The 288,358-nt window shown below is 40.9% G+C and overlaps 6 protein-coding genes, 2 long non-coding RNA genes and 1 other non-coding gene across 33 annotated transcripts in view; 4 read left to right on the top strand and 5 right to left on the bottom strand.

Annotated features, from left to right (window-relative positions):
• The window catches only part of calcrl2 (calcitonin receptor-like 2), a 34,711-nt gene extending 28,080 nt beyond the window's left edge, over positions 1 to 6,631 (bottom strand). The window contains exon 1 of one of the 2 annotated variants that reach the window (XM_023956337.2): positions 6,491 to 6,631. The gene's annotated coding sequence lies outside the window, so the exon portion shown is untranslated. The remainder of the gene's footprint in view (positions 1 to 6,490) is intronic. The other variant, XM_078949969.1, reaches the window with a different exon arrangement.
• Positions 6,632 to 7,143: 512 nt separating this feature from the next.
• Positions 7,144 to 7,215, bottom strand: trnaq-uug (transfer RNA glutamine (anticodon UUG)). The gene has a single exon. It is a non-coding gene; the product is annotated as a tRNA-Gln (tRNA).
• A 28,087-nt stretch (positions 7,216 to 35,302) lies between these two features.
• vdralpha (vitamin D receptor alpha) lies at positions 35,303 to 101,150 on the top strand. Of its 5 annotated transcripts, none has more exons than XM_023956221.2 (10): positions 35,303 to 35,427; positions 36,210 to 36,289; positions 74,870 to 75,017; positions 76,117 to 76,247; positions 84,972 to 85,156; positions 86,034 to 86,133; positions 88,868 to 89,045; positions 91,295 to 91,446; positions 91,751 to 91,867; positions 94,591 to 101,150. In XM_023956221.2, exons 3-10 carry the CDS (start codon positions 74,872 to 74,874, stop codon positions 94,842 to 94,844), a joined length of 1,263 nt encoding a protein of 420 aa, XP_023811989.1. In that variant the 5' UTR covers positions 35,303 to 35,427; positions 36,210 to 36,289; positions 74,870 to 74,871; the 3' UTR covers positions 94,845 to 101,150. The 5 variants fall into 5 exon arrangements, with proteins under 5 accessions (XP_023811989.1, XP_023811990.1, XP_078805598.1 ...); XM_023956222.2 differs by having other exon boundaries at positions 35,344 to 35,863; XM_078949472.1 differs by lacking the exons at positions 35,303 to 35,427; positions 36,210 to 36,289 and adding an exon at positions 48,580 to 48,602.
• LOC110015319 (uncharacterized) lies at positions 42,639 to 44,436 on the bottom strand. The gene is made up of 2 exons (XR_002290498.3): positions 44,352 to 44,436; positions 42,639 to 42,775 (listed from the first exon to the last, which is right to left on the bottom strand). It is a non-coding gene; the product is annotated as an uncharacterized LOC110015319 (long non-coding RNA).
• A 28,838-nt stretch (positions 101,151 to 129,988) lies between the features above and the next one.
• hdac7a (histone deacetylase 7a) lies at positions 129,989 to 188,268 on the top strand. Of its 8 annotated transcripts, XM_078949967.1 has the most exons (28): positions 129,989 to 130,123; positions 141,064 to 141,112; positions 144,059 to 144,123; positions 152,454 to 152,505; positions 166,228 to 166,402; positions 166,485 to 166,575; positions 168,840 to 168,948; positions 169,031 to 169,131; positions 170,083 to 170,205; positions 170,281 to 170,390; positions 170,830 to 170,931; positions 171,330 to 171,501; positions 173,479 to 173,675; positions 173,886 to 174,083; positions 174,393 to 174,612; positions 175,471 to 175,604; positions 177,270 to 177,390; positions 177,472 to 177,521; positions 177,941 to 178,048; positions 179,779 to 179,834; positions 179,932 to 180,019; positions 180,114 to 180,233; positions 180,310 to 180,407; positions 184,792 to 184,910; positions 185,158 to 185,291; positions 185,380 to 185,461; positions 185,577 to 185,715; positions 185,804 to 188,268. In XM_078949967.1, the coding sequence occupies exons 5-28, from the start codon at positions 166,256 to 166,258 to the stop codon at positions 185,844 to 185,846; spliced, it is 2,862 nt and encodes a 953-aa protein (XP_078806093.1). In that variant the 5' UTR covers positions 129,989 to 130,123; positions 141,064 to 141,112; positions 144,059 to 144,123; positions 152,454 to 152,505; positions 166,228 to 166,255; the 3' UTR covers positions 185,847 to 188,268. The 8 variants fall into 8 exon arrangements, with proteins under 8 accessions (XP_078806093.1, XP_011475007.1, XP_020560074.1 ...); XM_011476705.4 differs by lacking the exon at positions 141,064 to 141,112 and having other exon boundaries at positions 130,001 to 130,123; XM_020704415.3 differs by lacking the exon at positions 141,064 to 141,112 and having other exon boundaries at positions 130,001 to 130,123; positions 166,208 to 166,402.
• A 2,379-nt stretch (positions 188,269 to 190,647) lies between these two features.
• Positions 190,648 to 191,292, bottom strand: LOC101174995 (twist-related protein 2-like). The gene has a single exon (NM_001282287.1). It carries the CDS (start codon positions 191,290 to 191,292, stop codon positions 190,648 to 190,650), a length of 645 nt encoding a protein of 214 aa, NP_001269216.1.
• A 2,034-nt stretch (positions 191,293 to 193,326) lies between these two features.
• LOC101159915 (E3 ubiquitin/ISG15 ligase TRIM25) lies at positions 193,327 to 221,359 on the top strand. 4 transcript variants are annotated; one of them, XM_078949965.1, is made up of 6 exons: positions 193,382 to 193,520; positions 216,059 to 216,116; positions 216,230 to 216,956; positions 217,482 to 217,621; positions 220,015 to 220,182; positions 220,322 to 221,359. In XM_078949965.1, exons 3-6 carry the CDS (start codon positions 216,333 to 216,335, stop codon positions 221,028 to 221,030), a joined length of 1,641 nt encoding a protein of 546 aa, XP_078806091.1. In that variant the 5' UTR covers positions 193,382 to 193,520; positions 216,059 to 216,116; positions 216,230 to 216,332; the 3' UTR covers positions 221,031 to 221,359. The 4 variants fall into 4 exon arrangements, with proteins under 4 accessions (XP_004070313.1, XP_078806090.1, XP_078806089.1 ...); XM_004070265.5 differs by having other exon boundaries at positions 193,327 to 193,520; positions 215,023 to 216,956; XM_078949964.1 differs by lacking the exon at positions 216,059 to 216,116 and having other exon boundaries at positions 193,376 to 193,520; positions 216,167 to 216,956.
• On the bottom strand, positions 206,932 to 210,662 carry LOC110015320 (uncharacterized). The gene is made up of 2 exons (XR_013657259.1): positions 210,548 to 210,662; positions 206,932 to 209,172 (listed from the first exon to the last, which is right to left on the bottom strand). It is a non-coding gene; the product is annotated as an uncharacterized LOC110015320 (long non-coding RNA).
• Positions 221,360 to 221,857: 498 nt separating the features above from the next.
• chchd6a (coiled-coil-helix-coiled-coil-helix domain containing 6a) lies at positions 221,858 to 287,911 on the top strand. Of its 10 annotated transcripts, none has more exons than XR_002873500.2 (10): positions 221,859 to 222,067; positions 223,365 to 223,449; positions 225,055 to 225,157; positions 225,855 to 225,996; positions 240,389 to 240,412; positions 242,895 to 242,978; positions 252,176 to 252,246; positions 267,999 to 268,134; positions 276,505 to 276,675; positions 287,385 to 287,524. XR_002873500.2 is itself a non-coding variant. In XM_023956341.2 (10 exons), exons 1-9 carry the CDS (start codon positions 221,984 to 221,986, stop codon positions 287,406 to 287,408), a joined length of 753 nt encoding a protein of 250 aa, XP_023812109.1. In that variant the 5' UTR covers positions 221,859 to 221,983; the 3' UTR covers positions 287,409 to 287,425; positions 287,620 to 287,911. The 10 variants fall into 10 exon arrangements, 5 of the variants coding, with proteins under 5 accessions (XP_023812109.1, XP_023812110.1, XP_023812108.1 ...); XM_023956341.2 differs by lacking the exon at positions 276,505 to 276,675 and adding an exon at positions 287,620 to 287,911 and having other exon boundaries at positions 287,385 to 287,425; XR_013657256.1 differs by lacking the exon at positions 221,859 to 222,067 and adding an exon at positions 222,083 to 222,219.
• Positions 287,912 to 288,358: the final 447 nt, after the last annotated feature.

The following is a 288,358-nucleotide window of genomic DNA, read 5'->3' as shown; positions in this document are numbered from 1 at the left end:
GACTTGAATCTATGGAGGAGAGAAACTTTTCTGCCTTCAAATTATGATTCAAAGTGTATAAAAACAAACTTAGAGAAGACATTTTTACTCCTTTTTCCTGCTTTAGGTCTAAAATTAGACCCTTAACTTCTGAATCCTCCTCATCGTCTTCCTCGACTCCGCTGGTCGTGTTGAATTTATCTGCTACCGCTCCTCACTGCTCCCCTGAGGCAGCCGTTGTGCTTCACGTTTGTCCGTCTGCTTACAACTTTATTTGAAAAGATGCTCCCCAAACATGCCTTTAGAAGAAATAATGTAACCAGGAGAAGATCAAACGTGAGGAGAAATCTACAATCTTCCTCTCGTTAGTTTCCTCCTTCCTCTAAAGTCTCCACTCGGAGCCCAAAGGGTCAAAAATGATCTATTGTTGGAAACACACAAAAGAAGTTCAAAGGTGAGAGGAAAGAGATTTTTACATACAAAAGAGGCACAAGAAATGGAGAGCGTTTCTATTCTGTCAGGTAAAAAGTCATTTTTAAAAATAATTTTTATCCAACCTTAAATAAATCAATATTTTATCCTGGAGGTTATGTGCAATGACAAACTTCTTTAAATCTCATCACATTGTGCAATGTCAGCCTTAACATTTAGAGAATTCTATGTAATCTATAACCTGCACTGTGGTTTTATCAAAAATAAATCAGATGTTTTATGTTGAAGTTTGTGGCTTTTTTAAATGTTCACAGTCTCACGCCTCAAATTCTTTTGAGTACATTTTTTCTTTTTCTTTTTACCAACAACTTGATAACTTAATCAAACTTTAACTGTAAGCTGTGTAAAGAGAATAAACAATACTCAAATATGTATCTAAACAACAACCATCCATCCATCCATCCATCCATCCATCCATCCATCCATCCATCCATCCATCCATCCAGACATCCATCCATCCAGACATCCATCCATCCATCCATCCATCCATCCATCCATCCATCCATCTTCGGACCCCGCTGAATCCCTTGCGGGGTCACAGGGCAGGGTAACTCCTGAACAGATCGCCAGTCTGCTGCAGGACCACAAACACACCATCCTAGGGACACTTTAGAGGAACCAGAGGTGGTGTCACACAGTCACTGCGTCCATTTTGCACATTTTCCACCTATGAAAAGTCGGTCTATCGTGATTCATGCACTATATACGTCTTTCATAAAGACCCGTTTCAGCACGTATCATGTTAAAATGACATAATTGGCGCATGAATCACTAATGAATTGCATATCCAGCGCAATAATCACGCAGAGTTCCTGTTCAACGTTGATGTACGTGTTCTTTGCATGGTTTATTCGCGATAGATCTGTGAAATTTCACATAAAGACCACAGCTTTTCTCACTTTTTTCCACATATATTCACGAATGACCAGTTTTCATCCAGTATGAATACATGGATGCGCTAAATATACGTAGCGGCTGCTAGACACGGCCTTAACCTATGCACCACGTCTTTGGACGGCAGCAGGAAGCCAGAGTTCCCGGAGAAAACCCAAACATGGACAAGGAGAACATGCAAACTCCACACAGAAGGGACCCAGCCGGGATTCGAACCAGGGCCTTCTCACTAGAAAGAGTGCTAACCACTGCCCCAACTATTGGCAAGTTTGCTTGTTTCCTTTAATTCTTTTCTCTAACAGCCAGCATTTTTCTCCAACTCCAGCAGCAGCAGCTAAAGTTAAAAACAAAAACTCAAAAGCTAACATTGCTCGTGTTTGTGGAACAGCGTCCTGAAATGAGATCTATGACCAGATGAAGCCAATCAATCATGATTGTCTCGTTTTAATAATGATAAATTAGCCAATTTTCTGTGATTAAAGTTCCCTTGCATGTTTCTCTGAATTTCAGAAGAGTTTGATTTATGGCTCTGCTTTGAGGTCTGGGAAGCTCCTGCAGACGGAATCCAAACAAGCGTTTGCATTCGTGTAGATTGTTTACAATAAATCCCCACATGCTGACTGAAAGTACAGGTCCCTGTCCCGAAACGCTACAGTCGGACGCCAAAGCCAACATTTGGCGCTTAAAGCCAATGCTTTCATAGGTGAAGGATGTCTAATGGACAGAACTTTAGGCAGCCCAGCGGTGACAGAACTTCCAGCCTGTCTTAAGACAGGACTGTTTTGGTGCCGTTTAGCATGTTTAGCATGTTTTTACTGTTGACAGTCCATCATCATCATTAGCTAGTAGACTTGTCTCTCTCTTCATTGTTGTCATGGAAGCCAGTTGTAGTCTGTTGTAGTCTTTTCTGGTTCCTGCACAGCCTGGTGTGACGGTTGTGACCCTGAGCTCTAGACTGCTGGTTTGAATCCTCTTTGTTGATGTGAACAAACCAAAACAGTTTAACAGCTTGCAGTTTTAGATCTGAAATGATTTAAGATCTAAAAAAGAAACTTCTGTTATTATCTTGTTGTATTTGAGCTGATCTAGACTGTAAATGAGTTCTCTTTTAATCCCACGAATTGTTTTAAAGTACCAAAGGGATGGATCGTTAGTGATGATGCATTTGACATGCTTGTACACATCTTGAAAACGGATTAAATTAGGTTAGAAAATGAGTGTTAATCACATCAAAGTCATTCATTCGTCTTCTAATCTGTTTCGTCCCTTTCTGGGTCACAGGGCTGCTGGAGCCTATCCCGGCAACTCATGGGCAAATGCAGGGGACGTCCTGGACAGGTTGTCTGTCAGTCTGTCTCAGGGCCACATGCACAACTGTGGACAATTTAGAGTGACCAATGGAAACCATTTTCCAGCGTCAGCTTTAGTGATAATACACAGTTTCTGGTCTGCCCTCGCGGGTATGGTTTTCAAAATAAAAGCAGAAGTAGTTCTGCGAAGCGATCAGATAACGGCAAAAGATCAGACGGTACACCGGCAGCCCAACAGTGGCTTCCTCCACCTCGCAGTAAAGGTTAGAGTTAGAAAACATCATAAATGTAGATAAACAGAGTCACTGAGTGGATATACACTATTAAATGTTTCCAAATCTTTTTTTCTTCTAAACATACAGCAGCTTCTGTGCGAGCCAAGAACCATCAGGAGCTCTGACAGCTCCGCCTCCTCAGGCTGATCCATGACTTCTGCAGCGGAACACAAGTGCGACCGGGAAACTCGACACGGCCGCTCCAAAGTTTTGGAACATGTCAACTGTCCAAGACTGGTGTGTGCATTTCCGAATCCCTCAAAAGGGCCCTCTGCAGGGAACACCGCATGGATTATCTGGAAGTCTGTTTACGTGCAACCGAGGTGGATGGAGGCAAACGTTAATGGGAAGTTCTGCAGGAGATCAGAAAGAACTTTCCAAAGAATATTTCGTTTCTACAGCAGAAAGAGGGAAAAGGCCTCAGCAGGTACATCTGGAAGAGCTGGAAACAAAGTTTAGAATCTGTTTGCTCCCTGTGTGAATTCCAGAATTTAGTTTTGTCTCTTCTCCAGGTTCTTTTTTTTTAGACTGATGTTACTCTGAATACTTTTTAGTTTGAAATAATCTGTAGTGGAAACTCCTGTATGAATGTTCATATGTCAAAAATATGCCCCAATTTACATGATCGTGGAAATGATCATGTAGGCCTTCTAGGGGGAATTGGGACTTAAGAAAACCCCTGAAATGTTGTTTCCCCAGAACAAGTTTCAAAGATTACCTGGAGGCCTTTACATCAGTGCAGCATTTGCTTTAGGACATAGTTTCTGCAGAGCAGCAGGAGCTCATCAGAAATTCCCCTCTGAGTTGTGGGCGGGATTGTTGGTTTAATTTCTACGACACAATAATGACATTTTTCAAACTGCTTTTTTTTTCGATTCACAATTTGAGTGAAGACATACTCAGAAATGCAATCTTAAGCTCATTTTGCATGAAAAGTTCTAAAATAACAATTTTTGGTCTGATTTTGGATCTAAAACACCAGGAAAAAAATATTTTCCCTTTTTTAAACCACATTTTTTTGTTTTGCCTCTTGACTTCCATTGAGACCAATTTTGACCGTCTTTCTGCCGTTTCTGTTGAAACTTAAATGCCGGATAAACGAAAGCTAAACATGGAAATGAGCCCCAAAAAGAAACAGAAAGGACGAAGAAGCTCCACAAAGTGATAAACTTTCAAGACTTTTATAGATATTTGCATGTAATTCAGTTTGAAAAATGTTTATTTAATTCCAATCAATTGATTACAAGGTCAAAAAGAAAGTGTTTGGCCACACTTTGGGCTCAAATACAGACTTTTAAAGATTTCTAACTTTTTTGTAAAAGTGATGGAGAAGTATTTCTGTTTCAAGACCCACTCCAATGAAAATGGGGTTTTTGGTGATCTTGTGGCATTTGATGGACGACATAAATAAAGAAAAAAAGAGCTTAAATCAGCAGCCCCGCCCACAACTCAGAGGTGAATTTCTGATGAACTCCTGCTGCTGTCTTAAAAACAACACTTTTTGTGTGTGTGTGTGTGTGTGTGTGGGTGTGTGTGTGTGTGTGTGTGTGGCTAAAAACCACTGCAAACACTCTGAAAATAGATCAGAGGATGATGGAAGTGGGACTTTATCCTGTAAACACTGGAGGTATTCTTTCAAAAGACGGGTCGTTCAAACGCCGACCCGAAACGAAGAACCAGCATTCTGACACTGCAGCTCTGACTGTGTCCACATTACACAGAGTAATGGTTCATCCTCATTCTCTGCTCATTCCAGCATTTTTTGGCTTAAACTCAGTGGAAAGTGGTCATTTACCAATTTCTCATCCGATAAACCACAGAGGAGAGGCGGCGCTCCAGCAGCCTCAGGATTTGCAGCCACTGACTCGGTCCAGAATGACGTACAAACCTTGTTAGGAACTTTCAGGGAAAGATATTTATCCCAGACAGGAATAATCTCATCATTTCATTCTGTGCTAAAACACGTGTCTACAGAGTGGCCACATATGGATAGCGGAGCCAAAGAGGGGGAAATGTCATCTTGTTTTTGTTTTTTCAGTTGAATCAAACTCAAAGACAAGAACAGCTGACTGTTAATCCCCGTATGCAACGATGACAGAGTGAAAAAGAGATTGGGAGGTCCGTCCCGTCTATCCGCTTGCGTTAACCATCAACATAGTTCTGAGCTCTGGTCGTCAGAATCGACCTTCGTTTAGTTCTTCGTCTTATTTCAAGTTCTTCCTTTGCTCCTGCTCCTGAAACATCACCTTTTATTTTTCTCCAGAAAAGTTCAACTACGGATCATTTAGTTTATTCTAGAACCACAAACAACAGAACTGCACTTTCTAGAATGAGCTTTTATGCACCACCAGCCCCTTTACGTGTTTTTATATTAATATTAGTCAAATAAATAACTCAGGGTGTTAGCTGGCCCAACGGCAGCTCCTGGAGCTCCACGGCTATTATCTGCACTGTAAAACGTGTTGGGGGTGGGGGGGGGGGGGGGGGGGCAACAAGGCGGCCAAAGCACCTATTAATATACTGATAGCTTCCTGGCGAGAGCAGGCCGTTCCAGTGGGACTCTGGAGGGGTCACGGGGGGGTGGTGGTGGTGAACGTTTCCCACGATCCAGGCCGCTCTCTGGGTGTGACTCTCACCGCCGTGGATCAGAAACAGACAGACGGCGGCGAGGATGAGCTGCTGTAGGGGGATCACGATGGCCCTGGAATCATTTTAGTGACAGTGAAGAGCTTCAAGAGGACTTGACTTTCACAGTTAAAGTGGAACTCAACAGAGGGAAGAGGCTGCTGCTGCTGTTGCTGCTGCTGCTGCTGCTGCTGCTGCTGCTGCTGCTGCTGCTGCTGCTTGTTATTGTGCAGGTGAATGAAAATCAGCCAGGAGAAAATGCAAATACCCCCCGACTGGCTGATTGTTTGCCAAACAGGCTTCAGTGGATTTTGCTTTTCTTTGCAAATAAGAGCAAATCAAACGACATGATGGAATATTTCTGTTCATGGCAGTTTGAAAAACGGATCACAGCAGTTTTATCAACGTCTCCTGATCTTGACTGAGCTCCCTAAAGCCGCTTCATTTAATACTCCAACAAATTATCACGGCAATGTTATTCTGTTCTATTCATACGCTACTCAGAAATGCAATAGTAGATGGAGGCGACACACCAGCCAAGGGGCTAACCTTCCAATAACCTACATCACTTCTTGTTGATAGATATAAACAAAACTAGACCCAGAGTCCTGCAGGGATAGACTCTTACATGTTTAAGCTGAATACAATTATTATCTGTGTTACAAAAAATAACTACTATATGTTTAACTTAACACTCTTTAGATTTAGTTTTTGAAATGATTCTACCTTTTCTAAATGTATAACAACAGCTTTTAATATTTATATTATTACTAATAAAGATTTACATCATTAAGGGAGCATTTCATTGTAAAAATGGTACAAACTAATCTTCTACACCTTTAAAATAAAGCTTAATGAAGCCGGCGCATGCGCTTTAACGGATCAACATGTTCAAAACTGAGGTTGGGTGTTTACCTTTGATTCCAGATAAAACGTCAAACGCTTTTTTCTCCCAAATATCCGAACGCTGACATGATCCGCGCGGACAAACTGCTCACCGACCAAGCCTGGCGCTCCAACCACAGCTGTCAATCTCTGTAGACCCCACTACAGGCCGTTTCCGGTGGCTCCCTTCAAAATAAAGCGGATTTTTAGTTGTGTTTTTTTTATTATTATTTTGTCATTATTATTATTTCACTTTTAGCTGCACTCTTTGAAGCTGGAATACAAGTATTTGTTGAAAAATCCACTTTAAAAAAATTAATACATGTATTGTTTTGTAACTTTGTTGTTTCCCGGCTGTTTTATTTTTCTTTGTCTGTGGACAGAAAACGTCGCATCTGCTTTAGTACTTTTTTTAAACAAAAATATTCCACTAAAATGTGTAAAGTTCAATGAACACGTACTCCCTGACGTCCAAATCAATGTATTTAAGGAGCGTAGCCTACATTAAAACAAAATCTGAAATGTTTTTAAGGAGATTTTATCAAACAAAGCTTCTCTGCATTTGCTGGCTATGATGGAATAATCCCGGGGGGTGTTTTTAATCTGAATATGAATTTTCAAATACCACATAGATGTGAGGTATTTATCAAACCGTTTAATCAGTGCGGGGGAAAAAAAGGATGAGGTCCCACCGAGATTTGAACTCGGATCGCTGGATTCAAAGTCCAGAGTGCTAACCATTACACCATGGGACCATGCCGTCGCCCGGCGAGACAACTTTTTAAATAAGGTAAATAATCGATCACATCACTGCGATCATATCACGTGTATTTGTTTGTTTTATACTTCCACATTAAAACATAAATTTGTATTTAAAATGACATTCACAGTTGCTTATATTTGACATACTAAACAGAGCCCAGTGAACGCGGAGGGCTGAATTGGTTTGGGAAAACTCTATCTTGAGCTCCTCAGCCAAAACACAGACAGAGAATTATTAAAGTATAGCTATTTTCAGGTTTTAGAAAATGTTTTCCAAAGAATCTATTTACTTGGAGGATGTTTTTCATGTTTTTCATTTTTTGGTAGCAGCATATTTGGGATCACCTTTTCTAGATGAAAAAGTAAATGACCAACTAACACATTATACACATAAATAAAATAACTTTTAGAAGATACGTTTTTAAAATACACTATCCAATAAATAAATAAATAAATAAAAAACAAAAAAAAAAAAAAAAAAAATGCTACTCGTCTTGTAGTTCGTTTATACGCCACATGGGGGCAGCAGAGTGTGGCGTACACACATTAGACGCAAAGACAAACAGGTAAAGTGGCTGATTTTACGCATCTAACCCTTGTGCTTTCTTAGGCACTTTAACATTGGGAGTGGGGTCATCTAGAGACACTAGACAGTGCGCTGAACTTTATTTTTAAATGATTTGTGATCTTCTCTGGTGTCCTCTTCACCTTTATCCACCTTTGTCATGGTAGAGAGAACACGTCAATGAGACATCGGATAGCACAAGGGTTAATCTTACCTAAAGTTAAAATGTTTACCTTTATTTGTCTAGAAAGGAACATTATATGATATTCTTTTCCTCAAAGTTTAATGCATGTAAAGAGAAATGAATGCAAATGTGCACAATCAGCATGAGTGACACGATGTGGAGCAGTTTCTCCACTGCAGGCCTGTCCCATACAGCTTCACCCACCCTCTGCTAAACACAATGAAGGCAAACCAACGCCATGTCCCTCTCTGCTTTGTCTTTGCTAACAGCTCAAAGCACACCACACTCATCCTTGTCATCACAATCTCTAACACGTGAGGAGATCCCTCCCACTTGACCTGTGACCCTTTTATCCCCATTTAAGGCTAGTGTTCATACATACGCACAGATGGTTGGACAGATTCACAGGAGATTTGGCCGTGTATGAACACATTTGAGCAATTTAGAGGAAAATTGGCATCCAGGTGGAGTTTCCACTTGATGAAATAATCAATAATTAAATCAATTATTGCAGGTACTTAAAAAAAGCGCAAAAATGTGTGTTTTGCATTATTTATGGAGGTAGTGACTCTACTCTTAAATGATTGAAGCTGATCAAAATTTGACACTTAAAAAGAAATGCTGCAACACGTTATGTAGGATGAGCAGGAAGGTTAATGACCTTCAAGAAGTTTTGAAGTTTTGCCATATCTGATTAAATCCCTTTTTTGAGTCTGTGTGAAATAAACACACTTTATCTCCCCCTAAAAAAAAATCCTGCCAGGTCAGACAAATGTAATCTAGCATCCTCCTGAGCTGGGAGCCGTTTTAAGGGGTCAGTGGGGGACAGAGGATTTACCTTTGTCCCAGTTTCAGATAATGTTGACTTAAAACTTTCAATCAGTTAACACAGCAAGAGCAAGATTAACAGAGTCCAGCTGTTCTCAGCAAATATAGACTGAACGTCTCCTATTTATTTAAAGATACTTTAATAATTAGCAAAATCAGAAAAAAGTACAAGAGTCTGCTAAACAAAAAATTCTATGTAGGAAAAAATCAAAATAACAATTTCAATTGAAATAATAATGCTAGAGCATTAAGGCAGAATTTTATACACAGTTTTTTACAGAAAAAACTAAAAGGTTTGGCCAAAACTTTTGTCAATTTTAACCAAAACAACTGGTAAGGGAAAAAAAAGTGTAAAATTTTGCACGACAGCAGTGACAGATGGTTTGAGAGCGCCGCTTAAAAAAAACAATTCATTTATGTTAAAGGAGAAAAAGCGGCGCCAAACAGGTATCACCTGTCCGACGTTTACAAAGCCGCCTCCTCTCCTCTGCCCAGGCGGCTTCACAGCAATTCACACCTGGAATCATGTGACCAAAACAAGCCGTGTGTTGACCACAGCGCGCTGCGACCCCGATGACCCACGGGGCGGCTGGCTGGTCCAGGAACACGCGTGACTTCCTTCCTGACTCACAAGTGTCAATGTCCCAACAGGTCCCGCTTCAACAGACGTGAAAGGAAACCTTTTGATTTGAAGCAGTTTGGACCACAAACACAGGTTTTTGCCTACTGTGCTGCTGAACTGAAGGACAATGTTTTGTTTTTTTAATCCGACACACTTCATGCTTCTCTACTGATCCACGTTTCACCCGTCGATCTAAGACCTCTGCATCTGAGGCAACTTTTTTGCTAGAAAGAAATAACCAGAAACTAGGTTTTGTGTCATCTGTGTCCCGGTGAAGAAGGCTTCACCTTTGTCTCTGCTGCTTAAAGAGAAATGTTTACAACGTTGGCATCTCTGACTGATTACAGTCACTTTAGGAGCTGCTATGGTGCTTCAATCAAAAATAAGTTAAGAATATTGTTATTTACATCAGTGCTTCTCCTGTTTCCTAAATTATTATTTTATTCTAATTTTTTATTGTACTTAATTACCAATAAAGAATAAAATAAACAACCGTTTTCACAACTTTGATATCTATGACACCAAAAATGAAGGCAATAATAAAGACGGCCCTAAATAACAAATAGCGAGTATTTCCAGCATTTGCTGCAATGACAGCTTGACGGCGGCGTCTGCCGCTCCTCACCGGCCCCATGGTGATGTTCTGAGGCAAAGATCCACCTGCAGCTCTACCAGGTCACTTGTAGGTCCAATCATCCGGTCTCTGCTTCAGCTGGTCCCAGACCTGCTCTGTGGGGTTCAGGTCATGTGAGACACGCCCACTTCCTGAAGTCCAGCTGTAACGATTCTGGTCCCGTGTGGTGGAGCGTGACCATCCATGAACAGGAAGTTGGAGGTGTTCTTGGGGGATGATGGTGGTTCTCCGAGGTCAGAACCTGCAGTGACTGGACCGTCTACAAGAACCTGCTGAAGCCGGTCCAGACTGTTGCTCCTCCTCCACCAAAGTGAATCCTGGAGACCACGTTGACCTGGGGGTGTCGCTCCCCTCGCCTTCTCCAGCGATGCTGACGGCCGTCATTTCTGTCTCATCCGTGAACAGGACGGTAGACCGCCGCTGCATCGTCCATGGTTGTGGTCTGTCACTGGGGGCGGGGCTCCACTCCTGGGTCAGTCACAAACTCTGCTGATGACACTTGGAGACTCCCCAGGTTCACCTGCAACACCTGAATGTCCAACCCCAACCTGAAAGGCGCTGTGGTCAGGTGGAGCTGCTCGCCGTCAAGCGGCGTCGTGTGTTTGAACGATGAACTTGGAACGACTTCCTGACTAAATCGGCCTTTTGGACCCACAGAACGTTGACACTGATGAAACTCTGAAAAGGTTTTAGTTTTGGTCCCCAATAAGTGACTGAACACACTGAGTGACACCATCATGTGTTTTTCACCACATCCTGAACCTTTTGTGAGGGTGGTTCCAGCATCAGCCCAGCATCCCTCTGGAGAATCTCCTGACCCACAAAGATTTTCTCCTCTGAGTTCAGCAGATGGACCTGGCATATGTTGCATGCCTTCCTTGTCTGCCTTTTGTTTTGTTTTTTAGACGTGTCACCTTCATAATGCCTTGTATTCGGGGGTCAGGGCCTGAGAAGAAGGAATGTTTCACATGCAGAGAGGAACCTCACGAGTCACAGAGCTGAATCCTGCACAGCACAAAGTCTCCAAACGTCTCTCTGTGGGTTTGGTTTTGCTGGAATGAGAATTACAGGGGGCTGAAAGTGGAGTTCGCACTTGATAATGTCTGTTAGGGCCGGCAGGGTTTATTTTGGAGGTGAAACAGGACACTGAGTCCACAGAAAATTGACGCTAAATGTATTTTTTAAAAAAAGCTTTACAGCCCCTCCTGTCCTTTCTCAGATCATTCTTTCTTTCTATTTGCTTAAAGAAATAAACTGTTTCAGTAATGTGAAGCCTTCATAAAGATCATCTTCTGATTCTCCAAAACATGGAGGAGCTCTAGACCTCACATAACCTCCATTTCTGTGTTCAGGTGTGATTCATGGTATCTCCCAAATGTTTTTTTTTTCTTTTTTGAATGCAGCCTCTCTCCTCACAAGAATGCATGCTCTCATCCTTTGCCATTTTTAAATGAAGCTTACCCAAATATTAGCCTTGCAGGCCATCAGCCATTAAATCTGCCACCATTGACATGAGCGGAGCTCTGAAATGTGTAACCTTCAGGGCTGCGGGTAGCGCAGGTGTTACAGGAAGGAGGAAATGCAGGCGGCGTCCTCGGAGACTCGCAGTTTGGCACGAAACAGTGAGGGCGTCATGCAGCTGTCATGAAATTATATCTGCTATCCACTCGAATACAGAAAAACTGTTGTTTTTTAGTTTTTTTTTTGCAGTCTGAGCAAAGCGGGTTGTTTGAAGAACATGAAGAGAAACAGAAACTAGATTTATAAAAAAATCATCAGCCTACTTTTCTTTTTTTTGGACACATTCCAGCCCACCGAGAGCAGAAAGTGAATTTTTTTGATTTGGGATAAAACCTTTAAGTCTGATCATGGACAGAATTATTTCTGAAAATGAACATCCTTCCAGGTTGTGCAATAAGGAGCAGAAATGAGTGTGTTAAAGCCTCTCAACAAGTCTTTACATGATTTGTGGAAAGGATCCTTCTGATTTTTGTGAGATAAAAAGCACCAAACTGAAACCACAGAGGAGGACCAGAGGTGTGTCCAACACCTTTGGAACCAAGAACTAGTCCCGATTTAACTGGAGAACAGACTGTCCAAGCTTTAATGAGCCCAAACCACTTCTTTTTAAAATAACTATTAGTTGTTTTAGTTAAAAGAAAAGACAAAATTACCAAAGAAACCTGAACCACGTCCAGAGCCTTGTGGAACACCATCACAGGCCCATTTTATAGGGGAAAAGCCGTTAAAGTCCCACTTCAATCAGCTTTTAAAATACTTTCAAGGTGTTCCAAGTGGTCTTTAAATGCCTAAAGCAAAACACTGTTGTTTTCTAGGACATGTTTTCTGGAGAGCAGCGGGGGTTCGTTGGATTTTCACCACCTGAAGCAACCCAGCCCCCACTTCCCGTCACCCGTTACTGCGATTTTTGTTTTTGTTTACACACTCTCTCCAGCTAGCTGACAGCCCCTCACACCTAACATTGCCGTCAAAGACGGTTATGAATCTATTGGTCTGCAGATATGCATCAGAATGGGGCGGAGCTCGGAGCTTGTGGCCCCGCCCAGCCCATTTTCTTCGTCACAATCACGGCATTTTTTCATCTGCTCCTGATTCTCACTGATTTAATAAAGAAATACTGAGATGCAATTTTTAATTACATTTTCTTTGTTTGTCCTCCATCTTCAGATTTTTTTTTTTATAACACCAAAAATATCGTTTTACATCGGAGTGGGTCTTTAAAGCGGCTCTTAAATCAGGAAAAGTGGGAACAAAGCTAGAAAACATGAAGTCATCAGGGACTTTCCACTTCTTTTGCGGGTTTTCCCGTGAATTTTGGATTAATTGGCGCTAGAATTCCTGCATCTGTCCTCTACACAATGCTGTGTAAACACAGTTGTCATATTGTGATGAATTATTAAACCAAGGTAAAGGATTGGGTTCATCTACATCAAACAAAAAAAAGAAAATAAAACCAAACAATTTCACAGTTGGGGAGAAAAAAGTCATTGGATGAACAGAAAACTTCCTGTTTTATTATAAACACTTAATTACAGTTGATTCCTTCTGATGCTTGAACAGGAAGCATCCGGACTTAAAGGCTGGGAAGTGGAAGGAGTTTGGACATTTTGATCACTTTGGTGGTCAACAAATAAATAAATCTGACAGAAACTGTTTTTTTTTTCTTCTAAAACTCTCTTTCATTGCCAGACAAAGTTTTAAAAATGCCATACATACGGCCTGCATCACTGAGAGAAACAAAAAATCAATTGAAGATAATTATTAGAGCAAAAAGAAACATCCTAACTGATAGATCTAAATGAACTGAATAGGTGCTCCAGTAAAAAAACAAACAAAAAAAAATCCCTTTTAGCGTCTAAACTCTTTAATAAAATCACAAAATAAGAGCTTCTATTTTGGCAGTTTCACAGAGCCTTTCCAGAAGCTTCAGGAAGTTTAAGGTGTCCTAAAAATAGGGCAGAGGATGCAGGAAGTAGGTTAAAAAACAATAACATCCAGTCAGAAAGGATACGCATCAACGAGCAAAGGGGAGACACAGAAATGTGTGTGTGACCCTGAAAAATGAGGGAAAGTCCTCCAAACCTGTGAAGAAACACAAAGTTTACAACAGCGAAGAATAGAAAAAATACGTTTAGACTATTAGACCCACTGAAAAGCCATCATAGATGGATTTAAATGGATAAAAATATCATTTAAAATAGATACATCACAGAAATGAAAGGAAACAAAAAGCGAATCTGTTTTATTCTTCAGCCGTTTGTCAACATCTTGTTGTTTAAAGGTCTTCCTCATGAGGATCTGTGGAGATTTTGAAATGTAAACTAAAAATGCATCATTTTATTAACCAATTTTTATTAACCATGCCATGTTTGTCCTTTGATTGTTGTTGCTTTTAATTAATATTGTGTTTTATGAATCTTAAACATTTTTTTACCTAATGCCAAAATAAAAACCTCCTGTAAATGTTGAGTTTTTTTACAGTGAATGGTTGGGACAATGATAATTCCACACTGTCAGTGAATCTGCATGAAAATCCTGATATAAAGGCCACAAAAACCTCCTGTCAGGGTTGACTGCAATATTTAAAACACTTATTGTTTCCTGACAAAAGGGAGTTTTGTTTTTTTTCAGACAGGAGGTTTTGCATTTTGGTCATCAATACGTCTTTTCTGTCAATCACCGTGTTTTTCTACTGCAGGTTGATGAAAGGTGCTCTACAAATGAAGTGATTGATAATGAATCAGATCCACTTTCTTTTTGATAATCTCTTTTTTTATCCGATGCCTTCATTTAAAGACAGGAAGTGGGGCATCAGCAGCTTCTGGCGTGTTTTCTTTCCTCGCAGTTGGTTCTGTTTTGTTCTCCTGTAGGACCTGCTGGTAATTACGGCCGCACGTGCCCCGACTGGAACCTGAGAGGCAGCGGGGAGATCATTTCTGTCACTCACAAAGCTCAGATTTGCACTTCTGGACACCTGCACACCCTTACAAACCTGCTTTTCTTTCTATTTCTGACACCTTTCTCTGTTTCATGTATGCAAACAACCTAATGAAACCTTCAGATTGCCTGTGACTGACTTTCCTGCCTGTAGTGAATAAACCCTCTTGGTCCGGCAGAAACAAACACCTCCTTGTGTTTTGAAAGCCCCTCTGGGCCGCTGCTGCCACTTTCCCTCCTGACTTGAGATCTCCCCTGCTCCAGCTCCACATGTTGACATGCACGGCTCCTTCCCTGCAGTTCTGTCACATGTGATCTGCTCACTCGCCGTCCCTGCTTCACGCCTCCGTGCCCACGGTTACAGTCATCCTGCCCGATGGTCACAAAGGCTAATGGAAAGCAAACAAAGACAGTTCTGACATCCTCGTCAGCACCGTGCTGGGTTAAAAGTCACTAAAGCACCGTCCAGTCTGAACAAGAATTTAGAGAAATTCAGTTTTCTAGAAATTGTTCACAGAACTCTGAAAGCAGCGCCCTTAAGTCCTGTCCCAATGGCAGATTTTCTTTGAACAAGCAATAGAATCCTCCAATGAAAATCCTCTAACTAGGAATTCTTAAATTACAAACTCCAGTCATTTTATTTCAATCACTAAGACATGGTTTCTCAAACCAAAATTAAAAAAACTTTCTTGATACGATTATTTAGACAGACGGTGTGACCATTTTTTTATTTTTGACTAATTTCAATCTCATTTGTTTTAAAATCATGTTTTTTTGTGTAATAAGATGTCAAACAGAAACAAAGAGTTCCACGCGAGCGATCGAAAAGGGAAAAACAAGCCGAAAATGTGAGGATTCTGTGCTACTGGTTTTAGTTTGTTTTTTAAGTTGTGTTCTTGGTTTTTTGTCATGTTTTGAGTTGTTCCCCAGTTCATGTTGATTCTCCACAGCTGTTTTCATTTCTGTAGATTATCCTCAGCCTATTCAGGCGTCTGCTTTTTCAGTTCTTCCTTGTGAGATCATCTGCCCCTTATTTTAATTTTAATTTTGTTTTTTAATTTCTAGTTTTATTTAATTTTCTTTTTTTTTTACAATTTTGTTTCCTAGATGTTTCAGTTTCTGTCACCAAGCCTGGTCTGCTGTATTATAGCTCCTCTACTGCCTGTCCTTACAAAAAGGCTAACTGTTAGACACAACTATATTAATTTAAATGTTATACAGCCCCTTAAGTATTTGCCAGTTCTAAGCAAGTAGTCCGTATTTTTTTTAGTTTTCATGAAATATTTGTAGTTCAGTTTGCTTAGTGACCAAAAATATTGAAATAAGTGGAACGTTTCTGAACAAACTGTGAAGTACAAGTTGGCCATTTTTAATAAATCCTCATAAAATCTAAAACATCAAAGACCTATCTCCAGAAAATAAATCTAACCTTTTTGTTTTCTAGATAATGAGTCTAACTTTTCCACATGTAATTTAACTTTAAGATAACATCCTCAACCCAAGTCACAGGGAAGTTTTATGAGTTTTAAATCAAGATTTTCGTCTGTCAAGAGCTTGATTGGGACTCATTTTAATAATTGTTTCCTACATTCCTACAGAACCTGCATTGGTGGTGCTGATGGCACATTTCTGCAGTCAGCAAAGAACACATGAGAGCGTGCAAAAGAAAGAAGAAACTAACAACTGGGTCCTGCAGTGTCCACATGCGCGGAAGAGTCCTTTGTGGTTAGAGGTGTAAATCCTCAGATTATATTGCACATTAAATTTGTCAGCGTTTCCCAAGAAGGTCTGAAGTTCTTTAATAGCTGTGGGAACGCTGTGTGCATGAAGCTGGATCGCCATCTGGAAGAAGAACAAGATGCCCGAGAACATTCAGAAGATTCTAGACTGAAATCTCTGAATGCCGATCTGCTTTTATAAAGAAAACCCCCCAAAAAGAATTCTAAACTTATGCATTTACATAAAGCAATACCATCATTTTACTTTATGTATTTATTCATGTCTGCATTTTTGGTTCTATTTGTTTTGCAGCCTAGTATCCCTTGTGCTATCCTAGGCACTTTAACGTTGGGAGTTGGGTCATCTAGACCCACTAGACAGTGCTCTGAACCTTTTTTCTTCAATGATTTGTGATCTTCACTGGTGTCCATGGATTACATGAAATCTTTCCACCTTTATCCACCTTTGTCATGGTAGGGAGAACACCTCAATGTAAGGGTGGGGTCATCTAAGATAACACAAGGGTTAAGAGAAGTTTGGGACTTAGAGAAATATTATTTAGGCTTTACTGTGACAATCTAAATAACCAAAAAAACACTTTTTTATTTTATTTTTTGGTCCTAATTTGAAAGATGAGACTATTGAACAACATTTTCGGTCGGATGCTTTTACGTGACCTTTACCTGACAGCAGCAGAAGAAGGCAGTGGTGCAATCTGGAGGAAGCACTTGTTGAGATGAGATGAAATCACAATCGAACGCGAGAAGGAAGAGTCTATGTCCAGCAAGCAACGTGAAAGAGGGTTTTGTTTTTATTGACATTTGTCAGTGTGGGTAGAGTAGAAAAAGACTGTGTGAGCATTCAGTTTTCCTAAAAAATGGGGTTTGAACTAAATATTTACAGAGTAGAATGACGAAAGCAGCTGAAGTCCTAGTTTTTCTGTGAGGTTGAAGTTGGCGCTTGTGAACGTAGAAAGCTGTTTGGTGATTATACTGGGTCCTAAAAACCTCAGAGATGCTCTGTCTGCTCAGATAGTCTCCCTGGATGGTATAAGTATAGCCCCCAATTCCACAGTTAGAAACCTTGGGGTTTTATTTGACCAGGATTTATCATTTAAGGCTCACATATCTCAGGCGTGTAGAACTGCCTTTTTTCACCTGCGGAATATTGCTAAGATCAGAAATCTACTTTCTAAGAGTGATGCTGAAAAACTCATCCATGCATTTGTTACGTCGAGGCTGGATTACTGTAACTCCTTGTTAGCAGCGTGTCCTAAGAGTTCCTTAAGAAGTCTCCAGCTTGTTCAGAACGCAGCAGCTAGATTGTTGGCAGGAACTAGCACTCCTGGGGAGTGGGAGTGCTTCCAGATTCCAGTTGGCTCATCCGTGCTCCTGTACCTGACCGTGTCCCTCGTCTCTACAACTGCTCCTACACCTGGCTGTGGTTCCTGTCTCAGGCTCGACTCGCGCCCCCGACTGTCCCCCCAACTCCATCTGGATGAAGCTCGTCCGCTGGACTTTAACCATGTAGTTGTAGGGTTTGATAAGTTAATTCTCTATGAGTTCTGGTAAATCGCCTGTCCGTCCTGGGGGAGGATCCCTCCTTCATGTGGACACCCCTGAGGTTTCTTTGTTTTTTTCGTTTTTCCAGGAGTATTTCCTCACTGCGAAGGGGGGTCTAAGGGCAGGGATGCCCAGTTTAGTCTGTTTAGTTAAAGTTTTAGTATTATCCTATTGAATTCTGCGCATTTATGATCCTTTTTGATTGTATGTTTTCTTTATAATTACAGATACAAAGCCCATTGAGACGACTGTTGTTGTGAATTTGGGCTATAGAAATAAAATTGAATTGAATTGAATCCCTAATCTTTAAAATCTGGTTGATAAATAGTACATTCTGATGTACATTTCTTTGAACTTCCTTACTCACCTGTGATTTTAGATTCTTCTCTGTTGTAACTGTTACTTATCTGTGCTTTTCCTATTTGTTTAAGGCATATTGGAAGAATGAAAAAAAATATACCTAATACATAAAAAGTGAGAAACGTTTTAATCTTTACATGAAATTTTTACAGATATGTAAAGAATGAATCTCGTTAAAACCACGGAAGAAGTACGAATAAACCACACAATGAACACGTAAACCAACGTAGAACATGAACCATGTGATTATTCAGCTGTTCATATCAATTCATTAGTGATTTGTGCCTCAATTAGGTCATGTGAACACAATATGTGCGCCGTGTCCGCGATATAAAAGAAATACATCGGTGGTTCATGCGTGAAAAGTTTATTAGACATACGTGGAACGGTCGTGGAAAGACAAAAATGTGTGAATGTATCTCGGTTAAATGCGCATAAACTGTCTATTTCTCAACCGACTAAACATTTTAAGCAGCTCCAAATTGATTTCAGGTCTAAAATCATCGTTGGACGTCTGCGCACATCGACGAATGCAAGAAACATTTCTGAATGACGTAAATCACGCCTGGATAACGCAAGACATGAGAATTTCATTCGTGGAAAATGCGCAGAATGTACGTAATGGTGAGTCTTTCCTGTTTTCCAACTCGTGCTGTTTAATGTGCTCTATCCTAATTCTTCTCCTGATAAACCAATCAAATTATGAACACGAGTTTCTTATGTGGTGCAGTTGAGTACGGAAGTGATTTTTTTGATTCTACAATACAACAATTTATATTTTTTTCCCTAAGTTGAAACAAACGTGTAAATTAGGGCCCATGGATGAGACTTGGCAGGCTTCAAGTCAACCACGACGCCGTCATCTCACTTTACCTTTATTCCGTGTGCTGTTCTGACGGCGGTTTGACGCGTGTCAAAGTCGCTTTCTTCATGTTTGTTTATTCATCTTATTAGTGCGTGATGTGCATGAGACATCTGTAAGGTCGCTGGTCAAAAACAGAGAGATCTCTGGCACACGGCGAGGATTCATGGCTGCAATAAAGAAAAAAAGAATCCTCACTGAGTCGAATGTCTGACCTTACTGGAGCAGAACTGCCATTAAGGAGGGAAAAACCTGCAATGTTTGCCTTCAGGAGCTGATAATAAGACAGAAAAACAATCACTGTGAGGTTATTCATGCATCTTCTCTGCTCAAACGTTGGCTTGTGTGTTGCTGCTCTTCTGTCTGCATTTCTTAGACTTGATAAGGACCAGATTATTACTTCCCTTACATTCTAAATCCTCATTTTCCAGGGCATTTTATTTTGAAGGTACTTAGCGTCTCACCAGGTCAGACTTTTACGAACTACCTGTTTTCATTTTTGGTCTCGGATAAGTGAATTCCATGTCGCATACCAGCTTCAGAGCGGCGTATTCTTGGTCCAGAACTATATTTTAAAATGACAGAGTCAGCTGCTGAACACATGGCGGCTCATCTGTCCACAGAGAACTGATTGTGAATTGCCAGAATCTGCGGCTCACACTGTTTAGATTTTTTTTACTCCCCAACCACAACATTTACGCAGCCTCCTGCTTCTTTAGTGTTCTGAGTTTAACCGATGAAAGGAACTTCAAAATCTGAACTTTGGTTTTACAGCATTTTGGAGAAACAGTTGTTTATTTCATAAAGTATGCGGCCAGTATTTGTGTTCAGGTTTATCCGACAGCATCCCCATGAATCCTGGCTCTGCAGGAGCCACTTGCTTCGGGGAGGCTCGGCATGAGAAGAGCGCTTTTTAAAGGCCGCGGAGCGCCAACACTGCTCATTTATCCCTGCGGTGGAGAAAGAGCTCTAAATCTGTCTGAAGCTGTTTTCACTCCCAGACTCCCTCCAGGTGGGACACCTCTGATAAAACCCACAGACTGCTCCGAGGAGAACTCCCACAGACAGACTCACTCTGTAAAGCAAGGCCTGGATTAGGGAGGGAGAGGAATAGAGCGGCTGTGAGAAAGAAGAGGAAGGCCTCTATTTGTACACACTTTGTATTTCTCTGTGCGACGAATCAGCATGACACCCTCCAATAAATCGCACGTATTGACTAAATAAACTGGCACTGGACCGGGGCGGCATGTGTAAGACGTTTTCACTGTATGCGCATTCAGATAAAGTACGAGTGCAAACCGAAAGGGAAATGCTGAAATACGGACAGAGGTGTGCTTGGGTGGATCTGAGTTTCTGAAGGTCAGCTGCACAAAGCGTGTGAGATTACATGCAGATATCTGGCGAGGAGGGTTGCTTTCAATGTATGTGGGAAAGGAAAGATAATTACCAGGAGTGCAGCGCTTTTGATTCACACCTGGAGGGACACCTGAAGCAACAATGGCGCTTCATGTTCTGTCCCGTTTGTGGTTAGCGCCGTTCATGAGCGGTTTTTGGGACTTCTAGCATAAAATTGCTAATGTAAAAATGTAATATTGCAAATGTTTTGTGTTACGGATTCGAGTTCAAGAAGCCAGATGCAGAGAAAGGCTTGGACGCCAAAAGGGCGAGCTGAAGCTTGTTTAATGACAGGAGCCAAGAATCACCTCACAAGAGGGGAAAAAAGAGGGGAAAGGTCAGTAAATCAAAACGAAGGCGCATGCAGCGTGTGGAACCATGAAATGATAACCAAACACAACGCTCCAACACTGAGAAATAAAACAGGCAGACAACTTAACTAACAAGGTGCAGCTGTGAACTCCAGCAGGACGCACAGGTGAGTGGGCGGAGCTGCACCAAGTGATGGGATTCATGGGAATGGAGTCATTTCCCATCCAGTTTAATTCCTCTAAAGCCAAATTTTGTACTTGCAGGAAACGGTACAGAGCACTTAGCAGGAGGATCTTGAACTTGATTCTAGAATCAACTGGGATCCAGTGAAGTGAAACCAACACAGGAGTGATGTGATCTCTTCTGCTAGTTCCTGCTAACAATCTAGCTGCTGCGTTCTGAACAAGCTGGAGACTTCTTAAGGAACTCTTAGGACACGCTGCTAACAAGGAGTTACAGTAATCCAGCCTCGACGTAACAAATGCATGGATGAGTTTTTCAGCATCACTCTTAAAAAGTATATTTCTGATCTTAGCAATATTCCACAGGTGAAAAAAGGCAGTTCTACACGCCTGAGATATGTGAGCCTTAAATGATAAATCCTGGTCAAATAAAACCCCAAGGTTTCTAACTGTGGAATTGGGGGCTATACTTATTCCATCCAGGGAGACTATCTGAGCAGACAGAGCATCTCTTAGGTTTTTAGGACCAAGTATAATGACCTCAGTTTTTTCTGGGTTCAAGAGGAGGTAATTAATTGTCATCCAGGTCTTGATGTCTCTAATGCAGGCATTAAGTTTCTCTATATTGTCATTCTGGTCAGGTTTAATGGATAAATACAACTGTGTATCATCAGCATAACAATGAAAACTAATGCTGTGTTTCCTGATTATGTTTCCTAAGGGGAAGCATGTAGATCATAAACAGGATGGGTCCTAAAACTGAGCCCTGTGGGACTACATAGTTAACTCGCATGCACTGAGAGGAATTTCAATTTACATTAACGAACTGGTACCTATCGGATAAATAGGATTTAAACCACTGGAGGGCAGATCCTCTTATTCCTATGTTATGCTCTAATCTTTGGAGTAAAATACTGTGGTCGATAGAGTCAAAGGCTGCACTGAGGTGTAAAAGGACCAGAATAGAAAGTAGTCCCTTTTCTCTGGCCAATAACAAGACTCTGACTAGTGCAGTTTCCGTACTGTGGTGAGGTCTAAACCCCGACTGAAAGTCTTCAAAGTGGCTATTGTCCTGTAGGTGGCAGTAAAGCTGCTTAACTACAACTCTTTCTATGATTTTAGAAATAAAGGGCAGGTTTGATATCGGTCTATAGTTGGCCAAGATGCTAGGATCCAAACTGGGCTTTTTCAGAAGAGGTTTAACAACTGCATATTTAAAAGACTGTGGCACATAACCTGTTTCCAGAGAGGTATTTATCATTGTTAATATGGAATCATTAATTAGGGGAAAAGTTTCTTTAAAAAGTCTAGTGGGAATTGGGTCTAACAGACAAGTTGAGGATTTGGAGGACGTAATAACTCATCTTATTTCCGCTTGATCCACAGCAGTGAAGCAGTCCAATGTTACAGAGGTTTCTATGGATGCCTCCACTTCTACCGCTTCAGCCTGCTCTAGGCTGATAGTAGGAATAATTAAATTCAACTTATGTCTAATATTTGAGATTTTACTATCGAAAAATGTAAGAAAATTATCAGAGCTGAGATAAACAGGAACATGTGGTTCTACTGAACTCTGACTGCGAGTTAATCTAGCAATAGTACTAAAAAGAAATCTTGGGTTGTTTCCATTCTCTGATATTAAGGTTAAATAGTACTGGGTTCTAGCTCTACGCAGAGCTTTTTTATAATTTAATAGGCTATGTTTCCAGATATCCAGAGACTGCTCTGAACCGGAGCGGCGCCATTCTCTTTCCAATTTATGGGTTACCTGTTTAAGAGAACTTGTTTCAACATTAAACCACGGTGCTACTCGGTTTTGTCTAACAAGCTTAAGTGTCAGGGGGGGAACAACATCGAGTGTACTCCTGAAGGCTTATAAGGCATCATTAACAAAGTGGTCATTTATACTAGGACTGATGCTATGGGAGCTGGACTCAGAGTATTTTCTCAGTAGGTTACTAAGTACTGGCTGAAGTGTGTGTTTAAACTCAAACACAGAACAATCAGATAAGGTTCTTCTAAGCTGTTTCTTATTCACCAGGGCAGTAGCATGATCTAATGTAAACTGGAAGGTAATTAGAAAGGGATCAGAAATGATGGGGTTACGAGGAATGACACTCAGCACTCACTTTGTAAGATCCACTCAAAGGAAATCAATGTCTTTTGTGTTTTTAACAGAGAACTATCAGTTTTGGGTGACGGGAAGGGGCGGCGGGGTTGCTCCGTGCCAATGATCCTGCCCCACAGCCACAGAGTTGAATGTCTAATGAACTCCTGCCGATCTGCAGAAACTATGTCCTAGAAAACCACACAGGCTTTTGGACTTTTCCAAAAAGACGATTGGGAACGCTTTCAAAATAGATCAAAAGGTGATCAAAGTAGGGCTTCAAGGGGAAAAAAAAGTCAATGTTTTCCGGCTTTAATCGCATAGTTTTAGTACCAAAACAAGCTTGGCAGGTGAAGCCGAGCCTTTCCGACTTCCAGGGAAGCACGAAAGAGTCTGCTTTCAGGCCCGGTGGCGGTGATTTCTCTCTGGATTAAGCAGGAAAACACCATGTGAAACAAATTTAGTCAACAAGTGAGTCATTAAGGGATTGAGCCTGTGAAGCAGCACAGACGCTGATAATGGCCTGGAAGGAGTTCGGGTACGTGAAATTGGCCATTTGTTTTACTCCTATGTCTCCCCCACAGCGAGTCCAGTCGTGTTTGACTTACTTCACTGAAACCAACACAAACTGAGCCGCTTAGAATAATCCAGATAATTTGACATGGGAATAATGTAAACTATCCGAAAGGATTTGCAGAGACGTTTAACTGGCTCGCTACCATGAGAGTAATTGTAGTTAAACTTCCTTGAAACTTTTTCCCAGCATTTTTACCTAAGGGGGGGGGGGGATGCTGCCCCTTCTGGAGAGCCTCTGCTGTAATTGGTTCTGGAGGTCTCGGGCTGCAAAGCAAGTGGTTTACTAACAGAGGAGAAGTGTCGGCGGTCTCGTTTTAGCACTTTAAAGACAGACGTGACCACACACTGGCTTCTGTGCTCTTACGACGGCAAACGGTCCCGTGTATGAGTCTGTGGCGACTTCAAGCCACAATTAGTGTCAGAATTTCAACCAAGATTAAAGATTTTCTATTTTTAATGCTCCTGGATCACAAGGCGGCAGTGTTTCATGCTGAGGTGGAAAAACCTCTGCAAAGTTTTATGAGATGTTAACTTTCCACTCGGAGTCAGACTCTGGAGACGGGGATACCTGGAAATGTTTCTGGGAAATGAGATTATTGCATGCAATTAGTTACTCACCTTCAAACTTTCACTTCATTTGCTTTTCATTTAGTCCCGGCTGGAAAAAAAGGAAATAAATCATAGTCTTTGCACCTTTGGTTGCATAAAATTCGCCAAAACTTTAAGGAAAATGAAAAAAAACAAAATCACAACGTTTGGGGATTTATTTGAGTGTTTAAGCTAAGTCAAGACATTTAAATGACTTATTGTCATCCCAACTGAGCACAGACTAAGATTTTGCGTTCAAACTTTTCCAGGTGTGAATCAAATCCCTTCAGTTTTATTGTAAAATAACTTTGAAGACAGATGAAAATGTAGCACGTGTTCACATTCATTCAAATTTCGGAAATGAAAAGTTTTTTACTTTTTCTCGGGGTGAAATTAAATAATCTACGCTCACGCCATTCACTGCGGCGACCACTTTCAAGAAACGTTTATGTAGTCAAGGCGCGTTTTGGGGCTCTCGTGTTCAAAACTTTGGTGTTAAAGCGTAGCCAAGCACATTTTTGCAACCGTTTTCAGGCTCTGCGGACAAAATGCATGTCCACTGAACGCACATTGCAAGTTAAACCAGGTGGAACTTGAATCAGGGGGATTGGATTTGGTAGTGGCGTAAGGTCATCGTCCTTTTGAAGTGACGGAAATGCCAACCAAAATTGATCAGGAGGAAATAATAATTGCAGTCTTTTTGTCTGGCTGGAATTCTGTGACACCAAGTCTTTCGTGTATTGGAACAGAGCTGTGAAAGAAAAAGCCTGCAGCGAGATTCACCAGATTTAAACCGCGTCGACCTTTCACACTAAGACTCTTCCAGCTGTTGGTACATGCGCCAGCATCGGGTGGCGACAGTCCAGTGTGAACACCATAATCTAGATGTGTCCCGGTGAGAACGTAGTTTAAGATTAAAACTCAAACGTGGTTTGAAAGAACTCAAACGTTTTATTGGGTGAAGGCGGGCTTCGCCCTGAACAGGTCACCAGTCTGTTGTAGGGTTACACACTCTCAACCACACACTCTGTGTCCGAATTCCTTCACAACTCATTACATAGTGCACTACATAGTGCATGTCGAGCTGTCAGAATCGACAATTTCAAAAGTGCCCTAGAAATTTCCCAGAAGTCTTCACAAAAAAACAATGGACAACAATTCTTACTTAGTAGATTGGGGAAAATAGACCACAATGCATTGTGTTTTAACAGTTTTTGCAAAAAAAAAAAAAGGTATTTAAATGTCTTTTTTAAATAAACAATCAATGTTTTCATCATCAGAACACAGAAAAAAGTCTTTGTAAAATACTGTTATTTTTTTACTTCACATAATCGGTGGAATCCCCTCAGAAACTCATCAGTTTAAAAGCAAGTTCTGAGTCTAAAAGGGAGGTTCAAACGTGGCGCTTTTGTAGTAGCTGTGTTTTGGGAATCGCACGTCTGTTACAGTAACTTCACTGATGTTTTTCCAATGGAAAATTGCATGCAGGATTTTCTTTTATTTCTTTTTATTGGAGCAAAAATAAAAATACAAATCTTGTCGTCTTCACTTTCTTTGCTCAGACGTTCCCTCACTCAGCTGCTGCTCCACCTGCTTCTCCTGTTTCCATCTGCTTCAGCAGAACTTCAGCAGCCAGACAGTTCTACGGCTTGAGGTTCTTACACCAGGGTTCATGGTTTTTCCGAAGTAACCGGTTCAATTTTCCAGGGAATTGTTTTGCTCCCCCCCCCCCAGCCTCTGATTCATCTTTACCTGCCAGCGTCGGTGGCTCCATTTTCAGCAACGCCTCAACAGCCACACCCACATCCACCATCCTGACGTCCACCTGCTCCGCCCCTTTGGTCCTCAGCATCTGCCCACAGCCATTCATCTCCAGCCAAGTCTTGCAATAAATCTTTAAAAATCTTCCGGAGTCAGCGTTCTAAATTTGGGTCCACTTGTTTGACAGTGGTTCTCATGAATGCAGTCTCCATGGAAACCAGTCAGATGAAAAACAGAGAAGTTACCCTCTAAGCGATGACATTTCGGTCTGTGATAAAGTGAAGCTGAGGTGGACGGCGCGTGTTTACTTCAGGGTTTCCCTCCCTCCTGGATGGAAGGAATGAAGAAAGGCCTCTGCTACAGCCACAGCACACAGCAAACACGACAAGCGGCGACACTTGTGGTCAAACATTTACCCGGACCATGTCCGGTTGGAGGCCTCTCCAGCTGTTTCAGCTCCCTGGCTGGACTCGGATCAGAAGAACTTTGCCGCAGCCGCCGAAAAGCTGAATCAAGGCTGCAGGAGCGCGCAGCCGCAGCTCGCAGAAACACAAATACCGCACATGAAAGATTTACCATGGGCATTCCAGGGGGCTTCTGCCTTTGCCTGGAGAGCCCTAACAACGCTTCAGCGGTTTAAAACATTTAGGTGGAGGAGATGTGAGTTGCGTAACCCACGTGCGGTTTCATCACAGATGTAAGTAGGATGGAAAAATGCAAAATGCAGCCTGTCGTCAGTCCAGTCACACGCCACAAAGGATTCTGGGACCCCGTTTGAATGTTCTATATGTGGTATTTACTGAGCTGAGCCTCTGTCAGTGAACGCATCTCTTCATTTCTGAATAGCTTGAGGGAGCTGAACTTAGACATTGTTGGCACACTGCAGTGTAATTTTCTATGCATAGCTCTGCCTCTGAGGCCTTGTGACGAGCACAGTCGTTTGTTTCATCTGCGTTCGTTTCATCAATGAAGTAAACACGACGCACAAAGCAGAAGTGCACCTGTTCATGGTGCATGTAAATCAAATCAAGCAGCAGTTTTTCATGCAGCTGCAGAAGCTCTTTCCTCCAGAGCAGCAGGCACTTTGTGACACGAGGAGCCAATTCAAACTCTAATACAAAGAAATCCAAAAACATTTAGATCTGAAATGTTTTTGAATTCACAAACAGCAACTCAAATTGGTTTTTAAACAGATTTTAGCAATAACGGAAAAAAAAGTGCTTTCATAACAATATTGCAGAAGGAAAATAGGTGCAAATAGTGTTGGAACTATGTTTATTTGAAACTAACAGTACTGCATTAGTATGGTATGTCATACCTTCAGGAATAGGATACCATCCATCCATCCATCCATAGGATACATCAAAACAAAATACCATCAATACTTATAAGAACTTAACAACCATTAACAGGGGAAACAAAAGCCTATTTGGGCTTATTTAGCTTAGCTTAGTCACTTATGTTCATTCTGTCATGGTGCTTTCATTGCATGTGCATTTTTTAATTTTACGTTAGTTTTCAGTTATAATAATAATTCATTAAATTTTATTAAACAATTAATAATTAATTTAAATCGTCGTTTACAATTTTGTCCATTTCTTTTCAGGTGGGCATCCCTACAAAATCAGCAAAGGACTCAAATGAAAATAATACCCTTTTCTTTTCCACCTCTCATTTCCCTCTGGGGCAAATTAGACAGGATAATGGAGAAAGGTGCAAATCTGGAGCTTATTCAGATTTGCACCTGCTGTCTAGGACAAGGAAGAAAACAACTAAGAAAGCCCCGTGCTCCACTGGATCAAATCTCCTGCATGGTGCGCACTCCCAAACCTGAGGAGATCAGACACTATCTGTCCTCAAGCTGACAGTGAGGATGGAAACTGATGTGCAAGGAGATGAAAGCAGGAGGAAAACAGTGTCCTTTTGGCATTTTTGGACTGCCTCAGTTCTTTATATTTGCTTCGATAAGCTCTTCGGGTGCTTTGTAGCGCCTTAATTAGTTCTACTTCCTGTTTTATTTCGGTAAATGTGTCCCTGGAGTGCCATCTGACCTTAGTTGTCTCTCTCTCCCTGCTAATCTGTCTTGATTGTTTCCACCTGTGTCTCCTCAGCCCGGCCCGGCCCAGCTTGGCCCGGGTGTGTGTGGTCTGCAGAAACATCCTCCTGTCTTTCACTATTTCTTTGTCTGTAGGCTTCCTCTACGTCTCCTTAGATTCCCTGCTTTTACGTCGTTCTTCTGTTTCCACCTGCCCCTGTTCGGGTCAAATGAAGGTTTGCTGCTCTCTTCAAACTCTTGAACACTTGCGTTTGAGAAGAAAACACGGACCGTTATGAAAAACCTCCCTGTTTTTTCCTCAAAGAACGTTGAAGCAACAGTTTTATGGTCAAAAAAAGAAGAAATTCAGTTTGATTAAAAAATGTAAAAGGGAGAAAAGTGACTGCAGGAAGCTGCCAGCATGACTGAAGGCATATGACTTCATAGTTAACTCCAATCAGTCTAACGAGTGACAAAAATGCCAGGAGAGGGTTGAAATTCCCCTGGGAAGGGGCCTCCGGGTGCTCAGAGGTTCAGCTCTCCTTTTTGAAGTTATTTGGAAGAAGTTCTCATTTGTTGAGAACCATATTTGTGTGGCAGCAGTAGATGACGATGTCATTGTTGCAGGAGATCCACATGTGGGATTAGGTTCATTTTAGGTTCTGTTACCAGAGAAAATGCAGTGAAGGTTCGTTCTTTTTTAAAACATCTTTGTAGTCGCATTCTGATTCTCTGTTGATCTATTTTTAAAGTGTGATGATGCTGTTTTGAGCCTGTGTCGTTTTCTGGGACTTAGTTTCTGCAGAGCGGCGGAGGTTCATCAGAAATTCACCTCCGAGTTGTGGGCGGGACTGCCTGGACGAAGTAAGCCCGCCCACAAGTCTCGTCATCCACCTGTTTACATGCCCTCCCGCCAGCTTACAGCCCCTCACACCCCCAACCTAACATTGCAACAAAAACGGCGAGCAATATCGTAGTCATCCAGCCGTACAGTTCTAATTCAGATTCCAGCTCAGACCAGGAAAATAAAGACATTCAATGATCTATTTGTCTGCAGGTGGATGCCTCAGAATGGGGCGGAGTCGCAAGCTTGTAGCCCCGCCCAGTGCATTTTTTGCATCACATATTTTATCTAATTTACCCGGCATTTTTTCGTCTGCTCCTGATTCACAACGATTTAAAAAAGAAATACTCAGAAAAGCGATTTTGAATTGAACTGTCTTAATGTTTGTCCTCCATCATCAGAAAAATGTCACACGAGACGCTAAAAACGCCATTTTCATCGCAGTGGGTCTTCCCGGGATGGACGAAAAGCACAGGCGTCTGATCAGAACGTTTTCTGAAGCCGAATAAGCTTCTGGTGTCTGTGGTGGGAGGGAACCGTGATTGTTTTCAAAGGAAGGCGGGCTCATTTGAAGCTTCGCCACTTATGGGGCCAGGGGTCACGAGGGACCAGAGGGAGCGGGGAGGGGGTGGCAGAAGTGAAAGCTGAGAAACCCAACAATGCAGAGTGAGACATCACTGCAGAAACTCTTCTGTTTGGACCGTCCTTCTTCCTGTTTGCTCTCCGCTGTGACACGGACACCGGCGTTCTGTGAAGGAGGAACTTTTAGAGTTATTCAGAAAATGAAAAAGTCAAGGGAAAGACAGAAAACATGCTGGCCCAGATAACAAAATGGCACAAAGGAGTGGGGGTTTGGTGTTGTGCAACAGCTTGACATTGACCAGGGTTGCTGAAAGATGACGTTGTGGTCCATTGTTTCATCCATCTGCAGCCTTCAGTGTTCCTGTCAAAGAACCTCACAGCAGCTCCTTTTCTTCAAGTGAGAGTTGTGCAGTTTAATGGCTTTGGTTCCCGTCTATAGAAATGTTTCAATGCAACCTTCATTTGAGTGGAAACATTCTAATTATTGTGTATTTAAACTTCTGTTTATTTCTGTTTAAGTAAAGAAAAATGTGGCTTACATATGGCATATCTTCACAGACAAAAAATGTCTGTTTTCTGTTCTTTTTGAACACATTACTAATGTTATTTTTAATTATCTTTTATTTTAACCCATGGTGACATCAGTGTCACAGAAAAACATCAGAGGTGTCTTCCCATGAAGGAAAAATGAATCTGGGTTCCTAATGGGTACATTGTACTTCTGTTAAAAGAATTATAAAAACATACTTACAAAAGTAGTTGTATTTGTTGTGTTTAAAGAAAATTGTTTTCTAGATTCAGTATCACTGCTTCCACTGAATAAATCAGCAAACATCAGCCGGACGAAGAAGGAATTCTTTGGTAAAGACATTTGATGAACATGTTTGATGAAACTAGAAAAATGGTTCTCAGCAAAAAAGGGACAATAAAATGGAAAAATCCAACAATCAGTGATCAGTTTGTATTTTTGGGGGATCGTGTGGGAAGAATCTTAAAATCTTTTAGGCATGAAGAGAATCTCGGAACCGAATTGACGCCCATGAACTCGTGGAAAACAAGATGAGACGGAGATGTGAGCGGTGAGAAGAATCATTTCAGAATAAAAGAAGGCCTTGAATGAGAGGAAGCACAAACCCTTGGTGCAGTGTCTCTGTGAACAGGACTGCAGCATCACCAGGATGCCAGTGGTCAAAGCTTCACTGTTTGCTGTGCTAGTGGTTTTTTGGCTTTTTCTTTTATGTGGCCTGAAAGGTTTGAATCTTTCAGCAGATTTCAGAAAAGGCCGCTGAACCGATGATGCCAGCTGGCCAAATAAAGCTGCGATAAGAACCTGTTTGAGTTTATGCTCCAAACTTGCCGACTGAAGAATTTCAGTAAATGGCTGCGATTTTTCCACCAAGATTTAAAAAAAATATGTATATATAGGACAGTTAATATTAAATTTCATCCACTTTAAAAAAAACTGTGATTATTTTCCTAATAGTGTGATACTTTTGGATAAAAAAGGCAAAGAAATCCAGCAGTTTTTATCCTTTAATAATAAAACAGTCATTCTTCTATTAACTTATTTTTTTTCCATGATGTGGATTTTAAAAAATGTTACGTTGCTCACAGTTTCCCCAAAATGTCACTTTTGTGATTGTCAATCTGAAATGCATCAAAAAACTTTCCAAAATAAAATCTCTTTGACTTTAGCAATAATTTTTATTTCCTAGCAAAACTTACATGGTAGATGGAATTGATCTGTTGTATTTTTTTTCAGGTTTTTGTATTTTTGTTGAGAAAACTTTTAACATTTTGCTATAAATCTTTGCAGTTTTGGTAGCAACTTCCTGTAATTCCTATTTTGGTGGCTAACATATTTTATTGATATCTCAAACAACAACAGTGGTGGTAATGATCGATAAAGTTTCTAAAAGAAAAAAGGCGGGTTTGAGTTCCCGCCTTAAGGAGTAAACAAGAATTTGTTTTCCAAACGGAAAAGCAAAGATCGGATTCAAAGGTCACTGAGGTCACTGCATTTGCTGCGCGTGGGGCGGAGCTTCTGCGGCGTTCGGTGTTGCCGTGGATCTGAGGGAACGCCCCTATCTGAAGATGTTTGGCTGCTTTATCAATCCGGCGTGCAGGGGGTGTGCCGCGTAGTCCCGGATGCTGTTTATCTCACGCAACACTCCCTTTCACACGATTATCTGTGGATGCATCTCCGAAGAGGCCGTGTTTGTGAAGCCTGTTGGACTCTGATGCTGCTCCATCAACCGGTGACTGCGCTGCAGATGTAAATGATGCCGTTTGGCGTCAACAAGCGCAGCGTTCCTTCGTTTTTTGCAGCCATGTCTCATCTTTCTGTAGAAAAGGCCTGAGCAGAATCAGGAAGTGTTCTTGTTTCTACATATATAATATAATATGACATTGAGCTGAATTCCAGTTATTATTGCAGTTTTTTTATGCTGTTTTATAAAGTGCTTACACTTGCCACGGAGGCAAAGAAACAAAACCTTCTGTTTTTTTGAAGAGATAAAGAGCTGCTGTTCCATTTCCACATGATGTTCATTTCTACAGAGACTTCAAACAAACGGCAAAAGCTGCTGCAGGAACTCAGAAAAACAGCAGAATTACACAGGAAACAGCTTTGAGGAGAATCCTGCATTCACTGCTGTGGAATCACATTGGAAAAATAAAGCATCACTCAAAATAGGTCAAAACATACAATACTAGATGTTTTTCCCTTGTTATTAGTGAGAAATCTGCCAATAAAATGATTAGAATTAGGCCTAGGAAGATTTCTTGAAAAAAAACGAAACCTTAAAATTAACTATAAACTTTAATTTAAATATATTGTTCTGGAAATTGAAAATATGTCTTGAAATAGGTACGTTTTCCCCTCAATTACATCCTGTTTAATGCGTTTTTAAAAGTCTACAATCATCTCAAAGGAAGACTACAATTTACACATTTTAATAGAAATGCCTCCAAAGATTTTACATAAATGTATGTTAACTTTGATAAGTCTGTCCTGCATTTGTTTAATGCATTTATGGGGTTAATTTGTTTTATTATAAGTTTGTTCACTATTCACACAAAAAAACTTCTGCTTCAAAATATTCTGTAAAGTTAAATTTTTTCTTAGGAAATTAGTTTAGTCTGAAGTGCACTAAAATATCTAAACCCAACACCAGACAAAAGTACTTGATGGGATTTTGTGTTTTTGCAAACATAAAACATGCAAACGTGTGTGACATGTTTTGGGGATTTTTGCCTTTCCAATCAAATCGTTGCTTTTTGCTCCTTGTCTCCACTTCACAGCATCCCAACCGTCCTGCTCTGGACTTGCTGCAGGAGAGCTAAAAAGGGACAGAGGTCGCTCCGACTATTCCAGGTCTTTCTCCTAAAGTTAGAAAACAGGAACACTGGGTCTTTGGTGTTCCCTGGCAGACTTTGACATGTCCTCTTTCTGTGAAATGAATCGGAGAAAAGAATTGACGGCAGGCTAATCCAACTCCCCCATCAAACATTTATTGGATTTGATTGAAAGAGAACAGAACACAGTCCCTTTTTTTAAACCTTCTCTGCAGTCAATTTTCATTTAAAGTCTTTTATAAATGATTTTTGGAAACAGGAGTTATCTTCATTTTTTACTGTTCACTGTTTGGGATTTTGAAAAACTCAAAACATCTTTGAAGATAAGCATCATGAGAGAGCAGAGAAAACTGGACGGCATCCGTAATAGTCTGATTAAGCTGACAGTGGTGAAGTCGGGGGACGGAGGATATCCAAAGAGCACGGCAGTCATAAATAAAGACAGAAGAAAGGTCTGTTTGTTACTGCTGGTTCTGCAGCGTAAATCCGTCTTTTGTGACCATGGAAACCGATGAAAATCGCTGAGAAGCCTCCCCAAAAATCTGAAGATGACAATGCATTTCGGCTGCACCCCTCACAGTGTTTCGACAGTGTGTGCTTGTGTCTTTGTTTTAAATTGAGCTTTCAGAAGAAAGAATCAGCGTGAACTCTGCTTTCATCCGACCGCAATCCAGTCACCTCTGAGGGCCTGAAGCTCTTCAGGACTCGGCCGGACTGCGACTGTTTGCTTTTCCAGCTGTTTCCTCCGCTCGGCCTGCAAGTGGGAGAGAAAAGGGCTGCATGTGTGCGTGTGGACGCTGGTCTGGCCGCGTGGGCGTTGAAACAAGATGGAGAGAGTCTGAGGCTCTAAGAAGAGAGAGCCACAGAGAAGGTGTGTGCACGTGTGTTTGTGCACGAGTTAAGTCAGAGTTTCTCCTGTTTGCACTCTGGAAACACTCCTAGACAACCGGGGCGTTTCATACCCTATATGCCCTCACTGTCACACACACACACACACACACACGCACAAGGGGGAAGATACAGCCCCAGCGCGCATGCTCCTCACAGAAACCCGCCCATGGCTTGCTGCCCCTCGTATAGACTGAGCTCAGACACAAAGCCACTAGGGATGGCCTAGATTCCTGCACATGCACACACAGGCAGGCTGATGGAAAAACATCAAACACACACATGAGTGTAAAAGAACAACTTGATGTTCTAACTCTACTAAAGTGGGGGGGAAAAATAAACATATTTGACATTTTTTGTTTTTATTTTTTTATTTGGAAGTTTGAGATTGTCTTAAGACTGCAGCTGCTTCAAAACTCTTTTCTTTAACTTAGCAGAAATAACTCTAATAACAATGGGAGAAATTAAAAGAGCACAAACAAAGATGGAACACAGAGACGCGACGGCATTCCTGTGCAGAATGAGGAGAAAGGTTCAACAAAGAGGCAAAAATGTTGTTTTGTGCAAACATTTTCCCACACGGCAGTGGCATTTTCTCATGAGAAGTATGTGGTCAAACGGGTGACTTTAGTCTGAAACACCCTCACTCTGCTGCTTTCTACATGTTTCTCAGTGCAAGCTAACATTCATGGAGTTTTGTTAAACTAAACATATAAAAATGGTGGTGCTTTGATTTACAATTATATTTTATTATAATATATTATGTTATGTTATGTTATACTATATTATATTATGTTATATTAAATTATATCATGTTGTATTATGATATATTATATTATATTAACACTTGCTGAATATGTACAGTATATATGTTTTTTTCAGACATTAAAAAGAGTTTAAAAAACATTGTAAAGTAAACAAAAAAACACTAACAACACAATGTAAATTAAACAAACACAATAGTAAAGGCAACAATACATTCCCTTAGCAAAAAGTATTCTATTTTAGATCTACTACAAGTACTAAAAATGAGGCGGTGTACTTGAAGTTTACCTTTCTACAGTATATATTATTTTATTATTTTGTAAACTTGAATGTTCACATTTAGTCTGAAGAAGTAGTTAGTTTTACTTCCTACACTACATGGTCTTTACTTATACACAAGTAATAAAATATACGTTAATCTATTGATCTATACGTGTGTTGCGGTGTAGATCAGGCATGAAAGCATCAGTTTCCAGGCCGCAGAGACCAGAGCGGGAGGAGAAAAGGATGCTGGGATGTCATATATTATGTATAGGTAAATCATAAATAATCAATGCCGGGAATCGTGGGGGTACTTTGTATGTTTACATTGTAAATCAGGCGTGGGTACAACAAAAACATGTCAGCAAAATGCAGAAACGAATGTGTCAGGATGCCAACACTAACAGAAATACGTTTTTCAACTTGTTCAAAAGTTTAATTTTTCATGTCTTCTTATTTCATTATTGAATGTTTACTATACATCAGGCTGTCCGGTACGTCATGACACACCCCTATATGGCAGGACGACGGCTAACAAAACAGCGACGCGGACGGACAAGCGTCTCCACCAATCACAGAGCAGATCTTCCCGGAGTGGCGGGCTGTGATTGGGCGCGGCGGGGACCCATATGTATATGTATAGATATGCCTGACGGTGGGGGCGGGGCTTCAGAGAAGTGCAGTCCATCTGTGTTGATACGGACCGAAAAAGCTGGACTAACGGAGTGCGCGCGGCGTCGCCCTTTGCGTGGACTTATGTGAGTCAGTTGCACTTTTATTTGCGTGTGTGTGTGTGCGTGTGATTGTGTGAGGTGGCGCGCGTGTCCCGTGCAGGCCAACGTGCTGTAATTAAAGCCCCCGTGTGCTTTCGCTCAGAAGTGTGTGGTGGTACCGCACGCGCGTTTCGGAGGCCTGGGGGGTATGCGCGCGCGGCGTTAGCTGTTGTTATCCCCACATTGTGAGCCGCCGATGGCACCGACAATGCGCCCGGTCACGCCGCGCGTAATGTCATTGTAGGAGCCGCTGCCTGCTGGCGGGCCCAGCAGCTCCGTGTGGAAATTTCAGGACCTTCCCACGCCCCCCCCCCCTCTCTTGGAGTGGACGCGGCTGCGTGGAGAAAGCAGGACAACACTCTTTTCTAACATGTGGCGGCGGAAACATGGCCGTCGGAACGCTCCCGTGGGCTTCAGCTGAGTAAGCGTTTCTCCCGCGGACGGCGCTTCGTTTTCCATGTTTTACTCGTTATTCGGCGGGGAGGGGAGGGGGGGGGGGGGAGAGAAAAAAGAAGTTTAAACCGAGCTGAAAAACGGCGCGTTGTGTGGCGCATTCCTGATCCCGGTTATCCCGGGCGCACCAAAAGCCGTGCCAGATTAACCGGATGACGTTTGGTTTGGCTAAAGTGCGCGTCTGGGCAATAAATAACAGGCCGCCTCCTCCTCTTCCTCCTCCTCCTCCTCCTCCTCCTCCTCCTCCTCCTCCTCCTGCTCCTGCGCTGACCGTTACCTCCCTCATTTACCTCCGCTTTCTCTTCTGTTGACAGTTTTCCTTCTGCAGCGGGAAGAGACTTTCTCCAGCGCCTGGAACATTTTACACCGACAGAAGGGTAATATGCCACATCAGGTGAGGATCAGTCCCCCCCCCCCCCCCCACGCCACCCAGCTGATGTGTGTGTGTGTGTGTGTTATTGTTTTGGGCGGTGCATCCCTCCACATTCCACCCCACGTGTATGTGTGTGCGTGTGTGCCTTCCTGCCCCTCTCCCAGGGCAGTTTAATTTAACAATACAAGTGTGCTTTAAAGGGCTGCAAGAAGCTGCACACATGCAGCTCGGGTGCAATCTGAGATGAGGCTTCTAAAAGCAGAAAAAGCTGCATGCCTTCCTTCCTGGAGGTTAAAAGTCTTTGCTGCGTGTGTGTGTGTGTGTGTGTGTGTGTGTGTGTGGCGGTGGGGTGCTGCTGTTGCTTGCTGGGAAATGGGACGGTACCGAGGCACCTCACCCTCTCATTCACCACAGAGACATTTTGTGTGAGTCTGTGGGAGTCATGGAGCGGCGCTGTAGTAGAATGAGAAGCTGTTTCCTTCAAAGCAGAATATTATGTGATGCATTTCAACCGTCTAGGTACAAAATGAGCTTTTATTTTGGAATCATAAAAGCTCCTATTCAATGTATTCCCCCCCTTATGTTACTTATACTTTGTAAAGTTCAAATAGGCAAGAAAAAGGAAAAACTCTCATCATTGTTGTTTTTACCTTTAAAGACCCACTTTGATGAAAATGATATTTTTGGTGTTTTTAACCGGCATTTCTTTGACGATGGAGGACATATATAAATAAAGTTAAGCCTCAAACTGCATTTCCGAGTAAAACGGGAAAAAAAAGTCCCCGTTGAAAAAGATCGTATGTGTGACATAAAAAAGTTGCTGGGCGGGACCCAAGCTCCGCCCCCATTCTGACGCATCCGCCTGCAGACCAACAGATCCATCGACGTCTTTTTTTTCCCCGTCTGAGCTGGCAGCGGTAATGTTAGGCTGGGGCTGTGAGGGACTGTAAGCTAGCAGGAGAGCTCACAACTCGCAGATGAATTTCTAACGAATTTCTTGCCGCGCTGCAGACACTATGTCCTAGGAAACAACACAGGTTTGTTCATTTTGGCTAAAAGCCGCATCATCATAATTAAAAGACAGCTGTGAACGCTGGCAAAATATGTTAGAGGATGATCGGAGGGGGGGCCTTAACCCTTGTGCTTTCTTGTGGGGTCAAAATGACCCCACCCTTACATTGACATGTTATCCCTACCATGATAAAGGGGGATAAAGGTACACGGTACTACTGACCATGTAATCCATGGACACCAGTGACGATCAAAAATCAATGAGGAAAAAAAGGTACAGCGTCTTATGGGTCCAGATGACCCAACTCCCAACATTAACGTTGGGAGTGGGGTCATCTGGACCCCACAAGACAGCACATGGGTTAAAGACGTTTCTACATTAGGTTTTTTAAATACATTTGAGACTGTAAAAAAGGCGATTGCATGTGCAGAAGTGGGCCGTGTCGGCTCTAATACTCTGTATGGATTATTACTTTACCAATATCAATAATCACTACCGCTATCGATAAAAGCTGCAAAAATAGAGCTGACAGCTTTTCATATTCCATACCTGTTGTGCACATGTTTTTTTTTCTTCTTTGTTTTGGCCAAATTCTCATCCAAATCTCTCCATCTGTGTTTTTAAAGCTTTGATTGGACTCGTCTGGTTTGTTCCAATTATCGTTCCATTAGGGTTTGGAAAGCTTTGAGGAGCATGCGCCTCTATTTACCCAGATGATGGGGTTTTTTTGCAGCCGGTGCTTGTTTGCGTGTTTTTGCCGTGTTCTCACACATAATAATCCACTCAGGTTTGCGCTGCACGGTGTTGTGAGTAAACACCCTGTTCTGCCCGCAGTTGTCCAACCACTTACTTTTTGATTTTGCGGATTCTAAGCTTTCCATTGCAACGGTTTGGCGCGGGACCGCCTCTTGCATGAATGTTGGGTTTGTCGGAGTTTGTGTATTGAACGTCTTGTCATCTTTCCTTGTTGCTCCTGCATCATCTGAGCGCTCCTCGCTCCCCTGCTACTCCCTCAGTGGGATGCAGAGAGCCTTGTTTCTGTAATGAGGGGCTTGGTGGAGCATGTTGTGTTCGAGAGGTATGTTTTTTTTTTTTTTACTCTGCTGAGTTACCGACGCGTCATAAAACAGTAACAGATGTACGGGGTCTTCAGTGTGCAGCGCGCTGGTTTGAAATGTGGGAGCTCATGCTTTCTTTTGCCCTACAACCATCAGTCTGAATTTATTTTCTATACTTATATGGTATTTATAGATTCATAACAGGCATAAGTTCTTATCTCATGGTGGTCTAAAATGTGCGATGAATAGAGTTGGAGGTAATTCCAGTTGGGGCATGGAAAGGGTAACTGTTTCATTTAGGAAATGGTGGAGGGGCAGTTATCTCAAAATTATTCAAAAAGTTACCCCCCGAGGGGCATTTGCTTGTTCCCCTTGTACCCCGGCCTCCTCTACAGACTCAAACCTGCTTCCTCCAGTTGGTTATGGACAGAATGCAGGTGTTGCTGTGTTCGCCAGGCTGTACCATTTTTCTCTCTTTACCCTGTGATTGACTGGTGACCCTGTATGGGTGTCTGTTGCTCTGAACAGCTGGACCCCCCCCCCCCCCCCCACACACACACCACACACACACACACATTACAGCCAACAGAAGGAAGCAGGTATGAAGGAAATGCTTTGTCCATTTGGTCCTGGGCTGTAAATCCACCTTTACTGCGTCACGCTGCACTTTCACCCCCTCCCTGAAAACTCTCTTCCGGCAGATTTAAAGTAGACCGAGCTGAGGCTGAAATGAAGGGATGGTTTCCATGGAGACTTTGGGGACAGATTTAACAGTCTGGGCAGGTTAGAGCAGCTGAATTAATAAACATTTTTTGGTTCTAAATAATGACCATGAAACATGATGTTAGTTCTGCTGTTAAACTACTGACCGTGTATTGAAGGTTCATCTTTGACATTCAAGATCTACCGACCTGTCTGGTCTATGCGCTTCCTCCTGCTCGAATACCTGAATCAGGTGTGTTTAGTCAGTCAAAAAAGACCTGATTCTCAGAAGAGAGAACTGTAAAACCAAGTTGTAGATCTCCATAACCCAGTGGTCCTCAACCTTTTTTTTAGGTCAGTGAGCACAACATTTTCTGCGACTGGCCAGTACGAGGCTGAAGTGGGCGTCTGATTTTTTTGATTTTTTTACCTCTAGATTAACTTTTGAGGGTAAAGTAGATCTCAGCCCTCTTTAAAATAGCTGCAGCCGCTTTAAACTTTATTTATAACATAGATTTTGTGTTGGAACCTTTAAAGTGAAAGCTAAAAAAAACGCCAACTTCCCATGGATTTAGAAAAAGCCTGTATTTTCTAAGCATAACAATAAATGTGAATCTATCGTTGGAGTAACTTTATTAGCAGCATCATTGTAAAATCATTACACAGCCTGTTGCTGCGTTATTATTATTATTATTATTATTATTATTATTATTATGGTCTGTGGGAACAACTGTCACAATAAATCCACATCTGGAGTGCAGACTCCTGGTTCTTTGTCTGTTAAATGCAGTTGTCTTTTATTCTGAAGGTGAAGGCTCTCCTTCAGTTTCCTTTCTGGATCTTTTGTGCTAAAAGAAACTTTCTGAGAAAGAAATCTTAGAAAAGAAAAAAAAAAAAAAAAAATAAAAAGAAACTTTCCGATGTTTGTTGTCAACTTTGCTAGCTTGAGAGTTTCAGTTTAGCGGTCGGTACGGCTGCTTTAGGAAGGCAGTGGATGGATATCTGACACCAGACCAACAAAAACCAACACGTAAACGTGCACAAAGGGACAGAGAAGTATTTCTCTCTTAAAACTTGTTCATCATAGGTACGCTTCGACTGTGAGAAACAGAATGTAAAGAAGAATCCTGGAAGAGCTTGCAGAATTGGTGACATCCACCAATTTTATTAGTTTCTTTTTCCCCCCACAATAAAAGCTTGGAAGAACTGGTCAGATGTTGATTTCCTGTGCTAAAGATTAAATCAGAACAAGGCTGATGAAGGAGGTCTACTTTGTGTGACAGGGTCTTTGTCTTTTATGAACACGAATGTGCTAACCGGCAGCTAATGGATTCCGGACGAGAGGTAATTGTGTAGCTACAGCATGGACGTAGTAGGAGCTCCGCGTTTGAGGCTGATGTGATTAGGTCTTGTTTAAAGCCTCTCAGGAGCTTGGAGAGATTAAACATCAATAGCGTCTTAAACCATAGTTTTAGGTCACAGGTCAACATAAAAGTGCTGTACATGGAAATGTAAGTTCTAGCTGAGAGTTTCACACCAGAATGAAACATGGTGGCACGCTGTGGTCTTGGGAAGATTAGCATAGCAGCGCTGGGTTTAGAGGCTCAACAGACAAACCACCATGGGAAATGGCGGGCTATTTGGGTCATAAAGTCCCCGTCTAGATGTAGAGTTCCAGTCTTCACTAGTTCACAGATACAGGTGCTTTACTTCTGTGAGGAACCATCGTTCCTTTAGAGGTCTCCAGGTTTTCAGTTTTCTAGAATGGACGATGAAGAAATGCTTTTTTATGCTCACAGACTGGTCTCTGATTTATTTAAGTAGAACATTTGTTTTTTTTCCTGTAATCTAACGAGGCAGCTCACCAAAAGTGGAATAATTTTAATAGGAAAAAACCAATTCAATGGTTTTATCAACATGTTTTAAAGTAAAACCTATAACTTGCACCCAGAGTCTAGACTTTAGCCCATAGATCAGTGTTTTTCAACCTTTTTTGAGCCACGGCACACTTTAACCTAGATAAAAAATCACCACCTTAAAAAAATACCAGCTAAAGCTCGTCTTTAGCTGGTATTTTTGTTAGACTTAAGCGACTTTATGAGCAGAATCGAAACAAGGAAGTGAAGACTTTAACCATTTCTGATTGGTCAGACTGATGACGTGTGATTAAGCCTTCAAGAATGATTGGTGGAGACAGTTAAAGGGGTGGGACTTTTCCGAAAAACAGCTGACGCTACGGCTAAATCGCGGTACCGTCATTCTTATCAAAATGTCTTTAATAGAATCAAATAAACACAACGAAAAAAGTATTTTATGATCTTTCATATTCCTTACTTCTCAGTGTTTTATCAGGACCTGTTTGGATGAACACAGAGCTGATATCCTGGAGATGGAAAATGTTTTTACATCACTTAATGAGGGCAATTTCCCACTGGCAAACCAGTGTGCCGCGGCCATAGATCATGTTTGTTGCAGGTAGGCCTGCACAGTAAATCGCAAATTTATCGCGATATCGAACTGTGCAATATGCATATCCCAAAGGACGGTCGCAATAACTGGTTACTTTAGATGTGCTAAAACAATCTTATTGCAGCTTGAAATATTTAACAAGTCAAATAAATCCATTTATGCACTTTATCAATTGGATGAAGCCCTTTTATGTTAGATGTTCACCTCCCTGGTAGAGTAGTTTAATTTGGAGTATAATTGAAGATATGTTGACTCTTATTTAATTAAACTGCAGTGAAATGGAAATTATGGTTTTGGTTGTTTTGGTATATGTTCATATAACGCAAGTTATATCGTCATCGGAATATTGATCGCTGATATTGCACATCGCGAGTTTTCCTTATACCGTGCAGCCCTAGTTGCAGGGATTCAGTGGGATTAACTTGGGTGCACAGAAAGTGCTGCTAATGTTTGTTCATCTTGTTAAACATCAAACTTGCAGCTGATTCTTAATTCCTAATGTTCATAAAGGACACATGTCTAGTTTACGACGACTTGGAAAACTCCAGAAGAAGCCATACTTCATGCATCAGGTTGGTTTTCTGGAACTATTCAAGTTCTTCCTGCACCGTCATATTTTTCTGCCATCTGGAGAATTATGAAGTGGCCTTTTTTGGTCAATCATTGTATGGTTTACATTTTTCTAAAGGTGGGAAATTTGTTTATTAGTAAATGACGGCACATTACTTTATTAAATTGACTTTTAAAGTCTGACTGACGGAATTGATTTCTTTATTTGTACCTAAACATGAGGTATGTTTAAAATGAGAGCACTCAGCATCAGTCTGTGCTTTGATATTTTATTTATTAATCTACCATAACTAACATTCATGCAGACAGATTGGACTTCATTGCGATGGCTTTGAAATCATCTTTCTAGCAGCTTTTAGCCGTTTGTTCTTGTTGAAAAGCTGCTGTTCTTTTGGATAAAAGCTCAAAATCAAACATTGGTTCAAATCAGCGTGATGTGGAAATAATTGAATTTTGTAAGTGTCATAAAGAAAAAGGTGGACTTTGTTTTTGGCTTTGTTGTGCCAATTCCAGTTTGTGAGGCCCAACTTGAGTTGTTTGAGGCAAAGCGGACTTCCAGCCTGTAAAAACACCTATGTGGTGCTTCGCCATCTGCAGTGGATCCGTGTGATGAGCTTCAACAGCCACTAGTGGTTTTCAGAGGGGGCATTTTTATGAACCTTTGTGACCCACAGACCTGTTTTTGCAGGAACCTCCCTAAAAAAAAAAAAAAGAAGTTTCAAGCATGAAACATTGCTCCTTTTGGTTGCAGTTGACGTACGAAATAAACATCATTCCAACAGATTCTACATCAAAGCTGCAAAACTTTACTGTAGAACAACGTTACCACTTTACAGTAATAGGGCTTTACATTTGTAAAGTAGTAACACTTTACTACTGTACCTAAGAGCCTACTGTATATAAGAAACACTTTACTGTGAAGTGCAAATGTGTTGCACTTTTCTACATTTAAGTTTTATTACTGTAAAGTGTTGCATATCAGCGCACAGCTGATTTTCTCGTCTTCCAGCATCCATTGAAATTAGCTTGACTGCGTGAATAGTCAAAGATTTAAGGTCATTCAAAGGGTTAGTGTGTTATTTCCAGTCACTGGCAAAAGCTCTAGTGTCAATGTGTTAGAAAAAAAGTTTAAAAAAAAAGTTGAATTGTTTGTTTGTAAATTTTCATTTCGAACAATGAAATGGAAAACAATGAAAAAGTCAACAGCAAAGGAACATTTTTATACAGACTATAAATTAGAATAAATGTCAGCAATATATAGATTTTTAATCCTAGCCCAACAAGTTTATACTGTAAATAGTCATCAACATCTGCCCACATAATCACACGCACACAAAGATCTACACACAAACATGTACATGTTTACAGTTATACTAGATTTACCATTTTTATACTTTCCCTGTCCATAGTTCTTTCCACTGGGACCGCAACACCCAACCCCTGTCATCCCCAAGCAATACACAAAACACAGCAACTCATTCATATAAACTAGCACCTACACAAACAACAACCTGTGTAACTTGATTAGATGTATCATTCTTACTCAGAAACTATATTTACTGGAAACTATCATCTTGTGCTTTTGCTTGAAGTGGGTTATACTGTTGCTGAATTGTATCACATCATTTTGACTGTTCCATGACGTAACTCCATATATTGTTGCACAAAAGCTCTTTGTAGTTGAGTCCTCTAAAATGATTTTCTTCACATTAATACATGTTTCCTGTTAGGCTGTGATTTCTGGGATTTGATAAAACTACGGAGAGGATCAAGGAGTTTCCGTTCTGACAACGGTCCGATATTTCACCGTCAGTCCACCCACCTTCCCAAATCAGAAGGGAGCATTGGATAACTAAAAATGAAAGTCTTCATAATGATTTTGCGCTAAAGCATTCTTCTTTATGTGAAAAGTAAAACTGAAAAACTCTGCTAGTATCTCGTAAGGCACCGGCGTCAGGATTTATGGGTTTTTTTATGAACACCCATAAATTAAGGTCTTGGAGGAACAGCGTGCACCTTTTCATTCCTGAACTGATTAAAAAAGAGAGAAAAATCAAGCCGCGTCTTGATAAGTGGTGCTTCTTTTTCTGAGAACCGCCGTCTTCATTGGTGACGTTTCTGTTCGTTTTTCTCACACATGGCGTCCGTATTTTCTGCCGTTGACCTGCCCTGCCTTAAAAAGGTCCGACCTCGGCTTCTGTCTGCTTCCCGCTCGTTTTTGTGTGTCTGTCTTTAGAGGCCGGCCGACTGGGGCCGTGTGCAAACCGCTTACCGTCCTCCTCGACCTTTTTTTTTTCCCCTTCCTTCCAGCCTCCATTTCTTATTTTCACTTTCCCTGGAGGAACTATAGTCCAGACAGGGAAGGACAAGCCCACCTACAGAGATTGGTTGTAGCTCAACAAGCCTCCAAAGAAGGCTCCGCCCACCTTATCTTGTTTGTGTGACAGTTTAGTCATGCAAAAATGTGCACGATTGCACGCCCACTCTAAATCCAGTTTAAGTTAGCGCCCCCCTGTCGGTATTGCCATGAATGTTTCATGGATCTTCGTCCCTCTGGCTCACATTTGTTGTGACCCATGCACGTCCGTGCACACTTTGGAGGGGGTATAATTTTAGGCCACTGGATCGATGCCCGCAGGACAGGGTGAAGCACGCTCATGCTTAGTCTGCTGCCTTGTTGTGCTGTCTGTTCACACACACCCCTACTTTGCTGGACCTTATCTTGATATTATGAAACTACATCCTAGTAGGGTAAAGGATACAACAGCTTCCAGATAAAATACTATTACGATTGGTTAAAATTTCACATGTAGCATGTATTTATTTATTTTCTTTGTGACCGTAATCCGTGTGCATTTTTGCAGGCTCTGCTCTCCTGTTGGTCCCCGTCTGTCACGTCTCACCCCCCATTGCTCGGCTGGTATTTGTCTGCCTAAGCCAACGTTCAAACACATGCAGGTTTTTGGTCGGCTTTGGGGACTTCAAAAAGTACTTGCAGTTCTGGGATTCTCTTTTCAGCGCCGGGAGTTTAAAACAAACAAGGATACCTACATAAACATTATTTTTTATTTTTTTATGGGAACTATCCAGTAAACATTTAGTATTTGGCAAAAAAAAATATATATTTCTTAGCTTAAAAATAGGAATTTTAAGAAAAACTGTATAATAAAAAAAAGTACTTGCTGAGTGAATACAATAGGAAAAACAACAATAGCTTCAAAAATGCTGCTTTCAAAGAAATTCTTAAACCAATCAGAAAATCTAACTTTGCATTAAACTCGTGTTTTTAGGAGGAATAACCTGCAGAATACATGACTGACAAATCCTGTTGAAGCTTTAATGTCCAAAATAAGTTTCAAAGTGCAGTTCTGTTTTTATTGAATTATGCTTTTATTTTATTTTTTGATTTAGAACAGAAGAAAAACACTTCAGAACTAAAGTTTTTGTTAGTAGGGCGTCTTCTATCAGTTTAATCGAGCAGAGACAGATTTACTCGGATACATATCTTTGTATCGGTGTAAATGTGTGTAAACAGGTTTTAAAATGGAAGTGAACAGTAATACATTTAGATGATTTAAGGTTGTTTACACTCATAAAAGCAGCAACAAACTCAACAGCTGTAACCGAACGCAGTGATTTATCCACCCTCATTTTCTGCCCTTAAATGGATTCTATAATTACACACGTGCATGCCGTGATTTTTCTAGCAGTCTGACGACTGGCTGCTCAAAGTGAGGATCGTCAGCACATGCACACGCGTGTTGGGGAACACGTACTCTGAAGCCGTCCGTCACACGAGCCGAAGGGAACAAAGGGATTTTCACCAGCAGAATGTCGGAACACGCCATCGACCACGTGTTGACAGTTGTGTCGACCAGAACAGCCATGAAGAAAATTAGCTTCCTCAGACTGTATATAAAATGTTGTCATCGTGTCTGACAGACATGCACTCCACATTTTAGAAGATGCTTTATTCCAATTTACTGCTTAGAATCTGAATGACAAAAGTGTATAGGTGCACAAACAAAATAAAAGGAGAATAAAAAGAACCTCAATTCAAGAATATTTGACTTCTTTGTTGCAAGAAAAACAATCCAAATACAATTTTTAAGGGTAAAAAATAGACGATTTTTCTTACACCATTGGCAGATTTTTGCCCATTTAATTGAAAGTTTTATTTCTATTTTATTTTTTTGCAGCAGCAACACGGTGGGGTTATATAAATTCACTCCCCCCACTCCCTAGAAAAATTAAATGTAATTGATCTATGCTGAATGTGATTTTAATCAAAAGTTCTTTAAGGATTTGTCGGACATTGAAGTCCTTTTCTTTTGTTGTTGATGTAAAAATGTTTTTTTATGAAAAATTTGGGTTTGTTCTTTTTTAAATCAACAGGTTCTTTAAATGGAAAAATGAGACAAATGTATCTTTGAATGTCCTATTCTTTATTGGAATTTCAATAAGTTAGTGAGTATAGTTCGATTCGTACTATAACCGAACTAAAAGACGCATTAAGCGAGACGAAACGGTCCGAAAGTCCGTCAGTCAGACTTTAACTCAGAACTTGTCTGTAACACGCAACACGTTATCCATGTTAGAAGCGTTAGCCATGTTGGCGTATTAACAGTATCTGTAACTCCCAACCTTATTAATAACTCGTAAAATAAATTTATAACTGCCCGACATTACTACGCTCACAATGACGGCCAAAAAAAACAGACGGACGTTTTGACAGAGCGCCGTTTAGCTCTCTAAATCTCTTCACTCAATCAAAATTAATAATTAATAAGAATAATAACATACGGTGCTCCAGACTATAAGGTGTACTATTGTTTAAAAAAACAAAAACAAATTAAAGCGCTGGAAAATACAGTAAATAAAACTGGTTCTGTAGTTTAGCAGAGGAACCCCGCCCACATTTTTATTACACTGTAAAAACAGGCCCCCTAGAATTATTTTCAACATTTTTTAAGTTTTCTTTTAAATAAGGAACACAATGTTGCCTCTGGGATTAGAATATAGTCTTCAACAGTCTAGTGACTAAGACATGTCTTCTTTTTTTTTTAAACCCAGTATTTTTATTGAGTTTTACATTATACAAACACAATTACAGAGTTCTGTTAGTCTGAAAGACAAATTACTACAAGAAGTGTTTATAATAAAGCTAAGGAAAGAAAACAAAAAGAAACAAAAAAAAAACCATACCATTCCCTGTCACTGCCACAGTCAAACCATCACTCCATCACGCATGACCTGTACTATATGCTACCACATGCAGCTAAGCTGCTGTAGGCTTGTATGACTAAAGAGCTGGAAATGTTCTCAAAAAGGGACCCCATAATTCTTCAAACATATCAGGAGACCTTTTGAGTGAACACCTAATTTTCTCCAGTTTTAAACAGGACATGATATCCTGTAGCCACTGTGAATAAGACGGGGGAGAGGTATCTTTCCATTTAAGCAGTATAGCACGTCGTGCCAGGAGTGATGCAAAGGCTATACAGTGTTTTTTGGCAGTACCTGAAACAGCTTGGTCCTCCACAACCCCAAAAATGGCTGTTAATGGATTTGGTTTTAAATTTGTGTTAAATACACGAGACATTGTGTCAAAAATTGTCCTCCAATATGCATTCAAATGAGGGCATGAAAAGAACATATGATACAGAGAGGCATCTGTAAGATTACATCTTGTACATAGTGGACTAACTGTGGGGTACATAGAAGCCAGCTTTACCCTGGAAATATGGACCCGATGTACCACCTTGAACTGAATTAGTTGGTGTCGAGCACAAAATGAAGATGAGTTTACCAGTTTAAGAGCAGAAACCCAAGTATCATCTGATATAGCAAGGCCAATATCTTTTTCCCAAGCCATCTTAAATTTATCCACAGAGGAACATTTAAAGTTCAACATAATGTTATATAGTATAGAAATAAGACCCCTCCTGGATGGATCTAGTGAAAAAATCTTGTCAGTTATTTCTGTTTCTGTGGTAGTTGAGAATTGAGAATTGAGAATGTCTTCTTAAACTAAGATTATTTTTCATGATAAGATGATTTTTTATGTGTGTTTGTAGACAGAAAATACAACATTTTTTTAAACAAGTGTCTTTTTACTTTCCTGAGATTCCGTTTTTGCAGACGATCATCTCTAGTCAGTCCGAGTCTTCTGGAGTTCTGACTCGAGGAGGACTCTGTCGCCTGAAACCAGACGGCGCTCACAGCAGATGCAGCCAGAAGAGTGGGTCTCGAGCTGAAACGTGTGTTCTTGAAGCGACATGCTCTCAGTATGTGCACGTGTGGTTGAGCGAGCGCAGGGTGTGGCCGCTGCATGCTCTGGGCTGCCCAACACACACTTGCAGTGCCAGGAAAGCGTCCGATGTCCCCTCGCTTCTGATTGGTCCCTGTTGGCTCAGTTGGGTTGAAGGAAGGTTAATTGTTGTTTTGATGTTTCTTTCATCGATGGAAAAAACAATTTGGAAGCTTATGCTTTAAAGATGGACTCAATCTTTTCCATTCTAAGGTAAATTGGCCTCAAATAGGGTTGTGGTCTCATGATTGACGGGCTGTTCTTGAGTCTTGGACTTAAGGATTTGAAGCCACCTCTAGTTTCTTTCTGCTTCTTTTTAAGATGAAATCTTTCAGGCGAGAAAGGTACAACTGCTGTTTAATCAGGACATTTGTCTGCCGTCTCCCTAATTTCATTTTTAGACAAATTTTGGAATGCATTTGCATGTTTTCTTCCATTTCTTCTGAGAACAGGGCGTTCTAAGCAACTTTCTAACTTTTGTTTGTTTACCTCGTCAGTTCCCGGAACTGACCCCGAGCGTGCGGTGCAGGTTATTGGGGCCCATGTTCTCATTTAGGTTGAGCCGAGTTTTAATGGACATGATGTGCCGGAGCTGGTAACTAGACAAGAGGAAAGTAGAAAGCGAGAGATGGAGGGATGAGTCATTTTCTCTGTCAGACACTGTTGTTTTCCACTAAACCCTGTTATTTTCACTCATAAGTGGATGCCAGGTAGTGGGTGGAAAAAGCGTCTCTTTTTGTCTTCACATTCTGTGTATTTTATAATTGGGCAGAATGTGGTTGAAGTTGAAACTTTTCCATGTACTTGTCCCAGGGTAACCTTCCTCTCCCATATTTTATGGGAACAAAAACATATTTTCAGAAGATTCTCCTCATCCAACTTAAAAACAGGAACATTTCACTGCTTGTTTTTGTGTGTCCAACATTTTTCCCGTCTGATACAACAAAAGCGACAAGACACATTGTTTTTACATGTTTTACCTTTATATTAATCATTTATATTTTATATTAATCAAGCTGAGCAAATGCAGTTTTGTGATAAACATTTTTCTGTCCAGAAACAATATTTTTTTTTATTAGGAGTGGGTTAATGTGTGAAAACTTGTTTTTTAGGGGAAAACGGGAAGCTTTTAAAATGAACCTGTTGATTTATCTCCTTCTGTGTTCATCCATATGTCTGCTGTCTTTCCTCAGTTGGTTTTATCTGTTGAAAGAAAGAATTTATGTGATCATCCTTAAATCTAAATTCTTAAATAAATAGGTCCAATATTGGATCCAAGCTGACTCTAAACTTCCAACTATTTGACCTTTTTTTTTTAAAATGGTGCTTAGGAAAGTCTTTATTGGAGTTCTTGTTTGTTTTGTAGGTCTGCATGGTTTCTTTTCTTGTCTTTGTAAGGCGGGAAGTTGAAGTAATCTAAAACAGCCAGACACAAACGTCTTCAAACAGTGGAAAACCTCAAAAACAAAAATGTTTAATACGACCAAAACTATCCACCCTAAAATCCCATTGTCTCTCTTTTTGTTTTGTTTTTATTTAGCAAATGCATTAGGACGATAATAAAAAAATAAAATAAACTAGGAGCTGGATTTCCAGAAGAAAATGCAGGGTTGAATGCTATATTGCTGAATGAAAATCAAACTTAAAGGGTAATAATTTGCAAAAGAAATTCACAAAAAAGCGTCAGCGCCAGGTATGGAACCAGTGAGCTTCTGCACCAAGGATTCCCCATGTATTTCAATGGAGGCCGAAATCCTGGAACATCTGGAAACGTTCAAGGATTTGAAGGACCGAAAGTCTTAGCTGTAAAAAGCTGAAAGAGCTGAACATTTGAATAGTTGAATGGTTGAAATAGCTGAAAACTTGTAGGAGTTGAGCAGCAGAAAAATGGCGGAAGATACTAGAATAAAGAAAGAGAAACAGGAAAACAATGGGTTGAATACTTAATAACATTCAACCAAATAAATATTGTGGTATTTGTGTGGCGATAAAGTTCCCCTTACTCATATTTTGCTCTGTTTCTGTTGGGTATTATCTCCATCCTGACAGGAATGGCAGAAGAATCCTCTGAGATGATGAGCAGTCTGTGTGGCTCACTTTGCTGCTGGTTTGGTGCCAACAAATACATCATCTGATATTCAAATGCCACCGAGTGTTTAGGATGCTGCGCGGCTCCTTGTGCTAAATGTTAGGCGTTGACAGAGACACTTTGACTGTGAGGCAGTGAGATGAGGTTTCAAAAAGCCATTTAAACATCTTTCGCCAAATTTGTCACCAAGTCAAAGAAGTTGATTCAGTTCCAATTAAGACTATAGATCAGTACTGATGTGGTGATCGTTTCTATTATGTTTGAATGGTTGCCATATCTTTTTAAATCTTTTATAAACCCAGTTACGTCATTTGAATTCAATTCAATTCAATTCAATTTTATTTGTATAGCCCAAAATCACAACAACAGTCGTCTCGATGGGCTTCGAAGTAAAACATGAAATCAAAAGGATCACGAATACAAAGAGTTCAATAGAAAAATACTAAAATGAACTAACAAACTGACTAAGCTATACTGGCATCCCTGCCCTTAGACCCCCCTTCGCGGTAAGGAAAAACTCCCAAAAAAAACGGATTCCGGAAAAAACGAAGAAACCTCAGGGGTGCCCACATGAAGGAGGGATCCTCCCCCAGGACGGACAGGTGATTTACCAGAAACCTTAGAGAAGAATTAACTTATCTAAATCTACAACTACATATATAAAAGTCCAGCAGACGAGCTTCATCCAGCCGTGGTTGTGGGGACAGTCAAAGGCGCGAGTCGAGCCGGAGACAGGAACCACAGCCAGGTGTAGGAGCAGGAGCAGAGATGAGGTACTCGGTCAGGTACAGAGCAGAGACGAGCCAGAGATGAGCCTGAGACAGGATCCACAGCCAGGTGTAGGAGCAGGAGCAGAGACGAGGCACTCGGTCAGGTACAGAGCAGAGACGAGCCAGAGATGAGCCTGAGACAGGATCCACAGCCAGGTGTAGGAGCAGGAGCAAAGGCGAGGTAAACGGTCAGGAACTGGAGCACGGATGAAACAACTGGAGTCTGGAAGCACTCCCACTCCCCAGGAGGGGAAAGAGGGACAATACATGAATCGCACTGCACCAAACAGAGGCATGGAGAACTAAATGATAAATTATGATCAAGAATAGAGGAGAGGAAGGGTAGAAGTAAAAACAGGAAAGAGGAAAGAACCCCAGTGCACCATAGTTACCCCAGCTTCAACTTCTAGCAGCCTTTTAAACGAAATAGCTATTATTAAGTTTAATTTAAACAAATTAACATTAAGTTAAATAATCTCTGAATACTAACTAGTCTGACAATAAGCCTGTCCGAAGAGGAATGTTTTCAGTCTAGCTTTGAATGTAGAAACTGAGTCGGCCTCTCTTACATGAGCTGGGAGTTTATTCCATAAAACAGGGGCTTGGTGGCTAAACCCTCTACCTCCAACCGTACTTTTACTAATTCTAGGAACCACAAGCAGTCCTGCATTTTGCGAGCGAAGTGTTCTGATTGGTCGGTAAGGGACTATGAGGTCCTTAATATAGGACGGGGCCATTCCATGTAAGGCCTTATAGGTTAACAGGAGGATCTTGAACTTGATTCTGGAATCAACTGGGAGCCAATGGAGCGAAACTAACACAGGAGTGATGTGATCTCTTCTGCTGGTTCCAGCTAACAATCTAGCTGCTGCGTTCTGAACAAGCTGGAGACTTCTTAAGGAACTCTTAGGACACGCTGCTAACAAGGAGTTACAGTAATCCAGCCTCGACGTAACAAATGCATGGATGAGTTTTTCAGCATCACTCTTAGAAAGTAGATTTCTGATCTTAGCAATATTCCGCAGGTGAAAAAAGGCAGTTCTGCACGCCTGAGATATGTGAGCCTTAAATGATAAATCCTGGTCAAGTAAAACCCCAAGGTTTCTAACTGTGGAATTAGGGGCTATACTTATGCCATCCAGGGAGACTATCTGAGCAGACAGAGTATCTCTGAGGTTTTTAGGACCTAGTATAATGACCTCAGTTTTTTCTGGGTTCAAGAGGAGGTCATTAATTGTCATCCAGGTCTTGATGTCACTGATGCAGGCGTTCAGTTTCTCTATCTGGTCATTCTGGTCAGGCTTCATGGATAAATACAACTGCGTATCGTCGGCATAACAATGAAAATGAATGCTGTGTTTCCTGATTATGTTTCCTAGGGGTAGCATATAAAGCGTAAACAGGATCGGTCCCAAGACTGAGCCCTGTGGGACTCCATAGTTGACTCGAGTGCACTGAGAGGAATGGCCATTTACATTAACGAACTGATACCTATCAGACAGATAGGATTTAAACCACTGGAGAGCAGATCCTCTGATCCCTATGTCCTGCTCTAATCTATGGAGTAAAATACTGTGGTCGATAGTGTCAAAGGCTGCACTGAGGTCCAACAGGACCAGAATAGAAAGTAGTCCCTTTTCTGAGGCCAATAACAAGTCATTAGAGACTCTAACTAGTGCAGTTTCCGTACTGTGGTGAGGTCTAAACCCCGACTGAAAGTCTTCAAAGTGGCTGTTGTCCTGTAGGTGGCAGTAAAGCTGCTTAACTACAACTCTTTCTAGGATTTTAGAAATAAAGTGCAGGTTTGATATCGGTCTATAGTTGGCCAAGATGCTAGGATCCAAACTGGGCTTTTTCAGAAGAGGTTTAACAAATGCATATTTAAAAGACTGTGGCACGTAACCCGTTTCCAGAGAGGCATTTATCATTGTTAATATTGAACGTGATATGTGCGCCGTATACGTGATAGAAAAGTTATACATCGGTGGTTCGTCTGTTAGACAGACGTGGAACGGTCGTGGAAAGACCCAAACGTGCAAAAATCATACACAAACTTTACATATTAATTGCGTATAAACTACATAAAATACACAATAAACTGCATAATTCGCAACCGACCAAAAATGTAGAATTCACAAAAGGACCCGCCGGCCAAAACCCTCGACAGACATTTATTTGTGCACATCAACGAATGTCGAATGCAAGAAACACATGTATAGCGCGCATGTATCTCGAAAGGTCAAAATTTTATACGTGGAAATTGCGCAAAATGCACATAGTGGCTGTGTGACACGGCCTAAAGAAAAAGCGGATGTTCTACCAAAGGGTTTCATGGAAACTGGAACCAATAAGCGCACTCATGCCACCCCTCTGCCTTTATGGCGACATTGGCTTCCTATTAAATTTAGTATAGATTTTTATGATTTTAATTTGGCTTTAGAGCCTTGCACAGACAAGCCCCATCTATATTTCTGACCTTTTAATCCCTGCACTCCTGCACGTTCCTTGAGGTCCACTGATGGGAATCTTTTATGTGTTCCAAAAACTCGTTTTAAAACCAGGGGAGACCTTTCCTTCCAAGCAGTCGCTCCCTGACTTTGGAATGACCTCCCTATGTCTCTACGCCAGATTGACCCAGTCGAGTGTTTTAAAACTCAAATTAAGACGTTTTTATTTAGAAGAGCTTTTAGATGACTTTTACTTGTGTTCACTTTTATTTGTTTGTTTTACTTCTATGCCCGAGTGTGTTTTCTGTGGGTCTTACCTGCTTTCTCTGATTTTGTATTGTTTTAACATTGAGAAGCACTCTGTGAGTCATTCTCTGCGAAAAGTGCTATATATACATAAATAAAGATCGACTTGCTTACTTCATCTGTCGATCATGAAATGAGTTCTGTCAAATGCTGGAATGGCTGCGGTCAAGCAGTTTAATTATAAAAACGAGCGCCTCAAATGGGATTAATTTGTCAACACAAAACCTAAATGTTTCTCAAAACCCAGCGTTTACAGGTATCTATGTGTGAAATGGATTTTTGTTTAAAGAAACACTTTGAAGAGGGATCTTTGCCTTCCATTAATCTGTCTACTTGATCACAGTGGCTAATCTGTCTTTTGGCGGCTCCACTCTAACCACTCATTTCCCACACGGGTCTCTGCCAACTTTTTCACAGCAGAAACTGTCATTAAAAAAACCATGCCGTCCTTCCTTTAACTTTATTCTTCATTATTGCGTCCGGCTCAGTGATCTGCTGCAGATCCACCGCTGTCGCATCCTTTTGTTGGCAGATCTCAGATGCTTTAAACTCTGAAAGCTTTTTCAGCTGAGTAAAAACCGATCACAGATCCTTCAGCATGTAATAACACAATGGGAGAAGATAATTATATAAACTGATGTTGGTTGGTATCCAAACCATGTTGTCAGCGTATGAAAATGTTTTCCTGTTACATTTTGGTTGACTTCAGTTCTGGAAGATCCTGTTTCTCCCGCCTTTGCTTGTGCGTACGTGTGAACAATCAGGTATCCCCCGGGCTTAGCTGCATTACCTTCTTTGGATTAGAAGAGATAATGGGCTGTAATAGGAAATCTGGAAGTGACAGGTAGCTGTGATCCACCCCGACTTCACAAAGCCCGTGCCTTGTGCGTGCATTTTGCTTTTCTAGCCATGGTTTCCTTCTGATTGCAGTTGTGACATTCATGAGCCGTAATGGTTGTTTCGCTGATGTGGGAGTGAATACTTGAGGAAGAGCAGCTGATATTTGAAGGGAAGAAAACAGACTTTTATCCTCTGGTAGGGGCCCTGCTTGGCAGTTCTTTCTGCTTCTCAGCTCGTCTTCCTTTACAGGTTTGCCAAGTCAAGAATGTGTAAGAGTCTGTTTTCAAGCCTTAACCTGAAACCCATTCCCAATCTGAATAATCTATTTTTTTCCCTGTGTGGTCAGTGTCTGAATGTACTTTAAATTGGTTTGTTTTCCCATGTCCTCTTTGTAAAACTGGACGTTTTCCTTGGGGAGTTAAAGCGATCTGATGGCACGGTGGGTACACTTCAGATAACGGTGAACTTTAAATGTGAACTTTGGCGGGGCGGTGGCGATTGATTTCCACCTGCATACTTGGCAGTCTAGACGAGCTGGGAGAAGTCTGTCACACTACAAGGGTGGAAGCCGCATGGTTACTCGGCTTATTATCGCCCAAACAGAAGGAGTGATGGTGAAAGAGAGTTTTGTGCCAAGAACAAAAAAGAGAACATTTCTGAGGAAGGGGCTTGTTTCTTATGTCACACGGGTTTGCGTCTTTGCATTTTTTGGGTGGAAAGTAGGGCAGATGGTAACGGTGATTAGCAGGATGATGAATGGCGTGATCATATCTGCTCATTTCTTTGTCCTCCGTGCACCGCCGGCCCCCTGTGACACATGGAAATAATACACACAGGAATTTACCTTTCTACTTTCAGAGAGGATAAAGGGAGCCTGAAGTACACTTGCATACCGGGTGGGCTTATCTTCTATGAACCCCACTTTCACAATACCCACTTAGATTATAACTTGGCAAAGAAAACGTCTGGAAAAGTTGAAATCTTGGCAAAAACAATTTGTCGTTTTTTCCCCCCATTGATTTAGATGAGGCTGCTTTTGATGTAAGACAATGAATGAACATTTTTTTCTGCTTCTGCTACAAGATGTTTTGCCACCTGGTTATGTGTGAAGCAACCTCGTGTTCAAAATGTTGAGGTCAGTCGGGACGGAAACTTGATCCTTTTGGTTCCATTTGTTTGTTTTTCTTAAAGACCCACTCTGATGAAAACGGTGTTTTCAACATGTTGTTGTATTTTTGTGATGGAGGACATATATTAAGGAAATTAAAGTTAAAATAGCCTTTACTGAGTATTTCTTTATTCAAATTGTTGTGAATCAGGAGCACAAGAAAAAGAAATCTTGAAGATGGGACATAAAAGCTAGCAACAAGCTCCCTGCGATGCATTCACTGTCAGACAAACAGATCCATGAACGTCTTCGTTTTCCTCGCCTGAGCGTGAATCTGGATCCAAACTGGACGGCATGATGGCTCTGATATTGCTCGCCATTTTTGTTGCACCGCTAATGTTAGGTTGAGAGTGAGAGGGCTGTAAGCTAGCAGGAGAGTTTGCTAGATAGATGATGGGAAGGGGAGGCAGGATTACTGTGCACCAATGATCCCTCCCACAACTCAGAGGTGCATTTCTGATGAACTCTTGCCGCTCTGCAGTAACTATGTCCTTGAAAACTATGCAGTTTTTATTTTAATTTACATTTTTTAATTTGGGCTAAAAATGACATCATCATAATTGAAAGACCACTGTGAACGCTTTGAATATAGATCAAAAGATGATGGGAGTGGGACTTTAAGGAGTTTATCCTGAATTTGCCCGGGATAAACTACTTCAGGATTTGGAAGCTTAGGGAATTCCCTGCAGCTATGAATTACTTTGACTTTGATTGCATTGTCATGTGGCTTTCATGGTGAACCTATAGATTCAGTTTTACTGATGTCTGCCTGCAGTTCAGGCAGGGATGCTGCTTTTGTTCACCTTCATAACACACCTGTTCAGCCAAACAGGTGTGTTATTTACCTCCATCTTATCAGGAAATGACAAGTACATTTCTTGTGGAGAATTAGACTTTTCTTTTGTTTTAGTATAAAGATTAGAAATTGAGCGAGTTTTTGATTGAACCTTAACATAATAATACTTCAGTTTTTGACTCTTTGTCATTGTCTATTGGTAAATATATGTATAAACAAATGGGATGTTTAACATCATCTTCTTTAAGGAGTTTGTAGATGTTTTAGGGCTGTAAACTCCTCGCTATACACTTTTCTCTGACGGACATGAACATTTTCACATGCTCAGTTAAACTCTCAAAGTTGAACCCTTTCATAGAAAACGAAGTCCAATCAAAGTTTTATGTAAATATCACAAACATTCTCTACTGGAGACGCTGCAAGAAGGAGATTGAGATTGAGAACACAATGCACGTTAAAATAAACTGATAAATAAAAGCAAGCCGAGCGGTGAGGCCTGACAGATGCTCTGCTGTTTCCTGAGGGAGCCCTGGATTGGATTTTGCTGCTCACGTAATGAGGAAAACACTTCTGCTGCTCCATCCTTTGTGCTTTTAGGTGAAGTCAGTCTGTCAGTCAGTGTACTGTACATATTGGATTCACCCAACACTGTTGGTCTATACTGAGCAGTTGTGCCCACATAAGCCACCAGAACACATGATCAATAGCCCAACCGTCTAAATAACATCATCCCATCCAAGCGAAGGTTGGTTCTTAGACGCTCAGATGTGGTCGACTTTCTGTAAATGACAGATTTTCTGATGTTCCAACCTGACGGTTCTAGACGACACTGATCGTCCTGTTCTGAGTCATCTTTGGTTAAACACGTCAAAGTTTTACTTCTTAAAACATCAAAGGTCAATCTTTAACCTGACAGCCATCATGTTTCAAAAGTTGCATTGAATAGATGTCAACTAAATTGATTGTTAATTAATTGCGCGCCTGTTTTATTGGACTCTTAGATACTTTTATTATTTAAAGTCTATGTTTAGTTAGTTGGCTCCTTTTTTTTGTTTTTTTGTTTTCTTTTCCTCCCATGTTTGTTCTTCCTCTCTGGTTTTCTTTCATCGTCATTCTTTCTTTCCCTTTCCAGCCTTTTTTTCTGTTCCATTTCTTTCTGTCCAAAAGTGGGACTTTATGTGATTGTTTTCTCTAATTTTATGCTGGTGGGCAGTTCCTCCACCATATGTTTCTAATTTTTATCCTTAAAATGACCTTGATCTTTTTTTTGTTGTTGTTTTTTTTTTGAAAAGCTGGGACATGTCAATCACAGAAGGGTTATGTTTGGGTCCTAGTGAGTTTGTAGTCGGCTTCGTAAAAACATAGAAATGATGAAGAAACCATTAAAAAGTCATTTTTAATGTAGCTTTTTTAAATTATTTTTTTGTATATTTTTACTGGGCATCTTCACTTGGACTGCTGCTCTTGTGACCCCCACCCTGGAGCAGGGGATTTTTTATTATTTTTACATATTTGTTTGCAATATTATAAAATAAGAACATTAAATCAAGGTACATTTTTACTTTGTTATTGATCTTTTCTTGACTTAGTTTCGAAATAGTCTCTTGCACACGACTCGTCCTGAATTCTACCGTTAATTTCATCATTGCAGGATGAAATAACGGCTCTGACATCACAAAAAGCACATTTTCGTCTAATCCAAATGCAGTTTATGAATTGCATTTAAAAGGAGACAGAGATTTATTCCTGCGGCTTCCCTGGGTGTAAATAGAAGTGCAGACGTCCAGCTGATGGCGAGTGCCGCCGAGCAGCTGCTCATTGCTGTTGTAAAATCCGACACAGACCACAGCGAAGCTTTTTCCTGAAAGCCTCCTTGAATGAACGCTCACATCACTCACAGCGCTGCTCATTGAGAATGAGCTTCCTTCTAAAGTCCAAACAGTTTTTCACTCGTCGAGCAGAAAAAGGAGAAACGCAGACGCACTAATATTTGTGTATTTGAAACCGTCTCGATCAAACACCAAGGTTCGGACATATTTTGTAAATCGGAAAACATTGAAATGGCTTTTTGTGGGGAATGGCTACAGATAATTTAAAAAAAGAAATGTCATTCATGTTTTCGAAAGGAACACTTGTGTACAAAGCCACAGACTACAAGCTGGGCGATATAGCCGATAAAAAAAATAAATCTCCAATTTCTATTCATTCCACATTCGATTTTCGACTTGAATCAACTTTTTTTCTCTCTCTGCTTTTCCTTTTTTTAACAAAAATGATGAAAAACATTTGACCATAGCTGTTTTAGTTTGGTGGCGCAGTGGTTAGCAGTCTTGCCTCACAGCAAAGAGGCCCCCGCTTCAAATCCCGGCTGGGGGACCTGAAACAGAACATCAATGGGGGGCCTTTCTGTGTGGAGTTTGCATGTTCTCCCCGTGCATGCGTGGGTTTTCTCCAGGATCTCCGGCTTCCTCCCACCGTCCAAAAACATGCTTCATAGGTTGATTGGCAACTCTAAATTGACCATAGGTGTGTGAGAGTGAATGGAAGTGTGTTTGTGGACATTCTATCTCTGCGACAGACTGGCGACCTGTCCAGGTTGTCCCCTGCCTTCGCCCACAAGTGGCCGGGATAGGCTCCGGCAGCCCCGTGACCCCGAAAGGGAAAAATGGAATAGAAAATGAATGAATGAATGAATCTCCTTTGGAAAATAGCCTTTGGAAATTGGCTCCAACACAACTGTAAAAATACGACGTTTTGCTTGAGCATCTCATAAAGACAAATACTAGAACGCACTCGGCAAAGCAACAACCTTGAAACGGATTGACTCACCAGTCAAGTTGGCGGTGGATAAACAAAAAGTTGATTCCATTAATTTGCATTTATTAATTACATTAAATGGAAACAGGTACAAAGTCACAACGTAATTTGAATGTTAGATAAAAAAGTTTTTTTCCTAAGGAACGCCTGTTTTGATTTCTAATCCATCTGCTTTAGGCGTTTTCACGCCACCTATGAAATATTTGATTTTCAATCACAAATGAGTTGTTTGTGTTTTCCTGCTGAATAACCCCCCCATTAGAAGAGGGGTTTCAGTCCGTCACCTGAAGTCTGAACCAACTGGAAAGAATCAAACCTGCTGAGGAAACAGATTCTCTAAAGTTGAGAGGATTGACAGAAAAAGCCCCCCCCCCCCCGATTCTGCCTCCAGTTGATTCATTTTGACATAAAATCAGAACCAAAACTGCCTAAATACACGATCATGTTTTAGATTCTTCCATTGCAGCCCCGCCCCCTCACGAGGAGTTCCACTCAAAGTGCCTCTTAAAATAAATACAGTGTTCTATGAGTTACATTTGTTGCATTTGTCCGCCACGTCCCAAATTCCGGTCCGTGAAAATATATTCTGACCTTAAACCGGTCCACGATTACATGTTGGGATTCACACGGAACAGCTTGTTGACATGGAATGACAGCATCGTAGCATCGTACATTAGTTTCTAAGTATTCTTAGTCCATATCAACGCTCTTTATTAAACGTTCCGTTGCTGCTGTGAGTTCAACAGGTTTATCCTCCAGTTCTTTCTGGAGCCTTTCTTTAGCCTCGGGGAAGAAGGGTCACATCTGCGCTTTGCCAGAGACCGGCGGACTGACTTTACTCTGAACAATGGACACTCAAGAGAGCAGAGAGCTGGGAAAATACGATCTAGATTTTCCCCCAAAAAAAATCGTCGAAAGCAACAAATTCGAATAAAAATGATTGATTGCCCAGCCCTACCTCAGACCCATTTTCGAGATGTATACAAATCATGGGAAGAAGATTTCCACTCTGTTATTTGTCTTATAGCTCATTCACTTCAGCGGGAATCTGACCTCAGTTTTGTGTTGTTTGTAATCCGTTGCTTATTTTACTTGGACCCCCTTTGAAGGTCGACAGACATATTTGATAAAAAAAAAGTTTGAATCAAAGTCCAGCGTGTCTGGGATGAGAAATCATGTCTGAAGCAGCTCGACTGTGAAGCTCTTAGAAAGGATATGAAAACAAAAGTATCAAAGATTCGACTTTTGAGACTAAAGCAGCTCTAACTCTACGGATTTGGTGGCTTTTTGAGTCTAAACCTCTGTTTGTTTTTGCTACATTTCTCTTTGGTTTGTGCAAATCACAGAAAAGGAAAATATGGACTTCTGCTGCAAAAACAAACATTATCCCGCTTGTGGAAATCCGTGCACATGTTGTGTGAAACCGCTTCAAAGATCTGCAGCAGACCTGAAGCCCCCGTTTGTAGTTGTGTCCCGACCGTGCAGTCATTTCAGCCTAAAACGTCCAGCCACTTATCAGAGCGCGGTTCAAACATCGGTGAGGAGCTCTAACACACAAAAGGTAAACTTAGGGTGTATTCAGAATGGGGGGGGGGGCGTTTGCTTCGGACCGGGTCCACTTAATTTGGTCTGGATCGAGCACCCAACCTTGCCGTTTGGTCGGTATTCGAACCAAAGCTTGTAAACAAAACCATGTGACCAAAGATCTCTTCACTCATTGTTCAGGAATTATGAAGGCGCCACAGGGCGGTTACTGACGCAAAGACAGCTACGAAGGTACGCTAAGGCCGTTTTGGTTCAGTTGTTCCGCTTTGAGGATGGATTGTATTCAGATTGAGGAAAATCAGAACGAACCGAAGCTCAGTCCGATTAAAAACAAACCGAGACCACTTCCAAAGATGGATCCGAGAGCGGTTCCAGGTCCCGGACCACAGTCCACTTGGGTGTATTCAGACGGGAAATTTGTTCCGGATTATCGAGGTTAACGGACTCTGGTTCACTTTAAGCGGACCAAATGTGTCCGGTCTGAATACACGCTAAGTGTCAGACATGGACCAGGATGGAGTGGTTGAAAGAATTTCTCTAAGATTCACTTGATCCTTTCAGTCCATTCACTTGTCTATTTTATTCTGGGAGCTGCATTTGTATCACTGCAGAAGATGATGGGATAATCTTCTGTGCACAAACCAACCCCCACTTTAATGTCATTTCAAAACCAACAGAAAAACACCTTCCCATTTATTTACTTTTGATGTTTTTACCTCTTTATTTTAGTTTGATGGGGATTCCTTTTCCTGTGTTCTTCAGTGTCTGTTTTCCTTGACTTTTATCTTTGTTGGGTTTTTAATACTTCTTCCTAACCTTCTCGCGTCCCTCATCTGCTTTTGCTTTTATTTTTTTCATTGCTTCATTCCTTTCTTTTCCAAGGTCCACTTCGTCTCTCCCACTCTTCCCCTCGCTCCTCCTCTTCATGTCGGAACGCCAACAGCCCGATGGCCCCCTTCACTTTCCCTCCGTCTGTAAAACAAAGTCGAAAGTTCAAAGCTGCATCTTGGTGACAAAAGAGAAACAGTAGGGCAAAATATGCCACATAAAATGGAAAATGAGCTTCCCGTGTGTTAGTGTTTGTGTGGCCCGGCCGGAGAGCGACAGTTCTCATGCCCACCTGTATTTATCCCAGCTCTGCTTCCTTCAGCCCCTGTTATTATAGCTCCTGCATGAAGCAGCCTCCCACCAAGCTCAGCTTGCTGGCAAACTCCACGTGCAATTAGCACAATCGTATTCACTTTCCCCGCTGGTGAGCGCGTGTGCATCAGGACGGATTTTTTGGGGGGTTTTCAGGGAAGTGCATGCTGCTTGAGAGGACCAGAACAGGGAGAACCAAAACAGCTTGTACCGGACCAACCCACTCAGAGAGACAAGCAGCCATACATGGGACAAATAAGGTTTCCCCCGTCCAAAGGGCTTTATTCCAGGAGTCGTGTGATTTATTCGCTTGTAACTGTGCAACCCTAAGTTTCTTTTTAACCGTTTGTGGAGGATGATTGTGCAGCTTTTCCAACAATTCAGTCAGGAATTTGTACAATTTAGCATTTTATATTGAGCTTAAATCTGTTTTTGGACTTTTTGATATTTTCTTAGGGTTGTCGCTGACCCGGCCCCAGAGGGAGGGCTAGGCTCGCCCATCTGCAAATTAGGCCCCCCCAGGACAGGCGCTACCATATTGTTTTGTTTCAGTTTGTTTCAGTGCTGTTGTGCCCTGGGCAAAAATGGACATTAGAATTTGGGTAAGAAAAAGAAAGCATGGAATGCACAAGCGGTAGGCCTAATATAACTACTGAAACGACTTCAGCATCAGCAAGGCAAGTGCAGCCACATCAGCTCCACCACTGCACACCAGCACAGCAGTGCTCTGTTTGACTCGCCAGCAGTCGATAAAGCAAAAGAAGCGATTCTCAAAAAATATCCAATATTCATCTGCAAAGAAACACAGTTTCTCTAGTTCATGGTACTTTGACAGACCCTGATTAGAATATTGGTTAAAACAATTATGCGTATGCCCCCCCCCCCCCCCCCCCCCCCACACACACACACACACATACCCCTCAGCTAAACTCCTTTGGAGCCGGTTCTGGGTTGTCGGTGTGACCTATTTCTGTTTGTGATGAGTGATGAATTTGGCTGTGCCATATCGAGCCATTGCAATAGCACCATTAAGTATCTTATAATCAGAGTTGAGCCCCCCCACCACCACCACACACACACACACAGTGCCGCTTCAGGAGGTGCATGCATGTGAGATGCAACAGCGTCCTTTCTGTGGTTTTCTGCAGGGAGACCGTGAAAATATTTGTTAAATCCTCCTGTCAGCCGTTCAGCTCAGTCCTTCAGCGCCGTGCAGTCACTCTGACCTGGCTGCATCTCCTTCTCGGGTTGATTTTTCACAGGCTGACGTTCACCTGGCACGGTTGTGTGGAGTGTGGAGAAGGAGGGGGTCGTCCACTGCCTCTGGGTGTGAAAACGAGAGAAGAAACAGTCTAGAACAGGGGTGTCAAACTCATTTTCACCGAGGGCTACATCAGCAAAGTGGCTGTCCTCAAAGGGCCAGATAGAACCTATACTGTAATGAAAAATAAACGTAACTACTCCTTAATGTTAAATAACTCAGTATTTATTTATTATAACCTTTTAAGGTGAAAATTACAGTTGCATAGAAAACACATGTTTGCTTTTAACTCTAGCATAAATCCTTTTATGTTTGATTCTGTCAGGTTAGGTTATATGGACAGTATTAGAGTCCTAATGTATAGTTGCCCAATCCGATATTTCAAGTCCGATTACCCCTAGATGTGAATAAATACACACCCATTTTTTATTTTCATTTTAAGAAATTAAAAACTTTTATGCTCTCGCGCGCCACATAAAATGACATGAAGGGCCACATTTGGCCCCCGGGCCTTGAGTTTGACACATGTGGTCTAGGATGTCCGTCAGGGCATCCTCAGCAGTTGGAGTGCTGTCAAGGCTTTGATCTCCTTCCACGTGATGCCAGAACCATCACTATGGGACCTTTTCACTATCTGCTGTTTTTAAGCCTGCTTCGCATCTTTCTTCTGGCTCCACCTGAGATATAACACCTTAGTCACATGCTTCCACAGCAGAGTTCATTGTTACAGATGCTGTGGGTTTTGGCGTGGAGGGTTGTAGAGAGGAGCGGCTGTGCATGTGGGTTTTGCAGTTCCCTTGAGACTTGTATGGCCACCTTAAGGGACGACATGAGAATGGAACGTACCATTGTGTGTGTTAGGTGTATCATGAAGTATTTGTAAGGCTAATGAAGTTTCACTCACTGTTAAACCATGGTCCGGGTGATTTCTCAATTCTGATTGGCTGCTGGTTGTGCATTAAAAGGTGATATACCACAGTGATAACTGCACGCCTAAAAAAGAAGTTCCAGTGGCATAGCTTAAATGTTCCATATCACTGCGCTGGCTTCTTTAGAACAAACTTAAGCTTAATATTGAATATTTATTTCTTTTGCAAGTGACCATGGTATAAGCGGGTGAATGGCCTTCAAATTGTGCATTAGCAGAAATGAACTCACGCTGTGGAAGCCTGAACCATCCGATGCAAAGGCCAATAACCCGTACATGACGTACGGGTGATACTGTCGCATGGAGCCCTGACACCACACTCATTAGTCATTAGTGAGAAGCATGCCAATGGCCGTGCACCAATGAAGCACGGACAGGGTGTGGAGGTGACACGCGGGTTCACAAAGTGATCTACTACCTTGATGTTTTGTTTGGGCCACCTGCGTGACCCAAATAGGGTGGAGCATATTTTGCCCCTAGATCCACCCGTAAGGGCAGTAGGGACTAAGGCTTTAGCGTGTAGCCACTCTTCCTTTCCCTGCTTTCTGTCATTCTGCAGCATCCATTCAACGATGGAATGGGAGCTTCACTATTTCTTGGAAGACTAGAAAACCTTTCAAAATAAAACATTTCCTGACAAATATAGAAGATGTTAATACTATGAAAATTCATTATTTCTGCATTGGGGTTTAGCTTTCGTTAACATATAATCATAATGCATGATTTGTATTTACCAGTGGTATTAAAAATGATAAAACTTGTTTAAAATGCAATGTCTTCATTATATTCATGCATATAAAGCATTAGATGGCGTATACTTATATATACTTATGAGATGAGTGTACATGTGTTGCTTTTGGTTTTTGCACATGGGGGAGTAACAGTTTATGAGCCATAGTGGGATAGGAAGAGGTCCACTATTAGATCCCCTCACTTCTTTCCACAAAACGTACCATACCGAACAATTTCTGACCCACTAAGTCATGATTTTCTTGTTTATCGCATCTTGCCAACTATGTGGTATTTATAGTTCCAGTAAGTGGAGTACACACATTTCTCAACAGTTCAGCCAAAAAACATGGCTGCCATTTGAGCATTTCTATTATGTTGTTTTTTCAAACAAGAGTCAGATGGCTGCATTGGTTCATTATTGCTTTTTATTTAATGTTTAGCATTAAAAAAAACCCTCAAACCTTGGAAAATGCAAAGAACAAGCTGTAGCATAAATATTTGATGAAAAGTGGGACCCTGTGTTTGTCGCTGGAGTGTCCGTTTGCGTCTGTCCAGTTCTCAGTCTCCCATCTTGTTCACAGGATTCAAATAAACATCCCTCCAGCCTCTCGTCTAACTCCCTCGCCTCGTTTCAGCCACAGACATTTTCCTTGCTGTAAGCCCTGATCTCCCCTCGCTTTGACTTTATTGTTCTTTATTGTACCATTCGACTAGAGCCTGTAACATTTAGCTGCGAGTGAGGCCCACTTTGAGGCATCTGGTGATGAAAGTGGGCCACGTTCCCCGTTGTGCCGCCTATAGAGTGATCTACTCACTCAAAGCTGCTCTTCTCCTGTAACGCCCTCGTATACTGAGTTTAATGCTCAACCCCAACAGCTTTCTCTGAGACTTCAAGCTACATGGAAGGTAAGGCCGTTTTTGGACGGGATAGAACTTTGGAAAGTCTTCAAGAGGCCTTTGCTGTTTGATCTGAACAGAAATGAGCAAAAGGTTCATGGAATTTAATAGGATTTTTTGGCTCAGGTGGACTTAAACATCTCGTTTGTCATCCGAAAAAGTACCTTTACAGCTGAAGTGAAACCACCCTGAAACCTGTTCTGAATCCTAATCAGGACAGTGACACATTGCTGCTACATGGTTTTTTTGTTTTGTTTATGAAAGTTGTATTTTCCCTCCACTCTTAAGAGCACTAACAAGAGAAATAATAAGAAAATGCATCATTTTATAACCGGTCATCAAAGCGCTGCCTTGTAAAGTTCTAAAAAGTTGTAACTTGTGGTTTCCGTTGTTCATTTCTAGAGATCGCTGTGTGGAAACAAAATTCATTCAGTTCTTGTTGAGGCACTCCTTGAATTACAAACACAGCTGAGGAAAAGTCTCTATATGGGCACTGAATGCTGGGATGGTGTGCAGGTTATTTCATATATTTCCTCCAAAAATTGGTCTGTTAAGTTAATGTGGGCTTTGTCCTTCAGTTGTGTCTTAGCCTGCGTCAATATTTACTACTCTCCTTTAAGTGTGTCTCCAAAGTCGGCACGCAAAAATTTTCAGCTTTGAATTTGTAATGTCTTTCCTTATTAAAAGTTCCAAACCAGTGTGAGGATGACTGGACCCTAAATAAGACTGATTACCTTAAATAAATGTAATTTAGCCATAAGTCGGTTCAGTAAATGGTTAAATTAGCCATTTACTTTGACACCCACAGTTATGTAACTGTTCAGCAGCCGTTCTTCCTAAAGCAGCCTTCAGTTTCCCTGTTTTCCAGGAGGATTTCTCTACATAAGAATGTGCTGATTTGTTTTTGATGGAAAAATACCTAGATTCTTCCTAACTGTGGGGTCAGAGGTCATCTGCAGCCGCACAGCGTCCAGTGTTCGTCTCTTCTTCAGTAATAGCAGTACCTTGATTTTATTCACATATAGATGTTTAAAAACAAGTTCTTTGTGGGTTTACAAGATTCTGTTCATCAGGACAGCTGAACCTCAAAGGTTGATCTGAAGCCCCCTGGCTGCAGACCGGTAACGGACCGTGGGACAGTTGGTACCGGGCTGCAGACCGGTAACGGACCGTGGGACAGTTGGTACCGGGTTGCAGACCGGTAACGAACCGTGGGACAGTTGGTACCGGGCTGCAGACCTACATTTTTTTCATTCTGTTGAAAGTTTTATTTTGGAAAACTACTGGATTCTCGGACTCATTCTCGACACGTCAGTAGCTCGGTCACTTGTCAAAAATCCGTCTGTTACTTTCATAGAGCGGCTGTGCCTAGAGCTGTGACGGTGTGGGATTTATGATCACCACGGTGATGAAGCAGCAAGAGTCGCGGTGTCAGCACTCTTGCGACACTGCGACCCCCCCCCCAGCGCAAAATCCTCCGGCGGCCGGCCGCGTCGCTCAGTCAAGAACACACAGATTGTAATGGAAATGTATACAATGGAAAGGTTTTAATGTCATGATTCCAGTGACTTGTCAACGCTGTTTTTGCAACTGTTTTACAACTTCCTGTAAACGGACCACCAGTTTACAAAAGGGTGGACTTAAAGTTGTGACGCACAAACAAACATGGGGTGCCAGTCACATGGAAATGGATCCGTGCACCTTTGATTTGATTCGATTTATTGATTTATTTCAAGCATTGTAGTCAAAGCAATAAAGAAATTACAAATATTTATCAACCCCATTACAGAAATGTTGAAATGCATAGTTTAAAAAGACAAAAAATAAAACAAAACAAAAAAGTCACTTAAATCACATTTGCTTAATTAAATATAGAGATAATTAACTAAAGTCAAGTAGAGGTTGATTTATTGCTTGAAAAGGAGCAGGAAGAAGCGAACTTATATAATCCAACCCCTACTGCGTTCATTCATTTGATAGTTTTACAGTTTTTGAAATCCGGTTCTGATCAAATAAGATTTGCTTCAAGTAAGTAAATCCAGTTCTTATTGATGATTGATTATCTTCAGAAAACATTCATTCAAAATTTCAGTATACAGTAACAGTACCGATATGTAATAATCAGTGATTATCATTAGAACACATGATCACAATAAACCATTAATTATTGCTACACATTGCAGATCAAGTAAACAAAATTGATAGCTTATTGATTGTAATTAAAAGTAATCAGTAATCAGTAATCATTATTGCACATTACAATGTAATACTCATTGGTTGTAATTAAAAGAGCTTTGATTATTTCACCACAATCAAGTTCACACATGTATTTGGAATTATTTAAACACCTGTTGATCCTTAAATCCTCTTATCTTTATATTGTGAAATCAGAGTTTCTTTATACATTTTCTTGAATATTTGAACATCTGAACATTGTTTGAGCTCATTACTTAACTTGTTCCAAAGTTTAGTGCCACACACCGACACACAGAAACTCTTCTTTGTGGTTCTTATCAGTTTGATTTTGAAGTTCCTACATCCCCTCAGTTTGTTCCTCCTTCATTTTCTAAGAACTGTTTTTGGATATTGAATGGTAACGATTTCCAATTGGCTAAATTGTATGGATGATCAAGATATCCGGCTTTATGTACAATTCTGACGGCTCGTTTTTGAAGTAAAAAGAGAGGATGTAGTGAGCAGTACAATAAATATCTACTGTTGTATTCTAATATAAGTTTAGATTTATTTATGATTGAAATACTTTTTGAGACTTTAGTTTGTATGTGTCTGATGTGAGGCTTCCAACTTAGTTTGTCATCGATAAAAACCCCTAAGAATTTGATTTCTGAAAAACTTTTAATTAGGACATTATTTATTTCAATTGAGAGCTCTGTATTGGCGTTGTAGTTTCCAAAATACATCACTTTGGTTTTATCTAGGTTCAAAGATAATTTGTTGTAATCCATCCATGATTTTATATTATTTAACTCTGTGTTTACCACATTGATAAGTTCCCTATGATTGTATGTAGAATAAAATATATTTGTGTCATCAGCAAATAATATGAGTTTCATAAGCTTTGAAACATTGAATATATCATTTATGTAAATATTGAATAGCTGCGGGCCCAGGATTGATCCTGGTGGGACACCACGACTTATCTTTTTGGTTTCTGATATATATTCATCAATCTTGACCAATTGTTTTCTTTCCGTTAAATAGCTGTTGACCCAAGTTAACGCTAGTCCTCTTATCCCAGATATTTCCAGTTTGTCAAGTAGGATGTCATGATTGAGAGTCAAATGCTTTTTTTAAGACAATGTAAATTCCAGCTGCACATTTATTTTCGTCCAGAGCGTTTGTGATTTCCTCCACAGCATCAATGATAGCCAATGAGGCTGATCTGTTTTCTCTAAAACCATATTGGTTTTCATTTATAATGTTATATTTATCAATAAATGTTACTGATTTATCATTGACAATTCTTTCTAAAATTTTTGAGAATCAAGGAAGAAGAAAACAGGTCTATAGTTTGTAAATTGGTGTTTGTCTCCACTCTTATAAATAAAAATCACTTTTGCAATTTTCATTTGGTTTAGGAATCTCCCAGTTCGTAATGATAAGTTACATATGTATGTTAAAGGCTAAGAGATAATATTAATTAGGTTTTTCACCACCTTCATATCTAAATCCTCACAGTCTTTTGAGTTTTTAATCTTGAATTTATCTACAATTGATATCAGCTCATTTTCGTTCACATCAGAGACAAAGATTGAGTTTGGGATCCTTTCAATGGGAGGATTATTGTCTTTGCTGGTTGTGCATTTTGGAATTTCCGCTGCCAACTCTAGTTATATATTTGTTTAGTATCATTTACAAAGACTTGACCAATGCATTTGGCTTTCTTTTGTGTACCGAGGAAAGTACAATTTTGAGTCAAGGTATTCTAAATATGAAGTTAGTTTTCTGTTTTGAACATGTATGGTTTTCACTGGTCTATTGCCTGAATCGATTTTATTTTTGAGAAAAAGTAAGGCATGGAAAAAAAAAGTGTCAAATCTTTTCCGTGTCAAGAAAAAGATGTAGTTGTGGACCAAAGCGATAAAAAAGTGGAATCAAACGGTCACAATGCAACAACCGTTTGTCTATTGAGCTGTTGTTATTGATGCTTTTGTCTTGTCTGCCGTTATCCAAACTGCTTTTGAAGCTGTGTGGAATCAGCAATAGGCTAAGTATTTCTTTGTTTGTGCAAACCACAATCCAACAATCCAATCGGACTGAAATGGACTCGTGTGCTGTTCATGCGTTTATATGATGTATTACTATTTTATAAAGGTTTATTTATTTTCTGTTGAGTTGTGTTCGTATATCAGCATCAATTTTTACTCTTACCTACATTTCTGTTGAAGCTTGCTCCCATCATCCTTACACAACAGTACGTTTTTGGTACTGCCTTTAGCCTCGTTGCTTCTCTGTACCAAGTTCAAGTCACATATGGCCTCTCTGTGCACACGTGTTGTGTTCTGCCCCCGTCATGTGGCTGTAGTGTTTTCTCAGCTTAGTGGCTGGATGCTTTTGTTTTCTTGATTCAACAGAAATGGTAGTAATACTATTAGTCAAAAGATTTGTGTTATAGCACAAAGCCAATGAAACAAATATGCATTTGCTTGAGATCCTTAAGGTAGAATGGAAAAAGTGGGAGTTTTAAGTCTGTTTGGTAACACAAGATCTTTAACAAACTTGTGAAGGGCAACACAACAGGACAGTCGGAGGCTGACTGCTAGAAAAGGGGCGGGGCTGGGGGAGGCAAGCTAAATGGTTGGATATGTCGTCTAGATCTGTGATTGACAGTGAGGTTAGCTTGAGGTAATGCACAATAACGCTGCGTCTTCAATAATGGAGAGTGATACGGAGAAAAGTGATGCCAGTTTTACCACATAACTTGCTGTTGAGGATTTTACTTCTCCACCTTCTCCAGAGGCAGGTCCAGTTCACGGTCCAGAACCGTATTGTATCGAGCCGCTGCCTTTGTCCCACACTGGCATCCCAATTGTTGAGTAAATATTGTTGTAATTATTGAAAAAGATTGTTTTTAAAAATCACTACAATCTTCTTTAAGCAATGCAAAAAATATCAAAAGCAACACTTTTAACAAAATCAAAGCAACAACTATAATAAAACTGTTAGAATTATGTATTTTTGATCCTGTCACTTGTAACGACCTTCACTTCTGCTGTTTTGTCACCCTTCCAAAGTCTTTAACACCGAACACAAATGTTAAATCCCTAAGCTAAACCACAGTTTATATAATGAATATGTTTGAAGACTTTACAGTTTGGTAAAACCACGATTAGCCAAGTTTACTGTAGTAATCAGTGGTTTGTTGTTGATCCATCTTTTCTACCACGAAGATCAAAACTTTGGAGGCGTAGTGAGACTCATAAATCAGGTTGAGGATGTTAAAACCACACACACAAACACAGACGCACACGTGCATTTACACACTGACGCACACGTGCATGCACACACCGTGCATGGGCACATAGCTCACATGACGACTTTTTCTTCCACAGCTGGGGTCTGTTTTTATCCTGCAGCATTGTCTGTCGTCTCTGAATTGAATTTGTTCCGGTGACATAAAAGTCATTTCACTTCTAGAGGATAAACATTCAAAACAACATCAGCTCTAAATGATTTTGTTTTTAAATTTTAAAGAAAGAGGAAATGCAGGACAACAAATACCAGGGTTATCTGTGGGAAAACAGAGTTTCCTCACATTTAATGGGAATTTTTTTCTTCTAATTTTTTTGTTTTCATAAATGATCATTATTCCGTTTATGAAGCAGAATGAATATGAAACCTGAATGTTGATATAAGCGAGCCTCAAGATGCTGTAGATCCTGAAGTCAAAGTCTTTCCGCTTTTTCTCTTTTGTGCAGTAATTACATGTGTTGATCCAACAGCTTCACAAACACAACCGAGTGAGAGAGAAGGGATTAAATCTGAAGGAGAAAGGCGCGCCTAAAGGCTGACGGCGGCGATCGGCACCGCTAATGAAACCACGGCGTGTTTTTGTGTACGTCTCTCTGTCCACGCTTTCTCCGTCCGGTCATTTCATTATTCACCTGCTGCCGCATCAGTAAACAAAGCTGTTTTTGTCACATGGTGACTAATCTGGGCCTCTTGTTTTTTTTGTGTGCACACATCTGTCCTGACTTCTGCCCGCCTCCCTCACGGAGGAGCGCCGCAGCTTGAATTCAGTGATGCGTTGCACAAACCGGGCAGACGGTCAACAGGCAGTAAAGTCATATTGCGTCAGCTCTAAAGAGTGCATTAGTGCTTTGCGATTTCCACTGTGGCGGCAGACCTTCAGCTATTAAGACTGATGGTCTGCAGCCAAAAAGCTGGACGGTGACCTGCCCTCCCGCCCGTTCCCTCAGCACCCACCGAGTCCTCCATCCTTCACAGCGCTCCTCTCATCCGTGCGTCCTTGTTTGACGTCCTACTTCTGTTCACCGGAGGTACCCGCAGGCTATATCTGCAGCCCTGAGAGTCCCAGTCCATGCATGTCCCCCACCCCAATTCAGTTTTTTTCCATGACCTCTTTTTCTGCTCATTTATTTAACTGTTCATAGACTAAAATGTCTCCGACTAAGCAGAGACATCTTTCTTTAACAGCACTAATTCATAGTCAGGGGTTTAGAATCCAAAATACAGTTAAGACCAGAAATGTTTGATTGATTTGACTTATTGGTTTATGTCGAGCAGTAAATCACAGTAATGCAGTAATGAGTAATGCATTGATTAAAACAATAAAGACAAATTAAGAAAATGTAAGTTGCCATTCTCTTAACAGTGCAATAACTCATAAATAGAGATTTTACACATTAAAAAAAAAAATATATATATATATATATATATATATATATATAAGTCAATTATAGTTTGAGTTATTGCTTTAGAAGGGGGGGGGGGGGGGAAGAGGCAAACGGGGTGTATCCAGACTGGACACGTTTGGTTCATTTAGTTACTCCCGATGATCTTCAGTCTGAATAAACTAGGGTTGCTTGATGTGAGGAAAACTCGCCATGTGCGATGTTAGTTAGTTGACATTTATTGTGCAGGTCTAGAATCCACCCAAGTGGTTCCTGGTCCAGGACCAGGAACCGGTCTCTGAACCGCCTTTGGATGTGGCCTCGGTTCGTTTCCAATCTGACTGAGCTCCTGTTTGCTCTGAGTTTTTCTCATTCGGATTAGAACTGGACCAAAACAGCCACCGTAGCCTGGCATTACGTAGTGTGAAGCCCCCTTTGAGACACAGCTACTTATTGAAATGTGGTCGGATGAATGCAGGCTCGTTAAAACAACTTTGACCGTGACACGCATTGTTTTCCTGACAATCTATGTCATAAAGACTTTTCAGCGTGCCTTCCCTGCCAACGTTTCCTTAGCAACCGTCTTAAAGCATGCCTCCGCCGTACCAAAGTAACAAGTGTTGCACCTTGATACCTGTTGATACAGACTTTTAAAACAGTAAAATATAAAGTCTGAATCCGTGAACTATCCCAACATGGATTACAAAGCGCAGGATTCCATCATTTCTGCCTTTAGCTGCTTCGCCCCACCCTCTTAATTCTTGGCCAATGATTGAAGAGACTTTAGTCACATGGGTTTTGGTTTACAAGCTTTGGTTCAAAACAGGAAATTCTGCTGAACGCAGACCCCAAACGCAAAGTTCAGGACTCGGTCCGTACCAAAAGGTTTTTCCAGGCGGAACACACCCCATTCAAGTTTTTTTTTCTTTCTTTTCTTTGCATAGTTGTAATAATCCGGTTCTGATCAGATCAAGTTCAGTTTGATACCGACTTTAATGTTAAACAGTGTAAATATTTCACAGAAACTATCGTTTATAACCTGAAACTGCCTCCCTTTAAAGTGAAATTTCACAGATTCTGAAGGGAAAAATGGAAACTAGACAATGACTAAAGTTGTTTGTAGACCTCTGGGGGTTCGAGCTGTTCATTCAGGTGATATTTGCTTCTGACTTACATTTTTTCCTTACATTTTTTCTCTTGTGTTTTTGTTTCTATTTTGGGATTTTATCTGCAGGGACGTCCTGGTAAATAAAAATACATTTTCTCCAGTCTATTAAGTGTTAGAATGACCTTCATGTCATGATCTGAGCAGAGAGATTTCAGGGTTCTCCCTGGTGAAGGTTCATATGAAGTAGATTGATGTCTGTGTGTGTTTTTCTGCTGCTGATTATTTCATAAGACATGGCCAGATGGTGCAAGGGAAAAAAAATGTCGCTTTAGAGAATTGGCCGTTTTAATTTCACTGGCCATTTTTCAGCCTTACGCAGATGCCACCTTTTTGCCATTTCCCCCCTCCGTTTAAAATCTGGTTTTCTTTCCATTTACAATATATACATATATAGATATATACATACATTTTCTCAGGATTGTGTGTGCAAGCAATTGTGTGCTTCTCTGTGACAACCAGTAGATGCGAGATGCAGAGTGTGGTCGTTAATACCTTGCACTAAATATGCTAATAGCTCAGCACCTGTTTATATAAGAAGAGAAAAATCCACAGCGAGTCTTCGGTACGACTCCCACTCGGCCAGTGCCAGGCGGACTTTAAGCTGAGCGCGTTCATCATAGTAAACGCTTCTTCTGTTTTTGTTTTTTAGCTGGAAAAGGCAAGAAAGGCTTTATTTCTCTCTCTTTCCTTCTTCTCCTCAGTGATGGAGTCCATTACCGTGACGACGTCTGTGGTCGGACCGGATGAGTTTGACCGCAATGTCCCGCGGATCTGTGGGGTGTGTGGAGACAAAGCTACCGGCTTCCACTTCAACGCCATGACCTGCGAAGGCTGCAAAGGCTTCTTCAGGTCAGTCTTTTCTCTTTTCTGTCAAATTGTAGATTTTTTTGCATCAAGAAATACTTGAATTTACTAGGATAGTATGTTGAGAATTCTCTAAAGCCTGATTAGAAGCTGCCAAATAAAAGGCCATTAAGCTCAGAAGTTGTGAAGATTTGTGGCAGATGTTTCCACTTTGATGGAGTTTTGTCACCAACATTTTTAGTGTTTTTCCTCTTTCTATACATTTGGGAGCCGTGTGTTGTCTCCATTTTTTAACCAGAAGCTTAATCACATTCATGTAGATGTTTTTTCCCTTTATTTATATGTATTTTATTACCTAAAAAGGACATTTATTCTGATTAATTTTAGTCGTTTTAGTTGCAGTTTAAGTTACAAAAAAGGCAAATAATGTGTAGTTCTTCATTAGAGTCTCACTTTAAATAATAATCAGGTCATAATAAGAAATCATTGATAGAATTTGGTGAGAAGTCACACTTTATGGGATATATCTTTTGGAGGTTTGTGATCTCTGCATTTATTCTTACATGATTTCACTTTTAGAAAAATAGATTTTTCTCTGTTAACATTTTTTTATTAAGTATAAAAAGGGAATTTGTTTGTCAGATATTCTAAAGCTCTTGGTTTTTTTATGCTGTGCTTTTCATCCATTGATCTTTTTTCAAAGCGTTCCCTGTGGTCTTTAAATCGTTTTTACCCAAAATGAGAGAAAACTGTTGTTTTCCGGGACATAGTTTCTGCAGAGCGGTAGGAAGTAATTAGAAAATTCACCAGACTGGAGTTGTGGGCGAGACGGTTGGCATAGAGCAACCCCGCCCCTTTCCCCTCCTTGTAGGGATCTTTTTCTACGTCACAAATACCATCTTTTTTTAAACAGGATTTTTTTCGTCTGCTCCTGATTCACAACAATTTAAATAAAGACATACTCAGAAATTGAATTTTAAGCAAATATTTTTGATAAAGCATGTCCTTAATCATCAGGATTTTCATCGGAGTGATCTGTATGATCAGCTGTCACTGATTTTTCTTCTCCTATCTTTTCCATTTTCACCTTTCATTAAAACATCTCGACCATCTCCTGTTTATTTATTTGTTTTTTTGGGCGCAGGCGCAGCATGAAGCGTAAAGCCTCCTTCACCTGCCCGTTCAACGGAAGCTGCAACATCACCAAGGACAACCGGCGCCACTGCCAGGCCTGCCGCCTCAAACGCTGCATCGACATCGGCATGATGAAAGAATGTGAGCCCCCTTTTCTGTTAGCCGTTCACGCCGTTTCTTTGATTGTCCTCTCAGTTTGCTGCTTCTCGGTCGGGTGGATGAGCGTTCGGACCAAGGGGGGGGGTTTAGATTTTTAGAGTTGATGCTGATTAAAGAGAAGGAGCTTTTTCTGTCCATGTTTTGCCAGATAATTTGAGGAAATTCTTGAGATGCCTGAGAATTAGAGAAAAAGAGCTCCTCTAATAAAGGCCCGTCCACATAAGCAGCCAAAGTCTAAAAAAGGCCTTTTTCTCTTTAAACAACAGATTGTGTTTCAATGCCAAGAGAACGTCTTTGTTTAACTGGTTCAATGTTCTGTTCTTTGGTCACTCAGGTGACACTGGATGAGCTTGTTTTTCCAAATAAACGCGTGGAGTTGTAAAGGTGGCTGTACGTTAGTGACTTTAGTTTATCAGCTGGACATTGCTTAGCAAGCAACAGAGGGATTCTGGGAATTTCTCCCAGTATCACTGCAGACTTGCATGAAGACGTCAAAGGCTACATTCTTGCTTTGTGTCAGATAATCTTCAGAAACTGTTGCTCTAAAAAATGTTTGCCAAGTGGATCAATTGTCCTTAGTGGGGGATTACACACCCACTCTGATAAAAGTTGTGTGTTTTTGTTTAACATGTCCTTCTGTCATTTTTCTCATGATGGAGGACATAGTTTAAGAAAATTAAGCTCAAAATTGCATTTTCGAGTACTTCATTATTTAAATTGAATGTAAATCAGGAGCAGACGCAAAAAAAAAAAGCCGTTGGAAAAAGATCGTATTTTTGGTCACAAGCTTCCTGCTTCGCTCCCCAAAACTCAGAGGTGTATTTCAAATCAGCTCCTGTCGCTCTGCAGAAACTATGTCCTAGAAAACAGCACAGCTTTTTTATCCCGCCCACTCATGGGTGAAGGGAGACATCGCACACCCATACACCCTCCCATTCAACCTCTCATTCACTCCTAGGGGCAATTTAGAGGAACCAATGAACCTATGGATTAGGGCTGGACGATATGAGGAAAACTCGCGATATGCGATATTGGTAATTAATATTGCGATAACGATGTAAATTGCGGTATATAAACAAATAGCAAAAAAAACAAAAACATCATTTCCATTTCACTGCAACAGTTTAAAAATTATACTCCAAATGACCCTTGTCGACGTAGGAGGCAAACATCAAACATAAAAGGGCTCATCTGATTGATCAAAAACATGAACGGGTCCCTCTGATTGGTTAAATGCATAAAGGGATTTCTTTCATTTGTTCAATATTTCAAGCTGCCATGAGTTTGTTTTAGCACATTTAAGGTAACCGTTTATTGCGATTTTTGCAGTCTTTTGCGGTATGCATATTGCACGGCTTGATTTCGCAATAACGATAAATTTGCGGTATATTGTGCAGGCCTACTATGGAGCATGTTTTTGGGCGGAGAAAACCCACGCATACACAGGAAGTGTATGCGTGGGTCCACACAGAAAGGCCCCCCCAGCCGGGACTTGAACCGGGGACCTTGTCGCTGTGAGGCAAGAGCGCTAACCACTGCGCTTAAAGTAAAACCAGCATAATCTTGATCGAAGGACCACTGGGAACGCTTTGAAAATGGATCCAAAGGTGATGGGAGTTTTTTAGGATTCTTTTACGCAGTAACACAGAAACGGCGTCATCACAGAATTAGGTTAACATCAAATAAAAGACAGGTTGTCTCCTTCCAATGTTTCTATGAAGCTGCAGAACTAAAAACAACCGCGGATTATGAGAATAACAGGGTTAGGTCGTCGTGTCCCCCCCCCGTGGACACCTCTGTACGCGGATCGAACTCCACCCTTGCCAAGAGGAGCCACCCGTCAAAGACGTTCTTCATCCCACTGTGTCCCGGTCTTGAAGAGGGCAGCACTGCGGCAGGATAATGTTCTTTTCTCAAACACGCCCTAAAGTTCAGAGAAGTAATTTTCCACCGTCACCGCTCCTCAGTCACAAGCAACCATTTAGGAATTTTTGAAAGCTGAGAAGTTCATGCAGCGTCGCTGGCCTTTTTACAGCCTCCGATCCGTCTTCTGCAGACTTCTCCATCTGGACTTTTCACTGCAGCTGTTTTCTTTAATGCATGAATCGATTTACAGAGCAGGATTTGAAATGCTGCTGTGATCCTCGATGCTAATGCCAGAGAAGAAGACAGGCCCCAAAGTGTTTTTAATTGTTATTCAGGATTATAATGGTAAAAAAAAAAAAAAGAAAAGAAAATGGCAACTTATTCCCCAACATAATATGTTTGCTAGGTATGTCCTAATCTGATTTTTGGAATCGGTTGATTCAGACTTGATCCAAAACATAAAGAAAAAAAACCAAACTAATCTATTTAAAACATCCAGGTTGTTCCCTATTTTTGATGGTATGGGATTTACATCTACATTAAAATTTCCCAAAAATCCAACATGACTTTCTTCCAACTTTGTGTTTGCAGCATGAAAACGATGTTTAGTATCCATAACTAGCTCGTATCAATGGAATTATTTATTAGTTTCCCTTGTTTTTGGGAGATTTAAATTAGTATTTTTTTGTGATCCCTCTTTCCCGGAGCTTGGCAGCCGTCTCATTGCCATTTCTCCATTTAATTCTCATAAAATAAATCATCTTATTTTTTTAAATGCTGCTGAAGGTCGTTGTTTGTATTAGGATAAACCATTAAAGACACTCTCTGTCAGTTTTATTAATTTATTAAAGTTTTAGGTTTTTTATGCGCCTTTTTTATACAACAGTACAATGTGATCATTCTTGATAGGCAGACTTCTAATAAGGTATTTATTTAAAATAATAAGCATGAAATATACAGCTGATCAGAATAATAATAAAATAAAAAACGGATCCACAATCGGGATACAATATCCAATTTTGATCCAGTGTAAAACTACGTGATCAGCCCGATTTCCGGTTGTGTGATCAGATTGGAACGTCCTTAACCCTTGTGCTATCCTATGGGGTCCAGATGACCCGATCCATACATTGACGTGTTCTCCCTACCATAACAAAGGTGGGTATAGGTGGTCTAGATGACCCCACTCCCAACGTTAAAGTGCTTGGGATAGAACAAAGGTTAATTGCTCAGCTATATGTGAAGGTAAGCAGAGTCCAGGTACACCTTTATTTCAGACCAATGCTACAGTCGACACACCTCGTTCCTGCTGAACGTGTTAGTTTAGGTTTGGAAGACGAAAGCGGCAAACTGGTTTTTAATCTAATTCTATAAAGGCATTAAGAAAGAGAAGTGGGTGTAGAATCAATGCTTTAACGAACATTGATCTTATTTGCAGCAAGGATACAGACCAATGGTCCTCACGGTGCATATGCATCAGCTGCCAGATGGCAAACGGAGCCTGGGGTTGCACAGGAGCTGCAGATCATTTGTTTTCGGGGCCTGCTGTTTTCCAAACAGAAGGAGGTTGTCATCCATGCACCAAATCAAAGACTATGGAATCAGCACTGAGGTGGCATTAATAAAAGTCTTTAAAAAAAGCATCTTAGCTGTCTTTTGCTCCTAATGGCGATGCACGAAGCGCCCTGCGTGGATGTAATGCAAGAAGAAGACACCATGAGGAGAGAAGGTCGCCTCTTGTTAACCCATCAGGACTTTATTTCCCAGCTGATTAACATGCAGGGACGTCTTCATTCTGCATTCAAAGGTGAAGACTGTGAGGAACCAGCACTTTGAGGTCACTACACCAGGAAGAAAAGGCAGGAAGACTGCAGGAAGACAGCAGAACGATGCCCACGGGAGAGGAAAGATCCAGAAGGAAGGAAGAAGACTCTCATAATTATCTTTCCCCCATGCCATTCACACAAAGAGTCACAGATATTTTAGAGCGGTGATACGTTTCACTGGAGGATGGAGAAGTGAAGAGCAATTGATAGAAAGGACAGATGAGAGAACATTCTTCAGTTTTATGCTGCTTTTACTTTGTTGTTTTCCAGCTTTCATTAGGGCCAGAGCAGTAAAAGTGACTGGATGATGGTCATCTGTAATTCTGTGACGGCTCTATTTACATCTGATCTACATTTAAGCCTTAGCCCCAGCTGCCCTTACGGGTGGATACGGGCTGCGCGAGGCCAAGAAATGATCAAACCTACAAGGGGCATGCTAAAATAACATCAAGGTTATGGATATCTCAGTGAGCGAGAGTTAAGATGTTCATGCAAAGACCTGCTGTGGGCGACAGGTCGAGTAGTGAAGACTTGTACAACACGTGAGGGTAATGGCGGACGGACAAATTGTGCTTTTGTGGTACAAGCACCAAAGTTGTCATTGATGTACCACAGGATCCGCTCTTTCAGAAAAACATGTTAGCCACCAGATTGGCGGCCATTTATGGGCCATTGTTGCAAAAAAAAGCAACGTCTGTTTGTCCCACTCTCAACAATATGGGCCATTCAAGCACAAAATATGCCGGAAGCCCTTTCTTGACGCAACCCTAAATTGTATCCAGGCTGGGGACCGACACAGGGGCAGACCTAGGCCCCCCTGTGGCTACATAGTTGGGCAGTAGTGCGAAGGGTGGTTGCCCAAGGTCCCACATTGGAAAAAGCTCATCGCGGGAGATTGAACCCTCGTTTTCCATTAGCCGGTCCTGCACTTACCCAACGGAGCCACGCAGCCGCTACCAATAAAACACTTGTGCTTTGGTGCTTGTACCGCAAAATGCACGATCATTTTAATAAAATATACGAAAAAGGATTAGTAGGCGAGATGTCGTACGGATTTTTACATTTTTGAACGCCCCCCAAATCCTGCAGACTGTGCAAAGGAGCCTGTTAGTGCTCTCCATGTGATACGTGCGCACCAATTGCTGCAGCTGGACTGTTAGAAATGAGGAAATTAGACAGTGTAGTTTGTGTGGACATCCTACGGGCGCTTACGTTCATGCAGCACTTACGCACAGTCAGTGCTCACACCTTTCTAATGCCTGTGGCATAAGGAAACTGTAGGGTAGCCTCACCCGTTCGTTATAAGTTCAGTTAGCTTTACAAATGCTTCAGGATACACTTACCACACCCACGGCGATGGTGCGTTCCCATTTCACGATCTCCCTCGGTGGGGTGTGTGTGTGACTAAGGCTTTAAACGTTTCTTCTGTTTTACCAAATTCATTTCATCTGTTTATTTCCATTTGGAATCAGTTGTAAGAAGACTAACAAACAATCCCAACAAACCCGTGTTGAAATGGAAAAAATCAGTTTAAAGTTCAAACAATGTGAAAACCTTGTCCTCAAATTGTTTACATTTTTAATTAGACATTGAGTCTTAGCGTCTGTTCATGAACTAATCTTTTTTTAGTTATCAGATGTCATTTTTCTTTGTGGGTTTTTGTGCTTTTTTTTGTTTTGGTTTTTCTTTGTCGTCTCTCAAATTGGTAGCTTTTTCCAAAATTCGGTACTATTCAGACTTTAGACTGTGTGCCTCTGTGTGCGTCCTCTGAGCTGTGCCAGCCGAGCTTGTAGTAAACACCCTGTCCTTATTTGACACAGGTTCAGACCGTGCCAGGAAAAGACCCCGTGTGGGAGGGTTTTTGTGTGCGCGTGCACAAGTGTGAGTGTGTGGTTTTTGTGTGGATCTGTATGCCTGAAAACGTTTTTTTTACTTGTAGCAAATTTCTGAGAGCATTTTAGCTGATCCAATTCCCTCTGTGTGTCTTTCTGTAGCCAAAATATTTGAAGCAGCCTTTTAATCCCTCATTCTATGATAGTCTGGTCTCTTTTAAAAACATTTCTCATAAACGTAAAATACACTGGAAAGACTCAATCTTAGTGAAAAGACCCTCGTTTCAAGAAAAAAGTCTCTTTTGCTGTCTTGCTAGAAAAATAAACTTCAATTCAAAAATGTTTTATTTCAAATCAAAACAACAATTACATAAAATAAAATAAGTCAATACAAGACTTTTAATTTAGTCAATACAAGAAAATTAGATTTGAAAGCCTCTTATCAGAAGAAGTCTTTCAACAGAAAACGTGTCTCTGTGACTAGAATTTTTTCTTCAACTGAGAATTCTTGGTAAGACCAATTATTCTTACCAAGCTGGCAGATTATTGGAAAATTTGTTTTGCAGCGGTAATATGCTTGTTTCTGTTATTCATTTTGAAATTGATGCTATCACATTTTTGTTGCATTTGTCTAGAAGGTTTTTCTTCTTCTAATTGAGCAGTTGAGCACTTTTATTTTGGCAGATTTCCAACGCCTTACAGTACTGCAGATGAGGGGGGCAAACCGGATGTTTTCAGAGAAAAGAAACCGAAGCACATGGTTGGTTTTACTGTAGCCCACATCAATATAGGGTGTGTTTTCGACGGCTTGTGTACCTGCTACATTGTGTGGTACATTGTGTTGGCTTGACGGATTACCGTAACAGTACGTGCACCGCTGGCGTTCCTGGTTTTTGTGTCATCTGTTCTTGACGCCTTGCTAACCTGAATGCATTGAAATGAAGTCAGAAGATGTGGGCTTGATATCAAGTTTTTTTTTTTAAGAGTTTCAATTCTGCTCATCTGGTTCATGGTTAAACCCACGGCGAGGCTCTGTTCTCCACCGCAGGGATTCTGTGGGACTCCCTTTTGCCAGTGTTGTCGCCTTTTCTGATGTTGTCCAAAACCCGATTCTCTTCACTTAATTGCCCCACAAGGTTTGTTTGCCCCTTCATTCTGTTGGTATTTCTAAATGATTCCGGGCCCACAGTACCACATCCAATCAGTCGCCGTCTGAACACCACACTGTCTTTTGGTAAACTCTTGCATGTGTGCCAAACTCTGTGGGGTGGTCAAGATGTTCCTTTGACGGCCACTTGTTTCTTTGTGGACTCTCGTCTGTAATGATGCCATCCAGCGCTCGGGCTTGGCTGCCAGGTCCAGGCTTCAGAATAGACCCTTTGATGGCTTGTGCCAAACTTTGACCAAACTCTGCCTATTCATTATTATACCTTGCATACTTGGACGTACTCAACACAAGGAATGGCTTTTGGCAGTCTATTGCTGCAATGGGCTTAGATTGTCACTCGAGTTCCTCCGAAGCTTAATTAATGCTGGGATCAAGAGAAAGCCAAGTAAATCCTGGTTGGCCAAGCAGTCGTGTTGATTTACTTGCGTTTCTAAGCCTGCAGTGTGGTTTCTGTCTGCATTCAGGCGCACTGGACTTATGAAATGTAGCTTTTGTAGTTGCAGCATCTTAGTGTTGCCGTTGAAAGCTGTCGTAAATAAAATATGTCAGTTTGATTAAGTATCATGTCTGAGGAAACGGCACCGTCTTGTGTGGCACCAAAACTACCAATCTCAATGGAGATATTTCACCTTTAATGAAGCCGTTTGATGAAAATCTCCTCCAGTCAGGTTTTTATAGATTTGCTAAAGCCTTTTTATTTATTTATTTGCAAGGTCAATAATTATTTCTTGGTGGTTTTGTTAAAGGGTTATCAACCTCTCTTTAATGGTTTATTTTATTAAACCTTATTTAAAATAGAAGCAACAGAGCATCATTGAAATGATCAAAATAAAAACGAAAGCCTTAAAATATATAATGATCTTGATTTGGGAGCAAGGTGAGATGATTTTTATTTTATTTGTTGAACTGGTAATCTTTCTTTTTTTCAGTTTTCTCTGCTGTCAAGAAGTTGCTCTATAAATCACTTTCTAAATGCTCTAAAGGTCTCTTGGTAGTTGATGGGGTGTTTTTGTTGTTGATTCTTTTGTTTAATCATTTCATTGGATGGTTAAATAAATGGTTTTATAGACGAGCATCCTGTCCACGAAGCTCTCAGACCACGTTTCCCCTCTTCCTCTCCCTCCATCCTGCTAAAACTGGCGGGACTTTGCAGGGATCTGCAGCTTCCACCTCCAACCTTCCTGGATCTTAATGAATCGTGGCTGTGTTAAAACCCGAAGGAGAGTTTAAGCAATAAATAAAGTCTTTTCTATTTGAAAGTAACATGAGGCTAAATAAAAACAAACAAATGTGGAGTGTTAGCATCACATTTCTCGTTTGATGTCGGAGCGAGCAAAAAAAGAACGACTTCACCGGCTTTTGGTATTTGTTGAAGCCTAACTGCTAACATGTCCTCTCCATTCATCCTGGGGAGTTTCTGTGGAATTCAGCTCTGCTTTCTACATTTGTTTTTAATTTACAAGATTGTTTCAACAGATTTGTCTTTTCTCCCCCAAACTACTTTATTCATAAATGTCAGAAATATCTTTTTGGAATTCATGAATTTATTGAAATCTTTGGAGATTTGGATTCTTGAATGCAGATTTCTTTTTACTGACCCTCTCCAATCTTCTTCTGATCTTTTTTCAAAGTGTTCTCAGTGGTCTTTTCATTTAAGATTAAGCAGATTTTAGCCAAAATGAACAAACCCTGTCGTCTCTTCCCCTTGACCGTTCTCTGTTTACGCTGCATCCCGCTAGCTTACAGCCCCTCACACCCCCAACTTAACATAAGCGGTGCAACAACAATGGCAGCAATGTCGTAGCCATCCAGCCAGACAGTTTAGATGCAGATTCCAGCTCAGACGAAGCTCAGAGTTGTTTTTTTTAAAGGGATTCATCACTAAATATTTGGCTAAATTATAGAAAACTATCAAATGAGTTGTTTATGTAGCCTTGATCCTAATATTAATCTTTTAAAACCACTACGATTTGTTTCAGGATGAGTCTGATGATCCTCTCCCCTTCTTTTCCAGTCATACTGACTGATGAGGAGGTTCAAAGGAAAAAGGAGATGATAATGAAGAGGAAAGAAGAGGAGGCGGCCCGCGAGGCCATGAGGCCGCGGCTGAACGAGGAACAGGCTCGGATCATCTCCTCCCTGGTAGAAGCCCACCACAAGACCTACGATGCCTCCTATTCGGATTTCTCACGTTTCCGGGTTAGTCCCGCCCACTTCTTTTTCTCAAACCCATATTTATCGTCCTAAATAATCTATTTCACAGCAATAAACACAAGGTCGTACGTCGAAAAACAAGTTCATTGTTTTATTGCATGTTTTTCTGTAATCAAATGGTAAAGTTGTGATTGATTTGTGGTTCCAGTTGGGGCCTTGACAGCAAGTCTTATATTCTCCTGTCCTTTATTAACTTGATTACATCCGACGCGATTCTCACACTGGACTACAACAATGGGATTGTCCAGAGCAAATGAGATGGAGAATATATATTGGCTGGAATGCCTGAGAAAGCCTGGGTGTCTCTGTGATTTAGCAGTGCAAAGTGTGATTCAAGCACACACTGTGCAGGCAGCCAGTCGCGCACTGAATTCCTGAGTCCCACAGATATTGAGTTGTGGGTGTTACATTGACCTGCAAGTGAACCTTACAATATGAATACGCAGTCAGGTCTTCCAAAAATCCCAAACAACGCGCCCATACTGTAACTTTTGCTTTGCCTTGTTTGTTTGTTTTTTAGAAAATGCATCTTTGGAAGATCCTAAAATTAGCTTTTCAGATCTTTAACTGTGACAGTTTCAGTATGCGTGTAGCTTTTGGTGGCATTTTTGCCAATCTTAATGCAAAATAGCAGAATTTGAGCTTTTCTCATTTTTATGCTACAAACTTTTTCCAGAAACTGGTATGAGTCAAGTGAGGACATGTTTTTGAGGGAAAAAAGGAGAAGAAAAAAAGCTCTGGTTTATGTAAAACAGCTCACTGGAGTGTATGGACTTACTGTGTATATAATTTTAGTCTTAACTCCAAGTGGGATGCAGGAGAAAGATCTGAGGCTGCTTAGTGAAATCTGGGTTGTTTTCAGCCTCCAGTCCGGGACGGTCCGGTGACTCGGAGCGCCAGCAGAGCCGCCTCCCTTCACTCGCTGTCCGACGCCTCCTCTGACTCATTCAACCACTCTCCCGGTGAGTACGTTCCTTCATCTCGCCGTTTGGAGCTGATCCAAGCCGTGGAGTCCCTTCAAGGCAGGATTACATTCGTATCCAAACATGCACTGATCTTCAAATGCCCAAGGCTTTTGGCTGCGAGACGGACACCAGCATCAACCGGTTGTCCTCGGGAGGCAAACGCTGCATTTATCTGCAGGACTTCAGAGTCTCCAATCATGATTACAGCTTTAGAACGTGAGCTAACAGAACAACTAAGTATAATAACATGCTAACAGCTAAAAGCCTGGATGTGATCCAAGTTTTTCCTCTCACTCTCAGAACGTCTGTAATTAAATCTAATTTAAAGCGTTAGTCACGTGCACCCGTATGGGGGGGGCGACCTGTACAGGTGCTGCAGGTTTTGGGTTGTCCAGCTCTGTAGATCATCATAGAGAGGAGTGACCACATCTTAACATGTAATACCCCGGTGTTAACATTCTTTTGTCTACCATATGTCTTCAGCCGTTTATGCAATAACTGTATTTCCGGCATATTCTGAAGTGGAGAAAAGCGGCTTTGCACCGAAATGCTTTTATGTCAGTAATGCGTTTCATAGCGGTGCAAAACCGCTGATTTATGTTGAACGCGTAAACGATGGGAAATTTATGGTACAGCGTATTTAAATGTCACTGGCGCCATCTCCTGTGTTAAAGGTCTCATGTTGTGCTATTCTTAAGCTTCTTCCACTTTCGGCTTCTCCCATCAGGGGTCGCCACAGCGAACAAGTCGCATGGTAAATTTGGCAATGTTTTACGCCGGATGCCCTTCCTGACGCAACCTTCTCAAACCGGGCTTGGAACCGGCAGAGGTAGAGAAGGGAACAGGGAGCAGCCCGGAGTCGAACCCGGGTTTCACGGACGGAAGGCGCCGCAAACCAGCACGAGCTAAACTGGCTCCCCATTTGTGCTATTCTTAAGCCTTTCAGAGTAAATGAAACACAAATATATGACAATAACCTTATGCACACTAAAGAACAATTTAAAAAAATGAAATATGAGGGTTTTTTTTCTATCAAAATATCGCTCTGGGGTTGTTTTCTCATGGAAAATGAACATTATAATACACTTAAGATATTGCATGATATAGGGCCTCTAAAATCAGTGTTTTTCAACCTTTTTTGAGCCAAGTTACACTTTTTCCTTGACAAAAGTCCTGCAGCACTCCAGCATCCAAATATGTAAAAAAGGAGACTCCATAGTCTGCATTGATGTACTGTCCAACCAAGATCTCACGCACATTTTTTGAAATGATTGAGGCAGAAAAAGCTGGAAGTTGCAGCTGTTTTTCCTAAATGTTGTAATAAAAGTTGTGATCGTTTTCAATAATATATTTCAGCTAAATTAGTTGAAAAATATGTCCAGGTTGTTAACATGCAATTTTATGTAACCTCACATAAAACCAAATGAGAACAATAATATGTTCTTTCTAAACAGTGATTATTTTTTTTTTTAAATGTTAAATGATCACAACATGCGTGATGAATTGTACACAAAAAAGACCAACAAGTTATCCATGCTTGGGTTCAGTTGTAACATTTTGAAGTTTTATTATTTTTTCTTTTGTCTTAATCACAAATGTAACTTTACCAAAAATGTTTTTATTTCTTTTTGGTTGAATAAATTGTTTCAATTTAGTTTCAATTTATCTGTTGGCCACTTAGCCTTAATCCTGTTTCTTTTATTTTGCTATTACTTTTATTTAAGCTTAACTCTTCAGATTTTTTGAAAAGTGAAGCTGAATTCCTCCTTGATGTAATTAAAAAACCGTCTCCCGCTTTATGACAGTTAATATAGCAGCGTCATTGCAGAGATACTATCACCCAATGCATCATGGGAGATGTAGTGCAAACACTGACGCTGATGCCAGACAGACTCGCTTCTCTGAGCTTCATTGTTTTGTTCACTTGTTCCACGGTCTGACACCGGATTCTGCAGGGAGCTGCACCGCTAAAGACGAGCTTTAGCTGCTATTTTTGTTGGAACTGAGAAACTTTATGAGCCGAGTTGGAACAAGGAAGTGAGGACTTTAACCACTTCTGATTGGTCAGACTGATGGTGTATGATTAAGCCTCCAAGAGTAATTGGTGGAGACAGTTGAAGGGGCGGGACTTTTCCAAAAAGAGATCTCCTAAAACTGCGGCTAAATAGCGATGCCGCCATTTTGATCAAAATGTCTTTAATAGAATCAAATAAAGACAAAGAAAAAAGTATTTTATGATCTTTCATGATTCTAACTACTCAGTGTTTTGTCAGGGTTGTTTTGATGAATGCACAGATGATATCCTGGCAATGGGAAATGATTAATTTCCCACGGCACACCTGACCATCTTCAGCACACTACTGTGCCGCGGCCCACCGGTTGAAAAACCGGATGTCCACACATTTCTATAAGGCTTTCTATAAGTGAACACTTATCAGCCCTACCTGGCTCTGTGCTTCACTATTACGTGTTGTAGAAGTGGTCATCCCGAGCTGTCGCCTGTAGCGTGCCCGTAAAAAACAATGTGCATGAACATTTTCTCTTTAGGAGGTCACAGAGCGGTCTTCAACCTTGATATTTTGACGTCGATATTGTGTCCTGTACAGGTTTGCCCGTTGACGGCCCGTATCCACCCATAAGGGCAGTTGGGACTAAGGCCTTTCATTGATTATCTTTGACGCTTTGTCAATCATCTGACTTAGCAGCCGTCTCTTTACCTGCCATGCAACAGAGTCCGTGGACACAAAGATGAACTTCAGCAGCCTGTTGATGATGTACCAGGACGGAGTTAACAGTCCGGACTCCAGCGAGGAGGACACCAAGCTCTCTATGCTGCCCCACCTGGCCGACCTGGTGTCTTACAGCATTCAGAAAGTCATCGGCTTTGCAAAGATGATCCCAGGATTCAGGTAGGAATTTCAAGACGTTCCAGTTTTAGTGGATCTTTCAAGAATAATATTTTTATACCTAACTGAGAAATGAACCTTTCCTATGGAAGCGTTTCTGCAGCATAATTAAAAGTTTCGGAGGATTGAATTTTAATTTTATTTCTGAGTCATTTGATGCAGTTACATTGTGAAAAGGAAAAAGAATTTCTGTTAATCCGTTTTAATTGTCAAATGAGAAATTTCCAATTGAATTTTGCTACACGCTGACTAAAGAACTTTTTGAAAATAAAACGTCAAATACTATTTTCTTTATCATTTTAATGAAGTGACAAAATGAGCGGTGTTGAAGAAGAAAAAGCGGTTCTGCGGATTGCTTTTCTTTTTAATTTTGAGTCAACATGTGCAGCTTCATTTTGAAAAGCATTTCTGGTATTGACTCTTATTTTTAATTATGCTACAGAAAGGCTTCCATATTTTTCATGATGTTTCTTATAAAGCTGTTGTTTTGCTGCATCAAATACGTTTATCATTTTGGTAGTTGCGTTCATGCGTAATGCAATGTTTGATGGGTAGTGATATATGTAAAAAGAAGAGAAAATTTGCCTTTTGTTGGTTAAAAAAAATGTTTTTAGCAAAGGAACAGATTTGTCAATCATATTACTGTAGCACCAGTGCAGCCACTCAGATAATCGGCTAAAATAATCCCACGTGGTTCCACAGCTATGAACAATAAACACTCTTGATCTAAATAAGTAACATCAGTGAGACTAACAGGAAATATCTAGAAGATTGAGTCATAATTTAATTGAACTCTGCTGGTATTTTTGGTTTATTTTGAGTGTCAAAGATGCAACTTATGTGAATGTCGGCCTGCAGGAACACAAATCTGAACGTTTGGAAGCCATCGACTCGACGTTTTTGAACCTTTTTCTCACGGACTCGTTTGCAGTTTATTAAGTCTAACAGTCAGGAAGTGAGCAGACGTTTGAACAAAGCGCTTCCCACATGCAGAAATGGGACTTCAAGAATGTCCTAGAACATTTCATGTGTACGTGCTGAGCTGTGAGGTAGCCCTGCATGCACACACACAAACACACACAGAGGTGATGACAAAATGACAAACATAAACGGCACAGCGCCCTACTTTTACAGTGAACTTACTCCCTGCACACTCATTGTTTCTCGCGCACATAAACATCTGCTGAGGTCAAGACTATAGGAGGTCAGGTAGAACTTTCTGACACATAAACGCACATTATCTCCTACAATGATCTCTCTGGAACATTTCCTGTGTGACCGGAATAAGAAGAACACAGCGACGACATTTAAATATTTAATCTGTTGCAAATGTTTAGCACACCTCAGCATCACTCTGTGTTTTTGAAGCTTCTGTTTGTCTGCTTTGTAGTGGTAGAGCTTTCGTTTTTTCACCATGTTAGCAGCTGTAGCTGGATTTAATTTGTGCGTGCACTCAAACCCTGTTCTGAAGGCTTTGTGCATTTTTATAGCAGCTGACAAAAGTTATTTTTTTATGAAAAATATTAACAAAATTCCTCGGTTAATTGAAAAGCTTCCCCCCTTGAAATTTTTGAGCTGAAATTTTTAGCAAAAATTTGATTTTATTGTGGACCTAATTCTTTTTCAGCATTTCGATGTTCTGAGGTCAGTTAATTGATGTTTTTTTCTTTTTCGTGCCTGTTGATGCGTTTTGATTGTGGATTCAGTTGTAGGTCTGAGATCAAGAGGAATTCAGCCTTTTTTTCCACTAAAAGATCTCCAAAGGTCTTTAAATATTTCATGATTTTCTACACTTTGGGGCGAAAATATGTGAATTATCTCAAATCTTGGAGAGGAATTTTGTTTTTTGACACAGCGTTGACAGTTCTAGCTATTGGATGGTGTCTTTCAAATCATCTGTCTGTCTGTTTTTGTTTCACAGGTTTGTCTTTTTGCTGTGTTAGCACAGTAACCGCCTATTATTTTTCTTCATTACCGAGTTTAATTTGCTTTTGCTAAAAAGACGAGGCGCTGTTAACAAAGAAACCAAGTTGTTACATTGGAAGAATGATCTGTGTTGTTACTATTTGCATTAAAACTCTCCTGTGGAAAAGAACGGCTGAAAGTTTCTCTTAAGATGCTGCTACTTGCAGAATTATTCAATCCAAACCAAAAATTAAAGATGTGACAAAGGGAGTTTTATGGGTGGAAAAAAATGTTCAGTTTTAGATGATGTTCATTGAACTTATTTCTTTTCTTGCAAATGCTTCCAGAGACCTGACGGCAGAGGACCAGATCGCTCTGTTGAAGTCGAGCGCCATTGAGATCATCATGCTGCGCTCAAACCAGTCCTTCAGTCTGGAGGACATGTCCTGGAGCTGCGGGGGGCCCGACTTCAAATACTGCGTCAACGACGTGACAAAGGGTTAGTTCCACAGGAAAATCCCGGGCCGCATGTAAAGCGTTAATCTGGGGCAGGATTAGTTTTCACTTCCGTTGAGTCTTCTACAGACGCTCACACTCCGCTTTCTTTGTTCCTTTAAAGTATCAGATGTTGACTTCAGGTTTTTCTATCAACACAGCAGCTTTTGTTTCTTCACAGAAGAAGCCATCTCTCCGTCCATCCCATAAAAAACAGTGTGAGGCCTCCAGAGACCCTATTTCCCCGTGTCTGTGGAGGGAAAAGTGCGAATGTTTCCGGGTTGCTCACGCTTGTGTCCTGTCTGCAGCCGGTCACACCCTGGAGCTGTTGGAGCCTCTGGTGAAGTTTCAAGTTGGTCTGAAGAAACTGAACCTGCATGAAGAGGAGCATGTGCTGCTCATGGCCATCTGCCTGCTGTCTCCAGGTACTGCAGGGGGTTCACTTTAGCTCTTTGGTGTCAAGAAAAACCTTCTTCTGGAAGGATTGCAAGAAAACCAAAGGTTCTAACTTGGCGTGACCATCCACAGCGCCATAATGGAGAGACGGTGGTGGACTCTGTGGATCTTAGATGTTACCAAAACGTCTGGTGTTGAGTCGATTCACATCTTTATTTAGGGCTGTGATTCGTTACTGTAGGTGGCAGTCCGACCCACAAATCAAGATCAACAATCCATACATCAAATCAATATATAATGTCTTAATGGTGGCTAAACTTTTGTCTTTTAACTGAATTTATGGAAATTAAAGCAATATATAATATATTTACAGCAAAACACAACAGATAAAAACACAAAGATAAAAAAAAGACATTTATCATTTTTAAACTTTTCACACCCAGAAGTTTTTCTCTCAACTTCCTGGTTAACTTCAGCAGGAAGCAAAATATAAATAAACTCTCTTTTGCTTTGAATCATTTAAAAACAAGTCTCCACAGTTTTTTCATCCTCTGAGTTTGGCAGACTGTAGTTCCAGTCGATCGATGAAGAGAAGATAGTAGATGAAGACACAGCTCCACCTCAATAGAAATAGAACAACTAGAAAATAATAACTATAATCAAAACAAAGTCAGTTTTTAGAACGAATTTCAGTAAGCTGAACCTTGGTCTCACATTTCTCCACTTGCAAAAAAGCACTCGATACTTTTACTTTCAAAATGGAGCCTTCACCGACACTTTACTTTGAAGGTTTGTTTCATTTCAGTTTGTTTGGTTTATATACTTAAATCAGACACGATTCGGTCATTTTAAGGCGATACTCGGATCGTCTCAAATGTATTTTTACTACACTGTACTATATCAATAAATATCACAAATCGGCAATCTCTGACATCACAAATATTTGTATTTGATTTTTCTGGAATGAACCGCAAGTATCCGAGTATTCGGACGTTCAGATACTCATCACAGCTTATAGTCATGTATCTTTTGTTCCTCTTTTCTGCCTTTTCAGTGTATAACCTCACATCTGTGAATACTCATGTCAGTAAAAAAATTCACTTTTTCTGGATGCATGAGGGTCTTATGTAATAAAAACACAGTAGAAGCCATAAACACTTTTCTGCAATCATCACTTTGCTGTTCACGGAGCTGCAACATCCAGGCAACACGTGCTTGAAACCCTTGTGCTATCCTAGGCACTTTACCATTGGGTCATCTAGACCAGTGTTTTTCAACCTTTTTTGAGCCACGGCACACTTTAACCTTGACAAAAATCCCGCGGCACACCAGCACCCCCCCCCCCCCCCCCCCCCCAAAAAAAAAAGCAGAAACTCATAGTCTGTTTTGATCTACAGCCCCCCCCCCCCCGGCAATCTGACGTGCATTTTTGTGATAATTGTGGCAGAAAAAGCAGGAAGTTGCAGATGTTTTTTCTAAAAGATGTAATAAAAGTTAAGTTACATACAAACTGTATGTTCGTTGTGGTTTCAATCCGTGTAACAAGGACGACTCATTGTACGCTAAGGCGCTGTCCCTTTAAGCCAATGCATCATGGGAGTTGTAGTGTGAATACGGCGAGAAAACGGCAGAAACACTTGCGTCTCTGAGTTTCATGGTTTTGTTCACTTGTTCCACGGTCTGATACCGGATTCTGTGGAAAGCTACACCGCTAAAGACGAGCTTTAGCTGGTGTTTTTGTTGGAAATGACTGAGTTATGAGCTAAATTGGAACAAGGAAGTTTAGACTTTAAACACTTCTGATTGGTCAGACTGATGACATGTGATTAAGCCTTCAAGAATGATTGGTGGAGTCGTGGCGACAATAAAAGCTGCGGGACTTTTCAGAAAACAGTTATAGCTGCAGGTAAATCGCGGTGCCGTCATTCTTATCAAAATGTCTTTAATAGAATCAGTTAAACACAAAGAAATAAGTATTTTATGATCTTTCATATTCTTAACTACTCAGTGTTTTATCAGGACCTGTTTGGATGAACAAAGAGCTGATTTCCTGGAGATGGTTAATGTTTTTAGATCAGTGAATGAGGGCAATTTCTCCACGGCACACTTGACCATCTCCCACGGCACACTAGTGTGCCGCGGCACACTGGTTGAAAAACACTGATCTAGACCCACTAGACAGTGCGCTGAACCTTTTTTCTTCAATGATTTGTGATCTTCACTGGTGTCCATGGATTACATGAAATCTTTCCACCTTTATCCACCTTTGTCATGGTAGGGAGAACACCTCAATGGAAGGGGGGGTCATCTAAGATAGCACAAGGGTTAAAAATACTCGACAGAATTATCGGACCAGATGCTGGTTTTTGATGATTTGCTTCAAAAATAGTTACTTTTTGAGTTTTTAATGATTTCAAAAAAAGTTTTAAGAATGAAAATTTCTCTGAATCATTTGGTTTTTTGCGTCAACATGCAAGCGCCGAGCTGTTTTTCTCAGCTCGAGAAATTAAGTTAATTGCATAAACAGTCAAAGATGATAGTTTGAAGAGTGCATGTTTATACGTCCGGTGTTAAACAGGAAGTGAAACAAGGCAGCAGGCTGATTATTCCAAACTCCTGCCTTTGTTAGAAGTCTGTAAATTAAAAAAAAACAAAAAAAAGAACAGAGACCTTTTGACCTGTGTTGTCTCGTTTTTCATCCAATCACCTCAACTTCAACCGTCTCTGAATTCTCTCCCTCATCTAATCGCAGACCGCCCGGGTGTCCAGGACCACGCCCGCATCGAGCAGCTCCAGGACCGCCTGTCTGAGGCTCTGCAGGCCTACATCCGGGTCAACCACCCAGGCGGACGCCTCCTCTACGCCAAGATGATCCAGAAGCTGGCGGACCTGCGCAGCCTGAACGAGGAGCACTCCAAGCAGTACCGCTCGCTGTCCTTCCAGCCGGAGCACAGCATGCAGCTCACCCCGCTGGTGCTGGAGGTGTTCGGCAGCGAGGTGTCATAGCAGCAGAGGAGGTGTGTGGGCTTGCTTACGACACCGTCACACACAGGATAATTCACCAACTCGCGCTGCCTTTTCCTCAAGAGAACTGCAGTCCTCACGAAGCCTTGGACCCGTGGGAGAACTGCCTGGGTCGCACATGCTTTTTCAGTTTTCAGATCCCCCTTTTTGTACCTCAAGAAGCCCATCTCAACCGCAGCCACAACTGGACCTCCGGATCATCTAATGAGACCTCATTTATGCTTTTGGCTCCTGCAGCTCTAGGATCACCAAATGTTCTTCTAACCTCTGAAAACCTGAGACTGCATTCAATGTACAGTTTACAGACTGGGCGACGCCGCCGCCATCCCCTCCGTCATCACCCGGGAAACTACGTCTGCCACGGACACGTTGGCGGATCTCGTGCTTCTCTCATTTACCCTCATGACATTTCTCCATGGTAACGGCTAGGCGAGGACAGAAAAAAAATGCACATATTTACATCTATTAGCCAGTAAGAACTTAGATTACTAGAGGCGTTCGCTGGTTTAGAGTATGTTAACAGCAAAGGCATCCAAATATATGAAACAGCAGAGGACATGGGCAACCTCCAATAAATGCATAGAAATGCTTTGTTTATAGGTCTTAAATATTCTAACAGAGTTATGCTTCTGCCCTTTCAATCTATATCTATACATACATTTATCTATAAAACGATGTGCAAGAAGTTGGAATCCTGCAAAACCCAGATAGATGTCAGAAGCGGAGATGTTGTCAGGAAATGTGCAATTTGAAGCAGCATGGAACGGAGGTGGGAATCATGGGAAAAAAAACAAAAAAAAGGGGGGGGGTACCGTTGGATGTCTCTTTGTCACAGAGGGAATGCGAGAAAACAAGAATGTATGGAAAATTTTACATAGTTGGCAGTTCTTGTTAAAAAAAACCGCTGGTGTTTTTATGGTACAAGTCAAATGTTTTGACATGCCAACGCAAGCAAAGTGAACGGATGAATGGGTGTGTGGCGTGATGGTGTGGCGGCCGGGCCTGGTGGCGCCCAGGTCCGACCGTGCCACGAGGAGCAAATATACTTCAGAGAGTTTGGAATCATGTAAAGGATCTTGAGAGCCCCCCCCTCAGTTTTGTTTGTGTCTTTGTAAGGGACACGCAGAGCGGCGGGTGGGGGCTCCTTCTATTTTTGATATCTGTGTACAGTGTGCTCGACTTTTGATGGACCACAAGGGGGTGTGCGTTCAGGCTCTGACTGAGGGTGCAGTGCAAACAAAGTGCTCGCCTGCCGGCCCCCTCACTTTGTGGAGTCTGCGGACGGACAAACAAAAATCTCATGCGTTGAGGATCCGGAGTGAATGGTTTTGCCGGATGGATTGCTGCTAAGACAGAGCTAGACCCAGCTGTCGCCTCAGGGAAAGTTTGTCTAACGGTTTTGTGTACTTGGTTTTTACAGTGTGTGTGGCGTACGCTTACAATCAGGAGACACAGATTATTACTTTTTTTTATTTTATTTTATTGTAAGCTCTAGGCATCACTGTGATCATACTGAATAACAGCATAAGGAAGCTAAAGACGAAACATTTATAAACAATTATCACAAGACTTTTAATTTGTTAACATTTTTAATGAAGACATTTTAGGTACAGACTCTATTTTTTTTTTATGTTACCCCCTTTTTACAAAATGATTTCAGCCAAATTAATGTAGTTTAATTACCGAAGGAACAGTTTTTATTTTTATATTTAACAGGACGTTTTGATGCTAAGAATTGTCATCACCGGTTTTTCTATGACTTCAACACCAGCCGCATAAGCAAGGTTTTTATCACTACTTTATCACTACATATCACGTTTCTGTTGACACGGCGCACGCCCGTCCTTCATGCAGGCCTGGATCACCCCCTTGTGGAGGAACTGTGTAAATACCACTCACTAAATCTGTACATAGAATGAAATAATAATAATAACATAGGTAAAATATGACAAGAAGCTAAGCTGTTGTTGAAATGATGTTTGGAGGCTCTATGCAAGTAGAGAGAAACTCTTACACTGAGAATGGACGCAGGCACCGTCTGAGGAATTTACTGAGCTGCTCCAGGAAGCACTGATCGAGTCTGCCAGGGTCGGAGAAATCTGTGGCTGTGACTGAAGCTCAGCCTAATGTGCGATCCATCTGAGGGGGGGTGTAGGGGCAGTCGTGTTACCACGGGGGCAGCTTTTATGTTGGTACCTGACAGCTCAGTAAGTTCTGACTATTAAGCTTCCTGTCTGTTCATTCCATTTAGTGGATATTTTGTCCTTTTTTCTCCTATTTCAATCGATAAGCTTTCTAGAAATCCACCGTATATACAGAAGATTTTTAGTTTTGATCGGCATCTGACTTCCTGTCTGTCTTGGTTGTTGATTTGAATGTCCGTCAGGGTTTCCTTGTTAGCTAGCGCTTCGCTTTCTTTGTCCAAACAGTTTGAAGAAGCAACGCTGAGCGCCATGGACCTCTGGAGCCTTCTGCAAGTGCATGTAAAGAAGCTTCCTGTTCTGTGTTTCCTTGGATTTTAACTGACAAAACGTCACTTTTCTTTTTCTTTTTTTTTATGAAGATAGGATGCCCATTTGTTTTTTTTGTTTTTTTTATATATTTTTTCCTTCAGCTGAAACCACCAGGAAAAAGGACACAATCAGATACATCCATCATTTCTTTCCAGAGCTAAGGACAGACTGAACGTTTGATCGTTCAATGACACTGCCTCAACGGACAGACAGGATTCAAGCTGTTGGCGAACCTTTGCTTTGGCGCGCCTCTTCATCCGACAAGCAGCCGTTCAACCGCCGTCTCCCATCAGCAGGATTCTTGCTTTAAAGCTTTAAGTGGGCAGCCAGCTGTGGGGTGCACCGAGGCCCGATGGTGGCGTGGAGAGTGAAGCGGCGCCTGTTCGCAGGCAGGAGGCGCTGTGACTGGACCTACAAGACTGTAAAGCTGTACAGAGATCACAGGAGCTGAACGTGTTTTCAAAGTAAGCTGTCGTGAAGTGCTGATGGGGCAGAGTGAGCAGAGACGGACTCTTCAGACCCAAAGTGTGGAACTCTTTTTCCTGTGCCTCGCTTTGAGGAATCCACGTCCTGTGACAGTTTGTTGGTGTTCATCCACATTTACACGATTTGCTTCAGAGGGAATGCAGGACGGGGCTCCGTGGAGAGTCTGCTCGGCGCTGAGGGTTCATGGGAGTCGCTCATCAGTCGTTTACCTCTGCTGCTTCAAAAGTCTTAATCCAGGGATGCATTTTTTTCATCATCAATGTCACATTTGATGTGTTTCATCAATCAGGCTTTCGGTTTGTCATGGCTGCAAACTGCAGCTCCTCCGCTCGTGACCCCGAGAAGCGCCGAGTTCTCTCCTCGCCGTCCTGTCAACCCAGGTCAGACGCTCCACCTCAGTAGCCTTACTTGTAAAGACCTCACTCAGCTAAAAACATCTACCAGATACCTCAATAACTAGCAGGAGGACTTCTCTCAGTAGCCTTCGAAGGGAACCAAACATCAGTACACAAACGACAGACGTACAACCACGCAGTTTTCTTCATGCCTCATCCGGTTTCCAGTAGAGTTCTGTTGTCGGTCGGTAAACCAGCGGATCCCAATGTTTCTTAGCTGTCCTGCTTTTCTCCGCCGCTCCTCGTCTTCTCCTCCGTCTGTCTCTTCAGCAGAAATGTGCCGCTGTGCGTCGGTACTCCGATTAACAAAAGTACTACCTCCTCTCTGCACATACAAGTATATACTTCTATTTTTGTTACCGTTGTTTTTGCAGCGCAAAGTGTTTAACATAAAAAAACATCTATTTTAGTGAAATATCAAGCTCAGATTTTTATTTTAACTCTAGATTATCTTTTGAGCATAGAAACTATTTTTTTTTGTTTATTTGCTTTTGAATGCTGGATGATGGTTACCTCAAATCTCAACCTAAACCTTCAAACACAGAAGGCGAAAACAGCTGCAGTTATTTTTGCCCCCAAAATAAAGACTTTCAGCCTGAAAGGAATTAAAATATTTTCAACTTCCAGCATAAAAATGAAGATTGTAACAGATCAGATTTAAAGGTTTTAGTATTCTATGGTCGTTTGTGATGCTCAAAAGTTAAAACCTCATCTTTGAAGCATTTTTGACTTTATTGAAAAAAGAAATCTTTTTATTAAAATGTAAACACTAATTATCAGAGATTTTCCTCATTAGTGAGCTAACTTATTGTCCCAGTTGGAATGTGATCTGGACTTTTTATTAGGTTTAACATCAGGTTTTTTTTCCTTTTGCTTTTGCCCCTCTGGCTCTGTAAGGATTTACCCAAACAGCCCCTGAACTGCCCCACGCCTTGTTCAGACTTCAAATATTGCCTCCCAACCTTCCAGGACTCCTTGTGTTGGAGATCCGTCATGTGTTCATCATTTCATCTCCGTTGGAAGAATCTGAATCTGCTTAAAGCTCAAATGTGATCAATAAGAAAAACCTGTTGCAGCTGCTTGAAACCTCCCAAATGGCTGATAATGACGCCCTTTTTGGGGGTCTTTCTCTCCACATCAGAAAAAAAAAAAAAAAACCTAACAGGCTTGTTAGTCCTTTTTGCACAGTATCAGGATTTTAACTGATTCCACCTTAGTAAAAAAAGAAAAAAGGGAGATGAAACTTGTAAAATTCTGTCCCCAATACTTAAATTACTGATCATTTTTCCTGGAAACAAAGGAAGTTTGAAGGTTTCTGACTGTCGGTCACCTTCGTCGGCCGTCTTTCTGGATTTCTGTGTGGATTCTTCTAACCAACGCTCTCCCCTGTCTGTGTCACAAGGGTCTAAAACATTGGGATCCAACTTTAGCTTCCGTACTTGTGTGTGTTTGGTGTTTTGTTGGCTTCACATGCAGGCATGTCTCTCACCACTCTGCCTTCTTTTGTTCCCAACCGACTGGTTCTGAATCTCTGCTTCGTCATTTTGCTTTCTGTTCACTTTTCAGACGCCAGGCCGTCAAAACGATATGCTGTGAATGACACACCAGGCCTTTCAGTAGTCACTTTTGTACGAAACCACCTTAAGAGAGATCATGTTTTGTTTGTTGAAAAATGAAAAAAAAAAAAAAAGTTTGAGCGTTTTCCTTCAAGGCAGGTCTCTTTAGCTCTTGATTGCGTTTTTCTGCTACCTCTCTAAATGTGCGCTTTCTCTAACACGCATGCACTTAAACTGCTTTCACAGGTGAGCCCTTAGTGACACACCTGCAGGAAAAGAAATCCCAGAACAGTCTTTCAGACAGACACACGGGTGCACCTCTTCTCTCACCAGCAGTTTGTTTTTTCTTTCTTTTTGCCAATGATGCACTTGTGATTATGTCTCTTGGATGCTCTGCAAAAAAAAACCTAAAAAAATAGTCTAACAAAGATGTGTCGCCTTTGTACGTCCTCCTCTTAAACCTCTAATCTCGGAGACAGACCTGATCTCAGACAGGTGATCTGAAATAAATGGACATTTGTCTGGTTTGTACAGTTAGAAAAAGTTTGGTGTCTGTTTAAAAAAGAAACATATAAATGCACATAGCTGCTCAGATCAGGTGTTACCTTGGTGTGCCTGGAACCCACAGCCTTATTTTGGGACTATATCAGGGGTTTTAAAGAGAATACAAGGCGTTTCACTCGTTTTCTGTTCACATCCGCTCTTAGGTTTCTTCCTTTTTAACTATCCAACAGTTGGTTTTCCTGCGTAAGAGCGCGCGTCCTCACAGGGACGTGCCGTCCGTGTTGAAGTTTTATTTATTCTCCTTTTTTTTTAAAGTGAAGTTCTTTAAAATAAATAAATAGATCTTATGAATCCCTTTGAGTTGTAGTGTTGCGGCAAAGTGTAATTATTATTTAATTGGACCTAATTTAAGTTTGTATTTTGTTTTTCTAAGTAAAAGTCCTATACACTGACCTTTTTCACGTCGTTCAGTCGAGCGAAACGGATCCGAAAGAGAAGCAAAAGGTTTGAATCCGATTAGTTTAAACAAGAGTCCCAGGATAAGAATCCTTCACACACACACACACACGCGTGCACTGCTCCGTGCGGTGCACACACCAGACTGTCGTGCTCTTTTGCAGAAATTTGTTTACTTCATCAAGCAGTTGTTTGTACCTTAACCATGTCTCTGTGGTCAAAAAGAAAGACACCTGTTTCATTTTTGATTTTTTTTTTCTCTCTTGTGTAATTTTATTCCTTTGAAAATGATTCTTTTTGATTATCTGTATTACATGTAAAATACTGATAATATTTTGGAGAATCACAAATAAAACAGCTGTATATAATAATGCAAAACTTGGGAATCTGTGCTTTTTGTGCCAGGAAGACGCAAAAGAAGAGAGAAATGGAGGAAAAAGCAGCTTATAGGCAAATTCAACCACTTTCTGATGCTATTTTTAAAAAAAGGGTAAAAAATCTTATTTTTTTAAGGATAATTTACCTTTTAAGTACCGTATTTTCCGGACCATAAGTCGCTCCGGAGTATAAGTCGCACCAGCCCAAAAATGCATTATAAAGTAGAAAAAACACAGATAAGTCGCACTGGACTATAAGTCGCATTTTGACGGGAAATTTATTTGACAAAATCAAAGACCAAGAACTAATAACTTGCACAACCTCATATGACACAATCATAGCAGAATGTTTATCTCATAATTTCACAGTAATTCTTTCTCATATTTATTTATTCCTTTCATGAAGCATCATTGGCCAACTAATACTCTGTTTTCATCCTGTATTTGTAGAAACAGTTGTCATTTTTATTGCATTTCTGAATCTATGAAATCATTGGAAAACAGAATATTATGTTGTTAGCCTTCAAGATCGTACTGTAAAAAAAGTTTGCTGATTCTCTGAGTCACTTAACATACTCTTAACACTTAACATACCTCATACATCAAATTGACCCAGGAACATCATCTCTGTTCCTCACAAATGAACATAACAAGAGGGTTAACAATGTATTTATTTCTAATATAAGTCGCTGCGGAGTATAAGTCGCACCCCTTGCCAAACTATGAAAAATAGTCCGGAAAATACGGTATTTATTTTAAGGTCAATCAAGTCATAAAATGTCTTCAGAATATTTAAAAACCAAACTTCAGAAGTTCACTAAATTAATTATTTCAAGCAACCAAACAGTAACTACTAAAGAAGACAAACACGTATATCTATATGTAGACTTATAAATCTGGATGAATGGTCATGGCTTGATAGAAAAAATTAAAAAGGAAAAGATAATCGACCCAAGTAGAATTGTTTGTGGGGTTATAGTTTCTGCCTCTAGATGTCACTAAATCCCAGCAAATTGTCCTCCACCCACAGAAAAGCCAACCTCCACACAAAGACTCAAAGACTCATCTGGCAGCTTCTGAGCTCTTCCTAAAACTGCATCAGTCTAACTTTTTTGAGTGGTCTTATTTCCTCAACAGCATCTGAAGGACTTCAGGTTTAGGCTACTCTTCTCCGAATTTGACGTTTGCAGTGGAGCAAAAAGAGTTTAGCAGTCACAGATTATTCAAGGTGTCAGACTGAAAACAATCCGTTTAGTCTGTAATGTTCTCCAAAAAATACAAAAAACGTCCAACTGTGAGAGACAGAATGAAGATTCCAGGAAAATCACATTACTAGATTGTTGATTTACTTATGTGTATGATGGAGCAGAAAGTAAGGATCTGTCTCCTAAGAAGAAGCAAATATTGTTACTTCTTCTTTAAGATGCTCTTCTATTCTCCACTCATTACCTGTATTAATGTCACCTGTTTGAACTGGTTATCCATATGAAAGACGACCGTCTACGTCACTAAACAGTCAGACTGCAGCCTCTCCACCATCACCAAGACCAAAGAGCTGTCGAAGGACTCCGGGGACAACATCTGAACAGGGGGTACAGGGGTACACATGATCTGGAGAACAGCGAGGAAACAGTCCAGAACCGCACAGGTGAAGTGGTCGATGACCTGAAGACGGATGGAACCACCATCCGTCTTAACAAAGGTTAATATGGTAACGCACAACGTTGTCATGGATTCAAACCCTGCAGAGGCCCCCGTTTTAACCAGCACATGTCCAGGCCCGTCTCAAGTTCTCCAGAGACCATCCATCCAGATGATCCAGAGGGGGATTGGGAGAAGGTCACGTGGTCAGATGAGACCAAAATGGAACTCTTTATACAAACCCCATTCGTCATTTTTGGATGCTTCCACCCCCACTGTGAAGCATGGGGGTGGAAGCATCACGGTGTGGGGTTGCTTTTCTGTGAAAAAGACAAAGGATGAGGTTTTGAGCAAAAACATTTTTTCCATCAGTGAAGATGAAGCATAGCTTTGTTTCATCTTCCAGCGGGATGATGATCGCCATGGCAACGAAGGAGTGGCTCTGTACGAAGCACTTTCGAGGTTCTGAAGAGTTCTATCCAGTCTTTGGACCTCAATCCCACAGAGAACCTGTGAATGGAGTTGAAAGTACCTCTTTTCCAGAAACGGCTCCAAAACGTCACGACTCTTGAGAAGATCTGCATGGAAGAATGGGCCAAAAACAGCAATTCAAGCCTGGTCAAGGCCTACAGGAAACCTTTGAGTTCATTGAAACTAGGCTTACATTACAAAGTATCGAGGTGAACTTTAGTTCATTTTTCTGCTCCATTATAGAAAGAAATTATTTAAAAATTAAACAACGTGATCTCCTGATTGCGGTACATTCTTGTCTCTGACTGTTGATGTGTTTCTATGGTGAACATCACAGTCCAAAGTCAGACTTTTAGGTGGAACAAAAACGAATACTTTATATGAATGTTCTATATGTTTGGAAGAAGTGCTTCACAAAACAATGAACCAAAGTGAAACTACAGTCCGTGAAGAATCCAGATCAAGCTGACAGGCTGTGGAAAGGACCAAACGTTCCCAAAGAAAGCCTTACAGGCTTCCCATGAATCCACCGACAGATCAGTAATTCGGGTTTTACGTAAGTTATGGAGGGCATACCTGAATCTAAAGCAAAGAGGGCTCGGCTGGTTTCTAACCGAGTCCAGCAAGTGTCTGAGCTGCAGCTGTGATAAGAAGCTCATTGTCTCTGTTATCAGCTTCAGCAAAGGAAACACTTTCCTTTATGAGAGGAAGGAGATGATTCATGCCCACAGTTCCTTCAGCCTAAACCTTCAATACTTTCAACCGCTTTTGTGCAGCTTTTCCTGCACTTTTTACATTAACACTTAAGCAATGTACTAGATCAGAGGGTAATACTATTTGTCTGGAAAGTTCTCATAAATTAGTCCTTCAAACTTCTCATCAGCTGTAGAAAAGTTACATACAGGAGCTCAGAACAAAGTCTTTGAAATAGTTGCACCATATTTTATGACAAATAAAAAGATTTCCAGATGCTTTATTTATTAAAGTACCACTTTGATCATCTTTTGAAATATTTTTAAATGCATTCCCAGTGGTTTTTTAATTATGATTATGCTGTCATTTGCCCAAACTTGTCATTTTCTTGGACATAGTTTTTTTTTTTTTTTTTTTTTCTTTTTAACTTGTCCTGTCCAACAGCTGGGCAGACAGATGAGAGCTGAGGGCCTCTTGTGTTGGACAGATTTTACTTTAACAAGAGGGGGTTCTTGGACATAGTTTCTGCAGAGTGGCAGGAGTTCATTGGTAACTTACCCCCGACTTGTGGGCGGGCCTTTTAACATAAAGCAAGCCCACCCCCACTTTCCATCATCCCTCTTTCACCAGCAATATTGGGGCCATCCAGCCGTAGATTCCAGCTCAGATGAGGAAAAAACAAGGAATCTAGTCGTCTACAACTTCATGCATCAGCGTATTTTCTGTGTCACACATACAATCGTTTTCAAGTGGCATATTTTTATCTGCAAAGAAATAAGCAGAAATACAATTTCAAGAGTAATTTTCTTTATGTATGTCCTTAATCATCAGAAACAAACATGTTAAAAACACCAAAAAGACCTTTTTCCTCAGAGTGCGTCTTCATGGTAACCGCTGGATCGGTGTCTTACTGACAAAAACAAGGACGTTGCAGATTTCTTTAACTATTTTAAAATAACCTAAAAGAAATGAATAAAATCTCTACTGGCTTTTTCTTCTGCAAAAAATGAATCCACTAAGAAAAAGTGCTGAATGAATTGTCCACTTTTTAGATGTATTAAATGTTAATTTAATGATTTAGATGTATTAAACTGAAGACTCAGTGTTTGAGCTTGTGAGGGAAAATGGAGTGGGTGGAGTCGAAACAAAGGATGGAGGAGATGCAGACTGACAAAAGTGGCATTCCTTTGTGTGTAAATAATGTAGTGTTGGACTTTTCTCCTGATGGTTTTGTCTTATCTCATGATAAGGCTGCAGCTGTGGCATGATGAAAGGAAAGAGGAGAGCCTGCCTGACGTGATAGACAGAAAAAACAAGATAGTGCTTAACGCTGATTAACCCAACAACAGCTGGAAGGGCAAAAGGCAGCATTCATAATTCCAGAAGTTTCCTTTTGATCTAAAAAAAAATGGGAATATTTGATCGTGTTCTCACGTGAGCAGAATGAGACCAATGCTCTCCCTGTGACCATGGAGGAGACTCTTTTCTCCTGGAAAGAGACGGACGGAAGGAGGAAGCTGCAGGAGATGGAAATAATAATAATAGGTTGGATTTATCTGCGCTTTTCCAGACGCTCAAAGTTCTTCCATTATTCAGTCATACTTGGTGATGGTAACTACTGATGCAGCCGCAGCAGGCGGACTGACAGAAGCGTGGCTTCCAGTTCACGCCTACCATCAACCTATGAATGTTCATAGGCATTCACACAGGGAGGGTGAAGCCTCTTGCCCAAAGACACAGTTGGGGATCGAACCCCCAACCTGATCAACCACCTGAGCCACATGTTTGCAAAAATACTGTTTGAACAATAGACCCTCTTCACGTCACGTCCGACAAAATGGCGAAAGCCAGGCCACTGTGTCATGTTACTTCTGGTTTACGGGTATAGACTGGCATCTGAACGCTGTTTAACACCATTCTACGTAAATAACACCACCAATGGTAGCAGAAATGTTTACAATATTTAATATTTAAGTGTCCTACCTAACTGTATTTGTTTTCTTCTCTTACACTGATTGTTGCCTTAGGGATAATTGTTGTTTTAAGGGGTATTTTAAGGGGTGATTGTAAAAACAGGATTGGTTAACAGGTGGCTCAGCGAATATTTTACGCTATTTTATTCCATGTTTCCTCTGCTGGCTTTTAACAGTTAAATTTGGCACATTTAGTTGAATTTGTAATTTGGCAAATGCTTTTATTTTATTTCTACCTTTATTTCTACCACCTCACTTTGACTTTTTAATTGTTGGCGCCTGCACTATCAAATGTTGTATTTTAACATATATTAAAGGTTTATTTGATCCTTTTTTTTTACCTTTAGTTTCCCGCAGATCAGACATGGTTCTCAGCAAAAGCAAAGGGGAGCAACGTTAGAAAACATTGCAACAGTAATTGGTTTGACTTCAATGCAAGACTGGCTGAAATTGTCTTTTGCTCGATTTTCAAGGATCTTGTGAACATGCAAATGTAAGCAGCGCTAACTGGGCCTTTGCAGCTCTACATCTCATACCCATCGTGGAATAAACAAAAATCGTACAAGTATTGTAACCTTTGTGTAACTTTGATCGAGACAGAAATGATCTACGACTCGTTTAATAATTTGGGGAAGCAGCTTTCCAGGATTTAGCTGGAAGGATTTCTTTGTATTTTAGATTTGTGAACAATCTAAGAGAGGAAAACAAAAACAGTTAGGTAGGGCATTTATGAAATAAATGATGCAAACATTTCCGTTGCGATTGGTAAAGTTGCTCTGTATTATAAACGTAGAATGATGTTAACCCTTCTGCTATCCTAGGCACTTTAACATTGGGAGTTGGGTCATCTAGACCCACTAGACAGTGCTCTGAACCTTTTTCTTCAATGATTTGTGATCTTCACTGGTGTCCATGGATTACATGAAATCTTTCCACCTTTATCCACCTTTGTCATGGTAGGGAGAACACATCAATGTAAGAGGGGGGTCATCTAAGATAGCACAAGGGTTAAACGGTGTTCAGGTGTCATATTTTGCTAGTCTTAAACTGGAACCAACGTTACACAGTGGTGGAGATATTGCCTTTTTGTCTGACGTCAAGTGCAAATTAATAAAAATTTGGCAATTTTGTGGTTGAGAGAAACAGTTGTGGGAAAACCTTTGTTTACATAGCTACTCATGGATGGATGACTGTGTTTTCAAGCACTAAAGAAAATCCTATGAGGCCACAGAGAATCCCTCCACTCTGTTGTGGTTTCCATTATTACAGCTTCTCTTTAGTTACTCCAGCATTTCTCATCCTGGAGCTGATGGCTCCTCCTGTCCGCCTCTCTTATCTCACCAGCTTTCACAGCTCTGGAAGGGATAAAAACGTTGATCTTCTGCAGCTACATTCTTCTATAATCACCAAGATTGTGCAGTCATGTTGGAAAGCAGCTCGGACACAACAACAAGCAATGGCCCGAGCACACGCATCTGCACACAAAAACCCGCAAGGTGTTATTGGAGGCCGTGCCAGGCTTCCTGAGGCGCATCCTGCTGACGGGGATGCCGAGGTTGCGCTGACTTCCTGGAACGGCGTCGCGCGTTCTAGCACTGCTGAGATGAAAGAACATCTTGACCCTAGTAAAAATGGAAGTATAGTTTATGGCCTTGATGTAAAAATAGAAGAGAAACCAACAACAGACATGGATGAATGCATGCCTTGTTCTAAAAACAGATCCTTTTTATTTTTGTCTTCATTCTTTTCTTGTACAATTTAACCCTTTTCTGTCTGCACACTGTTCAAATCCCCTTTAAAAACCCTTTGGGCAGTTCTTATTTTTATAGGTCTTTTGAAAATGAGCTAAAATATGTGAGTAAAGTAAAGATGCAGCAGAAACGCTTAAGAAGCAGATATAATAATATCAATATAAGCAATATGAGATTTTAACCAAACCCCATAAAAATGTTTTTTTAAAAGTTGACCAAACGCTGAAATGGATCATTACCTGAGATGCTGATGAGCTCAAACCCACCTGCTGATCATCCAACATGAACCCCAACATAAAGAGGATTACTTTTTAAAAGGATATTTGAAAAATTCCAACAATTGCAGGATTGAGGTGAAAATTATTCATTAAACAGACAGTTTGGAACTTTCCAATCTTATGTACGGAATAAAAGCTGTGGTCACACGTGCAAAATATCTGTGATCGGACCAAAGATCAGATTAGAGCTGAACTGATTACATGGGCCCAGAAAAAATTCATCCGATTATAACAAACATTTATATACGCCACACTTTTGGTTGGAATAAACGTTTGGACATGCGCAGAACTGTCTGAAATACGACCATAGAAGAAGTTCCGTTGTAAATAAAGAAACCGGCATCGATGATCTTCTAAATGTGGTTTTACTTTTGTTATGATTCGTATTAAGGGTTTGTTCGCTCATACATTTTTAATCTGTGCTCTTTTTCTTGGCGGAACGGAGCCGGAAGAAGGGTTAGGAGTTGGCTGATACTAACCCTTCTGCATTCTCCTTTCATGTCCTACAAGGAGCTTTTTAATAAAAACGTATTATTTTCATTAAAAATATTCAGAAATCACACGTTTATTTGACACTAAGAAGTCAAAGGGATCCATTTAAATGCATCTCATTTGCTGTTTGTTTAGTTTCATCACATATTGACCATTAATGATTGTTTTAGTTCACATTTAATGCAACAATATAGCATGTACATGTGTCAAAAAGTCCTTAAATGCACACTTAGATGAAAATGATGTTTTTGGAGTTTTTAACACATTTTTGTGTTAGCTGTACGGCTGGATAGCTCCAAAACTCCTCGCCCTTTCTGTTGCGCCGTAAATGTTAGGGTGGGGACATGAGTAAGCTGACAGACCATTTTCCAAAATTTTTTGGGGGGGGGTTGTTGGAAATCCATTTTTTATGCTATCCTTACATCAAATGATTGATGGTTTTTATTACCGTACCTGTGAATCTCTTTGTGGAGCGTCCTGGGTCAATACAAATACATTTCACTCACCTATTACAGTCAAAGGTGGCAGGGAAACAAGGAAATGATGTTTATTCCTAGCGAAATGCAGCCCCCCCTTTTTCTTGATCGTACCCTAGAATGGAGTCACCTTCAGCCTTTCTCTCGTTCAACATCCCTGTTTGCCAGAGCTGCTCCGCTTTTCCCAGCGGAGGAGTGTTTCTGTGAATAAGATTCTTGTTCCTGCAGCCAAGAGTCCGACAGCCACAGCTGTTGCTGGAGACAAATGTGGAGTTCAGCTTGAGTTTTAGATTTATGCCCCGCTCTTTCTTTTTAATAAGGCCCCATAATTAGAGCAATATCCTTGCCCACGACAGTCAGCAGACCTCCGCTTTAGATGTTACCTCACATCCCTGATGTTTAGTGAACACATTTATTCATTTAGCAGGCGGAGGCCCAGACGGCTGCCTGCGCAGACACCGGGGGACTTCTGCGAAACTGGAGAAGAGGAAGTGAAAAGGTAAGATCAGAAGAAGGGGGAAAGGAGGACGTCAGAACACTGAGGAAGAGGAGGGAGGCCAAAAAAACGAGCGAGTGGGTGGGGTTTTCAAAACACAAAGAATCATGGGATTACAGCAAAAGAGGGGAATGAGAAGACCAAGGAGGTTGCGGTAACACTGCTGACGCAAATGTGAAACATGAAGGGAGGGAGGGATGGAAAGGAATCTCTGGCTGAGATCGCCAAACCTCGAGACGAGGTCAGAAAGCCACTGGCGACAAGACGAAAAACACTCCAGTTCAAGCCCTCGCAGTGCAGGCGGAGTGGTCCTAATAACTGGAATAATAGTTTAATGGTAATGATAATGGTGGAAGGGTTGGTGAGAGGGAAAACACAGATCCCGCCCTCGGTGTTGTCTTTCTCTCTCTGCAGGACAGTTTCTGCTCCTCTGTAACCTCCGGGTTTGTGTTCTAATGAACTCCTGATGCTGCGATTCACGCTTTTGTTTGGTCTGAGCTGCTTCTGCATACTGGCAGACTTGTTTGGTGATAACATTTACTGATTTGTGCGTGTGCGACCAAAGGCCCGCGTGACCCCTGCTGGCCTTTTCTCAGGCCCAGGTATGTGAAGAAAGGCAGCCTTGTTTGTGCGTGAGCCTCGCTGGTATGTATGTAGAGTGTGTTTGTGCGTGCTGGTGCCTGCTGGCGTGCACGGGCGTTCTGGCCGGCTGGAGCGTGGGAATGCGGCGAGGGATTTCTGTGGTATTTTTAATGTTTGTTATTAGGTATTACCACAAGAGACCGGGATCAAACCCCAGACACGCCCCCCTCTGCTCCTCTTCGTTCCTCTCGTCCTCCTCCTCCTCCTCCTCCTCCTCAAATAACAATGAAACCAAAACGGCTGGTGAAAATAAATCTGACGCTCGGGGGGGGAAGGAAAAGTTAAGCCGATCACACTGTGACCCGTTTGTTCCTTCAGGTTACAGTTCAAGAAACCGGAGGAACCGCCGCTTTAAGCAGCAGATGTTTGGAGGTGGACTCACTTCTGAAATCATCCTTCAGACACGGCAGCTGGATGTTGATGTCCGGACAAAAAGCAGAATTTTTGGAACCAAACGATTATAAAGAAAAGTCATCCATATGTAAAAATCCATGCCAGCTCCTATTTAGGTCCCACTCTGATCATCTTGTGATCGATTGTCAAAGCGGTCCCACTGGTTTTTAATTAGGATTTTGCCGAGATGAACCAAAATCCAAAAACCTGTGTCGATTTCTGGGACATAGTTTCTGCAGAGAGGCAGGAGTTTATTAGAAACTCACCCCTGTGTTGTGTCTCTTAACATGGAGGAAGCCCACCCCCTCTTCCCCTCCCCGTTGCTGGGAGCTTGGAGAACATAGCTTGTGGCCCCGCCCCGCATTTTTTTCTACCTCACAAATACGATCTTGTTCAAACTGCATTTTTTCCCCTCAAATCTGCTCCTGATCCACAACGATTTGAATAAAGAAATACTCAGAAATGGGAATTTGACCTTCATTTTCCTAATATTTGCCGTCCATCATCAGAAAAATGCCACAAGAACAATTTCAATCCTGCAGTTATCCAAGAACCATCATCAATTCTGAATGAATTTCAGAAAATCTGGCCCTAAAAATAAAAATTAAAGTAAAAACTTTTTTGCATGAATTTACTGCTTTTCCATCTTCTTTTTTCTCTCAAATAGTTTGTACGTTTGTTTTATAGTTTTTCTTCCTAGTAAAATCAAACCTTTGTACTGATCTAGATCTGAGAACGTCAGACAACGTCCAGTTTCTTCCTCTTTTCTCCCTTTTTGCCCTTTTCCTCATCAGTAAATGCTAAATTGCGTCTGCCTTTCATCACGGCCAGCGGGATTAAGCTTCAGCTACATGAGTCATGGAGGGAGTAAAAGTTGGTTGAGAAAGCAGACGATGAGTTGTGGCCCTAAAAGCAGACATGGGAGCGTTGCCGATTCAGAGCAGAGTCTGATGAAAGACGCTGAGTAAAGGGAGCATCCGCAGAATTTGATCTGTCCACATGATAATGGAGTCACTTCGCCCAGAGAGTCAGAAGGTTGTTTCCCTCCTCTAGGTTTTTCTTCCACAGCTGTGTCTTTTCCTGAAGCAGTTTTTCTCTCATCCCCCCGTCAGTCTTGACATGAATGATCTTTTGTTCCTACAGGATGGTACGCTGTTTTAAAGTGTAGGGTTCACTTCCTGTCAAGGCACAAATGCAGCCCATTAGAGATCATGTAAACAGGATTTCATGAACGGAGGGCTTATTTTTACATTTCGCCCGTTTGACATGTTCTAATTCTTATCTGTTTTCCAGAAAAGTGTGATGGAAATCTTCCACTAACCCAACTTAACCTTTTTTCTTTTTTTGGCTCCGCTTTTGAACTTGTCAGCATCAAGGCAGTTCCAGCGTGTTTGAGTTGTTTCTCTGTGAACTTTCCCAGTCTTTTTTTTTTTAAATTAGACTGGTGTCACAAACTCTTGACAGGCCTTCATCCCTTGTTTTCCTTTTTTTTTTAAACCCCTTCCCAATTTAGTCTGTTCCAAACTTTCTGCTCCGCTGTTTCCTCCTCTCATCTGGGTTTCTCTGCAAACTTCTTTTTCTTCTGAGCATGCGAGAGCGCAATCACGGAGACTCCAAGCTTTTCCGTGCAAGAAGCCGAATTTATCCTTGTGGTTTTCCGCATGTTTATTTTGGGTTTACTTTAGGGACAGCATATCTGCGGGAAAACCAAACGGCCTGGAGCGGGTGCTTCCCCTCTGGGGATCATGGAGGCTGAGGTAAAAATAGAGAAGTCTTTTTTTTTTTTATGGTGAAAGGAATTAAGGACTAGTGAGCATCTCCCAGGGGTCCCCTTCTGTAAAAGATGAGATAGATCGGCTCTCTTTTATTTCTCTGTTTATCTTTTCCATTCCTGTCTTCCTGTTCGGCCCAAAACAACAATGTAGTTCCTGTTTTAGACAATGCCAAAGCAGCCTTCCATCTAGACGCAGTCATCTTTCTTTTCACTGTAATTTGCCACCAAAAATTCACATAATTATATGAATTTTTGCAGATTAAACAAATCACTCTTCCTCTCCCCCCCATGTTCCTGTAGTATGTGCATTTGCTCCACAGAGAGCATCAATCTCTGTCATTGTTTTCTAAATCCCTTCTTCACTTCATTCTCTCTCCAGTTGAACTCGATGGCTGTCATTTCAGGATGTGTGTGTAGGCTGGGAGGAATTCTGAGTAGGAAAAAAAAGGCCTCCTCCACTCGGACTCCTGGGTTTGATCTGGGTCTGCTACAGCGATCCGCTGCTCCCCGAACCGCTGATGCTGCTGCATATGTGGTTTTTGTGCATCTGCTGGTGGGGGGTTCTGCTGCAGAAACACGTCAGCCCTCCACAAGCTGCTGATTCTGGCTTTTTTCCAGCTCCTGCCATTGAGATGATGGAGGCTCCTCCCTGCAAACCCTTTGACCTTTGCTGCTTCATTTCAGGGCAGTGATGTCAACCTTCCAGCATCTGGATGTGGAAACTCACCACCAGGCCCTGAACCCACCACAGTGCTGCTCTTCTGTTGAACTGAGATTGTTTTATGTTCATCTCTACTGTTCATCCATCCATCCATCCATCCATCCATCCATCCATCTGTCTTTCCATCCATCCATCCATCCATCCATCCATCCATCCATCCATCCATCCATCCATCCATCCATCCATCCATCCATCCATCCATCCATCTGTCTTTCCATCCATCCATCCATCCATCCATCCATCCATCCATCCATCCATGCATCCATCTGTCTTTCCATCCATCCATCCATCCATCCATCCATCCAGCGCTAATCTTCGTGCGAGTTTCTTCAGATCATCTGTGGAGAGTTTACACTGAAGTGAACCGTAGTATAGACCATCAGCAAGGGAGCAGACACCCAAGCTCTTAAGGTGACCGGATGACGCTGGTTTGATGAATTCCAAGACTCAGGTGAGCGTTCACACTCCGCAAACACTGCAGAGAATCAGAAAAAGGGAAATGTTCATGAAGTGGTTTATGGAACAAACCTGCTAGACTGAAGACTTGCTTAGTTTTTAGGATCATGGACATCAAATACACTGGAATGTAATCACTAATGTCACCTATTAGGTTCTCAATGACCAAAATTGGATTTGAGGGGTGGGGGTTCACTGAGGTCATTTCGCCCACCTCAAAAACTTTCAAATATTTGATGGATAAAAGCTGCCAGATAAAGTAAAAGGGAATAAATGGCATTAAGTATTGAGCTCCAATAAAACCAAAGTATCTTTTAATTAAAAAGTGTAAAACCAGACTTTTAATGTGGAAGTCAACAGGAAGTCGTTCTCTCCTTAGTGGTCTTTTGAGCAGCATTTGGTATAAAAGATGGTGGAAAACTGCTTTTGATTTGTTTTAACGGCTTTAAAAAGATGAAAGCGCTTTTAGAAGTGAAACACTAAGTATTGTCTGAATGCTAAATCTGATTTCAAATAAGCACTTTTACGTCTAAACGGAAAAAATAACTAATTTTATTGAGTCTTTTATCCGGTTTATGTTCCTTTGGAAGCAACTCATAATTAATGTGAGTTATTACTGTTTACACATTCTAACATATTACTTTTTGCTTTAAAAAATACTATAAGGCATAACTAGAACATTAGAAGAAATATTGTACTCAGGAAACTCATGCATAAAAACCCCAATAACTGTCTTCATAGTCATTTAAGCAGCGAGACCATGACCTTCTGAATGTAATGAGTCCAGTTTTAGACAGCATCCTTTGTTGTTGTAGGTGAGATGTACTAACTTGTTTTTTATATTTGTTTTTTAAGATGTGATTTTGTGTTTTAGTATTCTGAAGTACACAGGCTTCAGGTTCTCTATTCGGTCTGTTTTCTCTTCTTTTCATAGAAATGACTCTACTTTTTTTTTATGTTTCTGAACTAAATCGTCTATAAATTGATGGTTCTTTAAAAGTGCTTCTTGTGTTTTCACTTTCCCAAAAATACAAATATGTATATTACAGTAAAATACATTTTTAAGGACTCATGTTTTGGTCCATTTTAACAATATGTTAGGAGTTATGTCAAACATTTCAGCTCTGAAAAAGTGCAATGTGAGGTCAGGGATCAATTTATATTGAATTAAAATAAATGATTAAATATGTCAATGTTTGTGATATCAACATAAATTGTGCCAGCATCAACATACAGTATGTTTTCATGATGCCCACATTGGAAGTGGGGGCTTAATGTCACTGTGCTTCTTACTTTGAAGCGGTGCTTATGTGATGATCAGGACAGCAAAACAGGGACATTTTATTCAGTTTGATTAAAAACAACAGTTTCTCCAAACTGTCACTGACTGCAACTTTCATCTACATTTTAACTTAAAAAACAACAACATGTTACTCTGTTTGTATTCATTTATGATCAGTATATTAAAGTGTTTTACTCTCTTCTAGAAACATCTGGTTGGTCATGAATTATGCCACCGCTCCAGCTGTTTCACCTGTCCATTAAGGCGCCAATCGAGAACAAACGCTCAGGTAGGTTACAGATTGACCTAATGAACGGAGACGACCACGCAAAAGAAAACCCTGATAAAGAAGCAGTGAAGGCTGCCACAGCCCCTTGTCCATGCAGTTTGTGTCTGCATAACTGCAAACACAAACAAACAAAGCGAGGGCTGGTACCTTAAACACTGGCGGTGTGGCCTGCTGCTGCTGCGGAGTGGGTTGTGTTTTTTTTTTAGCACACCTCTGTGCGAGTTAAAAATGGAATGTTTCTGCTACATAAAACACTTCCTGTTTTGACTCTCTTGCTGAGCGACGCTAAATAGTCCCGATGCAGCTCGTAATGACAGGCTGACGCACGCGGAGGCAGAGTTGTGCGTTTGTGTGCGGCAGACTTTTTAAACATGTTTCTCTGGTGCACACTCGTGGGCCTCCTTTGTCACTCTCGTGCACATCCGTGTCTTGTTCTGCGTCGTGCTGCAAGGCGTTGCTTTGAATGAACATGTGTGTCACCGCAAGAGCAGGAAGACGCCGTCGTGCCTCGTTTGAAAGGTTCTTAAACTCAGCGGATGCTCCTTCCATTCTCCTTTTAGTACTTTCTGCAGCGTGAAAGCAGTTTAAAGCCAAGGGTCCAGGTCCAGGATGCGGGTCAGTCAGACCCCTGCAGGGCGGCTTCACAGAGACCAACAGCAACAGATTCTTAGAAAAAAGCAAGCAGTTTGTTTTCCCACAAAAGCGTCCTACTCTGTTATTTACAATCACCAAAATAAAGAAAAGAGTTTTTAGTTTTATTCAGTTTTAAAATGAGCAGGAAACGTAGATGAACCCAAATCCCAACTCTGAGCAGACGCTGCTGTCGTTGCAGCCGTCTTTATTTATTCATTTCATGCTATTAAAGCTCAGCTTTTCTGCATGGTCAAGTTAGAAACTGTGTTTTAGAGAATCAAATGCATTTGTGTCCTCCAATATGCAACTAAAAGTTTGAGAGTCTGAGCTTTTGAGCCCCAGCTTTAAGCTACGATGAAGAGAATCTGCTGTAAAAAAAGAAAAATCTGTTCAGCTTCAGCAGCAGATTGTGTCGTCTGTGTGGGAGTTTCAGATTGAGACAAAAATGTCTCAGCATCAAATTGATAGCTAACCGCCTTTTTCATCCGCTATTGTTTGACCCTTAAGCTATCCTAGGCACTTTACCATTAGGAGTTGGGTCATCTAGACCCACTAGACAGTGCTCTGAGCCTTTTTTCTTCAATGATTTGTGATCTTCACTGGTGTCCATGGATTACATGAAATCTTTCCACCTTTATCCAGCTTTGTCATGGTAGGGAGAACACGTCAAAGTAAGGGGGGGTCAAGATAGCACAAGGGTTAAAGCAGATGATCCTGCAGAAATGAGCAAAATCAGAGCCGTGAGCAGCTTTGTGTGGTTTGCTGACACTCCCTGCCTCCTCCCTTCCTGCCCTCCTTGACCAGCCCTCACTGGCTGAGCGACTGCCCCTTACTCTCCCTTTCGGCCCCAGCCATCTTGGTCAGAGCTTCACTATATATTTTTTTCAAAAAAGAGGCTCTTCTGTTGGTTTTATCTCCACAGCAACCATTCTATGTTTTGGTCACCATGGGGTGACGAACAGGTCTATGTCATTTTTAGAAGAATATGCAAAAGTACATTATTTGATTTCCATCTAGGTGTGTGCACATGTTGCAGAGTTTTGAGGATGTGGCAGCTCTGAAAAGTGCAGAAGGAAAGAAGACTTGTGAAGACGACCTGGTCCTTGAAGTCCAGGTCTGCTGCTGCCGGACGGAACAAAAGCCAGATCCAGATGTGAGGGGCTTGATTTGGACTCAACCTTTGCATCAAAACCCTTTGAGAAACTTGAGTTTAAAACACACAAACTCCTGAAAAAGATCAAGTCTGTCTTTGACTGTTCAGGTCGCGCTGAGTGAAATTACAGGTGTTTGAAACAACAAAGGGCCTGTGTTGGCTCATGTACACATCTCCACCCACCTGCTGTGAACCACCAGCCCACCAACATGCAGTCGCTGGCAGCAGAGCCGTGGGCTGAGCGCTTTGTGGCATGGCTGCTAACTGCTCACTTTATCTGCACGATTGAATCTGCACACGTGCATCGTTGCAGGAAAAAAGGCGCTTGAAGCAGCAGACAGGTCTATTCTTCTCGCCCACAGGATTTGCTTTTCTTCTGACAAACACCATAGAAACTTCTGCATCTGCTTGTTTCAGGAATCCTCACTTGACCAGAACCCACACATCCACCCACGCACCACCATTCTAACTCCCTCGTGTCTTATCCCGACAGCTGTTCCTCTTAATCACGCCACCTCCTCCTGCAGACAAAACCTCAACTGTGTGTGAATTTGAGATTGGAATAAAGGAGGAGGCAAAAGGAAGAACCACGGTGAGATAAACATGAGAGGATGGGACAGTTGACTGAAAGAAAGAAAAAAAATCCCCCGAGCTTCCCCTCCAGAGGGATCCCCCAGTCTTCCCTCTCTCCCAAACCAATTGTTTTCCCTCCACGCCTCCTTCCTCTGTCCGTCCATCTCCACATCCTCTCTGCGTTCGGACATCACAAATCTATCAGCTGCATCTGGTGCTGATAGGAATGTTGGAGAGCTGGTAGTTTGTAAAGGATGCTAAATATATGACCGTCCATCTGTGAGGAGCCGCTCTGGGTTGGATGGAGCTGCGTGAAGCTTTCCGAGTTCCTCTGCAGACCATGAGCCTCAGCTCAGCCCGGATTACCGGTCTAAGCAAACAACCCCGTCACTGCTGTGTCTGGTTGGTCCTTTCAAACCAGTAAGGTTGAACACAGTGAGGAACAGAAGTCAAAGGTACAACAAGAGCCAAAATAATCAGTAGACCTTCCATTTTACTGCTAGAGGTCGAGCATAAATGTTTTCTACAAAGGGGTGCAAAGCAATGGTTTGTTTTTCTTGTTTACTTGAATAAATTTTAACAACACAACTTCATGATAATACATAGGGGAAAAGGGACTTTCAATACAAATCCAGCAGAAATACCTACTCACAAGCAGGGGCGGAGCTAAAAGATTTTATGTGAGTGGGCGTGAGGGAGGGAGGCAGAAGACTTTCGAAGGGTGGCAAAACACCGGAGTGGAAGACCAATACAAAAAAGGATTAAAAATATGTATTTCTTATAGTTTTCTCATTATTTTTGCTTCCATTTGATTTAAATATGTTGCTTTTGCAAGGGTTTGCAAGGATTAAAGCTTGTATTAAGGTAATATTTACTCAAATATTGGTAGGGGTAAGTGCGGAGCAAAGTTTTTTTTGCTGGTGGGGCAGCTTTCAAGGTCTCAGGGCTGCTGGAGCCTATCCCGGCCCCTCGTGGGCAAAGACAGGAGACATCTTGGACAGGTCTGTCTTTTCTCATCCAATGTAGACATAATTTGATGGAAACCAATGAGCTTCATGAACACAAACACAACTTTTAATTGGGAAAAGGGTTGTGCTTAGTTGAAGTAAACAGAAAACTTGGGACATTTACGAGATTTTAGGGAAGTTTACGGAGAAAACCTCAGAAATGTTGTTCACTCTTTTATTTTTATTTTTCTTTGGTTATGTTTGGTTAGAAGAAAAAGAAATCCCATCCAGGAAGGAATTTGTGCTTCAGTGGGTTTAAACAAACACATCTGTTGTGTTTAAAGTTTTTTTAAGCAGTTTTCTCACAAGAGTCTCTGTGAGGCTGAATATTTGAGAGAATAGGGGACCTGTTAGAAGCAGAGACACCTCCCGTCCCACGAAGGGCACATTAACAGTTATGTTAAAGAAGAAATGTTTCCCCCCACCCAAAGTGATCGTGCATTTGTATGCATGGTTGTCACATGTTAACGTTTCAAATCACAAAATGAACACGCCTTGCAGAAGAAGAGTGTTCTGCTCTGCAACTTTGTCCAGAGATTCTTCAGGACTTTCCACTCATATCTGTTCATTTCTGGAATTTGAACACCAAAAATAGGCCTCACATCAATAATTTCTTGAGTGAATCTTGAAAATGTTGTCGTCTGATCTGCTGGGGAAGGACTGGGACTGGGATGCCAGGATGCAGGTTTTCTATCAGAGTACAACAGCAGATCAGGACGATTCCGATCTAATCATGTCAGTGATAATAACATTTTCAATCTTTCCAGTTTAACTCTCTGAATGTTCAGTAAATGTTGAGTTTCTTCATTTTTGGGGGAGCTGCTGAAACTTGAGGGGAGCTCAGGTGTGTCCTACAGTTTCTTTTAGGCTCGTGAGGACAAAGTTTCACCCACTTATGACGTTTGGGTGAAGCTGTCGTGCGGTGTCCTCACGCCACACTCTAGGCGTTAGTAAGGTGCGAGGACTGTAGGACGTCCACACAACTCAGATTGTCTAGTTTCCTCATTTTTAACAGTAATGACGTGTCACATGAATTGTTTCCAATGTTTTTGTGGGGCACCTGTGTGTCGTGCACAGGTTTGACCAGTTTTTACCTGAAGACACCTTGCATCCACCTTTGACTGTATCAGAGAACTGGACTGAGTGAGTGTGATGTCATCACCCAATTCAGTCGCCATTTTTTGCAACGCGGAAGTTGCAATGTTGGAACCGGAAATCATCAGTAAGCAGCAATTGGTCGGAGTCATTACTTCTTTGGCAACCACTTTCCCAAATAAGGAGTGAGCTTGTGGGAAGTCCACAACCCCCACCACTTGAAAGTGGGCAACGCAAAATCTGTCAACGGAGACGGAGAAAGCCTGGAAAGTGAAGGTGACAGTGGTGACTGTGGTAATTGGAGCACTCGGGGCAGAAACCCCCAAGCTGGAGGAGTGGCTACAACAGATACCTGGAAAGACCTCAGACCTCTCAGTCCAGAAAAGAACAGGAACAGCTAAGAGACTGCAGGACCCTCAAGCTCCCAGGACTCTGGTAGAGGACAGAGCTTGGAGGAGAAACCACCCGCGGAGGGTGAGGGAGGGAGTTTTACTTTTATTTTTTTAAATTAATGAATTTTATTTTTTTGAGTCACTGGGAATGTATTACAGTGTTGTTGCCATGGTGACAGCACCCTCTCTTCATCGATTTGGACACATTCTTTGACTCATAGCTCACTCCGGCTGTTGATATTCTGGATGATCTGATTCTAACTTTGCCTGGGTGGATATTTTTATGTCCACCGGGGTTTGCAGGGCAGAAAGAGACATGACCCGAACCGGGGGGCCAGAATGCCACCACTTAACCCCTGCGTGACACACACACACACACTACTTGTATGTGCAGACGCACACTGGGTCCTCACCACATCCATTCACTGTAACCTCCCCCCTCGACATATGGATGTTATAAATTTAAGCAGACCCGTAAATTCCTGCGCTGGAGGTTTGGAACTCTTCTGACTCCTCTGGGTTCAACACTTTTTTATTATTATTTTTTTTTAGGAATTTACCAATCACAGTTTTTGTCCAAAAAACAGCTGCTGTGTTTGGGTGGGAGCTCCTCTTCACTACACCTCTCTGCAAATCTGTGTGACAACAAGAAAACCAAAGCAGATCTTTAACCAAACCTCAGCTGGGAACTGCTTTATAGGGTGGCATTAAAAATATGAGTGCTAAAAATATCACAAGCTTAAAACTGATGAAAATTGGCGAGAAAGTCAAACAGCTCAGCCGGCCAACATTCTTCAGTAATTCAAAAACATTTGAAGGCCTTACTTCCTAAATTATGCGGTCTTTCAGCAAGTGCTAATAAAACAAGATGACAAAACAATGTGTGTTGCTTTTCTTTGGGTAGGAAGTGTGTGAGTGAGTGCTGGGAAGCCGGGGAGTATTGTATGTCATCAAATACTAACATTCTTTAAGTAGGTCAAGTGGAGAAGTGATTCTCAGCCTTTTCCATAAACCTCCTGATGCAACTGAGCTCTGCAAAACAGCAGCTGCTGTTGGGATCAAGGGTCCGGACCCCCGTTTTGTCCCCTCCGGCTCCCACTCCTTTAGCTTCCTTTTCTCTTCTCGTCTTTCATTCTGTCGCAAACACAAGCGTCCTTTCCCTCAGAATTCAACCCACGCAGAGTGTGGTACCCGTTTGGTTCACCTCGGTGACCAAAGCTAACGCCACTCGTCACCAAATTCCTGATTTTTTTTGGTTCAGAGAGGCGCAGAAGAAGTTGTCATTCCTTTCGTTTCCATTATGTCCACACTAGTACTTTGATTTGAATTGATTTATTCTTTTTTGGATCATTAATTGTAGTCCATACAATAAAAAAAATCCCACAGATTTATCAAACTCATTGCAGAAATGATGAAATCCATAGATAAGACGAAAAACAAAGACACACTGAAGTCACATATTAAATGTAGTGATCATCTTCATCTTCACATGATACTCAGAAACTGAAAAAAAACTGGTAGATGGAGCGCACTCTGCCCTATGATGAGATTAGATAGTATTTAGCAAATGTTTTTTTCTCGCTTCATATTACATCTATGAGTGGGGCAGATGTGGGAATTGGTGCTCAAACACAAAATGATTCTAGCCTGGATTTAACCCAGGGGTGGGCAAATCCAGGCCTCGAGGGCCGGTGTGTCTGCATGATTTCCAGATGGTCTTCCCCACTCCCGGCTGATTACCTGGTTCAGGTGTGTCCAGCCAATCGGAACATGCCAGAGCAGGGTATATTGGGAAACATGCAGGAATGCGGCTCTCTGATTGAACCCTTTGCTCAGTCACTGACCTGCAGCTACATCAGATGTGGTGTCGACGGCCTGGGATCACTGAAGAACAGACACTCTGACAACTGTGGTGGTTTTGGAAAAAGTTTTTGAAACTTTCCATCTTTTGTGTCTGCTTCCACGGCGTGCTCATTGGTGTGGGCGGAGCCTTCGGGCGGGTTCACACTGGCACGTTTGATCCACATCAGAGTTTGTTTGGCGGCTTTGAAAGAACAACGGCCTCCAAATGAAAGTTAAAGTGTATGTTTGTGCATGCATGTGTGTGCGTTTGTGTGTGGTGCTGAAATAGCTAGTCTGTGTGTGTGTGTGTGTGTGTTTGTGTGTGCATGTGTGTCTGTGCACACTTTACGGCGCAGGAAAGGTGATCAGTGTCAGTGACTGTGTTTGTGCGTCTGTGTATTTAGGTGTGCGCATGTTGCTGAAAAGGTGACCCGTGTCAGTTTGTGTGTTTCTGCATGTGGTTGTGTGCAGCTGCAGACAAAAGTGGTCAGTCTCAACGTGTGTGTTTGTGTGGGTGCGTGTGTTTCTGTGCCTGCTGCAGAAATAGGTGGTGATTCTCAGTATATGTGGTGGGTGCGTGTATGTGTGTGGGGGTGTGTGTGTGTGTGTGCATGCCCGCTGCAGAAATAGCTGGTGAGTCTCGGTGTGTGGCTCAGTCTCCTCCCGGTCCGGTTGTCATTCTTAATCTACGTGTTGTTGTTTGTTGTGTTAAACTGAGTTTCCTCTTTGAAGTGTCGACCAAATCTAAGCAGGAAAAACTGCTTTTCACTTTTCCTTTTTTCTCCGTTTTTGCTCATGGTGGCGTTCTGAAAGCCTTTTGTTCTTTGTTTTCTTTGACTTTGGAGCGGGGTAATTAGATCTGTTTAAGTTTGTTATTTTGCCATTTGCTCTGCCTGAAGTTAACCAGAGAAAACACAAATAAATCTTCCCGTGAAGGACTGCAGATATCAGTGTCTGGTGGGTCTTCAGAAGTGGGAAGTGGAGAGTTTTTTTCGTGTTGTTTCATTTTGTGCCAGGATAACATGAATTCGGGGTTCAGATGGATCCTTAGTCATTCGAGTAGTTGAGGAAACTCATCCACTCAGGTGAAAAATAAAGGTTTCCTTCAATTTGAGGTGTTTTAAGTGAAACAACTTGATCTGATCAAATAAAGATCCCTTTGGGGTCATGCAGTTTTCCTTTTTTATTTAATAGAAAACATGTTTTACTCTGACTTTGACTCACCAAAAAAACTTCCTTTAAAGATTAAAAGTGTTCCTTACAATCCGGTGTGACTCGTGTTTGAATTCTGGTTGTGTTGACTGACCTCCTGATTTTCGCTGATACACAAAAATGTTGTGAGACTTTGGTTAACTATGAAGGCTTGGTGTTTCTATGGAGCATTATGGGTATTGTAGTCAGGAGCAGTGATAGGTACTTTGCTTCAACAGAATGAACTGGAAAAATGAGAGTATTGTTTTGTATTTGTTTATTGGTATTAACTGAACAATAATAACAGACAAAATTATTAAATTATTATTATTGATTATTACAGACCAAAGAGGCAAACATGAAGAACAACTCAGTTGACTTCTGACCCAATCCCTAACAGATCAAAAATATAGAAGCCTGTTGCAACCATAAAAGAAAAAAAAAGTTTTTTACATAAGAAAAATGTAAAAAGCCAGATAACAAAAAACTAAAGAGCAAAAATCTATTGTAACGGAAGCTGTTTGCTCAGCTGCAGGACAGGACAAGTTAAAATAGTAAAATAAGATTATATTAGAAAATAAGGTTTAAAAAAAATCAGAATTATTGGAAAAGCGCAGTTTTAACAAAAATAAATCTGTGCACCTGCTAGTGACAGTCTGTTATGTTTTATCTGTAAATATGAGATATTTTATTACATGATCAAAGTAAGTTGAATAGTTTGATTTGAACTGCAAAACTATGGGAGTTTTAGTTAAAGTAACCATGTTTTTTTTTACACTAAACCATGATGCATGAAAGTAAAAAACTCAGCTGTAGCCTCTTTATTTTTGCTTTAAATTGTATTTCTACTGAAGATCAAACAAACCAAAGCTCACTTTTGAAGCTGCTTTCCACCAGCTGTGGCTGGACCAAGCAGTTTTCCGCAGACCGACAGACTGAAGACCCTAGAACACCTGCAAACACAGATGATGTGGTTTTTGTGTTGAACTGAAACATGCAGACATCACACTCCATTACCCAGAATCCATTGGGAACCAGAATCCCAGCTCATATAAACATCAGTCTCTAAATGTCAGAGAACAGGGGCTCAGTTAGAACAAATGTCACCAAAAGCTGTGAAACCAGAGACGACCGGTAGTTTAATTGTGAGCGCATCATATGTTCATTAAAAGGACGTCTCCAAAGGTTTTGTGGAGCTCAAGGTAGACAACAGAACAGAATAACACAACATGGAAAACTTTACTCAGTTTTGTTTGGGTTTTTTGTGCATTTGGGCCTTTTATGCTGTCATTTAAATAACAAACACATTCTGTTCTGTTCTACACACATGGTCACACTCTATACGCTCGCCTCACATTTGACAATGATGCACTGCATTGTTTCATTACTCCCTAAATGAGACCCACATGTGCTGTACGAGTCTGCTAAACAACCTGCCTCAGGCCAGCCGCCCCATCAGACGGCGCTACGTTCAGCCCCGCCCCTCGCCGCCATTCAAAGCGGGGATTTTCATAATCATCTGCTCCTCAGCGAGGGACCAAGGATCACGTATTGCTAGCTTGTGTTCTGGTGTGATCAGCCAGAAACAGAACCGTCGCCTCCATGAGAAACCTGGGAGGGGGCTGCAGAGGGCCCGAGAGCTTTGAATCAATCCTGACAAAAAAAAAAAAAAAGAAAACCCAAACTACTGATCTCCATTATACAAAACTGATGTGGCTCCACCCTAGTTTAATAAATCCATGTTGGTTTGCTTTGCTGCAAGTTCTTCTCTCAAGCTTTTAAGATTTCCACAGTTTTTCTGGGAAGAAACAAACTCTTCAAAGAACTTAATTTAGTTTAAAAAATGTATCTAAAAACTACTCAAGTAAAAGCAGCTTTACTTTCTACTCAAGGAAAGATAAAAAAGGTAACTTTAGAAAATACTTAAATACTGAGTAGCAGTTTCAACGTGGGTTTATATGGCGTAAAAATGATGAAATTAGGGGAAAAAAACACTTTTCTTCATAATTCTATATAGGCAAAAAGTATAAAACAGAAAAAAACTACAGCAGAGGTTATCATATTCATTTAATTTTTCTTGAGTAAATGTAACTGAGTAACTCAACCTCTTCTGTCCGTACTCAACTCAACTCAACTCAACTTTATTTATATAGCACTTTCATACAACAGTAGTTGAGACAAAGTGCTGAACACAACAGTAAAAAAGATTAAAACATGTTACGGCGGGGAAAACACAGAGGGAGATAAAACTATAGAAAAACAGTAAACAGTTAGAAAAACAGTGGTCTTCATATTGGGTTAAAAGCCAGAGCATAAAAATGGGTTTTTAAACGGGTTTTAAAAATGGACAGTGAAGGGGCTTCTCTAATGGCCAGCGGCAAAGTATTCCACAGCTTTGGAGCGGCTACAGCAAAAGCTCTGTCCCCTCTGAGCTTCCGTCTGGACCTCGGTACCTCTAAAAGCATCTGATCAGCTGATCTGAGGCACCGTGCCGGCGAATAGGGAGTGAGAAGCTCAGAGAGGTACAGCGGGGCAAGACCGTGTAAAGATTTAAAAACAAGCAGAAGAATCTTAAAATGAATTCTAAAATGCACAGGCAGCCAGTGAAGCGATGCTAGGATCGGCGTGATGTGGTCTCTTTTGCGTGCTCCAACCATAAGACGAGCAGCTGCATTTTGAACACGTTGGAGACGCAAGAGAGACGACTGGCTGAGTCCAAGATAAAGAGAGTTGCAGTAATCCAGCCGGGACGTGATGAAAGCATGGATTACTGTTTCAAAGTGTGCAGGTGTTAAAAAAGGTTTTACCTTAGCAAGTTGGCGAAGGCTTAAAAAGCTTAACTTCACTACAGAGCTTATCTGTTGGTCCATCCTAAAATTACTGTCCAATTTAACACCCAAGTTAGAAACAGTTGATTTTAAGAAACACATGACGCTGTGCAAAAAACACTAGCAAAAAACAGATCTGAATGGTTTCTAGTGTCTTTAGTATTTGAGGTCCCACAATGATTTATTTTCAAAGTGTTCTTCACGGTCTTCTAGTCATGATTTTGGCATTTTTAGGTAAAAATCTAAAAACCTGTGTCTTTTTCTAGGACATCGTTTCAGCAGCGCGGCAGGAGTTTATCAGGGATTTGCATCTGAGTTGTGAGATTGTTATTGCAGAGCAACTCTGTCCCTCTCCTCCCCCTTGCTGAGAGCTCTCTGTTTACAGCACCTCACACCTCCAGCCTAACATTACCGCTGCAACCAAATAAAATGTTCATTCATTCATCTAACCCGTTTTGTCCCTTTCAGGATCACAGGGCTGCTGGAGCCTATCTCGTGGGCGAAGGCGGGTGACACCCTGGACAGGTCGCCAGTCTGTCGCAGGGCCACAAACGCACACCCATGCACACACACATTCACACCTAGGGGCAATAGGGGAGAGTTGCTGTAGATTTCCTCTAACAGTCAAATCTTTTGCTCTAAATCCACTAGTTTAGAGGTTTCTTTTCTTTTTTTGTGGGATGAGAAGACGATTATTTTGCCTCTCATGTCTGCTTTCCCGGCTTTAAAGGCATGAGGAAATTCCTGGTGATCATTATTTTTATTAACATGAGGACCATTCTTTAGCAAAAAAGTGGATAAAGTTAAGGTCACTTAGCAACGATGTATTGAACTGCCAGTCCGTAATGAAGACGGTGATGTTTTGTTTTTTAGTCAGGGAAACCGGAGCGCGGTCACTGATAGTAATGGGGTGGATCTGTGGTTCTGTATGCTCAACAAAGAGCTGTTGACCAAGAAATAATCTAGCCTGGAGTATGATTGATGAACTGTGGGAAAAAAAGTATGAGCTCTCTTTGTGGGGGGAACGAGGTATCATTCCTAATCCAAGCTTAAAGTGTCTGATAAGAGGACTCTGTTGACCTGCATTCTAGCAGCATTTTAAAACACTATGGACATATCTAGAGACTCGTTTTTTATATTCACGTGTATTTGTGAATATGTACTGTTGCTAGTACACACAGTTGCATACAGAATGTATTTTTATGGGTTACTAAAATAAGAATAATGCACACACATATTGCAAAGTTACACAAACACAAGCAGACACAAATGACAAATGAAGAATTACACAAACACAAACCCAGAGAGTCTATTTTCTCTCCACAAGGATGTCAGAAAGTGACCACATCTTAAATGAAACTTGGTCTTCAGTCTTCAATGCTGGTTCTTTCCGAAACATGAAATCTTGGCGACAGACAAGCGGCACGTTTAGGGTGCACCCAGCCTTCACCCAACTGTGAGTGGGATAGGCTCCAGCAACACTGTGACCCTGAAAGGGATTATGGGATCTGAAATGGATGGATGGATGTAGAGAAACGGAGAAGTGGAAGGAAACAGGGAACAACGTGAACATCTTTAAAGGATTTTGAAGCCAGACTGAGAGAACTTGAGGTCAACTCCTTTAAATGTAACTGTTTTTATAATTGAATGTAATTGTATGTGTTGTCAATGTCTGTAACTTTTTGCTGCCTCTTGGCCAGGACTCCCTTGTAAAAGAGGTTTTTAATCTCAATGGGACTTTCCTGGTTAAATAAAGGTTAAATAAAAAAAAAGTAAAAAAACACTCGTGAAGGTGAGTCTTCAAGTGTAAAATGTTGAAAAAAAGAAACATCTTGTTTCTCTTTCGGCTTTTTCCCATCAGGGGTCGCCACAGCGAACGAGTCGCATGGTAAACTTGGCAATGTTTTACGCCGGATGCCCTTCCTGACGCAACCCTCTCAAAGCAACCGGGCTTGGGACCGGCACAGAAGTAGAGAAGGGAACAGGGAGCAGCCCGGAGTCGAACCCTGGTTTCACGGACGGAAGGCGCAGAAATATACTTTTCCTAAAAGTATATTTCCTCAGATTGTCCACTTTCTTTGGGAAGGTTTGTCCAGGTGGATTCAGCTGAGAACAAACATTTAGATTAGATTTATTTTGAAATACATGTTGTGTATATGGACGAATCTAGGAAAGTCCAAATGTTAAACCTACTGAGGATGTGCTGGAGACGACAATGGTCACTTAAAAATAGTTAAAATTAGAAGACAAAGGAGGCCAATTCAGGGTGAATGTATTGAAATAAAACTCATGAATCAGCAACTGAACACAGTTGAACTCTTTTAGAAACTACAAGGTACCATTTTGCATTTGGAATGGGTTTGATCATGTTTATTTTAATTTAAAAAAGCATTTTTTTACGTTTCTTCCTTCAAAAAGTTTCTTTTTTTTTTGTCTTTTCTATCTTTTGCGCGGAGAATTGAGTGTCCAGAAATGTTACTCAAGTAAAAGTAATCTTACTTGGGAACAATGTTACTCAAGTGGTAATAAAAAGTAGTCATCCAAATGTTTCCTTGGGAAGAAAAATAAATAAATAAAAAACTACTAAGGTAATTAACAGCTGCACTGATTTCATTTTATCATAAACTTAAGAAATCAGAAAAAAGGCAAAATGGTATTTCCAGATTTAACTTTAAAATAACAAATTGATAGCCAACGTTTAAAAATGAATATTGTTCGTAAAACTGTTATTCAAACAGCCCACAGTTGTATATTACTGATCCTCTGCAAGCAAACAGCAAGGCTAAAATCATTTGCTGACATTATTGTGCATCTCTGCAGAAAAGAGAATAAATGTCACAAACAAAAGAAACTGGACAGAACTATAGTTGATTAAAAGTAGAAAATAGGAAACAAGAGAACCATTTTTCGTTAAAGTTACCCAAGTAACTGAGATAAAGTTGTTTAGTGCCCACCTCTACATCCTGAACAGCTCTCGGGGTCAAAAACGGAGCAGACAGTCATCGCATTGATTATCTACACAGATGTTCACAGAATATCACAGTCGCTTTCTGTTTACTGCCTGTCCTCTCCAACGTCGGCTTCTTCCCTGCGTTCTCAGACCCTCAACACACACAAAAGTCGACGTGTAGTGGAGGAAATCGAATTAACGGGACGTAATGCAGATTCTTGTGGATGCAATCAGTGCAACCTCGGACTGCAGGGTCTTTGTGATCGACTGCAGCCCGGGCTGGAGGGGCAGCCCCCGCCGGGGGAAGCAGGGGGAATGTGGCTTTGTGGGTGGACGCTGGGTGTCCTGTCTCACTGATGTGTATCGCATGGAGCTTGTGTCCCACCCAGAGTATTTTCTACGTCACAAATACAATCTTTTTCTAACTGAATCACAACGATTCCAATAAGGAAATACTCAGAAATGCCATTTTGAGCTGAATTGTCTTCATCTATGTCCTTCATTATCTGGAAAAAATGCCACAGGAATTTGTTAAAAACAGCTTTTTTATCGGAGTGGGTCTTCAGATGCTTTTTTTACTGTGAATCAAACAGATTCTTCTGAAGTAAATATGTTCCCCAATACAAGACCGCTCACTGTTTAATTTCGTTTAAAGTAAAATAAAACCTGTTTTATTAAAGATATAACCGAAAATAGATGCTTTCAAGGTCAACAAAATGTTCATGCTTTATTGTCTGAAAACAAGTTGTTACTTAAAAGTCACGGAAAGTTTGTTTTGCCTGATTGCAAAGTGCAATAAGAATATTTAAAGGTGGAAAGCAGACGAAACTACTTTTGTGTTTTTGCTTTTGTTTGTGTTTCATTTTTAGTCTGTAGCCGCCTCACATCTCCCTGGACTTGGTGTTTTTCTGTGCTGTGGTGAAGCGGGCCGCTGTCTGGGCTGTCATTGTCCGGCGCTGGTTGGTTGTCAGCTGTGTTTTTCGCTCTCTGCTTGTCATTGTTTCTCCCCCGTCTGTTAATTATTTTTGTCCTCCTCCTGATGTAGTGTTTCCTGCTTTTGTCTTTTTTTTTTTTTTCTTTTCCACAGGCTGGCCGTCTCTGGAGCCTCGCCAGTCGCTCCCTCCTACCTTCAAACCCGGCGCTCACATCTCCGCCTGCAGTCTTTTCTCTCCCCCCCGATCTCCCTTCCTCCTCCTGACACTTGAGAGAAAACCCCAGAGTTGGTGATCCGGCGAACTGCCTGCCTGCCTGCCTGCCTGCCGCTGTGTTGGTGCGTGAGGGAGGGAGTCAGGGGTTAATCTCACTCTTTCTGTGCGCTTCAGCCTCTCCCTCTTTTGTTGCGGCCCCTCACTTTCTCAGCACTCGGACACAAGGAACTGATACTGCGCCAGGCAGCGTGTAGTTGGCTCTTGATCTTTGTGGATTGAACATGACTGATGGGATCGTGTGACCAACGCCTTCTGCCTACAGGAAGAAGAGCTGGTAAGGCTTTCCTATCTATGGATGTGGAAGTTGCATCCTGTGCTTTTTTATTTTGTACCTTACGGTGTGATGAGGAGAAGAGTTACATTTCTCGTTTTGGGGCTGCCTCTCATCCTTCTCTTCCTCCAGTAACTGGAGTTAGTGAGCGGCTTCCTCGTGTTGTTGTGCGCCCTGCCTGGGGTCTCTCTGCAGGGCTCCAGGGCGCTCCCACGCTCTCCCAAACAGAGGGAAAAGGAAGGAAAAACGGCGATAAGCCTTTCAAACGGCGCAGGACAAACACGCTGGCTGAAGCCACGCTTCCTCGCTGCAGCATCACGCAAACTTTTGACTGCTTTTCTTTGGTGGCTGCGTTTGGTTGTGTGGACAATAGCCCCCCCCCATTTTCCTTTACGGTGGAAGGGAGGTTGAGGTGGTGAGAAAATTGGAAACAGAGCCACCCACCGTGGAAGTGAGTCAGCCCAGTTCAGTGGTGTGTGTGTTGACTTTGGAAATGGCATAGGGGGGGTCAGAGGTCATAAAAGGAGGGGGGAAAAAAAAGAAAAGTTCATTTTTGTTCATATTCTCAAATGAATGCCTAACAACAAGCGTTGAAGGAAAGAAGGGAAGATGGACAGAAAGGAGGGGAGGAGAGCTGGAGGCCAGAGGCTGTTTATAGAGGGAGGGAGCGGCTTGTGTCCATCCGGGACAATCCCATGTGCTGAAAGCCTCCCCACCCTGATCTCAAACATCTTTTCTCCCTTTATTTTTACTTCAGTCTTTTCCATCCAGTCTTTTTTTGTTCTACGCCTCAACAAAACCGGCATTTTTTGGGGCAAAACATGTGTGTTTTTTTCTTCTTGCTGCCATCTATGTTGGTTAAATGTGCACTTCATGTCTCTGCTCACTCGTGTCGTCATGACACCACCTTCAAAAATGTGTACTATGACCTTAGAAGCTAATAAAGCTGCAACTGAGTTCCTCCAAAGTTCTGCAGGTGAGCTAAGGAGTCCACAAGTTGGAGGAGCTGCTGTCTGTTTGCTGCAGTGCCAGAAAAAAACAGGTTTAGTTACTTTTGAAGTGTGAGACGTCATTCTACAGACAACTAAATGCTCTAAAAGTCCCACTCCCGTCATCTGTTGAATTATTTTCAAAGCGTTCCCAGTGGTCTTTCAATTATGACGATGCCGTTTTTTTAGGACAAAGTCTCTGCAGAGCGGCAGGAGATCATTAGAAAGTCATTTAATGACGCAGAACAACCCCCCCCCCCCTTCCCGGGGCTCTCCTTTTACACCCTCTCCCGTTAGTTTACGGCCCCTCACACCCCTAATCTAAGATTACCAGTGCAACAAAAATGGCGAGCAACATTGGAGCTGTCCGGTTTGGATCAAGATTCCAGCTCATACCAGGAAAACAAAGACGTTCATGGATCTATGTGTCTGCAGGTGGATGCATCAGAAAAGGGCGGAGCATGGAGCTTGTGGCCCCGCCCAGTGTATTTGCTACGTCACAACAATTTTTTTTTTGTCTGCTTTTGGTGGACAACAATGTAATTTTCTGTATATATGTCCTTCATCATCAAATATGCCACAACAAACATGTTTAAAAGACCATTTTCACCTGAGTGGATCTTCAAACTCTGGCACAAAAGGAGGCAAAAACAGAGATCAGGTCCTCATCTCACTTCCATCACTGACTTGCTTACCGGTACTTTTTTTTTTTTGCCACAAATGAACGCAACTCGTTGGTGGACAAAGTTCTCTGAACTTGTCCCTCATTGTCCAGCCTGCTTAACCTCCCTCCAGCTCCTCTTCCTCCTGCTCTTCCTCTTCCCCGCCTTCCTCCCTCTGCTCTGCTCTTGTACCCAGCGATAAGGGGACATCGACAGTAGCACTTCCCCTCGCCACGCAGAGCAGGAAGTGCTGATTTCCCTGGACAAACTCTGCTCTCCGTCCACTGGGAACCCAACGTGCACACGTTTAAAAGGACAGCAGTGAAAAGGGTGCACGGGCTCAGAGGAGCACGTGTTGAGAGTGACCTGCGTGCTCACAATGCCTCCTGTATGGTTTGGCGCTGCAGCTGTGCACACCGAGCGTTCGTGGGAAAGCACCTGGGAAGCAGCCCGCCTGCTGTTTCTGACCTCAGACGTGGCTCACAGGTCAAAAGGATGATTGGATAATTATTTCTCTAATCACAGTGCATGTTTTGTTGTCGCCCTTTTGCGATTATCAAGGCCAGGGGTGGCGCTGCTGAGCTAAAAACAACACAAACAACCATTCATCAGCTAATGGATTCCAGTTTACAGCTTGGGGCGGGCTGAGTGAAAGAGGCTGATATTCAGGGAAAGTGCAGAAATGGAGAAATCAGACAAAAAACATTTGGTTTTGGATTCTGATTGATAAGTCAACACATGTGTCTGGGATGAAACATTCAAAATGAACAGATCTGCTGTGAGAAAACAATTTTTTTTTCATTTTATCTTTGAAGAAAACAAAGATGAGAACAAACCCACCTGTGATTGAAGATGAAGACACCACAGCAGGTCTTTTAAAGATTCGGGGCGATTAGAAACACCGAAGATGTGAGTCGGAGCTGCGGCTGGGTCAGAGGTCAAGAGGGGTGAAAGGGTCAAAATGGGCCCAGCGGCTCTACGTGGAACAGGATATCCTGCGAGGAGAAACTCATCTGTCTCCCGTTCTCGTTTTCATTCGGTTCCTGGAATTCCCACAGAGGGCACCGAGGAGAGGAGAGGTGTAACCTTTCACTGAAGCCCCAGAGAAGTTCATCTGTCTTCAGTGACAGGCAGGAGACATGGAGGGTCCGGGCCCTCCCCTCATTTGAACAGAAAACGGTGAAAATTGGAGGTTTGTTCTTCCACTCGTCAAAGGTCAGCAGCCAAGACAAATTTACCGTCTGCGTTTGCCCGACCGCATCTTATCTTAGCGAGTGTGTGAAAACCGTGAATGATTCCCTCTTCCACAGAAATGATCAGAGTTCAGCCTGATATCTGTGACCAAACCCTGTGAAAGCAGAAAATTCAATCCAGAGCCTCTCCTGTCTTTTCTTTCTTTATTCATTTTGTCTACTCTCCTTTCACTCTTTTGCCGGTTATGAGATTCCTTACTCATATCTGGGGAGATGGAGTCAGGAAAAAAACCCATCATACTTTAGACAGACCCGCTTCATCTTCTCTTAAAAACAACACTAAACATAAAAAATGAATGCCGACTGAAGTGAAAAACTTTTCTAAATTCAACAAACTTTCGTCAGAATCTGTGGTTGTAATTTAAAACAACAAGAACATTTCAATTATATACATAATTACAGACACTTGCCTACTTTAGAGCTTGATTTTTATTTTATTTTATGCAAATTTCTTTTAAGTTCCAATATAATATTCTATAAAATCATCCTCAAAGACTCATAATTGGACGTTTTTCATCTTGAATTAAGTTTTTTTTTGCATTCAGAGAGCAGTATTGTTCTGAAACGACCTATTTTACATTTAAATAATTCACTTTTCTCTGTAAAACGTTTGTCTCAATCTATCACCCTTTAGTATAACATTTGCAACTGTAGTAAAATGTAGATAAACAAACAAACAAAAAATTAAAAAGAAATAGTTGAATATTGATCTGTGTAAATATCAGAATAATTATTACCAAAAAAAGAAACAATAGTTTCTTCAAAACAATTTAAGGTTAAAAGAGCCAAAGTTAGCCAAAGGCTAGTTTTCATCTGTCCACGAGATTAAAAAGTATAAATACATAAAATGCAAACATTTACTATACAAATAGATCAAATACGACATCACAATATTTAATCATGGCAACAAAACTGGCTTTTCAAGTCAAGTCAAAGTCAAAGTCGGCTTTATTGTCAAATGATGAACTTAATGAGGTTGGAGCTTGATGTCGGGGTGCTGTCCTGAGTCAGCAGAATGAAGAGAAGGGGGCTCAGCACACATCCTTGGGGGACCCCTGTGTTCACTGTGATGGTGTTGGGGGTGTTGTCGCCGACACAAACTGCCAGAAGGTCCAGCGGTCAGTTGCCCAGGGAGGTGTTAAGTCCTAGCTGATGGCCGTTGTGGGTGTTGATAAACCACCATTTAATGTTTCCTTCCACTTTCTGTTGTAATCTCAACTTTCCAACTTGGAGTTACATTTTCTTTCATAGAAGTTGTAGTTCTGGCAGAACATCATCCACCATGGCTGAGAATAGTTCAAACATTTCAGTAAATGCCTCAAATGTGATGGCAAAACCATCAAAAGTCTTAAAAGAATCGTAATTATGACTCAGCCATAGCTGTGTTTAGAAATAACAGATTATTAAGTTTGAAGTTTGGAGTTTTTGGGCTCAGAATGAGCTCCGGTCGTTTTCCTGACCCGCAGCCTTTTGCTCATAAAGAGGCAAATTCAAAAACCAGTCTCAGACTTTCCGTTTTGGTCTTGGAGAAAACCAGGTTATCACTGATCCATGAGCAACACAAACACACGTGTCCTGTTTTAAGGATTTCTTTTTAAAAAGGTGCCCTAACTTTACACATAGAAGTCCTTCAGTGCTGGATTGTTTCTTCAACTTCTGTCCATCATGTCCCAACGAGCTTCTGGATTTATCGTTACCCATCAGGCCCAAAAACAGTTGACCCATTCTACAAAGTGTTTTTGAATAAAACAAGGATCAAATTACAATAAATAAATGTATTTTTAGACCAATACTAAAGCAGAATTACAGAATTATGAGCATCGATTTGGAGGTAAACACAAAACGCTCCATGTTTGTTCAAAAAGCCACCGCTGGACGTCTGTTCTTCTAACACTCAGGAGGAATTAGAGCTGAAGAATTAGAACAAAAGACACAAGAAAAAGTGCATTTTCCCTAAACGTCGGCTTGAAATTTGTCTCTGCTGTCCTCCTAAAACCCTGTTTCTTGTTAAGAAGATGTTTCAGTCAACTTTCCGGATTAAATATCAGGAGTGTTTTGATCTGTCCCTAAAGGTCTCTTATGACAAGAACTTAAATGATTCTTGTTGAAAGAGAGGCTGACAAAATGACCTCCCACATCTTGTTGCGTCTAACAAACCTGCAAGAACTTTGAGTTTGTGTTTGTTTTGCAGTTTCCAGGCGTTTGACTCCACAGTGCTGTTAGTCACGAGGCTTCTGGCTTAAAAATTCAATACCCATTATGGATGTAAGGCACTTTGGACTTCCTCAAATGTTGCACTGGGGTGTGAAACATGTGTTTTACTTTCATTTATCCTGAATATTTATATTTAATTTTCAGTGATTGCGTCCTTTTCCAAGATCTGCTTGCTTGCTTCCTGGAAAACATAAATAAAGTTGCCAGAGAAGCTCTGCCAGCGTTTGCTGCTTATTTAACAAAGGCTGCAACTGCATTTGTTTGGAAAATCTCCCCTGCAGGATGACAGCTTTCTAAAACTGTCCAGTAAACACTCTACTTGTGAGTCCATGTGACTTTGTTTATAGGCGCTGCTTCACTTGAAGTTTAATTGAGCATCTCGGGTCCAAACAAGCCGGCGCTGTTGCCACCCCGGTTCCGACCAAAGCCAGATATCTGCTGGTGTGACGGTGAAAAGGCCAATAAAGGGATTTGCACGCACACAGATGAACATTTTGTGTTCTACCTCTGTTTATGTGGGAGAAAAAACCCCGCCATGTCAGAGTTTATGCAGATAGTTCCAGCGGCTCAAAGGTGTCCAGCTTTCCTCGGCCAGGATCAACAGGCTGAGAGCAGCTCCATGTGTGCATCATTTTCAAATGTGGTCTTTGCCATCTGTGGATTCTCTTAGAGAAATAGACAAGCTGCTAATGTTTCCCTTTTGTCAAATGCTCCAAATTCCCCCTTTGTTCATCACAAAAGTACTCATGAGTCTCCCTGAAGACAGAATCACGTTTCCTCTCACACATCCACCCTGGTGGATGATGGGTGATATTTTCCGTATGGGAACGTTAACTCTGGTTTATCATTACCTGAGTGAGAGCGATAGCAGCAAACAAAAATGAGTGAGCTGCAGGAAAAAAAAAAGAAAGACTGAGGATTGAAAGTGAGAGATGGGGAGCGAGCGTGGAGCTATTTTGGGCCCGTCTGGGTATTTCCTACACATACGCTCACGCTCCTTCGGCTTGTTTTTGTTCAGACTGGTGGGAGTGATGAGGGAGAGCTTTAATTGGGTTTAGTGGGCAGAATTCGTTTTTTTTTTTTCATTAGTTTGTTATCAGGATGCTTCTTTAAAGATTCACTCGGAGTAAAGTGTTGTTTTTTGTGTTTTTTAACGTGTTATTGTGGCATTTTTCTGACGATGGAGGACTTTTTTTTTTTCTTAATTAAACTAAAATTACATTTATGAGTATTTCTTCAAAATCATTGTGAATCAGGAGTAGATGAAGAAAAATACCTCTTGAAAAAGATTGTGGAAAACACGCTGGGTGGGGCCAAAGTCTCCCTGCTCCGCTCCATTCTGATGCATCCACCTGCAGACAAATAGATCCATGAAGATCCTTGTTTTCCTTGTCCGAGCTGGAATCTGGATCCAAACTGTACGGATGGATAGCTACGATATTGCTCGCCGTTTGAGTTGACTGTGAGGGGCTGTAAGCTAGCAGGAGAGCGTGTAAACTGAGTTATGGGTGATAGGAAAGGGAGGGTTGGGGCTGCTCCATGCCAACAACTCAAGACGTGACTTTCCAATGAACTCCAGCCGCTTTGCAGAAACTATGTCCTAAAAAAACCCCACAGTTTTTACTTTTTTGGCTAAAAATGGCATATCATGATTAAAAGACCACTTTGAACATAATCAGGAGATGAGCGGAGTGGGATTTTAATGTTATTTAGTCCTTTTATGTTATTTATTAGGGTGAAACTGTTGGTGCAGTTGTGGTTTCTGTGATTTTAAAAGTCCAAAACAGTCAAATGTTTCTGCTCTCATATTTTGAACATTTCTCATAATCTGTATGCTTGACCTTTTTTTCTGCAGAATTACCTGTGAAGTAACTGTGTGTCCTGTAACCGTGTAAGCCACTGGAAATTTAAAAAAAAAAAGACAAGTCTTGGTCCTCTTTCCGCTCTAACAGTGTTCAGTGATGACTGCACACATGACACAGTTGCTCTGCTGTGGAAAAGGTCTGTCAGCGATCCATTGTGTGTCTGTGGACCGAGGCCTTCGGGGTGCTTCATCTTTTCACACAGAGTCCCACACCGAGCGGAGGGTTCGAACACGCTCGAAAGAATGCACAGTCTGCACGGGAATGTGTGACTGTTTCTGGTTTTCATTTCTGACTGCTCTGTGGGTGTTGTTTGTGTGTTCAAATTTAGAAGGGGCCAGGCTGACTGAACTCTATGTATGACTTTCTTCCTTAAAAGAAAAAAAGTCATTCAAGCTACGTAAAGCAAGAGCAACCGTCACTGATTCTGTAAAACAATAAGGAGTTTTCCCACCTGATCTGTTAGAAACTCCTCATGCAAAGCAGAAGAAATGACAAAAGCAGGATTCTGACATTTACGTCTCGGCCTGGAGACAATTTTCTTCCGTTTTTAAAGACTTGTTTCTTTTTAAGATTTTTTTTCTGTTTAAGTGAAACAGAAAATATATATATATATTGAGATTTAAGATGAATTCACTTGTAGAAATAGTCTTGGCTTTGGTGAATAATTGATGTAAAACAGATGAGGTTATCTGTTTTCTTTGATATTTTCTTGGTTTCTGAAAGGCTCATATTAAATGATTATTTGTCTGTCCGCGCAGTGATTACAAGCTTCCAGGTATTTCTGGGTTCGTCAGTGAAGATTCTCATTCAGGTCTTTTGTTCTTCAGAGGAGAATGGACTTAAAAGGTTCATCCCGCCCCCTCTTCCCATCCCTGTTCCTGAGCTGACCCGGGAGCTTGTGGTCAGCTCACGCTTGTGGTAACGTCTAGTTACCCCGAAGAATATTTTTGTTTTTTGACATTCTGGAATTATTATTGCTTGTTTTTCTTGGGTGTCATTGCGTTTGAAAGTCTTTGGCACAGTTTCTTCCTGTCGTGCTGCTGTCGGATGATGAGAGAGAACCTGCAGATTTGCCTCCTACGTTAATTAGGGTCTAATTTTTCTCAAATTCAAGAGTGTTGTGAAGTAAAAAGATCAGCGTATGTGATAAATCAGACTTTGACAAAAAAAGGGTCTTTCTTTTCCATTTTAAAGGCAAAATGTCACTGAAATTCACTGAAACATCTTGATTATTCCCAAAACCTTTGGACAAATATTCTGTGGACTGATGAGACAGAAGATGAACATTCTGGGAGGATGCTGTCCTGTCCCATCTGGGCTCAAACTAACAGACTTTCAGGACTCTTTCAGAAATAATAAAAAAGAAAAAATCCCAGAAATTGTTTTTCCTGAAATAAGGCAAAAAAATAAATAAATAAAAAATCAAACTTTTTTGCAGCCTTGAAATTTCCTGCTCTGACATTCCCATCATGCACTTCAAAAACTGCACCCTCTCCCTGGTGTCGTAGCACAAACACGTGTTCAGACGTCAAACGTACGTGCAGGCGGCTTGTCGATTTTATTTACAACAAAAAAGCACACGTTTTTTCTTCTTTTTTTTTCAATATTTTTTTCTGCTTTTGTTTCTGTGTTTATTCCACTCATGAAACTTATAATAGCTCCTTTCCTCAGCGTGCCCCCACCCTCCTTACATTATTCATCATTCCATCCCTTTTTTCTGCTCTCCGATCTTTCTGCTTTTCCTCCTCCCTGTCCTCCTGTTTCTCCCCCTCTCCTCTGCTCCTTCCTTTTTCTTCTTGCAGCATTCTTCACATTCTTCTTGGCTTCTTGAGGGGAAGGGCCCCGCTGGCAGACCCAGGCAAAACATTATTACAACGCTCTCAGCTTCACTCTCTGCTTCTCTCCTCGTCTTCTTCGCTTCTGTTAGATACAAACTTCTCTGCTTCTGTCCTAAAGCTTCATTTCTTCTGTTTCTTTGTTTTTTAATGACACATACAGAGTAGATAAAGCATGAAAGTCTCTCCCAGCAAAAAAACAAAAACCTTTCTTGCTCGTCTGGACTCTATCCTTCAAACTCTGACATTGGTCTCATTGAGAACTTTTCATCAGTTTTGCACCTTTTTTTTTCCTGAGTGCAATCACTTCTTTGTCAGTTTTTGTAGCAGAAGCACATTTTTGGAGGTGGGCGGAAGCTTTTGTAGCACAGCTGACCACATCCTGCCCGGTGGAGTTCTGATAAAAAGCACTAGTACGTCATTTCAGTCTAATTTACATCTGAATGATGACTGATTTTTTTTCTGAAAAAAGGATTTTGTTCACAGCGTTTTTTTGTTGTTGTTTTTTTTCACTCAAGCTGTGATTTACAGTACTTATCAAAAAAGAATGTTGTTGAAGGAATCCAAAAAAAAGGGATAAGATACGTTTTGTGAAAGGAAAAGAGGTTTGTGTGTGTGAGAGCAGCTGACCAGGGCTGGGCTGTGTGTATACATGATTGTATTCCTCTGTCCCTGTGGGTGGCTGCCTGCTGCTCTGCTTTTCTGTCAAGCTGCGGTTTTGTTATTTTCGGCTTGAAACCGGATGTGATTCAGACTGCATGGTAGATTGTGTAATTGAATGGACTAACCACACTCACTCACACACACACACATGTCACACATTTCTGCTGAGGCCCAAGAACACATGAGGCTCTCTTGTAAAGTGATGTGTGGCTCTGAACGCCCACACACTGAGGGTTTCTGGGAACGGTGCTGGGTTCCCCCAATCAAAGCCTCTCTGCGAAGCGGACGACAGAGCAGCATCAGCGGTAGACAGACGTGCACTTCTTGGTTTCATTATTGGTCTGAAACATCAGTTGTTGATCCGCCTGAGATCGGAAAAAAGGATAAAACGCACTCAGAGCTCTGTGGAAACTGAAGGACGGTTAGATGAGAGGGGAGGGGAACGCTGCAAGTGCAGCTGAAACCTGCAATAAATGTCAGTTTCTCGCTGACAGAAAATGAATAAAAAACTGATTTAGGATGAAGTCACATCCTCACTAAAGCATCAGTTTGTTACACTGCAAAAAGAAGGCAGCCTAAAAACAGGAAAAAGAAGTAAATCACTAGAAAGTAGTCAAATTAACAAGAAATTAAAGAGAAATCGTATTATAAATATTAAAAGCCAGGAAAAAAAAGCTAAATATAGAAAATAAGCTAAAAAGAGCTAACAGCTCAATAGAATTACATAAAATTGACAGTCATACAGCCCAATAATTCTGTGGTTTGCTAGTTTTAAACAAATGGTTTGTATTTTTTGAGTTTTGTTAACCTCATTTTATTTCACTTGGATTAGAATGACAAAAAAATAGTGCAATAAGTGGAAATGACTCATTTTAGAAAAAAATGTGAACAACATCTTAGTACAAGTTGGTCCATCTTAAGAAATCCTCAACTAGCACTTATGCTTTGCACATAAATCTATGTTTTTTTTTCCAAGATAATGACAATGAATGGCAGTCTATCTTCTCCACATTTAGTGAACTTTAAAATAACATCCTTAACCAAAAATGACAGTGTCCTAAAACAAGTTTTTCTAATGTCTAGAGTTTGGAGTAAAAGGATTTGGACTCATTTTAATAATGATTTTCTTATTTCTTTGATGAGACTGAAAGTTCTCAGCTTTGTAGATTTTGACAGAAAAATGTGTAGAGAAGTTAAAACAACTTCAACCCTGCTAAAATATCTTAAATGTCTAAAAACAAGGTATCAAATCTTTGCAAACATTTGCAGAAAATGTTTGAGAAAAGGGCTAAAACCAGCTTCAATGAAACGATGATGCAATTCCTGCGTCTGCAGACGGCCTTCTTTCTGAGAAGACTGGAGTTGGCAGATGTTTGTCGCATACCTTCCAACAGTAACATGCAGCAGTGTTTGTTCTTCAGCGTGCTCGCTCTGACACACTGCTCCACTTCCTCATCCGCAGGCTGGCTGGCTGGGGGGGCCTCACTGTGGAGGTGGTCTGACTGTGGCAGGTACGGAGTTGTACCGCGAACAGAATCTTTGCTCTCTGCAAAGAGCCGACTGCTGTAGTCATGCACAAACCACGCCATGAAGAATGCAGAGACAGAGTATCGACCTAACAGGATCTTTTCTATGTGAAACTTTAAACTGCAGAAGAGTAAGAAAGAAAAATATCAAAAATTAGCATTTTGGTGACTGCAATTTAGGATCCTGAGAGGTTTTGGGATGTTTCTATTTTTTCAGCAGATAAACTGAAGAAAGTCTGCAGGAATTTTATAAAAAGCACATATTTGGATTAGAACACTTGTTGATACTTGGCTTCAGAGAAGGTAAAGCTTCTGCAGGCCTCTCATTATTTACTTATTATTTGTGCAAGCATGCATGAATTAGCAATTTAAGTGAAAATTCGTTATTCATAGCTAGACTCTACCAATTTTCTTCAAAAAAATAAAACTATTTTTCTGAAAAAAGCTTCAAAAATGTTGCTTTCTGACAATAAATGATTTTTTTTCTTTCCTTTTTTTATATCACCATACAACATTTTTGAACATTTCTGCTGGAGTTCACGTTTCCTCAACCTTAGCTAACAGTTTTTCTCTTAAAATTGAGCTTCAGCAACACCTGGAGTAGCTTCTCTTTGTGAAATGTAAAATAATGAGTTTGTGTATTTACATTTAGTCAAATAGATTATTTCAGTCCTGAATATTGGAGTTGCACCCCATCCTCAAATGTGGTGAATCTAAAAAGCAGAAGTGTGTAAAAAAGTTTGCACAATCAGCTGAGTGATTCATGAGGTTGTTGCAGCCCGACAGAAACTATTCCAGCCATTTCCCCACGAAGGTCCTTTCAGATGAAGCTTTTTTTTTTTTTTTTTGCTTTTTCTTCTCTCAGGGACCTAAAAATACAGTTCAGGTTTCCTCTCTGAACCGTTTCCCAGCCTTTGTTCCCCGTTATGGCATTCCTTCAGAGTGATCTGTGAAGTTTTATGTTCTACACAAAAGAAGCAGCTCTCCTGAATGGCTCCACGTCCCATGGCAGCAGGGCGGGCTTTAAAGCATCGATCCGGCAGTTAAGTGCACTTGTTGGTTTGGTTAGACAAAGCCTTATATAATTCTTTGTGGTGACCTTACATAAGGCCGCTCTGTTTGCAAATGACAGGTTAGTTCCAAACATGCAGAACAATGGAAGTTATAAATGAGAGGATTTTTTTGGTTGGCTGTTTTACGCAGAAGCGCTTTAAAAAAGATGCAGATTACGCAGCATCAACCAGAGTCTGACTATCAGTTTGCTCTTCAATCAAAGCCCTGCACCATTATATAACGTTGAATCAGGCAGCGCGTGAGACCACTGTTCGGGTTCAGCCGAAAGTGTTTTTTTTTTTTATTCCAAATCAAAATAATGAAAATGGATGAAAACAGTGAATGAAAAGAAGAAACTTCCACTGAAAGCAGCAGCTCATCACTCCTCTCCGCTGTTGTGACAGCAGGTGGAGCCAGCGCAGTTCCCCACAAACTCATGCGCAGCGCAAACTGCACCAGAAGCGCAGAGCTCCGTGCGTAAACACCGGCGCAAAGCGCAGAGCGCGCTGCACCGGGCCCCGCAAACGGGGTGCGGGTTAAACAATGGTCCCACCGGTCCGTGTCGACTCCGGGCTATTTTAGGTGGGACCCGCCTTGCTTGCTATTTCTGTCAGCAGGGGGGCGGAGGGGAGGGCGCAGCGCTCGGAGGGGGGCGGGCTTTTTCTTCTCTGCAACTTGCGTCCGTGAAGTGACTTCTCAGTTCCTCCTCTTGTGCTCTGGCTCCACTGACAGCTGCGGAGCTGCCATCATCTCCCGTTAACTGTTTTCTCGCGTTTGTTTTCCGGTTCCCTCCGGTCCATGCACATCGGACTTTTGTTGTGTGGCCCGACCTCCGCCGCCGCGTTGCTGGATTATTCTCCGGCGTTTGGAGCCTTTCTGACTCGTCATCCATGGTAGGACGCTCTGGGTGGAGGGAGTTCAATGGGAGCCGAGGCAGTTCTTTAAAGTTCAGCTCTTTGTCCGGGAGGGGGGTTACAGGGCAGCGGATGTGGTGTTTCATACCTGCGCAGGTGTTTGCTTTGCTGCTTATCTCGCGCGCGCACCGGATTAAAGCAAAAAGGATAACTTGTAGATTTCGTGGTTTTTTAGTTTGTTTGAGGCTCTTAAGGTTATCCTCTTTGTTTACTCCCTTAAAAGTAGTCTATTTAAGTGTCCATACTTTAGTGCAGTAGTATTCTTGAAGTTTACTTTTTATTTACTATATATTGTAAACTTAAAATGTTCCAATTTAGTCTGCAGAAATATATTCAGTCATAGGTTTTTATGGTCTATAGCATAGAGTACATATACTAAAGTGTACTTGAAAAAATAAACTTCAAGTATTCTACTTTTTGCTAAGGGTTATCCTGGTCTGAACATGGGATCCTGTGGATCCTCTGTGTGGTCTCTATCTCTAGGGGTTAAATGTTGGGCCTCCTCCATCACATGCTGCTGCCGGCATCAGGTGGTCAGAAGTCCTAAGAACCTCCAAGGACATTTAGGTCATTTTTTTAATTATGTTTTTTTATAATTTAACCTTTATTTACCCAGGAAATCTCCCATCGAGATTTTAAGAATCTGTTTTTCAAGGGAGTCCTGGCTAGGAGGAAACAATAAATTACATTTACAACAAAAAATTAAACATTTAAAACAGAAAATAAATAAAAATGAGAGCTTATGTAAAACAGGTCGAGTTTAAAGTTTCTTTCTCAGCCTGGATTTAAAAATATTCAGAGGAATGAGTTCTTTTAATTTCCAGTTTTTTTGTAGCGTGTTCCCTGTGGAGGGGGCAGAAAAGACCAGAGCTTTTTGGATGCTAACCTGCTGGAACTGTTCTGCAGGATTTTCCTTAAGAGCACCTAGAATCTAAGACCAATCTGAATCTGTTTGTGTCTGCAGATGGAGTCGGGCCCTGTGGGAGCTGCATGAAAACAGACGGGACGCCGTTCTTCATCCAGTGACAGGTTAGCCTTTCAACCTCTACGGAAAACACGCCAAGTAATTAGGGAGTCGAACTTAATAAGTGGTTGTGTTGTGGGCTGCTGGAGTTTTGTTTAAAGCCCTCCGAGGAAGGCCGCAGCCTTCGGCACCGAAGTGGAAAAAAATGTTGCCAGTCTTCAGTGGAGCTCTCAGGACTCCACACCATCTTCCTCGCTGAGTTCTCTTTTTCCAGTTCCCGCTCACATCTTTTACAGTTTGGGTGACAGCATGTTTTCCAGTGCAGTGACCTCAGCGCTTTGCGTCTGCGGGAACGGCAGCAGAGCCCCAAACAGGTGTAGGCCCAGCTAATGTATGCAGGTCCCAGCTTTGCCACAGGCCACGCAGATTCAGACGTGTGAAAGTTAAAATTACCTCAAGTGGTATTTCATGTTTAGCGCTGCTGTGGGTCTGCTGGTTTAGCAAGTTGACTTTAAATTAGTGCAACACGCCATGTAAGAAGGTGGAAACGGGAATTTTGTAAACGCAGTTCATTTCCTTCAGTTTAAAAATAAACGTTATCTCAAGTTAATCAGCTGGTTTTTAATAAAATATGAATTCTGATTCATTTTAGGCTCTCAGTGTGATTTTACACATTGAGAGCCCGGATTTTAAGTATCGATACTATAAGAAACCCAACACTAACTTGGATGATACGCATCTGGTTTTTGTTTTGACAGGTTTGTGTTGCATAAGCAAAACTCTGACCTTTTTGTTTCCAGAGGAATTCGAAGGCACAGAAACCGGACTGACTCACCTGGAAAAAAGGCGCATTTTCTTTAGACCTAAAGTAGAAGAGAAAAGTTCCACTGAATCCAATCTGACTTTCTACTGTTGATAATGTAATTGTTAGCAGCAGGATCTCAGGTTGTTGGCTTCATGGAGAGTGTTTGTCAATGAAGAGTCTTGAAAATATTGTGGTGCTGCTGCTCCGTGACTGTGTAACTTCAGATTAGCCTTCTGTGGCGGGAAGCTTGCCTGCGTGATCTGGGATTACAGCGCCTGACTGAATGGAAGCCGGTTTCCAGCAGTGCCAGGCTCTGCTGATTGTGCTGTTTGCTGTGTGCTTATTGTGTGTCTTTGTGGAAAAAGCCGGTGAGGTCACGGCCGTGGCGGCAGAGTCCGGTTACATGCGTCGATCGCGTAGGCCAGCGCATCTCACCTATGTCTTTTCTGGAATCGCTGCTCCTCACCGCTGTCTCGCCCTCAAACCCACGTGCGTCTCCACCACAACTGAAGCACACGCCTCTGATGGCGAGCGACGCTAACCGGCTAACTTATGTGGCACTCTGAGGCAGATGCTCAGACGTTTCTCCAGCTCAATCTTCTTTTCTGAGTAGGTTGATGGTTTTATTCTCCACTCCTCTGTTACTGGCCCATTCAGGAGGTAACAAAGTTATTTCTGCTTTGGAAAAGACCACCGAGGCGGACATCAGTTCATTTCCAGCTTAACAACAAATGCACAAAAGACCTCTAAATGTTACAGCTTTTTTTCCTCAGTTACACGCTTCCTCTATTCTCTGAACCAAAAGGAAGAAGCAAATCTAGAAGTGCATGTTAGTGCGAGAGCAAAGGGAACAGGTGAGACAAACCCAGCCGTCTGCATGATCCAGAAAACTGAACTTGAAGGGAGAACGATCCCGAAACTCTTTCAGACCTGATGCCACGGGAAGATTGTTGATGCTCCCGGCCTACGGAAGCTACAGAAGCATCATTCTGATCACATCCTACATGAGCTGATGTGGATTTGTTCCTCTGGAAAAAAATGCATCCTTGATATTTTTTTTAACTAACTAAAAAAACTACATTTCTATATATTTTAAAATAAGTTCCTTCTTCTCAAAAACTTTTACTCCCTTTATTTTTGTATGACTTTGTTATATCGTTTGTAAGATTATTGAAAACTATTGGTTTGGGATTTTGTTTTTTGATTCCCTTTGCATATTTTTTAAATGTTTATTATTCCTTAAGACCACCATTGTTTTTGTGCCGTTGCCCAACAGTAGCTGGGATAGGCTCCAGCAACTCTCTAACAGGGCTTAGTGGGTTCAGAAGATGCGTGGATGGATGGAAGAACTTTGTTTTACTGATAAACGCTTTGGAATAAAAAAGCACTTCTTGTGAGGCTGTTTTTCAAGTCTGAAATACAGATTTTGCTTTTATCTGGCCTTAAAGAGGCTTCGAGGAAAAAGTTTCCTCAAAACGGTTGGGATGTGAAGCCTAATTTCTGACTGAAGCAGCCGCCACATGCATTGTTTGCGTGTGCTTCATGGGCCCCTCAGAAAAAGGAAGAATTGGTTTCTCTGATCAGCACATGACTGCGTTACAGAAAAAATGCGGAGAAGGAAAGAAACGTCGAAAGCAGCAGCTTTTAAAGGAGTCTACGGCAGATAAATTCTAATTTGGAAAAAATCTCCTTTTGGCGTTCAGGGTTAAGCGCGTGGCATCATGGGTCTGTTTCTAGAGGAGCCGCAGGACAAGACTTTCTGAAGCTGCTTTGTTCTACAAAAATACATACCTTTAGTTTTCCTGCAACACAGAACGAAGACGAGGGTTTCCGTCACGTAGTCTTCATCAGTGGTGGCATCTCCTAAGCTTCCTACCGGAGACCAGTCAGGCAGTTTTGGTAGTAAAGTTCCTCGACTCCTTAAACACTAAAGCTTTATCATTTGATACTTAGACAGAAAACTTTCTAAGAATTATATAACTTAAAAAAACTCTTGTCTTCGTGATCTCTTACATAATGTTTGAGATTTTCCCTCTTTGTCTTTCCTTTGTTTGTTCTTATGTGTTCTTCTCTGGTTCACAGAGCAGTGAAAACAATAGGTAACAGGTATGACCGTAAAAGCATCGGGGCAGATCTCCTATCATCTTCCTGGTTGAGGTTTCCAAATACTTAGGTCAGCTGATCATTGTTGGCCTCTTTTTGAAACCAGTTTCTAGCCGCCACATTACAGCAGGACAAACTGAAAATCCACCCCGACCTCGTACTCACACTTGGGTGCAAACATTTGTCGGGGCTCACAAAACCCAAACTGGTTCAGTGACTCTAAACGTGAGTTTAAATGTGTGTTTTCCTGCTTCATCTTTCCGACAGTTCAGCGGTTCTGGAACTTCTTTTGTTCCCAAACAGGAGGAAGATCATAAATACCTGCAGCGGCGCCCCCGCCCTTTTTTAAAGTTAGTTTTCCTGACTGATGGTTGGCTTTTGTGGATATATTGGGGTGTTACTGTGGAAGCAGCTTCCTTACAGTTCAGCTAGTACTGCTAGTAATTGTAGACTGCATTGAGAAGGAGCTATTTTTGCCTCGCTGAACAAATGGCTCAATTGTCCTGCCTCTAGGTGCATGAAATCACTTGATATGTCAGGGGTAATGTTATATAATACTCTCAGAGGGGCCCCACAGGGCTCTGTGTGTGTGTGTGTTGTAGTCTGCTTTCTGTCAGTTGTGTCTTTTGTTCTGCTTTGTATTTTTTCTTTTTTGTGACGTGCTCCTTTGCCGTCTGACGGTGTGAATGCGGTGTGGCTGGAGGTAACTCTGTCCGTAACGTTTTATTAGTGTGTCAAATCAATTTATGTTGCCTTAACCTTTTTAAGCTTGCAGCTTCTCGCTGTGGTCAGCTGGGAAAGTCGGCCGTTATTGGCCTCCCGCTGCAGAACACCACCCTGAAAAACGGCTCCTTTTGCTCCTCCTGCTGCACTTAATCCCACAGAAATGTACTGAAGTTGATGGGATTATGACTGTGGGCTTTTAGATTAGTTTTTTTTCTGGGAGTTTTCAGTCGTGCCACACCCTCTTCTTCTGGCTGAGCATTTGTTTTCGTTTAAGTATATGATTTATTTTCTTTTTTTCTCTGAAGGTGGTGATTCTGACTGCAGGTCAGCTCTCATCTTTTCTGTAGCTGGTGGTTGAAGGTTTGAAGGACGTCCGGATTGTGTCAGAGATGCTCCTTTTCTCCAGTGAGGATGGGTGGAGGACTCGTGAATCTTTCTGGGCTTAATTGCAGCTTTTGCTAAATGAACTCCTCATTGTGTTCTGATATTGTTGGACCTGAAGTGCAGCGCAGAGCAGTGACTCAACTCGCATTCATCCAGATCACTGGGGGGACTGACACCGACCTCGGATCGGATGACTTGTTGTGGGCGAGGATGTAACAGGATCTCCCGTCGACTGGCTAGACTCTCAGCCTCACGTGCGCGTCTTTGTGTGTGTGTGTTTGTGTGCGCGTGTGATTAATTGTCTGGACTTACGTTTACAGCTTCAGGCTCATTTCAACAGCTTTGTGTTGCGGGGGTGGAGAGCAACACAATACGAGTTTATTTAATTTGAGTCTGCAGTAGGCCTTTTGTTGGAGGACTTGTTCTGGCTTTTTGTGTTTTTTCTTTCTTTTCAGAAACGGTTACTTGGAGACATAAGCTCTTCAGACGCACGTTTGCAAGTGCAAACCAAATTGCAAAAAAATGTATTGATTTTTTTGTAATTTGATTGGCAGAAATGTAAAAGAAAACTGTTGAGACCAGTTTTGAATTTTTAACTAATTTTTAACTAAGAAAAAGGGAAAAACAACAATCCACCGCACAACATAAAACATCTGCGAGGCCAAAAGCAACAGCAACAAAAGCCGTTTAGGACGGCAAAACTGTGCAATAAGCTGTTTTAACACAACACACACTCAAAAAAAATAAAAATAGATTAAAGCTGCTGTGAGATCATAACCAACGGCAAAAGTGCAGATGCATTTTCCAAAACTGCACCAGTGATCTGTTTACTTTTGACTTTCAGATTGAACAATTCTGTAAACCACAGTTTAGAGGAAGGAAGACCTCCATCTTAGTAAAATAAGATGCTAACAAAAGGGGAGGTGTTGTTTTCAAGGACATAGTTTCTGCAGAGCATTAGGAATTCACCTCTTAGTCATAGTGTGTTGGTGTGGAATAAACCCGTCCCCATTCCTCATCATCCATCTGTTTGCAGTCTCTCCTCCGCTAGCTTACAGCCCCTCACACCCCCAGCCTAACATCACAGTGCGACAAAAATGGTTAGCAGTACCAGACCCATCCATCCGTCCAGTTTAGATCCAGATTCCAGCTCAGACCAGGAAAACAAAGACGTTCACGGATCTGTGTGTCTGCAGGTCGATGCATCAGAATGGAGCATTTTTTCATCTGCTCCTGATTCACAAGGATTTGAATAAAGAAATACTCAGAACTGCAATTTTTATCTGAGTTTTCATCATAAGCAAAACATGTTAGGAACAGTATTTTCATTGGAGTGGGTCTTTATGATGGAACGTGTCGTACAAAAACAGCTGATTGATTGTAGTAGTTTTTGACATTTTGTCTCCTCAACTTTAAACATTTGTAAACCATAGATACTCAAAACAAAATCAACACTTTTATGTCTGTAAAATGTTTAAAGTATCAGTCAAAAGGGAGAACAACCTTTTAAATGTGATATGAAGAGCTCCTTCAGCCGCTCAGCCGTCATTTAAACCATTTTTTACTACAAAGGAAAATAATTTTTTTATTTTAAAGTTTGTTCAGCAGCCACCCTTTTTACCACGTTTAAATAAAAAAAGAGAGAATTTTGCTAAAATAGTTTTCTAAAGAAAAACAAAACATCTTTTTATTTCACTTTTAGTTTTTTTTACGTTAAGCCTCATTTATATATTTTTGGTGTGGCATGGATGACGGCGTGGGTTTTGGAGAAGTCTCTGAGTCTCTGAGCAGACCGTCGGCGTGTGCAGGAATGTTAATGTCCTCCTGCTTTGTTGTCCGTGCACTCTGCGGCGTGTGACGGTGCATATTCATGAACTTTCTCTCATGGAGCGCGTCAACTTCTACCAACAAAAGGGTATGAATAAAAAAAAAAAGTAAGCTGAAGATGGGGAGGAAAAAAACGTAACTATAAGGAGATCCTTCTCATTTTTTTTTTGGTAATTGCTTTTGGAGCATCATGTCCACCTCGGATCAGAAATGCTCTGGAGGAACAACAAGAACTGAAGCGCCCCCCCTTCCCCCTCCCCACTTCTTGGTCTGGTGTTGAAATGCAAAGTCTCCCAGTTAAAGGTCATATTCAAACGCTGCATGAAAAAGTGCAGCTTTGATTTTGTTATTGCAGTATTTTAGTGTGAATGGAGCTGGGGGGGGGGGCACAGAACTCTGGACACCTTTATTAAATGACCGCAGACTTTGAAGTGTGAGCGGGCTGGAGTGCTGATTGAAAGCAGGCAGGATAAGCAGGTACCTTCTGTTTCTTTTATCAGCTGTAAGACCTTTTCTGCACTTTTTTTTTTTTTTTTTTGTTGCAGCTGCCATCTTTGCTCCACAGGCTTTCCTCACAACCACAAGCGATCCGTGTCTCGGCCGCCTTTCACTGTCATGTCTGGTTCAATTTCACCACAGATAACATGCTAAATCATGGAGGTTATGTCACGTAATTTCCCCTTTTTTTAAATTGCAAACCAAGTGCGGATTGGCATAAGCAGCAGGCGTGTTGATTGTGTTGTTTGATGGTCTGGAACGATGAGATGCGCTGAGTTTCTGAAGTGCGTCTGCAGATACAGAGGGGGCATCCTTTGAAATGAGCTGCGTTTGGGAGGCTTTATCTGTGTGGGACAATGTGGAGAATGTGTTTGATGTCTAGTGAAAGTGGCAGATGCTCAACAGATGTGCAGGAAAACGTGGACATCACTTTTGTGCGTTTTCTCTGCAGTTGCACGCCTTTAGCCTTTTCTAACTTGTCGTTGCAGAGTTAATGAAATAAATGATCACAACAGCGGTGAAGGAGCTGTGCTCACTTAGAAGCCGCCTTTTGGTCCTAAAGTGCTGAAAGTTTTTGAAAACCAGGCTGTTCTTATGCGCATTTCTGTTGGAACAATAAAAAAAAGCCCCCCCCCCCCCCCCCCGCTCCTGTTTACCGTGTTACTTCACCTGAATCCAGGTGCTTCTTCTTTTTGAATGAACCGCCACATGGCTGCAGGAGAGTTGAAGAACGGCTTCCACGTCCGCTCTCATTTGTCATTTTGAAATCAAATTTTCCCACAACAAACGGATCCAGCAGCTGCTGCTGACACCGATACGCGATTTAGATGTTTTCTATAGAAGGTTTTTGTGTGTCTGTCTGCACATGAGGCTTTATTTTCTTTAACACGAAGCCTCCAGAGCGTTGCATAACATGTCTTTTGTCTTCTCAAAAGATGCCTGACATTTCTCTCGCCATCTGACTCACAGAATCTAATTTAGGAATGGGTTTGACACACCTGCCTCCTCCGTTCGACTATTTTGAGAAAAGATTTGCCTAATAACATTCCTGTGGTTCTTTATTCTGTTTTTAAACTTTTAGATATTATAAGGCAAGAGGTCTGGATCACCAGTCCATCACACACACACACACACACACACACACACACACACAGAAAATGCAGACGTAAACCAGAGACATTCATGTGGGACAACAAAAAAACACATCAGTTACTACAGTTTGCAATATTTATTTTTTATGTCTTGAAAATGTTCATACCCCATTTAAATGTGCATGAAAGCTAACAGGTGAGTGGACAGATGGTTGACGGGGAGAGGGGCGGGGTTGCTACGGGTCAACAGAACAGTCCTGCCCCGACTCAGAGGTGAATTTCTAATGAACTCCTGCCTTTCTGCAGGAACTATGTTCCAGAAAACACTTGTTTTCATTTTTGCAACGATTCAGTTCAATGGTTTTAAACCAAAAGTTGTATCAAGTCTAGTTGTATTGGGGGAAGACTGCTGCTACCTGCACAGTATGTGCTGCACTTGTTTTGTCAATGAGGCTGCCTTTGCATTTCCCTGACTGTAGTTGTAGCAGCTAACCGCCTCTATTTATACCCCTCCCTCCCTCCCTCCCTCCCTCTTGTGTCTATTTGAAACATCCCAGAGAAAATGTGTCACATTGCTCTCACCTGGAGGTGGTGGTTGGTGCAAACATTCACACACACAAAGAGCTGTGAGGCTCCTGAACGAGGAGGCCGTGTCTGTGTGGGGTCTGAGTGTGTGAAAGGGGTGTGAAGGATGCGAGTGGCTTTGGCGGCATGTGATCTGGTGGAATCCACCTGCTGCAAAACAGGATTTGATGACCATAAGAAACCTCATTTGTGATGCTGAATAGGTAGGAAAAAAAGGGTCAATCGAGGATTTGTGTGTTAAATTCATTTATAATGGGTTGTTATCCGTGACCACAAATATTTTTGTTCATCATTTTACTGTAATTTGTATTTTTTCTTTTTATCTTCATTTAGTTTTTTCCTAAGTTTGTCTTTTCTTTTTTTTTTACTTTCTCAGACACAAGAGAGGAAGATTGTCACCCCTGAGTCATCACTTGTGTCGCCACCAGGTAAAATAACAAAAACAAGATGGCAGCTTTTGCTCTCGTTGCAGTTTCACAATTCTTTAAGTTCTGCTTGTTTTTGCTGACTCATCAAAAAGACAGCACAGAAGATCTGGAAAAGTTTCCAGTCACAAAACATACATGTATATATATACATCCTATTTCCCAAAGATGCGAGTCCAGCCCCGGTGAAGGTCTTCAAGATGTGCTGGAGAAGACTTTCAGTTTTTTCTTTCTTGAACTACATTTCATGCAAAGAGAAGAAAATGCAAAACTGAAAATAAGCTAGGCTTTCATTCTGGTGTTTTCACAGAAACTGAGATAAACTCAAACCAATGTCCGTTCGGCCGTCCAACTTGTTGTGGTTGGATGAATGTTGGGCAGGAACGCAGCTGGACAAACCGTTTCAAAATAAAGCGCAGCAGTCTGATCGCAGCCTCCTCAGCACAGCTGTTGGTCTGTCAGCTGTTTGTGTCGTCACGGCGAACATTGTGGCGCCTGCTGTAGCTCAGAACGCCGCCTTTTTGTGGTCAATTTTAGGTTTGTGTGTCTGCAAATGCTGATGGTCACAACTCGATTCCGGTGAAAAGGCTGACAGGTGTGTGACGGCCACCTAGATTAGATGTTGTTTGGTTTTTGTGGCCGGTTTACTTATTTAAAAACGGTGAGACTTGATGAGAGGGCAGACACTTTCCCGCCTTCGGCCACTGATCTATCTTTGTTGTACCTCGGAAACTCCCACAATGCAGCTGTTTCATTTTCACAGGATGGAAAACGGTTGCTCATAGGCACGTGTCAACATCAGTTTTCTTGTTTACAAAGGGAATTGCAGCTTTTTTTGGTTTGCATCGTTTTACCAAATGTATGAAGCATTTTCAGCATTACGGCAATGACTGTAGAATTTGAATTCTAGAATTATTTGAGCTTCTTTATTCTCATTCCGATAATATTCGTGGTACCACCGAGGCTTGTGGGAAACGACGTGGAACAGAAAAACGATCCAGAGTCTCATTTTGAACAATCGAAGCACCAAAGTTGTTCACATCCAGCCCTCATCCTGAGCTCTCCAGAAGGAACCACAGTTTTACAGGAATCCACTTCCTGCTTCCTCGATTGACTGGAATAACACTGACAAGCAAACAAACAATAGATCAGCCATTCCTGCATGTGCGCATGGAGGGAATTGAGACCTTAATCAGAAACGTAGCCGTCCAAGGCTAAATAATTGTAAACTTTTATTTTTATTTTTTTAATGTTTAATCCTAAAGGTGCAGAACGGGTCTTCTCTCACCCTTTTAACTTCTGAAAACACAAAATTTCAAAATAAATTAGATATAGGTATTGATCCCAGGTCTCAAACTTCAGGCTTTAAGGGCTGGTGTTCCTAAATCTTAGGAACAGTGGAGCTTATAAGAGGAGAAATCTACTCAAAGAACGTTTAGGAAAACCATCCAGTCAGCTCAGAGGTCTAATGGTAGAGTGTCTGCTCCAGGACGGGGGCTCAAATCCACACCAAAGACTCAAAAAATGGGATCCAAAGCCTGAAAAGTTTGACACTTGGTAGTAAGACATTGGATTGGGGGGGTTTAATCCACCAAATGGTTCCTGAATGAGGCTGTTCTGCAGCTTACTGCCCCCCCAGGGGAAGGATCTAATCTGAAGAACAATTTTCACACATTTAATGAGACTTTAAAGACAAAAAAAGGGTGATTTTTGACATGCTCTTGTGGCATTTTTCTGATGACGGAGGACAAATATGAAGTAAATAAAGTTTAGTTTTTCATTCAAATCATTGTGACTTAGGAGGAGATGAAAAGACTCGGTTTAAAAAAAAAATAAAATTGTTTTTGTGACATAGAAAATATGCTGTGTGGGCCACAAGCTCCCTGCTCCGCCCCATTCTGATGCAGACAAAGAGATCCGTGATGATCTGAGTGTGAACTCAACTTTAACTTTAAAAACAAACAGTGAATTTGTCCAATTATTTTTGAATCGGAAGTGACTTGGTTTTACTTTTTCAATAATGAGATTATTCCAAAGTTGGACGAATGTCATCCCAAAGACCGGAGTTCTGTGGCTTTATTTTGATCAAATCTATACAATATTCTCAAAAGCACAAGACAATAAAAAGTCTGTTTTTCTTTTCTTGCATCAAATCAATGAGAAATGTAGACTAAGCAGTTTCTCTTTAGAGACATCACTCATCATCTGGATGTTTTAGGTTCCTCACGTAACGCTTTCACCTAGTGTGACCACACAGGTAAACACACACACACACACAGACACGTGCACAGACGTGCACACAGACCCCATTCTGGCCAGCTGCTGTGGGAAGACGAGGTATTGAATGGGAGTGACAGCTGTGGATTCCTCAGGATGAGGGAGGAAAATGAAAAGATGAGACGAGTCGCAGAGGGGATGAGTGTGCCAGAAGAGAAGAGCAACTGGTTGTGGGAAAGAGAGAGAGAGAGGAAAAAAAAGGAAGAGACAGGCAGGAATGAAAGGATGTGGAGTTGGTACAAGACTGAGCCTGAAAATGTTCTGATGTTTCAGGAAAACTCTGGCATGAGAGGAGGGAAAAACATTTCACAGCCTGGATCAGCGCAGAGCGAAAAACAGGGTTTAGCATTTCCTGGTAGTTGTGGCATTTTCTGTTGGGTGGGGTGGGGGGGCTGTGAGAGCTGGAGGGCTCAGGGTGAGAAACATGTGATCCTAACGGCTGTTTTTAGACTATTCATAGAGATCCTGTGTTACGCAAGCCTCATTTGGCAACATTTTATTTTTCCAATAAACCATCAGGATTGCAGTTTTTTTGAGACCTGTAAATGTAAACAAATGTGGAGAAACCTGCTTATTTTATGAGTAATTCTGAAACTTAACGTCCTTCTCTCAGGAGAAAACCTCACATTTTGTTTTAAGCTGACAGAAAAAGCAACGTAAAAAAACCCATAAATTTTAATCCATGAGTTAAAACCTGTTCATTCAGATTATGAGCCACTTTGCAGGACTCCTCTCTGAAATAATCAGTACTTGGAAGTCTTATTTTTATGACGTTATTAAAAAGAAATGACTAATTTTCCATTTTTAAATAATTTGTATGACGTGGCTTTAAAAAGACTTTCGTATTTTGGGGAAATGTTTTAATAGCAGTTGGTTTAAAAAAAAAAAAAAGTAAAACGCCTGAATTAGACTTTTAGAAGTGCTGTTATGGAGACCATTTAGGCATTTAGAATAAATTAAAAGCAGACCTAACTAGTTTGTCAATAGTTTACTGAGTAGTTTTCCACGTTCCTGTCAGAGTTGTGTCTTTGGTGTGCAGTTGTTGCCTTCAGGCCACCGTCGTTCAATAATCAGAGTGGTTCATTAACGCCGGAGCCCTCTGCTTTCTAACAACACCTACAGTCCCAGAGCCGAGGAATTTCTGACGATGGCGTTGACTCACTGCGACGGCGATCGGAGATTTAACTGCCTCGACGGCGCAGCGGCAGCAACGTCACAACAACGGCCGCCAGAGAGCGGGGAAGGAAATGGGAGTCTAAACTGAGCTTTAAAACAGGAAGCCAGCCCGGGTCTCTCATTGTTGTGCTTTTATAAAATCAACTTCCTGCCGACCGGACTGCCCCCCCGTTACCGTGGTTACCTCCACTGGGGATGAGGATGGACCTTAGAGATGCCACAGATGAAAACCTTTAAAGTGTCCTTGTGGTGGGGCGGGGCTTGTGTGGCCATAAAAAGTTTTTAACGTTGGAAAAACCTTCATCGAAACAACTTTGCTCCAGGAGACGTGGGACCGCGGTGCGAACAGAGTCGTAAAATCGACAGTTTGGTGTCGGACTTAGACGATTATCGAGGGCAGACTAGAAAGAGGGAGAGAGGAGGGCGAGAAAGAGAAGGAGTTAAAAGAAAAGAGGATGTGGCCGGCTGTAAAAGATGACTGGAGGGGAGTGGAGTTCTCCGTCTAATTATAGATCCTGCTGTGAGCTGAGTGAGGCAGAAGTGCTACAGGGGTTTTCACACAGCCGGATATTTACATGACAAACACGGGTATGTGCCTTTGACTTTATCTGTCCCTTTCTGCTCCTGTGTGTTCCTATCGGAAGAAATGGAGGTGAAACGTGCTGCATCACACAAACACACACACACACACACACACACACACACTGGTTTCTGTGCACCAGCTGTGTGTTTGTGCGTCCGTCCGTGTGTGTGTGTCACAGACTTGGAACTACGGGAAACTACTTTTGCATTCGGTTATGTTGTTTGCCGCTGCTGCTCTTTGTGTGTTTGGGAGATGTGAAGTCGGTGTGTGACAACTCTCTCCCTGGATGTTTATGGAAAGTTGGACTTTCGGAAACTGGACTCATTGCACGTTAAACATCAACCTTCTTCTGTCGCTGTGACCCACCAAAAACAAAAAACCTCCAAACGAGTGTGTCGGGCACATTTAGGATTACTGCTAACTTCATGTTTGTCTTGTGGAGTCGCCTAAAATGTGTAAAATCCTCCTATACATTGAAGTAGATTACAATATTAAATTCCAAAATAAGGAGAACTTCTTTACTCATCCCTCTGTGGATCAATGCTGCTCCGTTTCTTTGGTTTGAAACGTGCAGACTTTGTTTGCATCAGTTGCACAAAAGAAGGTTTTGCACTTTCAGCATAAAGTTCAGATTTTTGTTGGCTAAATAAGGAAGTGAAAAATGGGAAGAATTTGAAATTATCAGAAAGTGCTATTTAGTGTTTTGATCTAAATTTTGTCTGTTTCACATCAGCTGTGTGTTGTGTTTTGTTTCTTATTACCACTTTAGCAGACGGTTTCTTCACGGCAAGGTGTTTCCTTGTGATCTTATCCCTTTGATCATCTGTGGGTTTGCCACTTCCACCGGCTTATGAAGGTTCAGTCTCTGCATTTGAAGGTTTCTTTGGAAAGGACCTCCAACGACATGTCGCAATCCGGCCCTCGCCCACGCTCCCATCAGACAATGACTTGCAGCCGTAGTAGGATTGGCACTGGGAAATAAATCACACAGATTATATTAGATGAGCTCACAGACACACATTTGTCAGATCCACATGCACGCTCGTGCAAGAATGCCTTTGCGGGGCGGAAAACATGAGCTGGACTCTCTGCTGTGTCAAAGATCTGCTGCTCTGACATTTTTTAATGTGGATTTAAGGTCTTTTCACAACTTAACCCATAAGAAACCACGTTTCCTAAAAGGGAAAATAAAGTGGGATAAACCACAGACCCAGCGGTCCACAGTTGTTTTTCTGATGTCCCAGTGGGTTCTTATGGGTTAACCGGTGAACTAATGACACCTTTTTCTGGTCAAAATAGCAGCGTCTTAAAGCTGCGACGTGAATACAAACGAGTCGTAACTATATTTGGAAATGTGAGAAGACACAAAGCGCCGGCGTCTGCTATGTGGATTGTTGACTTGTGGCGAGGGTGTCAAACCAGCAGCACTATCCGGGCTGTCATTTCTTTGTCAGCAGGCTCTCGTGCAATGCTGAACATCTTGCTTTTCTTGTCTTTTCACCTCTTTTTTTAAAATGGTTTTTGAGCTAGAATTCTCTCACTTTTTCAAACATCAGCCTTTTGATCGACTTCAGCGATGAACAGACTTTGGCATATCCTCGTCTTACCTGTCAGACCAGTCCTGATTAAGCTCTACCCAAGATTGAAATAAAACAAAAGAGCAGGGAGGCATTGGCGGGGGGGGGATTACCCTGGTTTCCTAGATGTGGGAGTGCCTCTTATCCCACTTTTAACCACACACGCACACACACACACACACACACACGCACACACACACACACACGGGCTAACAGCAGCCTAAAAATCAGCATATTCTCAACGTTCTGTGCAACCAAGCAGGCTGTATCATTCTGAGCCTGTGCCAATTTGCATAATGACACACCGCCACTCCTTTGTGCTCACAATAACACACTCCCACACTGGCACACAAGTATATTAGTTTGTCTTTTTGGCTTTGTCGGGAGGAACCCACTGTTTGACGCATTTTGACCAGAGTGAAAGATGCATTTTAGAGTCAAATCTGCTTTTAATCCCACCTGATCCAGCAGTCTTCAGACACACTGAGAGGCTTTTGTGTGCAGGGCATAACCTGAGCTTTAAGCATGTCTTCACCTCAGTCAAAAAAAAGCCCAAACTCTGTTTATTTAGCTGATAAAACGTTTCAAACCAGTTATTAATGTTTCAGGTTTTCTTACAGACAATGACTTTCTGCAGCGGAGGGAAGAGCACTTGAATTTCACTTTTGGTGCTGATGAAGTTTTAAATGTTCTGCTTCCTAAAAGCTGCTGGACTTTGCTGAAAGTTGCCTTTCAGGAGACAAGCGTATCACGTTACCCGGAGCTCCCAAACAGACCCGTTGCCTAAATATACACGTCTTCATCACATGGTTGTGCATGCCTTGTATGTTTTTCCAGCACATGCCATCCCGACGTTGTTTGCTCAGGAAAAAAATGGTTATTTAAATTAAATCAACTCGAAATCTCAACCGCAAGGTCAAGATTAGCTATTTTGCTGGAGCGACAACATTGTTGGGTTGTAATGAACTGTAACATAATATCTTTCTTTAGGGATCTGTTAACGTCAGAGGATCGACTTACTCAGAGGAGTCCAGCGGAGAAACACTCTGGACGGCCTCAGCTCGCCCGCTGAAGGTCAAAGAACAAACCACAACACAAATTCAACATGGCAACTCGCCTTTTCTACACATTTTTTGAAATCGTATATACGCTTGCGGAGGCATCATTAATCAAAGACGTTGACAATTTAAGGAGCCCGGTTTGAAATCGGCCTAATGCCCCCTAAAACCTAAACATTAGATGTAATAAAAGAAAAGTTTAGATAAACTTCTTAGTAAAAAAGATAAAAAAGCTCATTTGTTCCCCGGTATGATGGTCTATCTGCACACTACAGATGATGAACTAGAAGAGTCTCGGCTATGGCTGCTTGGTGGTGATGCCTCACAGCAAGCGGGTTTCTGGTTCAAGTCAAAGTCGGCTTTATTGTCAAATGATGATATACAGCACTGATTACATTTCTTCTTTCTCAACCCCCAGTGCAAGCACCCTAAAAAAATAACAATAATAATAACAACAGTAATCTAAATATGTCAGTGCAAAAGGGACAATGAGATGGTTTGAAGTGACTACAGTGCTAAGTAACAGTAATGGCAGCAGGCTGAAGTGTCTCTGGGATGGGTGTGAGGGGTCACCTGCGATCCTGATGGCTTTGCGGGTGAGGCGAGACGGATAAATGTCTGAGAGGGCCGGTGAGAGGGACACGATGGTCTTCTCAGGTGCTGTCACAATCTCCTGCTGAGACTTCCGGCAGGACGCGGTGCAGGCTCCGTACCACGCGGTGATGCAGCTGGTCAGGATGCTCTCGACTGTAGAAGGTCTGCATGATGGGGGGAGGAGCTCTGGCCCTCCAGCCCTCTAGTTTGTGCAGGAAGTCGAGACATTGTTGGGCTTTCTTGGCCAGCGACTGTTGTGTCGTCAGCAAACTTGATGAAGAGGTTGAAGCTTGATGTTGGTTTAAATTCCTGTCTGAGTTTGCATGTTTTCCTGTGAACATGTGCTTTTCTTGGGGTTCTCCAGTTGCGTTCCACAGCCAAAAAACACGCTTCTCTGTTATTGTTGGTAATTTTAAGCCATCGATGAGGACTGAGCCTTCGCCCTATGACGGCAGGGATGTCTCCTGTGACCCCCATAACCCTAATCAGTTGGGATGTAGGAAAAAATGATTGTGTGTAATGTTTGGATACAGTGGTCCCTCCTATATCCCACTGGTTATGGTCTATAACTAATAGGTGAAATCCATTATACATGTTTTAAGGCTGTAAAACCCCTCACTACTCTCTTGATCCAGTTTTTTCAGACAGACATGAACATTTTCAGAGTTTTCTCTGTCAAAGTTAAAATCTTCATAGTAAAATAAATCCAGTTTTATAGAATAAAACCAAAGATCTGAGAGTTATGTAGATCTGGCAAACTGAATGCATTATGTTAAACATCTGTTTTATCTGAAAAAGGCACATTATTGGAGACTGTTCATTATTTCTTTGGTGGATTAATCCAGCAGCCATTTGTTACCTCATAAAGTATATATTAATCAGTGTTGGAAATATAAATGACTTTATTTTTCAGATCATACATAAGAATCTTACTGGTTACAGCACATTCAAGCTTCGATTTGTTTTGTTCTTTTCTTTGTTGTGGAGACCAGACGGCGTTGAAAAAGTAAAAGATAATGCCCGACGAGGTGTCAATGTCAGAAGGTAAATGAATGACGCTGATGTGTGAATGGACACCTCAAAGAGCATTATCCCGCTCATATCATAGTCACAGTCAAATATTTGTCCTTTTAATATTTTTTCACTTTTTCACAAAAATCGATCATTTGATCGTACTGACCTCGCTCTGCCGCAGCTGGTGTGTAAAGAAAAGAAATATGCCAACATGCTAAACGTCAATCCAAAGCATTTTTTTATTGAACATTTTCAAAAATATAGCATTTAAAACAACGTGATACTAGAATAAAATACAGTTGAAGGAAGTCGACATTGTTTTAAACTTTTTAAATTTTTAACTATTGAGAGAAAAAAAAAACATTTTTTAAACAAACTGGTGATGAAGAATAACCCAATAAAACATTCAGAGAAGAAAAACAAAAAATAAAAAATAGAGTTATGTAACTTATGTTACTAATCCAAAAGATTTCCAGATGTAGCCATTTCAGAGGGAAACCTCTCCTCCTACTGATGGTTTTTGTTCAGATGATGAAACAAAGAAACAAAGTTCACTTGTAGTTTTTTTTTTAGAACTCTTTGACTGAAGAAATATCCACCATTAACTCTGATCAATACATGTGGATTAGCAAAAAAAGACATTTCTTTCATTAATTGATAATACAATTATTCATAAACATGTTTTTTAGGTGTCAATCACCACTTTTTAATGGAGTCCCTGCAGCCAATCAGAGTCGAGTATTGTTGCTGGACTCCTAATAATAAGCAGCTGCTTCGGGGATGTCCATATTTTCCACATTCTGTATTGTGAGGGGATTTGTTTGCTTTTGACACATTGTGGAAAAATAAAATAAACTAAACTAAAAAACAAAACTATTCACCCCGACCGTGATATCAATATTTGATAATTTAGCAATGAAAAGCAATTGGGATTTGTTTGGATCAGAGCAACTGTTGCAGCACCAAAACTTTTGAAAGTTAAATAAAATGCTTTTTATACACACATGTGAAAAGCGTGTTGGTGTTTTTAAAGTGTTTCAAAGTGGAGGTCTTTTTAAAAATGCATGATATATTGGGTCTGTATTGTATTGTGACATTTTATTCGCTGCACTCTTGCTGAAACAGTCCTACTAATCAGGACGAAATGAGAATGAATGAATAGGAGATGATAGAATCCTGCAGTTATTGAATGAATCTTGTTTCATAACGGAGGAACTGAATAAATAATATTCACACGTCTTGTCTTTAGGCTCCACCCCCTTCCTTTTGCATCATTTGCTCAATTTAAATGCAGTTTTGTGGAACGACATTAACAAAAAGTGTCTGATACGGACATATTTTCTTTTAGGAGTTAGTCTGCCGAAACCGAGCTGCCAAAGCACCAAACTGCTGGTCTTTTTTTCTCTTTTTTTCTTTTTTTGACATTTGATTTATGCTTGAAGATGATGCGTGTGCAGAAAAGCTGAATGCTCTGAAATCATGTCTGAAGCATGGTCAGCTTGTTTTATTGTACAGTGTGAACTTTGGAATATTTTTCTCTGAGAATATTTGGATACTTGTGATTAAAGGCAGCGCATTTACTGCTGCAGCCTCAGTCAACTCTGAACTTTGGGTTGTACTGGAAATAATATCGTATGTCAGTGTGCAAACGACAATAAATGCCATCTATCCATCCATCTATCTATCTATCTTTTTAAATCTGTGACGTTTTCCTGTAGGAACCTTCCACATGTCACATTCCACTGCGTATTCTGAGCTCACCTTTCCCTGAACCGTGCAGGTTCCATCACAGACTGACTCCTCGTGGTGCAAACCCTGGTTTTCCCCCCGTGGAAACAAAACACTCTTTGTAGGTAAATGCTGGATAAGTGTGTGTTTTTGCTATTATTATTACGGAAAGGAGGAAGGCAGGAGACACTGGTGTTCCCAGCTGCGTGTTTGTGTCCACTGTGGCAGGCTTTGTTCCCTTGTATAAGCATGTTCTCCCGTTTTCCTGAGAATAATACCCTTATTATTCTTTGGTGTCATAACGGGGAATAGATGTGCATGTCATTGTGTGTTTTTCATGAACGTGTGTCCAGGCTGCCTCTGTCTCTGTGGGTCCACTGCTGCTGTTGTGCTCGTGCACCAACACACGGCTTTGTCATGTTGAGCAAAATGGCGATTTATTCTTTTTTTTTAGTGTCTCTCTTCCTGCTTGAAAGCATTGGCATCTGAGAAGCACGGAGACGTCAAATAAAGTTATTACAGGGCGTTCTGGGCGTGTGGTTGAAATGCAGTTTCCAGTGTCAGGCAGGTTGGTGCGAAAGGTATCTGCTCGAGCCTGTTTTTATCTGCAGCGGGCGTGGAACGACAACATTCGGGTCTCCTCCGATGTGTGTGTTCAGGGTTTTTTTTGTGTTCAACGGGAAACTTTCCTCGGGTTACAACGTTTCTGCAGGTTTGCACGTCCATGATGTGGAACACCGACTGCACCTCATCTAGAGGATGAGGAGTTGCAGTCTGACGGTGCGGTTGACACTTTTGAAGGAGCCAGTTTGAGTCGTTCAGAGCTTTTTCAGTACCGTTGTCCTGTCTGTCTGTCTGTCTGTCTGGAAGAATTGCACCCAGAGGTTTTTATTTTTTTACGCTCAGAGGGGTTTGCTGCATACTTTAGCTGAAAAACCTAAGCATTAGTCACATGCAGCTGAATGGGGCTTGACCCCATGAGGGTTTTTGGGTCGTCCGGGTTCGTGGAAGGTCGTAGAGAGGAGTGGCCGCATCTTTTTCTCTTACTTTCTTTTAATTGCAACTTAAACACACAGTTGAAACATACAAGAAAAAAGTATAAGGAACAGTAAAAAAAGATTTACAAAGCAAAACAAAAAAAGAAATACCTTGGCTCTACAAGTTTTTTATACCTTGTCCAAGTATAAGTCCTTATAGTGTCATTTTGTTGTTAGTCCAGTTCTCCCATCTTTCTTGACAAAGATCTTCTTGAGTTTTTTAGTCTATGTGTTTCCTCCACAATTCTTTTCCATTTCTGCTGTGTTGGCGAATCTGTCTTGTACCATTGTCTTGTGATTGTTTTCTTGCCTGTGGCGGCCCCATCTTTAAGGGGAGTGCAGGTGTGTTTTGGAGCTCCCTTAAATCTCATCGTAAAAATGGAACGTACCATTGCTGTGAGTGCGGTAAATGTGTCATGACGTATTTGTAAGGCTAATGGAAGTTACACGCACGAGTGCTGCTGTTCTACGGTGTCCTTATGCTACTCTAGTCATTAGTAAGCTGCAAGCACCGGCTCCCTACTGACCGTGCACAAATGCTACACGCAGGGGGTGTGCAGATGATATGTAAGTGCCCGTAGGGCGCACGTATACTCTGATTGTCTATTTTTCTCATTTCCAACAGTCAGGCTGCAGCAAAGGAGTGCGCACGTATCACTGGAACTGCATTAACACGCTCCTTGCACAGTCCTTGCACCCCCCCCTTTTTTTTTTACCCCAGGAGAAGGCACGTATCCACCCGCTAAGGGCAGGTGTTGCATCACTGACCCGTAAAACAGGTGTAAAGTGAAGGCACACCTGTATTTTATTCGCTGCCACATGCTGCAGGGTTGTCCACATGTTTCATGTTACTGCAGGATGCATGCGAAGGTCTCATGCGGTCACACTTTTGTCTGTTTTGAGTGTGAGTCACTGGACATTTTTTAGTACATAGACAAGAACATCTGCATGCATGAGTGGAGCAGAAACCAGCCTCGGCCTTTTCCCAAGCTGCTCCCTCCCTGGGACCCAGTTTTGGGGCTCTGCGAGGCAATCTTTCCCACTGACTCACTCATGCTATGCAAATATTCCCAACAGTATGCAAAAAGGCATGGAAATGCAGGCACCAGTCTTTCTTCCAGACAAACAGTCAGAAAGGCCTCGCCGTTTTGTCATTTTGCTATTTAGATCCCAAACCTGAGCTACTAATTTAGATTTGCTTTTTAAGAACTTAAATTCATGTTTTGAACTACAGAAAACTCACTTTTCTTTTGAGCACACACCAGTTTTAAAGCAAGAATACACAACAAATACACTTTCATGATACTTTAACCTTTTCCTCATTTGTGCCTTCTACGTGTGGTTTATATTTGTCCTTACAAAAAAGTCAAAATGAATGAACTCTCCAAAAACTACATTATAAATTGTAGCAACAATGGGGATAGCATTTAGATTATTGCTACTTTTACATTCAAATGTAGTAGTTTTCTGAACATTCAACAAAGTATTTTCACAAAAAGTTGGTTTTGTGTCGAGAATACAAAGCATTGTTCTCCTTTTCCCAGAGTCAGTCTAAGCAAACAGGGAGCAGATGTAGGAAAAATGTGTACACAAACTAATGCTCGCAAGCATATGAGCTGGTATTTTCGAAGGAAGCTTCCTTGAGCTCATTTACATCCCATCAGGCATTAAGTTGGTCAAGAATCGGATGTCTGACAGGGCGAGATGGAGACGGGTCAACAAAATCTGAAGGAACTGTTCCCCCTCTGAGAGTTTTAGGGTCATTTCTATGGATTTAAAGCTGACACGCACAAGGAGGACTCTTCAATGGAGATCCTAAAGTATGTTTGTTTTATATGTAAATTATGGCTCCTTTAAGCAGACTTTTCTTCAGTTCATCATCGCAAATTCTGTGAAATTCTTTTCCTGTTTTTAGTTTTTTGCAACAGCAGTATTGCTTTATATTTTAGTTAATTAGCTTTTCTCTTTTCCTGTTCTCTGTCCAGTTTCTGTTTAATTTCATAACTCATCTCTGCAGTTTTTATTGGTGACCTGCATCATGCAGTAACAGCTGCGTTGAAGCGCGGCTTCCTTTACGGTGATGCAAGCAGAGCTCTTCTCACCTTGGATCATTTGCAGTTTCACACCTGAGTCTTACTGTCATGCATCTGACTTATTTAAGGAAGCAGACTTTGAATAAACTTCATCACTTCTGTTTCTCAAAATGTTTTAGGCTGTTTGTGTTTATTTATATGCAGAAATTTTTTTATGGAGACCGCAAGCAAATCGGATCTCTTCTCTTTGATCGGTTTTTCAAAAACTTTAGTTTGAAGCAAAATCTGCAAAAACGTTATACTATTTTAAAGGAGAAACACACTAAGATGTTATTTTTATTAACCTTTTGTGCAGCAGACTCTTTTGTTGTTGTTGCTTTTAACTGTTTAGAAAAGCGCGAGAAAAAAATCCTACTTTTCTTTTTTTCTTGGGCAGATGTGCTATGTTGTATATTGTAAATTGTATCTTTTTCTTTCTTTTTACTTATTTATTTTATTCTAAACGTATACTTTGTTTTTATTTTTCTTCTACTGAACAGACACGAAAGAGTTAGAAACGGATTTTCGATTCATTGTATGTGATGCACATGTGAAGAATTGACAATAAAGTTGACTTTGACTTTGACAGATTCCTCTTTGCTTTGGCAGTGCTCAGACCTTTTCGGCTTTGCTTCTCATGGACCTCAGGGTGGGAGAGCGGGGGATGCGCCCTGGTTCCGACACGGCGCTTCTCACCCCGCTGCACCCACCGTTACTCCTGACGACCTTCTCGCCACAACCTCGCACCTCTTTCTCCCATCAGCAGCTGCACCAGCAAATCCGGGTAAAGGATGCAAGCATTAAAAACAAACGCATGTCTCTGAGCCTCTGACTGGTGTCTAAGCGCTGTTTTTTTCTGACTGTAGTTTAATATGGAGCAGAGGAGGCGGGAACAAGTGCGCCACGAGACGCAACAGGAGCTGCAGCAGCTGAGACACAAAGACAAAAGCCAGCAAAGTGAGTAGATTTACCACGAAGACACGCAAAGCTCCACCTCACCGACATGTTACTACAATCATGGTCAGCAGGCGCTACCTGCCTCTGCGCTCGCCGCCCCTCTCTGACCTACCCTCCCTGGTTGAGAAGTTGCTACTTGCTTCTCACTGCCCCCCTCCTGCCTCTGCCACCCCGGTCAAAGCTGCACCTGATAAATTCAATAAAAACAAACACTTTTCACTTTTCTGATGCTTTTATCTCCATAGCAACTATTTTAGTTATTGTTCGTCTGGAGCTTTTTAGTAAAAAATCTGCAAAAGTAAACCCTTGGATTTCCTTCACAACCTAATATGGTCATAATTTATGGCGTATAATTTTGTTAAGCTTGTGCCAACGATTGATGTATTGATCTCTCACAATATTCCTATAAAAATGGGCGGGCAACAGGGCAACGCCACTTCCGCCGTTTTGAATGTAAAAACCTTAAAACGTAGCTTCTCATAACAATCCCAAGGAGGGGATTCTTTTGTTTTTCATATTCACAATGGCAGACTCTTCCCAAGGTCAAAGGTCAATTAACTTTGTTTGGGGTTTCAGACCTCATCTTGTGGTGTGTGAAATTTTGCGGAGATCGCTTGAAAAAAAAAAAAAGCATCTTTTTTCCCATTTTGTGCAAAAATGTGAAAATCGCCCATTTTCACACATTGCCACAAAATGGTAGCTAATTGTAGGACCTGCGGCCACCCCATAATAATTTCAATACTTAATTTGCATATCTGTCATGTGTTTTGGTAGCATTAATGGATTTTAAAGCAATTTTTTGGAGAGAAGATGAGACATTTTGGCCCCATTCTTTTTTTATTCTTTTATTTTTTTTTATGCTTCATTGTTCAAAACACAAAGGCTGTGTCCGAATTCCCGCCCTAACCCCCAACTACTAAAAACCGATCTAGTGAGGGACTATCTACTGCTCTGACGTTTAAAAGGAATTCGGACACCACACTCACTATTTTTATTTGATTTCCTTTTTTTTAAATGGCCAATATGACGTCATCGATTTCATGAAGTTAAAATCTAAGCGATATGACCGTTTTGCAACGTTCATCTATGAATCCACTGTCTTCTGAAGATAAAAAACGTGCATATTTTAATAAAAATACATTTAAATACATTTTTGGCAATGCATTGTGGTCTAATCTAGTGAGTATCGATGCACACTGGGTTCTAGGCCACTCGATTTGGGAATTATAGATCTGGACAGCACTACAACATGGCGAACTCACTATATAGTGCACTATGCAGTGTGTAGGGAAGGAGTTTGGATACAACCATAGAACAAGCATGCAGGACTAGAACTATAGTCATTAGAATGGGAACGCCAGGGGATGGCGTATATAATTACAAAAGAAATATTACAAAACACATTACAATACATTGAATATGTTCAAAGAGAGACAATTTTGTGTTCATATTATTAGATTATTAATATTATTAGAAATGGTACGTAAATAGAAATCTAGTTCTTTAATTACTATAGGGAAAGAAAAAAAAGGTGTGATGAAGAAAATTCTGATTTGTGAATGTGAAACTTCCTAAATATTATAATTAGGGCCCCATTTATTTCTTTTTTTTAATGGTTTCTCCCGCGGTGATGTCATCAAATGTTCACTCAATTGCAGGAAGAGAAAAAAAAAGCATCGCAAAGACAATCTGGTCCTTGCAGTCCAGGACTGCTGCGCGACAGAGTTAACATCTTAGAGTTGGTGTTTCCCCGCTGAGCTTCATTGAACATCTTTAGAAATACTGATGCCCCCCTTCCTTCCTCCCTCCCCCCATAGCAATCATGGCCGAAGAGGAAAGTCCCAGCGAAAGATGTGTGGCTTTGAACAGCCAGAATCTGCGTCACTCTGTACTCAGAGCTGTTTGCTTTCAAGCGAGAGCTAAAAATATCCCCACGAGTGGAGCTGCAGCAGTGATGTTAAACATAGTGTTGGGTCTGTGCACATAAAACCACAGGGTCAATATTGACTTGATCTCTTCCTGCACCTGCACTCACGCCTGCGAAACGCACGGGAATACCAGCAAACCCTATGACTTCCCCGCCCGGCGCAGCAGCATCTCCTCTCCTGCTGGATGTGGGAAAATTGGCCTAAACTTAATGCAAAATGCCCCCTGTTGTCTTGATTTCCTGTTTTTATACGCAGAAATATACAAAAAAGGATCCGGTGATGCGTTTGCTGACTTTGTCACTGTAAACTGTGTGAATATGACTCACTGCTCAACAGGTGCAGTGGCGAGTTCTCTGGTGAAGCAGAAGCTGCAGGAAGTGATCCTCAAGAAGCAGAAACAGGCGGCGCTGGAAAGGACGAACCCTGCACATCCCGTCGCGTACAGGTACGCGCACCTGAAGGGAAGACGCCTTTCATCTGCAGATCCAAATTCCCCCTAAAATATTTGGTGTGTGTGCTTTTGTCAGAAAACTGGGCCCGGACCCCAGCGCACCCGCCCAGCCTCTGGTCTCACCTCCATCACAGTCCTCACCCGAGAGCTCAGAGGGGACGCCACTGCGGCGAGCAGGTAAGCGACCAGCATCCACCTTCATCACAGAGGCTGAAAATGGAAATCTGGTCTCATTAATCGGTTTAAAAACTACTGAAAACGTTAAGCAACCCTGTTTTTTTATGAAAGACCCCCCCTCTTATCTTTTGAGCTACTTTGAAAGCGTTCCACTTTGAGGAAAAATTGTGTTTTTGATATTTTTTAGAATGTTTTGTGGCATTTTTTTGATAAAGGGGGGCATATATGAAGAAAGTGAAGACTAAATAAACTTTTAGCGAAGACAAATCTGGAGTGATCAAAGGAATTAAATGAATTGGTTTAATAATCTGAGTTAATAAAAGGATGGACATGTTAACACTGGAGGACAAAGAGCGGAGCTTTGGGAACTTCTTTTTTTATACCTTGTCTACTTTTTTCATGGCCCCCACCAACACAAAGTCTATAAAGTAAAACTTCATAAACTTCCTTGACTTCTGGGACTCTGCTTCTGTATCTTTTAGTTGCTCCTGTTTTTATCAGTAATCCTGTTTCATTGTGGTACTCTTTATTTCTTACTATTTGACTTTTAAATGGTTGTTTTTATTGATTTGAGATTTTAGTATATGGCACCTATTTTGATTCTTAAGGCACTATATAGATAAGTAGCTATGTTTTCTGTCAAATGCAGCACAAAGGCTCTGAAACGATCCGGTGGAAGTTCAATTTCTATACTTTTTTAACGCTGATTACAATAATCTAACCTCTATAGCAGAAATTTAAGGTGACGGCTGCAGAAAACTGAAAGAGCGTTTTGTGTGCAGCGGTCTGATTCCTGAAAATGAACCGAGTTTTTACACCTGAGTGACTTTACGAGTATTTTCTGTTATGACAAGTTCACTGTGGTGCTGCAAAAACTCCAAACTTATGCTTCTAAGTGTGAGGAAAGTCATCAGATGCACCGATGAATAAGTCCAAAACTCCTTTTTCCAGCATCTGAGCCCAACCTGAAGGTGAAGAACAAGCTGAAGAAACACCTGAACACCCGCAAGAGCCCGCTCACCCGCAAAGAGAGCGCCCCGCCCACCGTCAAGCACAGAGTGCCGGACACGCTGGGTGAGCTTGACACACTGAGGCTGGAGAAATGTGACTGGGACCCCAGACTCACACCCATGCCTCTCTTTTCCAAAGATTCCTCCCCCAGCAGCAGCAGCACGCCGGTGTCCGGCTGCAGTTCCCCCAACGACAGTCTGCCCTGCGAGAATGGACTGCTGCCCTCTGCAGGCGGCCTCTCACACGAGGTCGGTGAAGAAAAACGCACCAAACACATGTTATGTTATGTTATGTTATGTTATTGATTAGCAAGAAAAAAAAATATGTGTGGGATTTGGACGGCATTCAAAAACTTCTTAGGAATTTCTGAGAAACCTTTGATACAATTTAGACGGGGAAAAAAGGTTTTGCCTGCGGGGAAGAGCGGCCCGTAAATATGCACTTTGCTGAGACGCTGAGTAATGACATGTTTAAAGCAGTGACACAGGAGCCCTGCGTGTCGGCTGTTCCTGCATAATTCATCTAATCACAGAAAGTCTGAGCAGAGCTCGCCGTCACAGCTGCTCTGGGGGTCTGACTCACACACCCCCCGTGTCAAGTCTGAGCCTGGGTAACAAGGCCAGCTCTGGTTTCATGAGGTTGTAGCGCCTTTGAAGCTGCTGATGACACTCCAACCATGTTTTTTAGGCTCACAAGATGCTGCTGAGAGACGGCACGCTGTCGAGCTTCACCATCCAGAGTCCCTCCACCCTTCCCACCATCACGCTGGGGCTGCCGGCCAACTCCAGGGTAACGGCGCCCCGCTGCGGCGGACATCCGCCTTCGTGGCATTTGTTTAGAACGCAGATTGGGGTTTACGGCAATCACATGATCGCGCTGTGGGTTTTTTTTACGCCGCAGACTCTGTTTGGAGAAGTAACTTTGCAGTAAAAATTTCAGGGAGTCGCAGTTTCTTTAAAAGGTCACGATGACTTTCATATCTATGTTAAGTGGATGGAAATCACCACCTCAATATCCCGTTTTCAAAAGTGCAGCTCATCAGTTACAGGGAGGAAGTCGCTCTTCATTTGCTGTTTCACTCTGACCTGTAACAACTTGTATAGTTTGTTCACCAAACGTTTGAAACCGCCTCTTCTGAGTTTGTGAAAACCATTGTAGCAGCCTTACTGATGTTTGTCTGTGTGCAGGCGGACGGGGAGGTGTCGCCCCTGAAGGTCAGTCGGGTTCCCATGGTTACCGCAGGGGTTTCGCCCGTCTTCCTCCCCATCAGCAGAGAAGATCAAGGCGGGCAGATGGGTCCCCACCTGCCTGTCATCATCCTGGAGTCTCCTGGACTGGTCCATCCTCCGCTTCTCACGGGTGAGATCCCACAGTGTGTGGGTCCAAACCCGTTCCTCCACCCAAAAACACACACTCCAGCACGCTTAAGACATTTCTGATCAATCTGATAATCCCTGTGGTAATATTACTCTTTTTCTTATGTATTAATATTATATATTGAATGAAATATTTAAGGTTTAGCTTCAATTGTTGCATCCAAATTCCTTCCCCTAAGCACTAAAGAACTTCATAGAGCTGGACAATCTAGTTTCCTGGACTTGAAAATCACTTTTAATCAATTTTAAACAGCAAACATGATATTACCGATTCCCTAAAGTAAAAAAAATAAATATAGAAATTTAGACTATTTATTATTGACTGCAATTTAAAACAATTAATAATCCACGGTATGCAGTTGATGATGTTTACTGTGGGCTACATTAACCAATCTAGTGAGCCTTGTAAACAAACAAATCTGCGTATATATGTTTATATATATATATAAATATTGTAAAAGTGCTAAATTAGCAATTATTTTATTTAGATTAATTAAGTTTATACATTTATGGCTGAGGTGCGCCTAGAAGACTTGAAGAGGCCTCGTACGCTCTACGCTTCCTCCAGAATACACAGATTTCAGAAACAAAATGAAAAGTTGGTTAAAAAAAAGTCTGATCTTTTGTGAGTTTACAGCACATAATATCTTATGCTGCATTACTCTAGTTAGCAAATGTCCAGAGCTGCACTGGGATGATCCTGTTTGGCACAGGGCGTCTTTTATTTTGAAAGGAAATCCAAATATAAAAAAATATACATTTTGAGAAATGCTAGTTTCACTTTATATTTCAGTTTTATATTCATGACATAAAATAAGTAAAATTCATATGTATTATTTAAAGAAAACAATGTAATAAGTGCAAAGCTTTACAAATTTTACTTCTACTAGGTTTTAATCAGCAGAAAACAAGCCCATATGGCTTTTATTGTGTAAGGTTGCAGACCCTAGTCTAAATGAATGATTGTTGGAAGTGGATTAACTGATTAACTGAAATGTTAGTGCACCTCCCAGAGGCTCCTAGTAGAATGCAACTTTGACTTTTGTTTGTTGTCTCCTTTTTAAGTCCCGTGTTCCATAAATGCCGGTGTAGGTACCAAAAGTGTTTGGCCTGCAAAAAGTGTTTGGGGGCCTGCGACTAATGATGATGTCACACTATTTGATTAGCTGGACGTTGGTCCGATAACGTGTTAGATAGTGATTGGTCTGAATAAGTGACGGTACGGCAGCAGAAGAACAAATAGTAAGTTCTGTTGTAAACAAACAGAGCTGCCACATAGAGCGAGAGGATCTTTTAAACGGGCTTTTATTGGTGTTATGATTATTATTAAGTGCATGTTTGATTATAGTTTTTTAAATCCATGCGGCCAGTGCTTCATTATTGGCAAAACGGACCCGGAAGAAGGGTTAGGAATAGCTTACTACGTGCTAACAACACCAGCCTTTATTTGTCTGAACCCGACTGGAAACACAAATTCACATGGTTGTTTGGATTCTCAGGACTGTTCATTCCGCTAGCGCACACACCGTCCCAAAACCACTCTTCTGCTTGGAGACACATTCCTCCCGGGAGACACGGTTATCCCAGACAACGATCCGAAGCCTTCTCCGGACCGCATACTGTAACAAAGCACCTCCCCTGCCTGCAAACACGAAGCTACGAGTCCGCTGCTCTGCTAACAGCCACAGGTCTTTTTACAAAGTGGCAAAATCTCTCTATAAACACTAAAAAGAATGATGTCAAACACAACTTATGAGGAAAAAGAACTTAAAATTGAAATATGTAGAGTCCGAGCAGATCTCCACGCTACGCAGTTTGTCCAAGTGGGGTTACCGTAGTGTGACGTCATAATTAGTGTCAACCCCCCGAACACTGATTGCAGGCCGAACAGTTTTGGTACTTACACCGGCAGATGAATCGCTGATTCTCATGTCTAACCCATCTTCTTCTTCCTCCACAGTTCCCTCCTTGGATTCTGTTCCTCTTCAGTTTGCACACCAGTTAGAACGCCTGTCTCCAGGCGGGGTCCAGCCTCACAAGCCCCTGAGCCGGACTCGCTCGGAGCCTCTCCCTCAGACGCTTCACACGCATCTGCTGCAGCAGCAGCACAACACGCAGCTGCTGGAGAGGCTCAAACAGCAGACTCACCTGGGGAAGGTACTGAGACTCGCCCAACGCCGTTCGTGAACATCAGCCGGCTTCTCTTGGAGCCAACCAACACTGTTTTTGTTTATTTTTTATTTTTGTGTGTGTGTTTGCAACATGTAAAGCTCAAATCCCACTTTAAAAACAAGTCTGACTGTGAGCTTCTGATGTTTTCTCAAACAAGTGTTAATCGTTCGTCTGAATGTGTTTCTGTCCAAACAGCTGATGTCTAAGTCCAGCGAGAAGCCCAGGCTGCACCAGATCCCCTCGGAGGACATGGACTCAGAGGACGGCGGCGGGACATCACCCAGTGAGCCGGCGTATCACAACAGAGTGAGGGCGGGGTCACTGAGGGAGGCGGAGACGACGTCGTCCAAGAGCCACGAGGAGCAGCTGCAGCACGCGCTGATACTCAACCAGGTTTGGAGAGTTCCTCCGGTTCTTCCTGCGTGGTCCTGCAGGTGGCAGCGTAACTCCTGCACAGGCACCGTGATCGTTTTCTACAACATGATCATTTAAACGCAACAATCATTGCATGTAGTAATGCAATAAAATGTCCAATAACTTCAAAGATAAAGCAGTTTAATCGACATGCATCAGTCAAATCCAAAAAAAGGCCAAATCAAATTACAACATTTGTGAAACTTCATTTTTTTCCAGCTGTGGTTATAAATGAAATTTAGTTTTAAGTGTTGGTGATTTGAACTGCCTTTTCTGGTCTCTGGTCAGTCGTTGCTATGGGAACAGCAGAAGCAGCTGCAGCAGCTGCACCGGCAGATGAAGACCCTAGCCGTTCCCGTGTTGCCAGGCGGCTGCAGCGGCGGCGGAGGGATCCACCGCCCCCTGTCGCGCACGCAGTCCTCGCCGGCCTCCACCTCCCTCACTCTGCCAGAGAAACCCCTGAACCTGGCGGCACCGGAGATCAGCAGCAAGCCGCGCTTCACCACAGGTGAGTCCGAATCAGCTGTACAACACTAAAGAAAAAAGTAAACTCTACATTATTATAGTCATTTCTGCACACAAAAAGAAAATTTTTCTGATGTTATTATTCTGTTTTTCACCCTCGAAAAGCAGATTTTTAGAAAAAAGTGGCTATATTTGTGCCAAACATTTTTAAAATAAGACTTTTAGCTGTTTTGTTTTTGTTTTAGTGGCAGCAGGTGATTTTACCAGCACATGTAGATGTTAAACTGACACTAATGCTGCCTGAAACTCCTAAAGAGCTCGTTAATGAGGGATTATATCTCCAGTACGTTGGAGCGATGAAGACCAAGTGATGACGCAAAAGTTTTGTGTTTTGTTGCGTTTTTATTTGGGTTACTTGGGTTACAAAAAATGACTTTCTGTACAATTTAATTTAAATTGAAAGAAACAACTTTGATATTTAATAATACATTTCACCATCTCAGCAATTATACATTTTAGAATAATTGTAATGTACTGCTACAGTCCATTTCCTTTGACTGTCATGTTATCTTAACGTGTCTGTCGTTGGGTTTTCAGGCAGAGGTTTTGAAAAATAGTTGTTCTTCAAACTTACTTTAGGTGTGCCAACAAACATGGAGCAGTATCTGTTAAACAGATATTGAATCACTGTCAATCATTGTAACCAAAAGCAAAAAAGTATTTTTAGATAAGTTAGCTCTGATTTTGGGGGAAAAGTCATTAAAAAACACAATCGTTGAGTTTCATCTTCCAGCCTCTGAAGGTATTCAGAGAAGTGTTGATGACGCTTCTCCTCCCTGAAACCTGACAGTTTTTGCTCAGTCTTATTGTGAAGGGGACTGATTTGAATTTGTGTTTGCAGGTTTAGTGTATGACTCTCAGATGCTGAAACACCAATGCGCATGTGGAGACAACAGCAGTCACCCAGAGCATGCTGGGAGAATACAGAGCATCTGGTCCCGACTGCAAGAGAGAGGCTTGAGAGGACAGTGTGAGGTACAGCTAACCCATCTTTCCTTATAAGGACATGAATCTAAACCTTTCTTCCTCTTGGAGTCCCGCTCTGATCATCTTTTGACGTATTTTCTAAGCTTTCCCAGTGGACTTTTACTCAATAAACTCCACAGAAACAGTTTTAATTACAATTTCCTCTACTACTCTCTACTAGGTAGACCACAAGCATTGGAGATCTGACAGTTTGAGAAAGATCAGTTTCATATATTTAGGTTGTTTCACAGATTTCTTGGGCCTCTTTGAAAAAAAAAAAGATTTTAAAATCTGGAATTCTTTCTTCCAAAAAACGAATAATTCCAAACAAAGGCCGTATCACACTGATGCTATGTACAATTGACACATATTGCATGGATAAAAAGTAGTCATTACACTTGGAAAAAAGTGAGAAACATTGTGGTCTTTACTTGAATTTTTGACAGATTTCTCACAAATGAACTACGTTAAAACCACAGAAAAAGTACAGATAAACCACGCAAAGCCACGCAAACCTTCGCTTCAATGAATTTCGCGCGTCAGCACCACGGTCAGCTCCCGCCGCGGGCCCTTCAATGCTTTGTTTCAACAAAACGATAGGATTCCCCTAGTCCACACAATTCAGTAGCGATTCGTGCGTCAATTACGTAATTTGAACGTGATATATATGCGATATAATAGTTATACATCGGTGGTACATGCGTGAAAAATCTGTTGGACATACGTGGAACGGTCGTGGAAAACCACAGATTTGCAAAAGCATCTCACAAAAAACCAGCACAATTGCATACGATTTTCGTAATAATTGCATATAAGCTACGTATAATACACGTAAATTGCATAATTCTCAACCGACCAATAATTGTGAGCAGCTGAAAACTAAATTCAGGTAAAGACCCAACAGCCGAAACCTGGACGCACATCGACCAACAACGGACTCAAGAGACACTTATGAATTTTTTATATCACGCGTGTATCACGAAAGGTCGAAAATTAATCGGTGGAAAATGCGCAAAATGTACGTAGCGAGTGTGTGACACGTCCCTAATATAACCATGCTACTAATGCTGGTTTGCAATTCACTACTCCATCAGAGAAAAACGATGCAATGTGTCGCTCCTTCATCAGATTTAGAGATTTTGACCTTTTTAATTCAGTTTGTTTTGATTAAAGCAGAACAGATTTTAGCCTGTTTGCTAATGATGCCACCATTCTGGGTTCAAAACCAAATCGTATGTGTCACCATTGAGCCGAATCGGGAAAGGATATCGTTGCATTTCTAATATACTGGTGGAAAATACCGCAGGTCTGTCCTATATTGTCATATTAACGTGACAATGTGTAATTGACACATACAATAAATCAAAATCCTCCTGTTGATTATATTTCTACATCCTCTATTTCTCAGCACAGATTTTACCGCCTATTTTCAATTGTCAAAGTTTCTTTCCCTTCAGTCACATTCAGAATGACAGAAAGTCAGAGCAGATCTTGGTGTTTTTCTGTCAAATAGAGTCGGAAAAATGTTGAGTTTGATTTTTTATTTTGTTGACACCTTAAGTGCAGAAAATTTGCTTCCTTAATTTGTGCTTTTATTTCAATATAATGACTTTTAGATTTAAAAAAATGCATTTTTGTGGTAATTTTTTTTTTTACATTTTCCCTTGCTTGCAGAGTATTCGTGGACGTAAAGCCACGCTGGAGGAGCTGCAGTCCGTCCACACCGAGCGCCACGTGCTGCTGTACGGCACCAACCCGCTCAACCGTCTCAAACTCGACAACCGCAAACTGGCTGGTAGGACAAGTCGACAGAAAACGCATATAATCTGCTGAGTCATGACATGGAAATCGTGACTCGGACGTTCCTGTTTTTTAGGAATCTTTTCTCAACGGATGTTTACGATGTTGCCATGCGGGGGAGTGGGGGTAAGACCAGACACACAACATTAAACCAGTGCTGTATGATCCGCCGCAATGAATGCAAAGAAAAGCAACAAAAGCATGAAAATTCGCCCAAAATGGAAAGAAGGGAAGGAAAAAAAGGAAAGGACAGGAAAGCAACAGTCCAGCGATAGTCTGGATCAAACCAAGTCAAGTCAGACTAACGAGAACAGCATGTCCAAAGCCGGGGATGAAAGACATGCCTCACATTTCTTGAGTGAATTGGCTGGACATTTGTGCCAGTTTTAGCCAACAGAGCAGGAGAAAAGGAAGATCCGAATGACGGAATTCCGTAGGTCAGAACTTCTGAGGGCAAAAGCTTCCTTCAGTGGTTTCCAAAGAATCAGGATAAATTCAGCTTTCATCTCGGGGAATAACTTGCATTGTTTTCCTGTAAAAATCAGGTTGATAATGACACCATCTGGAACGAGTCGCACACTTCTACAGCGTCACGTATGGCGGCGGGCAGCGTGGTGGAGCTGGCCTTCAGGGTGGCCAAAGGAGAACTGAAGGTGAGAAGACGAACCCGAACAAAACCTCCAGCTTCTGTTCTTCAGAAAGAGGAAAGACGTGATGCACAGATTCACTCAAACTCTTTTGACTTTGTTTTTGCTTCGTTTTTTAAGGATGTATACATTTTTATTTTGTCTCTAGGAGTTTGATCTTTGTTGTTAACCATAAAAAATGTTTTTTGTTTCAATTTTTGTTATTTTTGCAGAAAAAATACCTGAACGCGGCTTTTGGTTTTTGGACAGTTTCAGGTTCAGTGTGGAATATATTGAAAAATATCGACTAAAAAAGAAGCTGTGGTCGTACTTAAAGCTGGATATCAAGCATTTCCAAAAAAAAAAAAACGCTTTATAAGTTTTTAAGCAAAAAAAAAAAAGCAAAAATAGAGACAAACTGTCTTTATTAATGAAAACAATTCTACCCACAAATTTCTTTTTCTCCAGAATCTTTCTGGGGTCACCATTTTAATGTTAAAAGCAGACAAACTGCTTTTATAATAAGGAAGAAAATCTTAACCGTTTAAAATAAACAATATGCAAACTCAAACATAAATGAAACTCATTAGCAAAAGAAAACCTACGACTGAGATGTCTTTGCTATTATAAAAGTGTATTTATTAGATCATGTTTCTCACGAAAATAGAAAATAAAGGCTTTGTAGGTAGTTTTATTTTTTTAGGATTTCTTTTTATTTGTTTTTTTTATTTTTTACATTTTGATGTAAATGTTGAAATGTTAGTTTTCATTTGTCTCTTTGTCTTCGTGTTCATCATTTTTATACTCAGATTTGTTTGTTGCGTCACTGTTTTTTTCACAACATGGTAAATAAACAGGAAGTTTCAGAACAAAATGTTCAATTTAACTCATAAAACACACAAATAAGTCAGAGAAATGATGTTTTGGGGTCTGCTACCTGTGATGCTAAAAGAGCCACTTGTTTTGTTTAGCAAGAGCCGCAAAGTCACTGGTTAGAAAAATATACTTTATGACATGTCACTTTTAAATATTAACAATAATAGAATTATTGTAATTTTCTATACAAAACAATTTTAATCCTTTCAAAATAAACCCCCCTGTTTTGAAGAAGATCCTCCTGCTGTAGCAGATTTACTTGAATTAAAATGCAGAAAATCCAAATGAAACATACTATTTTTTATCAGTATGACGTTTCTGTACCGTGACCCTTTTCCCCCTTTTATTATAGAATATAAATATGACAACAGTGGGGTGGAATCCAATGTTTTTTTAAATCTATATGTGCTTTTAGCTTAATCTAATGATAAACCACTCTTACCGTAATTTTTCTCAGTTATCTAACATGTTAAAATTTTATTGATACAACGAAATTTACTAAAACAAATGAACCAAAGTACAAACTCATGAGTTATTGAAAATCTGTAGCATTTTTCTTAAAAGCCAAAAATTCCCAATGGAGGGATGAATCGGCTCCAGAGCCTCAGGTGGCAGACCTGTTTTAGACTTTGAATCCATAATGAGCATGTATAGATTTACATCTGTCATTAAGAAAACACAGTTAGACCCAGAATCATTGCTATCATGAATAATGCATCAAAGTTTTTGGATTATTTTTCATCTTAGATGCTCTTATAGTTAACTGCTGCTGTGTTAAAGCTCTAGTTTTTATCCTACAAACGAGATCTTGCCAAAAGTGATCTCAAACTGAGGGTTTCTCAGTGAAACACAAACTAATAGGAGCTTCGTTTTCCTCCCAGAACGGCTTCGCTGTGGTCCGACCGCCGGGTCATCACGCTGACCCCTCCAATCCCATGTAAGTGCATCTGCATTTATAGCCAAACACAGATTCCTCTGCATGCACTAAAACTTATCATGCCATGTTTAAAACAAACAAACGTTTTGTTTCTTAGGGGTTTTTGCTACTTCAATTCTGTGGCCATAGCAGCCAAGCAGCTGCAGCAAAAGCTCAGCGTCAGCAAGATCCTCATCGTGGACTGGGTAAGACGTCTGCACGCGTCCTCCTGAGGGATGCTGGAAACCCTTCCAAGAAAGACCCTCAAGAGTGTCGTTTCGTCTTCCCCTGTCTGACTAGGATGTTCACCATGGTAACGGCACTCAGGAAGTATTTTACAACGACCGGAGCGTCCTCTACATCTCGCTTCATCGCTATGACGACGGGAACTTCTTCCCCGGGAGTGGGTCTCCCGCTGAGGTGGGTGAGCTGGAAGGACGCAGTGAAAAAGCCCATTTGTGAGATTTCAAACTCTAACCGGAACGTTGCGGTTCAGGTGGGCTCTGGAGCCGGAGAGGGCTTCAACGTCAACTTGGCCTGGACCGGAGGTCTGGACCCGCCCATGGGAGATGCGGAGTACCTCGCCGCGTTCAGGTAGGAGTTTCCGCTCTGCCACAGGAGTGTGAGAGCCGAGTAATCCAAGACAACCTGGTGGGATTTAACTCTGTCATTTTAGGAATCACGTTAGCATCACGATCATCTTGAGTTTTGACAAAACTCTGTCCACACACCAAAATCACATGATGTAAAATCTAAAAAAAAAAAAAGCAAAGATCCCAAAAAATGTCATTTTAATTTAATGCAGTTCTCATTTTGATTTTCAATCCTACAACCTTTACGTCAATTATTTAATATTCTGTTAGCAGCGAACCATATTGGTGTTTTAATCATGTTACCTCATTTCCCCAAAGCGTAACCACAACAAAGATGGTTTTCCCTCTCAGAGGCTCGGTTGACGTCTTGCCTGCGTGCTGAATAATCTCTGTCATTTGGAGAGCATGTGTCCTGCGCTGGGCTTTTCCAAAGCCTTTAGATGTCTTACAGTAAATGCTCTCCAGGTCTTGTGTTTGGCAGACTGCAGACAGATACTTCCTGCTGGTGGGGTGGATAATAGTCACTGGTGGGTGTTTAGTACCAATAAAGTTTCTGTCGTGTGGGCTGTTTGGTCGGCTGCTGCGCTGAAGCACTTGGAAGCTGAAGAACCGCAGTGTAGCTGGAAAAAGGGCTCAAACTGTTTCTATGTTTATGTTTCCTGCAAGCATATTGCACATGTGCATCAAGATGGAAACGGCGAGATGACCAGCAGTAGCAGCTTTAACCCTGGAGAACCCACAAAATTGAATCTGATCTTTTAATACTTTTTCTTTTTTTTGGCTGTCGCTGTTCTTGGGTGAGATGGATGTGTTTCTGATCAACAAAGAACCAAATAAGACAGAAAAACAGACAACAAACTATTTCAAGTTAGAGTCAACATTGGTGTTGATGGTAAAACGTGCTGTCATGTCTGTCATGGGGACAATTTTTTTTAAGAGAGGAAGACAAAAGACAGTCAAGTTTGGAGAAAAGATGGAGATGCAGCAATTGGCTCACATCCGCACACACATCCTGTTGGATTGAAGTGAGAACCAACAGAATGACGTTGGTGAACATACGGGATGGGGTCTGTGTGGGCACAACAACTGTAAAGTCAAGTAAAATTAGAAAATTCTAAACATTTCTTAAACATCAGAAACATTAAACGGTTGCTTTGGACCTTCAACTGTCATTCAGTTTCTGCGTTATGGCTGCACGGTATGAGGAAAACTCTCCATATGCTTTATTAGTGATCAATGTTGCGATCACGATATAATTTGCGATACCGGAACAAATAGAAAACAACCAAAACATTTCACTGCAACAGTTGAATTTAAATACGCGTCAACATAACTTAAATTATACTCTGAATGACCCTCGTTGACATGGGAGGCGAACATTCAACATAAAAGAGCTCCGAAATAAGTAAAAGGGCTCCATCCGATTGGTTAACAACATAAAGGCGTCCATCTGATCTGTCGAATGCATAATTGGATTTATTTGATTTGTTCAAAACTTCAAGCTGCCACAAGATTGTTTTAGCATATTTAAGGTAACTATTATTTGCAATTTTCGCCGACTTTTGTGACATGCGTGTTGCACGCGTGGAACCGAGGTGTTCATTTTCTCCGGCTGTCGACTCTGCAGCACGACGCTGACCTCTGACCTTTTTCAGAGAGCAGCTGAAAGGCGGGCTTCTTTTCTTATGACAGTAATTCAAAGCAGGAAGTTGGAAGTGGGGGTGCACACGTGTTTCTGAAATGGAGCAGATCTCTTCCATGAAAGTGCACACATGAAGTGGACACTCCTGGTTTTCCTAATTCCTGTTTTTCCTTATTTTCAGACCTATGTTTGTCGGGACGGTGTGCGTTGGTCTTCTCGTTTTTTTTGTGTTTTTGTATTCCAAGAGGGTGTGAATTTACCACAACCTGGTGTTTGAAAGACGCTGTGTTTTTGTTAACAGTTAGAACCACAAAAGATGTTTTCCATCATCTCAACAGTGTGACATTGTGGTCAGATCTGTATTCAATAGAGGATTTTCAAAGCTTATCTTCTGACTGAAGCGGCAGATGTTGAGACACCTTCAGAAGATTTGATAAAACTGTGAAAACACCACAGACGTTGACTAAAATGTGAGCTTCAAAGGCTTCATTTACGCTTCTGAGATTCAACGTTTACCCTCAAAAATGCACCATAGTTCAGCCATAGGCACCTCCAATAAAACTACGGTGGCCCCCGATCTGCAAATCACATTGACAAAATCGCTCAACATGTTTAAGATCGCAAGAAGAATTAAAACAGAAAAAGCATTACAACTTAGAAATCAAAACAAAATTTCAGAAACCAAAACGTAATCCCAAAAATAAAAAGGAAGAAAGGCATTATGGGACATCACTGATCGGATGTTTTTGTTTTTTCACCTTCACAACAGGAAGTGATTCTTTGAACTCCCCAAGTTCAGTGATTGCTCAATCAGCTCATCGAACATCATCAACTCAAATGCCATCATCCAATCAGTGACATCCCATAATACCTACCTTTTCTGCTTTCTTACTTTGTTTCACTTGTTAACATTTAATTTTGATTTTTAGAAAATATATTCTTATCAAGTTTTATATATTTCGGTTTCTGAAATTTTGTTTTGGTATTCCAAAAATGTGCTGATGTTAATTTATAATTTGTTTTGCTTTTTTAATTGTCGTTGTGGCCTTTTTGCGTTGAGGGATTTGCCGTGATTTTTTCCCTTCAGGGCCACCGTACAGAACAAAGAGTAGTAGATCGAACGTTTGGGTGAATTTTGGACCCATCTTCCTTATTGCATGGTTGAATTTCCTTCAAGAAAAATGTATATGATGTCATGTTTTATGGGTTTTGTTGCAAAGCGGCAATAAAAAGCTATAACTTACAGAGTTTCTTTTAAACTTTTCTTGAGAGAATTAACGAAGAAAGATCCGAGCGTTGAATTCTGTCTGTAAGGATTCTTTTTTTTCTCCTAATGAGGAAAAGTTTTCCCCCATATTTTTGCATTAAAAAGCCCTCACTGACTCCTGAAAGCACCGTACGCCAGCGCCGCCATTAACCGTTTTCAAACAGTCCTCGTAAAAAATGGGGGGGCAGTCTTACAGGGAGGGGTTTTATGGATACAGGTTAGCGTGTGCTTGAGCTTTAGAGTGGGTGCTTTGTTTCATTTTCACCTTATCCTTCACTCTCACCCCCTTATTTTCCTTCAACTCCCCCCCAGGACCAACCAACCAACGCAGACGCACGCTCACTTCCTGTCCTCCGGTCATTGATCTTTAATAAGGTTCCCCTTCTCTTCTCCACCTTCCTCCTTTCCCTCTCATCTTTCCATTAGCTTGTCTGTACTTATGTTCTCTGGGGGGTTTGTGGCGTTTTAGTGGGTCCATGGGGGGGGGGGGGGGTGTGGGGGGGGTGGAATTGGGTTTGTGGTCAACTGTTTTTCTATGAGAGGGGGTGAGAAAGAGAAGGGGCGTGGCTTGATTGACTATCATTGTTTGATTGATAGTTCGTCATTGACGTCCGTCAGGGAGGCACAAAAACACGATTGTGTGTCTCTTTGCCGTGTCATTTATTGTTGTTTTTGTGTAAATGTTTGTGCATTTCATCCATGAGCTCATGCTGTCCGCTCACATGCGCTCACGACAGCAGTATGTGTTTGTGAGGGGGAGGGCAGGAGGCTTCAGGCGGAGTAATGAAGGCAAATGGATCCCAGATGGACTTCTTTTCCTCCTTTCTCCACGTTCAGTGACGTGAAGAGAGTGACAAGCTTCTAATGGGAAGCAGAGTCTGAGGGCTGCAGCTTTTGAACTTCGCCGACGGCGGCCGGCCATGCCGTGGACCCCCCCCCCCCCCCCCCCACACACACCTCTTCAGCTCTCCTCCCAACAACAATGGCGTTGAGGAAAATGTGGAATCCACGGAGCTGACAGCAGAGGGGCTTCTTTGAGCAAACTGAACTCCCAAACGAGAAACAAAAGTTCTGGAATCTGCCAACGCTTTGGCTTCACTCCTGGACTTAAAGACTTCTTTAGATCAGATCATAAATATTTGTGGTGGCGGGGAGAAACCCGTTCGGATTTCAAATCAGGTTCAAGTTCAAGTTTCAAACCTTCAAAATAAAGAACACAGTAAATAAACAAAAAAGAAGATCATGTGACCCACTTTTGGTTTAAATCAGTTCCAATAAAAGTACTTTTTTTACATTTTCTTTATTTTGAATGTTTTTGTTTATGCTAAATCTGAATTACTCACAGTTCTTTGCATCCTTAAATGTTGGGAGAAAAAGGGAAGGAGACATTAAAACAATAGAGGACTTCTGATATTTATGCGAATCGTCTCCACGGAAGTGGACTGGTCTTAAGGTGGACTTTGTGTGTCCCTGCAGGTCTGTGGTGATGCCCATTGCCCAGGAGTTCTCCCCAGATGTTGTCCTGGTGTCGGCCGGGTTTGATGCTGCTGAGGGGAACCCCGCTCCCCTGGGGGGGTACAAGGTTTCCGCCAAATGTGAGCACCGCTCTTAAACTGTACAAAACGCCCCAACCTTCCTTGGAGTTCTAGTTCACGGCCCTTGGTTCGAGACGGTGAGGCGTTCGTGTTTAACCTCACCAGTTCTGGAGTTTCAGTAAATGAGCAGATTTGTCGCTGAAGGAAGATTGGGGAAGTTGGAGCAGAACTTTTTGATGCTTCATTTTAGACCCCTCACCTGCATGGACTTAGCTTAATGATAACTTTTTCTGTCTGTGTGGTGCAGGTTTTGGTTTCCTGACCCACCAGCTGATGTCTCTGGCCGGTGGGCGTCTTATTTTAGCCCTGGAGGGGGGGCACGACCTCACAGCCATCTGTGATGCATCCGAAGCCTGCGTTAGTGCTCTCCTGGGCATGCAAGTAAGGCATTCTGGGTAATGATGTTCCCAGAGAGTTATCTGAGGACAGTTTGGTTCTTGTGTTTTTGTTGATGCATCCTTTTTTCTAGGATTCAATGCCAGAAGATGTTCTGCTCCAAAAGCCCAACGCCAACGCAGTCCGGTCCCTCCAGACGGTCATACAGATACAAAGTGAGCTGCAGGGAGATCGTTTTTGTGTTTTTCTTTGCCTTCTTTTGTTTGATTTGTCCTGAGGATGTGGCAGCAGAGGCAGAATGACGGTCTGACTCGTGTCTTTGTGTCGCAGGTCAGTTCTGGCAGAACGTGAAGGCCCACAGTGGAACGCTGGGCCTGTCGCTGCTGGAGGCTCAGAGCAGAGACTGCGAGGAAACGGACGCCGTCAACGCTTTGGCATCGCTCTCAGTGGGAGTCATGCCCAACAAGAGGTAGAGCGCAAACATTCATCAGAGTTGAGCGTCACATTTTTCCTGCTTCACCCAGCAATTATCTCTGTCATTTCCCATCTTCCTCCAGTCTCCAGGATGAGCCCATGGAGCATGACAGCGACCCCCTGTAGGAGAAGCGACCACCTCAACTCCGAAACTGCAGGGAGACCGTCTGTAGCTTGGGACGTCCTGCGCCGGCACACGACGAGGATGTTTTTACCGCCAAGCCCCCGGCTCGTAGCCTTCTTCAAACTCTTGTAAACACAACGCTGGACCTGCCATTTTGAGCACCTCAATGCTGGGAAGAAGCCACCAGCACTGCCTGCAGCTGAGAAACCTCCTGAAACCTCACAAACAGCAATACAAGTTCACTTTACCAGACTTTTAAAGGTCTCCTTTACTGACATGGGACAGCGAGGGAGTAGGTGCTTTTGCCTGCTCAGAGCTTCAGCCCTCTGAGCAGGCAACCAGATGTGGAGCTTGGCTATGACTCACCCGGAAGCACTGTGAACCACCAGCAGACCCAGCCGCCTTAACGTTTGCCTTATCCTTCAGACTGAGCCTCAGACTGTACGTCCTCTGACCGTGTTTGCTCTGCAGAGCCGAATCAAGTATTAACCAAACCCCGGTGAAGCCCGCAGATCACCATGAAGAGGTGTCCACCACACAAGGAAAGCCAATAACCAAGACTGAAGTCATTCCATGCAGCAAAACCACTAAACAAAGACGACAAAGAGCAAAAGACAGGAAGCAAAGACACAAACTGTGTTTTTGCTTGAGACAAAGACGGGACACAGGTCCTCTCTTGTTTTATTGCACTGTTCATTCCATAATGTGAACCATGATGAATTCCAAAACTCTGGGATAAAAAAAGTTCTTCTTTGTAGAATATTTAATAGTTTCTTTTTTTTTTTTTTTTTTTTAGAAGATTTGGAAGATTCCTGCTATATATTTCCCAGGTTTTATATGGGTCTCTTCTCTTTGGACCAGATTACTGTAGAGCTGTTTCCTAAGAATGACAACTGCAAAGTAGACTAGATTTGAAATGTATTCACTGCTGTTCAGTGTCTTTAGTTTGTCTTCATACGCAGATTCAAACATACAAAGCGTTGAATAATGTACCACTAGTATTGAATACTGTATATAGTTGTTGACGTTGGAGGGTAAAGGCGTGATCATTCCACCCTGGCACCACTGAGGACCATTGAATTGTTAGCAGTACTGTTAATGCACTTCCTGAAACCGCTCCATAGAAAACGGCCTTAGCCCGCCTGCTCCTGGCACTGGGACTGTGTTGACGCGACACAAGGGACACGTATGGACTCACTGCTCTTTACAGACAGCAATCGAACCTGTGGATTTAGGCGAGTGTCACGTATGCAGTCTTTTATATACTGTCAGTACAACGACCTGCTCTGGTCTGAATGTTTTATGGTCTTAAAGTTGCCGCTTGTCTGTTGTTGTTTTTGTTTGTGTCCAGCCTGGACCACACTGTGCTGTGTACGGTAAAGTGCCTGTACATGCTGGGCATTCCAAAAGAAAACCAGAAGAAGTTGTCACTTTGGAGGTTCTTGTGGAGCAAATGTAGATCTTTTTTTTTTGTATGCTCTGTGTTTGTGCACGCTGTTGAGGTTCTAGGGTGAACGGTTCTAATGTTTGGACATTAGAGTCCTACCTTCTTTAGTCTGAGACGCAAAACAACAAACTTTCATGACGGAATCATTTTGAACACTAAGCCGTCCTCAAACTATAAGCAGCAAACTGTCGGTGGGGAAAATCAACATCTTCTGAGACTTTCCTTTTCCTTTTTTCCCCACCTTTCATTTGGAAGTATCATCATTCTGGTATTCAGACTAAAGAGGAGCATCTTCAGTCTTCGGTTTTCATTTTTTTCATTAGACCCATCGTCTGCTCAGCAGTAGAGCTCCAAAGACGAGGCGGAAGTGACCAGCGTGTAGAAGATCTCTGAGGAACGGAGAGTCGCGTTCTCATCAAAGATGGCGGCGTGTCCGCCGCGCTCTGCAGACGGAGGAACATGAGCAGAGGAGTGCTGGCGACTGCACCAAGTGTTATGCATAAACGTCTGTCCAAAACTGTAAATGATGTCTGTATAATATTCCAAGTGGCTATTTGATTGTCTTATAGAGGCCAGTACAGCCTCCACTCTTCCCTTTATTACTGATGTAAATAGAAAGAAGACCAAAATACACGTCACGCGTGTGCCTTCAAGCATTCTGTAGCAGGTGTATTGGTAAATTTCCATTAACTGGATATGCAATAACTCTGTATCTGGAGACATTTTCGTCTTTGGTTTATTCTGTTCTTCCCTCCTGTCTTGTATTTTTCCTTTAACATTTCCTACCACGTGTATGTATAGAAAGATTTGCCTATTTTATCCTTTTTTTTTTTCTGCCCTTTCTTCTCGATTAAAAAAAAATCCACTATTAGCATATTTTCTTGGCCTTGCGTCTTCAAATGTATTTGTTTCCTTTTGAATGTTTCATTTAAAAATAAAAATGCAGACAAATGCTGGATGTCTAAGCAAAGCACAAATGTTATTTCCTCTAAAATCCATCAAAATTGTTCGCAAATATGAACTTCAATATTTTAATGGCACCTTTTTAACTGCATTTGTGAAACTTGTGCAGCTGAAAGACTGACAATTTTTCTAAAAATATAAAAAAGATTTGAGAAGCATATAATACACTTTGAAATTCCCCCTGTAATTTTTTTTATGACAAAAATTAGTTGGAACTTTTTTCACAACATGGTAAACCTTCAGTTTTGATTTGTATTTAAAAATCACTTAAGTCTTAAACATTACATGAAAAACTCCAACATTTTTTCAGCTTTGTTAACGTATTCTGTTTAAAAATATGACGGCCAAAAAGTGCCACCAATTTCAGAAAGCATTGATTTTAGTCAGCTCTATCCATATTTCATAACCGGAGTAGATATGTTCAGATCTGTGTTCTTTATGTACATCTATACACATATAAACAGTCTCCATTGAAATGAATCCTTCCTTCAAATTAAATACATACCAAAAACGTGCCTTTTTTTCAATTTTAAGTCCTGAGATTTGATAAATGCAAATGTAAATTCACAAAAATGAAGTTTCCTTCTTCTGCTTACTGTTTCTGTCTTGATTTGACCTAAAACTGCCCAAATGTGATCTCCTAAAAGCTGATTGATTGGGCTCTGTTGAAGCTGTTTTCAAAAACTGAAGGTAAGAAAATACGGTCAAACTGGAACACACCCTCTGGGTCCAAACAGGCTGTAAATGTTTCAAAAATGGTTTATTGCACATTAACTAGTTCTTCTGGAGGCATTAACTGTTCCTGACTGACCAGGCAAAAGCACACGGAGAGCAATGGGGACAGTTTAACAAGAGAGACGGAGAGGCCGAGTGAAGCTCTGCAGCTTTCACCAGCAAACAGGAATTCTTTGATTTTCTGGTCTGGATGTGAGCTTTACTATAGATCGAATCAGGAAAAGATGCATCTGTCCGCAAAATGATCGGAATATTTGCTTATCGTCCTCGTTTTAAAAAAAAAGGGTTATCTAAACATCCTTTTAGCTCTTACATCCACTTTTCTATCTAAGTCTAAAAAAATTGCAAAAACAAAAGTTGAAGCAAAACTTTATTCTCAAGCTGAAAGAAAGCATCTTGCACCCTGTAAAATTTGTGGTATCAAAAAAAAGAAAAGGAACCAAATTTCACACATAAAATGTCATTTTTCTGCATCTGAGAATCATAGACACAAAAAAGGAAAAATAAAAATAATAAAAGAAGTGCTGCCTTTGGGATTTTTGACATTCTAATTTACTTTCTGACTGTTTTGGCCCAGAATTGAATTCTTCTAAAATGTCAAGTATCTCCCAACATCAGAGAAAGGGAAGCCTGTGCGAACTGTAGAGCTCGCTAAAACAGTTCATACGTCCTCATAAGAGCTGGAAACATGAACTCCTCTTCAGGACAGTCTAATGATAGGCTGCTGCGTGTCATGCATGTTGGCAATGAAGGGAAAGAGAAAAAAAAAGATTTGTTTTGGAAGGAACCGATCTCTGGAGTCTGCTCGGTGAAACCATGCAGGTCTCTGGGCCTCTTTCATGTCGGACAGATCTGCTGCTCCGGTTACACAAAGTGGAGTACTATTGGGTAATTATTGGGAATAAAACAACTTTTTGGGGGCGCAGGAAATGGTGCCATGTGCGTTGCTACACCTATGGATATGTGCATAAATCCGCTCACACCTCCTTCATCACTCCCAGTGGTTTATGGGAGCCCAGCAGGGAGCCACATCAGCCTCTCCTTTGATGATGACACGCGTGATTCATGGCTGTTGGAGACCATTTGTTTTCATTACGCCTCCTCCTCTGCAATACAAGCAAAGTTAGGCCAGAACGAAGGGAAAAGATTTCCAGGAGGAGCAGCCCCCCCCCTTTGGCACCACAATAAACAAAAGGGCCTGTTTTTTGTTTTTATAAAAAATGAAGGAGAACAGAGATACATCTCCTCTGGATTAATAAAATGACTCAATCTAGGAAAGTTGGTTCAACTCCAGGTTTGTTTTGGTTCTTCCAGGTTTCTCGTTTTTTTAGTTTTCTGGTTTCCACAAAACTGCAGCCTGACAGCGGAAGCAAAGTGAAATAGAAATGTCAAAGGTGAACTTTACAGATGGCTCCTACTGCAGACCCACAGTGAAGGAGGCTGCAGCGACATAATCTGAGATGACGGAAACTGAAACTGCTCAATCAGTTCCATCCTTTCCATTCGGAACCACAAACGTTTTTGATGAAGCCGTCTGCTGGGTCTCTGTTCCCCTCTGTGGTCTAACCACAGAGCCCCCCCCCAAAGGTCCAATCGTCCTGTCACAGCTGCCACAATCCCATGGTATGTCTCCAGGGTCCACGGTGTGGGCAGGGATGCTAATGCCCGGCAGACATGCTCGACCAGGCCCCCTCCATCCTCCAGACAGAGAAGGCGTAGCTCAGTCTCTCGTGGGCCAGGTAGTTACATCCAGCCAGCTTGGAGTCCATCTGGTCGCTCTGCAGAACCTGGTACAGGAAGTCTATGTAACGAGACGCCAGCTTGAGGGTCTGGATTTTGCTCAGTTTGTCGGATGGCAGCGTGGGGATGATCTTTCTCAGCGAGGCAAACGCCTCGTTGAGAGACTGTGTCCGTTGGCGCTCCCGGATGTTGGCAATGACCCGCTGGGCATGGGGGTCCTCGAGGGCTGAGAGACCTCCGGGACTGTTAGCAGGAACAGGCGACAGGGACGGGCCGGAGGAGGAGGACGGGTGCTGAGGGCTTCGTTTGAGCCTCTTTGGACCAGACGGGGAGTAGACCTGAAAACCGTCGCCGTCTTTGACCTGGTTGTCCACTGAAGAGGGCGGGGTCACCGGGGTGAGGTCATCCTCTGTGTGGGAGCCCATCTGACGTTTGCGTCCAGTGAGCCCCGGGGTTGCTACGACAACGGGACAGGTGTTAGAAAAAGGTTTCCCCGTCTTCCCTTCACTGACAGCCACCCTTTCTTCAGGGTGCTCATTGCGAGATGCCTGCTCCTTTCTCATGCTTTGCCACAATATCCTCTGTTTCTGCAGACTGTCCCAAAGTCCTCCAAACGTGTCCAGAACCTCTCTGTCTGCAGCCCCCTCAGCTCCACCTGAGGAACCTTCCCCTGTTCTGCTCGTCCTCAGAAGTCCACTCTTCTGTACTTCTCTCTGGTCTGATCTTCTGCTCCGCCGCGCCTCTTCTTCTCCATCCAGCGTTCAGCGTGTTGCATCCAAACGACCCGACGAAGTCCTCAGGTTTGGGTTCTTCATCCTCACGACTGAAAAATCCATTCAGGCCTCTGTAAACGAACACACACTGTGGTTTTTTTTTTGTATTTCTGCTCCCTGCTCCTGCTAAAAAGCATGTGAAAGAGCAGCTACATGGATCCCACTTTTTAAAAGGGAGGCGACTGCGGGGCTTTCTGCAGCCCTCCCACCTGGTTCTCCTATTGGTTCTTGGTGCTTTTCTTGGACAGCTGAGCTGAAGACGGCAGGAGGAACATTTCAACCAATGACTGCTCCCATCAAAGCCACGAGGCGGAGAAAAAGGTCTGAGGAACAGCCAACTAAATCCGGCCGTTGTGACGTTTACTTCTTGTCTTGGAAGTTTATAGTTTCCAGATTTCCTCCCCCCGAAAAGGAATCTCAGAACTCTTCATAGTTCAGCTCCATCATCCCCCGCCTTTAAGAACCCACCAATAGAAGTTAAAATCTGGGAGGAGACAGCAGAATATTGGGTATAATGAGAAACATTTATGAATGAAACTGTGCTCCTGCTGCGTTTTGTTTCTGGCAGTGTCCCGGCTCCGGTTCTGAGCTCGGCTTTGGAGGGCGGAGAGAGCTGGCGTTCATTCAGCACCGCCGCAGCAGCGCCGAGGTCTAATCCACTGCATTGGAGCAAGAATGAGGCCTGTGAGGCACAAGGAGGCTCGTGGGACTTTTTCAAATGTTCATCCGCCTACATCCACTTTTCTAGCCCGTCTGATCATTCCTCTGCGTGGCCCACAGCCACAGCTCCACACAGGAAAAGGCTTCTGTTGGAGCTTTGCTTCAGATCAGCAGAATCTCTGGAGTCCCAGCAGTTTTTGATAGTTAAGCTTAGGCCATCAGGCGTCACAATTTCTCTTCATTTGTCTTAATGTTCTGGACAGACATGCAGAAAGCTCATCTGTGAAATTTAAAAACATGTAGATGCAATACGATAGCAGCCAATAAGTCTATAGCTGTTAACACACAGTTTATATCATTAAACGCTTGAAAAAAATCAAAAAGTCTTTTTTAATCCACTCAAAGATGCTAACTTAATTTCTTTAGGATTATCAGTCCTCACTAATTAACTTCTTTAGATTAACCTATTAACTAAGACTAGTCTTCTAGGTGATAGGACATCAAAGCAACCCCATACCATCACACTGTCACCACTATGTTTGACTGCTGCTTTGAATATTTAAATATATTACTTTATCGTTTTTATGCCAAAAGTAAGAGAACTTGACCCAAAACTCCCCAATTTTTTTAATGTCTTTTAACCTCATTCTTTTACTGTTATCCTGTTTTTAAAAACATTTTAAAAACCTTCTTTTAATTTTTAAATTTACCCCAAAAATGTTTGTTTAGTTTTTTCCCTTTAAAATAATAATCCGTCATTTCATTTTTTTAAATTAATTTACTATTATTGTTGTTGTTGCTATTATTAGTAGTATTGTTAGTAGTATTGTTACTATTATTATACACAATACTATTATCTTACTATTATATAACAAAGTCAGGTTTTTTTTCCAGAAAACTTTTGCAGAAAAAAAACAATAAAAATTTATAAATAACTGTGTATTATTAGTATATTTATTGCTAATACTTAAAGAATAACTACCCATTATACTTGCTATTTGAAATGTTGGTGTATTTTTCTATATTTAATTAAAACATATTTAGAAAGCTTTACAAACTCGCGTGTGTTTATTCGTTTGTGTGTCTGCGTGGGGGTGGATTGTTTGTCATTACCTCGGTCGACCATTAGGGGGCGGTGTTAACCTTTTCTTCCTTAGGAGAGTGAAGCAAAGTATTTTTTTTCTTTTTTAATTCTTCCAGAGTTTCTCGTCTCAGGTTACTTCATTAGTTGGAGTTGAAAATAGTTAAATTACACCTTTTTACTTGATATGCTTCTTTTTTAGCGGTAGAAAATTATCGTTTTGAACATTTTCTTGTGAAGTTGTTGACGATGAACCAGCTACACCTGGAACCTTCTGGTAAGTCTTAAAAGTATGCTTGATGCGAGTGACACTGACTTTACGATAGAAAATAAAGCATACTAGCAGTGTTGAGGGTAGCAGATTACAAAGTAATGAGTTACTGTGAAGGAATTACATTTGTCAGTAAGAAACCTAAAGAATTTAGTTCAAATTTCAGTAAAATAAAATTAGACCATGAAAACCCTCATTACTTCATTACTCAGGTTGTTGTGCAGTGACTATAGTTGTAGTTTACATTTAATGCCATATAGTACATACATGTTATCAAGTTCATGTGGTGAAATCAATGAGTTGGTTTTTAAAAACCCTGGTTGTCCTGTTGATAGCCTCTACCTAAACCTTTTATAAAACTTGATATATAAATGATAATTGTATTTTTTCCCACATTTCTCTTGAAACAATGGTACCACATGTGTTGTGACTTATCTTTGTGTCACTGTTCACACTGCTGTCTAACAGAGGTAGGTTAGGCTTTGAACCATGTTCATACTTTACACAAGGTCAAATAAATCAAGTTGAGACATTGATTGTAACAAGTAGTAAATTACTTTTTAACATCCCTAATCAGTGAAGTCATTTAATTACAGTTTCGCCCAGTAACTAATTACTCTGCATACTGGCTTGTTACCTAGTCCCATTGTGAGACTGACGACTCCGTGCAACGCTGCACTATCAGTTCTCAGGGTGAAGTTCATGGAAGGACAACAAAACAACTTGAAAAACACAAAAAAGAGGCAATTTTAAGAGAAAGTTCAGCTAAGATTAAGTAAAAAATAAAGTTTGTTGACAGAAAACACAGGACAAATGAAAAGTAACTAAGAGTAAAGATGAAAAAAAATGTCAAAAAAATCTATACTATGAACGGAGTTCCCATCGGGTCGGATTGAGCCTTCAGATCTCTGTGAGTCTGACGGAGCACCTGGGATGGATTACAGATATTTACATATCCCAGCTCTGTTGGCACCGTTCCCTTCATGCTAAAAAACGATCAACTCCAAGCTGGAAATAGGTATGGAGATGTAAACACGCTCCAAGGGGCGCCGGTGTCCACAAAGCTTCAGCGTATCTGCAAAGACTGTTTAGATTTGGGCCTTTTCTGTTTCTAACTGCAGTGCAGACCTGGCATATGTGTTCACCACAAAGCATTACAGGACCATGTGGCATGCGTTCACTCAGATGTTCAACCAAAAAGGCTCTCTGTGTAGTTAAGTGTTCAATTTTCCATGTTACAGCTGCAAACTGGGCTGTTTGCATTTCTATGGTCATACCGATCTAAGAAATGGCTCTGAACAGTAACTTTTGGGCAAATCTCCAGCAAATTTGAAGGTTTTCTTTGATAAGGTTTTATAGTTTATGCCTTAAACACCTGGGTTGTTTTTGAAAAAAATCACGAAAAATGTAAAAATAAAAGAGGAAAAGCGGGTGCACAACAAAAGAAAGCAAGCTGACAAAGAAAACATTGTTACCCTTTCTTTTAAATTCAAATTTACCCGTGATTTAATATCACTTGTAAATTCAATCATAACCACATTTTTTTGTTAATTAGCTTGATCCCTTTCCTTCAGGTTTCTGTACAGGGCTGGCTGTGACTCCGCCCACTCACCTGTGGAGCCTGCACTTTGCTAATTAGCCACATTGCATTTAAGGAACTCTCTCCTAGGGTTGGTTCATCTTATTTATTGCTCAGTTCTCTTTGTTTATGTATATTTAGATGTGTATGTTGCTCAGAAATTCATGGGACTTGTTTACTTTTTTGTTGGCGGGTTTCCTCTGCATCTGGGTTCTCTTGCCTGACTGGGACACACTTATGTTGGCTTTGATTTCATGAAATTGTTGGACTAAAACACGGTGAAGCAGTTTGAGGAGGCGGAGATGATGAACGCCAAATCTCCATATTCCAACACAGATAAAAATCCTGAAGCAACAAGTTTCCCTCAAAGAAAAACTTTAAAGTCAGCTTCTTGACAAGTTTCTGCACATTTGGTTGAAGGATGTGAAAGTATTAAGATATGCAGGTCATTTTGAGTTTTACCTACCTCTTTCTATTTGACTTAGAAGTACATTTTGACCCAAACTCTAATCTGTCATCAGGTTTTGAAATAAAACTATGACTTTGATGTTACGTAAAGAAACTCTAGCCGCAGATACAAATTTACAATCTCTTGTCTCTATTTTCACATTTCAAAGCCAAAGTTGACTAGTTTGCCAACAGGTTTTTCTTCTTGTCAACTATAAATTTAATTTACTGTAAATAGCAGCTCTAAAGGAAGTCCATTCCAAAAATCACTTAGACGGTTCCCAGAATTTCCTGAAGTGTTGCTGTTTTCACAAACCAGTTTGACTTGTTGGATTCATGTGCAGACAGACCATCTCTGCTTTTCTCAGAATACTGGCAGAAATACATGTTATAACCAAAGGTATTTGCTCAGCTGTCCAGATGATCAGAATCAGGTGTCCTATTCCAGCTCCATCAGAACAACATGGAAAAGTTTGGGAACAACAGCAACTCGGCCAGCAAGTGGTAGACCAGGAAAACTGATGGAGAGGGGTAAGAGGATGCTGAAGCACATAGTATAAAGAGGTCGCTGACTTTCTGCATAGTCAATAACTACAGAGGCCCAAAAGTAATGTGACCTTCAGATAAGCCCAAGTACAGAGAGCTTCATGGAATAGGTTTCCATGGCCGAGCAGCTGCATCAAAGCCACACATCACCAAGTGCCATGCAAAGCGTTGGATGCAGTGGTGTAAAACACGCCACCACTGGACTCTACAGCAGTTGAGACGCCTTCTTTGGAGTTATGAATCACACTTTTCAAAATTTGATGGATGAGGCTGGGTTTGGAGGTTGCCAGGACAACGGTACATTTAGGACCACCGGTTGTGAAATTTGGTGGAAGAGGAATCATGGTGTGGGGTTGTTCTTCAGGATTTGGGCTTGCAACCATGCATCCATCCATGCAACCATTCATCCATGCAACCATCCATCTACCCATCAATGCATCCATCCATGCATCCATCCATCCATGCAACCATCAATTCATCCCTTGCAACCATCCATGAATCCATCCATCCATCCATCTACCCATCAATGCATCCATCCATCCATCCATCCATGCATCCATACAACCATTCCATCAATGCATCCATCTATCCATCCATCCATGCATCCATACAACCATTCCATCAATGCATCCATCCATTCAACCATCCATGCATCCATACAACCATTCCATCAATGCATCCATCTATCCATCCATCCATGCATCCATACAACCATTCCATCAATGCATCCATCCATTCAACCATCCATGCATCCATACAACCATTCCATCAATGCATCCATCTATCCATCCATCCATGCATCCATACAACCATTCCATCAATGCATCCATCCATTCAACCATCCATGCATCCATACAACCATTCCATCAATGCATCCATCCATGCATCCATACAACCATTCCATCAATGCATCCATCTATCCATCCATCCATGCATCCATACAACCATTCCATCAATGCATCCATCCATGCATCCATCCATCTACCCATCAATGCATCCATCCATGCATCCATCCATCCATGCAACCATCAATTCATCCGTGCAACCATCCATGAATCCATCCATCCATCCATCTACCCATCAATGCATCCATCTATCCATCCATCCATGCATCCATACAACCATTCCATCAATGCATCCATCCATGCAACCATCCATGCATCCATCTATCCATCCATCCATCCATCCATGCATCCATACAACCATTCCATCAATGCATCCATCCATCCATCCATACAACCATTCCATCAATGCATCCATCCAACCATCCATCCATCCATCCATCCATGCAACCATCCATCCATCCATCCATGCAACCATCCATGCATCCATGCATCCATCCATCTACCCATCAATGCATCCCATCACCAAGTATGAATGAGGACTGAATGAATAATGAACACACTGTAAGCACTTTGAGCACCAAGAAAAAAGCGCAGACACATCGAATCCATTATTACATCGAATCAACTTCCGGTTCCGGGTGACGTAGTACTTAAGTAATTCATCTTTGGCATGTGTTTTATTGATACCTTATGATTATTAATTCTGTCTGATAAAACCTAGGAACCGGATATTGATAAATCATGTAATAAAATGGTTATAGTATAACGGGGTGGGATTATATAAGTTCGCTTCCTTCCACTCCCTTTCAAGCAATATTTATTAATCATGTCTAATTATCCTAAGTTTGATTAGTTACCGTATGAATGTATAACTGATGATTATATTGTTTTTGTGTATTATTATTTGATTGCTTGAAATAAACCATTTCAAATCAAATCAAATCAATTATTATTTTTATTATTATTATCCATCCATCCATGTAAGTATATAAGTAAATGTAAGTATTTGAAAACCAAAAAAATTAATTTTATGATCATTTTCACAGACATCATTTGTTAACATTAAAGCACCAGAATTTGAAGTTGGAAAAATACCAGAAATATTCCTGAGGGTCAAAATGAAATGTGTGCTGAACACATCTGTATACTTTAACTTGTTTGCAGTATATATGAATAATTTCTACACAAGAAGAGTGTTCTATCCATGTCTATAAAATAAATATTCTGTGGAGGACAAATATGTTCTTATGTGTATCTTAGATGCTGTTAGCTGCTGTTGGATGAATACAGAAATATTCAGTTCTTTCATTGTAAATCTGACTCCAGAGGAGTCAGTGTCTCACCAGCCATCAACTTCACCACACGTCCCTGGTCCCAATGATATCCCAGAATTCTTAGCTCTTCTTCTGGCTCATCTGCAGACTCTCAGCTGGTCTCTGTTTACTCTCTACTGCTAGCTTACAGCCCCTCACATCCCATCCTAGCATTAGTGGTGTAACAAAAACAGCAGCAACATCCGATCTATCCAGCCGCACTTCAGATCCAGATTCCAGCCCCGACCAGGAAAACAAAGACGTTCATGGATCCATAAGTCTGCAGGTGATGATCAGAAAGGGGCGGAGCAGGGAGCTTGTGGCCCCGCCCACCGTATTTTCAACATCACAAATCTTTTTTAAACTGCATTTTTTCAACTGCTCCTGATTGACCACGATTTAAATAAAGAAATACTCAGAAATGCACTTTTACGCTTAATTGTCTTTATTAAATGTCCTTCATCATCAAAAAAATCCTAAAAGAACATTGATTTTCATTAAGGTGGGTCTTTAAACATTTTTGATGTTTCACATTTTACATTCAGGTTCAATTCAAATGTTTGATTTGGATTTTTGTAAAATGACATTAATTAGATGTCATGTAGTGAACATTCATAAAGATCAGCAGGTCCACATTTAATTTAAACTGAGGACATTAAACAACATTTAATCCACAAGTTAAGACATAAATGTATTAAACAAAATTTATTTTACATTTCTGAACTGATAATTTGATCCAGAAATTCTTTTAACGGTAGAATCAGAAAATGTTTGGAAACTTTTATTTTACTCAAAAACGTCCTTCTTATATCATTAATTAATGTTATTATTATTTTTTTTTTTTTACTGTTTATTCAGCATAAACTCAGTCCATCTGTCTCAGGTGCAACTTTCAGGTCCGGAAGTTCAGAACCGGGAAAACGTCTACAGGCCTTCGGCGGTTCCTTTGAACATCTCTGCTTCATGACAGCAGCACGCGGGCATTTCACAACCAATCAGCAAATACCACTGGAGTATTGATATTGATCGATACCGTCCAGAAACATCAGAATTCCTCTCGTTTGCGCAGCTGCCGCCGGTCGAACTGCGGCTCCGTGGAGGAGCCGTCACCACGCATGCGCGAGCAGGAAGCGGTTCTGTGGAGGAGCCGTCAGTACGCATGCGCGAAAATGAAGCGCTTCATAAATCCTTGAAGTCATAACGTTTGTGACGCAGCACGTGACACATCGTGTCACGGAAGGTCACATTAGGTCATTCAGACAGATGACGGCATATTGTGTCATTACTACGATTGTTTAGCACGTCATTACGATTGTTTCTAAGGTCATTCAGCATCAGATGAGAGCATGTGACGTCATCTAATACTGTCAGCAACATCGCCAAATATAACCGCCTGAACTCACAGAGTAACCGAGAGAAACGAGGGAAAGAGAGTAAAAAAGAGAACTGAAGCGACAAGAAAGACTAAAAGCAGCAAAAGAACAGTTCCAGAAATTCTAAAAGAAAGTTTGAAAATGTCTCTGAAAGAAATCAGCCAAAGTACGGAGACAATCCTGACCCAGAACTCCATCATGGTCAGCCAGATGGAAAAGATTGGAAAAAATCTGTCCAACATGAAGGATCTGGAGAGCACCCGCAAGAACCTGAAGAGGGAGAGGAAAGCTGCTGCTCAGAAAAACAAAGAGCTGCTGAAATCCCTGGAGACCCTGAACACACAAGTTCAGCAGCAGATGAAGATCCAGGAGAAATGTGAGGCAGAAAGACAGACAATCGCTGCCTTCTCTGAGAACATCCGTGAAAGCAAAGAGGAAATGGTGGCTCTGAGGTCCAAACTCTGGCTGGACGCAGAGCTGAAACTGGAGCAGGAGCGGGTGAAACAGGAGAGGAAAATCATGGAGAAGAAGTCTGCAGTTCTGAAAGCCGAGCTGCAGAAGCTGCAGAAAAAGGTCGGCCACCAAGCCGTCCTGGAAATGGACTACAAACTGGAGTTCAACCATTTCCACGCTCTGGAAGAGGAGACCGCCGCTCTGAAAACGGAGCTTCAGAAGCTGCAGACAGAAATCCTGGAGCGAGACCAAATGAGAGAAGAGTTCCCCGCCATGGTTGAAGAACAATACCGTTTGGAGGAACTAAAGAAAGAGCTGCAGGCAGAGCTGTCCCAGCTGAGAGAGCAGCCCAACGACGCCATCCAGCTCCGCATGCTGCACCAGAGACTCAGCCTGGAGCTGATGCAGCTCAGAAAAGAGACCAAAGACCTGCAGAGGAGACGGGAAGGAGTCCAACGCTCCTCTGAGGAGGTGGAGGAGCTGCAATCTGCATGTCAGCATCTCCAAGCAAAGACCAGGGAGGCGTTCCAGATCAACTCTGACCTCACAGAGGAAATCACCAGACTGGAAAATGAAATCTCACAGCTGAAAATTCAAGAAGCTAGAGGTCAGGAGTGGACTGAAGAGCACAACAAGCAAAAGGCTGAAGCAGATGTTCTTCAGCTGGACTACCAAGAACTCCAGAAAACCAAGGAGCAGCTGACAAAGTCCATCAAGAACATGAAAGCTCTGCAGTCTGCATGTCAGAAACATCAAGCCAAAAACAGGAAAGCGGTCCAGATCAACTCTGACCTCTCAGAGGAAATCTCCAGACTGGAACAGGAAGTCAGTCATCATTTGGATTTGGAGGACAGAGTCTGTGCCGCCAGAGAGGAAAGTGAGAGGATGGAGAAGGAAACTGTCATCCTTCAAGGAAAAATCCAAGACCTGCACCTCCAGATGCAGCAGTTCCAGCAGCAAACGGAGGTTCTGCAGCAGGAACGTCAGACGCTGCAGAACCGACGCCACCAAAGAGACCAGATGAGGGAGGAGTACTCCAGAATGCTGGAGGACATCTGCTGCCTGCAGGACCAGCAGGCAGGTCTGGACACGGAAATCTCACGCCTGAAAGTGGAAGAGATTGAAGCTCAGGAGTGGATGGAAGAGTTCAAGAAGCAAAAGGCTGCAGCAGATGTTCTTCAGCTGGAGAACCAGGACCTCCAGAAAACCAAGGAGGACCTGACAGAGTCCATCAGGAACATCCTCACAGACCAGGAGGAAGCAAGCCTGCACGAGCCTTCATCCTCCTCTTCATCAGGCATCCAAAATGATGAGGAGGTCAGTTCTGATGAAGAGCTCCAGCATCCTTCTGATGATGAAGAGTCTGTGAACTCCATTAAAAGAACAGTCTCCATCAAAGAAATGAAGGTTTTTCTCTCTTCACTGACTGAGGAAGATCAAGAGAAAAATGTGGGGGATGAGGAATGTGAGGAGGAGGAGGATGAGAAAGTCAGTTCTGATGAAGAGCTCCAGCATCCTTCTGATGATGAAGAGTCTGTGAAGTCCATTAAAGGAACAGTCTCCATCACTGAAATAAAAGCTTCTGTCTCTTCACTGACTGAGGAAGATCAAGAAAAACATGAGGAAGATCATGAGGAATATGAGGAAGATGAGGAGGAGTATGAAGACATCAGTTCTGATGAAGAGCTCCAGAACACATCAGACGATGAAGAGCTCCAGAACACATCAGACGATGAAGAGCTCCGGAATCCTTCGGATGATGAAGAGTCTGTGAAATCCATTAAAGGAACAGTCTCCATCATTGAAATAAAAGCTTCTGTCTCTTCACTGACTGAGGAAGATCAAGAGAAACATGAGGAAGATGATGAGGAATGTGAGGAGGAGGAGGAGGAGGATGAGGAGGTCAGTTCTGATGAAGAGCTCCAGAATCTCTCAGATGATGAAGAGTCTGTAAATTCCATTATAGGAACAGTCTCCAGCATTGAAATAAAAGCTTCTGTCTCTTCACTGACTGAGGAAGATCAAGAGAAACACGAGGAAGATGATGAGGAATGTGAGGAAAAGGAGGAGGAGGAAGAAGTAAGTTCCGATGAAGAGCTCCAGCATCCTTCTGATGAAGAAGAGTCTGTGAAGTCCATTAAAGGAACAGTCTCCATCACTGAAATAAAAGCTTCTGTCTCTTCACTGACTGAAGAAGATCAAGAGAAACATGAGGAAGATGATGAGGAAGTCAGTTCTGATGAAGAGCTCCAGAATCCTTCAGATGATGAGGAATATGAGGAAGAGTGTGAGGAGGAATATGAAGGGGATGAGATAGAATATGAGGACATCAGTTCTGATGAAGAGCTCCAGAACACATCAGACGATGAAGAGTCTGTAAATTCCATTAAAGGAACAGTCTCCATCAAAGAAATGAAAGTTTCTGTCTCTTCACTGACTGAGGAAGATCAAGAGAAACATGTGGAAGATGAGGAATTTGAGGAGGAGGAGGAGGATGATGAGGAAGTCAGTTTTGATGAAGAGCTCCAGAATCCTTCGGATGATGAAGAGTCTGTAAATTCCATTAAAGGAGCAGTCTTCATCGAAGAAATGAAAGTTTCTGTCTCTTCACTGACTGAAGAAGATCAAGAGAAACATGTGGGGGATGAGGAATTTGAGGAAGAGGAGGATGAGGAAGAATTTGGCGAGGATGATGAGGAGTTTTCCGATTTTGATGAGGATTGTTTCGACTTTGAGGATCATGTTGAGGATTTCCTGGTTCTGTAAGGATTTAGGTTATTTTATTAGATATCTAGTAGGAAATAAAACATTAGAGACATTTTTAGATTATTAGAAAATAAAAAATGAGAGACATTTTTAGATTAGTAGGAAATAAAAGTTTAGAGACATTTTTAGATTACCAGTAGGAAACAAGAAATTAGAGATATTTATAGAATATTAGGACATAAACATGAAGGAATGTACAGGGTGCACTCAGCCTCTAAGTTTTGTTCTTAATTCCAAACAGAAGGAATTCCTAAAATGTTTTTATCATAAAGTTAGAAAAATGCCTTTTTGTTCATTGAAATCTTTTTCATTTCTTTTATTTATTTTTTATGCCAAACACGTTATTAGTCAAACAGTGTTTATCCATTTAGGACTTTAAACCAGATCCTCTTCCAGGGAAGTGGAACCTTCAACCCAACCTTCTTTAACTAAAATTGCCGTCACTATGGTAACCGGCAAACACACTGAAGGTTCTTGTTGAATGGAAGTCACAGCAGTCGTTCCCGCTCTAATGCTCTTTGGATTAGCGCTGTGGCTTCACTGGAAGAGGATCCAGTTAGCACGGGTTCTCTCCGGGCGCTCCGGCTTCCCCAGATCCAAAAAGAATTGAAGAGTTTGAGAAAATGTGATTGTCAGCATAGCCAGGACAGTAAAGCAAGGCATTAAGCGCTGGCTGCTTTATCGCTGCACCACCACACACCTCTGTTGGAATGAGTCAATAGCCTAATACAACATTTGTAAAGTGATTTGATTTGATCTGAAATGGTTTATTTCAAGCAATCAATAAGAATAATACACAAAAACAATACAATCATCAGTTATACATTCATCCAATGACGAATCAAACTTAGGATCATTGGACATATTAATAAATATTACTACTAAGGGAGTGGAAGGAAGCAAATGTATATAATCCCACCCCAGTTTTACCATTTTATTACATGATTTATGTTTATCTGGTTCATAAATTTGATCAGACAGAATTAAGAATCCTGAAGTATCAATGAAGCACATGACAAAGATGAATTACTTAATTATTATGTAAAAAATAACTATTTTAGAAATCAACATGGAAAATGCAGATCAGTTATCCAAAATATATGCAGATTATGTTACTTATAGAAGTCATGTATATGATTAATAAAATAACACTATAGCAGTAAAATAGACATAACACTGTTTCAGAAATCTTCATAGCAAAAATTGATCAAGTATCAAAAGTTAAAATATGTGCAAAATTATGTTACATTAGAAAAAAATCATGAATCAATTTTTGGAGCAAGTGAAGTAATATCATTAGAAATCAATCAATGTAACCATTTTTAATAATTCATTACGCTTTTCAATGTTTGATTTTTAAATAGGAATCAGGTTTTTTTTGTTATAACAACATGTTGGTTCAGTCATTGAGGACAAAAAATGTTTTATTGTCAGCTACAAAGATAGCTTGCTTTGATATTTTTTATATATTATCAAAAAGAAAAAAGAAAGATCCGGAACTCACACTTCCTGCTCGAGAAAAAGTCAAAGTGCTGCTGTTTTAACCACCAGACTACAGCAAACATAACAGCATTTAAATGGAAAATCGCGTATACTTATATAGCGCTTTTCTATCAACAAGGCCCAAAGCGCTTTACAGTCACAGACCCATTCACTCACTGGTGGCGGCTCCGCTGCCAAACACAGGCGCCCGCCTACCACCAGAGGCAAGGTGGGGTTCAGTGTCTTGCCCAAGGACGCATCGACCCCTGGGCGTGCAAGGCGGGTATTGAACCTGCAATCTTACGATCATGGGTCGACCGCCCTACCGTTGAAACACGGCCGCCCCCTATGTCTCCCATATGTGACGCAGCAAAACAGCGTTTTGGATGCACAGCTTTGAACGCATTTATGCTGCTTTTTACGCCCATCCTGACGATGTCAATTATGTGCTACTTTTAAGAAGTGCATCACCTCTGGCTTGCCATAGACTGCAATTGCATTTACTTGCGGGGTACAGATGAGAAAGCACTGCAACCAGGCCATTGCAGACTAAAGAGAGCACGATGTCATCACGTCTGCGCAGACTGTGCATTCATGTCACATTTGTACTCCATCCATTAATATTTATCTTACAAAGGATGTGCTATAGTTTTATTTAGGATATTTATTTTTTATCTTAGTTTCAAATGTTATATTGTTTGTATATGTTGTAATTGCACAACATATCGCAAATTTATCGTTATCGCGAGATCAAGCTGTGCAACATGCATATCGCAAAAGACGGCGAAAATTGGAACAAACGTCTACCTTAAAAAAATCTCATGGCAGCTTGAAGTATTTAACGAATCAAAACCATTTATGCATTTGACTAGATGGACGCCTTCATGTTGTTGACCAATCAGATGGAGCTCTTTTATGTTAGATACTAGCCTCCTATGCAGACGAGGGTCATCTGGAGTGTAATTTTTAAACTGTTTCAGTGAAATGGAAAAGATGTTTTTGGTTGTATGGGAAAACGACTCTTTGGTTTGGGCGATTTTCACAAAATTGCACACACTCACTGCCAGCCCCAGTCTACAAACACCACAGAAGTGTTGTTGACCTTTGACCTTGGGAAAAGGCCGCCATCTTGCATTTTGAAAAAAAAAGCACTTTTTAGTACCAGATCCTAACCATAACTCGTCCACCTGATTTTTATCGATCGTCTCGAAACTTCTTGGGCATCAATGGCAAGCTACTGTGGACATAATGTTGGAATTAAAAGTTGTAGATTTTAAAAGGGCGTGCGGATGGCAAATTCGCAACTGTTGCGATCAAAGCTAGCTTGCACATTTATTATCATAATGTCATAAAAATGAAATATGCGCTTCCCTGGCCCACGGTGAACAAAACAATGTAACATACGACAAGACCAATAGAGGAACAAAAAACTGTCGCAAAAAAAGTGCTGACTCTGCAAAAACATTCGGAATTTTTTTTTTTTTTTACATCGGCAATTAAATCAAAATAACCTTGTCAGGGATATTCAAACGAAGTATTGAAATCATTACGAGGTGGCGACATGACCTACTGTTTGGCGGTCATTTTTTTTGGCGGTCGTGTTTTCATGGAAAAATTAACTTCTTTTTGGGCGATTTTCACGAAATTTCACACACATGCTGCTAACGTAAGTCTACAACCGCCTCTGAAGCTTCATCGACCTTTGTCTTCGGGAAAAGGCGGCAATCTTGAATTTTTCAAAAAAATCACCTTTATTACCGGATACAAATGTAAACTTGTCTTTGGGATTTTTATCAATCGGCTCAAAACAACAGGGGCATCAATGGCAAGCTACTGTGGACAAAATGTTGGAATTAGAAGTTGTCAGGTGAAACTGAACATAATGAAAAACACTGGATACGGACATATAAGGCATGTGGACAAGGTTAGCAATAGATCTTTGTTGCTAAGGACACTCAAAAGTGTACTCTTTCCGATTAATCTGAAACTGAGGCCGATCTGTTCGTTATCGCCAGGCAACCAAAACATAAAACAGTTGCTATGGAGATGAAATCAACAGAAAAGCTGCCTTTTTGAAAAAAGTGGATTTTCTATCAACTTATGACCTGTAGCTCTTTCCAACGGAGCAATATGTTTTTCTGAGTGAATTCATGATGCTAATTGCTTAGCTATCTTTTTTATCCCTATTAGCATAACTAGCATAGTTAGCATAATCTTAAGCAATGTGTTTTTCTGAGTCAGTTTAAAATGCTGATTGCGATGATAGCACTTTTATACACATTAGCATAACTGACATAGTTAGCATAATAAGCATCTGAAGCAATGTGTTTTTCTGAATCATTCAATAATGCTGATCGCAATGCTAGCCTTTTTAGCAACATTAGCAAAATTAGCATTGTTTGCATGACTAGCCTCCAGTAACGGTGTGCGGTGAAGGCGGCGGTGGTGCGTAGAGGTGGGCAGCGATGGCGTGGCTGTGGTGCGTAGAAGTGGGCGACGGGGGCGATTTGCACCTACGGACCATACAAAGCCGCTTGCGGCTTTAATTTTTATTTTGTTTGTTAATTTTTTAAATGTTCCTAATGCTTCAGCCAAAAACAAGAATCAATCAGGGAAAAAAGGAAGTGTTTTATGGAAATACATACCAAAAATGTGTGAATCACCTTCTTTATCACATATAACCTAACAGGGTTGTTGAAAACAAAACTAATTTGACACTTCAAGTAACCAGTACATTACAGAAAAAAAGAACCATTTTATCCAAAATTAGTACAATGTGAAAAGTATTCATTCATTTACAGCACAAAAAGCATAAATTTACACTTTCAGAATTGAAAAAATCAACAATAAGAACAGCCTACCAAAAAATAATAGAGGGTAAAAAAGTCTTATTTCCAAGTGAAGAGCATGCGTTAAAAGTCAAAGAGTAAACTGAACAAGAAAGTGTCCTAAAACAACAAAAAACACAGAAAAATCTCTTTGATACAAACTTTTTAGGTATTTTAAAAGTTTTTTTTCATATATTTTGTGCATATCTGGAATTCATAATAACAGCAGCAGTGATATAAAGGCTGTACAGAATGACTCACATTAGTGTTCTCAACATTTAAACAAGTTTCAAAAGAATAAAGCTGAAACTAAGCAAACGTCAATGGAAAATGGATTAGCAAATAACATTAAAAACAAGAGACGGTTCATTGGCTGCAGAAAAAAATATTTCTGTTAAAGTCAAACAATCAGCCACTTGTATTCAGGACCTAAAGCTTCCAGAGAAATTGCACAAATAATAACTCCACAAATCGCAATTTGTGATTAAAACAGTAAACATGTGTACTATGAGCAAATTTTAAGCTTTTCTCATATTTAAAAATACTTTATTTTCCATTTGAAGCACTTCTGCTTTTTTTTTTTGGGATAATCGTTTTCTTGTCTCTTCTTTTCAGGAACTGAGCTCTTTATAGTTTGATCTAAGAATTCAGGAAAAGCCGAAAATGCCAAATAGATGCATCTGTATGAATTTACAAATAGCCACAAAACCCAAAGTGGTGTATGTTAGATAAAACCACAAGCAGATTAACCTGATGATCAAACCAAATGAAATCCCTATACATATGTGATGCCATATGGTCTTCAATAAAGTCTTATTGACTAGTAGACAGTCCACCACAGGCATGGATAATGCAGATGCAGCAGCTGCACAGAGGCTCATAAAGACACCCAGCAGTCGGCTGTGGGGAAAGGAGAAGAAAAATGCTCCTCCAGCTGCCCCAACAATCTCTCCTAACTTCCCTAGAGCAACTCTTTCTCCGCCTCCAAACGTCTGCGTTACAGCCTCAGCCGCAGCTAGCGACACCCCAGCTGCTCCTGCCACCCCCGTCAGAGCTCCAATGGTGGGTCCAGGGCCCGTGACGTGCCGCACCGAATCAATGACCATGAGAACTGCGCCGCCCAGAGCTGCGGAGCTGGCACCGATTTTAACCGCTCCTCCTTTCTGCCATAAAACGTATGCTAATTTCCCAACATGAACCATCAGCAGTTGAAGGGTTAAAACCCAAATGAAAAGCCACGGGATCAAAGCACCGTTGGAGTTTGACCGCTCAGCGATTGGCTTTGACTGCAGGTTAAATCCACCTGTCACAATCAACATCAGCGACAAAGACAAGTAAGCCACTTTTGAGTCCGAGAGTTTTGACAAATAATATGAAATACTCAAAGCTAAGATCAGAGACAGAAATAAAGTCACATATGTTTGAAAGATCATAAAGACGATGAACACGACTACTGAACTTGTAAAAGGTAGTAAAAATTTCGGCATTAATAGATGGCTTTTTTTGAAAAGAACATTTAAATAAAAAAGGCCAAATCCGACACGAAAACCATCAAATATAGAAGTGAGAGTGAAGTCTATGGATACAAAAACCTCCGACGCAAAGCCCAGCATGTATCCAGTTGTAGTGACCCCCATGAGACACACGGGTCCAGCCAAAGTCGGGGCTTTTTCCACCGCTGTTTTACTGTATCTTTTTATGACCAAGCCATACATTGATGATCCAACATAGTAGCCTACAGCCAATGAGAAACATGACGTCCAAACACGGAAGTCCCCCATAAACAGTGACATAAAAATGTTGTTCACATGACTGTGGCTGGTTCTCTGAGAGGAAAGTTCTCTGGGCTTCTCCAGAATGTCTATTGGGTTTGCAACATAGTTCTCCGGGTTGTCCATGACGGATGTGTTGGTCACCAGAAGCTCCAGAGATGCGAGTAAGACCACAGCAGTTCTCCCCAGGAGGAGGCCTCCTGCCGCTGCTGAAACCAGCCCAACAAAGAAGGTGGAAACAAGGAACGGCCCATCTGAAAAGGACAAAAGAAAACTCTCAGGGAAGTGTGTGTTTGTGTGAGTCAACGTGCACAGAAACATCTTCTTGACTCACAGCAACGGAAGCAAGTGGGCAGATGGAGACGTCTGCCAAACACAGAGGTATCAGTAGCTTCACTGGCCACTTTATTAGGCACACCTGTCCAACGGCTCTTAATGCAAATTTCTAATCAGACGACCACATGGCAGCAACTCAATGCATTTAGACGTGTAAACGTGGTTCAGACGAGCTGCAGCAGTTCACACAAACATTAAAATTGGGGAAAGAGGGGGATTTTTAACGTGGCATGGCTGTTGGTTGTTGGTGTATTTCAGAAACTCTGGAGATTTCTGGTTCTGGGTCAACGAGAGGGGTTGCACGTTGGCGGCTCTGGCAGCAAGCACCGCCTTCAAGCGTCTTAAAGCTCGATTCATCGCAGAATTTCTAATAAAGTGGCCGGGGAATGAAAATGTTCATTTATTTAATTTAATCTGTGCCGACACATTCAGTATAAATGATGACAGAGGTTTATTTAAAGACACCCACATTTATAAATGTTTCTCTTGTAGAGTTGTTTTCAATTACAAAGTTAAAGACTAAAAATGCAACTGAAATAAAGTCTTCTGCCAAGACAAAGTGAAAGAAGCTGAAACAGACGTCAAGGTGACAAATGCGCCACATCAAAACAATGAGACTATGGTTCGGGTGAAAACTGGATTCTGATCGGCTGCTGGGTGTGCATTAAAAAGTGAAAATCCATAGTGAAAACGAACAAAAGAGATCCGTCATATAGCATAAATGTTTTTATATCACTGCGCCAGCTTCTTTAGAACAAACTTTAGCTTCATCCTCTGGACAAAAACAAGCAGTTAGACGTGAACTCTCTCTCTCTGAACTGATGCTTAATTTAACCCATCGTGACGACCAGCGTAAATGTCGCTTGTCCTTAAGACCATGAGTTCTGCTCATCGTACCCCCCCGGGTGAACTTTTTTATCAGCTCAGTTTCTGAGCGCGCCACAACCCGTAACAAATAGTCCACTTTTTGTAAAAAACGTGATCTAAACAAAAAAAAAACAAGACTAAAGTACTAACTGATTGAATACTTATGCCTTTTGTAAGCGACCATATAAGCTGGATAATGGCCTGAACGCACTTCGCGTTGGACGGTTGACGTGCTTTAATTTCTGATAAAGCACACTTAAGGCCGTAATCCCTTACTTGGAAAGATGTTGTTGTTTTAGTTTCCCGTTCCACTGACATTCTAATCGACATAAATATTACTTTTAAAGTTTTGGACTGCTATCAAGTCATTGTTTTGCACTGAAGCTAAACCACATTTACATCCAAATTCAAAGAGCAGAAACTTACCAGCATCAGGCTGACTCATGGTGTAGTTGATGGTTGGAGAGAGACTTTTTAAGATAGTGTTTTATACTAACTTGACAAAGGTAGTACTGATTCCTAAATGCTCAGCTTGTGAAATGAAAAAAAAACCCCACAAAATACTAGACATATAGCATTCCACAGATGAAAACAAGGCGGTTCAGTTTGGGTGACGGTTAAACAAGTCTGTCTCTCAGACCCAATCCCCACTAGGCTTTTTTAAAGACATCTTTCCCCTAATGAATGAATCCAAATTAACTATAATTAACACCTCTATAGAAACAGGACAAGTGCCACGGTCTTGAAAATATGCATAAACGTCTTCTGAAACAGCCCAGTTTAGATCCTGGCAATGTGGCCAACATTCACAGTTAGACTTTAAACATTCATCTTTGGACAGCTCCATTGCCAGGCTAGCTGGTAATAAGAGAATATTTAACTTACTGCTCTCTTCTGTCCTCTATTGTCCTTTTCTTATTTTCTTCTTTATTCTTGATCATTTATTTATCACTAAGTTCTCCATGCCTCTGTTTGGTGCATGTGTTGTCCCTCTTTCCCACTCCTCTCCGGGGGAGTTATTCCAGATTCCAGTCGGCTCGTCTGTGCTTCTGTTCTTGACCGTGGACCTCGCCTCCGGCTCATCTGGCGCCCCCAGCCGTCCCCCAACTCCCTCTGGCTGAAGCCCATCTGTAACACCATTCAAACATGTCGTTGTAGAGTTAGATAAGCTAATTCTCTCTAAGAGTTCTGGTACATCGTCTGTCTGTCCTGGGGGAGGATCCCTCCTTCATGTGGACACCCCTGAGGTTTCTTTTGTTTTTTCTCCTGGAATCTGTTTTTCCTTGCCGAGAAGGACGGTCTAAAGGAAGGGAGGCCCAGTTCAGTTTAGCAATCAGTTATTGTGTTTTATAACTAATTGTGTGTTTTGTACAATGAGTGGAGCCCCCAATATTACAACACTGTTGTAAATAAAACTGAATTGAAAAGACAAAACCTTAAAGAAATAAACACCTGAACTGATCATGAGACGCTGTTGAGATCAACCTTCAGCTTGAACAGAAGTTTTTCAAAAAGAGGATTTTGCAGAAGATCTCAGAACTTCACTGTGGTTCTCAGAAAAGCGGTTCTGCAGATGTGCAGACAGGTGGCAGAAGAAAGCAGCTGGCTTGGTTTCAGCTCTTCAGCATTCTTCACACAGAGATTCTTCAAAGCCATATTATACGTTCAGGACTTCTTTGCCAACATTTAAACAAATACTGTTTCACTTTTCATATTTACAGTACAAATAGAAAAGGTGCACCTTGGAATGAGGAAAGAGGAACAGGAACCGTCTAATGAAGAATGAAAGACAGGAAGATGGAGGAGAAAGAAAGTAGTTTTAGATGAATGACAGATCATTTAGTTTGATTTGCAGCTTTTGTCATGCCATAAACTTTTGGCAAAAAGTGTTAAATCTGCAGATTATTTTTCCACAGCTGCAACTGAACAAAAAAAAGTATCAAAAAGGATAATAGAGTTTAAAGTTTCGTAATGCTAATAGTAATAAAAAGTTAATTGAATTTTTGCAGACGGTTGTAATTTGTGTTTGATAAAAGAAAACTAAATTCTCGTTGCTGCTTTAGAAGTTTATGTGGTTCTGCAGGAGGGTTTACTGCAGATGAGAACCAGTTCAGCAAGAACTCAGCTTTTGTTAGATCAACCTGAGTCACGGACAACCTGTGAGACAATGAAACAAACCCCAAAAAAAGTCTTAGCTCATCTCGAAAGCGGATGGTCTAATTTTAGAAACAGGGCTGCTCGCAGTTTTTCATGCGCAGGGAACAGAATGTCTGCAGCGCAGAAGGAATGTTGGTGATCCAGAACCGTGATCCGGTTCTGGTCTGATGATGGGAAAAACCTGAAGGAACGTACAGTAAAAAGACTACATTACAGAGGGAAAGAGAAAACCAACCAAAACTCACCCGTCAGCAAAGATTTTTTACTTCTAGCTTCCAGACACGCCACTTTTAACATGTAAAAAGTTTAGTGGTTCTTCAGTTTGATTATAAAAGTGTAAGAAAAGAATATTGAAAAAAACGTAATATCAAGAGCAGAATATTGAATAATGCTGCATTTTTCATGTCATCCTCAACTTTTCTTAGTATTTTACTTTTACCAACATAAACAATGAAAAATTATGCAAAAGAAATGTAAAAATTAGTGACAGTTTTGTGTATTTACGGTTGTTTTCTATCATTTCATCTTCGTTAGAATCTCTGAATCTGCACAACTTGAAAAGAACATAAGCATGTTTTAATGTATCAAAATTCGAAGTGATGTTTTATGCAGGTTTGGGAACATTTTTAAACCATAGCCACATCTTAAACTTGAACTTGAGACACACCGCTCCACTGCTGAGGTAAGGCTAGACACTTCTCTGCATGAAGCGACCGCCTCGGGTAACGTCTGACAGACTGGCGTCTCGTTTGCCTGAAGCTTAACCTGAGTTGCATAAGTTCGTATTTGAACCTAAATCTGCCTTTTTTTTCTGCAGCTTCAATGTAAAAGTATACGTTTCTTTTATTATATATATTCATGTAAAAAACTGCTGCTGTGTTGAAGTGTCAGAAGTCACCAGCGGGAACCATCTCAAGAGTTCTAACCACACTACATCTCCCAGCAACCCCAGCATGCACTTCCTGGATGCCACACACCTGACTCTAATTCACCCAATCAGTCTCAGCATGCTTAAACACTGCAGTGAGCCTCACCCAGTGTAAAGTATTGTATGTGCCGATTTGCCTTCACCCACTGAGCGATATGTTTATTTCTGATCTTCTGTCTTCTGAATCCGTTTCTGACTCCGCCTGCCCCCGACTCTTGCCTGTATCCTGATTACTCTAGTTGTTTCTCTGATGTTCTCGTGCTCGTTATCGACCCCTGGCTGCCTGGCCCTGATTTAGCTTTGTGGACTTTTAGCTGAGCTAATAAACCGGCTGCAACTGGACCAACCTGTCTGCCCATTCTTGTGACATTGAGACACTATCTCTTCTCCCATTAACAGCAAAAATGCCTTTTCAGACTTTCAAAGCCTAATTTCAAAAATTGCCATTCATGATGGTGCACTTAATTGAAAACAACAACACATATGGGAATAGAGTCTGCTAAACTGGATCAATATGAAATGACGTTTTGGACAAAGGCTCATTTCTGGTTTTAATGTCCAGCTGAGTCTTTGGAAGAAAAAACTGAATATCAACAGAAACTCATCATATCAGGTCTCAAGCATGGTGGTGGAGGAATTACGAGTTTTATTTTTTGCTGATGCCCTGCAGGCACTGAGCTGATAACAAAGTCCTCTGTCAACCAAAGTAAAGACCTCTAAAACATGTTTGAAACTGCATACTCTGCTAAAGATATCACTTTTAAACCCATATCCATCACTGTGTTGGATTTTAGAGAACTCTACATAAAATATTCACACTGCTCATGCACGAAAGCAGAGTTGCATGAAAATACGAGCCAGAATTCCTCTGCAGGATTGTCATGTTAATACATTTTTTGTGAGAGGTTTGGATGCTTTAGTTTGCAGGACACATTTACATTGGACAGGTAGGAATCATTTCCTTGGATATTCTGGTTGATTTAGGGAAATGAGCCGTCACTTTGGTGTGGAGAAAGAAGCTAAAAACTTTGCCTGGAAGGGAGGTTTTTTTATTTGTGTGCACAGTAAATCTGGTCTAGTTCACTACAGTGAGGGAATAGACTGAAAAATCTTTACCAAATTGTTAAAAAGCAAGATGCCTTTTCTTTTTCTCATTAGAATTTTTTTCTTACAGTTTTTCACCCAGACGGAGGTTTTACGTTGGGAGTTACTAAAGGCATGTTTTCACACTGCAAACTTTGATACTTGCAAAGATGTCAAACCTTGTTTTTAGACACTCTGGCAGGTTTAAGGTTGTTTTAACTTTGTTCTACACATTTCCAAGCTTTTCTCCAAATCGGCACAGAGGAGAACGTTTCTGTCTCATTAAGAGTTTGGACCTAGAAATAAGTTATTAAAACGCGTCTAAATCTTTCTGCTACATACACTGGACAGTAGAAAAACTTTCAGACTCCAAAAAACTCAAGTTGTTATTTTGGAAACAAAAATTAGGACTTACCGGTATGTTCTAAGAATAAGTGCTAGTTTTAGTTTTCATGAGGAAATATTGAGATGGACCAACTTGTTCAAAGATTCTCATTTTGTTCTAAAATTAATTTTAAAAAAAAACTTAATTTTGGGTTACATAACCTTCAAATTAAGTAATTCTATTCTATAGTTTTTTTTCCATCTCAGTCTTCCCTTTTTGCAAGCTTGTCTGAAACTCCTGGTTTCTAGGCTTTTTCTATCTTCAGATTTAAATAGTTGCATGGACAGATCATTTTACTATTTTCTGGTGATTTGCTTCTTAAGATCAGTGTTATTTTCCTGTTTTTAGGCTGCCATAGACACCCTGCGATCAGTGCATCCTCAGACACTTGGAACAGTCTCATTCTCACACGGCAGAAGTCTCAGAACCTGAAATGCATGTTTTTAGGATTGTCGAGAAGAGGTAATCGTCCTGATGAAGCCCATGAACACATGACCAAGAAAAGACAGTGACATGCGTCTCATTAGACGGGGAAAGGCTGTGGTGTCAATCAAGCGCCTTAATGTTTTGTTGTGTGTGTGTGCAGCAGTCACTTCTGATCAAGACTTGAAAGGCGAGATCGGCCAGTTACAGATGCACAATAAGGGTGTGATAATTCAGTAGCAGGAAGAAAGCCAAACATTGAAGTGGAATCTTTCAGAAAATTGCTAAAAATAAAATCTGTATGTTGGTTTAAATATGTTTGACTCCAAGGTTTTGAATTACATTCTGAGTGTGTTTTCTGTAAACCTCCTTGGTGCTGATTGTCCTTTATTTGTGTATTAATCTCAAACAAGCATCTGGACATTGAACCTGCAGTTTCCAAGTATTTTGAAAACACTTGCATGGAACGTGCTGCTAAACTTGGAGGAACTTTCCCTGCAGCTTCCCCGAATGCTTGTTTTCTTCTACTTTACATGCTGTCATCTGCAGAACTTCACTCTTGTTTGAAAGGCCTGTTTGAAAAAAAAAAACAAATTGTAGCCACAAATGCACTGAAAGCATGGAGGTTATAAGTGTTTTTCTGATGACAGTGCTTACAGTCAACAGTGGACTGAATTGCTCAGAGGTTGATTGTGTCTACAGTACCTACACTTTCCCACATATGCTAAAGGTGCATGCACAGAAAGTCAGGAGTGCGTTTTGTTTTTTAGGTTTTCCACCTGAGCTACCATTCTATGAGCTGAACAAACTTTTCCTAAAGAAAATAAGTAAATTTCCAAATCAGAAATAAATGTTCAACTTTTTCTACTCATCTTCCAAGACCTTTAAGTTGCCTTGTTTTGCAATTTTTTGTAACTGTCCCCATTTTCAATGAAACTTTCTGAATTTGTGCACTCTGTAGCATCCACAGTGGCCTGTAATAGCAGCTTCCTGCCAGTGGAGGACTAACAGCTTCTTAGGTTGGAATGTTGTTCTGTACACAAGTTTGGAACCACCTCCTGCTTTTCAGATAAGTATGAAAGGCTGACGCGCCTGCTCGCACTGTTACCTGCCTCGTCACATGTACCTGCAGACCTGCCAGATGGATGGGAAAGATAAGAACCAATAGGTGAAGAAAGAGTTCAGAGACAAGTCTCACTAGAACACAGACAGCAAAAGGAGAACATCAAGGCGCCATGTCTTCATCAAAACCAGAAGAGACTTTGGCACAGGAGCTGAGCTGCCCCATCTGCCTCCAGCTCTACCAGGATCCAGTGGTCCTCCCCTGTGGCCACAACTACTGTCGGGACTGCATCAGCAAGAGTTCTGACACCGTGGACGTCAGCAGTAAAGTGTTACCCCGGTGCCCTGAGTGCCGCGAGGAGTTCAATGGTATGGACTCACTGCAGAAGAACTTCAAGCTGTGCAACATCATCGAGGGTTATCGCTCCAGCTCGGCTGTGAGGGAGGCCCAGTCTGACCCGGAGGTCAAATCCACCTACCTCTGTGACTACTGCATAGACAGCCCATCACCTGCCGTAAAGACCTGCCTGAAGTGCGAGGTGTCGTTGTGCTCCAGGCACCTCCAGAAGCACCAGGAGAAGGAGAGCTTCAGGAACCACTCCATGGCGCAGCCCCAGGAGGAGGTGGACGTGAAGACCTGCATCCTCCACTGCTGCCCCCTTGAGTACTTTTGCTCCAACGACATGACCTCTCTGTGCGCCAAGTGCTTTGTGGAAGGACAACACCAGAATCACGATGTCCTGACCTTCAGCGTCGCTGAGGAGGAGATGAGAAGAGCGCTGGAGAACCGCAGCAAGGTGAGCTACATCCCATCTGACCCTTTCACCTTAGACAAGTTCAGAGCAATGAATGAATCGGCGTGTCTATGTTCATGACAAATTAAAGTAGTTAAAAATTTATATTTTGGTCCATGCACAAACTTTGTGGATCATTTAAATGAAGAAATCCCAACCCAATCAGAAACAGTTTGCACAGAGAAAGGTTTGCTTTAGTGCCGATGAAACGCTGAAGAACATTTCACAAGACTTTAAAATAAAACAAGAGATGGTTTGACGTTTGGTTTGCTGTGGAATGCATGCAGAGAGACAAAAGTTTTACGTAAAGATGACAGCTGAAGACTTTGTCTCCGGTTTCCCGTCTGACTGATTTTTATCAGGGAAAAGAAACCTTGAGTAACGCTTATTGTCCAACCTTGTTATCGGAACAAGAATCTGAGAAATGAAAATGAGCAAAGCACTATAAATAGATCCGGTTGTTCCAGAATTTCTGCTCCATTTTCTTCCACACAATAGACATTCGTTGCGTTGAATGTGTGTTTGCAGATTCTTTCGACACGCCTGCAGCTCACACAGAGCCTCCTGCAGAAGGTGACAAATGACCAGGGAGTCTCCGAGGCCATAGCAGAGAAAATCGTCAACAAGGCAGTCTCACTCATGGACAGCATTGTGGGACTGGTGGACAGGTAACAGAAGGACGGTCTCCACATGATGCACACCTGTATTGTGCGGTGTGTAAACCTTTAGTCACAGGACAGTTTTTGATGAGGCAAATAGTAGAGCTGATGAAAGTTTTGTTTTTAAAGACCCACTCCAATGAAAATTGTGTTTTTGAGATATTCTTTATTGATCCCACATTGGGGAAATTCAATTGTTACAGCAGTTCAAAAAGCAGAGAAGAATGACAGCAATGTGCAAAAGTGAGGGGTGTTCAACATGTGCAAAAAACAGAAAAAGTAAAAAAAGTAAGTAATAACTTATGTACACTATTACGACATAACGTATGTTATGCGTAATAATAAAATTAAATAAAGTAAAAACACAGAATATACAGATGGGCTTTTGGTGTTTCTAACATGTTCTTGTGTTTTTCTGATGATGGAGGACATTTATATATAAAAAAAAAGTAAGCTTAAATTAGCATTTTCTTTTAGTCTTTATTCAAATCACTGTGAATCAGGAGCAGATGAAAAAACGCAACTTGAAAAAGTGTCTAAAATAATTTCCACACCCTTTGTTATTTTACCCCATCCTAGAATGACTGAAATCAACGAAATGGTAAATGGCGTACACTTGTAAAGCGGTTTTCTACCTTCCCCGAAGGCCCCTAGCGCTTCAGTCACACACTGCACGGGGGCCAAGCTTCCACCAGAGGCAAGGTGGGGTTCAGTGTCTTGCCCAAGGACACTTCGACTCATGGGCAGGCAAGGCAGGTATCAAACCAGTAATCTTCCGTTCAGAGGTCGCCAAACATATAAAACGCATAAGACTGCTCATGTGAAAGTGTCCATCCTCCCCCATCCCTCTGCGGCAATGGAACATTCCGTCAACAGCAAGTAGCCAGCAGACTGAAGGTCTTCAAAGAGATTAAAAAAAACAAAAAAACAAAAAAAAAACATGGTCAAATGAAGCATAGATAACCGAGCGGCGCTGAAAATGATCATGATCGTTGTACTGATGATGCAATAAAAGAAAAAAATGCAAACCATCTCACAGAAAATTCTAACAATGTAAGATAAACGTCAAAATCCTACTGTGCAGGAAGGAAGACAAAACACGGAAAAGAAGAACAGGTTAAAAGGAAATTAATAAAAGAAAAGTCAAGAATGAAAAAAGGGACACAAAAGGAGAGGAAATGCAAAAAAAGGGGACAAACAATGACCATTTGGAAAATAATTCTTATTTTTTTTACTGACTTCACTCCATAATGTTCTATTTTGTTCCTTCATTTAAGTATCTTTATTTATTTTAACTTCTTTGGTAAAATCTGACAAATGAAAGAAAAGACAAGACGTCATTTGTTTCTTCTGGAAAGTAACAATTCAATAAATTCAATATTGGTTTCCAAGTCAAAATAATGTACATAAAATGCATTTGCTTAACATTTAAAAGGGGTTTTGGTTCTGAAATGCGTATTAAACGTTTGGATTCTTGACATTGATGCTGTCTAAAAGCGGAACAGTGACGAAGATATTCGACAGACGTTTTCCTATATAGGTAAGGAATTAAAAAAAAAAAAAAAAAAAAAGATGAACTGCTGCAGAGTCCCCCCCCCATGTTATTGTTCGCCCCACTGTCCCCCACTGTGAACGGCTCCAATATTGCTCGCCATTTTTTGTGGAACCAGTAAAGTTAGGGTGGGGGGTGGGAGGGACTGTAAGCTAGCGGGGGAGCACGTAAATGGATGGGTGATGCAAAGTGGGGGTGGGGTTGCTGCACCCCAACAGTCCCGCCCACAACTCCTGCCGCTCTGCAGAAACTATGTTCTAAAAAAAAAACAAAAAACGTTTTTACATTTTGGCTCAAAACGGTTCCTTCTACTTCTTTCTTTCGCCTGTTTCTTCCTGTTGGGACATGGGCCGCATGCGGGGGCTCTCCAGGTGGGCCGGTCTTGGGCGAGTTCTTCCAGCTGTCCCAGCGTTTTCCCCAAGCCATCGAACCCTGCTTCTGGATCCCGGCGCCACGTGTTCCTAGGTCCCCCCCCACGGTGTAATCATAATTAAAAGACCACTGGGAAGACTTTGAAAATAAATCAGAATAGAATCAGAGTGGGACTTTAAAGACTTCGTCACCTTTTTAAATGACAGGAGTTCACCTACCTAAATGTGTTCTTCAATTTGCAAGAGAATTTGTTTAAAAATGTTATGTTGATTGCTGTTAAGTCCAGTTGAGGAGGAAGGATTGTCCCCCTTTACTTTTCTTAGATGGGAATAAGTGAATGGATTTGTTTTTCATTTGGCTTCGTCTTTTCTTTTCTATAATAGCTGTTGTAGTGAGTAATGGTTTCATGGGAAATAAAAGGACCTGAACATCATCAGTGATGAAGGCCAATGAAGGACATGGACGTACGTATCTGCAGGTACAGGGACCGTCTGCTGACGGTGTTGGAGGAGGAGAGGGGGCAGCGCAGGAAAAGCACGCAGTTGGAAGTGAACGCACTGGGGGAGTCGCAGCAGCAGCTGCTGGAGATCCAGAGGAAAACTGCACAGGTGCTCAATGAGAGAGATACATGCCTCTTCATACGCAGGTAGAGCACAAAAGCCTTCCCAACTCCTTAAATGCTACTGTGTCTACACTGATTGAGCAAAAGCGCTGCAGTGTACAAGGAAACTTCTTTCATTATTGTTTTGATTTATGGACTGTGTGCTTTTGTACCTGTTTTCCAGATTTATGATGATAGAAGAACAGCTGAGGGATGCTGTCACGAGCAATTTCTCCAACAAAATCTCCCTAAGCCCTCCAGTCAACACCAAGCGCCTGCAGACCAGCCTGAAAACCCTGGACTTCCGCTCAGAAATGACCCGGCTCATCGATGCCCTTCACATCCTCCTCAACCCGCAGGAGCTCACCTTTAACGTTTGTACCGCCCACCCCAACTTAAATGTGTCCACTGACCTGTGCACAGTCAGGTTCACCTCCAACAAGCAGCCCTACATGGACCACCCGGAGCGCTTCACCAGTGCGCCGCAGGTTCTATGCAGCCAGGGCTTCTCCAGCGGTCAGCACGTCTGGGTGGTGGAAGTTGGGCCCAACTGCATGTGGGCCATGGGCGTGTGCTACAAGAGCATCCCACGCCGCGGTGACCACAGCCGTCTGGGTCACAACACCGTGTCTTGGAGACTCCAGTGGAAAAATGGCAAACTCACCGTGTGCAGCTCCTCCAGTAATGTTGTGATTCCAGAGAAAAAGCCTCATCCAACCAAACTGGAGATGGCGCTGGACTATGAGGGTGGAACCCTGACGTTCCACAGCATCAAAGGCAGCAGAGAGCACATCTACACCTTCAAAGCTGTGTTCAAAGAACCCGTTTTCCCAGCATTCAGCATTCATTCAAGCAACCCAGACTCCTGGATCACGCTTCATAATGGAATGTAGAATGACTGTTCACTATCAACTTTACAGAACATTTTGGAGATCCACAAGCCAAGGCATTCCTTTAACACGAAAGCTTTGTTCTTTTTTTTGTTTATAAAAGACACAAACTATCATTTATGGTGTATCATATGTTTTAAATTCCTAAATGTTAATTTAAATCTTGTAATGACAAAAGTATTGACTTATTGATGGGGAGGAATTACTGAGAAACAATAATTCTAAATATATTTACACTTATGAGCAAAAAACAACTAATACAATAAAACATGTTTACAGTTTTTTCTTTTTTTTACATTTCTGTTAAAACAATTAAATAGAAAGTACATAGACACTGGCTGATTCACCTTTTTTGGTAAAGAGGTCTTAGTTTTGTCTCCTATTTTCTTTTTTTTCCAAACTATAGTAAAACGTGTGCACCTGCACCAGCTGTCAATGTCATTGTGCAAAGTTAACCCGGTGAACCACCATGGAAAGAAGAATTATAGACATGTTTTGTGTTTGGGGGTTAAATAAACTTTGAACAGAATGTTTGCTGTCTGTTGGCAAACGTTTGACTCATCGTTACCATAAAGATTTATTATTTTTATTTACTTTTAAAGGTACTTTTAATTAAATTGTATAAAATGCAGCATATGGTGTAAGCGTTGCCAAATCTGATGATAACCCCCTAAATTTACTAAAGTATTTTGCAAGTATTGCAACTTTTAAATTTTTAAGAAATGTTTAAAAAAAATTGCTGCTTCACTTAAAATAAATAAATAAAAATCAATCATATGAAAAGGTTACTGCACTTACACGCAAACATCGGGTCATTTGGGGACATTTCCAAGCAAACCTGGCAACCCGCATCCCATCTGTCACACATTCTGTCATTGGACAGGGGCTTAACGGAATTCTTTGATAGTACTATCAGTATTTTCATTAAAGAGGGGGGGCTCATTCTAACAAACGGCATGGGCTTAGGGGAAAGTACGACCAGAAAAGTGTCTTATGGCGTGGATGAGGAGGACAGAGTCCGGATCCTTCGCGGAGTAAAGGTAATTATGCTACTTCTGCTAGCGTGTGATGATAAGGCTAATAGGGTGTGTGGAGCGCTGACTCCCCGCCGAAAGATGTCTCCTCCACATCTAAATGTACTCCAAGCGAAGGCAGAGCTTCGTCCAGAACCCACGAAACAAGTGGCGAAACGGTGAGGACAGACGGGGAGGAAGGGGCTGGCTCAGCAGGGATGAACCAAAGTGACCTTTTCGGTTACGCCGAACCTCGTTCGTAAACAAGCGCTTTTTAGCGTTCCTTCATTATTTTCCAACAAAACAAAAACATTTCATAAACTTTCAACACATCTCATAACTCTTTGGTGTGTTATAGTGAATTCGGCGCAAATATTATCTACATTGATGCGTAAATATTGTTTTAAATGACGCGTTTGGACTTTAGCATGTTGCTTGGGTTTTGGCTAATATCTTAATCGAATTCAGCTAATAATAGCAACAAATAAGGGACGAATAAAACATGAAAAACAAACTACACAGACTGGGCTATACTATTATTTGTTTTGTTAATAAATTACATTTGTAAGCGAGGCTCTGTGTTAATTTAACAGTTTTAATTGAACAGATTTTAAATCAAGTTTGGTTTAATAGCTGGCTTGACAGTGATGCGTTCACGACCAATACTAGGAGTAGGAATTGAGCGATCGGCCACTCAGCAAAGTGTAATAAATGACATTTATGCAGCCAAATAAAATCAACATTAGTTTTTCTACACCATAACTGTCTGTGTGTTTTATTGTTGGGGAAGTTCAGAATTATTTAAAAAGCTTTTAGCTGTACACATCCAGCCGAATGAGGGGTTGCAGTTTAGATCTTTCTTTGTGTTTTGACTGACTTTTTCTATTTCATTTTTAAAAATAAATTTTAAGGTAATTCTTACATTTAATGGCTGCATGGGGGTAAAAACCCATACCAATGTAGTTGGCCCCTTTTTAAAACGTTTTGCTATTATATAAGTCTTTTTTTTGCAGTTTACTGAAAAAAACTTTGTTTAAACAAAGAAAAAAGAAAAAGAAACGCTGGTTACACATGTAAAGTTGTGAGTCACAGAATCAGTGACTCATAGACTTGATCTGCCTCCTGTGGTTTTTCATGTAGCTATTTATTTTTTTTAGCCATTTTTCCTGGGCCATTCACAAGCAGGCGCCCAAATTAAATAGGCCTGCTGTGTTTCCTCAAACATTCATGGTATTCTGAGTTTTTATAGCTATTGCAGAGTTGAGATCTTTATGCTTATAATCTGGATATTGTGACTAAGCGAGCTCTTTTTTTTCTTTACCAGCTGTCAGAAGATGTTCTTCAGAGGATGCGAGGAGTAGCCAACATCAGTCAATCATCACTGTCCTCAGGCCCTCAAGGAGACAAAGGTATAGTTCACTTCACAATTGGTGAATTATTTTGTGTCCCACAAGAAAAGTCTTTGCTGAAAACATCCAAAGTGCCCGTCCTGATAGCTGAGATACATATAAGTTTGTGTCTCAGGTGGAGACGATCACCTGTCTGGGTTTTAACACAAGAATCTGTGTCACAGGAGGTTTTTTTTTTTTCTGTTTTTGGTCGACACAACACAAAAGTCTGGGTCTTGCTTGAGTACAATTCCCAGAAGGCTGAAGGTTCCACAGTTATCAGTTGTTGAAACAGTGTTTGGGTATAAACATCATGGGAGCACAAAGGCATCACACCTCTGAGAAACCCTCCGTCCCGGTAAGGACCACGCTCTGGTGGTCACAACCCTCCAGAGACAGTGGAGGCTGTGGGAAAAAATACAGATTTGGTCATTCTGCATGAACAAGTTGGTAGTGGGGGGTGATAAAGAAATGATCAATCTGGGGAAAAAACATGATTATCAATTGAGGAAATACATAAATTACAGCTAAAAGCCCCCCCCCCCCCCCCCCCCCCCCCCCCAATCAGGCTTTCTTGGCTTTAGACACATAGGGGTCCACAAATTTTGATTGGACTGTTCCCTGTCCCCCCCCCCCCAGGATTGGGTGGGGCTAGGGGTCCCTTGCGCCCCTGACCTTGCAGCTCTTTTTCCACGCGGGGAGGACGTCCACATCTGAGCTGGGTAGGGCAGTATCGCCCGTGGAGCGGGAAGGACCCCTTTTCTTGGGACTCCAGGGCCCCCCCAATTTTTCCATCGTTGCTCACAGCAACCGGAGCCTGGTCCTCGGGCTCACCGGGCCCTGGCCCTGTCTGGGGCCTCTGCTGGTCGCTGGTTTCTGCCGCTTCCCCCGGTTTGTCTTCGGCGGGGCTGCGCAGTGCGGGCTGGCCATGGGTGTTCCAGGCCTGCCTCGGGGGTGGGGGCGGATGGGGGCTCAGGACTCCCGGACGGTGGCGTGCCTCTGATCTGGGTGCCGGTTGTAAGTCCCGCGTGGTCGCGTTTGGGGTGGAGCGGGTCGCTGCCCTGGCGGGGGGCCCCGGCTCTGCGCGCTCTCTGTTTCTCTTACTTCTTGACGGGGGGTTGCTGGGTCTTGCCCTCTGGTTCCGTCTCTGTGGTGGCGGGCCCGCGGTCTGCCCCTAGCTCTGGGGTGTGGGTGGGCTGGAGCATTCAGTGTGATGAAGGTACACTATAAGCAGCACAGTGTGTGAATGTGTGTGTGTGAATGTGTGTGCATGGGTGAATGGGACTGTGACTGTAAAGCGCTTTGGGCCTTAGAAAGAAGGTAGAAAGCGCTTTATTAGTATACGCCATTTACCATGTTTGTTCAACCCACCTCCATATTCACTTTTGCCCAAATATGGGCATGGGTGAAGAATATTGGTCATGCAGATCTTGTGTGTAGCTGTGTGTGTGCAGAAGTTAAGTTCAGTCGATGCATCCTGTGAGATTCGTCTTCCAGGTATGAATAGACTTAAAACCTGTAAATAGCTGTTGGTGTGTGTGTCATGAAATATACTGATGACACAAAAACATGCAGAATTATGCAAAAAAAACATTCATTTTTATATGACCCCCCCTGTTTTATCAGGTTCCTCTCCTGGCTCTAGCTCTGCCTCTCAGTCCAGGCAGAAGCCAGAGTCCCGAGCGCCGTCCAGCAAACCAGCGTCCACTGCTAAAGAAGATCAGAGAAGGTGGGTAACGTCTGAAGGAAGACGAGAAGTTTTTCTGAGCTAAGTCCTGTTGTGGAATCTGAGAATCTCCATTTTGAAATCTTTGCACTGGCTCCCAGTCAGCTTTAGGATCGATTCTAAGGTTCTTTTATTAGTTTAAAAAAGTGGAACTAAACACTTAGAATGTGATTTATGTATTATTTTGTTGTTGAACCAGACATTGTGAAATCTGAATGTATCCCTTATCATCTCCCTTTGTGGTCCTCCATCCTGGTCCTCCAAACCCAGCAGGTATGGGGAACTTAAAGAAGAGTCCAGTTTTGGAATTAGGTTTTTTTTTAAGCAACCAAAACAAAACAGAAAACTTGAAGAAGACAAACAAATAAATGTATAAAAGCCATTGATTTATCAAACCTAGTAGTTTATACAGGTTTCAGTCAACTGGTTTTTAAGCCAAACCTTCTAGGCAGATGAGAAGAGATGAGCAAAACAGACTGATTTGCAACATGTATGAAGTTTTTAGATGAGTAGAAGTTCATTCTGGGTTAAGCGGTGACTCACATTTGTTTAGATCTGCATCCAGCGGCCTCTGAAAACTGGAAATGTGCTGCCCCCTTGTGGACATTTTCTTTCTTTTAAGAGTCAAACCAGGCTGAGTGAGAAAACAAATGCATCCTTCTGGGAATAAACAAACTCTTGTCTTTGCCAAACCTTTTAGGTTTGAACGGCAGCAGGCGATACTGAAGGAGGAGCTGGCCAAGATTACCCAGAGAGAAAAGGAGCTGGCAGACGAGAAGACCAAAGCCTCCATCCAGGAACGACAACACGCCCGCCAGGAGTCTGAGAAGACTAAACAACTGGTATGAAAAAAAAAGGATCTGGAGCTTTGACTGCAGAAAACACATTTTTGACAGTTTAATGTTGGTAAAAGAGATATTTTCGGTGGTTTGTTGAGCCTTTTCAAGCTCATTTTCTGAGGCTTTAGGGTCAGGACTTTCCCAGTCCACCTGTGAAAGACATTTAGTTTTCTGCTCCTTCACCACAGAAACCAGACTTTTTTTTTATTGAATGCTCATTCTGTTTACTCATTACAAAATCATAAAGCACATTTCCTTACATTAATAAGATTGTGTTCTATTCATTATGTCATACAGCTTTAGCTTTCTAACACATTAAGCTAAGGAGCCGGTTAGCTAATTGGCTGGTCTGGGGTTCAAATCTCAGTCTGTCTGTTGACAAGACAGCAATGTAAAACAATCTATGGATAAAAACCATCATCAGTTATTTGTTTATAAAGCACCTCCCACCATCAGCCAAAGAGACCTAAAGTGCTGTACACGTGGAGAATAAAATAATTAAAAGCATAAAACCAAATTAAAACATTGTAGAGACATAAATAGAAACGAATAAAAACATCTGCTGAAGTTAGCTGGATCCTATTCTAACTAGGATTAAAACTAATTAAAAATGTATCTAATGTATAATAACAATTACCGGGATGTTTACAGTTGCCCAAAAATTCCCATCCTAATAAAATAAAAAATAAAAAACACGACTATTGGACACTTCTATTCATTTGTGTAACACAGAAAGGTCAAAGTTGACCATAGACCAATGACTTGCATTTTGTGCAGCAAGAGAACCTAGTGCATTGTGGGAAAACCAACTATTTTTGACCTGGTTTTGCTGAATGAAACCCACTGTAACCATGATCAATGCACTGCATATGGAATTTTTTAACTGTTTAAATTGCAAATTAAACTTAAAATTCAGAAAAAAAAAAGTGCTGCCCTATGGCATAATATACTTTAAAATGTTCACATGACATAACAGAATTAGTACTTTTATTATTTGTCACCAGCTTGTGTGATTTTTGACTCTTTTTTTTTAAATCCAACATGGATAAAATGTGACAAAGAAAGTGTGTGTGGCCATTCAATGGGGGTTTTTAGGTTTGTAAATGGATGTCATAACCACCACTCACCTGTAGGTGGAGTGGTTGTACTCTGTGTGATTTTTTTTTTCTTTTTTCGTATGCAGGCGCATTAGCATTTATGACTCTAGGTTTACACCAGTTCAGTGATGAAGCTGTTTAAAAATGGATTAGTCTGAGCGCCTCTGAGTTGGAGGCGATACGTTTTTAGAGTCCAGTCATGATTCAGTTTTCCTGCTCCAGTTAAATCGCAGGTTGGAGTGTTTTTGTTCGGACACAAATTGCTTCTTGGGTTTGTAATTTCCACGCCGCGCCTCGCTGCGCTCCTGTCCTCCCGTTACATCCCGCTTTCTTTGTTATCTCTCGCTCCTCGCCATGTTGGCTCTCTCCCTCATCTTTATGCTTTTTCTGTTTTCCCTCTCTCCATCCTCCATCTTCTGCTGTCTTTCTTTTTCTTCTTCTTCTTTTCTTTCCTTCCTATCCCAGCCCATCACTCTCTCTCTCTCTCTCCCCTTCCTGCCCCGGAGACAGTATTATCAGCCCGCCGCATGCGGTAAATTGCGCGCTGAGAGTTTCCTGGAGCTGGAGATAGGAGTGGAGCCGGGTTGAAGGTGTAGGCGCAGAAAGAGGGGGAGCTTGTCGTACACACCTCCAACGTGACTCCTGCTCCCCGTCTTCTGCTCGCGCCCCCACCCCCATGTCGAGATGTGCTTATCTCCTCTCCAACATACTCCCACTTCTAATGAGACGCCGCCGGAGGGACGGCGTGAGCGGAATGACCAGTCGAGCAGGACTGGACCTCCTCGTGTGGAGGGCTTCCTGTAATTACTGCTTCCCCTGCTCTGAATGCACATATGCTGGTGAAACGGGCCGGTTTCCTCACATTCATAATTCAGATCTTTATTTATTTTCTGAAAGCTTAATAAGCCATCAACTTTCCTCTGCAGCTCTTTGTCCCCTTCAGGCATAAAAGTGTCAAGAGGTGATGTTTTATATCGCTGGGGGGCCATAAAGCCCAGAATGCAAGTGTCTGGCATGTTCATCTCCCCACCTGTCAACAGTACATCATCCTTTTGGAAACAAAGTTTTACCAAACGTGTCTGGCTTAAATAGTTTGTAAAGTGTTTTTTTTTAAGCACCACAGACTTTTTTTTTTATGAAAACAAATGTGTCAAATCCGCCATTCTTCCTTCAGAGCGAAGTTTGCTCCGTGGTACGGTTGAACATTTGTTGTCTTTTTCTCTGCCGCTCCTGTTAAAGTCCGTAAAGTTAGTTAGTTCCTGCAGTTCTCTGCTTTGTTTCTTTGACGGTTTGTCCATTTTGCAGAGAAAAGTCTATAAAAACATGAAGAAAACATCTTTAGTCTGATTCCGACTGGACTGTGTGACTGAGGTGAGGTCAGGAAGCTGGGAGGGACTCAGAATGAAGAGGAGGTGAGAAGAACCAGGAGAGGAAGAGGAGGAGGAGAGAAGAGTCTTTATTAATCCAAAAAATAGAGATTGGGCTGTTAGATGGTCAAACCTTTGGTTTGGAAACATTTGAGGAGGAAGGTTAAAAGGACGAAAGCAGCAGAAAAAGATGATGCAGAATCAGGAGAACAAGGAGCAAAACACATGAAAGAAAAAGAAATAGGAAATTATTTAATCATTACAAATTATAAATTAAATTGGAAAAATGGAGTTTGATCCATTTTTCACCAAAAAAAAGTACCTATAAATTCTGTTTTAGTTTTATTTTGAGGACTTTTTTCTAAAACGGAGGAAATTCTGGAAAAAAATGTTTGCTGAGATGAGGCTGGATATAGGGGTGAGGCTGGTTATGGGGTGGGGGGTGGGGGGTGGGGGGCTGGATATAGGGGTGGGGGCAAATGCAGTGACTGTTTCCCCAAATGTGATGACTCGCTACAATCTGCAATTAAATAAACACAATAAAACAAAAAATAAATAAATAAAATAAGACAAAAAAAGGTAAAGATGGACGAATCGACAGATGGAAAAATACCAACAGACATAACAAGCCAAAAGTAAGAAAAATGCAGCCTCAACAGGGCAAAAACCAGGGTCCTTCTTGTACCTGTCCAAAGCCCGGTAAAGGCAGAGGGTAGTGCCAGGATGAGCATATTAAATAGATGAAAGTTTAAATGCATTTTAGGGGCTCAGAGGAATAAACGTTCAGCACACACAGACTTATTCTAAGTGGGGCTGGCTAAATCCATCTCTCAGGTATACATTAGGAACAAGAAGGTCCTCCTGAAACTGCCTGTTTTATCCTTCACTTCAGTTCTTCATGTCCAGATTCCCTTCCACCAGCATCCAAGGAGGCCCCGAGTTCTGTTCACCAGGTCAAAGCGATACAACAACGCCATGAGAAGACATAAAAAGGAAGAAACGCACATTCAAAAAGCCAAATGTCAGCTAGGCAGGCAGATGCTACGGCGCATTACTGAAGGAACTGTGTGCACTTCAATTAAACTTGGGTTTCATCACTTTTTCACCTAAAAAACAATCATTTAGCAGGAATTTGCCTTTTTTAAGTTTCATTTTGAGGACGTTTTCTAAAACGGAGGGAGCTCTGGGGGAAAACAATGCCGATGTGATTAGTTATCATTTAGAAGAACAGTAGAAAGCAGAGCTTTAATAACCCAAGTCTGCAGGCCGCCGTGAATCAGAGGAAAAGGCCCAGACTCCTTTGAAGGAGACATTTGTTCTGATGCTTTATTAGACGTTTCAGAAAACATAACTTTGTGTCTCAGGGGTTTTTGTTTATTGGCTCCTAAGGCTCATGAAGGCATCTCTCTCTGGACATGTTGTAGGTTTTTATTACCCAGAATGCCGTGCGTCATCCGTGTTTAGTGAAAGGACCATTATCCCTGCATTATGGTCTCAACCCGACTCGGCGTTCATTCTTCTCAAAGCTGGGATTTTCTTTTTCTTCTGGTGTTAATAATCACATTTCTCCCAGTGGTGCAGCGTTTATGTCACACAGGAAGAAATGCTCCTTATGGATAATTATGAGCTTCAGCTTTTTATGGCAGAAAGAATAAAACAAAAGCCCTTCAATGTTAATGCACATTCACTTATTTATTTTACCTCCAGTGTTGATTGGAAGAACTTCGGCTGAAGATTTATCGGCTACACGTTTTATTTTATTTACCTTTAATTTGATATTTTTTATGAAATCTTTTTTAGTTTTTTATCCTACTCTTGAATTCCTTGGTATTTTTTAATATTATAAGTAAATTACATTTTGGAAAGATTTAGATTTCCACGATGGGGTGTGCTGGGTGGTGTAGTGGTTAGCACTCTCACCTCACAGTGAGAAGGCCCTGGTTCAAATCCCAACGTGTGTGTTGTCTCTGGGAATTGCTTCCAAAAACGTGCTTCATAGGTTGATGATGATTCTGAATTAGGTGTGAATGTGAGAGTTTCTCTGTGTGGACCTGCGATGGACTGCAGAACGGTGCCCCCCCCCCCCCCCCCATCAGTGGCTTGGATAGGCTCCAGCAACCCCACTAATCCAAAAGGGAATACAGCGGGTTTAGACGATGGATGGAAGGAGGGATTTTCTTCATATTTCCTTACGACAGAGCAAGTCAGACTCTGATGCATGTTTGTGGATTCCAGATCCCAGTCTTGCGCTTGTGGACGCAGAGACGTTCCTGCAGGAGACGGGATGAGATCCAGTCTTCTGTGAGGAGTTGGGCCTAGAGTGTTGAACAAAGGTGCGAAGAGATGGACGAGGAGCGCTCAGGACTTTTTGGCCTTTTGTGAATCCAGCGCTCTGCATCCTCAGCCACACATTCAAACAATGATCTGCTATTTATGAGCTTCATTCTTCTGGTGGTCTTTCAAATCCCTCGCTCACTTCCTGCCGTCTTTTGTTCCCTTCCCGACGAACTGCTTGATCCCTCCATTCCTTCATCCCTTTTCTTCGTCTTTCAGCCCGGGTCCTCACCCCCGTGTGCCGCTCTGTGCACCGTCTTTGTTCATGGCAAATATTCTGCAGATTAATTTCACGACGACTGAGGGGAATGTGAGGATGAGAAGAATGGAGGCAAGTTGAGCTGAAAGACTAAAAGGATTTCTCTTTTTAGAATGCGTTAATGGCCTTTTCCAGCATGTAGAAAGCAAAAAAACAAAGTATAAGTCACATTAGCATATGGTAAATTTCTCTTTCTGTTCTCACAGAACAATTAGAAATCCTCCTTTATTAGCTGCCCTTTACCTCCCTTTGGTAGAGCTTCAGCTAATAAATATGTCATCTGCGTTTTTCCCCCTTTTTTTTGATAAACTGGAGCGTTCAAGTCGTCTCTACAAGTTAATGAGTTAAAAAAAACAGGCTAGTTTTTACTTGACACAACTTACTGAATATAGGAAAAATGGACAGTAAATGATAATGTGGCTGAAAATAACATTAAATGAAATCTGAACCAATTAAATGATCTGTTGGATCATTTTATTGGTGCTAAAATGAAAAAAATATAATTACGTTTTTCAAATTATTCTTTTTGCAGTTCCCTCAGTTGACACCAGATGGCAGCAAAAGCACATCCGGGTTTATCCTGAAGTTCTTCTAAGAGTAAAAAAATATTTGTTCACTAAATTGTTATTTTTCTTCCCCGATTCATAGTGATTCACGGTAGAAATTGCCTCACAGATGCATTCTCACATGTTCACCTTAACTTGTGCAGCTTCCTGCTGTTCCACCCCTTATTTTTTAACTCATCTAAGCCATCTATAAAAGTAACAAGTTAAATAATCTTTTACTAGAGGAATCTGTTAATAGTCTCCGTTATGTCTTTTTTTTAGTAGCAGCATTCAGTAAGACACTGTGCAGATCGGGGAACTTTTGTGTTTAGACTTAAGAAGTTTTCTATCTTAAATGTAAAGCATTGATTTTAGCATTTTGTTCATTTGTCTGTCATTTTAAATCCTTTGTATCTAGGACCCGAGTAAAGATGGAGAGTTATAAATATTAAAGTGTTTTAAATAAAATGCAGAGAATCACTGAGATTTGAAGACGGTTTAACTCAAACATGATAGATTTTGTGTCACGGGGGGAGCGGATGAGGGAGTACCCAGGTGCAGAGAAGGAGAGGAGGCAGGAGGTTGCAGGGGAACGGGGGCTTTAATAAACAAAACTAAAGACACAAAACCAAAACCACTGCATACGGCAGGCTAGAAACTTGAAACACTAAACACTCGAAACTCGAAACAGGGAGAGCAGACTTACATACTATGGACCAGCACAGGAGGAAGGAAATGACAAGACTTAAATACATACAGACAAACGAGACACAGGTGGAAACACTCAGGAAGGATGGGGACCAAAGTAAAACTCAAAACTACAACAAACCAGGAAACACTACAAAGTAAAACAGGAAGTTAACTCAAAACATCACAGAACCAAAAACAACTTGAACACAAAAGCAGAAAAACCTAAAACCATGACATTTTGTTGCTGTGAAGTCGGTATTTTATATCTTTTTCACACAGTTTTTGAAATAAAGTATGATTGAGGAAATAAAGTGCTGTTTATTTTCAACATTGCATATACTGGGTGAATATTCTCTCTATTCTGATTGGCTGCTGGGTGTGCATTAAAATGTGATAACACACATTGATAATGCACGCCTAAAGAAGAAGTTCCGCTCACATAGCTGAAATGTTCTGTATCACTACGCTGGCTTCTTAAAAACAACCTTCTGCTTCATCAGGCGCGTAACGCACCACGTAACGACTAGTCCGCTTTTTGTGACAAAAGCGATCCGAACCGAAAAAATAACAACAATAAAGTCCTGAAAACTGGTTAAATATGTATTTCTTTTGTAAGTGACCATGGTATAAGCGGGTTCATGGCCTTTAAAGTGTGAATTATCAGAAATCAACGCACCTCGCGGAAGCAAATATTGTCCTGACAGCATTTTAAATCGATACAAATTTCGCCTAATCGATTTTTTTTTTTTTTTCCCTACACCCTTTGTTTTTTTTTTAATTTTCTCAGTGATTGAACAAACACTAAACCTGAAAGCATTGCTTCACAGAGATGGTCCGTTTACAGACACAGCTCTCAGAAATCCTTCTAACTTCACAGCTGAACAAACTATTATAGACATTTGAACTGAAAGTCAAAGACATGTTTAACTAATAAACATCAGTTTTGTTCAGCAGAAAGGTTTTTTTAGTCTGGATTTAAAGTTTTTTGCTTTGGTCATCTGGAGTTGTTCTTTCATTGAAGCTATAAAAACATACATTTTACTAAAAACAGTAAAATTAAAGTTAAAGATAAAGATTTTCCTAGCAATAAATTCTGCAGAAAAACGGAGAAAGGTCACCTGCCACAGAAACATTTCACATCCAGAGAACCTGGAGGATAGTGACTCTGAGCTTGAATATGCCTAGATTCTCCTCCAGTCGTTGCGTTTGCTGCAGATGGTTTGTGAGGTGGCGAGGCGTCTTCAAAGCAAAGTAGTTCTGGGATCTCCTTCACGTTAGCCAGAGAGTTTTCTGGAATGGGCCAGATGTTGCCTCTGATTGGATAAACCTGCGTCTCGTGTTCATACCTAAAATCCCGTAATCAGCTGGAGATTCTTTGCCGATGGAGGGCTGGTGTGTGTGCACAGGACAGGAAAGTACGCACACACAAACAAACGGAGGCAGATGGGACATGCTTCATTATAGCATTACATATGAGCTGCTGAATTGCTTGATGTTTTATCTTGTACTCCTCTGATTGCTTATTTAGTCAGACATATGGTTACACGCTGCTATTATACTATTTAGATGAGTGAAAAAAGGTCAAATGAATCGCTTGCACAAGCTTCTTTTTCTGAATTTCAATGATTTTACAATGCTGACACAGTTTGAACAGACTACTCTAACTTAGCATTTTTGCATCCATATGCACTGTGCATTACGTTACTGTGCACTGCAATAAATGACACGCCTGTTTTCTGGGCTGAAGATGATGGGGGTGATTGTGAGTTGGGCCAGTCCACCGTTCAGAATTCGGCTACAGCTTATTGATGAAATGCATCAGATAGCTGGATGCTGGATAGCTTGAGCTGGATGACTGTTTAGGACCACAGCTGGATGACTGTTTGTTGAAGACTTGAACTGGATGACTGTTGAGGACCACAGCTGGATGACTGTTTGTTGAAGACTTGAACTGGATGACTGTTGAGGATCAGAGATGGATGACTGTTTGTTGAAGACTTGAGCTGGATGACTGTTTAGGACCACAGCTGGATGACTGTTTGTTGAAGACTTGAACTGGATGACTGTTTAGGACCACAGCTGGATGACTGTTTGTTGAAGACTTGAACTGGATGACTGTTGAGGACCACAGCTGGATGACTGTTTGTTGAAGACTTGAACTGGATGACTGTTGAGGACCACAGCTGGATGACTGTTTGTTGAAGACTTGAACTGGATGACTGTTGAGGATCAGAGATGGATGACTGTTTGTTGAAGACTTGAGCTGGATGACTGTTTAGGACCACAGCTGGATGACTGTTTGTTGAAGACTTGAACTGGATGACTGTTTAGGACCACAGCTGGATGACTGTTTGTTGAAGACTTGAACTGGATGACTGTTGAGGACCACAGCTGGATGACTGTTTGTTGAAGACTTGAACTGGATGACTGTTGAGGACCACAGCTGGATGACTGTTTGTTGAAGACTTGAACTGGATGACTGTTGAGGACCACAGCTGGATGACTGTTTGTTGAAGACTTGAACTGGATGACTGTTGAGGATCAGAGATGGATTACTTCAATAAACCAAAATAAAAGTTTTTAACTTTGAGTGTTGGATAAATGATGTAAAACATATTTTAAGATCTGGAGAAGGTACTACGTCCTAAATTTTGGTTTCAATCATCATTGAGCATCCACAACAAATTTTGGTGTAACAATGAGTTTATTAAATTGACATATTTGAAGTTAATTCAGTTCAAGCCTGTGTGGAAATGATGTAGAGAAAAGATGAAAATGGTGAAGGTAGCAAGAAGGAATGTGAGTAGACGATGGGGAGAACAGACGTTTAGATGAAGGCGGGTGAATGAATGAGGAGAAAAAGCAGAAACGGCAGGAGTGTCACTGCTGTGAGTGACAGACTGGATAAAAAAGGAGGCGGTGGCGGAGAAGGCTGAGGTACAGATAAGCACGCCGTAGTATCAGTAATTGTAATCTGTAGGAGCTGACATGGTTCTGCATGTAAAGCCATTAGGTTGACTGTGTGGACAAAAGCCTGTTTTTCACAACTGCAGAGTCAGATAACCAGGTTAGCTGAAGAGAAAAAAGTTTGAACCTGGACTTTAATTATTACCACTTGATACTAATCTAATTAGAAAAATGGAAATTTGTGAATATTTTTTACCTACATTTTCTTATGCATTGTTGAAATTCTGGATTTTGATTGAATAAGTCCAGACAAATAAATACTGAAATATGTGAGAACAGGGGGAATTTATGACTTTTCCTATTAAAACACAAATTACAAGCGTTTCGTGAAATTGCAAAACCCTCGCCAACATGAGAAAGAAGCAGCAGAAAGAGACGAGCCCTGCTGTCCCGAGCCTTCTTTGTGTGTCTGTAATTATCAGCCAGATTATTATTGAGTGCTTATTTACTTTCTTGCTGGGAGCTACATGTTAAATAAACTCCGCACAGTAAATAGAGAGCGGCGAAGATGGAAGAGGAGAAGCAACTGCTGCCGCCGTCAGATGGCAACACCGCTCAGAAACTGCTCACAGGGGAAGAGTGAAATTCATGAGTGTGTATTAATACGCGTCTGTCCCAGACATACTTGCAGGCCAAAACACGAGTGCTCCGTGTCCATGTGGCGTGCTGATGATCCATTGGACTGTTAACATTGGTGCACCAGGCTCTCCTCATGTGTTCCCTCTGTATTGGATCAGGGAGTTGGCCCTCCATAGCTGGTATCAGGGTGGCAGAGACACTGACTATCAACTCAACCAGCCACCATCTGTTGTTCCTACAGCGTCACCTCAAAACTCCCAGCATGGCGTCACGGTTGGAAATTATAGCTTCAATCCAATGCAGTTTATGGCAAAATATATTCTGTCAGCTGATGATTAAAGAAAGTGAGCTAACTATATGCTCTTTTTTCTTTTGTTGCAAATGGAAATGCTTCCTCTTCGTGTGTCTTTTCAGTAATGGCATCACCTTCTTTCCCCAATGCTATCCTTTAAAAATGGCTCTGATGCCAGCCTCTCAGTCGGGCTGCTCTGCCCGTGTCAAAGTACAGATGGCAGTGTGACATTTGGATGCTTGCCGCCATCGGCCACAGAGGGAACAAAGAAGGACCAATTAGCGCGGTGACACTTCCAGGTCCTTTAAGAACGTTTCCTCGTCCGAATGCTTTTATTCCTGACAGGAAGTTTGACACAGCGATTCACATGTTTACATTTCTTTAGGATAGTGGTCAAAAAACCTACACATTTGTGCAACTTTCAGGAATTAAACATTCATCTTTTTGAAGTGTTCAAATTGTTTTTTTTGTGGCAAAAACTGTTTTTGTTAAAAAAAAAAACTGTATAAAATTTGATTTGTCTTTTAGTAAAATTATTCAGCCAAATGTAAATCTCCTAAATGTTTTTATTGTTTGTCTAATCAAAACCAGAGAGTGGAAAAGCTCAGGTAATAAACTTAATAAACCTTAAGTTTTTATATTTCTTTCCTTTTAACTTCATTGATTCTCATTGGGATTTTTCTATCATCCGTCTTTTTTTTCCGAGTATCTTTTTGAGCCTCGTTTGACTTGCAACCTTTTTCCACCTTAACCTTTAGAAATGTTCCTGGTCTCATCCTGTCATGTTTTCGTCTCTGAGGAGATGCTTTACTCCTCCAGCTGTGTGCTGAATTGATTCTTATGCAGAATGTGTTTTAACCAGACTTCATAATACATTTGTAAGATAATCTGCTTTCTAGCTCATGGCTAGTAGCTGCCATGTTCAATTATACACTTAAAAAAAACTTTTCAATTTATGTGGTGTTTTTTTCTCTCTTCTCAATTGATATACTTTTCCAGTTTCTATCAGGATTTTAATTGTTTAATTTTCTTGCAGAAAACCAAACGTTTGCATCTTTGAGCAAGAATCTGATGATTTTCCTTTCCTAAAGCGTCTCCTAAAACTTTACTTTTTGGAGATGTTTCTGTTTTTTTGGCGTATTTGCAATAGTTCAGTTTCATAATGTCTGAATTTTCTTGGATTTTTCTTTTTGTTGTTTAGATAAAATGATTCTGACAATGACCGTAAAACCACCGTAACGTAAAGAGCCGACGATACAAATAATCTAAATGTTATGAATCTTTGTGGGGATCATATTATAACTGTTTAGGTAAAATATAAACAGAAGAAAAGTTTGTATTTACAATATTTTTGTAATGATATTAAGTGAAACAATGAAAAGACAAATACTTTTATATAGCTAATCTCATAACTCAGTTTAAAATGTGTGTAAACCTTTTTTATTTATTTATTTTGACTAACTTTTATCAATCCGGGTGAAACAGATTAAGGAAAAAAAAATCTTATTTTCGTCTGTGGCCTGGCAAAAGGCAAGACCTTTAGAGAAAAAAAGAGTTGCAGAACAAAAATCAGGAATAACAGCAAAAACAAAGACCATCATAATGATAAGAACATTTTAAAATCATTAGAATAAAAAAACTAGGTTACAGCAATGATCATTGAAATTCCTTTAACCGTTCTTTTTAATAAAAGTGTCCTTTCTAAGGTTTTTTTTGTGCATTTTTCCAGTCTCTGCAGACTAAAAGGATAAAGAGGAGTTTGACTTAGGGACTGGTAATAGAATAATAGAACCAGTCTGGGAGAGCAGGTGTTGTACATGGGAGATGAAGTGTGTAAAATCTGGCTAAAGAAATCCATAAATCCAGAAGGATTTGTTTTGTCCGTTTCTTTTATTTTGAAAGGTAAAATGCCAGGAGGTTTCCTGCAGGTCTGATATCGTTTGCATTGAGCTCATTGTTTTTAAAGACTCACTCCAAAGAAAACTGTTGTTGGTATTTTTTGTAAACATGTTTTTGTGGCAACATTCAAGCTTAAATGCAACAACAACCAACCAACAGCCTTTATTCAGGCAGAGAAAACAGACCAAAGCAAAAGGTGAGCATGTTTCATGTTTACTTATTAACAATAGAATTAACAATATAATTGTTTATGGTTTATTTTCTTTCTTTGGTGAAATTAAAGTTGGACATTTCCTCTGGAGAAAGCACAAATGAAAACAGCAGATCCTGATCATTTAAGGTGGCGTTGCAGTAAAAGTGTTGACTGTTAAAGGTGAGTTCCACAGACGCTCATCAGTAAACATAGTTTCAGTATAAAACCAGTGTCTTTATGAATGCTTCTTCTGAATAAACAATGCAGGTGTGGTGGGAAAAGATGGCGATCATGTACGGTTGGATTGTTTTCTGCTCTGCTGATGTGTTGTGTGTAAAGTCACGCCTGGCTGGTTGTTATCTGTTGTAGCCTCGCAGGTCCCTGAAGGGACTCCAGGGGAGTCATCTGATTTACGTGCACCCTCTTCTGTGACTGCAAATTAAAACCGAACGAACGCAGACGCACCGAGGATGGGAAGAAGGTCCTTTTTCATCCTCATTTATAATAAATCTGATCTTTTTCTGCTTCATTCCCACCAAGCATGGACAGGGAAAACACAAACTCAAGTAATAGTTTTTTTTTTTTGCATGTAGTTAGTTGCAAATTAGTTTTCGCTCACATTTTTGGAACACATTGGGGATCCTCGTGTTTTTTCTGTTTTGTTTCTCCTCAGTTAAGGTCTGTTTATGAAACGCAGACGATTGCCTCTGATCTGATTTGGTGTTCAGCAGCCCTGATAATTATGATGAATCTTCCTGCTTCAGAAAGTGTGTGCATATGAGCGTGGAGACATTTCTCACCTCGGTTCCTGCTGCTTTTCTTTGCCTCTGCGCTCTCCCAAAGACCTGCGGGCTTTATAAATATTGATTGGCGTTAATTCGCTCGCAGCAACGGCTGAACAGCAATGAGTACATTAGGAGAATAAAAAGAGTGACAGCCTGTCAGTCTCAGAGATACGGCGAACAACATCTTTCCTCAAAATGATGTTTTCCAGTGGGACAAAGGCAACATTGACAATGCTTTGCTTTGGTTTGGGTTGGACAAAAACATTTGGTTGCACACCAAACCGCCCGATATCCGACTGCATCTGGGAGTTTTTAAATGATCAGAAAGATAAATAAATAAAATAAAGAACTTTAACTCCTCATCACACAGTGAGACAGCCACCAACGTGTACATGATGGCCTGGTGGCCAATCAAGATCAGCCTAAAGTAAATAAAAAAACAAGATTGTAAATTAGAAAAAATAAAAAATAAACATTTGAGAACAGTTTTAAACTCAAAAGTAAACATTGGAACCTTTAAAGACATATTGAAAATTAAAAAAATGGTTTTAAACATTTCTGATTAAACTTTTAAATACATGTTAGTCTGAAACCTTCTAGTGGAAGAGAGTTTGGCCCGGAACTAAAAGTTTATGAAACTTATTTTAGGTGATTTACATAAAAAACATACATTTTAAATACCACAGATATATATATGCTAAAACTAAACCATCCATCCGTCCATCCGTCCGTCCGTCCGTCCGTCCATCCATCCATCCATCCATCCATCCTGGGTGTCCTGGGTGTCCTGGGTGTCCTGGGTCTTCCTCTGTGTCGGCCCCTGCCTAGTGGGACATACCAGAAACAGCTCCTCATGGAGGCATCCAGGAGGCATCCGAACCAAACAAATTCACATTTATGTATGTAGAGCAGTTGGCTCAACAAGTGACCAACAAATGTGGGCATGAAGATCCAAATGAGCGTGGGAAATCAATTATTTGATTCCGAATATCTATTTAAGCGTTTATATAGGTTAAATATCTTCGTAGTAGTCATGTCCTGATTTGACATCCGTCTTGGTAAAATGGTAAAATGGTAAATGGCGTATACTTATATAGCGCTTTCTACCTTCTTTCGAAGGCCCAAAGCCCTTCACAGTCACAGTCCCATTCACCCATGCACACACACATTCACACACACATTCACACACTGACACTTTCAATGGAATTATTATTAGGCTCTCCTGGGCAGGAGGGTGGAGGTTTCTGCTGTGATTTTGTGGAGTCGCATGAAGCAGATGCCTGGGCAGGAGCTTTATCTTACTGTTTGTTGTGTTCTCTCCATCACCTTCATACTTCTTTCCTCTTCCTGCTTGGTCTTTCTTTCCTTCATTTTTACAACCTTTTCAGCTTGCTGAAGAAATGGAAGTGAGGGTAAGCTCAGTTACAAGTTAATGTGGTAACTTTACTGTCATAAAGAAGTAAAATAAATTTGTTCACTTTAGATTTATGTTATGGAAATTAATTTGGTTTAATCTGTCAGACAATCATGTTTTCTCATGTTCATACACATCATACATGCACAAACAAACATTGTTTTCAGCTTATCTTTTGCACATTCATTGGAAGAATTATATATTTTGTGTATTTTACATCATTTTTGCTGTACAGCAGGTTCTTTGCTGCTTTCATGCGTTCATGTTCCTCAACCTTCAATAATGGTTACTGCATTCTCATATTTGTTCCATTATTTATATTTATCATTTATTATTATATCTATTTTTTATTGTCAAGTGTGTCCTGTTGTAGCTTGTTTTCATGAACTTTATTAGTCGTTGTTCTTCTGTTTTTTAATCCTTTATAAAAATATAGTTTGTTTTCATACATGCACATGTTCATGAAACATTCATGTTGCAAGAGACTAGTCATCTGTATTTTGTTTGGAGGGTCAAATGTATTTATTTGTGTTTTGCATCAGTTTTCCATTGTGTGCACGTGCTTTGAAATTCTGAATGACTTCCAGTAGTCACATTTAAATTTAAATATATATTTTTCTAAAAATTTCGCAGTCAGTTGAAACCAAATCTTACGACCTCTTGAGACATTTACGTTCAAGTAAATCAAATCGTATCCGCTGTGCCATACTCTGTACATTTCAGTGAAACATTTGGTTTTCCTCAAAGCAGCGTTCAGATCATTGAGATCATGGCAGCAAATGGAAGAAATCAGTTAGTGACTGAAGGTAAAGAAAGTCCCTAACTCAATGTTTCCATGGGTTTATGTAGAAAATTTAAGGGTAGAAATCTGTCAGTTGACTATAATTTAACATCTGCACCGAGTTAACAAGTTTTTCAGGGGAAAATATGATGTATTTTGCTGCACAAAAACAAACATGAACACACAATATAAGTCTGAAGTAGTGACGGTTCCCCAGTTCTTCGAACTAAACTCCAGTGCAGGTTTTTTCCAACACTAGCTGCGTTTACATGGATAAAAGTAATCAGAGTAAACGCTTAATCAGAATGAAAATGCGTCATATAAACAGGCCGTTTGGAATTCTCTGACCCGATCAGACTCATTCGGATCAAAATGTCTTTCCGATGGGGATGAGAGGGTTATGCCGATTGTTGATCCGATCATGGTTCATTTAAACAGTTTATTCCGATTGTGGGTCACCACTGTTCTGGTTTAGGTCATGCGGAGACGGACTGCGATCCGGAGGAGGCTTTGGACCGCAGTCCGTCCGGCTTCTCTGTGTGAACGCGCTGCTGGGCTCAGGAGAACCATGTCTCCCGGTAGAACCGTGTCTCCAAGCAGAGGAGCAGCTTTAAGACGGTTTGTGAGCTAACGGAGGCGGCTTTTGAATGGAGACAAGCTGCACAGTCCTGAAAAACCGTGTAAACAATCCAGTGAATTCATGTTTCCAATTGTGTCCAGACAGAAAAAGGCTGATGGTATTCCCACATATCCTCCTGCAGCCAATATGCAGAATGCAGCATTGACATCATGGATTTTAAATGTTGTTGTTGGCACATATTAACCTACTCCTAACCCTTCTTCCGGGTCCGTTCCACACGGGTTAAACAAATTATGAGCGAACAGGCGCTTCATAATAATCATAACAATAATAAAATCACACTTCGAAGATCACCTCGCTCTATGCTGCAGCTTTGTCTGTTTACAACGGAACTCTCTATTTCTTATTCTATGGTCGTTTCCGGTATTTTAGACAGTTCTGCATATGTCAGAATGGATTATTCCGACCGAAAGTGTGGTGTATATAAATATATGTTATAATCTGATAAGGTTGTTCTGGGCCCATGTAAACAGTTCTGATCAAAGTTGTTTTGCACATTTAACCGCACCAACTGTCACCTGCAGTTTAAAATGCTAATAACAGCTTTTAAATGTGACAATTTAAGTCAGCAGCTTTTCCCGTCTCAATATTTGATTTGAGTAAGCATTAAAAGGTGTTTATAAATTTTAGGATTCAAATGCTGACTTTTGGCCTGTTTGGCTGAAACTGTCTAAAAACAGAAGATTGGACACAGATATTCTTGTAAGCAGGGAAGCTTAGCTGGGACACCTTTGGATGTTTTGGTACCATTCATTAATATTATAAATGTTGCACTTGTGTTTTAGCTGTAAAAGAACTCTAAAGACTTATAACAGGTCAGATTTGTACAGATCTCTCTTGAAAAAGAGATTTATCTCAATGGGACTTCTGGGTAAATCTTAGGTTAAATCAAAAATGAACTGCAGCACTGACTTCTGATTTAAAGTGTAAAACTTCTTGTCTTGTTTATCGTCATAAATGTCAGGTTTTAGAAAACAGCAAACAGCCGTAGGTGTGTAAAGTCCAGACTGTTGCTCTGATGTAACCCACGTCTCTCCTTGTGTTTGTGTCTCCTCGCAGGCTCTGCAGCTGCAAAAGAAAGACCTGCAGCTGAAAGCTCTGGAAGCCTTCTACCAGGAGCAGCTGGCACAGCTGGAGAAGAAGGTACCCCATCTCCACGATGATGGATTTATGCTTATGGTTTCCTGCAGGCTGAGCTCGCATAAATACAGCTTGGATTCCATGCAAACCAGTATAAACATCTACATATGCAGAGTTTTTCATTAATCTTCTAATCTGTTTTTCCCCCTTTTGGGGTCACGGGCTGCTGGAGCCTATCCCGGCCACTTGCAGGCGAAGTCGGGGGACACCCTGGACAGGTCGCCAGTCTGTCGCAGTTATTTTTTTTAGGAATTTTTGCACATTTCCTTTTGGCCATATTCTTACGGAGCCCAGAGAACATAAATATGATCTTTTCTCATAAGACATTTGAAGGATTAATGTCCAGACTGGGATTGTCACAGTAGTTTTAAAATCTCTCCTGCTTTAACATAAACTATTCACAGCTGGATTGGTGGTATCAGGAAGTTTAAAATGACAAGTAAATTAAGTTTTAATATTCAAGAACATCAGACTACAAACCTAGGTGACTTTATAGAATGGGATTATCAAACAAAAGTCGGACTCAATGAGGTCAGTCCAGCGTAATTTGTGGTTTGAGGATCTCCAGAGAGCCCTTTAAGCCCTTCTGTTTCCTTTCATCCTCAGTTTGACATTTGCCAGGTAGAAGTGTGGCTTCCAGTTCTTTGTCAGCCTCACCAAACGCCACACAAACACCGGCTTCTCTTGGGGGAGCTCTCTTCCATTCCTCAAAAGGAGACCTTTACAAAGTCTCAGACTGCGCTCTGTTTACAATGGCTGGTTCTAGTTCACTGGCGCTTGGGGCGTCGGGGCGAGATAGAGACGGCGGTAAGGGCAGCAGAGGGAGAACCATAACAGCAGAGTCACCGTCCATGTCGTGACACGATGCACCCCAGCTCTGATCATTACTTCATGCATTAATAAACGATTCTTGGAAAGTTCTAAGTAAACTTTTGGCGAAAAAACGGTGAGAGGGTGTGTGGATAAAGGTTTTAGGTCCACCAAGGGCTGCAAAAGTGGTGCCCGCTCAAAGAATAGACTTTTTTTTCTTTTTCTTGTTGGCTCAATCTTGAGTTGGGGATTTCGGAAACGAAGCATGTCCAATCCTGCCTGCCTGGCGTCCAGCCGGAAAAGAAACTGCAGATGGAGTTTGGCTTTTACTCAGCCGTTCACAAACGCACACTTGGACACATGTACAAAAAAAGCCTTTTGTTTAGCTAACCTTTTATTTCTCTGTGCCTTTTAGTTACAGAACAGATGCAGAGGATTGTGATAAAGGGAGGAGACTAATATGCCCCCAAAAATCTGATTGAGTCAATTGTTTTATTTAACCCTTAAGCATTCTTTCTGGTACCGTAACCCTTCAACTGTTGACACATTTAATGTAACTCCAAGGGTTTCGGACACAGAGAAGTGAAGTGCTTACGCCAATCCACATGAATCAGCTGATTTCTGTCGTGGAGAAAAGTTTCTTTGGATGTATGTGATGCCACACTTCAATAATGTAAACACTTTACAATTGTAAAGTGTTGCATATCGGTGCAAAGCCGATATGAAAAGCCACTTTTCTCTTATTTAGGATGAATACGTCAATCAGACGTGGGCAAACCTTTTGACTCCTGGGCCACGAAGGGTTCTAACATTTGACAGAAGGGCTGGACCAGGAGCAAATGTGTGGAGTGCTTTGGTAACTCATTATCAGTTCATTACGTATAAAGAATTAACATGGAATCTGGTTAAAAACACGCCTTCATTTAAACTGAATTTTAAAACACAATATTTTAGAGTTTTTATTTCAAAAATTTGGCTTTGGTTCCCATTGAGTGCCAGTTGCCCCAAAGGGGTTAATGTCCCTCAGAGGAAAACGCAAACTTAGAGAAATGCTGCGTAGATGTGGTGTTGAAATGATCGGAAAAATGACTGTCTGACTCCATAAACACACATAAACGTCAGAAAGGCAACACATTTTTAAGCACAACATAGATGCAAAATATCTTTCTATACCTTGGCAAAGTTTATTTGTAGTGCAGCATCTATGACACCAAAATTACAGGGAAAATAAAACATTAATAAGGATTATGAATATAATTTGTTCCATTTTGCCTGGCCAGATTAAATAGTTTAACTCATTTGATCGTAGTTTACCCACCCCTGGTGCAAATGGTCCAAGATTGATGGCATGTCAAGGTATGTGTGTTATGTAGGTGTCGCCGGCGACACCTCTGCTTTTAAAGGGTTAATCCCATGTTGATGGCCTGCAGAAAAGTTTGAAAAGAGCTCCGTCACAGGTCTGAGTGTCGGAGAACTGTTTGTCTGTAACAGGTTGGGTTTGCACAGTGAGTAGATGGCTGGCATTCGAGTGGCACAAGCTGTGTTTACTGTTGGGCTCAACGTGTTTGCAAGTAGACTTCTGTGAGTGTATGCTTATGCGAAGACAGTCAGAGGGAGATATTTTATGCATACATGATGTGTATTCAGGAACACACCCACCTTTATAGGAGGATTTTGAGTGTCTGCAGTCTTTGCGTGTTTGCACACTTCACTACGAATGCATTTGTTTTAACACCAGGAAATATTTTTGATGCCTAAACAGGACTGGCATTTCAAGAAAGTCATTTCAATTTAAGTATTACCTTAAAAATCTACTCATAAGACTGATTTTTAAGGAAAATCTATGGGCTAAAGTGGTCAAACGTCCTTTTCTACCTTAAAAGAATTATGCATCCATTGAATCCAACTTTAATATGTTATTGAAATGGAGACACATTCTCCCATAATTCCACCAGCATTTTTAAACATCTAAAAAAAAATGTCTTCCTCCCTTTTTCTTCATTCCTCTCCGGTGATCTTGACGTCTTTTTGACTTTTTCACACACATTCCTGTCATAATGAAGTGTATTTTGAAGCTGGTGGAAATAGAGCGTACAGAAGATAATAATCCTCCTCCAAGTCTGACAGGTTGCTTGACAGGCTGTCAAGGAGGCCTCTGTGTAGCATACCAGAAATGTCTGCACACTAAACACACATACGCTGCTTCATTCCAAATCAAGCCAATGCCAGTACCTCTGTGCCTTGCCAAACCAGGAGGTACTGGCCTTGTTGAAAAAGGGAATCCAAACCCCACGCACTTGTATCTCCATCACTTCAAAGAACTTTTTAAAGAGACCCTTTAAAACACGTACGTTAATCTAAAGTCAATAGGTTAACCGTAAGTCATGGTTTTTAAATAATAGGTAGTTATAAACAGCACTGGGACCCTTTGTGCTCACAATGTGACTCTTTAAACACACAACTGTCCTCTCAGTCCAAGTTTAGCAACATCACCCACACACATCTGAATCTATATTTGAACACACACACCCACACTGTCAACATTTGTATATGTGCGTTCCATACTCAGATATTTTAATCAGAACTCAGCTTTTATTTGAAAAACTTCCCTGTTCTGCTGTGTCAAACTCTCTCATGGAAATCATGTCCTCTGGGGTTCATGAAGACCTAGTGAAAGGTTAACACTTTCATCCTGGGGGGGCAAACTATCTCCTCAATATGCTGCAGCTTCAGATCAGCTTTTTAGTCTGGCTTGTTAGCAGGATTTCCACAGCGGCTGCACCTATCTGGAGATGAAGATACGAGTTTCATAATGACTTAATGTTGCTAAACATTGCTGAGTTGGGGCTGGCATTCCTGTTGCCTCATTATTTTTTGCTGTGCAAAGAACGCACTTATTAATTCCACTGCAGTGCTACAAAAAATCGCCACGAGTTCTTTCCTGCATCATTAATTGAAGAAAACACTGTTTACGTAAGAAGCCCTGTTAGACCAACAGATATTAAAAATGATCAGCTTGTGACAAAGTCGTCTGCTACGCTACATCGATTCTCCATGATGCTCTTGAGAAAAGCTCTTTAGATAAAAACACATTTATGGTTTTTAGATTATGTGGTTGAGAAAAAATGTAACATGGAGTTAATCCCACGATCTCCTGCTCCTAATGTAATGATGATGTGATGTTACTAAAGCCTTAGTCACAACTACCGTTATGGGTAGATACTCCAGGCAAAAAGTAGGCAAACCTGTACCAGGCACACAGGTGTCCTGCATGACATATCATGGTCGTAGACCGCTTGGTGAGATCAAAAATGCATTTCACAAGGTAAGTCCTGCTCAAGGAGCCTGTTAGTGCTGTTGGAGTGATAAGTGAACAGCCTGACTGTTAGAAATGAGGGAATTAGACAATCAGAGAGTCTCTTGTGTGGACGTCCTTTGGGCGTTTACGTATCAAAGTTGAATTTTTGAGAAACCATGTCCTCGAAAACAAAACAGGTTTTTAGATGTTGGCTTAAAACGGCATAATTAAAAAAATAACACACGGAACGCCTTAAAAGTACATCAAAAGATGTTTAGTGTGGGTCTTAAAGACTTTTAACTTGGTAACATTGATTTTGTAGGCTCAAAGGTTTTCTGTTTTACAGAAACTGTCACATTAAAAACAGTGTTTTCTGCAGAGCAAAAACAGCAAAATAGGATTTTCTACTTCAGTAAATGTTGGTCTTTTATCTTAAATGATTTAAAAAAGTTGTTGATGCATCTGTCATGAAAAGTGATGAGCCTTTACCAGGTAGCTCTTCCTCTGTGTTTAACAACCAAACCCTGTGAGGGAAGCAGCCCATCCAGGTCTCCAGCTTCCAGCTTTAGAAGCAAAACCAAAGGACAGGAGTCCAGTGCATCATCGCTCTGATGTTTCACTTTAAATACTGTTGTTCCATGGGTTCAGGTTGGCTGCAAAATATGTGGACAGGAGGGGGAAATGATTGTTGTCACAATCAGACGGAGAGTTTAAATCTATTTTGCTGCTGATGCATAATGGATGTATTATTGCACAGCTTTGCAATGCCTCTCGTAAGCACCTCAACTGTTGGGTATTAAATGTGGATCCAAAATGGCTAAATAATAAATGTAATTAAACATTCTCTGTCTTTGAAATCCTTTGCTAATGATCTGCATGTTTCCTCTTAAAAACCTGGTTGTGTAGATGTTTGTTTCCCCAAAAATGTCAACTAAACGTTATCATCTGCAGGGAAACAGAGAAATGTCTGTTCTGTTTGCTGCTTCCTTGATTTGGAAGCCACAAGGCAGACGACTAGTTTGACATATTATAGGAGAAAAGAGAGATTAAAGGAACCGAGGGTGAAAAAGTTTCTACAGTGTAGATAGTGATGGAATATAATGAGCAGACAGCAAAAAGGAAGGAGGCAATTAAAGGCTACAGGTGGCTTATTAGCTGCATTTCTGTGTGACACAGGTTTAGCAGCACTGAGTGCTGCCAGCCAGTTTAACTTTATGTTCAATTTTGGACTTTTTTGTTTTGTTTTTTTTCCATCTGACTTCAGCAATTCGTTTTATTGATCTTCCTGTAGGCTCTCTAAACCTATGAGGTGTAGAAATCATCAAAATTGAAATGTTTAAAGCAAAACTTCAAGGTTTTCATCTTTGCGCTGATATGTTTAAATAGAATCACATTTATGTTCAACAGGCTCATGAAAAGCAGACAGTTGTTGTTGACTTTCACTTTGTAGCAGATTTCTCTTATAGATTCGTCTGTTTCCAGGCAACTTTACTCCTAAAACGCCCACAGGTTTTTGTGTGTACTTTCCAGTATTAACATTTCTTTGAATTATCCTATAAAAAGATTGTAAAATAAATGACATTTTCTCAGACTTAAAAGTTCTGACGCAATTAGTCGAGCTGTCAATTGAGAAAATAATTATTTAGTTCTAAAAGTTTTTTTTTTTTGCTTTAATGCTCAAATATAACAGTTTTCTGAATTAAAGACATTCAAGACAAAAGGAGGTGTATATTTGTATAAACCCCTTTTGTATTTGAGGCTAAATTTCATTTATAATAATTGTATTTGCATAGGTTTCTTGTTATACCAGTCAGAAAAGAGAAGAGAGAAAAGAAGAGAGGGATGTTAGAGATGAGGGCTAATCATACAAAACGGATTATTTATTTATTTAAGATTCTTTAAAGTTCTTTTCCAGCCTCATCTTGCATTTTAAAGTCATAAAACCTCTAAGCGTAGCTACTTAAAGTCCCACTTTGAATTTTAAGGCTTTCCCAAAGTGTTAATTATGATGATGCCGTTTTAGCCAAAATCTAAAAGTCTTTGTCGCTGTTTTGGACATAGTTTCCGCAGAGCGGCAGGAGTTTATACAAATTCACCTCTCCGTTGGCACAAAGCAACCCAACCCCCCCAACCTTTCCCGTTGCTGAGAGCTCAAATCTTGTGATCCAGCTACGTCACAAATGCCATCTTTTTTAAACAACATTTTTTTTTCTGCTCCTGATTCACAACAATTTGAATAAAGAAATGTTCAGAGAGGCACTTTTACACTTAGTAATCTTTAAATATATATGTATATGTCGTCCGTTATTAGAAAAAACAAAAGATCTTGCTAAAAGCACCAGTTTCCTCGGAGTGCATCTTCAAGTCAGAAGGAGAGGCGGCAGCAGTCAGGAGACCAGTCCAACATGTGGAAAAGCTAAAACCCAAACTTCTGCTTATGTAACAGCTTCTAAATACTGAGGCACATCTTTGGACACCTGCAGAGCCGTGTGTGACTGAAGAGGCGTAAAAGCTTTCCTGAATGCAGCATTGAGGGAGCAGAGGAGGTGTGCTGAAGCAGGAGCGACATGTGGGCCCGTTCACCGCTCATGTGTGGAAATGCAGAAGCACTCGCAGTGAATGCCGCAGGTTCAGGACCATGTAAACATCATTTGATTCAACACTGTTACCATGGCAGCCGGATATGTTTTATTTCCTGCTGTAAGCAAGATAAGAGAACGAATAGCCTTAAAGAGGGACTTCCAGTTTTTACACACACCAGTGACATTCAGAATCCACACGCTGGAGCTGATCCTGACCTGTAAAGGGGTCCTCAAAGAAAACAAAAAGTCAAGAGCAAAGGGTTAATAGTTTGATCTCAGGAAACATTTCTGGTTTTTTAGCTTGTTTATTTATCTCTTCCTAAACTTAACGGCACACTTTCACAAACATTTCTAATCGAAAGGTTGATTCTTGGATCAAGAAGCATCGTGAAATCTCTGAAAGATTCCGGGATTTAAAGCGTCGATTCTCTAAATGTCAACTTCATGGCGGCGATAGGGATCCTAAAAGTAAATATGAACAAAAATAAGAAACTAAATGTTCGATGGAGAAGTCCGAGTCCATTAAAGGATTTCTGCGGAACGACTTTTTCTACATTTGAAGAAAAATCTTTAGGAAAAATAAAAAGAGCGTCAAATTCAATTATGGCGTTTGTTGCCAAGATTATGTGTCTGCATTAACTCACTGAAAACTAAAGCATACATCCTAAACATCTGATTCCTACTCATCCTAACAGAAAAGTCATTCAGAGCGAGGCTGATGCTTGATCTTGTTTGTTTTGTGCGTTTGCTCTAAAAAAAAACATGAGCTGAAGTGAGTCTAAGCATGAAAACCTTTATTCACAATGCAAATAAGAACGCTGACTGTCCTGCTGTATCCCAAGATGCTCAGGTGACGAGGAGGTGACATCGACACTTTCCTCTGGACCTGCAAAGTCCTCAGGTCACATCTATCCTTTAACCAGGAAAGAACATCTGTTGTTTTGGACTAATGGAAACATATTTTGGGAGTTTTCTTACAGTTGAACATTATGTTCACCTCCGGTGGAATTTCCTCAGAACTTCAAATGTAAACTGTTTCTTGGAATCAAAATGGGAAAAAAAAAAAGAATACAGATATTCTGTTTGTCTCCTGTATTGATTTTTATCCCTCAGCTTTTTGGCTCGTACTTTCTTTTTGTTTATTTTTCCATTTTCTGCATTCTGTCCGCTGTTTTTTGCCTCCTCCTCAAGATGGTTCCGTTTGCCGGGTAAATATTGGGAAAATACCGGATGCTGGAGGAGCAAAGCTGAGAAGATCAGCAGAGGAAAAAAAGGCTGCGGCGTCATGGATCAGATGGTCGCTGTATGCTAATATTTCTGCCGTCCTTCTCGAGTTTTAGACGTGTAAAGGTTGAGAGACAAATTCCCAAATGAGAAGAGTCCGTTAAAGGTTTTTTCTCATCTGTCATTTTTACAGACAATGAGAAGAAAAGTGAAGTCTATGATCACAATATAACCCAAAGCCGCAAAGGGTGGTGCTGTTCGTTAGGTTTCATCTACGACAAAACTTCAGCAAAAGGAGAAGCTGAGGTGAAACGGGAAGAGATGGTGCTACTTTCACGCCGAACCGGATTTGCTTGGAATATTTGTGTCCGCTGCCTCTCCTTTGACGCATGTAAAATTTGCTGCTCGTTGCTTGTCCAAAAATATGTTCCTTAACGTGACGCTCCTGATGCGTGTGGAAGGAGCTGCTGTCCAAAGTCTGTAGCCTCATGGCTACATGGAAGCATTGACTGCTAATGCATGGAAGACACGGATGACGTTGAGAGGTCAGGTCTATTTGTTTTGAAGAGCATCCGTAATCCCGCCTCCGTGTCTGGGTTCATGACATCATCCAGAGACTCTGCCAGTACGGGGAGCTTCACCCTCTGCTTTCCTTCGTTTGATGACCTGCTGTCCCGCTTTACTGATGGAGCCTTCATAATGAAAAAAAGGAAACAAATAGTGGACTTTTTTTTTCTGTTATTGTGTTGATCCAAAGAAGAAAAATATAAAGTTCAGGACTCCACCTGCTGGTCACACCAGCGCAGTTCCTGATTGGTTGACACAACGTAAATTCTTAACCTAAGTTCACCTAAGGTTTTTTGTGGCACTGCTGCAAAATCTCGTTAACTGTGAACTTATGTGAAGACTGCAAGGTCGTGGGTTTGAATCCTCAATCGGGTCATGTTTGGGGGGGGGTCAAATGCAGATAACAAATCTCACACTCGGTGGTTTGCAATTAATTAGAATTTACCTTTGACTTTTATTTGATCATTTGTTCAGAACGTTTGATGATGTGAGCAAATATGTCAGGGAGACTGAATCATTGTACTTATATTATAATGATTTTATGAATTATCTTCAATAGATGTTGTTTATCTATGTATTTGAATTATTTTTCCCTTAGTTTTATTGCTAAAATTGTCTGAAATAAACCAATCAATCAATATTCCTATAATGTATGTCGACTGAGAACAGAGATTGTTTTTAACGCTTTGTTTCTTTGTTTTTTTTTTTTCTTTTTTTAGAACTTGGAGAGATATGCAGAAAGCAAAGAGCAGTTCCACCAAGCTGCCTCCAAAACAGAAGCCAACATCAGGTGAGACACACAACTCATTCATAAGCAGAGATGGATTAAAAAAAAAAACATTTTTTAAGGTGCTTCAGGAAGTCGTCACTTTATCAGGAAGTTCCAGCGTGAAAAAGGTTTTCAGGAAACTGTGACGAACACACAAATGCACTCCAACATGCATTTTCTACTTGTAACAATTGCAAACCAATTTGTAGCTACAAAAGCAAGAAGTTATTATACCCTGCAGGCCTTCTTCCCCCCCCCCCCCCCCACTTAATTGAATGCCCGTAGCACTCTAATAAATAGCATAAGATAATAATCGTATATATTTTTGAAGCTGTAACCGCATATATTCTCTCGAGCATCTGACTTATGTGATAAACGTTTTAATTGGCTGCTTTAATTAAGCTGAAGTCAACAATAGCCTCTTTCCCCATTTTTGACTCTTTTACTGTGAGGCACAGCAGGAAAAAAGATGCCCAAATATGGAGTTATGTTCTCACAAAATATTCTCTTCCTGTTGGATGAGACGTCTCTAAAAAGGAAGAAAGATGTTTGTGGAAGAAAACAACTTAAAGTTTCTCATGCATGATGTAACATTTGATTTGATCAGTTCTTATTTATAAATGTGTATTAATATTTAGTAGAAAAGTTCTTTTTTTGCCCTCTATTATTAATTTATATTTATTAAAATCAAAATATTCTTGTAGCCAACACCATTTGTCTGTTTGCACATCTCTGTATAGATAAAAATATCTTTACATGTTGCTGCGGCAACGGTGAATATGTTTTAATAGGAGCAATTCAAGAGAAGAGCACACGGGTTTAAATCAAATTAAAAACAACAACTCTTTTCCTTTGAAGGTTAAACGGAGACGATCGTGGAAATCTTTGGTTTCTTTTGAATTTATTTTTTTCACCATAAATGCACCTCATTTTACTCATATCTTTTTAAAAAGTAATACATTGGGGAATTTTACTCTTTTTATGTTGATTAGAGGATTGTTTTTGTTTGTAGAAAGAGACATTTAAGTTTTAGTAAATCCTACAAGCCTTTTCTTTATTTTTTTATTTTTTACTCCAACCTAAAACATAATCTAGTTTTATCCAGACATCCGGAAATTTCTTGCTTTATCTACTGGATTTAGGCACCAGAAATATAACAAAACATTTTAGGTACATTTCTCATGATGAGGGTGAGGGGTTTTAATGAGTCTCAACTGATCTATATGTTGTAGCTCTGTGCTTGTTAATGTTATATTACCTGTTTCAATAATTGACAACAAACCAAAACATTGAGATCTACATCCCGGGGTTTTGTAGACTGATGCTTGTCATTCCAATAATTTAACAATCAGAATAACTTCATTAATATTTCATCAAAAGGCTTTGAGAAAGTAATGGACAGCTGACAGGTTTTTCTTTTAACCATAAGTAAAAAGACTATGAACCCTGTTGAGGTTGTCTAGTGTCTGCCTACTATAACCTGAACTCTGCAACTGTTGAATTTTTAAGTTCAACTTCAACATTTACATCTAGATTCCATACATACTTCAAGATTTAGATTCTCTGCTCTTTCTGCTTCAATATTCAAGTAAAAAAAAAAAAGTTCTAAAAACAGAACGCTGTTTTGTGACCCAATGATCAAGGGGTGGGCTGTTCGATCATCGTTGTGTCCTTGGGCCAGACACGTCACCCACCCTGCCTCCAGTGCGGCTCCACTGGTGTGTGAATGTCCCGGTGATGGTCAGAGGGGCCGTAGGTGCCCCGGGCAGCTGAGGTTACATCATCAGTTACCATCAAGTATGAATGGATCATGGAAACATTGTAAGAACTATATGAGCGTTTGGAAAAGTACAGATGAATCCAATCCATTATTATTATGATTAATGTAAGAGAAAAGGAGGTCAAAATGTGTGCAGGGACTAAGTGGATTATTATGAGTAATATACATTGATTTACCTTTGATAAAATGATTTAAAGTATTTTATACATTTAATATTTTTGAATGCTCTTCTTGGAGGTATCAATGTTTTTTAGACTAACCGCAGTTTATAAAATACAAAATAAAAAAACCCAAAATAAAATCTCAGGTTTTTTTTTGTTAAACCAAATTCTACTTCCTTTTTCATACATATACATTTTCCATCCTTTACTTTTACTAAGAAAATGTACAAATGACAGGATTTATTTGTCAAATACTATTTTATTTTAATATTCTAATACAAAGTTTCTATTTTAATATTCTTAATACATTTTGAAGCTGCTTAAAAAAATATTTACAAGTTTTTAACATTTATTTTAAAGCATAAATATTCATATTCTATCTAAATGATTCTATTGAGATAGAATATGAATGGACAACTGAAAAAAAACGTTAAAAATGTGGCGGGTGTTTTGTTAGCTGCTGCTAACTTTGAGCATCTCGTAAAGAGAAACGCGTCTCACAGTCAGCAGAGTCTCTGTTTCGGCTGTTGAAACATTTCTGTCGGACTCTCACTTTTGGTAGCTTCAGCCTTCCAACAGATTTTGCAGCCTGCAGTTTGTTGCTCCAAGTCTGAAGTGGCAAAACCGACCCAGTTCTACAAAACTGAAGAAAGGAAACAGGCTCCTCTCGGCTACATCTCATTTTAACGTCTGCATGTATCGACAAACAGATCGTCCGAACAACGGAAGCCCAAGAAAAGGACCGTGCTGGGGAAATAAAATCCAGATTCTCCCCCAAAAGAATCTTTCAAACAACAAATTTGAATTTATGGATAAAATCAATTTATCTCCCAAACCTTAGTTCAGGCCAAACATGATTTGGTTTGTGCCTTAAGTTGCTGCCTGTATTTATAAAAACCACCTTTTCCAGAGACTGGCAACAGAAATTTGATTATATTTATTTTTCTCCGCTATAAAACCATACATAGAAAAGTTTGAAGGGATGGTGTCTCATTTTTAAATCTTTAGACTCTGAGTAGACCTCACCATGGCTGCTGTTGTGTTTTTCAAGAGAATGAAATTTCCCTCAGTGCAGCCGCTGTAAAATTAGATATGGGTTTAATCGAGAAGCCCCTCGGGCTCCGCTGTCCATGTTATTCTGTGTTTGTACAAGGATGCGCCGCTGTGCGAGGGGAAAATGCACGTGGTGGTAATCCTCGGTTTAATCCCGGTCGTTAGTATTGAGATGCACCTGCAGCGCTGTGGCGTTTGGGGATGAGAGTCTGCCTGCCGGTGCGCCTGCGTACCTGTGAGAGTGGATGACGATAAGAGCAGAGTGGAAAACCTGTAGCACTTTGAAATGTCACCGCCAATGGGCCACACTTTGGGGGGGTTCAGTCTCTCCCCTGCCCCCCATCTTTTTTTTTTTGTTAAAGCCTCCAATTTATTTTTCCTATAGTGAAAGTTTACTACAAGATTTCTTAAAGTGCCTCTCAGTTGAGGAAATATTTTTCTGTTCACGTTTTGTTGGGAAGAAAAATTGGAGCAAACTTTGTTTTAAATGCGGCTTGTTAATATAATATGTAAAACATGGTTCATAGGTTAATGGACTGGTGTGATTCTGTGTGTGTGTGTGTGTGCGTGTGGTTGTGTAGGCCTGTGTCAGATTGGCGACCTGTCCGGGGTGCATCTGGGATAGGCTCCAGCAACCTTGTGACCCCTAAGGGATAAAGCAGGTTTAGAAGATTGATGAATTGACTTCTTTGTCGGGTGTAGCTCATTTATTTTCTTGAAACAGAACCGGATGTTGGTTATAATGAAGTGCAACAATAAAAAATGCCTCTGTGCAGATACATTTGTCTTTTCTTTTATTTCTAACTTGTCCTGTCCAACAGCTGAGCAAACAGATCAGGTCTTAACGCCTCTTGTGTTGGACAGATTTTACCGTTCCTGACTCACGCCCCACCCAGCTTTTGTGCTTAAAGCCAATTTTAATCAATGAAAAATGACTTCACCCCGATTCATGTCTAGACAACACCCAGGGTTTTTGCGTTTCCTGTTCTGCTGCTAAAAACATTTTCCTGCTGCTTTTTGTGCAGAAGATGCTTTTTGATAAAACATCCTCTCAGATCCTGTTTCTATTTAAACAGTACTGATAATTTTTTAGATTTTCATTGTGACAGTTTACATGTTTGTGAGAAATGGTGAGATTCAACTTCATACTTATAACATACTTTGTCCACCACAAAAGAGAATCTCCATAAATGATAAAGTTGTTTACTGAACGACTGTTTTCCCCTTATTTATGTCAATTTATCGACTCCGTAGTCCGCAAAACCAGCCACATAAACTCTGTCTCTGACTCAAACGAATGATCTAATCTCTTCAACTGACTTTACAGAAAGTCTGAAAAACTTTAGAGAACCATGACTCACAGTTTTCAGTCGTTTGACCTGTGAGACCTGCCTGAAGGCCACAGAAGTGTTTCAAGACAGACAGACAGAAAATCCAACAGCTTTTCAATCACCTTCTAAAATAAAATAAAAATATGAAGAGAAACTTTTGTTAGATTTTGGTTCCGGTGACCTTGATGGAGAAAACCCTCACTCCAGAAAAGGAATGGTAATAAAAGTAGGATCAAAAGGAACAAAGGGAATACGTTCTAAAAATCCCTGGGGATTATAGAAACACTAAGGGTGTGTCAATAATAATAACTTTATTTGTATAGCACCTTTCCAGATAAAAATCACAAAGTGCTTCACAGTACAACACGATAAAACAACAGTAAAACACAGTAAAAACACATGTTAAAAAGAAATTAAGAAAAAGCTATTTTAAAAAGATATGTTTTTAGCTGCTTTTTAAAAGAAAACACTGAGTCCACAGATCTGAGGCTGAGAGGAAGAGAGTTCCAGAGGGATGGGGCCACCGTGGCAAAGGCTCTGTCTCCTTTAGTTTTTAAACGGGTTCTCTTAACAGCCAGCAGACCCTGGTCACATGATAAAAGCACAAAATAAGACTAATTTACATAAATATATATAAAAAAATGTAAATAACAGTGAATACGATGAAATAAAAAAAAGCCTTCATAAACTAAACAATAGGGATTACAATTTATTAGATTAAATAGATTCATCAGATAAAAACAATGGTAAAATGAACCTATAACGTATAGAAAAAAGGCCTTAAATGTAAAGGATAATGGCTACAGAGGTTTCCATTATCACAAATTAATGGACGACGTGGAAACCTGGACTCCGCTTTGTGTCGGACTGGTCTGCTAACTTCCGTTATACCATGGTCGGGGTGAATACTCGATTCTGATTGGCTGCTGGGTGCGGAGTAAAACGTGATAATCCACAGTGATGACGCACACCTGACGCACTTCGTGGAAGCCGGAACTGTCTGACACGAATTTCTGATAATGCACACTTCGTCGGCCACTATCCCTTACATAATGGACACCTCGCTTATGCCATGGGCAATTACAAAAGAAATGTGTATTCAGTCAATTTTTTTAGTACTTTCATCTTGTTTTTTTTGTAACTGAAATCTCTTTTTTACATAAAGCAGATAATTTGATACTCAGTGCAACGCTTCATGGTAAGGGCCTCGACTGCAGCGGCAAAGGAAGGTGATATGCTGGTTGTCATGATGATGGTTTTCAACTCCAGACAAATGCTTTTTTAAATAAAAGTTATATGTGGAAGGTTGGACTTTTTGTTTTGTATTTTTGAGCAAGTCTCATCATCGGAAAAGTCCAACAGATTTCTAAAAATGATAAAAGGAGACAACCTTTATAGTGTGCTGGAGCGATTTATTGACTGATGAAGTGATTTCTGTCTGCGATTTGCTCCAAGCAGCTTATTTAGTCTCATTTTACCTGACAGACTTCATCAATCTGCACAATTTCACACTAAAAGCAAACATGGGAGCCTTTTAGGTCCTTTATATTTGTGTGGGAAACTCTCTCTACTCAAGTGTTCAAACGAGTCCAAAGCTGTGTCCGAATTCCCGCCCTAACCACTAGGGGTGTAACGATACCCGTAGTTGAACTGAACAGTTTCGGTACGGCACTTTCGGTTCGGTTCGTTTTTTTTTTTCCTTGCATGTGCATTGTAACGACCCAGCTGTTTGTCACTTCTAGCGGGGAAACGAGAGCCGAGCTGTGAATTAAATCGCTGCGTTGACTGTCATTGTCCAAGTCTCCCTGCTCCACACACCCTGAAACGGTTTTAGAAAGGGAAAGGTGGACAGAAAAGGCAATTACTCCATCTCCTTTCTGGCATTAAGATTCATTTATTAAGACCATACACGAACAGCGTAACAACATGAACCTCACTTCTCTTCATAGCTCTCTCAGTCAGTGATGGTGAAGAATTCAACACACAAGATTTCCCACTTCCCATGAGTCTTAGTGGCTATAGGCGGGGCTAACCCCCAGGTAGCCACTGTATTAACTTTGCACTGAGCCAGAAGGAATGTTAGCTGTAAGTTTCCTCTTAGACGCCATTATGTGACGGACAGTTAGCATGTCAACATATGGCTAATGCAGACGCCAGGCCAGAGATGAGGACCCCCCCATCTCCTTACGCTCTCCTGTGGCTCTGTTGTTAGCATCCATGAAGGGAAAAGACAATTGGATAAGTCCAATGCTGTCTGTCGACATTATTACACAAATATAGCGTATGCCACAGTAACACATCTAATCTGTTAACAAACTTAAAACGGCATCACCAACTGTAATTATCGGGTCTACAAGAAAAATAATGTGCGTGTTCAAATGTTTTTTTTTTTCAGGCCAATATTAAGTATCCAAAGTTTTTGGTTCCCTTGCAGCTAATAATTTTTCTTATTTTATTAAGCAGATCACCTACAGAGGTCAATTTTAATTTTAATTATTGTTATGTAAAACCAATAAGTGCATATGGTGTTAGTAAGTAGTTTTTTTATGCCTTAGGTACCGAAAATATACCAAAAATAGATAGATGGATAAAAACTTTATCAATCTCCCAAGGGAGAAATTCAGGTGTCCGGCAGCAAAACACGCACAATAAATAACAATAAAATAATAGTTCATAAAATAGCAGTTCATATCAGGCTAATTTGTTAAACAGCCGTACCGAACCGAAATGTATACCAAACCGAGCCCTATGAAATTCTGAATCGAACCAAATTGACATTTGAGAGTAACTACTAAAAGACTATGTAGTGTGGCACGATGTAGTGCCCTAAATTTTAAAAGCATTCTCATGTTTTGCGACAGTTATTTATAAGTCCACTGTCTCCTGAAGAAGAAAACGTTGGTGGTTCATTGAAAAAATACATTTTAATACATTTTTTGGGCAAAGATTGTTCTAACGCAATGCATTGTGGTCTATATTCGCCAATCTAGTGAGCATTGATGCACACTGGGTTTTCGCAGAGACTTCTGGGAAATTTCTAGGGCACTGGATTTTGGAATTGCAGATTCGGACAGCACTAAAAAAATGGAGAACGTACTATATAGTGAGTGGGGAAGGAATTCTGACACTACCCAAGACCAGCTGTTCACACCATAATTTAAGGCAGTTCAACTACACCAGCTGTCTGTTCCAGTGCTGCTGAAACGTGCCTTAATAACCATCCTTTGTCAGCGGAGACTGCTGCTGCTGCTGCGATCAAGCACTGAAACCTCTGGAAACGTCGGCAAATCAAGTCCAGCGCTTGCAGCAAAAGAACTACTCTCCTTTTCTGTCCTGCCAGAAAGAAGGCGCGTCTGCTTCTGTCAAATTATACTGTTTGAAAGCAGAAGTCAGAGACGTGCTCAGCATGCCTCCAAAGTCCATGTGGATGAAGGAAAACGGCGTGTACTTTACAATGTGGAGGCGTGTCAGGACAGTCAGAGAGTTTCTCCATTTCATCAATTAAAAGCATCAATGGATTCTTGTTCTGCTTTGATGTAATTAAGTCCCATTGCTTTGTTCATCATGATTCCTCTGAATGTCATTTTACATAATTTCAGAAGTGCTGTTTGGGAAAAAAGGGGGTAAAACTATTTCACCAGCTGTCTATTTTTATAACACGAATTGGAAGAAAGACTTTAAACATGAACAGTTTGATTCCATAAGATGTTGATTTTGTTACGTAAGAAAATACAGCTTTTTTTTTTGTATTTTCTATTTTTCAGAGTTTTTGAAGAATGAAGGCACCACATAAATAACCACATTTGGACAAATAAATAAAAACATTTTGTTCATTCCTTATTCGATTTTTGAGCTTAAAACGTAAGAAGATTGGTGTGTTCAAAAAATAATTTTGCAATTGAAAATGCACTTGAAACTCAAAAATACATAAAATCAAAACTATTTTCAGAGAAAGAAAGAGAAATTCTCTCTCTTTTGCCCTTGAAACAAAGCAGGACACTGCGTTACAGAAGGTAGCCAATCACAAACGTCAACCTTCATGTCCATATCTGTAAAAAGTGTTTTGATTGCACACATAAAAGTGAAAATTGTTTTTATTTGCATGTGTTTTTGAGTTTCAAGTGCAAAATAATATTTTGAGCCCACAAAGTTTTATGCTCAACAGTAGTTAGGTGCAGACACGTTGACTTACATGTGGTACATTTTCAAGTTTAATCTATAGTTTCTTGTATTATATAGGATGTAAAAGCAGCAAATTGTTCTTCACAAGTAGTTTTTTTTTACAAAGTTGAGACGCCTGACAACTGGTGTACAAAGGATCCTCAATTACTGGCTGCTGGTGATGGGTAAGGAGGGATGGGAGAGGATGAGTGAAGGAGCGGACCAATACAAGATAGTGGAGAAGAGGATGTGTTCCCCCAGTCAATTGAAAAGCTGTCAAGGTGCAGGTGCATACAAGCTACAAGCTGCAGATAAGGAGGAAGTCTTTAGCTGTTTCCCTTTTCACCTCCTGTGCTCTCCCTCTGCCGTTATCATCTCTCCTTTTCTCTTCTCCACCGCTCCACCGCTATTAATCAGAAGAGTAACGGCAAAACAGTTTGCTCAGGAATTCTAAACCTCTAACAAGTCAAGTCAATTCCTCCCTCACGAGATAAGAATGGATCTGTTTACCTCATTGTTTTATCTCGCCGTTGGACCTGTCCAATAGTTTGCACATTGTGGATATTTTATGCTGACTCGGATTTTGGCTAATTGTAGAGGGTTTTTTATTATTATATTAAGGCGATTTTTCAGACAAACAAAGCCAGTGTCTGTCTTTGCATTTTTGTTTACTAAATGCATTCTTAAATCAACCCAATAAAATCCTGATTTCCACAAAAGCGAGAAAGGTTTATGGATGCTTTAGTGCGGGTTTAAAGCTCTATTAACGTAATCTTTTATAGGATGGTCTTTTTTGTTTTTTTTTACCATCTAACACAGGGCTGCTCATTCCTGCTCCTCCAGATCTACCACCCTGCCTTTTTTCCAGCTCTCCCTGCACTGCTTACTGCTGATTACCTGGATGAGGCGTGTTCATTCAATCAGATTGTGGAGACATCTGATTGAGCTAATCAGCAGCTAGCAGGACTTGGAGATCTGGAAAACAGTCGGGGGGGGGGGGGGGGGGATTTCGAAGACCAGGAATGAGCAGCCCTGATCTAACAAGTAAACTTAGAGTGCAAGCATTTACCAAACATTTATGTCTCACATTTGACTGATAATATCCGGGTGCTCTGTGGTTCTCGCCACACGGGAAAAAAGCCCCTGGTTCCAATCCCGACTTGGAGTTTGGATGTTCTCCTTATGCACGTTGGGGTTTTCTCCAGCTTCTTCCCACAGTCCAGACTAATTGATAGTATCTCCAATTGTCTCCCACAGGATCACTGCCCCCTCAGTCTTTTGCGTTGACTGTTTCATTGATTATTATCTTTCTCATATTTAATTTCAGCTGCCAAATGCCACACTTTTTTCTGCACCGTTAAAATGCCTTCCGTTAAAACAGAACATTTCATTCCGGCAGGCTTTGTGTCACGGTGGAGTGGCTCGAGAGCCGGTTGGACCCAAATGCAGAGGCGGAGGCACACGGTTCAAGGGCAAGGGGTTTAATAGAAACAAAAAGCGCTGCAGAGCAGGAAGACAAAACAAAACTAAAACTTACTGTGGCATGGCGAGGGACAAGGAACAAGGCATGAACACCATAACAGGGGTAATGGACCAACACAGGAGGAAGGCAGAGACAAGACTTAAATACAGACAGGGCAGACAAGACACAGGTGGACACGATCAGGGCTGATGGGGACCAAAGGAAGTAAAACTCAAGAAAACAGACAAGACAGGAGAACTTCAAAATAAAACAGGAAACAGAAACAAGACAGAACAAGGACCAAAAACAAGACAACAAATTCAAATCATGACACTTTGGTTTTGTCTTACAAGTGTCTCAAGCTAAATCAAGTGGGACACGGGAACCATCGTTAAAAAATCAAAACATACTTTGGGTGTCCAAAGAATGGATTTTAAATACTGTGAGGATGTTTAAGCGTCTCTCTTAAACTCCTTCAGATAGGACTTCCTTTAGAAAACCTGGACCCCTCTATCAGCATTTATGACTGGTGTTATATCTGACCCTTCTATATCCTGGAAGCTTATAGATATATTTAATTAATCAATGATGAAAATGATTGTTTTTTGTCTGATTTCAAACCAAGTAGTTGGTCATTTTAAATATCTCTTTACATATGTAGTCAGAGGACATGAGTAACAAAGTTGTAAAGTTCTTTAAAGCTCTACTAACTTAAATTGATTGAGTTTTTTTTTTGTTTCTTTGACACTATTTTTCAGTGAAACACCAACAAGATTTTCTAATTAGTCCAGTCCTTTGTACTTAACGAGATGAACAAAGTCCAAGCATCCAGAAGCATTAAGGAAAGCAGAAAAACATCCCTCCTAACTGGATGGGAAGCCCAGCTTAAAGCAATAAAAGCATCTCCCTTATCAGTCTTGTGGCCTTCTCCAGAGGCTCTCGTTTTTTTAGCGAAATGTTTTTGTATTTTCAATTTTCCAATTTCTGCGCTTTCATTTCTTCTCTGCTTTTTGTTTGGCTAATCTGCGTTGTCTTGAATTCTGAGGCTGCCTCTGCAGCCTCTGCTGGAGATTAAGAATAATAGACAGCCGTGTTAATTAAGCGACTTGTCTTGTTGTTTGTTTTGTCATATTTCCTGCTCGTAGATGCGTGAACTCCCACAAAAATGGCTGCACGTTCACACATTAAAAAGCTTTTGAAGAAGACGCGTTAATAGCAAGAGTCCCCATCATGGCTGGGTGGATTGTCAGGGATGCTACTGTACCAACCGCCCCACCAGTGCCAACTCTTCCTGCTTTTATTTGTTTTTGTAAGCGTCTTCTGTCAGCTCTGTAGATTTAGACATCACAATTAGTTTGGGAGCATTTGGACGGAGCTTATAGGCTTTTGCTGCACCTCGACCAATTTTCTGCTTCAAGCGTCTCTAATAAACCTTGTAGTACTATCAGAAGCCTCCGACTTCTCTGATGAAGGCCATTTATTTCACATTAAGAGGGAGTTCCTTATCTTATGCTTCCTCAAACGGAGAGAAGATAACGATGGTTTGCTTTGGTGTCACACTGTCTATGTTGTTCTTTCTGCAACATGAAAGGGGGGGGGGGTAGCAGAAAGAAAAAAGGATGGCAGAATTGGAGGGAAGATGAAGAGGATGGTGGTTCGGCGATGGTGGTTGTCTTATAGTGTACATTTGTTTGAAAAGTGGAAGTCTATTTTAGTTTAGAAATTTTAGACGTCTGGGTTGTGCCAGGGTAAAAAATTAATCAGATTCTAGCAACATTGACATATTAAAAAATAAGAAGTAGCACTGCCTTTAAGTAAATTATCTTTTTAGGTTCACAAGCAGTTTAAGCAAATAGATATTTTTTTATTTTAAAAAAAATTTAAAATCTGAGTTTGATGGAGGCTTCATGAAGCTGCTTTAATTCTGGTGTTCCATTGGAAATAACACATCAGAAACAATCTAAAAAGAAAAAAGGCAAGCTGTTGCATCCCGTCAGTCTAGAATGATGTGGTTGATCTGTAGCTTAAATCGGTGATCCGTTTTCAGGCCACGGATCTGTTTAACGTAGTACGGTACTTTCTTTTTCAGCTTCCAGAGTTCCTTAACTTTTGAGGGTAAAGTTGATGCAGGTGGTTTGAACTTTATTTTATACACCAGATTTCCTGCAGGAAACATTGAAATTTGATGTGGATTTTCCCTTAGCCCATAAAAGCCCCCCCCCCCCCCCCCCCCCAAAAAAAAAAGAAAGAAAAAAAATACAATAAAAGTAAAACAAATGATTAATCACTTATTGAAAATGGTTAAATTGATTGACGTTAATGATATTACTTAACTTGCTCCAAAAATTGATAAATTGATTCAAAAATCTTTCCTAATCTAATTTAATTTTGCACGTTTTTTAACTTTTGATACTTGATGAAATTTTGCTATGAAAATTCCTGAAACAGTGTTTTGTCTATTTTACTGATATAGTATTATGTTTTAATCATATGAATTACTTTTATAAGTAAAATAATCTGCATATATTTATATAACTGATCTGCATTGCCATGTTGATTTCTGAAATAGTTATTTTTGCATAATAATTAAGTAATTCATCTTTGTCATGTGCTTTATTGATACTTTATGATTCTTAATTCTGTCTGATAAAAGCTGGGAACCGGATATTGATAAATCATGTAATAAAATGGTTATAGTATAACGGGGTGGAATTATATAAGTTCGCTTCCTTCCACTCCCTTTCAAGCAATATTTATTAATATTTCTAATTATCCTAAGTTTGATTAGTTACTGTATGAATGTATAACTGATGATTGCATTGTTTTTGTGTATTATTTCTACTTAATTGCTTGAAATAAACCATTTCAAATCAAATCAAAAATAACCGTCAAAGTGGAAGCTAAAAAAATTGGATGCCAACTTCAGCCTCATCAAACCGATCAGACCAGAGACGCAACGGTGACCATGTAAACTAACTGAAGGTCATGAGACGGACTCCCCACGCCATGTGACAGAGATGCACCACAGACAGGCAGACTGCAGTTTAAGAAACCCAACAGCTGCTTTCTGGTGAGCATTTTAATTACAAAAAATCAGGAAAATGAACCTCCATCATTGCATTTTTTTTTACTCTGGAGCGGGCATCAACCTTTGAGTCTTAGACCTCCCCTTCCCACGAATCCCCCCTTTTCATCATTTTCTCACTTCATCTCTGAGTGTCGGCCCGGCAACCCTTTCTGAGACACAAACTGTGAGGAAGCTTGTAACTGCTTACAGCTCATGACCGCATGTGAGGAAGGATCAGCTCGTAAAAATGTTAGTCTTCCTCTCAGCTCACCCTGACTGACCAACACGGGAGGAAGACCTAAAATACTCCTGACCTCTCGAGATGCAGAACATTTTTACCATCCGCAAAAGGTCAGTCCATTACTTCTGACCAAGAGGGTTTTGGTGAAAAACTTGAAGGCGGCCATTTGTCCTCCTGGTAGAAACTGCAGTGGAGGGTTGGTGTTGATGGATTTCCATTTTGTGATCCACAAACTCAAGTGTCAAAATGAAAAGCTGTGTAAAAAAACAAAAGGATCTTTCAAGAAGAATTCAAGTTTTCATATCTTCTATTAATGAGGCAAAATAAAAAAGGCACAAACTATTCAGGTGTGGGTTTTACTTTTACATTTACATGGTTAAACAAATTAGCGTCTTTACTTCTTTTTGTTTAACATATTTAAGAAAAGTAAAGTGCTGGCCTCATTTCTTTTCTTCCTTTTTTTGTTCGGATATTTTTTGATGTTGGCACATGAATCATTCAAAGAGGAAAAGCAAAGAAGTTTTCATCCTTCATCCCTTTCAGAAATGTTCCCTCCGTCGAGTTTTCCTCTTCATCCCAGTTAATTTTCCTTCTTAACCCTCATCACACACGCCAAGATAAACCCAGTCATTGAGTTCATGATACTGGCATTGATAATAACGAGTGTGCACCTGTCTGGATGTGCTGTAATTGAAATGATTGGGTCAGCTATCCTGGATGGTCAAAAGCAAAATGAGCTTTTCATTTGGCTCTCAATTAAATCTGCTGTTAACTGGTCCTCATAGTGAAGTGTGTATGCAGAAGCAGCCGGGTGCATGTGCACACAAAGCGTTCTTAGTTTTCCACACACGTGTCTGTACCTGTGTGAGTTTCTCCCACTTCCTCCTCTCTGCTACATTTTTTAAGAATTCATAACGGCAAAGCAGTCGGGAAGCGAGCGAGTCATAGTTGACTTAAGAGAAATAGACAGGCAGAAATAAATTATAGTAGAGCCCACATTTCACATCAAGAATGGCTAATTTAATCTCTCAAAGCTCACCTTCTCGCTGTATTTCATCAGAATGATCCAACCCACTCAATTAAGTGTGATTGGGCTCTAATTGTACAATTTGCAATGAAACACGTACCAGGCAGCGCATTTGTTGTTGAACAGGTTCCCATCTGTGCAGACGAGAATGTTACCGTCATACGCCTAATTATTCTATTAAGATTAGTTTCTTTTAAAAAAAACAGCATGTTTGGAAAAGTTTTGCTTTTTTGTGGAAGATGAAACAAAGAAACTCATCGGTATAGTTATACCGATTTTATTTATTTATTTTTTAGCAGCGATCTCCACAAGTTTAGTCTTTAAAAGAATAGAATTGATTGGTTGGTTGGTTGGTTGGTTGGTTAACCGATTTCAAGCGATAAAGAAAGAAAAAGGGGGGAAAAAGGACAATACAAAAAACCGATGTCAATATAAACCAATTTAAGATATCAATTCATAAGTTGATTAAAAAATAAAAGACAAATCATGCCGTTTTAAATATGGATTATAATCATCAGTAGACCTATTTACACACGATACATTGAATCTATTGAATCCAAAGACTGATTGATTGGGTAAAAGTAAGTGAGAAAAAGCTAATTCAAAGTATGCCGCCTCACAATGTTTTATAAAACATTTTTTTGTTCTTAACATCTGTTTAAAGTTCTTAAAGTCGGTCTGTGATCATATTTTGATGTATTTTCAAAGCATTCACAATTCACAACAATTTGAATAAAGAAATAGTCAAAAACAGAATTTTATACTTTATACTTCTTAACATCTATTATGGTAAAAATGTCCCCAGAGGATTTTAAAAATGAGATTTTCATTGAAGCGGGTCTTTAAAACGTTTTCAGTCCAAGTCCGAAATTCTTATTATCTTCAGAATTTCTTTTACCAAATTCCCGAAATCAATATTAATCTATTAAACCTAATAAAACAAAAATAAATTGCTTATTGATCAGAAAGTGTTGGATGTTATTAAGTTCCCTCAACCCCATATTGTGAAAAAATCGTTCCTATTTCTGAATTTTTCTGAATTTTTCTTAGATTTAAACTTGTTCCAGAGTTTAGTGCCGTACATAATAACTAGAAGACAAAGGACGTGTTTCTTTCTTTTCGTTTTTTTTGTTTAAAGCCATTTGCTACATTCAAACCCAGATGTAAAGGTCAATCCAGGGATATCTGGTCTAAAGCCTCAAAGACCTCAATGATCTGCAGAGTTTGAATCTGAAGAGACTTTCTTTAAACCTTCATGTTGGTTTCAATTGTTTCTATGGGATCTGTGACCATTTAATGTATTTTACTCATAGGTTTAGTGTTGGTCATTGAATTAAAATGGATCAATTCTGTACAAATATTACCTTTTATTTTCCTTCAATGAGTGTTTGAGTTTTTAATCTGACACCTTCAACAAGGAAGTTGGAGGATAAATATTTTATTTGTTCTCAGTAGACCTTTATTTTTGTTTTTCTCTGTGTTTCCTGCAGGTCTTGCAGTACAGCTCCAGTGTGTTCTGGCCTGCAGGCTCAGATTTTATCTTGTTACAGAGACAACAGAGACCAGACCCTAAAGTGCTCAGACCTGGCCAAGGAATACCTGCAATGTATAAACGCTGCAAGAAAGGTGAGAGGTTTCTCCGTCTGTGTTTCTTTTTTTATAAAATAAAAAAACAAAAAATAGAGTATCAATCATGGTTCCACTATTGGTTAAAATTAGTGTCATTTTCTTTGTAAGAAAAAAGACAAAAGATTAGAATAATAAGGAAAAGTGTTTTCATTTCCACAATTCCTTTCAAAAAGTTAAAGTTTGTATTTTATTTATTTTTTTACGTAAATTTGGGTTCCAGCTCATGAAACTGAAGATATCAGCATTTATGCATAAAAGCAAAGACAGAGGTTTGATCTATTGATCTATTTTCAATAAAAGAATATTTTTTTGAATGGAATTATGGAAATAACACGTTTCCCAGTTATTCTAGTTTTTTGGAATTGATTTCCTTCATGCAGCCAGATGCTCACCAAACCTACATCTCTGTTTGTTTAATTCTGAAGCTTTAGGAGAAAGACACAAAGGTGGCAAAGCCTCTTCAAAGTTCATCAGTATTGCCAGCTGTAGGAATTGAGGAGAAGGTAGCAAAAGAAGATGTGGCGTAGATGCAGGAAAAAACACAAAGAGCATCGACATAAAAAAAAAGAATTCACTTTTTAGTACTTTCAGTGGCGGTTGGTGGAAAAAGCAAAGGTCGTGTTTTGCATAAATGTGTGGAAAAGTTTCTTGGTATTTCCTAAAGTTCTTGTGTGAGTTGCAGAGCTTCTCCTGAACTTAAAAAAGATTTCAATCCAAAACAAGTCTCTAAGCGGGAGAAAACCGTTTGTTCTAGTCCGCTGGTCCGGATCGAGTCCTGAACCTTAAGGCATTTGGACTGTAGTCAGACTGCTGTCAGGCTTGTCAGCCTACAAAACTACAGCAATAAAATCTCTTCACTCATTGGTCAGGGATTATGAGGCAAAGCAACTAGAGAAAGAAATTCTGGAAGTCCTGCACTTTGTTAGTTTGTTGGTTCATTCAAACTTTACGTTTTGCTGATCAGTTTTAAACATCAGGCTCAACAGTTTAACTGCTGCGTTGGTCTCTACCTTTTATGACATGGATTGTGGGGAAAAGAGGAGGAAGCAACGTGCATCACGTTATATCTTTTTAATTGCATTTTTTAACTGCATTCATCTGACCGCATTGGAATGAGCTGCTGTGTCTCATCGTCGTGGTGAGGATTGAGAATTCTGTCAAGGAACTACAAGGTATCACTTAGGATGACGTCACAGCAGCTTCCTGATTGGCTGTGGATCTTGTCAATCACTCTTGTGTTCAGTTTGTAAAAATCTTTGTTTGCGATCAGATATTTGTTTTCAAAAGTAACCCGAGATGAGCAAAATCGGCAAAAAAGTCATCTTTATTTTCTTTACAATTATTTTAGATATTTAAGGCAGTAAAACTAGACACTTTATACATTTTTCTCGGACAGACAAACATTTTTACACTTTTTTCTCTCTTGATTAAACTCTCAAAGTTCAAACCCTCATAGAAAAATCAGTCCAGTGTTGGAGAATGAAAACATCAAAGCGATCAGACTGAACAAAACTTTTATCAATCAGCATGAACTTAAATCTAATGGCACATAACCAGTATTAAAACATAACAGAATTCAATACTGTCAACTAATCCTAAATTGTTGAAACATAATTAAAAATAAATCTGAAGCCTTAGAACTTTGGTTTGATTTCTAAATATTTGATCAACTAAAATACTTTTTTTGGATACTGGATAGAGCACCAAAATGCTCTATTTTTTCATTATATGTGATTTATATCCTCAATAGTCAAAAGAAGAAAGATTTTTGGTTCAAGCAGTCAGCTTGAGGTTAAAAAAACACAACCTTAAAGTTTTTTACAGAGGAACAACTGAGGATTCAGGAGTTATGCATGCACTCTGTAAAAAGCAGCCTTTCCCTCCCAGTATCCCAGAACTCTCAGTGTGCCTCACTGTTGTATTATTCAACCAAAAAAGCCGGTTTCTCCACTTTGTTCATCACTGCGCTGGTTACAAATTCACAGAAAGTTAGAGAGAAAAGTGCAGCAGGAGGAGGAAGGCGAGCCGGAGGACAGAATGCTGGGAGCCCGTGGCTCCACAGCTCGGGCTGGGAAGGCGTTTGAAGGTACAGTTGCTGATCAGGCAGCCAAACAACGCATCGCTGCGCCTCACCCGGGTCTCAGCTCACATCTTTGCGTTGCTGAGGGGCACTGAGGCTTATCCTTGGAGTACAACAATACAGAGTGCGATAATCAGCTTGCTGAACAAGGATTCCTCTGCTGTTGCACTAATCGTGTCTTCTTTCAGGATCATCTGTACCACAGGCGGTGTTTATCTTCTTATGCGGTATAAATATGAAAACATACAGCGCTGGAATGGTGTGTGTGTGTCTGTGTACGTTTCCTTCTCATGTTATCCTCTGTGATTTAATGAGGAGCGAAGAAAACTTTATGAAAAGTGTCTTTAAAAGACTGCAATGCACATAAGTTATAACATGTTGCTGATAGCTGCCTTTACTCACATAGAAAGGCCTTTTTTCAGTAGATACAAATAAGATGCTTTCAAGATCAAATGAGTCAAGAAGTAAAGTAAAGTAGGTTGTTAGATTGTGAAAAGTTACTTGTAAAATCGTTTTTTTCAAGTAATGTAGAAACTGGACAAAATTTCTGAAAGAGATTTTGTGTTTTAGCAGTGAAAGTGCATGGAAAATAAAAACCTAAAGTTGATCCCTTTAGTCAAATTTTCCTTAAATCCTTTCTGTTTTATGTTAAATACGTTTTTCCAACCTATTTAAAGAGCCACTTCGATGAAAATTAGGTTAAATAAATGTGTTAATCCTCTTATAAAAGATTGTTTGGATGTTTTTACATTTGTGAGTGACAACGACACACCACAACATTTGGACAAGTGATATTGGGCTTTAAAAAGATGAGTTTAAAACACTAAAATCAATTTTTTTAAACTTATTTCAAAACAATTTCCATCTTGAACAGGAACATTTTGAAATTAGACGGAGTCAAAACATTTCATGCTTGTAAAGATTTTAAAGACATCTTTATGTTTTTCAATTATGCTTGGCTTCAGGGTTATATGTGATGATTCGTTAATATATCATTACAAAATGAACATTGAAAAGTGTTTAACAAACTGCACTGATACAGTCATGAATCTACTCAGCAAATGTGGCTTTTTGTGTTTTTTTCTGCTATTCAAACTCAAAATTGTACTTGTTTTTTGTTATATAGATATAAAAAAAAAGAAAAGCGACTAAACTGTCATGTGAAAAAAAGCAAAACAAGTTTTGAACTTTTCAAAAGTTTAAAGAAAACCTTAATGGCCCGTGATTTGTCCCTGTTTGTGTGTTGTTTTCGTTTGCGAAGAATGACAACTGTGTTGCGTTTTGATCAGTGTCGCAGCGGGTCACTGCACAAGCATGCATATCACACGGTCTCCCTGCTGAGTTATGCCGCCATCCATTTGTGTGCATGTTATAGCGGCTTCTGTTTTTGATGGCGAACGAGCGGAGGATCCCACAGAGACGCAGCAAATAGCCTCCAGTCATTATCCACCGGGATGCTGAGGCAGACCGGGCTAAAGTGAAGCGTACACGCTCACACACACACATACACACACACACACACACACACACACACCCACACACACATACACACACTGTCGCAGGTCCAGCCGTTTAGCAGCCGGGCTAAAACATGGCAGGTCCAGATCTGTTTCAGTGAAAACGAAGAAACGGGACCGATTTTAAACGATGAGGAAACAAATTTAGTGTCGGCACAGATTCCACGTCTTTAATGAAACAGAAAAAAAAGAACAACTTGGTGAATGAAGATGGAAAAAAAATGTTTTCCTGAAGGTTTTAGGCTTTTCTGACGCTGGACTTTGAATTTAGAGTTACTCCAGAAGTGAAACCTGATGGATGGATGGATGGATGGATAGATTGATGGATGGATAGATTGATGGATGGATGAATAGATGAATAAATGGATGGATGAATAGATGGATGAATAGATAGATGGATGATGGATAGAATTTATTCCAGACACTTAGTCCAAACAATAAAAATAAGTACACATACCCCCTACGTTAAAAATGTCACAAAAAATGCATGTCAAGAATGCGCAAGTTAAGATAAATACAAAAAACTAATAAAATAACAAAAAAAACATTAATTGGACATAACGAACAATAAACATCAGTTACTAGGACAAATAAAGACAGTCCCTCCAGTGTTCGACTGGAAGCGTATGGCACTAAATCTAATGTTACTTATAGCCAAGATGAGAGTCTTCTCTGAAGCCTTTAGCCTGCAGATAAACCTGAACATGAGTGATCGCATGCAATCCCAGAGTGTTCATTCTGAGAGAAACAAACGCTCATTAGCACTCGTCCTCCTCAGCTTATTTAAGAGCACTCTTAGAGCATCATTGGACGCCACCTGCAGCTATCTCATACTGGCACTTTTATGGTTTATAAAAGTGTTTTTACAGAAGATGCAGGCAGATAAACTGATTAAAACAGAAAAGGGAGGAAGAGAAAAGTCAGAGAAAGGAAAAATATTTAAGTAAAAGCATCAGTGATACTAAGAATTGGATGCATTTTGATTTTCACCAGTCTAGTAACTCTCCTCATCTTATGTGGTTTTCAAAATGTGTCATTATTATGAGAAGCATCTGTTTTAAAGAGCATTGAAAGCAAGCATCGCTATGTTTAATGTAGGCCTGGGCGAAAAATCCATTCAAAGACTCTGAGTTATTCTGTAGCCAATGAGCTTCTGGATGACCAGGATGTCCCGCCTCCCCTCCCCTTGACTGACGTGACACTGTTTTTACGAATCGACCGGTTTTAGAATCAAAACGGCAAAAAATAAAAGCGCAACGCAAAAAAAATAAAAGTGCGACTCAGAAAGATGATTTCAAAATAAAACTGCAACTCATTAAGACGATTTCAGAATGCCGAGAAAAAAATATCGGCAACTGAGAAATATGATTGTGCTTTGGGTTATAGCTTTTGGTTGCAGATTATAGGTTTTGGTTCTCAATTTAGGCTTTTGATTTGCAGATTTGATGCGCGGTTTTACGTTTTTGATGCACAATACTTTATGCGCTGAATTGACACCATAGAAGAGGCCCCACGCTGCAACATTTGCCTTTAGCCCATCGCAGTCAAAGGCAGCAGCACCACAAACCCATTCAAACACCTGGAGGAACCTTTTATTACTGTTGTCCTTCACTCTGTAACACCAAACATGAACGCGCGCCCCCAACACTTGTGCACGCTCTCACTCACTCTAGCGCGGCACGCGCTCATTCCTCCTACACACGCAGCGCGCTGACACACATACTCATTCTGCAACACCTATATAGTTAGTTAGTTAGTTAGTTGTTAGTTGTTACTGTTATTTGTCAATAAAGAATACTGCGTTTTAATTATGAATTGTATTCATTTGCGACCCTGCCGCCGGTGGATTCTGTGTTTTTCAGCGGCGGGGCGGGTTGGTGATTGGTGTAGGGCACGGTTGACCGCGACTGCTGCTGCTACTGCTTCATTAGCATGGTGATCAAAAATCCCACACAGTCACAGCTCTAGTTTATATTTTGTGGGACACAGAAAAAATGCGACTTCTCCAGTACCGATAGCAGAACCGTTGAGGTCAGATCTTAACGATACTGCGGTCTTGAAGAATGTCGCCCCGGGGCTCGTTCAATACCGGGGCTCGCTACCATCCCTAGGAAAGGGGCACGGTGGAGAACAATCACCAAAGTGGTCGCTTTGCATATAGTTAAAGTCATGGTACCCATATATACCGTGGAGAAGACGGGTTTATAAATTTAATTAAAACCTTAGACCCCAGATATGAGCTGTATCGTTAATCCTTTAGAAAATGGTGCTACTCTAAAGGTGAATGTTTGTCTCCTTTTAGTCTAGACGACAGTGTGACTTAAAACACAACTGGGACTTTGATTCCAAGAGTCTGTTCATTTATTTATTATTCATCCCAGAAACGGGGGTTACATTTGTCTTGCGTTTGATTAAATAAAAGCTAAATCTGCTTTAACTTAAGTTGTCTGCCGTTTGTACTTATTGCTTTCCTTAAGTAGGGGGGCAGAAATCAGGAAAAAATCGGAAATCAAATTAAAAAGAATAAAATCTGAGATTTTATTTTTAGGCCATATCGCCGAGCCCTAGTTTAACGGTAAAAAGAAAGTGGTTTAAGCTGCTCATTCTTCTGTTTTGGTAAATAGTCACATCATGGAGGAGACAGCAGAAGGGTAGAGAGCATCAAAGCCAAGGAAGATTTCTCCTAAAAGAATAAACTACTAGTTGAAAAATAGAAGCAAAAAATAAAAATAATCAGGTAGAAATTGTAAATGAGGTTAAGTGGAACCAATAATAACCTCAATAAAGACAGAGTGACAGAAGAAAATGAACCAAATTACAAATTCTAGGACTAACGGGTATTACAGGAATGTAAATGAGAAACGGGAAAACTAAAACATAAGAGAATAAAAGGATGAAGAGGGAAGAGCTGGAGTTGTTAAAAAAGAAACCGGTAACCTGTGAAGAGTGTTTGTTTGAGAACACCAAGGAAAGAAGAGACATGCAGATGGGATGGATGGGGAGAAAAAGTGGAGGTTAGGGTTAAAATCAGAGGAACTGTAGATTCATGATGGGAGGGCAGGAGATGGACAGAAGATGAAGAGGAGCGCAGAAAAGACAGACTGTTGGTCCCTCAGCAGTCAACACTAATGAAAAAGAATGAGAAGCTGCTGACCGCGCCGGCACAAACACACAGGAGGCTTCACACTTGCTTGGTTGGAAGTTTTACATTTCTAAACTCGAAAAAAAAATGTTTTTAAAAGTTTTCTATCATGCATGAACGGGATTCAGAAAGCTCTTCACTGTTCTTTAAAGTCGACCTAATTAGAAACGCATTGTTTTCCAATTTGTACTAAAAGACATTACGGAAGAATGTCTGAAGCGTTTCTTACAGTTATTTTAAAGAGCACAACTTTTCAGCAAAGTTTCTGTACGTTTGGAGCCAAAAATACATCTGGCCTTTTGTTTTTGGTTTTTATTAGCATTTATCTCTGTTATTTATGACTATTGATGGACACATTTCTTGCTGCTGTCAGTACCAAAGGTTTGGTCTGCTTTGCTCTTGGACCAAACAGCCTGGAAACATCACACGGTTGCAGCAGCGGCAGCAGCAGCTTATCTTTGCAGACAAAAGTTCTGACAAAGCGAAAAAAAGCACAAAGAAAAAGGTCTTGCTAGTGCCGTTTAGTCCTCCGACTACAAATACAGTTCTGTGCCTGGGCCTCATCGCCACATCACGTTTACTAACAACAATTACGCAGTTTTTTCCTAATAAATGACTTTTGTTTTAAAATAAAAAAGGCATGATGCTTACAACACTTTGCTTTTCATCTGCTTTGTCTTGTCTTTAAAGGCTTAGATTGTTTGCATTCTTCACATGATTGCTTTGCTGCATCAAAGTTCACTTGCAAGCGGACGTGGACCATTGGTTTTTGGATGGACCAGCGTTTGTGGCTCACATCAGAGTTTAGATGAAAGTTCAGACCTGCCAAGCAAAGCAAACTCTCCAAGGAATCAAACTTGTGGTCCAATCCAGACTGCACAGTGCAGCCTCAGTTCCTCTAGCCTTTCTACATCATGAACTTCTGGCTGTCTTTTGTGGGCCCACACACAGGTTCTGCATCTGTTTTTACACTTGGACATGCTTTCTGATCCTCTGGACCTTCTCAGTTTGGAGCTGGCAGGACGGTCTGTGCAGGAAGCCAGGAGTGAAACCAGTGGACAGTTGAGCCACATGCTGGACTTTCAAAAGAAGTTTCAATACAAATTCAAAGCATAAAAAAATCAATAGATTTAGAGAACAGCCTCCCCGTTTATCTATAGCTCTGCAGACATTGGGCTATTTGAAGGTCCAGGTAAAGCGCAGATCAGTTTCCATCTTTTCTAAAATATTTAAAACCCTTTTAATGGTTGTTTCTTGATGCATGTTACAAAATTGTGGCGCTAAACTCTTCAAATTAGAGTGTTATTTTGAAGGGGCATGATTCGAAAGGTTTCTAAGTTTTGATTGATGTTTTTGCCAGTTTCTTCCGAATCAAATATCCTTATAAAGCGTATTTCGTTGTTTTGAGTGGTTTTCTCTTCAACATTTAATTTTACTGGTACAAATGTAACACAGCAGCATGAATTGTACATGTTTTTGTTCTAAAACTCTCACGCGGTGACTTTGGTTTGCCTGTTTTTATAAAGTGAAGTTATTCATCCTTCAGCCAGAAATCTATGATCACCAGGCAGGGAGCTCAAATCAAATCAAATCAAAACCAACAATTGAGCATGTTTGTGTCATTCCAGACTCCTCAGCATGTTGGGCAGCAGCAGGCGAACGGCAGCAGCTGATTGCGTGGCGGTTTAGCCGTGGCGAGTGATTTTTAAGCGTGGACCCATGCTGACTTGGGCCCCACTTCACTTGGAAGGTCTCCACAGACGATGCACTGATCAGTCCAGGAAGATTTCTGCTTTCTGGTGAAGTCTGCTTCATCATGGTTTTTGTGTGCATGCTTTATTTAGTTTTGTTTTTGTTTTTTCGCACCGAGTTTTACACGAATGTGGAAATTCGACAATGATGAGCGCTGCTGGTAGACACTGAATGAAGAAGCCCAAAAAGCGGAAGGCATTTAAATGACTTTGATGGAGAAAATTGTGCAATGTGTGTTTTTTTTGTTTGTTTGCCTGATTGCGGCGTTAAATCTTTTGAAAAGTGAACATTTTCAATCACTGGTTTTGTTTTTTTCCGTTTGCATGGTGGATTTCAAACTTTTCCTTCCACTAAATTATCGTAAGATAAAAGTTTCATTCCATGATTATCTTTTGTTTCTTTTTGCATCTCGTCTCAGTGGAATTTCTGTTTATCTGTTGGATTTTTTTATCCAAAATTTTGAACATGTCAATTACAGATCTGTATTTCTGTTTTTCTTGAGAATGTTTCAATTGTGTGACAAAACATAATTTATTCATGTATTTATTTGACCTACAGCTAAATGTAAACTCTCCATAAATCTACAGGACAAACATGCAACTACAACAGGAGACATTTCCGTTTTTTTTTCTTCTTTATTTTCGTGCTGCTTTGGTCTTTTTGTCCATTTTTAAAGAATACTCATTCATGTGTCAAGTGTTTTTTTTGCCTCTTCCTCTTTTGAACCACCTTTCATCTTCCTGCCTCGTCTGTCTGGAAAATCTCTTTTTTTTTTAGCTCCGTCTTTTGTTACTTTTCTTTCGTTTTTGCTGTTTCTCGTAACAATTGATTAATCGATTTTATTTTCATACTGTCGGCAGATTTAGTCTCCAGCAGAAAGCATCAGTGTTTCCATCCCCACAGAGCATCGTTATCTTCTCCTGCTTTTCCTCTTTGGCTACTCATCTGTCTTCGATTGTATACGCTGTGGATTATGTCTTTAAATCTCATACACTACAGCTAAATTAACTTTTATTTCCAGGTTGTTTGAGAAACAAGAATCTGGTTATTTGTTTGTAAAGAACTTAAAGAGTCTGTGCTTGCTTTGGGGCTGTGGAGGTCACTCTAGCTTGACCGTTCCAACAGAAAATGGAACTCAGTAGGCTGTAACACCTATTTTTCTTTTACTGTGAAGCACTTTGGAGCCATCATAGGAGTTGTAAAGTGCTTTATAAATAAAGTCTCATTCATTGTTTCCATACAAAAGACAAAAATCATGTCAAAGCCTCAACTTGGACAGTTGGACATTTCCTACCATTTGGTATCATACAGACAATATCCAGATATATCGCTCCTTTCCTGAAAAAGATTAAAACACATTTTCTAATTTATTAGGTTTTTAACTAGCATTTAATTGTAGTTACTTGTTAACCATGTATACTTGAATGGCCAGAAAACAGGAACGCTCTGTTCAGTGGAGCCTCAGAAACCTTTGGGAGTGATGTTTAACAATCCATGTCTCTGGAAAACAGAAGGTCAAAAATTGTCTTCATTGCATGAGAAACATGGCAAAATAAAAACCGTTTTGTCTAGACCTGACTTGGAGGATTATTCAGGGCTTTTATTTCCTCTCTTTTAGATGATTGTTTGTCAGATTTAAAATTGATATTAACATTTTTCTTGTAGTTGCACAGACAAACGCCTGCATGCATTTTTAACAATTTAACCCTTAACTCCTCGTCTCGTCCTTAGAGGTCCACAAACCAAAAAACGCCCAACTATACCCAGAACTTGCAATAAAACCAGAAAATATCCCGTCGTCCAAGTTGTCAGGCCCCGTTTTTGTGACGTGTCATCACGACAGATCGGCTCAGTTGAGTTTTGAAGATACAGACAGGTCAAGACGATTTTATTTAGAGCTTTTTGTTGACTCTAAACTGTCTTTTACTGTGGCTAAATCTGTATGTATGGTTGAGATGATTGTTCTTATTTCCTTTTTTGTGTATTCTGTTTGAATTGATGCGTTGTTTTAGATTTAGAAGCACTTTGTGATTTTCTCTGAGAAAGGTGCTGTAGAAAGAGACATTTACTTACTTGGTGATACTTATTAAAATAAAGTCATTAGTGTTTTGTTGTTTTAGAGTCTCCTGCAGACTGAAACAGAGCACACCTGGCACGGTTATGACAAGAAGGTGCACCTTATCACTGTCGTCGCACGGTACTCCATGCTTCCGTGAATCCGTTTTCTGCAGCACGGTTGTGCTTTCTTTGGCCTTTCTGTTGCTGAAGCTGAAATTATAACAGAACAGCCTTTAAAGCTGGAAGTGATTGTACCATTTTTTCTCAAATTCAATATATTTGATTGACTTTACATCACAATTTTGTTCCTTTTCAAAGGCACGACAAACTTTTGCTTCTTTTGTTGTTTGCGTCTTGGTTGTGTGTGTGTTGTTGCCGTCTCTTTGTTATGTGTTGTAGAAAAGCCAAACACACAACCTAAGTTTCTTCTTTTCTCTTTTTTTCCTTATCGGCCTCATGACCCCCACGCCTCAGAGCTTTCAAAAGATAGAAAGGTGCAGGGAGGATGTCTGGAAGCAAAAGGGGAGGGGGCAGACTTAAGTTCTGACTATAGCCCTCTGGGGGGGGGGCATTTTCAGTGGCTTTCATGCCCCTCGCTCACTGTACCCTGACCTTTCTGAGTGCCACCACTTAAGTTGGCTTACGCCAACAGACCCCCCACTTTGGCCTTCTGCCTCTGTTTTGCAGTTGTTTGTGGGGGTGGTGGGGGCTGTAAGGATTCAGCACAGCTATGTATTGTGCTTACATAAAAGCCACCTCAGCTGAAGAAGCAATTGACACGTCTGTTTTTTTTTTTTTTTCCACTGTCCCACCGCCACCCCCTCACCGTTCCTCTGAAGAGGTTTGGTGGACCGGGACCACCAGCCGGGATAAAAGCAGCGGGGCTTTTAGCTGCATTTTTTCTCTGGCTTTTGTCGCTTTCTCACCACAACATTGGAACGGTCCACTTTCCTGCAGCCTCTTTTGTGTCCCGTCGTTGCTCAATCCATCGTTTTCTCTGCTCCGGTTTTGTGTGATTTGTAGCCTGTTTTTCCTTTGTGATCGCGCTGCGATTCTCACTTGCCACTCTCGGAGACATTGATTTTTTTTTTTTTTGCCTTTGTCTCCGGCCTTTTTCGTAAATACAGAGAAAAAAAACGTGTTATTGTTTGCAACCACATTTATGTCAGTAAGTTAACCTTCATGATTAACTTGAAAATCATTTTTCAGATCTGTGCTGCAAAATTTACTTCCAAAGCAATTAAATGTTTCTGATTCTTTTTTACTTTTTGGGAGTTTTCAAAAACTTTTCAAAGAAAGTTTTGTCCCTTTTTCTGAAAAAAGATATAATCAACACACAGATCTGCAATATAGATATGTCTTTGAAAGCATAGACCCAGAAAACCTATAGAGCCACTCTGATGAAAATGGTGTTTCTGATAGAGGACATCAGCATATCCCAGTATTTCTTTAGTTAAATCCTTGTGAATCAAAAGGGAAAAAGACATTTTTTTGTGATGTATGCTGGGTGGATTACAAGCCCCCTGCTCTGCTCCATTCTGATCCACTTGTAGACGACTAGATCTCCAAATAACTTTGTTTTCCGAGTCCGGAGAGCGTGTAGTAGTACAAGATGTATTTCAAATCAAAATTTCCATTAAATGAAAAATAAGTCTACACACGACTTTGAAAATAGGATTTGAAAAGGGATTGGCTTATGCTTATAAAAATCCAAACCCCCACTCAACAATACTCGTAACAACAAAACAACAAGATTAAACAATTTGACATTATAACGCTAACATACGAGAAACACCTGACGAAGACAGACAGACACGCCCAAATGCTCCGACCACACACCACACCCCCTATAAAGAAAAGAAGAAGGAAACACGATGCCTCCGCTGAAAAAATATACAAGAACAAAACAAACCCACAGCATGTGTGAACACATATAAACATGTTTCTTTTTTCCTTTTTCTCTTTTCCTCCTCTCTTCCCCCATTGTGTAAACAGAGAACTCTCAGGAAGGGGAAGGGGAAGGGCAGGGGTAGCTCCGCCCACATCTCACAGGCTAATTTCCAATTTTTTGGGGGCTAAAAACGCCATAATCATAGTGAAAAATTCGCTGGGAACCTTTTGGAAACTAGATCAACAGATGATCAGATTGGGACTTTCAACTTGACAAATTCTCACTTCCACTGTTATGGAGACTTAAATGACGTATAAATAGGTATATTCTTCCACAGCCTCTGAATGCTTAGCTTGCAGACATGGACTTCTATCCTAAAAACATCTTTTTTAAATCCAGGCTTTGCTCCCTCCTCAGAGGTAAAAAGCATGACGAGCTCAGAAGCAGCAGAGCAGCACCTTCCAGCTGCCTGCATCCTCTTTGACTTTCTGTAGCACAACTTTGTTACTAGTCTGCTTTCATCTGTCAGAAAATCTTTTTTTTTTATAACCAACATTATGGAGTCCTGAGTTACTACTTTTTGCAAACTTTAGAACATTTGTTTATATACTGACAGAAACAATTTGCATTGTAGATATGAATAATGCTGAAGCTGCACTATGATTCTATGAACTTTAGCCAAGTTATTTGGGTGAATGCAAAAAGAAAATACTTCAGAATATGCCATGGAAGTAACCGTGGGCTGATATTATTTCTGTTCTGACCCAAATCTGCTCATGTCCTGAACAAGCCGCCATGTAAACATCGTGTGGAGTTCATGGAAGGAAACTTGGGGAATCCTAATCCGCTAATCCGTACTGACGTCTTTTTCATGCCTGTTAAGAGTCATTCCCTTGGCTGCTGAAGTGGACCGTGTCCTTAAAAAGCTGCTGATAATCAACTTTTCCAATAATGACAATGATGTTGGGAGCAGAATTACGTTATCGAGCAATCATCATTGACCGATATATCTTTTAGTCGCCTGGAAGTTTGGCTTGTTGAATTTGCTCTTGTTGTCTGGCATCACACGCTGTCAGAAACTTTGCTGAGTTTTTGTGGTGCGTGTTCTCCTCCAGAGTGCCCTCAATTTTCATCTCCTCATCCTTCCCCAGATGAGTGGTCAGGTCTATCAAGTGCAGAGCCCCCCAGCCTATCAGCTGGGAGTTCCAATTGCATGCCAGTCATCAGATAAAATGGATTTCCATTTGACTCGGGCTCCCAGGCTCTGCAGAATGGAGAACAGGCAGACTTTTTCTGCTCCTCCTCTGCCTCTCCTTTCCATTTCTTTGCTTGTCTTTCTCCAGCTTTCTGCTCTCCTGATACTTCATTCTGTGTATTGCTGCCATGCTTCTTAGATCTGCAGGATGTGAAAGTACACCTATGGTAAATGACAACAGTTTAAAAAAACAGCTTCTAAATTAAACACCTTTGGATTGCATCACATTTAACAAATCCTTACCTAGAGAAAAGTTAAATCTGTATCATAAATCAACAATAGGAAGATGCAGGATTTCTAAGTAGCTTTAGAAAAACCCTTGAGGTGGATCTATTGAGCTCCTTGTGAAGGAGACCTTGCTAACTTCACCCTAAAGACCCCGACCTTTGGTATATTCCATCCTCAAACCAGTAATCTCTTCTACTGTAAAATGTTTGAGGGGTGAACGACAGAAAAATGGAAGGACCAAGAACAGTTGAGCTCTGTGGATCAGCCTGCTCTCTGATTCTCTGAGTGGATTTACTGCATCTGGAGTAAACTGCTAAACTGTGTTTGGAGGATGAGCCCAGTCAGATCCGCTTACACTTGTTCTGGAAGCACAGATCCTTGCAGCCTGTGTGTCTGTGAGCACCGACTGCATGGCAGCTCCTGTAACACTTCCTGCTGCTTTCAAAATAAAAGCAGTGCATCAAGATAAAGTTACCAAACCAATAAAAGAAAAACAGTGTTCCGTTTAGAAAAAGTACTAAATCAAAAAGGAATGTTTAGAACTAAAATACATTGACAGCAAAGTTGTTAAGCTAATGTGAATCATGTTTTTATCTATTTATATTTTTAAATTGGATAGTTTTAGTCCAACGTTTTGCTGCTCGTCTAAAAGCACCAAGCTAAAGCCTAAGCGTGTGCATGTAGCTTCCATTTGCCTTACCAATACTTCATAAAGCATTTACCACACACACAACAACGGTTCGTTCCATTTTCACTGCATTCTTTGAGGTGGGCTCAGGGGAACTGCAACACACACCTGCGCTGCATTGAAGATGTGGCCCCACCTCTTTATGACCTTCCGCGGACTCGGACTTCCCAAAACCCAGCAGAACCCGAACGTGTCGACCCGTGTTCTGAGACTTAAACTCAACAAAAAGGAGAAAACGTCTGACTCTTGTACAGTAAAAATCCCACGGTTGTATCTTGCACTGGCTGAGATAACAGATCTGCTTTGCAAATTCCGGGTTTAACTAAAACAGTTTTTAGTGATCTGAACCAAGTTTACAAAATAACTCATCTTTCTGTTTTTACTGGATCTGTGCATTGTTGTATCCACCGTCTTAGATACTTTTCACAGGAATGTTTTACGATCAATAAAGTTTTGAAGCAGCAGTCGTCCTCTCTGTTCACTCCTGCTCCAGCAGAGCAGCTCTTTCGTCTCCATTCATCCTGACAGACTCGCCAAGATTCACTTGCTTGCATTGAGAGATTCACAGGTTTATCTCAAAGGTTTACACGTTTTTCCTCTTCATATCTTATCATCCTACAACAAAACAGTCAATCCGGCCAACGCTGAACAGGGTTTAGACCCGATTTCAGCAGCAGAAAATCCACCAACTGCAACTGAGACTACAAAACTGAGAATTCTAATAAAATAATGTAACCGTCCATACTGACACAGTGAAATAAAGTATATATGTCAAATGATTTCAATGTATTTACATTGGAACAGAATTCTCTAACTGTCAAAAGTCTGTTTTTCCTCATTATTCACCTTGAGGGATCCATTTAAAAAAATGGCAGCTATCATAAAGTTTCCCAATAGGATTTTATTTTTTATAATTATTGTTTTAAATGTTAATATTTATAAAGTGATATCAGAGACGTACCAGAAGAATAACTTTATATGCACAAAAAGTGAAACGCATCAACAGTAAAGTAAGCCGAGTTGTCAAGAGAAACTTTTAAGACTTTTATGTTTGTGGCTATCCATTAAACCAGTTCTTTGCTTATCTTCTCTCTCGCACTCCTCCACCATCGGTTAATTTATAAAATAATAATAACACAAGTTCTTTTTTATTTTGTTTTAACCAACCGTCAGCATTACTTTGTTAGTGTTTGGCAGAGAGGAAAAGACGGGAAACAGAGCTGAAGGTAGCAGAGATGAAGATGCTGATGAGAGTCTTTGGGAGTGACCGGGAGGGATCAGGAATAAGGACGACAGAGGGACATAAAGTCAGAGAGGTTTTCCAAAACAAACATCATCTTGCCTTCCTTCGGAAAGAACAAATTACTTAAAGCTAAACAGTATCTGTTTGAGGAGATTTGGAGACTTTTTATCAGCCATATTAACAATGTAGACCTGCAGGTCATGTCACAGAGCCATCAGTGTGTAACTGTAGTCTGTATTGATGTACAGTCCCTTTGTAATCCCATGTGCATTTTTGTGATAATTGTGGCAGAAAAAGTTGCAGTTGTTTTTTAATAAAAGTTAAGTTAGATTTCCGTAATAATTTTCAACTAAATTATTTGAATTTTTACCCTGGTAGTTATTTTTCCTTCCAGTTTAACATGCAATTTTATGTAACCTGAAAAAAACAAAACAAATGTATTCTTTCCAAATATATATTTATTTTTTAAATATTTTTTTCAGTGTTAGAGTAAAGACAACTGTAATTTTTGAACAATATGATCACAATATGTTTGATACATTTTACACAAAAAAACTAACATTATGTTGATGTTTTCTGTTGCTACAAAAAAAGTTAGCATGCTGAAGTTTTATTAGTTTTTCATTTTTCTTAATTAAAAAGGAAGGATTTGAAAAATTAAAACAAAATGTTTTATTTCAATTTAGTTTAATTGTGTCTGTTGGCCACTTCACCTTCATCCTGTTTCTTAAATGTTACTTCTATTTAAGCTTAACTTTTCATTTCTCAAAAGTGACTGAAGTCTGAAAGTGAATTCATCCTTCAATCCAGACGTTCTTAGAAAAGTGTTTCAGCTAGAAAGATGACTTGGACCAAACTCTGGGATGTTTGGCTGTTAGGGGCGGCCGTGGTGCAGCGGTAGGGCGGTCGACCCATGATCGTAAGATTGCAGGTTCGATTCCCGCCTTGCACGCCCATGAGTCGAAGTGTCCTTGGGCAAGAGACTGAACCCCACCTTGCCTCTGGTGGTAGGCGGGCGCCTGTGTTTGGCAGCGGGCGCCTGTGTTTGGCAGCGGAGCCGCCACCAGTGTGTGAATGTGTGTGTGACTGGGTGAATGGGTCTGTGACTGTAAAGCGCTTTGTCCTTGTAGGAAGAAAGGCGCTATATAAGTATACGCCATTTAAGAAACACAAACCTGGAAGGAGAACGAAACTGTTGACGTCTGATTTCATCAAGAAGATTTATAAACTGTTTGATGTGTGTACGTTGTGGTTTCAAGACGTTCAAGGGGGAAAACTCTTTGTACGCTGAGACGCTGTCACTTTAACCTGATGCATCATGGGAGATGTAGTGCCAAACTGCCGCAGATGCTAGACAGACTAGCGTCTCTGAGCTTCAATGATTTGTTCACTTGTTCCACGGTCTGACACCGGATTCTGTGGAAAGCTACAATCAACTCAACTCAACTTTATTTATATAGCACTTTCATACAACAGTAGTTGAGACAAAGTGCTGAAGACAATAGTAAAAAACATTAAAACATGTTAAGGGGGGGGGGGGGGGGGACACAGAGGGAGATAAAACTATAGAAAACAGTAAACAGTTAGAAAAACAGTGGTCTCATATTGGGCTAAAAGCCAAGGCATAAAAATGGGTTTTTAAACGGGTTTAAAAACCCGTTTAAAAAACCGCTAAAGACGAGTTTTAGCTGGTATTTTTGTTGGAACTGAGAGACTTTATGTGCAGAATCAGAACAAGGAAGTGAAGACTTTAACCACTTCTGATTGGTCAGACTGATGACGTAGGATTAAGCCTCCAAGAGTGATTGGTGGAGACAGTTAAAAGGGCGGGACTTTTCCGAAAACAGCTAAAGCTGCGGCTAAATCGCGGTACCGTCATTCTTATCAAAATGTCTATAACAGAATCAAATAAACACAAAGAAAAAAGTATTTTATGATCTTTCATATTCCTAACTACTCAGTGTTTTATCAGAGCCTGTTTGGATGAACACAGAGCTGAAATCCTGGAGATGGGAAAGGTTTTTAGATCACGGAACGGGTCACAGCACATGTTCCACATTTGAAATCTCGGTCTTTCATGATTCATGCATGATGTATGAAGTGTTTTTTGTGTTAGTTGAATAAAGTTCATAGTGTCTGTATTGTTAAATGACATCTTAGCTTCTTCTTTTATCAGACACGTAGTGTTTTTTCACATAACTGACATGTTTCGACGGACGTCTTCATCGGTGTGTGACGTAGAGAAAGATGAGACGACGCGTGTGTTTCTTGCGTTCGTCATTCGTCGTTTTGCTAGAATTTATGTGAATTTGGTTTAGAGCTGCTCAAAATTTTAAGACGGCTGAGAATGACACAGTTTCTCCGAATTTTACGTACTTTATGCGCAACTGTTACGTACATGTAACGCAGTTGAACATAATTTTTGTGAGATACATACTCAAAATGTCTGTCTTTCCACGACCGTTCCGTGATATGTGCGTTTACGACGCACATATCACATTCAAATTACAGAATTGATGCACGAATCACTAATGAATTGCATATAAACAGCACAGTAATCACACGGTTCATGTCCTATGTTGGTTTACGTGTTTTTTGCGTGGTTTATTCGTATTACGTCTGGTTTTAACGTCGTTCATTTGGGACACATCTGTGAAAATTTCACGTAAAGACCAAAACGTTTCTCACTTTTTCTACATGTGTAGAGAAAGTCATCTATGCAATATGTTCCAAATGTATGCAGTGGCCGTGTGACACGGCTTTATCAAACAATTCAACAGATTTCTGATTTCTTTTGTTTAGGCGTTCCATGACTCCAGCCTACACGCGTTTTAAGTTGAAAGGTTGCTGTAATATTTTCCAGCCCTCTGATGAAAGAAGCCCCTCATTGTGATTTATCAATGTTTTTGTAGTTTTTTTTCTACGTGTGTTTATGTTGAACAAAATGTTCAGTGCCTCCCCTTTATGTCAGAGAAATACAATTGCAACTGTGGCGATAGCTCTGTTGAGATGATCAAGTCCTTTGAAGGTTGTGGGGGAAAAAGTCAAACTAATGGTTAGAAAAAAGTCGGTTACAGTCGTCTGGAAAATAATTTTTACGGACGGAAACACATTTGATTGTCACATGAAATAATCTCATAAACATTGTCTTGATTTTAAGGCCCTGTCATTTGTTTTATTGCGATGTCATCTGAAAAAACCTAGGGGTCAGCAGGTTCCCTCCTCTCCGTTTCTGAGATAATCTCTAACATTACCGAATATGACCTTTCTTAAGTGGTCAGTTTAAGACGGCAAATTGCAGGTTTTAAAGGTAAATTCTTTGCACTTAGGAGGATCTGAAAGGGCAGTGAAATGGTGCAGTTGGTCTAAATTCTGCTTTTCCTTTTGTCTTAGAGTCTGCCGGTCAGCCGCGGATGAAGATGGAGAAGAAAAGGGTAAAATCTTTGTTTAACCAAGACTTCAGTTAAGGCACTAAAAGCAGCTTTTTTGCTGTAATTCGCTGTTTAAATAGTATTAAAGTTAATTTGCTGTTAGCATGCTGTGCTTTTTGAAAAAAGAAAAAAAATCCTTGAAGCTGTTGTGCGAATTCCTGTGTTATTCCATGAATCTGCACTGCTACATTTTTCAGGGAAACTGCAAAAAGAAAAAAGAAAACACTGCAAACGAATTAGTCTTCTGCTGAGTGTGAAGATTTAGTTTACGTCCAAACCGCTGCTGCTTTTGAAAAAAAGAAGAAAAAAGGAACGAATGCAAAGACCTCACAGACGAAGAAGTAATTCACCTTTACTTCTTATGACTTTTGCTGTTTTATCTATTTTTTCTGCAACAAGAAAGGAATACACTCTGGTGATCATGATTGCATCTTTATGTTATCAGAAGTGTTACTGAAGTTTTATTAAAACATTCATACCCGCTGACAATCTGGTGTTTTCTGTTCAACCTGCTCATTTTCTTTGCATTTATTCTTTTCCATTTCCTATGAAACAAATAACCCCCCATTTAAGATTCCTTTACTAGTTTCAAGGTGATGATGTCTTAAAAAAAAGGATGCTTTAAAGTCTGTTTGTCTGTGTATTTAAACATGCTCAGCCTAAAGTTCAGCATCATAATTGATCTAAAATGTTTGTTCTGTCACATTCTTTCAGCCACTGGATACAAATCTCTTGAAGAAGTATTAAATGCATGTAGAAAGCATAAGGGCGCTTTGGAAAAGGCAGAGTAAAGGTTTTGTCAGCATCATCGTGGACAGGTGACACTGATCTCACCTGGATTCCAAATCCAGCAGCGATTGTGTGTGACCTCTTCTCACCATTCTCTAAACATCAGGAGTAGCACAAGATTTATTTCTATTTCCATTAGAACTTTAC

Source organism: Oryzias latipes, chromosome 7, assembly GCF_053564925.1.
Source record: "Oryzias latipes strain Hd-rR chromosome 7, Olatipes_Hd-rR_3.1".
In the NCBI taxonomy this organism is placed as follows: domain Eukaryota; kingdom Metazoa; phylum Chordata; class Actinopteri; order Beloniformes; family Adrianichthyidae; genus Oryzias; species Oryzias latipes.
This window is presented reverse-complemented; position numbering and strand designations above follow the sequence as displayed.

What these genes read in the sequence shown, in the direction of transcription:
- hdac7a (XM_078949967.1), top strand. Translation starts at nt 166,256, where the DNA reads ATGGACCTCAGGGTGGGAGAGCGGGGGATGCGCCCTGGTTCCGACACG. An exon ending in CAGAGTGCCGGACACGCTGG is followed by an intron (nt 170,206 to 170,280) that starts GTGAGCTTGACA and finishes TCTTTTCCAAAG; the next exon opens with ATTCCTCCCCCAGCAGCAGC. An exon ending in GCTTGAGAGGACAGTGTGAG is followed by an intron (nt 175,605 to 177,269) that starts GTACAGCTAACC and finishes CCTTGCTTGCAG; the next exon opens with AGTATTCGTGGACGTAAAGC.
- LOC101174995 (NM_001282287.1), bottom strand. Translation starts at nt 191,292, where the DNA reads ATGAGAAAGGAGCAGGCATCTCGCAATGAGCACCCTGAAGAAAGGGTG.
- vdralpha (XM_023956221.2), top strand. Translation starts at nt 74,872, where the DNA reads ATGGAGTCCATTACCGTGACGACGTCTGTGGTCGGACCGGATGAGTTT. An exon ending in GGCTGCAAAGGCTTCTTCAG is followed by an intron (nt 75,018 to 76,116) that starts GTCAGTCTTTTC and finishes TTTTGGGCGCAG; the next exon opens with GCGCAGCATGAAGCGTAAAG. An exon ending in CGGATTTCTCACGTTTCCGG is followed by an intron (nt 85,157 to 86,033) that starts GTTAGTCCCGCC and finishes GGTTGTTTTCAG; the next exon opens with CCTCCAGTCCGGGACGGTCC.
- LOC101159915 (XM_004070265.5), top strand. Translation starts at nt 216,333, where the DNA reads ATGTCTTCATCAAAACCAGAAGAGACTTTGGCACAGGAGCTGAGCTGC. An exon ending in CGCTGGAGAACCGCAGCAAG is followed by an intron (nt 216,957 to 217,481) that starts GTGAGCTACATC and finishes GTGTGTTTGCAG; the next exon opens with ATTCTTTCGACACGCCTGCA. An exon ending in ATTGTGGGACTGGTGGACAG is followed by an intron (nt 217,622 to 220,014) that starts GTAACAGAAGGA and finishes ACGTATCTGCAG; the next exon opens with GTACAGGGACCGTCTGCTGA.
- chchd6a (XM_023956341.2), top strand. Translation starts at nt 221,984, where the DNA reads ATGGGCTTAGGGGAAAGTACGACCAGAAAAGTGTCTTATGGCGTGGAT. An exon ending in GGATCCTTCGCGGAGTAAAG is followed by an intron (nt 222,068 to 223,364) that starts GTAATTATGCTA and finishes TTTCTTTACCAG; the next exon opens with CTGTCAGAAGATGTTCTTCA. An exon ending in GCTAAAGAAGATCAGAGAAG is followed by an intron (nt 225,158 to 225,854) that starts GTGGGTAACGTC and finishes CAAACCTTTTAG; the next exon opens with GTTTGAACGGCAGCAGGCGA.